Source organism: Nerophis ophidion, linkage group LG12 (genome assembly GCF_033978795.1).
Source record: "Nerophis ophidion isolate RoL-2023_Sa linkage group LG12, RoL_Noph_v1.0, whole genome shotgun sequence".
Taxonomy (NCBI): Eukaryota; Metazoa; Chordata; class Actinopteri; order Syngnathiformes; family Syngnathidae; genus Nerophis; species Nerophis ophidion.
This window is the reverse complement of record NC_084622.1, coordinates 36769930-37012429: the sequence shown is the minus strand read 5'-3', so window position 1 is coordinate 37012429 and position 242500 is coordinate 36769930. Positions and strand designations below refer to the sequence as shown.

The window sequence follows — 242500 nt, the reverse complement described above, 5'->3', positions numbered from 1 at the left end:
TATAAACGACAAGCAATTATGTGCGTTAATCAACAAATCCACCCAGAACAAAACGCACTTTTAGCAACGTTGCTGATGTTTGGAACCACATTTTTAATCGCGAATGTTGACATAAAACGGAAGTCACTTTGGGAAAACAAACGGCGTCGTGGCGGATGCTAACGTTAGCCCAACAAGGCAATCGTGAAGATGATTTAGAAGTTTAGGCCAAAAGATGTCGCTTGAAATGTAAATGACAGAAGTCGTGATTGAGTGCGAAATGATTACCTTTATAATCCTGCGGGGCAGTCCTGCCATCTTGTCGCGAATACGAGCTCAGTGCTTCCTCTCTGGATGACAGCACACGCGCACGCACACTTACGACTTCCGGGTTGTTGTGCGTCATGACATCAACAAGCAGATGAAAGCCTTTGCGACAGATTAGACAATTATTATTTCTTATCCAATCATACCACAGTACATCATTATCAGCAATCTAATTGTTTTCATTAATTGTGACTGTAGTTCAATCCTATGTACCGTATTTCCTTGAATTGCCGCCGGGGGTGCTAATTAATTTAAAACCTCCTGTTTACCAAAGGCATGCGGTAAAAGTAAGCATGCGCTAATTATTTTAAAACCTCTTCTCACTCCGGCACTTACCAAAGGCATGCAGTAAAAATTTGAGTGTGATGTAAACTTGGACCTTAAAGGCCTACTGAAATGAGATGTTCTTATTTAAACGGGGATAACAGGTCCTTTCTATGTGTCATACTTGATCATTTCGCGATATTGCCATATTTTTGCTGAAAGGATTTAGTAGAGAACATCGACGATAAAGTTCGCAACTTTTGGTGGCTAACAGAAAAGCCCTGACTTTACCGGCAGTCGCAGACGATGACGTCACCCGTTGAGGGCTCCTCACATCCTCACATTGTTTTAATGGGAGCCTCCAACAAAAAGAGCTATTCAGACCGAGAAAACGACAATTTCCCCATTAATTTGAGAGAGGATGAAAGATTCATGTTTGAGGATATTGATAGCGGCGGACTAGAAAAAAAAAAGAATCAAGTTAAAAAAAAAATAAAACGCGATTGCATTTGGACAGATTCAGATGTTTTTAAACACATTTACTAGGATAATTCTTGGAAATCCCTTATCTTTCTATTGTGTTGCTAGTGTTTTGGTGAGTTTAATAGTACCTGATAGTCGGAAGGGTGTGCCAAAGGGTGTCTTGAGGCCCGTGTCTGCTGGAAGTCGACGACAGCTGTATGTACGGCATAAGCTCAGCTGATCTCTGGTAAGTGGCGACTTTTTACCACAATTTTCTCACTGAAAACTGCTGGTTGACATTTGGTCGGGATCCATGTTTGCTTGACCGCTCTGATCCATAGTAAAGCTTCACCTCCGGGAATTTTAAACAAGGAATCACCGTGTGTTTGTGTGGCTAAAGGTTAAAGCTTCCCAACTCCATCTTTCTACTTTGACTTCTCCAATATTAATTGAACAAATTGCAAAAGATTCAGCAACACAGATCTCCAAAATACCGTGTAATTATGCGGTTAAAGCAGACGACTTTTAACTGTGGTTGTGCGCAGCGCTAATATTTCCAAACAGTCCGTGATGTCACGCGTACACGTCATCATTTTGCGACGTTTTCAACAAGAAACTCCTGGGAAATTTAAAATTGCAATTTAGTAAACTAAAAAGACCGTATTGGCACGTGTTGCAATGTTAATATTTCATCATTGATATATAAACTATCAGACTGTAGTGGGTTTCAGTAGGCCTTTAAATCCTACTGAATAGCTCTTAATCTTCTTCCCTTTTATGCGATTTCAAATTACCGGTATTGAAATCAGCCTCCTACATTTTGAAAATGATGACAAGGGAAGTGTCACTCGTGACGTCACGAGTTTGACCAGGCGGTAATACTAAGCATGCGCTAATTATTTTGCAAAGCGAGTTTGACCCGGCAGTAATTCAAGGGAGGCGCATACTATATGCCCTCTGCGGCAATTCAAGGAAGTACGGTATTACCACCTTCGTGACTATGCAACCTAACGTGTGCGTTTTGTGTGAGTCAGTGACGTGCGGTGAAAGATACACCAGGTGAGGCATAGATAGATACTTTTTGACTTGTCCAGGGTGTACCCCGCCTTCCGCCCGATTGTAGCTGAGATAGGCGCCAGCGCCGCTTGTCCAGGGTGTACCCCGCCTTCCGCCCGATTGTAGCTGAGATAGGCGCCAGCGCCCCCCGCGACCCCGAACGGGAATAAGCGGCAGAAAATGGATGGATGGATGGAGTTTTTTTCTTCTTTTTTTTTTAAAACTGAAATTCATATGTGCATTTTTAATCATTGAATGTAAAAAAAACTAAGTTTATTATTTTTTTGTAAGAGGAAAAGGGAGGAAACGATCAAACTGTCAATAGATGGAATTGATATTGAAAGGGTTTCTGAACATAGATTTTTAGGAGTGATACTGGATGACGGTCTGACATGGAAATCTCATATTGCACATGTAGAGAAAAAGATGTCTAAGAGAATTTTTGCATTAAATAAGGTAAAATATGTGTTAGATCAGTGGTTCTCAACCTTTTTTCAGTGATGTACCCCCTGTGAATTTTTTTTTAATTCATCCATCCATCCATCCATTTTCTACCGCTTATTCCCTTTCGGGGTCGCGGGGGGCGCTGGCGCCTATCTCAGCTACAATCGGGCGGAAGGCAGGGTACACCCTGGACAAGTCGAAGTACCCCCTAATCAGAGCAAAGCATTTTTGGTTGAAAAAAAGAGATAAAGAAGTAAAATTCAACACTATGTCATCAGTGTCTGATTTGTTAAATTGTATAACAGTGCAAAATATTGCTCATTTGTAGTGGTCTTTCTTGAACTATTTGGAAAAAAATTTATAAAAATAACAAAAAATTTGTTGAAAAATAAACAAGTGATTCAATTATAAATAAAGATTTCTACACTTAGAAGTAATCATTAACTTAAAGTGCCCTCTTTGGGGATTGTAATAGAGATCCATCTGGATTCATGAACTTAATTGTAAAAATGTCTTCCCAAAAAAAGAAATCTTTAACATCAATATTTATGGAACATGTCCACAAAAAATCAAGCTGTCAACTCTGAATATTGCATTGTTGTATTTTTTTTTCACAGTTTATGAACTTACATTCATATTTTCTTGAAGTTTTATTCAATAAATATTTTTATAAAAGATTTTTAAATTTTTGCTATTTTTAGAATATCTTAAAAAAAAAAATTCATGTACCCCTTGGAATACTTTCAAGTACCCCCAGGAGTACGTGTACCTCCATTTGAGAACCACTGTGATAGATTATACGGCAATTCGTATATTGTATTGTGCACTTATATTGCCATATATCAGATATTGTGTGGAAGTGTGGGGGAACAAATATATGAGTAACTTTAAGGTATTGCATCAACTACAGAAAAGAGCTATAAGAATTATTCATAAAGTAGATTACTTAGAACACACTTACATATTATTTATTAATTCTGCTTTATTGAAACTACAGCAGCTAGTAAAGCTACAGACATTGTGTGTCATGTTTAAGGCTAAAAGTAAAACATTACTAGCAAATTTACAAAAGATGTTTGTCATCACTTCTGAGAATACAGAGCATCGAAGAAAAAGTAATTTCAAACATCAGTATTCAAACCAACTAGAACTTTAAAACAAATGTGTACATCTATTGTGGGGGTTAAACTATGGAGTTATCTTTACAATGAGATAAAAGACTGTACAAATGTATTCCAATTGAAAATAAATATATAAAGACAGAAGAATAAGATCATATGGAGCCATGAGTGTTTACATTTTGCTTTTTATTCATTATTTTACTTATTTTTTGTCTGGTTTTGTATTTGTTTTGTATCCTTCCGTGAGGTGTATATTTTATTTTTTTCTTCGTTCGGTTCGTACTTCATGAGGTTTTGCACTTGTTGTGTTTTTCTTGTGTGTTTTTTGTTTGTTTTCATTACATTTGGATGTATTTGTTGGTTTGTATGATATCCATTAAGTAACAATACATATTATGTTAAAGGGGGCAGGAAAATCTAAGATTTTTCTTAATCCTGCTCCTTCTCAGGCAGTGGTGTGCAAATGTAAAATTGTATAATAGAGGTATAATTGTCTATCGATCAAAGATGCACAGCAATGAAGGAGATAAATGAAAAAATGAAATGAAATGAAAATCATTGTTGATTTAAGTTGCACATTAGAGTAACAGGAAAAAGAAGGGAGTTATTCGCTTTCATTAAAAGGTGATCATCATGATATTATGACATGATGAATGGCTCCAACAAGTATTTGATAAAGTTGTTAAATACTTTTTGGTCACATTTGCTTTTAACAAAATAAATCAAGTATTGTGGTGTTTCAATGTCCATTTCTCAGATGATATAATTGTTGATGACTGAAGTGCTGATATCAACCAAACCTAACCCCCTCCACATCTTAAATAATTCCATGTATATACTCTGATGATTAACTTATGTGACGACTGTATTATGCTGATAGTATATATTTGTACCATGGATTGATTAACGTGGACCCCGACTTAAACAAGTTGAAAAACTTATTCGGGTGTTACCGTTTAGTGGTCAATTGTACGGAATATGTACTGTACTGTGCAATCTACCAATAAAAGTTTCAATCAATCAATCTTACCTTTCTGTAGTTGTCCTCCATGAAAACGTACTTTGCATGATCACATTCATTTTGTCTTAAAGGCCTACTGAAATTAGATTTTCTTATTTAAACAGGGATAGCAGGTACATTCTATGTCATACTTGATCATTTTGCGATATTGCCATATTTTTGCTGAAAGGATTTAGTAGAGGACATCGATGATAAAGTTTGCAACTTTTGGCCGCTAATAAAAAAGCCTTGCCTGTACCGGAAGTAGCAGACGATGTGCGCGTGATGTCACCTGTTGTGGAGCTCCTCACATCCTCACATTGTTTATAATCATGGCCACCAGCAGCAAGAGCGAGTCGGGACGAGAAAGCGACGATTTCCCCATTAATTTGAGCGAGGATGAAAGATTCGTGGATGAGGATAGTGAGAGTGAAGGACTGGAAAAAAGAAAATAAAAAAAAAGAGAGGGCAGTGGGAGCGATTCAGATGTAATTAGACACATTTGCTAGGATAATTCTGGAAAATCCCTTATCTGCTTATTGTGTTACTAGTGTTTTAGTGAAATTATATAGTCGTACCTGAAAGTCGGAGTGGTGTGGCCACGGGTGTGGTGACCGCCAGTGTCTCTGAGGGAAGCCACGTTTCTCGACGAGGCGAAGCGAAGGCAGCCGTTGGGGCCGGCCTGAGATTTCCCCCCCCCTCCTCTACGGTGTAAGCATCCCACGTTCGGGGGCGGCCGGTCGGAGGAGGCAAGAGAGTCCGCAGCTGCCTCTTTGACAGTTACACGAGGAACGACGCAAGCTCCGCTCATGTCTGTGGTAAGAGCTGACTTATTACCACAATTTTCTCACCGAAACCTGCCGGTTGACGTGTGGTAGAGAACCATGTTCGCTTGACCGCTCTCTGTTCCATAGTAAAGTTTCACCTTCGGGAATGTAAAAAAGGAAGCACCAGCTGTGTTTGTGTTGCTAAAGGCGGCCGCCATACACCGCTTCCCACCTACATCTTTCTTCTTTGATGTCTCCATTATTAATTGAACAAATTGCAAAAGATCCAGAATACTGTGTAATTATGCGATTAAAGCAGACGACTTATAGCTGGGATCGAGCTGGAACAACATGTCCGCTACAATCCAAGACGTCACGCGCACGCGTCATTATAGGCGTCATCATACCGACGTTTTCAACAGGATACTTCGCGCGAAATTTAAAATTGCAATTTAGTAAACTAAAAAGGCCGTATTGGCATGTGTTGCAATGTTAATATTTCATCATTGATATATAAACTATCAGACTGCGTGGTCGGTAGTAGTGGGTTTCAGTAGGTCTTTAATGTCCAGTTTAAAAAGTATTTCATCTTGGATACAGTATATAGTCCTCCATATTGGCATACACATTCATTTAATTCAATTTCATTACAAGTATCCATCCATCCATCCATCCATCCATCCCTCCAGCCATTTTTTTCCCCTTATCCGAGGTCGGGTCGGGGGGGGCAGAAGCCTAAGCAGAGAAGCCCCAACTTTCCTCTCCCCAGCCCCTTCGTCCAGCTCTTCCGGGGGGATCCCGAGGCGTTCCCAGGCCAGCCGGGAGACATAGTCTTCCCAACGTGATCCGGTTGGACATGCCCTAAACATCTCCCTAAGGAGGTGTTTGGTATTTCATCTTGGATACAGTACTGTATATCAGTGGTCCCCAACCACCGATTGGTATTGGGCCACAGAATAATTTTTTATAAAAAAAAAAAAAAAAAAAAAAAAAAAAAATAATTTTTTTTAATTTTTATTAAATCAACATAAAAAACACAATATACACTTACAAATAGTGCACCAACCACAAAAAACTCCCCTTTTCATGACAAAAACGTCCATTTTTCATGACAAAGAAGAAAGAAAAAAAAAGAACCCCCCCCCCGGGCCGCGGGACAAATTATTAATATATCGCCCTCTTCTGTGAGGCAGAGATACTTGCTGCCTCATGGCCTTTCTTTTCCCCGTGACAAGAAGACCGCACACGCTCAATACACTTTGTGTGTAGCCGTGGAGGCACCACTTGTGTCCGCCTCACTTCTCGTCTGCCGCGTTATTTTCATCAGGAAACACGGAATTTCTGTAATTTTGACCATGAACATTTTTAGAATATACAGGAACCACACCAAAATCACATAAAAAGCCTAGACTAAAAGAAAAATATTAAAACAAATTTTCTTTTCTTACTTTGTTTTTGAACATCTCATGGCCCAAAAGGGACAAGCTGTATAAAAATCGATGGATGGATGGATGGATGGTTAAACCACATGGTGGCAAGGTAAGGCACTGCCTCACTTGCCTCCCTGACGTCACTTGTGCGAGTCTATTTGCTTGCATTGAATCTTGTTTCATAAAATTGTCATGTATATTCATTTTACCCAAGTTGTCAGTGTTCTTATATTAACATCACTTTCCTAGGCCATCATTTCATCCTGACATCCTAAATGAAAACTAAAGCTTCCCACCCAACCTGATGGAGTTTAAAAAGTGCTGCAAAGAGGAATGGGTGAAACTGCCCAAAGATATGTGTGTCAAGAATGTGGAATTGTGTTCAAAAATACTTAAAGCTGCAATTGCTGCCAAAAGTGCGTTATTCCTACAAAACCCAAAACCAGTGAACTTGGCACATTGTGTAATTCGTAAATAAAAACAGAATACAATGATTTGCAAGTCCTTTTCAACTTATATTCAATTGAATAGACTGTAAAGACAAGATAGTTAATGTTCGAACTGAGAAACAAATTTTCTTTTGTGCAAATAACCATTAACATAGAATTTAATGGCAGCAACACATTGCAAAAAAGTAGGCACAGGGGTATTTTTACCACTGTGTTACATGGCCTTTCCTTTTAACAACACTCAGTAAACGTTTGGTAAATGAGGAGACCAATTTTTGAACCTTTTTAGGTGGAATTATTTCCCATTCCTGCTTGATGTACAGCTTAAGTTGTTCAACAGTCTCTCCGTTGTTGTATTTTAGGCTACATATTGCGCCATGTCAATAACACCCGTTTCTGGGTGTTGTTGATAAATGGCTTTCGCTTTGCGTGGTAGAGTTTTAACTTGCACTTTCAGCTGTAGCGACCAACTGTAGTTACTGACAGTGGTTTTCTGAAGTGTTCCTGAGCCCATGTGGTGATATCCTGTACACACTGATGTCGCTTTTTGATGCAGTACCACTTGAAGGATCGAACGTCCGTAATACCATCGCTAACGTGCAGTGATTTCTCCAGATTCTCTGAACTGAACTGAATTGAATTTATATAGCGCTTTTCTCTAGTGACTCAAAGCGCTTTACATAGTGAAACCCAATATCTAAGTTACATTTAAACCAGTGTTTGTGGCACTGGGAGCAGGTGGGTAAAGTGTCTTGCCCAAGGACACAACGGCAGTGACTAGGATGGCGGAAGCGGGAATCGAACCTGCAACCCTCAAGTTGCTGGCACGGCCACTCTACCAACCGAGCTATACCCCCCACAACCAACCTTTTCACAATATTATGGATCGTAAATGGTGAAATCCTCCATGTGCAGCTGAGATACTCTCCGGCACCCCCCCCCCCCCCCCACACCCCCGCGACCCCGAAAGGGACAAGTGGTAGAAAATGGATGGATGGTTTACAGTTTGCTGACACATTTGTTCACAAAGTGGTGACTCTCGCCCCATCCTTGTTTGTGAATGACTGCTACTTTTATACCCAATCATGGCACCCACCTGTTCCCAATTAGCCTGCACACCTGTGGCAGGGGTAGGGAACCTATGGCTCTCGAGCCAGATGTGGCTCTTTTGATGACTGCATCTGGCTCTCAGATAAGTCTTAGCTGACATTGCTTAATATGATAAGTAATGAGTAATTCCTTTGGTAATCACAGTGTCAAAATATAAAAGATTCTCCTGCATATTAATTCATCCATCCGTTTCTACCGTACTTGTTCAAGAAGCTGCATTAATGGTAAGAAGTATTCTATTTATTATTGGTTAGCTTCAGAATAACAATGTCATTAAAAAGAATAAGAGACTCTAAAAATGTTGGTCTTACTTAAAAATGCACGCATTTAGTTGTATTCAGTGTTAAAAAATATTACATGGCTCTCACAGAAATACATTTTTAAAATAATTGGCTTTCATGGCTCTCTCACCCAAAAAGGTTTCTGACCCCTGACCTATGGGATGTTCCAAATAAGTGTTTGATGAGCATTCATCAACTTTCTCAGTCTTTTTTGCGACTTGTACCAGCTTTTTTGAAACATGTTGCAGGTAACAAATTCCAAATGAACTAATATTTGCAAAAAAATAAAGTTTTCCAGTTCAAACTTGAAGTATCTTGTCTTTGCAGTCTATTCAATTGAACATAGGTTCAAAAGGATTTGCAAATCATTGTTTTTTATTTTAATTTCTTCTCTGGTTTTGGGGTTTGTAAAAAAATTGCAAGAAAAAACATCCAAATTTCATTTTTTTTCTGTCAAGATGGGGTGTTGATTGTACATTATTAAGAAATAAAATTAACTTTTTTGATTTTAGCAAATGACTGCTATGAAGCAAAGAATGAATAATTTAAATGGATCTGAATACTTTCCGTACCAAAGGTATCATGCATGAAGTAAAGATGTTAAAACTAAGCTAAAACATTAAATATATAATAACTCTAATGTAATAATAAATACAACACAAAATAAGTATGTATAAAATTAACGGTACATAGACAATAAAAAGGGTTACAATGAGTAAAATAAATGTGTAAATAATACTGAAGATATTTGGAGTAAAACATTGACACAAAATCCCAATTCATACATTCAATATGTTATAGATATAATAGATATATTGAGAGAAAAGAGAAAAAAATACGATACCAACAAATATAAGTTAAATAAACGACAGTATACTCTGCTTCTGTTACGGTATATATATTGTGTCACATAGCAGGGAAGCAATAGTCTCATGGTCCTGCTATTTATCAAGTTACAACAGCTGTGTTAGACTAAACAAAGCAATAATTAGACTTAACACTGGACTGCAGTTCTTCCATTTGACCTTTTTTTTTTTTTTACTGTGCATGGCCAAAGATTGGAGGATAGTTTTGAGCTCCTCCTCTTCACACATGCAGACAAAATGATCACTTATTTGCGCTTCAGGCCTGATATGTCAACTTACTAGGACATGAGCATTGGTCCAACTTACCGGAACTTTATGTAATGAAAAAAAACAAAACTGACTAAAAAAAGAGGATGTTTGGAATTGGCATGCTGGCAGGTGGGTTTTTTTTTTTAAATATTTTTGTCGTTTTATTATTGTGCAAAAGTATTATTTTGGCATAACTTCACAGAAATATTTGGTGGAAAAAAAGTGAGTAAATACAACCTATAACTCAGATAACCAGGCGGACACTGTTTTAAATATCATGGCAATATTAAATTATTTGGAAATGTAATTTACCATAAAACATGTTTGAGTCTTTTCCTAATTATACCAATATAAAGGCTTAAATGCTGCAAGTATTGCATTTTTTTCCGATTTTTTAACCAGCTTACTCAGTCATCTTTTAACCTGTTTTGAATCTATAGTGTGTATATTACGGGCATTGTGAGGGAAAAGTCCAAACATACATACACCACTATAGGTGGCGTGACAAAGGTAAAACGTTTTCAGCTATCGCTTTGTAATCATTAGCCTTTGAACCTTTGAAAAATACAACTGCATCTCAATACCTTAGAATATGCTGCAACAGTTTGATTTCAGGGTTTCAGTTCATACCAATACTACTTAAAGGCAGACAGTGCAAAAAAATACAATACAATATTGAATTTGTTGACAGTTTCTTCCATATTTTATCACATATAGAATGTGGAGTTTTTATTAGCTGTAGATTTTAATTATTAAAAATGATTAAACAATGAAAAAATATACTACCTTTCACTCTGTGTAGTATGTAATTGAACTATTAAAATAAATGAACTTTTTTAAAATATATTCTAACTGAATGAGATGCACCTGTGTTTATGCATGTACATGTTGTGAAAATGTGTCTTTGGCAAGAAAATAAAGTCTATAATCCTCTTGGTAGAAATAACATAAAACATTTAAAACATAGCATATTGTGTCTGCAAACAACACTTTTAAAATGCATCTTTGAGCCAGGTGCAGCATGGGACCTTGAAATGAAAATCAAGTTATTTATTGATCTAAATTTAACATTAAAATTCAACTAAAAGAGCATCACCCGTCTTTTTATGAGCTGCTCTTTTTCGCCTCGCCTCACCAAACACTGCCCCCTAAAAAAACATTGTTCTACTCACACAAGGTCAGGTGAAGCAGAACTTAATCGAGTCCTGTGTGTGCATAGAGAGGACAGACAGTATCAACCGCACTATGCAGGTGACATACCCAGTGAAGGGTCCTGCATTGGGGTACCGTCAGTGGGGGCTGAGCCAAGTTAATCATTTTAGTACCATCAATATTGCAGTTATGCATACCATCAATAACATATAAAGAGGCAACACAACAAGGTGTGGCGTTACTGATATACAAACCACATTTCCATATGTGTTGGGAAATTGTGTTAGATGTAAATATCAACGGAATACAATGATTTGCAAATCCTTTTCAACCCGTATTCAATTGAATGCACTACAAAGACAAGATATTTGATGTTCAAACTCATAAACTTTATTTTTTATTTTTTGCAAATAATAATTAACTTTGAATTTCATGGCTGAACACGTACCCATGTAGTTTGGAAAGGGCATGTTCACCACTGTGTTACATCAGTTTTTCTTTTAACAACACTCAATAAACGTTTGGGAACTGAGGAAACTAATTGTTGAAGTTTTCAAAGTGGAATTCTGTATCATTCTTGTTTTATGTAGAGCTTCAGTCGTTCAACAGTCCGGGGTCTCCGCTGTCGTATTTTACGCTCCATAATGCACCACACATTTTCGATGGGAGACAGGTCTGGACTGCAGGCCGGCCAGGAAAGTACCCGCACTCTTTTTTTTTATGAAGCCATGCTGTTGTAACATGTGCTGAATGTGGCTTGGCATTGTCTTGCTGAAATAAGCAGGGGCGTACATGAAAAAGACGGTGCTCAGATGGCAGCATATGTTGTTCCAAAACCTGTATGTACCTTTCGGCATTAATGGTGCCTTCACGGATGTGTAAGTTACCCATGCTTTGGGCACTAATGCACCCCCATACCATCACAGATGCTGGCTTTTGAACTTTGCGTCGATAACAGTCTGGATGGTTCGCTTCCCGTTTGGTCCGGACGATGCGATGTCGAATATTTCCAAAAACAATTTGAAATGTGGACTCGTCAGACCACAGAACACTTTTCCATTTCGCATCAGTCCAATTTTGATGATCTCGGGCCCAGAGAAACCGGCGGCGTTTCTGGATGTTGTTGATAAATGGCTTTCGCTTTGCATAGTAGAGCTTTAACTTGCACTTACAGATGTAGCGACTAACTGTATTCAGTGCTAGTGGTTTTCTGAAGTGTTCCTGAGCTCATGTGGTGATATCCTTTAGAGATTGATGTCGGTTTTTGATACAGTGCCGTCTGAGAGATCGAAGGTCACGGTCATTCAATGTTGGTTTCCGGCCATGTCGCTTTTGTGGAGTGATTTCTCCAGATTCTCTGAACCTTTTGATGACATTATGGACAGTAAATGTTGAAATCCCAAAATTTTTTGCAATTGCACTTTGAGAAACATTGTTCTTAAACTGTTTGACTCTTTGCTCACGCAGTTGTGGACAAAGGGGTGTACCTCGCTCCATCCTTTCTTGCAAAAGACTGAGCATTCTTTGGTAAGTCGTTTTTATACCCAATCATGGCACCCACCTGTTCCCAATTAGACTGCACACCTGTGGGATTTTCCAAATAAGTTTTTGATAAGCATTCCTCAACTTTATCAGTATTTATTGCCACCTTTCCCAACTTCTTTGTCACGTGTTGCTGGCATCAAATTTTAAAGTTAATGATTATTTGCAAAAAAAACAACATATTTATAAGTTTGAACATCAAATATGATGTCTTTGTAGCATATTCAACTGAATATGGGTTGAAAATGATTTGCAAATCATTGTATTCCGTTTATATTTACATCTAACACAATTTCCCAACTCATATGGAAACGGGGTTTGTAGATAGGGGCAGGGGGTTGTATTTAGTTCACGTATTGAGGTCGAATACGAATTTTACGGTGACAATGCCGTAGGATGCAGAGAAGTCAGGCAAAGTGCAAGCAGGAAGTCCCTAACACAGGTCTAGCAGGAACTCAGAACACTTTGGCATACAGAAGAAAATGAACAGGTGCTGAAGGAGGGCCTAGTGGTTAGAGTGTCCGCCCTGAGATCGCTAGGTTGTGAGTTCGAACTCCGGCCGAGTCATACCAAAGACTTAAAAAAAAAATGGGACCCATTGCCTCCCTGCTTGGCACTCAGCATCAAGGGTTGGAATTGGGGGTTAAATCACCAAAAATGATTCCTGGGTGCGGCACCGCTGCTGCCCACTGCTCCCCTCACCTCCCAGGGGCTGAGAAAGGGGATGGGTCAAATGCAGAGGACAAATTTCACCACACCTAGTGTGTGCATGTGTGTGTGTGACAATCATTGGTACTTTAAGTGAACTTAAGGCGGAACTAAATAGAATCAATTAACAATGTGAAACAGGTGTGCGGGCAGGACAAGGAACACAAGGTAAAGGTGCAGCAAAACACAGAGACCAAACAGGAAATAGCCTAATACCAATCAAGAGCACCAAAAAAAAAAAAGATACAAAACATACAAAAAAATAAATAACAAAGTCCAAACTGTCTTGTCTGAGAAAGAAACCCGGGAAAACCTTTACCTTACAATACATTGACGTTGATATGCCTGAATTACACTTCTGCTCTAGTAACTTTATCCCTGTAAAATTGGCACTTGAACAGACTCAACTCAACAATATTTATCAAATAACATGACAAAAACATACAATCATTTTATTAACATTGGGGCTGTCAAATGCAATGCATTAACTCATGTGATTAATCACAAAAAATATCACATGTACTATATAAACATAGATCAATCACATACTTTATTTTGTCCACACATTTACTTTACTTTATTTGTGGATGCTCAGTGTGAGTTGCTGTGCTGTCAATGATCAGTTTAGTGTGTACGTCAGTGCAAAGATAAGTGAGGAGAGAGAAATGTTTCTGATTCAAAATCCACCCTAACGAGAGTTAAAAAAGACAGCCGTGGTTATTTGCATATATTGCACATTTTGCAGCAATGAATACTCTTAATGAAGCAAAAAACAAGTTTAAAATGATAAACAAAACAAGTTTTTGAGGCAGCCGCTAGCAAAAACAGTACCAGTACCATGACATCAAGCAATGGATGACAGATTACACTGGCGGATTATACCAGCGGAAATGTTGTCAATAAAAGTACCACAGATGCATTAAGAAAAGTGATTAATCATGATTAATCCAAACTAAAAAGTGTGATTAATCCGATTAAAAATATAAATAATGTGACAGCACTAAATAGAATACATCCTCTTCACTAGAGATGCTGGTTATCTATAAAGTAAATGTCTATGAATGCTCTCATTCATCCAAGTCATTGTCATCTCAGGGCATTCAATCGATCGCAACTGGATTGATTGATTGATTGAAACTTTAATTAGTAGATTGCACAGTGCAGTACATATTCTGTACAATTGACCACTAAATGTTAACACCCAAATAAGTTTTTCAACTTGTTTAAGGTCCGCTCCCTGTACGATCAGTGTCAGAACTTGGTCCGCATTGCCGGCAGTCAGTCGGACCTGTTTCCAGTGAGGGTTGGACTCCGCCTTTGTCACCGATTCTGTTCATAACTTTTACGGACAGAATTTTTAGGCGCAGTCAAGGCGTTGAGGGGATCCGGTTTGGTGGCTGCAGAATTAGGTCTCTGCTTTTTTGCAGATGATGTGGTTCTGATGGCTTCATCTGGTCAGGATTTTGAGCTCTCACTGGATCGGTTCACAGCCGAGTGTGAAGCAACTGGGATGAGAATCAGCACCTCCAAGTCTGAGTCCATGGTACTCGCTTTGGGTTATGACCAAAAGGACGAGATCACGGGTACCAGCGGCCGAAATGAGTTTCCTCCGCCGGGTGGCGGGGCTCTCCCTTAGAGATAGGGTGAGAATCAATCAATGTTTATTTATATAGCCCTAAATCACAAATGTCTCAAAGGACTGCAAAAACCTCTCCGACTACGACATCCTAGGAAGAACCCACATAAGGGCAAGGAAAACTCACACCCAGTGGGACGTCGATGATAATGATGACTATGAGAACCTTGGAGAGGACCACAAATGTGGGCAACCCCCCACGCCCCCTCCCTAGGGGACCGAAAGCAATGGATGTCGAGCGGGTCTAACATAATACTGTGAAAGTTCAATCCATAGTGGATCCAACGCAGCCGCGAGAGTTCAGTTCAAAGCGGATCCAAGACAGCAGCGAGAGTCCCGTCCACAAGAAACCATCCCAAGCGGAGTCGGATCATCAGCATAGAGATGTCCCCAACCGATACACAGGCGAGCGGTCCATCCTGGGTCCCGACTCTGGACAGCCAGTATTTCATCCATGGCCATCGGACCGGACCCCCTCCGCAAAGGAGGGGGGGACAGAGGAGAAAAAGAAAAGAAGCGGCAGATCAACTGGTCTAAAAAGGAGGTCTATTTAAAGGCTAGAGTATACAAATGAGTTTTAAGGTGAGACTTGAATGCTTCTACTGAGGTAGCATCTCAAACTGTTACCGGGAGGGCATTTCAGAGTACTGGAGCCCGAACGGAAAACGCTCTATAGCCCGCAGACTTTTTTTGGGCTTTAGGAATCACTAATAAGCCGGAGTCCTTTGAACGCAGATTTTTTGCCGGGACATATGGTACAATACAATCGGCAAGATAGGATGGAGAAGCTCTGCCATCCGGGAGGAGCTCAAAGTAAAGCCGCTTCTCCTCCACATCGAGAGGAGCCAGATGAGGTGATTCGGGCATCTGGTAAGAAGCCACCCGAACGCCTCCCTAGGGAGGTGTTTTGGCCACGGGGAAGACCCAGGACACGTTGGCAGGACTATGTCTCCTGGCTGGCCTGGGAACGCCTCGGGATTCCCTGGGAAGAGCTGGAAGAAGTGGCTGGGGAGAGGGAAGTCTGGGTTTCCCTGCTTAGGCTGGGATAAGCGGAAGAAGATGGATGGATCAATCAATCAATCAATGTTTGCTTATATAGCCCTAAATCACTAGTGTCTCAAAGGGCTGCACAAACCACCACGACATCCTCGGTAGGCCCACATAAGGGCAAGGAAAACTCACACCCAGTGGGACATCGGTGACAATAATGACCCAGTGGGACGTCGGTGACAATGATGACTATGAGAACCTTAGAGAGGAGGAAAGCAATGGATGTCGAGCGGATCTAAAATGATACTGTGAAAGTTCAATCCACAATGGATCCAACACAGTCGCGAGAGTCCAGTCCAAAGAGGATCCAAGACACAGCAGCGAGAGTCCCGTTCACAGCGGAGCCAGCAGGAAACCATCCCAAGCGTAGGCGGACCAGCAGCGCAGAGATGTCCCCAGCCGATACACAGGCGAGCAGTACATGGCCACCGGATCGGACCGGACCCCCTCCACACGGGAGAGTGGGACATAGAAGAAAAAGAAAAGAAACGGCAGATCAACTGGTCTAAAAAGGGAGTCTATTTAAAGGCTAGAGTATACAAATGAGTTTTAAGGTGAGACTTAAATGCTTCTACTGAGGTGGCATCGCGAACTGTTACCGGGAGGGCATTCCAGAGTACTGGAGCCCGAACGGAAAATGCTCTATAGCCCGCAGACTTTTTTTGGGCTTTGGGAATCACTAATAAGCCGGAGTCCTTTGAACGCAGATTTCTTGCCGGGACATATGGTACAATACAATCGGCAAGATAAGATGGAGCTAGACCGTGTAGTATTTTATACGTAAGTAGTAAAACCTTAAAGTCACATCTTAAGTGCACAGGAAGCCAGTGCAGGTGAGCCAGTACAGGCGTAATGTGATCAAACTTTCTTGTTCTTGTCAAAAGTCTAGCAGCCGCATTTTGTACCAACTGTAATCTTTTAATGCTAGACATGGGGAGACCCGAAAATAATACGTTACAGTAGTCGAGGCGAGACGTAACAAACGCATGGATAATGATCTCAGCGTCTTTAGTGGACAGAATGGAGCGAATTTTAGCGATATTACGGAGATGAAAGAAGGCCGTTTTAGTAACGCTTTTAATGTGTGCCTCAAAGGAGAGAGTTGGGTCGAAGATAATACCCAGATTCTTTACCGTGTCGCCTTGTTTAATTGTTTGGTTGTCAAATGTTAGAGTTGTATTATTAAATAGAGTTCGGTGTCTAGCAGGACCGATAATCAGCATTTCCGTTTTTTTGGCGTTGAGTTGCAAAAAGTTAGCGGACATCCATTGTTTAATTTCATTAAGACACGCCTCCAGCTGACTACAATCCGGCGTGTTGGTCAGCTTTAGGGGCATGTAGAGTTGGGTGTCATCAGCATAACAGTGAAAGCTAATACCGTATTTGGGTATGATGTCACCTAGCGGCAGCATGTAGATGCTGAAGAGTGCAGGGCCAAGGACCGAACCCTGGGGAACTCCACACGTTACCTTAACGTAGTCCGAGGTCACATTGTTATGGGAGACACACTGCATCCTATCAGTAAGATAAGAGTTAAACCAAGACAGGGCTAAGTCTGACATACCAATTCGTGTTTTGATACGTTCTAATAAAATATTATGATCGACGGTATCGAAAGCAGCGCTAAGATCGAGGAGCAGCAACATAGATGACGCATCAGAATCCATCGTTAGCAATAGATCATTAGTCATTTTTGCGAGGGCTGTCTCCGTGGAGTGATTTGCCCTGAAACCGGATTGAAAGGTTTCACATAGCTTGTTAGACGCTAAGTGTTCATTTAACTGCTCCGCAACAATTTTTTCAAGGATTTTTGAAATAAAGGGAAGGTGAGACACCGGTCGGTAATTTACCATGAGGTCAGGATCGAGGTTAGGTCTTTTAAGGAGAGGATGAATAACCGCTTTTTTGAATGCTAGGTACCTAGACTTAGACTTGCACAAACTTTAATGATCCACAAGGGAAATTGTTCCATTAAGGGATGTTTTTCAAACTTGACATAGATGACTTCTGTAAGTCCGTTTTTGTACCACACATCCTCCCTGTCCAGAATCTGTACATTTTTGTTCTCAAGGAAGTGCTGTTTCTCTTTGAGGTGCAGGTAGACAGCTGAGTCTTGGCCTGAAGAGTTTGGCCGTCTATGCTGTGTCATATGTCGGCTTCGTGGTTGTTTTGTTCCTCCAATACGTGAATCATCAGTGCATTCATCATTACACAGCATAGCATACAACTGATTGTTTTTGTGGGTGTGGGTTCTCTGGTCTTTAGGACGCAACCAGTCTGTCTCTCTGGGTGTTGCCTGGTTTGAAGTGTACTAGCATGTTGTGTTGGTTCAAATTAAACTTTTTTTTTTTAAAGTTATTTAAAGTCAGAAAGCAACTTGAAAACCGTCTGTTAAACACAATCTCTGCAAAATTTTGACAAATGAACTACCATTACATGCTATGTAGACCACAAGGAAGTGTTGAACTGTCGAAAAAGAAACCACAATATGACCCCTTTGAGTCAGTGCCACTATAAATAGCAGTGCCTCAGCTACAGGTAGAACTGGATTTAGCCACATTTATGAAGGTAACACAAAGATAAACACACACACACACATTCTTGTATTTTTTACCTTCTTGAGATCTCCGAAAAATCCTTACCTCTTTAGAACCCATCTTTCTCGATATATAAAGATTTGTAGATAGATAGATAGTACTTTATTGATTCTTTCAGGAGAGTTCCCTCGGGACATCATTAATAATATACACATATTAGGCAAATATAAAAAAAGGTAAGCTCTTATAAATATATATATATTTTTTGTAGAATTGTTTGTTTGTATCTTGTTTTTAATCTTCATTATTTACTTCAAGTTATTACAGTATGTCTCTATATACATTGTTGTTTCATTTATTTGATTAATTTCAGCCATCCATCCATCCATCCATCCATTTTCTACCGCTTATTCCCTTTCGGGGTCGCAGGGGGCGCTGGCGCCTATCTCAGCTACAATCGGGCGGAAGGCGGGGTACACCCTGGACAAGTCGCCACCTCATCGCAGGGCCAACACAGATAGACAGACAACATTCACACTCACATTCACACACTAGGGCCAATTTAGTGTTGCCAATCAACCTATCCCCAGGTGCATGTCTTTGGAAGTGGGAGGAAGCCGGAGTACCCGGAGGGAACCCACGCATTCACGGGGAGAACATGCAAACTCCACACAGAAAGATCCCGAGCCTGGATTTGAACCCAGGACTGCAGGACCTTCGTATTGTGAGGCAGACGCACTAACCCCTCTGCAGCCGTGAAGCCTTTCAGCCAAAGGGGACTTATTTCAATTTCTTATGCACACTTGTTTTTTCATATGTTGTACAGAGGGGGAGCACTTAACATTTTTTACACACACTTGTTATTTCATATGTTGACCAGAGGGGGAGCACTTAACATTTTTACACACACTTGTTATTTCATATGTTGACCAGAGGGGGAACACTTTTATAACCGACACACAGTCCATTTGAAAAATCCCTCCTTTTTGGGACCACCCTCATTTCGATAGATTTCACCACCAGGATTGCAAATGAGATCTCTTTTTTTTGTATTTTGTAATGTGCTTACGTCAGCACCGGAAGTCGTAAAATCCGGTGTTCACCAGGCGTGTTTTTTCGGGGATGAACAGGGAAGTCCTTTTTTATCTGCCATCTTGTTTTATCACGTATTGCTGGCTTTTCACCTGTCAATGTTAACTTTTGTAAGCAGAGTGTCCGCCCTGAGAACAGTAGGCCGTGAGTTCTAACTAGGGCTGGGCGATATATCGATATATACGATATATCGCGGGTTTGTCTCTGTGCGATATCGAAAATGACTATATCGTAATATTCGAGTATACGTTCTCACGCAGGACTTTTAGCTGCAGGCGTACATTTCAGGTTCTCCTCGCTCTTTCCTGTGTTTCCTCACAGACAAGCAGGCGCACATTCTTACCTACGTCACAAACTGTCATGTCATACGTCACATACACGTCCTCGCCCAGCAGAGAGGTAGCGGCGTGGCTAACGTTAGCTGCTAACGTAGCCGTACGAGAGAAAGAAGGTGCGGATCTGGTAACAAAAGAAGGAAGACTTACTTCCCAATAAAAACAGCAGGGTTTCCATCGTCTGGCGGTGGTTCGGCTTCAAGTGGGAATATTTCGAACAGACAACCGTAATTTGTCAAGTGTGGGGGGAAAAAGCGTTGCTATAAAAAGTAGCATTACTGCTAATATGTAGCATCATTTGAAAAGTCACTCGCTAGAGAATGAAGAGAATTTCATAACCTTAGAAACATACCACATAGTGAAGGACGAATGCGATTTGATTTCCTATTATTCAGCTCATTTTTATTTGACACTTAAGATGTCTCTGACAATCTTGCACTTTCTGTTTTGGAAATGACTTGAATATTTGTGCCATTGCTTAATAACTTTAATAAATACACTTTTGGTCAATAGACTTAGTTGTGATTTCCCTCTCTGCATGACAGTTTAAAAGTAGCATATATGAATGCAGTATGAAGAAGAATGTGTTAATGTATACACATAGAATCATCATACTGCTGTGATTATATGCATCAAGTGTTCATTTAAGGCCAAGGCAAAATATCGTAATATATATCGTATATCGCGATATGGCCTAAAAATATTGCGATATTAAAAAAAAGGCAATATCGTCCAGGCCTAGTTCAAACCAAAGACTAGTCATACCAAAGACTATAAAAATGGGACCCATTACCTCCCTGCTTGGCACTCACCATCAAGGGTTGGAATTGGGGGTTAAATCACCAAAATGATTGCCGAGCACAGACACCGCTGCTGCTCACTGCTCCCCTCACCTCCCAGGGGGTGGAACAAGGGGATGGGTCAGATGCAGAGCGTGATTTCACCACACACAGTGTGTGTGTGACTATCAGTGGTACTTTAACTTTAACTGAACTTCAACATTAAATTAAAAAAAAACTTTACTTAGGAGTAATGTTCAGAGACTATAGTATTTGGCTCTCTGTTAAATGCAATGGTTTTCTGTATTCAAACCATAATTTGGGTCCTAACTTGTACACCGGTCCTCATGTGGAAGGTACTTTTCCTTGTTGATGTCTCAAGAAGGGTAGAAATACAAGAACACACACACACACACACACACACACACACACAAACATGCAGGAGTCGATTGTTGTCTTCTCTGACCGTTGTCCTCCTACCCTGTCACCTGGCAGCCATACTGATCATGACCACCTGCTGTGGCCCAGTCTCACCCCTGCACGGACCACCGGCGACTACGGGCTCAGCCTTCTCGGCCACGCGCACCAACAGCATAGTCGGCGACAAGCAGAGCGTGGTGACTTTCAACAAACTGACCGTCAACATCGGGAGGGATTTCAACCCGGACAGCGGCTACTTTCGCTGCCGCGTCCCGGGAGCCTACTATTTCTCCTTCTCCGTGGGGAAATTCCCCAAGAAAATGCTGTCTGTCATCCTGGTGAAGAACGGGCAGGAGGTGCAGGCCATAGCGTACGACGACTACCGCAGGAAGGGCCGGAAAGTTGAAAGTCAGAGTGTCATGATCCCGCTGGAGCAGATGGACACAGTGTGGTTGCTGCTGCAGCGCAGTTCTCAGTATGCTCTCTACAGCAATGCCGGCCCTTACATCACCTTCTCGGGTTACCTCGTCTATCCTGACCTTTCTTCCAGCACCTACATCAGCAACCACCTGACTCCTCACTCCGACTGCCCCCCTCAGGCCGGGTCCTGGGCACAGCAGCCACGATCCGCCTTCTCGGTGGCACGGACTACCCCGGTTATAGGTCAGAGCAGCAAACAGAAGCTCAAGTCACCTTTGACCTTCGATGTGGAATACGTCAACATCGGGGGGCATTTTAACACATCCTCGGGCAGGTTCACATGCCGCTTCCCGGGGGCGTACTATTTTGCTTTCACAGTGGGGAAGCACCCTCGCAAGGCCGTTTCTGTGAAGCTGATGACCGGGACGGGCCAGGTGCAGGCCATGGTGTTTGACGAGGACACGTCCAAGAGGCGGGAAATGCAGAGTCAGAGCTTGCTGCTGTCCCTTCGCCAGGGCGACACTGTGTGGTTGTACAGTCAGCAGAACGAGCGCTATGCGGTGTACAGCAACCAGGGCAGGTACATCACCTTCTCTGGCTTCTTGGTCTATCCTGCAGCCTCTCACTCATACCACTAACACAGACTTAGAAGTGGTATACACTTAATGGGGACTTTTCCTGCATAGAGAAGTGTATAAACATAAAGTGTTTACTTTTTTTTTTACAAACCAAAGATCATTTTATGTGTCTGGTGCATTGTCGTGTATGTCCACAAGGTGGTAATCTGACACAAGTAATCAATTAGTGATGTTTACACATGCCATGTTTGAAGTGATGCATTGTAATGAGTCATAGAAAAAAAATACAATTTGGAAAAATAGAGCATAAAGGCGCATTGGTAAAGACAACACGCTGAAATGTTGATGTACTTAAAACTAAAAATAACACAAAGATTTGTCTTTAAGAATGTACGATATGGATACAATATTATGTTTTTTTTTTAGCCTTTTAATGAAAATATGCATCATAACAACAAGGGTAATATTTAAAAAAAATTATATATATTGATAGTCCAACTCATACTGACTGGTATACACAAAGTATGGAGATGATATCAGTAGAAAAACTGCCTTTAGTTTGGATAATAATTACTGTAGTCATATATTGGAATAGGGCAGGGGTCGGCAACCCAAAATGTTGAAAGAGCCATATTGGACCAAAAATACAAAAAAAAAATCCGTCTGGAGCCGCAAAAAATTAAAAGCCATATTACATACAGATAGTGTGTCATGAGATGTGAATTGAATTATGAGGACTTAAAGGAAGCTAAATGAGCTCAAATATAGCTACAAATGAAGCATAATGATGGAATATGTACATACAGCTAGCCTAAATAGCATGTTAGCATCGATTAGCTTGCAGTCATGCAGGGACAAAACATGTCTGAATAGCACGCCACATTAATCAATAACATCAACAAAACTCACCTTTGTGCATTCACACACAACATTAATAGTTTGGTCGACAAAATGAGACAGAAAAAGAAGTGGTATAAAACACGTCTTCGAAAGTCGGAGAAAGTTATACATGTAAACAAACTACGGTGGGTTCAAGGACCGCCAAAATTAGTAGGACAAAACGGCGCTCACCAAATACTTGAATCCGTGAAGCATGTTTAATACAAACAGTGTGTTTTATAACAATTAGAGAGGTTTGTGTAATGTTTGTCCTCCTAAAGAAACCAAATTTAAACAAAAAATGTTTTGTTCCACTCATCTTTTTCCATTTTCATATATTTTTGAAAAAGCTCCAGAGAGCTACCAGGGCGGCGCTAAAGAGCCGCATGCGCAGGTTGCCGACCCCTGGAATAGGGGATCCATTATTTAAATTTGTTTTAACTATTAAATGAAACAAAAATATTTTATCCTTGTGGAACATATTGGACACAGTTTGTTGTCAAATTTATGAGATGCGATGCAAGTGTAAGCCACTTTGACAAATGTTTTTATAATATAAATGAGGGGTTTCTAATCACTGCTATGTTGGATTTATTATTGATATTGATACTTTTGTTGCTATCATTCATTTTTGTTTGACTACTTTTGGATTGTTTTGTGTCATGTTTGTGTGTCCTCTCAATTGTTCTGTTGATTGCTACTCTGAACGTTGCTGGGATAGGTTTGGTTGTGGAATTGGAACTGTATTATTGTGTTTTATTTTGTTGGACTGATTAATAAAAATGAAAAAATAAATAAAAAGAGAAAAATAAAAATGAAATAAATACAATAGTACCTTATCTTGTGACCTTAATTGGTTTTGTGATGGAGCTCTTAACATAAAACACGTGTCTCGTATTGAAATCAATTTAATTGGTGCTTGTCCCACCTACCACTTTTTTTTTCAACATGTAACATCCCTTTTGAAAATAAAAACTAACTTTTTCATAAGAAATTAGCCACATTTGACTTGGTCTACTTTAATATTTTTACTTGTATTTTAACTTCTCTGTACTTTTTTTAACCTCTGTTCTTATGTTTCTTAAGTTCTATTTTGTGTTTTTATATGTGACAATGACAATCTCAGTGCAGTCTGTCTGTCTCCTGTCTTGGTGAGCCAAAAACAAGTTTCCCCTGCGGTGGACATTCATCAATCCATCCATTTTCTAACACTTGTCCCTCCTCATTGCAGGGCCAAAAAAGATTTATTCTTACTGTATCTCTTCTAAATATTGAATGCAAAACAACATAATATAACAATGGTTCTCAAACTTTTTTTTTTTTTTACCTTGTGCCTCCTCAGAAACACTTGGCTCTCCAAGTACCACCATAATGACCAACATTAAAATACGGTAGCGTAGTAGGCCCAAGTATTCATGAAAAACAAGGCAGAGCGTTTATTCAACAAGTATATTTAATGTTTTTGGCCACTTTAACCTTACCCAAAGTTTGAACAGTAACGCTGTGTTTGAACTGGTCTACTTTAGTGTGGCCCTTTGAGACATTTGTGATTAAGGGATACATAAGTAAATTTTGATTGATTGATTGATTGATATTGGAAAATGAAAACACTAATCACTTAAATTAGTATTTGCCAAACCATGAGATGGACCCTGCGTACCACTACTGGTACCCGTGCCACAGTTTGAGAACCACTCCAATAGAATATACTAATAAAACTACAGTAGTTGCGGCTCCAGACAGATTGAACCTGCAACCCTCAAGTTGCTGGCACGGCCGCTCTACCAACCGAACTATACCGCCCCAAAGTACCCATGATTGTCTCATACACACACTAGGTGTGGCAAAATTATTCTCTTCATTTGACCCATCACCCTTGATCACACCATGGGAGGTGAGGGGAGCAGTGAGCATCACCGGTGGCCGCGCCCGGGAAGAATTTTTGGTGATTTAACCGCCAATTCCATACCCTTGACGCTGAGTGCCAAGCAGGGAGGTAATGGGTCCAATTTTTATAGTCTTTGGTTTGAACTCACGACCTACCGATCTCAGGGCGTATTGCCCAATAAGTGGCAGAAAATTAACTAAAAAGTTAGTAATTCAATAAAGACATTTTGCATATTATATGCATGTCTGTGATGAGGTGGCGACTTGTCCAGGGTGTACGCCGCCTTCCGCCCGATTGTAGCTGAGATAGGCACCAGCGCCCCCCGCGTCCCCAAAGGGAATAAACGGTAGAAAATTGGATGGATTGATGGATGGATTATATGCATGTGTAAATACAGACTGTCCACATGTATTCGATTCTACAGGTGGTCCTTGTTTAATGACTGTTGCGTTTCAGTGTTTGTCTGGACGCTGGGGTGCAGCAACATCGTGCAAGCGCAGAAAAGAAGCCCTTTTTATTGAGGAAAACATAGGTAACACACAAAAAACAACTATGTCCAGCTCTGGGGTGCACAAAATGGACTGGCATAAATAGACATCTTTATTAGCAACCAGGGACATGTGTGTCCTGATTGCCAATCAGGGGCAGATGATGAGGCCAGCGCTCAGACCACAGGCGTGGTGGAAAATGGAGACAAACAGAAAGTGGATAGGATAGGTCTTTATTGTCATTGCACAAGTACAACAAAACTTTGTTTTCAGCACAAACCTGTTCAAGATTAGACAAACAAACAGTGTACAGGGTTACAGAACAAGAACGCTGATGGGTAAAAGATGAGAAAAAGGGGAAGGATGAGTAAAAAAATACAATCCAGACTGGGCTCGTAAGGGGGCCCAGTCTGGAGTGGAAAAAAACCTCCATAGCAAAGCACATATACATATCACAACATACATCTTGAGATATCTAGCAACAGAAGGAAGGTATTTCAAGGTCATGGTGGTAGGCCGTAGCTCTCCGATGCTGACCATCCATTCATCACCACTATGGGATTTGCGTCGAGGGCGTTGGGTTGGGGGGATGGGGTGTGTATGTGTGGCGTATATTTTTGTGGATGTGTGTGTGTAAGCCCGTAGTGTGTCTCTGTTCCGCGGCTTTGATGTATTGCAGTCGCTAGTCCAAAGTCAACAACAACAGGTGTGTGAAAGACAAGAAGGAAGTTTGTTGTGTCTTCACTGCCCTGTCCCTCGGGAAAGTCTCAAAACGTCCTCGACAGAAAAGGGTCGCCAGCCACACGGCACTCCTCCTTCTCCCAAGAGTCCGTCGTGTGTCCAGCAAAAACCGCTTCATCACGACAGCAGGTTCCCCCAAACCTAAGATCTTGTCAATTTTGTTGAGGCCGGTTAAATAGTTCCAATGTTGAGATTTGGAGAGCAGTGCAAAAAGAGGCAACAAGGAAGTTCAATCAATCAATCAATCAATGTTTACTTATATAGCCCTAAATCACTAGTGTCTCAAAGGGCTGCACAAACCACCACGACATCCTCGGTAGGCCCACATAAGGGCAAGGAAAACTCACACCCAGTGGGAAATCGGTGACAATAATGACTATGAGAACCTTGGAGAGGAGGAAAGCAATGGATGTCGAGCGGGTCTAACATGATACTGGGAGAGTTCAATCCACAATGGATCCAACACAGTCGCGAGAGTCCAGTCCAAAGCGGATCCAACACAGCAGCGAGAGTCCTGTTCACAGCGGAGCCAGCAGGAAACCATCACAAGCGGAGGCGGATCAGCAGCGCAGAGATGTCCCCAGCCGACACACAGGCAAGCAGTACATGGCCACCGGATCGGACCGGACCCCCTCCACAAGGGAGAGTGGGACATAGAAGAAAAAGAAAAGAAATGGCAGATCAACTGGTCTAAAAAGGGAGTCTATGTAAAGGCTAGAGTATACAAATGAGTTTTAAGGTGAGACTTAAATGCTTCTACTGAGGTGGCATCTCGAACTGTTACCGGGAGGGCATTCCAGAGTACTGGAGCCCGAAATGAAAAAGCTCTATAGCCCGCAGACTTTTTTTGGGCTTTGGGAATCACTAATAAGTTAAGATAAGACAAAACAAAGAAGCAAGCAGGAGAGATAAGGGAGAGGAAAGGGGAGTGTCCACCCTCGATGAGTGCCAGAAAGAAAAAAAAACATAAACAAAAAAAAAAATGTAGAAGTAAATAATACAAAAAATACAAGAAACGAATTATAACCGTGTTGTGAAAACATGACAACGATGATCTGTAGTTACAAACGCACTGTCAAAACTTATTTTTAAGTGTACAAAAATAAAAACAGAACTATTTACGTTGTCGTGACAAATTAATATCCAAGCAGAGTAATAAATAGACTTGGACTTAGACTTCCTTTTATTGACATTCAAATTTGAACTTTACAGTACAGATAAGAACAACATTTTGTTGCATTAGCTCGTTGTAGTGCAGGATAAAAGAGCAATAAGGTGCAAATATAAATAAATAGATTACTGAACAGATAAATATATTGCACTTTTGCATATGCATCCACGTTTATGGATGTATCTTATATTGTTTTTATATTCCGACCAGTTAATCCATTTTTTGGAGGGGGAATTAAGAGAATTATTTTGATTCGCTCAACAGTCTTATGGCCTGAGGGAAGAAGCTGTTACAGTAGGAGGCATTTGTAATTTTGCGTCACTATACTGCGGTAGGACAAGGTCATTTTTGTTGTTTTTAATTGACTTCGTATCTCCAATGTTCCCCACGGACTATCTGTATTTCAGGAGTCATCTCCCACTTCCAACGACATGCACCTGGGGATAGGTTGATTAGCAACACTAAATTGGCCCTAGTGTGTGAATGTGAGCGTGAATGTTGTCTGTCTATCTGTGTTGGCTCTGTGATGAGGTGGCGACTTGTCCTGGGTGTACCCCGCCTTCCGCCCAAATGCAGCTGAGATAGGCTCCAGCGCCCCTCGCGACCCTGAAAGGGACAAGCGGTAGAAAATGGATGATGGATGGATCTTAATCTCCACAGGGCCACCATTCATGCCAATAACTTTAATCAAAGCAGTCTGATACAACTGACAATCAAGCCAACTGGTTGTGCAGGAGTTTATTTGAAACATGTACAGTATATCAACAGATGTACACCATATATACACTGTGGACCGTGACCATCTTTCAAGTTCAAATGTCCATGCTGCAGTACATCCCCCTTTCCTTCTCTTGTCACTGCACATCCCAGATCTCACAGAGAAGCGGTGTGAATTTGTGATCGTTCATCCTCCAGGATGTAAGCATTTTTGCATGATAGTGATTGAGCGTTCTCAGCTCGGTCAGCCGGCCCAGAAGACGTGCAAAATACTGAGGCTCCTGCGGATGCTGCAGGACGCACAGCTTCTTCAGCACGTCCAGCATGGGCTCCTGCAGTCTTTCCACAGCCTGTTGATCCTTCACGTAAGGCCGATCTAGAGGAGAGTTTTAGGGTATGTTTAGTTCAGGGGTGTCCAAACTCCGGCCCGCGGGCCTAGTGCGGCCGTCACGAGTTTAATAAGGAATTTGGGAATGTGCCTCCAACTTCATTTTAAATATCTGACACTATAAGTAGCACCAGGGGCGCCGCTAGGGATTTTGGGCCCCATGAAAATAATCTTTACAGGGCCCCTGTATCTTTACAGGACCACTCTGTATTATAATTTCTTCATCATTAAGGGCCTCTCTGGGCCCCCCTCCATCATGGGCCCCTAGAATCCGTCTACTTTACCCCCCCTTTCCGGCGCCCCCGAGTAGCACTATTTTAGGGACGGCGTGGCGCAGTGGGAGAGTGGCCATGCGCAACCCGAGGGTCCCTGGTTCAATTCCCACCTAGTACCAACCTCGTCACGTCCGTTGTGTCCTGAGCATGACACTTCACCCTTGCTCCTGATGGGTGCTGGTTGGCGCCTTGCATGGCAGCTCCCTCCATCAGTGTGTGAATGTGTGTGTGAATGGGTAAATGTGGAAGTAGTGTCAAAGCGCTTTGAGTACCTTGAAGGTAGAAAAGCGCTATACAAGTACAACCCATTTATCATTTATTTTGTGAACATTGTAAGTCATCCAGGTTAATGACCATCAATTGCAAAGAATGTATTTCCCTGAGCCCCTTTATAATATTTTTTTAACACTGAATACAACTAAATACGTGCATTTTTAAGTAAGACCAACATAATAAGTCTCTTGTTATTTTTAATAACATTGTTATTCTGAAGCGACTTTGTGAACAGGTGCGGTAGAAAACTGATGGATGGATTAAAATGGATGAGAATTATTTTATATTTTGAACGTTATTTTTAACAGTGTGATTACCAGCGGAATCATTCATTACTTATCGTGTTAAGCAATGTCAGCTAAGATTTATCTGAGAGCCGGATGCCGTCATCAAAAGAGCCTCATCTGGCTCGAGTGCCATCGGTTCCCTACCCCTGGTTCTAACGGATAAACCACCCGGCCGAATTGTATTTAGCCCATTGCAGCTCCTAAGTCAAAAAGTTTGGACACCTCTGGTTTCGTTAGATATCTGAGCTCTGCAACACCATAACAACTACTGGATGTGAATAGCAGCTCACCTGCTGTCAGGATGGTTATAGCGGTGAGGAGAGCCTTCTCCTCCTGCAGCATGTGGAGCTCACCGATGCTTCTGTAAAAGTTGAACATCGGTGTGATGAACTCCTCTGATATACCTGGAAGACAAAAGGTACTATTCTGTAAATGCAGCAGTGCAGAATTCTCTAAGGGGCGCAACAAAGATAAGAGGGAAAAAAGATTCATATTTATTTGTGCTTAACGCGCACAGTGTATAGTAGGGGTGTGGAGAAAAAATCGATTCAAATACGAATCCAATCGAATACGTTGTGCGATTCAGAATCGATTCTCATTTTTAAAAAAAAAACGTTTTTTTGTTGTTTGTTTTTTTTAATTAATCCAACAAACCACTACACAGCAATACCATAACAATGCAATCCAATTCCAAAACCAAACCTGACCCAGCAACACTCAGAACTGCAATAAACAGAGCAATAGAGAGGAGACACAAACACGACACAGAACAAACCAAAAGTAGTGGAACAAAAATGAATATTATCAACAACAGTATCAATATTAGTTACAATTTCAGCATAACAGTGATTAAAAATCCCTCATTGACATTATCATTAGACATTTATAAAAAAAAAAAAAAGAACAATAGTGTCACAGTGGCTTACAGTTGCATCGCATCTCATAAGCTTGACAACACACTGTGTCCAATATTTTCACAAAGATAAAATAAGTTATATTTTTGGTTTGTTTGATAGTTAAAACAAATTTGCATTATTGCAATCAGTTGATAAAACATTGTCCTTTACAATTATAAAAGCTTTTTGAAAAAAAATCTACTACTCTGCTAGCATGTCAGCAGACTGGGGTAGATCCTGCTGAAATCCTATGTATTGAATGAATACAGAATCCTTTTGAATCGGAAAAATATGGTTTTTGAATCGAGAATCGAATCGAATCAAAAAAATCGATATATTATCGAATCGTGACCCCCAGAATCGATATTGAATCGAATCGTGGGACACCCAATGATTCGCAGCCCTAGTGTTTAGTATGGGTGTCCTGGCATTGCATATGCACTTATTTAAGCATTTCTTCATGAAATACTATTACAATAAATTAAGAATGTATTGTTGTCGTTTAAGGAGGTTTAATTTCCAACTTGGCGTGAACTAAAATTTTTCAACATTAAAATAACATATTGGACGCTAACTGTTTTATACCAAATCACTGTGTTAAATGTGATTGAGTGCAATGGTATAAACAAATATAATAAAATAAGACTAGTATTATAAATAATTCCTTCGGTAACATGAGCAAAAAAAAAATTTAGAAAGTTATTGATTATTTATTTCTTTTTCTGAAATATTAAGAAAGGTTTACAAGTTCGACTGTTCCAAGCATCAATGTCATATTTTTTTAAAATCAATTTCATATGACAGGCGCCTCCTGTTTGACTGTGATGAATACATTTCCATAAGGCATGAATCAATAATTATAAATAATAATTTAGATGAATACAAAATATGAAAATACATTTTTTTTTTAAAACATACATTTTATAGCTAGAGCATAAAAGACTGTTTACAATGCTCTAAAAAAAATGTTTAAACATTATGAGAGCCCTTTAGACATGAATTAACAGCCTTCAGTCACCTTTACACTCTTTAATCCATAATAGCAGTGTTGTCTGAGGCTGAGCCAATCAGTGGTGATGATACTGAACAGGGAATCGGGTGGTTTGGTCTCATCTATTGGCCAATACTACCGTAGTATTGATATTTTTAGTTCATGTCTTACTTGAAAATTCTTAATTCAGGACCAACAATTGTAAATTATGCTTAAAAAATGATATGCCAAAAAATTATGCGATGTGGTGAATTTGCAATATTTAAAGCATGATGTGGCGAGTGACGACTTTATAGTACTTCTTTGTCTTAATGTATGCTGAGTCACTTTTTTGTCTGTGCATTTTGTTTCTACTGCCTGAAAACTATTTGTTGTATTTCCAATTTTTTATTCAGTTTGATCCATCACCAAGGCAGTAGTTCAGACATTTTCAACAAAAAGCTGAGGATGTTTGTCATAAAGCATTTCGAAATGCCAGTCAGGCCCCAAAGATAAGAAATTGGACAATAGGACTCTTGATGTATTGATAACAAACAATGGTTGTTTTAGACAGCTTTGCTTCTTTATTCTCCATGACTGGCCTTTAGTGTGAATATTTTTGCCCAACACAATTCAGAGCCGAATAGCGTCGAGGGACCCGGTGAATTACGGCGGCCATCACTGTCCGTCTAACTGTCCAATCTGGCTGGCATGAGGATTATTCGCATAAATATTTAGTTATTGCATTTTCTTTCTTATAGGAAATCGGTGACGACTGCATTAGGGCAAGCATTTGCTCACCACATGCAGACTTATGATATATATTAATATAATATACAGCCTAATGTAGTTCTGAATGATTATTTTTAGAGGGCTCATGCTTCTTTCTAATTATGGGTCTGGGATTGGCTTTACAACAAAGGCGGTCCTCATTTAAAATAAATATAAATATGAATATATATATATATATATATATATATATATATATATATATATATATATATATATATATATATATACACATATATACATATATATATATATCCATCCATCCATCCATTTCCTACCGCTTATTCCCTTTTGGGGTCGCGGGGGGCGCTGGCGCCTATCTCAGCTACAATCGGGCATATATATATATATATATATATACATCTTCTTCCACTTATCCGAGGTCGGGTCGCGGGGGCAGCAGCCTAAGCAGGGAAGCCTAAAAAGGTCACAGGTATTCAATGTTGATTTTCAGCCTTGCTGTTTACGTGCAAGGATTCCTCCAGATTTTCTGAAACTTTTGATGATATTATGGACCGTACATGGTAAAATCCCTAAATTCCTTGCAATAGCTGGTTGAGAAATGTTGTTCTTAAACAATTTTTTCACACCATCCTTGTTTGTGAATAACTGAGCATTTCTTTGGAAGCTGCTTTTATACCCAGTCAGGGCACCTGCCTGTTCACCTGTGGGATTTTCCAAATAAGTGTTTGATGAGCATTCCTCTACTTTCCCAGTTTTTTTGCCCCTTGTGCCAGCTTTTTTGAAACATGTTGCAGGCATCAAATTCCAAACAAGTTAAAATTTGCAAAAAATTTGAAAGTTTCCCAGTTCGAACATTAAGTGACTTGTCTTTGCAGTCTATTCAATTGAATATAGGTTGAAAAGGATTTGCAAATCATTGTATTCTGATTTTATTTACGATTCACACAACGTGCCAACTTCACTGGTTTTGGGTTTTGTCGACAAACCACCATTTATACTCATAATCACACCTAAAGTAGCAACAATTTAGAGAGAATCTCAAATGAACCTACCATGGATGTTTTTCAGACTGTGCTGTAGAATGAAATGGAGTTCTCAGAAAACAGCTACTCAAGCATGGGGTAACCATACAAACTCCATACAAAAATCCAAGCCAAAATTGGAACCCAGCTAAGAGGCAGATCATAGTCATTTGTGTGGCAAAATGTTGCCGAAAACCAGTAACGTGCAGTCAGGGGAGGCAGGTGAGGCAGGGCCTCACATGCCATCATGCAGAGAAAAAAAATGTAAAAAGAAAAAAAAATTATTAAATTGTTATATGTATCTAGTGATTACACTTTATGAAGTTATTTTCCATTTAACTTCACCAGTTTTAGATTATCTTTATTCAAAATCGCTGAATTTTCACATTTGCCGTTTAAATACTGAGAAGAGACTTGCGGTGAGTCAGCAGTTGAGCCTCACCATGGATTGCGCAATGACTCGGCTAACTGCTGGCTGCTGTGCGGTGAGACCATATTGCTGTATGAATTATTTTATGCATTTCCATTGTTTAGTTAGCTGAGGTATATAATGTACAGTGTATTTTGTCAACAACTGTATGTGTGTAACGTATTTCTTGTGCTGGGCAATCATAAAACGGCTGCGAAGACGCACTGCGTGAGGCACCTGTTCTCCCGCCTCATGGTGGTAGAAGGCGCTAGTGATCCCAGGGATCATTCTTGCGACTACTCGGCTGCAGAATAAGTGACAACAAGCTACAGTTAGCAAGTCAAGTGCAGCGACAGCGATCGTTTATTTTTTCCTCTCCCCTGGACTTTATAAAACATTTTTCTAAACTGGACTTTCAATCGAAGCAGGAGGTAATAATTAAAGGAAGGCCAACGCCGGAGCTAAAAGGTTTGCTTCAGACAGTGATCTCCATCGAGACAGAGAGACTTTTAAAACTGAAGAAGGATAAGGAAGACTTCTATAAACAAGCTATCAATGTTTTTGTTCAGAAGGATTGGCGCTTGGACTTCATTTATAAGTAAAGGTAAGACCATAGTAACGTTTTTTTATTATTAAATGTGCTTTTTTTGTGTGCTACAGTTTGTATGTGTAAAGAATGCTGGTATGAGACTTTAAAATTTTAGGGGCGGCATGGCGTAGTGGGTAGAGCAGCCGTGCCAGAAACCTGAGGGTTGCAGGTTCGCTTCCCACCTATTAACATCCAAATCGCTGCCGTTGTGTCCTTGGGCAGGACAATTTACCCTTGCCCCCGGTGCCGCTCACACTGGTGAATGAATGATGAATGAATGAATAAGTGGTGGTCGGAGGGGCCGTAGGCGCAAACGGGCAGCCACGCTTCTACCCCAGGGCAGCTGTGGCTACAGATGTAGCTTACCACCACAAGGTGTGAATGAATGATGGGTTCCCACTTCTCTGTGAGTGCTTTGAGTATCTAACAATAGAAAAGCGCGATATAAATATAATCCATTATTATTATTATTATTATTAAACATTGCCTGTTAACTGCTGCCAATCAAATGGTGAAAAAAATACTCTTTAGGGTTCACATTTTTGTAAATCTCACTGTGATTAAGTCAGTGCCTCACCAGCCATGAACCTCACAGCACGTCACTGCCGAAAACGGACTAAGTCTTTACCTGCCATGAGTCCGCACATGCCTAAATGAAACTGAACCCAGTAAGAGTTTGTGCTCCAACGTAACCTAAACCAGTCCTGAGATCAACAGGTCAACAACAGGCACATCTCTGCTGCAACCCAAAGAACAGACTGATAAATTATACATGGGAGGACCTGACTCCAGTAATTGCAAATAACAAGGTAATGTGCCATAAGGTTGACGCTGCATCAAGGATAACAATTTGTTATTTTAAATGATCACTGTTGTTCAAGTCTACTTGTGGACTACTCCCCTATTTTAAATATGTAGACAACAACATTAGTTATGGTTACCCACCACTCTTGCGTATCCTCGCCTCCAAAACCTCGGTGTGCCCGCTTGGCATCTTGCAGCAGAAAACCTGAGCAGAGCGTAGAAACATGGCTTCCACTGCCGAACCCTTCAGCAGAGCAATCTGATCTTCGTGATCCAGGGACAGAAAGCCTGTTGGAAGCACCGTACACATGGACCTTAGCATTATACACAAGTATATTGTGCATGTTTGCAAAAGAAGAAAGGTTAAAAAAAAAAACCTGGGATATTTTTTGTAAACTCCACCAGTACTTGGACTTGACTTGTTGCCATTTCTGTTAAGAGGAGGAAATTTTCCTCAGCGCTGTATTGGTCTTGAAGCTAGCGATAAGAAAGCAACAACAAGCAGAAATGAATAAAAACGTGATTAGTTTGAGCATCCTTGGGTTATGTGTGTTTAAATTGTCACGTGTCATTTTTCAATGCGTTTTTTTTTTTTTTTAAAAGCACAAATGTAGAGTACCAGTTTTTTGGTCACTTCTTGAGGAATTTGATGCCTGTTGTAAGCTTCTACAATAGCCTTCACAAAGGTCTGCTGCTCTTTAGTAAGTTTTTCCTGGATAAGAAGATAGGGGGGAAAAAGAAGTGCCTTTGTAATTTCTTCAAGCCAAGTTCACGCACAATTTTAGTCAAAAACTCAGTCAAGCGGTGCTAGGCGCACCATTGTTTCCTTAAGTATGAAAGATTCCATGCACAAATCAATGAAATATATACATCTGTAAACTGTAGGGCTGTCTTCGACAAAGGATTTTCATAGTCAAATCTAAATTGTTAGATTTTGCTCATAGTCGACGATCAGTCGAATCTGGTGTTTTTTCTTCTTTTTACTTTTCCAGAGACAAACAATGTTATTTCCTTATTTACGACTTTGCACATTAATGAGCAATCTTCGGTTTATACTGTAATTGAGCTAAATTATAGCATTTTCATCTGTGGTCCACCTTATCAGCGTGGGCTGCAGTGGGAGCAAGGTGGGTGAAGTGTCTTGCCCAAGGACACAACGGCAGTAACTAAGATCAATCATTCAATTAAGCTTTATTTATATAGCACTTTTCGTACACAGTCAAGTGACAAGACAAAGTGCTTTACACCCAAAAATCGAAAGGCTCCGATGACAACAGTCAGGATCAAAGCCCGCTCTGAACCATGGATCAATCCAGACCTATTAGCTGCCATAAAAGACAGGGACAGAAAATATTTCGAATACCAAAAGTGTAAAACCGAAGTAAATAAACAACCCAATAATAATAACCTCAAATCACTCCTTTCAACGCTCAAAAAGCAATGCAATAAATTAAGAAATAAGACAAAAAACCTGATTAAATCCTTTCCAAAAAATTATATCAATGACAAAATACAGGAAAACACAAATAAGCCACGTGAGCTCTGGAAAATTCTCAACAACCAGCTTCCTGGATGCAGCCATAAACTTAAAACCAGACTCACCAACATTCAATCAATCAATCAATCAATGTTTACTTATATAGCCCTAAATCACTAGTGTCTCAAAGGGGTGCACAAACCACCACGACATCCTCGGTAGGCCCACATAAGGACAAGGAAAACTCACACCCAGTGGGACATCGGTGACAATAATGACCCAGTGGGACGTCGGTGACAATAATGACTATGAGAACCTTAGAGAGGAGGAAAGCAATGGATGTCGAGCGGGTCCAACATGATACTGTGAAAGTTCAATCCACAATGGATCCAACACAGTCGCGAGAGTCCAGTCCAAATCGGATCCAACACAGCAGCGAGAGTCCCGTTCACAGCGGAGCCAGCAGGAAACCATCTCAGGCGGAGGCGGATCAGCAGCGCAGAGATGTCCCCAGCCGATACACAGGCAAGCAGTACATGGCCACCGGATCGGACCGGACCCCCTCCACAAGGGAGAGTGGGACATAGAAGAAAAAGAAAAGAAACGGCAGATCAACTGGTCTAAAAAGGGAGTCTATTTAAAAGCTAGAGTATACAGATGAGTTTTAAGGTGAGACTTAAATGCTTCTACTGAAGTGGCATCTCGAACTGTTACCGGGAGGGCATTCCAGAGTACTGGAGCCCGAACGGAAAACGCTCTATAGCCCGCAGACTTTTTTTGGGCTTTGGGAATCACTAACAAGCCGGAGTCTTTTGAACGCAGATTTCTTGCCGGGACATACGGTACAATACAATCGGCAAGGTAGGATGGAGCTAGACCGTGTAGTATTTTATACGTAAGTAGTAAAACCTTAAAGTCACATCTTAAGTGCACAGGAAGCCAGTGCAGGTGAGCCAGTACAGGCGTAATGTGATCAAACTTTCTTGTTCTTGTCAAAAGTCTAGCAGCCGCATTTTGTACCAACTGTAATCTTTTAATGCTAAACATGGGGAGACCCGAAAATAATACGTTACAGTAATCGAGGCGAGACGTAACAAACGCATGGATAATGATCTCAGCGTCTTTAGTGGACAGAATGGACATCAAGGAGGGTGACGCCCTCATTACAGACAAAATAGAGGTAGCAAGCAGACTTAACACCTTTTTCACCAACATAGCCACAACTCTCGTAAACAAGCTATCCCAACATTCTGGTCGCTTTGGTGTAGAACACATTAAAGCCTTCTACAGAAAGCCAGGAGTAGTCAACAACAATTTCAAATTAGAAATGGTCTCAGCTAACGAGGTGCTTAATAAATGGAGCGCGCTCCACCCAAACAAGGCCACCGGCCTTGACAATAACCCTTCCAGATTCCTCATGGACTCTGCCACCACCATTGCCCCAATAATCACTCATATAATAAACCTCTCAATCAAACAAGGCCAAGTACCCAAGGATTTCAAGATAGCAAGAGTAACCCCCCTTTATAAAAAAGGAAGCAAATTAGAATCTGGTAACTACCGACCTGTTTCTATTCTCAGTTCCATTTCGAAAGTAATGGAGAAAATAGTTTATGAACAGGTTGATAGATACCTTGCTACTAATAAACTAATGTACAAATTCCAATCCGGCTTCAGAACTAACCACTCCACTGACACATGCCTTCTCTATCTGACCGACCACATCAAACATGAGGTGGACGCGGGCAAATACTGCGGCATGGTCATGCTGGACATTCAGAAGGCCTTTGACACCGTTAACCACGCTATACTGTTGGATAAGCTCCGAGCAATCGGATTCGACGAAACCTCATCAAGCTGGATGCAATCTTACTTGGAGGGGAGGAAACAGGTGGTAGAAGTGAACGGCACCATGTCCCCTCCCCTCTCAGTAAGCTGTGGAGTCCCCCAAGGCAGTATACTAGGACCTTTACTGTTCCTTAATATACGTAAATGACATGCCATCAGCATGCCACTGTGAATTGTTTGCGGATGACTCGGCCCTGCTGGTATCCGGCAAGGACAAGTCCCAGGTGGAACAAATCCTCAGTGCTGAACTCCTCAATATTTGCACCTGGCTCGCTGACAACAAGCTATCCATACACTTAGGTAAAACGGAATCCATCCTATTTGGGTCCCATATCAAACTTAAGAAGGTCAGTGACTTCACTATAAAAGTGGGTGACATTGTTATCACCAGGATAGATGAAATCACCTACCTAGGTTCCATTCTAGAGGCTAATCTTTCCTGTGATAAAATGGCAACCAAGGTGATCAAAAAGGTCAACCAAAGGACGAGATTCCTCTACGGAATCTCCTCTCTGGTCAACAAAAGCACCTTGAGGATTCTAGCGGGAACTCTCATTCAATCCTTCTTCGATTACGCTTGCACCTCCTGGTACCCCAGCACCTCCAAAACCCTCAAATCTAGACTCCAAACATCCCAGAATAAGCTGGTCCGGTTACTTTTAGACCTCCACCCCAGATCACACCTCAATCCAACCCACTTCTCCAAAGTGGGCTGGCTTAGGGTGGAGGACAGAGTAAAACAACTTGCACTGAGCCTAGTCTATAAAATCCGCTACACCTCCTTGATACCGAAGTACATGTCAAACTACTTCCATAACCACAACACCAGGGGGAGCTCCACAAACCACGTTAAACCCAGATTCCGATCTAACAAAGGTCTTCACTCATTCTCTTTCTATGCCACATCAATGTGGAATGCACTCCCAACAGGTATAAAAGTAAGTGCATCTCTATATTCCTTCAAAACCGCTCTAAAACAACACCTCCAGGCAACTTCAACACTTTACTAATACCCTCCTCCATTCACATCCCATCTCCCCGGATTATAAACAACTCAAATGTACTTCTAATGTACATACTTGTTCTTATGCTATGTGAACTCACTATGTTCTCTGCTGGCTGTACATATCCTACTAAATAAGACCTACACTGTTTCAATGTCCACATTTCTCTGTTGATGCAATTGTTGATGACTGAAGTTCTGATATCAACCAAAGCTCCTCATCCCACCCCCCGATTGTAAATAATGTAAATAATTCAATGTACATACTATGATGATTAACTTGTGTGATGACTGTATTATGTTGATAGTATATATTTGTACCATGAATTGATTAACGTGGACCCCGACTTAAACAAGTTGAAAAACTTATTCGTGTGTTACCATTTAGTGGTCAATTGTACGGAATATGTACTGTACTGTGCAATCTACTAATAAAAGTATCAATCAATCAATCAATCAATCAATCAATCAAAAAGAGGAGATGAAAACACATACGCACAAAAGTGTACACACGGCACTATTGACAATAACAAAATATGGCATGGCACTGAGGTTTGAAAACAAACGCCACCTTAGAGGCATTCACACTACACTGCAAAAAGTCAGTGTTCAAAAAACAAGAAAAAGAAAAAAAAAATTAGGGGTATTTTATTTGAACTAAGCAAAATTATCTGCCAACAGAACAAGAAAATTCGGCTTGACAAGACCTTCCATCCATCCATCCATCCATCATCTTCCGCTTATCCGAGGTCGGGTCGCGGGGGCAGCAGCCTAAGCAGGGAAGCCCAGACTTCCCTATCTCCAGCCACTTCGTCTAGCTCTTCCCGGGGGATCCCGAGGCGTTCCCAGGCCAGCCGGGAGACATAGTCTTCCCAACGTGTCCTGGGTCTTCCCCGTGGCCTCCTACCAGCTGGACGTGCCCTAAACACATCCCTAGGGAGGCGTTCGGGTGGCATCCTGACCAGATGCCCGAACCACCTCATCTGGCTCCTCTCGATGTGGAGGAGCAGCGGCTTTACGTTGAGCTCCTCCCGGATGGCAGAGCTTCTCACCCTATCTCTAAGGGAGAGCCCCGCCACCCGGCGGAGGAAACTCATTTCGGCCGCTTGTACCCGTGATCTTATCCTTTCGGTCATGACCCAAAGCTCATGACCATAGGTGAGGATGGGAACGTAGATCGACCGGTAAATTGAGAGCTTTGCCTTCCGGCTCGGCTCCTTCTTCACCACAACGGATCGATACAACGTCCGCATTACTGAAGACGCCGCACCGATCCGCCTGTCGATCTCACGATCCACTCTTCCCCCACTCGTGAACAAGACTCCTAGGTACTTGAACTCCTCCACTTGGGGCAGGGTCTCCTCCCCAACCCGGAGATGGCACTCCACCCTTTTCCGGGCGAGAACCATGGACTCGGACTTGGAGGTGCTGATTCTCATTCCGGTCGCTTCACACTCGGCTGCGAACCGATCCAGTGAGAGCTGAAGATCCCGGCCAGATGAAGCCATCAGGACTACATCATCTGCAAAAAGCAGAGACCTAATCCCGTGGCCACCAAACCGGAACCCCTCAACGCCTTGGCTGCGCCTAGAAATTCTGTCCATAAAAGTTATGAACAGAATCGGTGACAAAGGACAGCCTTGGCGGAGTCCAACCTTCACTGGAAACGTGTCCGACTTACTGCCAGCAATGCGGACCAAGCTCTGACACTGATCATACAGGGAGCGGACTGCCACAATAAGACATTCCGATACCCCATACTCTCTGAGCACTCCCCACAGGACTTCCCGAGGGACACGGTCGAATGCCTTCTCCAAGTCCACAAAGCACATGTAGACTGGTTGGGCAAACTCCCATGCACCCTCAAGAACCCTGCCGAGAGTATAGAGCTGGTCCACAGTTCCACGACCAGGACGAAAACCACACTGTTCCTCCTGAATCCGAGGTTCGACTATCCGGCGAAGCCTCCTCTCCAGTACACCTGAATAAACCTTACCGGGAAGGCTGAGGAGTGTGATCCCACGATAGTTGGAACACACCCTCCGGTCCCCCTTCTTAAAGAGAGGGACCACCACCCCGGTCTGCCAATCCAGAGGTACCGCCCCCGATGTCCACGCGATGCTGCAGAGTCTTGTCAACCAAGACAGCCCTACAGCATCCAGAGCCTTAAGGAACTCCGGGCGGATCTCATCCACCCCCGGGGCCTTGCCGCCGAGGAGCTTTTTAACTACCTCAGCGACCTCAGCCCCAGAAATAGGAGAGTCCACTACAGATTCCCCAGGCACCGCTTCCTCAAAGAAAGACGTGTTGGTGGGATTGAGGAGGTCTTCGAAGTATTCCCTCCACCGATCCACAACATCCGCAGTCGAAGTCAGCAGAACAACATCCGCACCATACACGGTGTTGATAGTGCACTGCTTCCCCTTCCTGAGGCGCCGTATGGTGGTCCAGAATCGCTTCGAAGCCGTCCGGAAGTCGTTTTCCATGGCTTCCCCGAACTCTTCCCATGTCCGAGTTTTTGCCTCCGCGACCGCTAAAGCTGCACACCGCTTGGCCCGTCGGTACCCGTCCACTGCCTCCGGAGTCCTATGAGCCAAAAGAACCCGATAGGACTCCTTCTTCAGCTTGACGGCATCCCTCACTGCTGGTGTCCACTAACGGGTTCTGGGATTACCGCCACGACAGGCACCAACAACCTTGCGGCCACAGCTCCAATCAGCCGCCTCGACAATAGAGGTTCGGAACATGGTCCACTCGGACTCAATGTCCCGCACCTCCCTCGTGACATGTTCAAAGTTCTCCCGGAGGTGTGAATTGAAACTCTCTCTGACAGGAGACTCTGCCAGACGTTCCCAGCAGACCCTCACAATGCGTTTGGGCCTGCCAGGTCTGTCCGGCATCCTCCCCCACCATCGCAGCCAACTCACCACCAGGTGGTGATCGGTAGAATGCTCCGCCCCTCTCTTCACCCGAGTGTCCAAAACATAAGGCCGCAAATCCGATGACACAACTACAAAGTCGATCATGGAACTGCGGCCTAGGGTGTCCTGGTGCCAAGTGCACATATGGACACCCTTATGTTTGAACATGGTGTTTGTTATCGACAAACTGTGACGAGCACAAAAGTCCAATAACAAAACACCACTCGGGTTTAGATCCGGGCGACCATTCTTCCCAATCACGCCTCTCCAGGTTTCACTGTCGTTGCCAACATGAGCGTTGAAGTCTCCCAGTAGGACAAGGGAATCACCCGGAGGAGCACTTTCCAGTACTCCCTCGAGTGTACCCAAAAAGGGTGGGTATTCTGAACTGCTGTTTGGTGCGTAAGCACAAACAACAGTCAGGACCCGTCCCCCCACCCGAAGGCGAAGGGAAGCTACCCTCTCGTCCACTGGGTTGAACTCAAACGTACAGGCTTTGAGCCGGGGGGCAACCAGAATTGCCACCCCAGCCCGTCGCCTCTCACTGCCGGCAACGCCAGAGTGGAAGAGGGTCCAGTCCCTCTCGAGAGAACTGGTTCCAGAGCCCTTGCTGTGCGTCGAGGTGAGTCCAACTATATCCAGCCGGAACTTCTCTACCTCGCGCACTAGCTCAGGCTCCTTCCCCCCCAGTGAGGTGACGTTCCACGTCCCAAGAGCTAGCTTCTGTAGCCGAGGATCGGACCGCCAAGTGCCCTGCCTTCGGCTGCCGCCCAGCTCACAATGCACCCGACCTCTATGGCCCCTCCTATGAGTGGTGAGCCCATTGGAGGGATGACCCACGTTGCCTCTTCGGGCTGTGCCCGGCCGGGCCCCATGGGAACAGGCCCGACCACCAGGCGCTCGCCATCGTGCCCCAACTCCGGGCCTGGCTCCAGAGCGGGGCCCCGGTGACCCACGTCCGGGCGAGGGAAATCTGGGTTCATTTCGTTGTAATTCCATAGAAGTCTTTGAGCTGCTCTTTGTCTGATCACTCACCTAGGACCTGTTTGTCTTGGGAGACCCTACCAGGGGGCATGAAAACCCCCAGACAACATAGCTCCTAGGATCATTGGGACACGCAAACTCCTCTACCACGGTAAGGTAGCAGCTCAGAGAGGAGCAAGACCTTCCAAAACAAGTAAAATTAGCTAACCTCAATGAACCCAAAAATACCTTAGAGTAGATCTATTATCACTAATAACAAGTGCACTTTTCTTGGTAGATATGGAGCAGGCCATATAGATAAGGCCATTACACTATTTACAAACTAAGAAAATAACTTTGAAATAAACCCTGAAGCGGATGGGGAACCAATGCAGCAAATTTAAAACTGGTGTAATGTACGCCCGTCTTTTGGTCCCTGTCAGCACCGTGAAGCTGAGTTTTGTAATAATTTAGAGTGATAGCTGAGAGTTTTAATATTGTTTTAATATTTACAAGAGAGCAGGGTTTCACAATATTCTAAACAGCAGGAAATTAAAACGTGCATTAGCACCTTTGTGTTGGCTTGAAAGAGAAACGGGCAGATTCTGGCTATGTTCTTTAGATGATTAAAAAAAAAACTGTTTTTGTAATCTTTTTGATATGTGGGATGAAAAAAAATCCGCTTGGAGTCAAAAATCACACCCAGATCTTTTATGGATTGCATTGGTTTAAAATCTTGTAATATGGGTAAACGTTTTCCCTTCAGCCCTTGTTAGAATAATTATGTATATATTATCACACAACATTTATGCTTAAGTGCCGATGCTATAGTTATTATCAATTGTGCTGGAATTGTGTTTTTCTTTGTCTGTGCAAAGCTGGCAATCCAAAAGATTGCAAGCCAGTCTCGTATCAGTGTCTGTGTCCAGGAACGGCCTGCTGACTGCCAAGGCCGAACAAGGCCGTGACGCAGACAAAGCAGAGACAGGGCGATATCAGCACATTTGCATATTTGTATAATCATATATTGTGTCTAACTGGAGCTGTCAAGATTACCCCCTTTCCCTGTGTGACAGCTTCAGTGATGTAACCAGGGACCTCCCAAATAAATAAAGGAAGCATGTGGGCTGGACTTCAGAGCGTTTTTTGGATCTGTAACTAGAGTACAGCCCAAAGAACGTCTTTCCTCAATTGAGCAAAATTTAACTCTGTCTCTGCACGATTCCTTGCTTCTCGTCTGTTTAAAGCTGACCAACACGCCGGACTGTAGTCAGTTGGAAGCGTGTCTTAATGAAATTAAACAATGGATGTCCGCTAACTTTTTGCAACTTAATGCCAAAAAAACGGAAATGCTGATTATCGGTCCTGCTAGACACCGACCTCTATTTAATAATACAACTTTAACATTTGACAACCAAATAATAAAACAAGTTGACTCTGTAAAGAATCTGGGTATTATCTTCGACCTAACTCTCTCCTTTGAGTCACACATTAAAAGCGTTACTAAAACGGCCTTCTTTCATCTCCGTAATATCGCTAAAATTCGCTCCATTTTGTCCACTAAAGACGCCGAGATCATTATCCATGCGTTTGTTACGTCTCGTCTCGATTACTGTAACGTATTATTTTCGGGTCTCCCCATGTCTAGCATTAAAAGATTACAGTTGGTACAAAATGCGGCTGCTTAACTTTTGACAAGAACAAGACAGTTTGATCACATTACGCCTGTACTGGCTCACCTGCACTGGCTTCCTGTGCACTTAAGATGTGACTTTAAGGTTTTACTACTTACGTATAAAATACTACACGGTCTAGCTCCAGCCTATCTTGCCGATTGTATTGTACCATATGTCCTGGCAAGAAATCTCCGTTCAAAAGACTCCGGCTTATTAGTGATTCCTAGAGCCCCAAAAAAGTCTGCGGGCTATAGAGCGTTTTCCGTTCGGGCTCCAGTACTCTGGAATGCCCTCCCGGTAACAGTTCGAGATGCTACCTCAGTAGAAGCATTTAAGTCTCACCTTAAAACTCATCTGTATACTTTAGCCTTTAAATAGACCTCCTTTTTAGACCAGTTGATCTGCCGCTTCTTTTCTTTCTCCTATGTCCCCCCCTCCCTTGTGGAGGGGGTCCGGTCCAATGACCATGGATGAAGTACTGGCTGTCCAGAGTCGAGACCCAGGATGGACCGCTCGTCGGGACCCAGGATGGACCGCTCGCCTGTGTATCGGTTGGGGACATCTCTACGCTGCTGATCCGCCTCCGCTTGGGATGGTTTCCTGTGGACGGGACTCTCGCTGCTGTCTTGGATCCGCTTTGAACTGAACTCACGCGGCTGTGTTGGAGCCACTATGGATTGAACTTTCACAGTATCATGTTAGACCCGCTCGACATCCATTGCTTTCGGTCCCCTAGAGGGGGGGGGGTTGCCCACATCTGAGGTCCTCCCCAAGGTTTCTCATAGTCAGCATTGTCACTGGCGTCCCACTGGATGTGAATTCTCCCTGCCCACTGGGTGTGAGTTTTCCTTGCCCTTTTGTGGGTTCTTCCGAGGATGTTGTAGTCGTAATGATTTGTGCAGTCCTTTGAGACATTTGTGATTTGGGGCTATTTAAATAAACATTGATTGATTGATTGATTGATTGATTGAATAGATGTCATCAGTGTTTGAACCTAAAAGCCCTGTGAAAAAGGCTGAAGTGACAGCCAAAATTGTAAGCAGGTTAGAGTTAACGATTACTATCAAAAAAGGGTTTGTTTGCACACAAGAATATTTTACTAATATTCAAAAAATGATAAATGAAATTGATTTATCCTCCTAACACGACCGCTGTACGTCGGGGGCCTAAGCAGGTATTTGCCTCCCCTTGTGGTTTATTGTCGTATCAGACTCTTTTGAATCGAAACTCCAACTATTCAAAGACAGCCCTCGTAAACTGTAATAATTTAGTGAAGAAATTCTAAAATATGTCAGAAAAAGATGTATTGTAGGAAATTATTGATGAAAACATTTTATTTGGATTTGGTGTACGTGAAATACCTTTGACAGTTTGGTGGTAGACGTGACTTGTTTGTTGTCTACCCCCTCTGTCTCGTCTCCGGTTGACTGTCCTGGCGAGGCCTTGTTGTTTTTCCGCAACCTTTTGGATTTACATTGGATCTCTGTAAGCAGGCCTGCAGCCAACAGTGAACGTAAAAAATGAATCAGGTTACGTCTGAAGAGAAGAGTGGCAGGACAGTTGTCGAGTTTGTACCATTTAGAATACGTCATTTTGATGGCTACCAAACATTTGACACTCACATTCTGCCAACATGCCCATCTCCTTGCATTTCCTTAGTCGGCATTCCTGGCATTTCCTGCGCATATACATGTCCATCTCACAGTTTCCGCCATTTTTGCACTTGTACACCGCATTTTTTGTTATGCTCCGTCTGAAGAAGCCTAGTCAAAAAAAACAGTGTGGTAAGGGCATGCATGCATTTTGCAAAAACACAATCCATAATAAACACCAATGTAACTGTTTAGTATGACTGCTTTTTAAAATAGGAATGTCATGTACATTTTTAGTAAAGACTGGGCAGCAAAATCTTTATAATAAGGCAGTTATTGTAAAGTTCAAGTTCAAGTTAGAGTTCATGTTTATTTACAATACCATAAAACAATTTCAATAGTAGTGAATATCATCAATTAAAGATGTTGGTACGTGAAAGGTTCCCCCAAATAAACTAGAAGAAGCTTTTGACAGGGGGTCCAGAGGACAATATATACATGGAATGTGAAACATGAAAGTTTGGGTGTCTAAATATTTTCTAGCAAGGGCCGCATAAAGGAAAAATTAAAAGGATGCTGTGTTTGCCACTTTGATATATTTTGCACATAAAAAATGTTAAAACCATTCTAATGTACTGTTGGTCAATATATGCTTAGTTATCTCAACAGGACAACTTTTGACACACTTTATTTCTTACTGTCAAAAAAGGTAAGACAATAAATTAAAGATTAGGATTTAATACAACATATAATTAAATATAAAAATATTGTACCAGTACACAGTATCTACATTTGGGGTCGAAATAAAATGTGCTTAATAACGTGCAAAAAATAAAATATTACCTATACTATTAGGTCCTAATCTACTAAAATCAAAATACCACACTGTGCTTGCTATTAATGGGGGTGTTGCGGAAAACCTCTTAAGATTGCATGTCCAATTGATAATTGGTGTAGGCCGCCTTATTTTTATGAGGTTTTTGCATGTACTACTGGCTGTGGACATGGAAACACTCATTTACTGCACATTCATGTTATTATGCCATGTTGTTGACCGAGCAGCACAAATCTATAATATGTGCCACTTACTCTGCAATAAAGAATCGCTATCAAGATGACAAAAACAATTTTTCGCTCGTTGATGCATTGTTGGGAAGGACCATCACAACATTGCAGTGCATTATCGGATCCGGAATGATACAGACCCAAGAAAATGGATAATGTAAGAATTTTTCTCATATAGGAGATATATTATAACAATTAATTTCCAAAAATGAAAAAACTAACGTCATTAAAAAAATAAAAAATGTAGCAGACAACACCAAAATGCATCAGTTTAATCTCAAATCATCCAGGAGCTACACAATTATACAATTAAATTGCTGAATAGACAAAGGGTCTAATATTACAAACCCCAAAACCAGTGAAGTTGGCACGTTCTGTAAATCGTAAATAAAGACAGAATACAATGATTTGCAAATCTTTTTCAACCTATATTCAATTGAATAGACTGCAAAGACAAGATAATTAATGTTGGAACTCAAAAAATATGTTATTTTTTGTAAATATTAGCTAATTTGGAATTTGATGCCTGCAACATGTTTCAAAAAAGCTGGCACAAGTGGCAAAATGGAGTAACAAAGTTGAGGAATGCTTATCAAACACTTATTTGGAACACCCCACAGGTGAACAGGCTCATTGGGAACAGGTGGGTGCCATAATCGGGTATAAAAGCAGCACCCAGGAAATGTTCCGTCATTCACAAACAAGGATGGGGCGAGGGTCACCACTTTGTAAACAAATGGCGTGAGGAAATTGTTTAAGAACAACATTTTTCAAGCAGCTATTGCAAGGAATTTAGGGATTTCACCATCTACGGTCTGTAATATCATCAAAAGGTTCAGAGAATCTTGAGAAATCACTGCACGTAACATTGAATGCCCGTGACCTTGGATCCCTTAGGCGGTACTGCATCAAAAACCGACATCAGTGTGGAAAGGATTTCACCACATGGGCTCAGGAACACTTCAGAAAACCACTATCAGTAACTCCAGTTCGTCGCTACATCTGTAAGTGTCAGTTAAAACTCTAATATGCAAAGCGAAAGCCACTTATTAACAACACCCTGAAATGCTACTGGCTTCGCAGGGCCCGAGCTCATCTAAGATGCACTGATGCAAAGTGGAAAGGTGTTCTGTGGTCTGACGAGTCCACATTTCAAATTGTTTCTGGAAACTGTGGACGTGTTGTCCTCTGGAACACAGAGGAAAAGAACCATCCGGATTGATAGAGGCACAAAGTTAAAAAGCCAGCATCTATGATGGTATGGAGGTGTATTAGTGCCCAAGGCATGGGTAACTTGCACATCTGTGAAGGCACCATTAATGCTGAAAGGTACATACAGGTATTGGAACAAGATATGTTGCCATCCAAGCAACGTTATCATGGACGCCCCTGCTTATTTCAGCAAGACAATGCCAAGCCACGTGTTACAACAGCGTGGCTTCATTGTGAAAGAGTGCGGGTAACTAGACTGGCCTTCCTGTAGTCCAGACCCGTCTCCCATTAAAATTATGTGGTGCATTATGAAGCCTAAAATACCACAAGGGAGACCCGGGACTGTTGAACAATTTAAGCTGTACATGAAGCAAGAATGGGAAAGATTTCCACCTGAACAGCTTCCAAAAATTGGTCTCCTCAGTTCCCAAACGTTTACTGAGTGTTGTTAAAAGGAAAGGCCGTGTAACACAGTGGTAAAAATGCCCCTGTGCCAATTTGTTTGCAATGTGTTGCTGCCATTAAATTCTAAGTAATTGATTATTTGCAAAGAAAAATTAAGTTTATCAGTTCGGCCTTTAAAGAACTTTGCAGTCTATTCATTTGAATATAAGTTGAAAAAAATGTGTGAACCATTGTATTCTGCTTTTATTTGTGTGTGTGTGTGTGTGTGTGTGTGTGTGTGTGTGTGTGTGTGTGTGTGTGTGTGTGTGTGTGTGTGTGTGTGTGTGGGTGTGTGTCTGTATATTTTTACTATAGTTCAAGTGGTTCAACTTTTTACAGGAAAATAGTCTAATGAAACTGGTCTGATCAAAAATGATAACCTAATATTTTGTTGCACAATCTTTTGAGTGATTACTATATTGCAGTCATTGTTATTTTTTTTTTAGATATTTAAATAAGTTTACCAAATACCTAGTAGATGTATGGTGTTTAAGAACAATGATAATTAATTAAAAATACAGTACTGAATCACACACACGCGCAAACACACACACACACACACACACACAGGAATACCTTTGAAACAGTTATTGGACATTGTGACACAGAACATTCGGAACAATGACATGCATTATTGCAATAGAGCTCATGTTCCTCTCGTATTGTACCGCAGAAAGTTGAGAGGAAACCTAATCTATTCTTTTCTATTGAACTTGACAGCAGCATCAGACAGAGACGAGGTACCTGAACCTATTCTTAGTCCCACGGTAAGGCAGGTAAGCTGCAGAGCTCCTCCTATTGTCTGACATTGCAGTGTACAATTACATTTACACATACAATCATTTATGCTGCAAGTATTTCTGTTTTGTGTAAATAAGGTACATAGTACAGTGGTAGCTTGGTTTTCATCAGTAATTTTTCTCCAAAAGGTCCGACAAAGGCCGAATCATATAAAACACAAAGCAATTTTCCCCATGAGTAATAATCTAAATAAGGTCAGGTTCTGTTGGTGTTGAACCCCAAGATGCATAGATGGGAGGCGTAGCACAGCTAAACATGAGTTTGATGTCAGAAGGAAATAGTGCAATCGGGAAGTGCACATGCATGGAACATTGAAACAAGAAACAATCATCGAGCCCTGGCTGGAGGGCGAGGGCGGCTTAAATAGCACGGCCTGATTGCCAACTGCAACCAGGTGTGCTAGGCTGCCAGTCAGGGACAGGTGAGGGAAACGAGCGCTCGGGGAGACATACAGGAAGTGGAACTAAAATAAAGCGCTGACAGGAAATAAACACAAACTAAGGAAACATAACAAGACGTGAATGAGACAGATCGTCACAAATAATCCTTTCGTGAAAATATTCATCATTTTACATGCAGAACATTTTTTGAATATTTTAGGATTGAAATGGATAAATTAACATAAACAATATTTCTTACTATCTTAAACACTTGTTGGCAAAGACAGTGATAAATGCCTGAGCGTAGAGAAAGGAGGGGAGGGGATAGCCACACGGACGCCACGTTTGTACTTTGCAAGTTCTTTTTAAGTTTAATAGTGTTTCTTACCTTTTTTATCAAAGTGATCACACATGCAATTCTCATTGGCCCTATGGTGACTTATTTTGCAGCTGTGCTCAATAAAAAGTATGGCGTATAGATTGTTTGTTTGGGTGCTTGATAGGTGGAATGATACAGAGTAGTTAGTTATGGGCAATGTTTGGCAGTACGATAACCAAGGATATGAAAACCGGGTCAAAACTTTTAGCGATAATGTTTTATTCAAAAATGTTATCATACCTCTTTGGTTGCAAAAGCTTTAAGCCAGAAAAAAAACAAAACCACGTCAACGTGAAACTCTGTTAATGTTAGGATCTGGTATTGTGCAGAACTCAAGATGCAGGGACATAGGCCAATGTGCCATTTACAGTCTTTATTCCAAGGAGGAATTAACAAAAAGCAATGGGTGCGAGGGAGGGAGCACACCATGAAAAACCAGCAAACAATACACAACTTAACTGGTAACCACACCAGAACACAGCTGGGCCAACCACAAAGGAGGGAGACGTCGGTGCCAACGTGGGAAGGAGTCACAGGAAAAAGCCAGTGGTGAAGAAATACGGCTATCCATGAACAGGAGCACTAAGAATGATTAGTCGACGTCTCCCAGCTGCCACTCCTGATGTTATTAGTGGCCAGTGTGCCCAAAACCAGTGCCACCTGTGGATCGTCCGACTGTAGGACGAGTGAGACGCTTAATGGACGCCTCCTGGCGGCTTAACCCGGCTTCTCTGGAAAACGGGGATGGAACTCAGAGAGTCGACGGGAGTCGGGGTAAAGGGACCTAGAGACCGACAAGGGCTCCTCAGGGCCATACCCCTCCCAGTCGACCAGGAACTGGAATCCCCTGCCCCTCTTTCTCACCTCCAAGATGGCCTTGACTGTAAATACCACCATGGCCCGCTCTGTTGCAAAAGCCACAGCTTGCAGCTCAAAGTGGATCTCGCACTGTGTACTTCATCGGTATCCCCTGAGAATCTTTCCCGTCGGGATAACTGGGAAACCCGGACCGACGTCTGGACCACACTGGCGACAGAATCAGCGCCAGGTTTGGGCTGGGTGCGAGCAAGCCGAGTGTTGAGGCGGTAGGTCAGGCCTTCCATCGGCAGGACCTTGTAAACCCATGCCCATGTTCTTTAGCTGCTCCTTCTGCTCAGCCAGTCGATGGGCTTGACTGCGTAGAGCCATTTTGATAGGGTCGTTCTCTGCAGGTTCCAGCTTTCTGGTCGGTTCCGACTGTTACGATCTCGTACTGTGCGGAACCCAAGATGCAGGAAAAGAGGCCAACATACAACATACACCAGCGGACGATGGCGTGGAACACCGCAGAGGCCACCACAGTGGATATGTTTCTTTTACTTTTTATTCATAGCTGTATGTAGAAGTGTCTGGTTGTATCTGCTGCTTTAATGTCTTTAATGTCCTCTGTGTTCTTTGATGTTTGATGTTTCTCTCTTACACACATGGAAGAGGGATGTGTACTATGGCTATGAGTTGTTTTTGTTTTTTTCCCTTGGCCTCAGTCTGCACCTCCTCTCCAGGGCCCAGGCTAAGACCGATTTTTTTATTTTATTTTAATCTTCTATTTTTTTTTTTCTCCCATCCAAACCCCCCCCCCCACCCCCGCACCCCTCTTTGTTTACCTTTATCTCATCTTTTTTGTAAGGGGCGCTGGAAGCCGGCAGACCCGTCAGCAATCCTGTTCTGTCTCCCTGTAATGTTTGTCTAAACTTGAATGGGATTGTACTGAAAATTTTAATTTTCCTGAAGGAACTCTCCTGACGGAATAAATAAAGTACTGTCTAATCTAATCTAATCTACAATTTACAGTCTTTATTCTAAAGAGGAATTAACAAAAAGCAATGGGGGCGAGGGAGGTAGCACACCATGGAAATAACCACCAAACAAGGGAACACAACCCGATGTCAATGTGACGGATCGTCACAGTTAGGAACCAATTCCATAGCTGAATCAAACAGTTTATGACAGGAATGAAGATTTATTTTGCTATTTACCTAACGCGGTAGCTGGTTGAATACTATGTTATAATAATACGCAATGGTTAAAAAGCATTGTTTTATAGTAGGAAGTGTTTTTGATATTGCGGTAGGTTCGTAAGAGGGTGAAATACATGATTTGTTTGTGACTGTCAATGATCAATGCTGTAATACGCACTTTGCAGTGTTCACACTAAGGACTATACCATTATTTTGCTTGCATTCTCACTTTGTAAAAAATAAATATCTCAATTAAACATTACACTTGTGACAGTTTTAATGTTCATTTTTATTAATCAAAGCAGGAAAACGAGCCTGACTGAATGGCTTATGAGTTCTAATGCCCTGTTTGATTTAAAGCCACAGGTTTGACTTCCCACTGTGAATGTGATTATGGATATTGTAATATGAAGTCTGCCTCTGTTCCAGGTTCCGGCTAATAAACGGTATAGAAAATTAACAGTACATTTGCATTGTGTTTTAGAATAGATAAAGGGGAAAGGGCACTGTAATCAGAAAAAAAATCATATTTCTCTATATAAGAACAAGCGCTTATATCAGATCTTATTTATGTGGGCTCTGGACCGAGGATGTTGTTGTGGCTTGTGCAGCCCTTTGAGACACTTGTGATTTAGGGCTATATAAATAAACATTGATTGATTAATTCAGTGGTTCTCAACCTTTTTTCAGTGATGTACATTTTTTTTAACTCAAGTACCCTCTAATCAGAGCAAAGCATTTTTGGTTGAAAAAAAGAGATAAAGAAGTAAAATACAGCACTATGTCATCAGTTTCCTATTTATTAAATTGTATAACAGTGCAAAATATTGCTCATTTGTAGTGGTCTTGAACTATTTGGAAAAAAAAGGTATAAAAAAAACTAAAAACTTTTTGAAAAATAAAGAAGTGATTCAATTCTAAATAAAGATTCCTACACATAGAAGTAATCATCAACTTAAAGTGCCCTCTTTGGGGATTGTAATAGAGATCCATCTGGATTCATGAACTTCATTCTAAACATTTCTTCACAAAAAAAGAAATCTTTAACATCAATATTTATGGAACATGTCCACAAAAATCTAGCTGTCAACACTGAATATTGCATTGTTGTATTTCTTTTCACAGTTTATGAACTTACATTCATATTTTGTTGAAGTATTATTCAATAAATGTATTTTTAGTGGATTTATGAAATGTTGCTACTTTTAGAATATTTAAAAAAAATCTCACGTACCGCTTGACATGCCTTCAAGTACTTGAGAACCACTGACTTAATTGATTGATTGATTGATTATTTGGTGGTGCGGGTGTAAACGACCTCAATCAACCAACCAAAAAAATGAGCACCATCGAGGCTAATTATTTTCCTCAACGCCTTTGATCTTCTCTTACCTTTACATCCCTCACAAGTGAGAGCATTATAGTGGTAACCAGACGCCTTGTCTCCGCACACGACACATAGCTCCTCCCCTTTGATCCGTCCAGCCTGGGTCATGTGCCGGGTCCTCTTGCACACAGCAGGCACGACGGCGGACATCTCCTCCCTGTCACCGTCATAGCTCTCCTCCGGTGTGGTTTTCCTTAGTTCATATAGGCCAGTGTGAGAGTACCATTCTTCTCCGCCGTACTGAGGATAGTAGTTCTGACTGCAGTAGTATGGCGTCGTGGACACAGTCGGCTCCATGTTTGAGTACTGCATGCCCGGGTAGCTGGTGAAAGGTAACATGTCAGGGTCCTGCAGCAGAGAACTGCTCTGATCAGCCAGAATATCTGAAAAAAAAAAGAGAAGAAAAAACATATACTTTAGATATGTTTAGGTGCAGTATACGTTGGTCTTTGGACCATCCATCCATCCATCCGTTTACTACCGTTTCTCCCTTTCGGGGTTGTGGGGGGTGCTGGAGCCTATCTCAGTTGCATTCAGACCAACTCTACATTATCTAAACAATGAGAGTATGGGCTAATAGACTCTGTGGGTAACTGTATGCATCCAACTTTATTTTCATGCGAGTACTCACAACAGGCCATTAGTGGTGTATTAGCCTTTCCAAGCTTTACCAGGTTCTAAACCAAAGGCCGTGGGCTGAGACAGGACACGTGGTGCACTTTCATACACACTTCCGACTACTACTTAAGTTTCTCAAAAAATAGCTTTATTTGCAAAAAAAAGTTTTCTTTCCTACAGTCCATCCAAAGCAAAAACAACTTTAACTACATACAAAGCTAGAAACAAAACAAAGGCTCAAGTGTTGCCTTCAAAAACTGTTTTCACCGCCAGTATCTCAACCCGATGTTTGTCCAATCAGTTGCGCCTGTGCACCCCCTATATGCTTTGGTCACATTGCTGTAAATGACACACAATGTAAACAACACTTTCTAATTCAATAGAATTAGCTTGACAATAACAACTTGACAATATATTAAAACATTTTCATTGTTTCATTGGGTATCTGACTGTCTTATTGTGGCAGTCCGCTCCCTGTACGATCAGTGTCAGAGCTTGGTCCGCATTGCTGGCAGTAAGTTGGACACGTTTCCAGTGAGGGTTGGACTCCGCCAAGGTTGTCCTTTGTCACCGATTCTGTTCATAACTTTTATGGACAGAATTTCTAGGCGCAGCCAAGGCGTTGAGGGGTTCCGGTTTGGTGGCCGCGGGATTAGGTCTCTGCTTTTTGCAGATGATGTAGTCCTGATGGCTTCATCTGGCCGGGATCTTCAGCTCTCACTGGATCGGTTCGCAGCCGAGTGTGAAGCGACCGGAATGAGAATCAGCACCTCCAAGTCCGAGTCCATGGTTCTCGCCCGGAAAAGGGTGGAGTGCCATCTCCGGGTTGGGGAGGAGATCCTGCCCCAAGTGGAGGAGTTCAAGTACCTAGGAGTCTTGTTCACGAGTGGGGGAAGAGTGGATCGTGAGATCGACAGGCGGATCGGTGCGGCGTCTTCAGTAATGCGGACGTTGTATCGATCCGTTGTGGTGAAGAAGGAGCTGAGCCGGAAGGCAAAGCTCTCAATTTACCGGTCGATATAAGTTCCCATCCTCACCTATGGTCATGAGCTTTGGGTCATGACCGAAAGGATAAGATCACGGGTACAAGCGGCCGAAATGAGTTTCCTCCGCCGTGTGGCGGGGCTCTCCCTTAGAGATAGGGTGAGAAGCTCTGTCATCCGGGAAAAGCTCAACGTAAAGCCGCTGCTCCTCCACATCGAGAGGAGCCAGATGAGGTGGTTCGGGCATCTGGTCAGGATGCCACCTGAACGCCTCCCTAGGGAGGTGTTTAGGGCACGTCCAACCGGTAGGAGGCCACGGGGAAGACCCAGGACACGTTGGGAAGACTATGTCTCCCGGCTGGCCTGGGAACGCCTCGGGATCCCCCGGGAAGAGCTAGACGAAGTGGCTGGAGATAGGGAAGTCTGGGCTTCCCTGCTTAGGCTGCTGCCCCCGCGACCCGACCTCGGATAAGCGGAAGATGATGGATGGATGGGCATTTTCATTGCAATTCAAAAAACAAATAATTTAACTTTATACAAACCCTGTTTCCATATGAGTTGGGAAATTGTGTTAGATGTAAATATAAACGGAATACAATGATTTGCAAATAATTTTCAACCCATATTCAGTTGAATATACTACAAATACAACATATTTGATGTTCAAACTGATAAACGTTTTTCTTTTTTGTTTTTGCAAATAATCATTCACTTTAGAATTTGATGCCAGGAACATGAAACAAAGAAGTTGGGAAAGGTGGCAATAAATACTGATAAAGTTGAGGAATGCTCATCAAACACTTATTTGGAATATCCCACAGGTGTGCAGGCTAAGTGGGAACAGGTGGGTGCCATGATTGGGTATAAAAACAGCTTTTATGAAATGCTCAGTCTTTCACAAGAAAGGATGGGGCGAGGTACACCCCCTTGTCCACAACTGCGTGAGCAAATAGTCAAACAGTTTAAGAACAACGTTTCTCAAAGTGCAATTGCAAGAAATTTAGGGATTTCAACATCTACGGTCCATAATATTATCAAAAGGTTTAGAGAATCTGGTGAAATCCCTCCACGTAAGCGGCATGGCCAGAAACCAGCAGTGAATGACCGTGACCTTCGATCCCTCAGACGGCACTGTTTAAAAATCCGACATCAATCTCTAAAGGATATCACCACATGTGCTCAGTAACACTTCAGAAAACCACTGTCACTAAATACAGTTTGTCGCTACATCTGTAAGTGCAAGTTAAAGCTCTACTATGCAAAGTAAAAGCCATTTATCAACAACATCCAGAAACGCCGCCGGATTCTCTGGGCCCGAGATCATCTAAGATGGACTGATCCAAAGTGGAAAAGTGTTATGTGGTCTGACGAGTCCACATTTCAAATTGTTTTTGGGAAATATTCGACATTGTGTCATCCGGACCAAAGGGGAAGCGAACCATCCAGACTGTTATCGACGCAAAATTCAAAAGCCAGCATCTGTGATGGTATGGGGGTGCATTAGTGCCCAAGGCATGGGTAACTTACACGTCTGTGAAGGCACCATTAATGCTGAAAGGTACATACAGGTTTTGGAACAACATATGCTGCCATCTAAGCGCCTTATTTCAGCAAGACAATGCAAAGCCACATTCAGCACGTGTTACAACAGCGTGGCTTCGTAAAAAAAGAGAGCGGGTACTTTCCTGGCCCGCCTGCAGTCCAGATCTGTCTCCCATCGAAAATGTTTGGCGCATTATGAGGCATAAAATACGAGAGCGGAGACCCCGGACTGTTGAACGACTGAAGCTCTACATAAACCAAGAATGGGAAAAAATTCCACTTTCAAAGCTTCAACAATTAGTTTCCTCGATCCATTGATGTAAAATGTTCTTTATCACCTTGTTTACTTTCACATGTCCAATAAAGATGTGATTGATTTATGATGGCTCATTTGTGATTCTCTACAACAGGTGTAGGGAACCTATGGCTCTAAAGCCAGATTTGGCTCTTTTGATGGATGCATCTGGCTCTCAGATTAATCTTAGCTGACATTGCTTAACACGATAAGAAATTAATATTTTCACTGGTAATTGGAGTTAAAAATAATGTTCAAAATACAAAACATTCTCCTGCATTTTAATCCATCCATTAGTTTTCTAACGCATCTGTTCAAGAAGGCGCATTAATGGTAAGAAGTATTTTTTTTAATTATTGGTTAGCTTCAGACTAAAAATGTTATTAAAAAGAATATGAGACTTATTATACTGCAAAAATGTTGACGTTACTTAAAAATGCACGCATTTAGTTGTATTCATTGTTTAAAAAATAATATATACTCAGTAGAAGCATTTAAGTCTCACCTTAAAACTCATTTGTATACTCTAGCCTTTAAATAGACTCCCTTTTTAGACCAGTTGATCTGCCGTTTCTTTTCTTTTTCTTCTATGTCCCACTCTCACTTGTGGAGGGGGTCCGGTCCGATCCGGTGGCCATGTACTGCTTGCCTGTGTATCGGCTGGGGAAATCTCTGCGCTGCTGATCCGCCTCCGCTTGGGATGGTTTCCTGCTGGCTCCGCTGTGAACGGGACTCTCGCTGCTGTGTTGGATCCGCTTTGGACTGGACTCTCGCGACTGTGTTGGATCCATTATGGATTGAACTTTCACAGTATCATGTTAGACCCGCTTGACATCCATTGCTTTCCTCCTCTCTAAGGTTCTCATAGTCATCATTGTCACTGATGTCCCACTGGGTGTGAGTTTTCCTTGCCCTTATGTGGCCCTACCGAGGATGTCGTAGTGGTTTGTGAAGCCCTTTGAGACACTAGTGATTTAGGGCTATATAAGTAAACATTGATTGATTGATTGATTGATATATATATGCGGTCCTCTCCAAGGTTTCTCATAGTCATTACTGTCACCGTCACCGACGTCCCACTGGGGTGAGTTTTCCTTGCCCTTATGGGGGCTCTACCAAGGATATCGTTGCGGTTTGTGTAGCCCTTTGAGAAACTTGTGATTTAAGGCTATATAAATAAACATTGATTGATTGATTGAAAATGTATTTGAAAAAAAAACTTAATTATATTTTATTTATTCTGCAGTATTGATGTCTTAAGTGAGTTAAACTCTTCATATTTAAAATGTAAAGCATTAAGCACCAAAAGCACACGTCCACAAAACAAACAGTGTCATGTCAATCAACATATTGTAGCCGCCTTTATATTAGATAATTAATGAGCTGCAATGAATAAGTAGTATTAGAAAACATGCTTTTAAAGAGGCTGATATTGACCAGTGTCCATAATTTTCTGGATATCGCTAATGCAATACAATTATTTTGGCCTCTTACCTAGAGAACCAGCTCAACAGTATTGTGTGTAAGCGTACAGTAAGACCATGAATGATTAACCGCTGGCTTGCACAGAGCACACTGTGTCTTTGAAGTGATATGTATCTTGACTCCAAACAACTGTGGTGCCCTGTGCAATCTGATACAACAAGGTTAACAATATCGCAACATGCTCACTTGGGATTCCCAGAGCAAGGAAGACTTGATATCTTTCTTTCAAAAACTGAGAGTAAATCCTCCATTAGCTGTGGTGAAATATTGTAGGTGTTGACATTTGCCATTAAAGAGAGAATTGCATCGTCATTTGTGGAAAAATGTATAACACTGACCTCTTGAGGACTTGGTCCTGCCCATGGCCATGTCTGGGATGCCAAACACACAGATCATTCGGTGTGTACATATTGTCTGTGTCTCCAACGTGTCATCATGTAGTTGCTGCTAACAAGTCAGCTGTATCTCTAAGAGCAGAAGCTGCCGGTCAGGAACCGAAACAACTTGGAGTTTTCCTGAGACGTCCCAAGGGGCGCAAAGGTTGCTACAGCTACTCATTAACCAGACAATCCCATTTCTTCATTACAAGTAGCAGAATACAATATGAAGTCATCGCCAGATCTGAGCATTGGAAGTAGCCGGCCGCTACCGTGTGGCGTGTGTGTGTTTACGAGCCAATGAACTAGTTCTTTTGCCCATCATCAAAAATACACTCGAAAAATCAATCAATCAATCAATCAATGTTTACTTATATAGCCCTAAATCACTAGTGTCTCAAAGGGCTGCACAAACCACCACGACATCCTCGGTAGGCCCACATAAGGGCAAGGAAAACTCACACCCAGTGGGACATCGGTGACAATAATGACCCAGTGGGACGTCGGTGACAATGATGACTATGAGAACCTTGGAGAGGAGGAAAGCAATGGATGTCGAGCGGGTCTAACATGATACTGTGAAAATTCAATCCACAATGGATCCAACACAGTCGCGAGAGTCCAGTCCAAAGCGGATCCAACACAGCAGCGAGAGTCCCGTTCACAGCGGAGCCAGCAGGAAACCATCCCAAGCGGAGGCGGATCAGCATCGCAGAGATGTCCCCACCCGATACACAGGCAAGCAGTACATGGCCACCGGATCGGACCGGACCCCCTCCACAAGGGAGAGTGGGACATAGAATCAAAAGTGACTCGATACAGGAGTTGAATGAAGAATCTTGCAAAAGACCACACATGCCTAATTTTGATGAGTACTCTATACAAAATGTACCACATGCCTAGTTTTCATTAGTACTAAAGCTGTTACCCCATTACTATCCATTGAAGTTTGCATTGGTGTAGAACTGCTGCATTGTTTTTTACCCCTTTTATGCATAACTAGTAGGGCTGTCAAACGATTAGAATATTTAATCGCGATTTTAATCACATTGTTTACAGCTAACTCTAAAGGCAGATGGATATAATTGTCATCATTAATAAGTGTACCCTAGACAGTTACTTTTCAAGTTTTTTTTTACCATGTCTGGACAATTAGTTTTAATAAAATGTTTTTATTTAAACAGCTCAACTCAAAAAGGACTTAAACACGCTTTTAATGACAATAATAAAATTAATTACCTGCAGTGTGTTGGTTTCTTTGTTGCGATCCGTGACTCGGATCTTCACATGTTGTTTATTTTTCCATCTTTGTTTTCACTCTCTTTCTGAATTACTTACTTCCTGTTTAGTCTGTCACCATGGTACTCATCAGTCCACCTGCTACTCCCGGTCCACACATACCTGTTTGTCTAATCACCCTCCTATTTAAGCCAGCTTCTTTGTTCATTTCTTTCTGGGTTCATAATTTGCTCTCATGCAACAGGTGACGACTGCTACTTCTCTATGCTTGTATTCACGCCAGCTTTTCGCGCTAAGCCACTTCTTTATTCCAGTTTACATACTGATGAATTGTTTTTTCTTTTTGAGCCTACGTGCCATTTTAGTTGTCTATTTGTACTTCCTAGTTTTCATACTAGCGTTTTTGGTTTGCCTTTTTATTAGCTCCAGTGTTTTTGTTGTTTAGCTCCCTTTGTTACTTACAATAAATTCATTATTTCTTACCTCTTGCCGTGTTCATGTCTACGCATCCACGAAGGAACATTTCCGGCAGCACTGTGCCAACCAGTCCTCCCAGTCTTGCCAGATTTTGTATTTAGAAGGAATACAGAATAGGTATTTTTGCTGTAGAAGCACTTCCATTCAGAGGAGAGGAGCTACACCATGTTTAGATACCAGTTTCACACATTAATAACACAAAAATATGTCAAAGATGTTTGGTAATGTAATCTGTGATATTTCTAATTTAATTATTACTTCTGATATTCTTTACATTACATGTTGTACAAGTTAATGGTATTCATGTCTCAGTGTGACAATGTCCTAACTGTCTCTATTTATTAACAAATTTTAATATTCAGCCAGAACATGTTATGAAAGAATATACATTGCAGCTTGTCAAAAAACTCCTTCCTTATTCCTCAACTGATGTACTAGCATTTATTTGAGGGACGGTGTGGCGCAGTGGGAGAGTGGCGGTGTGGAACCCGAGGGTCCCTGGTTCAAATCCCACCTAGTACCAACCTCGTCACGTCCGTTGTGTCCTGAGCAAGACATTTCACCCTTGCTCCTGATGGGTACTGGTTAGCGCCTTGCATGGCAGCTCCCTCCATCAGTGTATAAATGTGTGTGTGAATGGGTAAATGTGGAAGTAGTGTCAAAGCGCTTTGAGTACCTTGAAGGCAGAAAAGCGCTATACAAGTACAACCCATTTACCATTTATAAAAACATTACAAAACATATTTGACAAAGAATGATTTTAATGGAAGACATTTTTATTTTGATACTGTAGTTGGACAGGATGTAAAGCGTAGCGCTTTTATTTTGAAGCTGGAAGTGTGTTATTGGTTTTGACATGTTTTGATAATATAGACCAGTGGAACTCACGCATTCATGGGGAGGACATGCAAACTCCACACAGAAAGATCCCGAGCCCGGGATTGAACCCTGACTACTCAGGACCTTCGTATTGTGAGGCAGACGCACTAACCCCTCTGCCACCGTGCAACCATGATATGATATATTTATCCCAAAAATGCACTTCTCCTGTCTTTTGCTGCTGACAACCATCCTACTCTGCACTGGATCTTTATTTTTAATTTTGTTAGAGTTCCACTTTTCAGTGAAACACTATAATGCAAAACACAAATGCTGACTGCAAAGGGCGTAGGTTCTCGGGAGGGTAGGCAGAATTTTTAGAAATGATCTGTAAATGTACAGCATAAAATCAGGCTGTTTCTTTTGCCAATTTATACTCCAAGATTGATCCCACCAACTACATGTGCGAGCCCAGTTACAGACACAGATTGGTACAAATGTCCAATATATAGAGCCGCCAATTCCATTGGAAAGTTTCCAGCTTAATATGAAATGAAAGGATAAACTACAGTAATTAACACATTTACTTGGCAAGACTAAACATGCAATATTGTTATTTAATTGTTAATCGGAAGATTTTAAAATCTTAGTCAAGCAAGTTAAAGTCACATAGTGTAGTACAGTAGTGCCTCAATTTACGAGTTTAATTGGTTCTGTGACGGAATACTGAACCCAAAACTGTAACGCAGAGGATGCGTCAAACGATGAACACAACAAAGGTAAAATCTAACAAATTTATTAACAAAAAGTGAGCTCTGAACAAAAACACTGGAGCTAATAAAAAGGGAAACAAAAGACGCTAGCGTGAAAGCTAGGAAATATAAAGAACTAAGATTTGGCACGATGGCACAAAAAAATGAAAACAAAGATGATTAGCATGTGAGCTAAAGATGACAACAAAGAGGCTTAGCTAATGAGCTAGCGAGAAAAACATACCTGACGTTACTTGTTGCATGTGAGCAAATTAGAGTCCCAGAAAGAATAAACAGAAGAGGCTGGCTTATAAAGGGAAGGTAATTAGCAGTGAACAGGTGTGCAGGAACCGGGAGTAACAGCTGAAACTAATAAGTAACCATGGTGATGGACTAAACGGGAAATAAACGGATCAGACGGAGAATGAGAACAAAGATGGAAAAATAAACAATAATATTTGAAGATCCGAGTCACGGATCGCAACCCAAAACATTTGTATCTCAAATCAACAGCTCCCATCGAAACGAATTGGAATCTAATTACAGTTGGTACAAAATGCGGCTGCTAGACTTTTGACAAGAACAAGAAAGTTTGATCACATTACGCCTGTGCTGGCTCACCTGCACTGGCTTCCTGTGCACTTAAGATGTGACTTTAAGGTTTTACTACTTACGTATAAAATACTACACGGTCTAGCTCCATCCTATCTTGCCGAATGTATTGTACCATATGTCCCGGCAAGAAATCTGCGTTCAAAGGACTCCGGCTTATTAGTGATTCCCAAAGCCCAAAAAAAGTCGGCGGGCTGTAGAGCGTTTTCCGTTCGGGCTCCAGTACTCTGGAATGCCCTCCCGGTAACAGTTCGAGATGCCACCTCAGTAGAAGCATTTAAGTGTCACCTTAAAACTCATTTGTATACTCTAGCCTTTAAATAGACTCCCTTTTTAGACCAGTTGATCTGCCGTTTCTTTTCTTTTTCTTCTATGTCCCACTCTCCTTTGTGGAGGGAGTCCGGTCCGATCCGGTGGCCATGCACTGCTCGCCTGTGTATCGGCTGGGGACATCACTGCGCTGCTGATCCGCCTCCGCTTGGGATGGTTTCTTGCTGGCTCCGCTGTGAACGGGACTCTCGCTGCTGTGTTGGATCCGCTTTGGACTGGACTCTCGCGACTGTGTTGGATCCATTATAGATTGAACTTTCACAGTATCATGTTGGACCCGCTCGACATCCATTGCTTTCCTCCTCTCCAAGGTTCTCATAGTCATCATTGTCACCGACGTCCCACTGGGTCATTATTGTCACCGATGTCCCACTGGGTGTGAGTTTTCCTTGCCCTTATGTGGGCCTACCGAGGATGTCGTAGTGGTTTGTGCAGCCCTTTGAGACACTAGTGATTTAGGGCTATATAAGTAAACATTGATTGATTGATTGATTGATAATTAATTGGTGTTGGCCCCACAAAAAAGCAACATTTTAACATGAACCATGCCTTAATAAAATAAAATTTAACTTTTAGATAAGAGATGTATGAAAATAATATAATAGAATGTACTACTAACCTTTACAGTAGCTTCATGAAGTAATGTAATAATAATATATAATAATTCACCCTGGAGAGCAGACTCAAACGGTGTCTCCTAGCTATTTCTCCAACACACCATAGGCAGCTTTTTCACATTGTCACAGATAAATGTCCACGGTTTAAAGATTACTTTGACATTCTTTGCTGGTGTTAAACTAAGTCTGCATCAGTATGGTGCAGACTAGCCGCCACACACTGCCAAGTTAGCGAGCTATACTCTACGTCACATTTGATTGATTATTATTATTTTTTTATTATTTAATGATTGTCAGCCACTTCTCCTACTCAGCACTGTCCCTTCACACTCACTTTCCTCCTTTTCAAGATTAGAAAAACAAAAGATATGTCCATCTCTAGCTATAAGCTAATGCAAACAGTAAGACCAGATGTTTGGGGCAGATCTTACGGGGTTCATTGTGACATTTGCTGTGCACACTAATGGCAGGGATACTTGTAACTCATATGTTTACCTGCAAATTTAAAAAAAAGGGGACCTATTATTCAAAAGTAACTTTTCTCCCCTATTGGTAACTGTTTTTGTGTGTTTGGAATCAGCGGTGAGCCTTTAGGGCCAGCAAGGCCTTCTCTACTGGCCTAACATAACCAGAAATCATGATCATTTTTAGAGATAAAAGCATCTTTTTATTTACTTTCCCTGAATATGTAAAACTATTCATATTCTCTTCATGTCATATTGTGCTCTTTCCAGCGCTGTTGATTTTAGGAGTTTTTATCCAATCAGAATTCAGCTAGGCCTTCAGAATCAACAATGCAGGCGTCTGTGCACTGTAAGTGAACGGGCACATATAGTTGATAGATAATTGCGTTAGCCAATCAGATCACGAGTTGTGGTCAGTAAGGCCTTCTCGCTGGCCTAAGGTTAAATGATAAATGATAAATGGGTTGTACTTGTATAGCGCTTTTCTACCTTCAAGGTACTCAAAGCGCTTTGACACTACTTCCGCATTTACCCATTCACACACACATTCACACACTGATGGAGGGAGCTGCCATGCAAGGCGCCAACCAGAACCCATCAGGAGCAAGGGTGAAGTGTCTTGCTCAGGACACAACGGACGTGACGAGGTTGGTTCTAGGTGGGATTTGAACCAGTGACCCTCGGGTTGCGCACGGCCACTCTTCCACTGCGCCACACCGTCCCCAAGGTTGAATGTGACATTTACGTCTCCTGTGATTGGATACTCATCGGGGCTGTTAGAAGGTCAATTTGAGAAAACATAGAGTTGATAGACAGTTGCGATAGCCAATCAGATCACAAGTTCTTGACAGTAGCCCCTCTCGGTAGTTTGATTCTAACGAGACTGTGATTGGATACTCACTTGTCATTCCAAATCCAATCACAAGTTGCAACTGAGCAGGAAGTGTTGACCCACAAAGAAGGAGAACAAAACGTTGATTAGGTGGCAGATATATATTTGGATGATATGAGCTAGGTAACATAAGAACTCCATGAACCAGCATGCCACAGTAGTGAAACGCATGCACCTTAGTCCCGTTTAGGTTGTTGAATGTAGCCATGCTGGCAGCTGGATGTTAATTGATAAGCACACTGTGAAGTAAACTTTAAGAACTCAGCCAACATGCCTCGTCTGCATCTTGTATGATTAGACAAGACAACACATATATTTGCAAGGCCATTTTCAAGAAGGAAATTTAAAGAGAAACAGAAACTACATTTTGTGAAACAATGTCAGCCAACCCTGGAAGCTAGCTCTGCTGTTCCGGCGATGAAATAGGGAAATGCACGCTATTACCACTCAAATAAATCGACTATGAGCAACACCACTGGCAAATGGGTGCTACAAATTGTGAGTTCAAATATTTGATATCTTTATTTTTTCACGATTTTTGCAATTTTAATTTTGACAGTACTTCATAAGATATGTTTTAATAGCTGATGCGGGTTTACTGGTTTTTAAACGCGCCAGAAAATAACTCGTTTTTTTACACTGTTGGTGGTGATTCAATGCGTAAATGTCTTTCTGTATAGTATTTTCTCCGGCAAAGGAAATTATGTGGTGACATAAGTGATGGTATTTTGAGAGGTAATCATTAAAGTCGGACATCACTGAAAGCCTAGGTGGGAAATGCACGGCCCGCCACTGTAAATGGTAAATGGGTTATACTTGTATAACGCTTTTATACCTTCAAGGTACTCAGAGCACTTCGACCTTATTATCACCTTCACCCATTCACAAACACATTTTTTTTTACACTGATGGCGAGAGCTGCCATGCAAGGCGCTAACCACAACTGCATGATTCCCAAAGATTTCACATCAAACCATGGAGTCATGGCAGAGATATTTTTAAATAATCAATCTTCCATCCAGGACAGCACGGTGGCAGAGGAATTAGTGCGTCTGCCTCACAATACGAAGGTCCTGAGTAGTCCTGGGTTCAATCCCGGGCTCGAAATCTTTCTGTGTGGAGTCTGCATGTCCTCCCCGTGACTGCGTGGGTTCCCTCCGGGTACTCCGACTTCCTCCCACCTCCAAAGACATGCACCTGGGGATAGGTTGATTGGCAACACTAAATTGGCCCTAGTGTGTGAATGTGAGTGTGAATGTTGTCTGTCTATCTGTGTTGGCCCCGCGATGAGGTAGCGACTTGTCCAGGGTGTACACCGTCTTCCGCCGGATTGTAGCTGAAATAGGCAGCTACAATCCAGGACCCAGGACTTCTCTGGGCCTTCGTATTGTGAGACACATGCACTAACCCCTGTGTCACCGTGCTGCCCCAAGACAGTCTTGCCTTCCTTCAGTCTTTTCTAATTGAGCCGGTTGGAATTCTACCTAATTGTGACGTTTTACCTACAAAGTACTTGTGACATTTTAGTAAATTGTGATATTAGCGGATATCACCATATATGGCAAACATTTACCCAAAGTGCTTAGCGCGGGTTCACCATTGTAGTTTGTCGCTGTAGTCAATAAACTCCTTTTTCTTTATCCTATTGTTATGGGGCAGACTGGCTTGTACATGCACATGCATCCTCGCTGTGCTGTTGCCATTTCTAACATGATGACGTGTTAAGTTTGAACTTATATCTGTCAGTAGACTTGCTATGGAAGTAATTAAAACTCAAACATGGCTGACGAGGTGAAAATGCAGTCGAAGTGAGGCACGTAGAAAAGACCACCCACACTCTGAAGAGACGGTCAGAAAACAGTCTGTAAAAATAAGTTATGCAACATTTTGACCAAAGAACCACCATTACTGTACATGTTATGTAGACCACAAAGAAGTGTTTTAAATGTAGGAAAAAAAAAACATTATATGACCCATTTAAGGCTTAGCAATTAGCTGAGTGACACTCTTAAGGTGAGGTGCCACTGTATATGAAATTAGATGTGTGTGTTAAAATGGGCGTGGTCCACAATCCAGTGTGTACCTCACCTCTAATTGCCCTTATTCAGATATGATAGACTCAGGTTTTAACAAACTCCTGAAGAGGATATGTTTTAGAAATGGGTGGCTGCATGGCTGTGGTTCAGGTGAAATGTCTATTAGGCTGACAAGGCCGTATCAAAACAAAAAATTAAATCCGACTGCTTCATGTCAAGCAAACTTACCGAATAAATGGGAGCTCTCCGTGATGGAGAATTCATCGGCGTGTGGGATTTGCAGTGGTCCCACCACATCGATGTCGGGGCCCACCCACTCATTCATGAAGGAAGCTTGTCAAGCAAAGGTGGGCCGCACAGAAGTTTGCGTCTGTTACCTGCAGTAACGAGAGTGACATGATAAGAGATCGGTGCTACATTCTCCTGGGTTTGCAGCAGCCTGTGACACTGCAAAGTAATTAAGTATGAGCTCGTGAGTCTTCACATCAACACGCCTGTTAAGCGTTAGCTGTTACTCATGGCATTGTTGGGACTTTCTTGACATACAGGCAGACTACACTATCAATCAATCAATCAATGTTTACTTATATAGCCCTAAATCACTAGTGTCTCAAAGGGCTGCACAAACCACCACGACATCCTCGGTAGGCCCACATAAGGGCAAGGAAAACTCACACCCAGTGGGACATCGGTGACAATAATGACCCAGTGGGACGTCGGTGACAATGATGACTATGAGAACCTTAGAGAGGAGGAAAGCAATGGATGTCGAGCGGGTCTAACATGATACTGTGAAAGTTCAATCCACAATGGATCCAACACAGTCGCGAGAGTCCAGTCCAAAGCGGATCCAACACAGCAGCGAGAGTCCCGTTCACAGCGGAGCCAGCGGGAAACCATCCCAAGCGGAGGCGGATCAGCAGCGCAGAGATGTCCCCAGCCGATACACAGGCAAGCAGTACATGGCCACCGGATCGGACCGGACCCCCTCCACAAGGGAGAGTGGGACATAGAAGAAAAAGAAAAGAAACAGCAGATCAACTGGTCTAAAAAGGGAGTCTATTTAAAGGCTAGAGTATACAAATGAGTTTTAAGGTGAGACTTAAATGCTTCTACTGAGGTGGCATCTCGAACTGTTACCGGGAGGGCATTCCAGAGTACCGGAGCCCGAACGGAAAACGCTCTATAGCCCGCAGACTTTTTTTGGGGCTCTGGGAATCACTAACAAGCCGGAGTCCTTTGAACGCAGATTTCTTGCCGGGACATATGGTACAATACAATCGGCAAGATAGGATGGAGCTAGACTAACGCTACTCCTCCCTTTGAAATTGTATTCTGAGACTTGTATGTCAAATATGTGTGCTATTATAGCTCTTAGTGCATTAAAAACGCACAATTTAATGAGATTTATTACAAGACACTATTGTGTCTTGTAATAAATTGTGTTATCCCCATTACATATTTTTGTTAATCTGCTCAGAAATGAAAAACATTTAAAATAATTAAATATTTTTATATGGTACAAACCTTGTTTCCATATGAGTTGGGAAATTTTGTTAGATGTAAATATAAACAAAATACAATGATATGCAAATCCTTTTCAACCCATATTCAATTGAATGCACTACAAAGACAAGCTATTTGATGTTCAAACTCATAAACTTTATTTTTTTTTGCAAATAATAAATAACTTAGAATTTCATGGCTGTAACACGTGCCAAAGTAGTTGGGAAAGGGCATGTTCACCACTGTGTTACATCACCTTTTCTTTTAACAACACTCAATAAACGTTTGGGAACTGAGGAAACTAATTGTTGAAGCTTTGAAAGTGGAATTCTTTCCAAATTTTTGTTTTATGTAGAGCTTCAGTCGTTCAACAGTCCAGGGTCTCCGCTGTCGTATTTTACGCTTCAAAATGCGCCACACATTTTCGATGGGAGACAGGTCTGGACTGCAGGTGGGCCAGGAAAGTACCCGCACTCTTTTTTTACGAAGCCACGCTCTTGTAACACGTGGCTTGTTGGGATGACAACATATGTTGTTCCAAAACCACTATGTACCTTTTAGCATTAATGGTGCCTTCACAGATGTGTAAGTTACCCATGCCTTGGGCACTAATACACCCCCATACCATCACAGATGCTGGCTTTTGAACTCTGCGCCCATAACAATCCGAATGGTTATTTTCCTCTTTGTTCTGGAAGACACCACGTCCTCTGTTTCCAAATATAATTTGAAATATGGACTCGTCAGACCACAGAACACCTTTCCACTTTGCATCAGTCCATCTTAGATGAGCTCGGGCCCAGCCAAGCCGGCGGCGTTTCAGGATGTTGTTGATAAATAGGTTTGGCTTTGCATAGTAGAGTTTTAACTTTCACTTACAGATGTAGCGACCAACACTAGTTACTGACAGTGGTTTTCATGAAGTGTTCCTGAGCCCTGTGGGGATATCCTTTACACACTGATGTCGGTTTTTGATGCAGTACCGCCAGAGGAATCAAAAGTCTGTAATATCATTGCTTACGTTCAGGGATTTCTCCAGATTCTCTGAACTTTTTGATGATTTTACGGACCGTAGATGGTAAAATCCCTAAATTCCTTGCAACGGCTTGTTGAGAAATGTTGTTCTAAAACGGTTCGACAATTATTGCATTCCGTTTATATTTAAATCTAACACAATTTCCCAACTCTTATGGAAACGGCGTTTGTAAATGGGTTATACTTGTATGGCACTTTTCTACCTTGAAGGTACTCAAAGCGCTTTGACACTAATGATGTCCTGATACCAATAATTTGGTGCCGGCATGGGTACCAAAATGATTTTGATACTTTTCGGTACTTTTTGATACTTTTCTAAATAAAGGGGACCACAAAAAATTGCATTACTGGCTTTGTTTTAACAAAATTTTTTAGGGTACATTAACCATGTTTCTTACTGCAACTTTTTTCTTAGATAAAATTGTGAACATATGAGACAACTTGTGTTTTAGTAGTAAGTAAACATACAAGAGCTCCTAATTAGTCTGCTGACATATGCAGTAACATATTGTGTCATTCATCATTCTGTTATTTTGTCAACATTATGAGGGACAAACTGTAAAAATCGATAATAATTCTACTTGTTCATTTACTGTTAATATCTGCTTCCTTTCTCTTTTAACATGTTCTATCTACACCTCTGTTAAAATGTAACAATCACTTATTCTTCTGTTGTTTGAATTCTTTACATTAGTTTTGGATGATGCTACAAATTTGGGTATCAATCCAAAACCAAGCCGGTACAGGATCATACATTGGTCATATTCAAAGTCCTCATGTGTCATGGGACATATTTCCTGAGTTTATAAACATAAATCTGCGTTCAAAGGACTCCGGCTTGTTAGTGATCCCCAAAGCCCAAAAAAAGTCTGCGGGCTATAGAGCATTTTCCGTTCGGGCTCCAGTACTCTGGAATGCCCTCCCGGTAACAGTTCGAGATACCACCTCAGTAGAAGCATTTAAGTCTCACCTTAAAACTCATTTGTATACTGTAGCCTTTAAATAGACTCCCTTTTTAGACCAGTTGATCTGCTGTTTCTTTTCTTTTTCTTCTATGTCCCACTCTCCCCTGTGGAGGGGGTCCGGTCCGATCCGGTGGCCATGTACTGCTTGCCTGTGTATCGGCTGGGGACATCTCTGCGCTGCTGATCCGCCTCCGCTTGGGATGGTTTCCTGGTGGCTCCGCTGTGAACGGGACTCTCTCTGCTGAGTTGGACCCGCTTTGGACTGGACTCTTGCGACTGTGTTGGATTGGATCCATTGTGGATTGAACTTTCACAGTATCATGTTAGACCCGCTCGACATCCATTGCTTTCCTCCTCTCTAAGGTTCTCATAGTCATCATTGTCACCGACGTCCCACTGGGTCATTATTGTCACCGATGTCCCACTGGGTGTGAGTTTTCCTTGCCCTTATGTGGGCCTACCGAGGATGTCGTGGTGGTTTGTGCAGCCCTTTGAGACACTAGTGATTTAGGGCTATATAAGTAAACATTGATTGATTGATTGATATAGGAGGACCGGTGCTCTTCAGAGGCAGTATAGTACCGACTATGATTCATTAGTAATGCGATATAATACTAATACCGGTATACTGTTCAACCCTATTTGGCTCTATTCTCACATTCATTAACAAATTGACACACTGATGGCCATGCAAGGCCCTAACCACGACCCATCAGAGGCAAGGGTGGAATGTCTTGCTTAAGGACACAACAGACATGAATAGGATGGCGGAAGCTAGGAATTGAACCAGGAATCCTGAAATTGCTGGTATGGTCGCTTTACCAAGCAAGCCCTATATAAATCTGAGGCAATCAGGACTTTACTGTATGGCTGTTGGACCTCACAACATTGTTGGTACAGTCCAACCGAGTCACATAAATATATACGCAAAATACACAGACACCAAACCTGGACATTAGAAAAAAACAATGTAAAAAATTTCACAAAGTCAGTGTACACATGTGCACAAAGTAGACAGTGTCCAATGATTAATGCCAACTGGGCATCCAGTAACAGGGCTATTCAACTGGAGGACCGTTGCGGTCCTCTCCAAGGTTTCTCATAGTCATCATTGTCGACATCCCACTGAGGTGAGTTTTTCCTTGCCCTTATGTGGGCTCTGCCTTTGTGGTTTGTGCAGCCCTTTGAGACACTTGTGATTTAGGGCTATATAAATAAACATTGATTGATATATGGTAAAATTAACAACATCGTTCTGCCTACCAGTCCTCAATTATAACCTTTTAAATCAATACAACTCCAAACTACAACATTGCCCACTGAATTTTCTCACTGTTTAAGACGGACTATGCAACTTTTGCTTTGCCTTTGAATTTCTAAAAAAAAAACAAAAAACTGAAATGCTAACAATGCTATAAGCAAGCAAGCTAACAGCTAGTATGCTAGCAACCTAGGACGCAATATTGTGATGATATTATAATCCATCTTGCTTCAACGGATGGTTATCTAAGTACTTAGCAAGCCACTGCACACGTACGTAATGTCCTATCTATATTTGAACTTCCCCCCAAAATTAAATCCGGACGGCATTTGAGAATTAATGATTCTGTGACTTTTAAGTTTTGCCCCTCAAACATTTTTTTTAACTCTCAGAGTATATTGGAGACTTTTTTGTCCTTTGAGATAAATATTTGCTCTATTTTGGTTGTTACTCTGAAAGTCTTAGGCTGTTGGAACCGTTCAAATCGCGAAAAGGATAAAAGTTTCGTTAGAGTTCCTCGAGAGGTAACCAAGACGAGCGAAAGAGTGCAACATTGTACAAAATGACGCACGAGTTTGCAACGATCACTTTGTTAAAGGTTTCTTTGATGTACTTTAAACACTTAGTGTTTTCCATTTAGGTTTTATTTGGATATTAGTAGTATTTTATCTTGTTTAGGATTTCTTAAAACAGATTTTTGCTAAAATGTTTTGAAAACCAATAAGAGAAGGCAAATGTGAGCTAAACTTAGATGAGTTAAGATTTCATCAGAGTCAGCAATTAAATGAAGCTTTCAGCACATACACAATATGGCATCTCAAGTTATATTTTGATAAAAACGGAGCAACCCACGCATACTTCAAGTGTGCAACAACAACAAGGAAACATGGCCGATACTTAAGCATTCAACGTCTTTGTCTTCTTTCACAACCAGCCGGGCTTCTGTTCTTATTATCTTTGTGAGTGGTTAAAGGCCTACTGAAACCCACTACTACCCACCACGCAGTCTGATAGTTTATATATCAATGATGAAATATTAACATTGCAACACATGCCAATACGGCCGGGTTAGTTTACTATATTGCAATTTTAAATTTCGTGCGAAGTATCCTGTTGAAAACGTCGCGGTATGATGACACGTATGATGACGCGTGCGCGTGACATCACGGATTGTAGCAGACATTTTGATCCCGCACCGATCCCAGCTGTAAATCGTCTGCTTTAATCCCATAATTACACAGTATTCTGGACATCTGTGTTGCTGAATCTTTTGCAATTTGTTAAATTAATAATGGAGACGTCAAAAAAGAAAGATATAGGTGGGAAGCGGTGTATTGCGGCCGCCTTTAGCCACACAAACACAGCTGGTGTTTCCTTTTTTCCTTGTTTACATTTCCGAAAGCTGATGGTGAAGCTTTACTCTGGAACAGAGCGGTCAAGCGAACATGGTTCCCTACCACATGTCAACCGCCAGGTTTCGGTGAGAAAATGGTGGTATTAAGTTGGCTCTTACCGTAGTTATGAGTGGAGAGATTGCGCCGTGCCTCGCCTTCTGCAGCTGCGGACTCTCTTGCCTCCTCCCAACGGTCGCCCCCTCCCGTCGGATGCTTCCAACGTGGAGGAGGGGACAAAAAAAAAATCTCAGCCTGGCTACCTTGCCTCGTCGAGAAACCTGGCTTCCACCGAAGACACTGGTGAAGTCCCCACACCCGTGGCCACACCCCTCCAACTTTCAGGTACGACCATATAATCCCACTAAAACACTTGTAACACAATAAGCAGATAAGGGATTTTCCAGAATTATTCTAGTAAATGTTTCTAATAACATCTGAATCGCTCCCACTGCCCTCGTCTTTTTTTATTATTTTTTTTAGTATTTTTTCTAATCCTTCACTGTCACTTTCCTCATCCACAAATCTTTCATCCTCGCTCAAATTAATGAAGAAATCGTCGCTTTCTCGGTCCGAATCGCTATTGCTGCTGGTGGCTATGATTGTAAACAATGTGAGGAGCTCCACAACCCGTGACGTCACGCGCACATTGTCTGTTACTTCCTGTACAGGCAAGGCTTTTTTATTAGCGACCAAAAGTTGCAAACTTTATCGTCAATGTTCTCTACTAAATCCTTTCAGCAAAAATATGGCAATCTCGCGAAATGATCAAGTCCGACACATAGAATTGACCTGCTATCCCCGTTTAAATAAGAAAATCTTTTTTCAGTAGGCCTTTAACGTAATGGTATAATGAAAAACAGTCAATCAAGGTTATCGAGTGCTACTCACAGTTTGTTTACAAGAACGACTCCTCGCAAGAAGCTAAGTTTAATCATGAAATGCAACCAATAAAAAAATCTGGGTATTATCTTCGACCCAACTCTCTCCTTTGAGTCACACATTAAAAGCGTTACTAAAACGGCCTTCTTTCATCTCCGTAATATCGCTAAAATTCGCTCCATTTTGTCCACTAAAGACGCCGAGATCATTATCCATGCGTTTGTTACGTCTCGTCTCGATTACTGTAACGTATTATTTTCGGGTCTCCCCATGTCTAGCATTAAAAGATTACAGTTGGTACAAAATGCGGCTGCTAGACTTTTGACAAGAACAAGAAAGTTTGATCACATTACGCCTGTACTGGCTCACCTGCACTGGCTTCCTGTGCACTTAAGATGTGACTTTAAGGTTTTACTACTTACGTATAAAATACTACACGGTCTAGCTCCATCCTATCTTGCCGATTGTATTGTACCATATGTCCCGGCAAGAAATCTGCGTTCAAAAGACTCCGGCTTATTAGTGATTCCTAGAGCCCAAAAAAAGTCTGCGGGCTATAGAGCGTTTTCCGTTCGGGCTCCAGTACTCTGGAATGCCCTCCCGGTAACAGTTCGAGATGCTACCTCAGTAGAAGCATTTAAGTCTCACCTTAAAACTCATCTGTATACTCTAGCCTTTAAATATACCTCCTTTTTAGACCAGTTGATCTGCCGCTTCTTTTCTTTCTCCTATGTCCCCCCCTCCCTTGTGGAGGGGGTCCGGTCCGATGACCATGGATGAAGTACTGGCTGTCCAGAGTCGAGACCCAGGATGGACCGCTCGTCGGGACCCAGGATGGACCGCTCGCCTGTGTATCGGTTGGGGACATCTCTACGCTGCTGATCCGCCTCCGCTTGAGATGGTCTCCTGTGGACGGGACTCTCGCTGCTGTCTTGGATCCGCTTTGAACTGAACTCTCGCGGCTGTGTTGGAGCCACTATGGATTGAACTTTCACAGTATCATGTTAGACCCGCTCGACATCCATTGCTTTTGGTCCCCTAGAGGGGGGGGTTGCCCACATCTGAGGTCCTCTCCAAGGTTTCTCATAGTCAGCATTGTCACTGGCGTCCCACTGGATGTGAATTCTCCCTGCCCACTGGGTGTGAGTTTTCCTTGCCCTTTTGTGGGTTCTTCCGAGGATGTTGTAGTCGTAATGATTTGTGCAGTCCTTTGAGACATTTGTGATTTGCGGCTGCTGTATAAATAAACATTGATTGATTGATTGATTGATTGATTGATTGAACCATACCTGAGTAAAAAACAATGGACGATTTATCTGGGAGAGTCATGATACCAATTTTCTTGAACCAGCAAGAATATGTAGACCTCCATGCTTTACAAAATTTCATCTGTTTTGTCGTATAGAATGACATCTGGAGCCCCGTATAGTTCGACATGTCTGGGAAGACGACCAAGACCATCCTTGAAATTGCTCTACCAATATTTTTTGATAACGTATAGGGATCAATTCAATTGCATATTTAGATTTTTTTTGCTCATATTTGCTTTTAGCGGTAAGATCTAGGCCTCTTGCGTACTCAGATAGTTTGCACACTGTTTGCTGCACGGTAGCCATATTGGTTTGAATGACCACCACTTAGTTCACCGGAAGTAAACAGGTTAGAAAAAGTCACTTCACCCTAGACAACCTATAGCCGTGATTGGCTGCATTGTTCTGCAAGCATGCTCATAGTAATCCAAAAAGTCAGGAAAGTTGCAGTAATGCAATGTTATTAAGGGATAAATAAGTGAATGTTTTTTTCTAAACTGTGCAGTTGTTTGTGTGGATATGCAGACCATAATACTTCTACTTTGGGGGAGGTGTGCAGTCTACGGTTACTTTTCTAGCTATCTTATTAGGCACATGGTGCAAGTATGTTGGGGCTGGTCACAGGATTTGAAGCATAACATTTTGTAAAAAACAATTGATAGGATTTCACTTTATTTAGAAATATTGCTTATCTATCAATGCTAATCTACTGTATATACTCCTAATAGTGGATTGAGTGACATGTTTGCTCGGATATGATATAGTGAGTTGTATTCATCACAATGGTCCTCTAAGTATTCATCTGTTTCCTCCGTATTTCCACAGAATTTATGAGGGTATTTTAAACAGTAATTTCAAGTTATTCTTATTGCCATCAGTGTTTTTCCACTCCTTTGATACCAAATTATAGGACTGCTCTGCCCAGATCACAAACATGATTTGTTATGTAGTCACATGATCTTGGAAGACGATTTACTTAGCGTCCAGTAAGATTACTCTTATGTCATTCACATGCTATTTACATACAATTGACTTGCTGAAAGGTCAAGTGTCACACATACAGAAACAACAATATTTTTTACTTTCAGGTTACTTTACACAGCTGCTGCCTCTTTTAGATGACTCTACTTTTTACTACTTTAAGTAATATACAATAGATGACATTTTGTAAATAACAATCTTACAGCCTTTACTTTTTTTTATTGTGATTTTAAATACCCGAATAAAACAAGATGTTTCAGGATGTGACTACAATCAACTCTACAGTTATTTGCAAACAGTTGTTTCTACCAAAGTATTATAAAAAGCGAGAGGTGTTTCTAAGGTTTTGGTTATGCTTGAATTTTTTTCCTTTACATTTTTATTTTCATTGTTTATTTTAATTATTTTTTTAATTGGTATATGAACGATATGCACTGTACATTATTGACAAAGAATCAATGGGTGAACTATATTTAGCCATCAGTTAATTCCCATTCTGGTCGTGTTGGAAGTGTTTGTAAATGAGTCTGCTGTAGCAACACCATTTCCTGCAAAGGATCCATAACGTACCTACCTACAGTACAGTAAATGCATGTATTAAAACAAATACCTAACTTTGTGAACTTTTCCACCTTCTTTGTGTCACATCCTTTTTCATAGATGGCCGCAACTTTTTGGACTAACTGATTTTGGAGGCCTTATTGTGTGTTTAAACTTTTCCATGCAACATCCAGACAACCTACCCCCCCATCCTGCACACACATTGACATACTCATCACCATTAAATACACACTATGATGGTTCTTACCTTCTCCTGTCTTGATGATTCCACTAGTTGAATACGTGTATTCCCATTCAGCCTTGTTTCGGATGCTCAACCTGTGAGTTATACATCAATATTTGCTAATATTTGCTGATGCACCAAGTTTGTCTGTGGGCTCCGACTAAAGCATACGTGACCAGCTAAGGTCAGGGAGGAATGGATGGTGGTTATTAATTAAACGCTCTATCCTTGTCCACTACCCCACCCCGCCTCCCCAACCCCAAACCCAGCTTAAACACACTCTCCCCCCTAAAAAAATCTTTATCTCCAAAAGTCTTGAATGTTCTGGTAATGAGAGATCCCACCCTCTAACACAAACACCACACACATGCAGGGGGCGTACATACGCTGATTAGCATTGCTATGATTGGGAGTAAAACCAGCAGTATAAACACTTTTTTTTTTTTGGTTCATTTCTAACATGCCACCTTTTTTTTGTTTCCTTAAATGAACTCAAGTCATCATAAGTAAATTCTGAATCTTTGACAATGGGGGTACTGTACATGAAATGGAAAAGGTTTTATGAAGCTTCTTCATTTTAAGTGGAATTGCCACACTTGAATCACACCCGAATTGTTGTATTTTATTTCAAATCCGTTTTCACTGTGAGTGTGAAGGTAAAATCGTAAATCTGGACCTAGCTGTTTGTTTACCGTTCTCTCATTTCTTTGTACTAATTTCATCCGTATTTTGTCCATAAACAATCGTTTAATCATTGATGGGCTCTTGCTCCATTCAATGAGGCCAATCTGAGTCAACAGACAGTCACTCTGGAATAAACAGAACCTTTGCCATTGGCTGCTGGACTCTGTGGTTTGTGCTTAAGTGCTGCCAGAGATTTACATGGTGGTCACATTAATGGAGCTATTTTAAGCTTTATGCAGCCATCTATTGTTTTTATACACCGACTGTTATAATCAGGGTCACAGGTCAACACCCTGGGCAAAGTCACCGGTCAATCAAAGAAGACACAGGGCCTGATTAACAAAAGCTTTGTGTGTACTAGTGTTGTAACAATACCAATATTTTGGTACTGGTACAGGTACTAAAATTATTTTAATACTTTTCGGTACTTTTCTAAATCAAGGGTACCACAACAAATTGCATTATTGGCTTTATTCTCACAAAAAAAACTTAGGGCACATGAAACAAATGTTTCTTATTGCTTACATAAAATAGTAAACATACAAGACAACTTGTCTCTTAGTAGTAAGTAAACAAACAAAGGCTCCTAATTTAGTCTGCTGACATATGCAGTAACATATTGTGTCATTTATCAGGACAAGTGGTAGAAAATAAATGGGTTATAAATGGGTTGTACTTGTATAGCGCTTTTCTACCTTCAAGGTACTCAAAGCGCTTTGACACTACTTCCACATTTACCCATTCACACACACATTCACACACTGATGGAGGGAGCTGCCATGCAAGGCGCCAACCAGCACCCATCAGGAGCAAGGGTGAAGTGTCTTGCTCAGGACACAACGGACATGACGAGGTTGGTTCTAGGTGGGATTTGAACCAGGGACCCTCGGGTTGCACACGGCAACCCTCCGACTGCGCCACGCCGTCCCTGAAATTAAATATTAATCTACTTGTTCATTTACTGTTAATATCTGCTTACTTTCTCTTTTAACATGTTCTGTCTACACTTCTGTTAAAATGTAATAATCACTTATTCTTTTGTTGTTTGATACTTTACATTAGTTTTGGATGATACCATAAATTTGGGTATCAATCCGATACCAAGTCGTTACAAGATCATACATTGGTCATATTCAAAGTCCTCATGTGTCCAGGGAGGTATTTATTTAGTTAATAAACAAAATATACATTTAAAAAAAAAAAAAAAAATATATGTTGTGATGGCAAAAAAATATAGACGAAATCATCGTAGTATCGTCTAGATACGTGCCTGTACTTGATATCATTAAAGTGGATGTCAGGTGTAGATCCGCTAATTGCGCTTGTTTACATTTTGATGCCAGTTAGCTACGTTGTGTAGTGCAGCATGTTTAGCTATTCGTCGTCCTGCAGGGATGATACTTGTAAGAAATTGACTTTACTATACCGGGCTGTATAGCTCGGTTGGTAGAGTGGCCTTGTCAGCAAAATGAGGTTGCCGGTTCGATCCCCGCTTCTGCCATCCTAGTCACTGGCGTTCTGTCCTTGGGCAAGACACTTAACCCCCTGCTCCCAGTGCCACCCACACTGTTTTAAATGTAACTTAAATATTGGGTTTCACTATGTAAAGCGCTTTGAGTCACTAGAGAAGAGCGCTATATAAATATAATTCACTTCACTTCACTATTTGTCGCCAAGGAGACGAGAATTAGTGATTTAGAACACCGCCGACGGCGGATGGACGTTAGTCGCTAGCGAGCTAGCCATGTCTTAAAGCATCTCTTCCTGAGGGCATTCCAGTGTTATAACTTCACTTTTATCTTTAGTTTTTAAGTCAACATGTGTCTGTTCTCCCTTTTCTGTCTACACACTGTCTGCTTGTAAGTACTCCGTGATTGTGTGCTACCGAACATGCTCGTCTGCTTGTAAACCAGGAATGTCATGACAGTACTTCGACGCGGGCAAGCGGGCATAGCGGACCGGTACCTTTCAGAGACGGTATCATACCGAAAATGATTCATTAGTATCGCAGTACTATACTAACACCGGTATAACGTACAGACCTAGTATGCACTAAAACACGTTCAAATTTGATAGCAAACGCAAAGCTGACAGCGTGGCGCAGTTGGGAGATTGGGCGTGCGCAACCCGAGGGTCCCTGGTTCAATCCCCACCTAGTACAAACCTCGTCCTGTCCGTTGTGTCCTGAGCAAGACACTTCACCCTTGCTCCTGATGGGTGCTGGTTAGCGCCTTGCATGGCAGCTCCCTCCATCAGTGTGTGAATGTGTGTGTGAATGGGTAAATGTGGAAGTAGTGTCAAAGCGCTTTGAGTACCTTGAAGGTAGAAAAGCGCTATACAAGTACAACCCATTTATCATTTATCATTTACTATATGTGCGCAAGGTGGATTGCGTCTGTTAAGTGAGCTGAATAAGTGGTGCAATCCATTTTGAGTCTCTCTCTTCATTAATGTGCAAAATATATGCTGATCATTAAAATGGGCACAACACTGGGAGGAGAAAATGCAAATATATTATAGAGCAAATGTAATGTGATTTATCACCCCGTTTTAAGAGCTCTAATTTGGGTTTTATTCGTAACGTTTGAAAAGAACGTAGAAACTGACACGGTTACGCACACAGCTCTGAGACAGTAGTGCTCGTTGCTGCAAAGACACACAATGGAAATATCAATCAATCAATCAATGTTTATTTATATAGCCCCAAATCACAAATGTCTCAAAGGACTGCACAAATCATTACGACTACAACATCCTCGGAAGAACCCACAAAAGGGCAAGGAAAACTCACACCCAGTGGGCAGAGAGAATTCACATCCAGTGGGACGCCAGTGACAATGCTGACTATGAGAAACCTTGGAGAGGACCTCAGATGTGGGCGACCCCCCCTCTCTAGGTGACCGAAAGCAATGGATGTCGAGCGGGTCTAACATGATACTGTGAAAGTTCAATCCATAGTGGCTCCAACACAGCCGCGAGAGTTCAGTTCAAGCGGATCCAAGACAGCAGCGAGAGTCCCGTCCACAGGAAACCATCTCAAGCGGATCAGCAGCGTAGAGATGTCCCCAACCGATACAGGCGAGCGGTCCATCCTGGGTCCCGAAGAGCGGTCCATCCTGGGTCTCGACTCTGGACAGCCAGTACTTCATACATGGTCATCGGACCGGACCCCCTCCACAAGGGAGGGGGGGACATAGGAGAAAGAAAAGAAGCGGCAGATCAACTGGTCTAAAATAGAATCTTAAAAATAATTGTTAAATGTTTTTATATTATTGAATTAAAATAAACATTGTTTACAAAAATAAGTTATTATTAATAATGATAATATATTATTTATTTCCTAAAATATTTGTAATGTTTTTATTCTGATATTAATCATGATCAACAAATTAAATAAATCACAAAATCATTCACTGATCTTGAAAATAACCCAATAAAAAGTATCTGTACCGGTATTAGCAATACTGGCCCTTTTTCCTTGGTATTGGGAAGAAGTTTTAGTATTTCCCAACCACTACATCAGTCTTCAAAACAGTGTTAAGTTGAAAATGAGGTGAGCTCAAGTACTTCAGCACAACATTAATAATTCAACACACTTCATTTTAGTAATGACCATGAGTGTGTACCATTTACACTTATGTCATACTCACACTGTTGAAGACCATCCATTAATTATGTTCCATGGTGAGAGTGAAACGATGTTGGACGAAAGCTGATAAGACAAAGGATGTTTACTACACTGTGATGGGAACCAGAACCATCCTGGGCCTTGAAAAAAAAAGAAACGTCTAATTTGAGCCCACTCGTCTAAACACGCAGTTATTTAGGACAGTGACGGTATATTTTGTCAATTATTTGTTTGGACCGATCATGAAACTACAAATTATACTTTTCATACCTGTATTTATTATTTATGTTAATATTTTTTTGTAAAGTTTGGTATTGGTGTCTCATGAAGATGAATTGCAAGTGCAGCTATTTAAAACATTGCAGTTGTCTGTAGGCCCTACTCCAGTTTTTTGGTTGGCTATACAGCTGTGCTTTGACATACATGTTTAATTTGTTCTGTGTGTAACCCAAAATTCTTGAGTTCTCCATTCAAAGGTATTCAAATGTCATTAATCCGTTCTGGGCCACCCACAAACACAAACAATTGAACAATTAACATGCTATATAATGATAATCAAAAAAAAAAACTGACTACATTAATGAAGATTATACTGTACAAAAATAATACAATGGAATGTACTACAAACAACAACAGTAGTTTTAGTTTTATTACCGTGGAAAAGCGGACTTCTACAGTTTCTCCTGCGAGCTGCTTCTCCATATTGTTATGGACTAATGTCCGCGGTTAATAAAATATTTTAACACGCATGGCTGATGTTATTGTGGCCTTTTTTTGACACCTTCTGCTTAAATATAGTGTCAGTTATACAAAATCCAAAACCAGTGAAGTTGGCACATTGTGTAAATCATAAATAAAAACAGAAGTCATTGATTAGCAAATCCTTTTCAACCTATGCCCAATTGAATAGACTGCAAAGACAAGATACTTAATGTTCGAACTGAGAAACTTTGTTATTTTTTGCAAATATTAGCTAATTTGAAATTTGATGCCTGCAACATGTTTCAAAAAACTGGCACAAGTGGCCAAAGAGTCTGAGAAAGTTGAGGAATGCTCATCAAACACTTATTTGGAACATCCCACAGGTGAACAGGTGAGTGCCATGATTGAATATAAAAGCAGCTTCCATGAAATGGACTGTCATTCACAAACAAGAATGTCTGACAAGGAATTTGTCAAACAGTTTAAGAACAACATTTCTCAACCAGCTATTGCAAGGGATTTTAGGGATTTCACCATCCACGGTCCGCGATATCATCAAAAGGTTCAGAGAATCTGGAGAAATCACTTCCCATGACCTTCGATCCCTCAGGCAGTACTTTATCAAAATCCGACATCAGTGTGTAAAGGATATCACCACATGGGCTTAAAAAAAAACACTGTCAGTAACTACAGTAGGTCGCTACATCTCTAAGGGCCAGTTAATACTCTCAACTTGTTTGCAATGTGTTGCTGCCATTAAATTCTAAGTTAATGATTATTTGCAAAAAAAAATGTAGTTCCTCAGTTTGAATATTAAGTATCTTGTCTTTGCAGTTCCTTCAATTGAATATAAGTTGAAAAGGATTTGCAAATCATTGTTTTCTGTTTTTATTCACACAACGTGCCAACTTCACTGGTTTTGGGTTTTGTAGTGGATTGTATTGTAGAAGCAGTATGCTACCAGTTGGCTACAAGGTTGCCAATCGTCCAAAACAGTGAATAAATAAATAATGAAAAAATAATTACCATATTAAGTAAGCAAATATTAAATACATAGATGATATTTATTAGGGCTGCAAATCTTTGAGTGTCCCACGATTCGATTCAATATTGATTCTTGGGGTCACGATTTGGTTCAAAATCGATTTTTTTTTTTTCAATTCAACACGATTCTCGATTCGAAAACGATTTGTTTTCCTGATTTAAAAGGATTCACTATTCATTTAATACATGATTTACAGGATTTCAGCAGGATCTACCCCAGTCTCCTGGCATGCAAGCAGAGTAATAGATTTTTGTAAAAAGCTTTGATAATTGTAAAGGACAATGTTTTATCAACTGATTGCAATGATGTACATTTGTTTTAACTATTAAATGAACAAAAAATATGACTTATTTTATTTTTGTGAAAACATTGGACACAGTGTGTTGTCAAGCTTATGAGATGCGATGCAAGTGTAAGCCACTGTGACACTATTGTTCTTTTTTTTTTATTTTTATAAATGTCTAATGATAATGTCAATGAGGGATTTTTAATCACTGCTATGCTGAAATTATAACTAATATTGATACTGTTGTTGATAATATTCATTTTTGTTTCACTACTTTTGGTTTGTTCTGTGTCGTGTTTGTGTCTCAATTGCTCTGTTTATTGCAGTTCTGAGTGTTGCTGGGTCAGGTTTGGTTTTGGAATTGGATTGCATTGTTATGGTATTGCTGTGTATTGTTTTGTTGGATTAATAAAAAAATACAAAAAAATACAAAATTTTTTACAAATGAGAATCGATTCTGAATCGCACAACATAAGAATCGCGATTCAAATTCGAATCGATTTTTTCCCACACCCCTAATATTTATCGTAAAAATAATAAATAAATAAACAAAAAAGTGTCGAGATGTTCATCATAATTATTAGTGACAATACACTTTATGATAGTGACACCCCCAACTGGTAATACAGTAACTCACCAAAGGGTCAAATGACATTGTAACATGATGCATCTTTTAATGACAAATATAGCATGAATAAACATTGGGTGATTTATTTAAATGTAGCCAGTCGTATTAAAAAAAGACAAATATCTCACCTTTTCTTTCTTTTTGTCAACGTGGTTCTCATACTGATGAAAGTTGGAGACTCCTCTATTATAAAGCTGCACACTACATGTATACTGTTAGACAGGAGAGATGTCTGTTTGAGTAAAATGTTTTTTTTTATTCTGTTAGGTTAAGCCGGAAATATTTCTATTGAGGAAAATGTTTTTATTTTATTCCGTTCATTTTGTTATTTTGCACAAAACATTGATTATTAAATACATTTAATTTTGATTGAAGTCAAACAGTATGAAAAATGTGTGTGTGTTGATTGGCAGTCATCGGGTCATAAAATCCGAAAAGGTCTAATTGATGCAAATGGACTCTTTTGAATAGTAGTCCAGCTGCCTCCATACAGACTAGAGACAGGATTTATGGCATTTTGAAGGTAGCCGGATCTTGAGCAGCTGTTCCTTTCAAGGAGCTGTCCAAAAGACTGGCTCATTATTGTAGTTTCTTATTTTACTGATTTTTATTTATTTATTTATTTTTTTAAGCAAAGAAACAATTACTGGTAACAGTCATAAAAACACACGTGGACCAGAATAATTCAAACCTACATAAATGTTAGTCTATTGGTGGGAATTCTTCTGAAATAGTGACAAAAAAATAATTTTTGTTGTTTGTTGTTTTCACTGTAAACCTTCCAAAAGGTGGTGCCATAACCCTATGCTTTGACAGGAACATCTGGAGTTTACTTCTTCACTCATCAAAAAATACTTATTAGCAAAAGAGCTGTTAACAAAATATATAAATAATAAGCAAGCATAAAGTAATAACATACTTTGACTACTTAAGAACAACAAACCAGAAAAGTGAATCCGAATTTAAAAAAAAACACAAATTAAAAATAAAAACAATAACAAACTTGAAATAATAAAATGCTGCTATGCTTCCTTTGACTCCCACTCATTTTTTAAAGTCCAGTTGCCAGTCAGGTGATGCTCTGGCTGCATATCATGAAAAACAGGTCCCAAACAATCGGCTCGAAACTGCGACTCAATTGTTATTGTTCATCTAAAAGAGACGTTCAAAAGACTCAAGTCGTTCAAGGAATGTTCCATTTCTAAATCAAACTTTGCAGATAGTATAAACTTATTTCACACAAATAAAAAAGGCAAAAAATATCAGGTCAACCATCCCACAAGGTGCCTCTTATTTTGGGGGGTCAATTAGCAACCCTGCAACACACGCCATGTTTTTAGATCTTTTATTTCTTTAAATGAATGAATGAATATATCTGCTTCTTCTTCTCAGCAGTGTTCTTCACACACATTTTCTTCCGACCCAAGAATGGAAAAAACTAATTTTGTTCTTCTTGCTGTCCATAAAGTTAGCATTCTCACTAGGTAATGCTCGTAAAAGAGAGACACCATTCTTGCTCACACACAGATCACTTTGGCACTCGCCAGGGGCGGCGTTAAGGGGTGGCTTTTGGGGCATTGGGGCTCAAGCCCCAGATGTTTTCTGAAGAGACCTGACCTGAATTGTATTTTATGGGCGGAATAAAAACAGTAGTTGCTGTGACGTGCAGTACCTGAGACCAACAGAGAGGCAGTAGCTGCAAAAAGTAGCCTGCATATTAACCCTAAACCAGGGGCCGGCAAACCAAAATGTTTAAAGAGACATATTCAATCAATCAATCAATCAACGTTTACTTATATAGCCCTAGATCACTAGTGTCTCAAAGGGCTGCACAAACCACCACGACATCCTCGGTAGGCCCACATAAGGGCAAGGAAAACTCACACCCAGTGGGACATCGGTGACAATAATGACCCAGTGGGACGTCGGTGACAATGATGACTATGAGAACCTTGGAGAGGAGGAAAGCAATGGATGTCGAGCGGCTCTAACATGATACTGTGAAAGTTCAATCCACAATGGATGCAACACAGTCGCGAGAGTCCAGTCCAAAGCGGATCCAACACAGCCGCGAGAGTCCCGTTCACAGCGGAGCCAGCAGGAAACCATCCCAAGCGGAGGCTGATCAGCATCGCAGAGATGTCCCCAGCCGATACACAGGCAAGCAGTACATGGCCACCGGATCGGACCGGACCCCCTCCACAAGGGAGAGTGGGACATAGAAGAAAAAGAAAAGAAACGGCAGATCAACTGGTCTAAAAAGGGAGTCTATTTAAAGGCTAGAGTATACAAATGAGTTTTAAGGTGAGACTTAAATGCTTCTACTGAGGTGGCATCTCGAACTGTTACCGGGAGGGCATTCCTGAGTACTGGAGCCCGAACGGAAAACGCTCTATAGCCCGCAGACTTTTTTTGGGCTTTGGGAATCACTAACAAGCCGGAGTCCTTTGAACGCAGATTTCTTGCCGGGACATATGGTACAATACAATCGGCAAGATAGGATGGAGCTAGACCGTGTAGTATTTTATACGTAAGTAGTAAAACCTTAAAGTCACATCTTAAGTGCACAGGTACTGCCCTCCAAAATAGTTTCTCTCATTTTGAGGAAATAACATTAGAGGAATTGTTACAACGTGTAAATGGAATAAAACAGACAACATGCTTACTTGACCCTCTTCCTGGGAAACTGATCAAGGAGCTCTTTGTATTATTAGGTCCATCAGTGCTAAATATTATAAACTTATCACTCTCCTCGGGCACTGTTCCCCTAGCATTCAAAAAAGCGGTTATTCATCCTCTTCTTAAAAGACCTAACCTCGATCCTGACCTCATGGTAAACTACCGACCGGTGTCTCACCTTCCCTTTATTTCAAAAATCCTTGAAAAAATTGTTGCGGAGCAGTTAAATGAACACTTAGCGTCTAACAATCTATGTGGAACCTTTCAATCCGGTTTCAGAGCAATTCCCTCCACGGAGACAGCCCTCGCAAAAATGACTAATGATCTATTGCTAACGATGGATTCTGATTGGCCCAAAAATAATAAAGAAATCTGTCTGGAGCCGCAAAAAATGTAAAGCCTTATACAAATGTTAAAACTAAGGCACAACATGATGTAAGTGTTTATATTAGCTATGTTACATATGACTATGTGGCGAAGGCTGAAGCAAATCTTCGTTCACAGAAATGTTGAACTTGAATATTTATTCTACACTCTTTTACAATGTTGGAAAACATTACTAAAATGGAGGCTTTTCAGAGGATGTGATAACTACTTGAAATTACTGGCTCAGAATAGGCAAAGGTAAAGTTGAGTGTGTTCAAGTTAAAGGGAACGGAAACTACAGATAAAATGAGCTCAAATATACCTAAAATATGAGCCATAATGATGCAATATGTACACGCAGCGGTCATAAATAGCATGTTAGCATCGATTAGCTTGCAGTTATCAAAGATGTCTGATAAGCCCTCCACACAAGTCAATAACAACAAAGCTCACCTTTGTGGATTCACCCACAGCATAAGATGTTTGATGACAAATAGAGACAAAGAAGGAGTGGAATATCACACGTCTTTCTGTGGCAGTATCAAGTAAAATTGTACATGCAAACAAACTACAGTGTGTTCAAGGACTTCCGAAATTAGGACAAAATGGCGCCCGCCATACTCTCATCAGTGAAGCAAATTTAATGTATACTGTTGGACTTCTAACAATTAGGAATGTTTGTGTCATGTTTGTCCTCCTACAGAAACCATAGTACATCCATCCAGCCATCTTCTTCCGCTTATCCAAGGTCAGGTCGCGGGGGCAGCAGCCTAAGCAGGGAAGCCCAGACTTCCCTCTCCCAGGCCACTTCGTCCAGCTCCTCCCGGGGGATCCCAAAGCGTTCCCAGGCCAGCCAGGAGACATAGTCTTCCCAACATGTCCTCGGTCTTCCCTGTGGCCTCCTACCGGTCGGAAGTGCCCTAAACACCTCCCCTAGGAGGCGTTCGGGTGGCATCCTGACCAGATGCCCGAACTACCTCATCTGGCTCCTGTTGATGTGGAGGAGCAGCGGCTTTACTTTGAGCTCCCCACGGTAACAGAGCTTCTCACCTTATCTCTAAGGGAGAGCCCTGCCACCAAGAGGAGGAAACTCATTTCGGCCGCTTGTACCTGTGATCTTGTCCTTCTGATCATAACCCAAAGCTCATAACCATAGGTGAGAATGGGAACGTAGATCGATCGGTAAATTGAGAGATTTGCCTTCCGGCTCAGCTCCTTCTTCACTACAATGGATCGATACAGCGTCCGCATTACTGAAAACCCTGTACCGATCCGCCTGTTGTTCTCACGATCCACTCTTCCCTCACTTGTGAACAAGACTCCTAGGTACTTGAACTCCTCCACTAGGGGCAAAATCTCCTCCCCAACCTGGAGATGGCCCTCCACCCTTTCCCGGGCGTGGACCATGGACTCGGACTTGGAGGTACTTCACACTCGGCTGCGAACCGATCCAGTGAGAGCTTAAGATCCTGGCCAGTTAAAGCCATCAAGACCATATCATCTGCAAATAGCAGAGACCGAATCCTGCAGACACCAAACCCGATCCTGTCAACACGATTTTTAATGTCCAAACAATGCAGGAAAAACACAAACCAGGAACCAGGAGATAGGAAACAGGATACCAGGAAAACAGGTGAACTGGAAAAAGCGAACAGAAACCAGCAAACAGGAAACGAGAAAACTGGAGACAGCAACCAGCAAACAGTTCACAGCATACAGGAAACAGCTTGCATTCCACAGCATACAGGTAGTAATACTCCAGCACTGACTGGAGGGAGAGGCAGTTATAAATAGGAGCATGATTGGCAATTGCCACCAGTTGTGCCAGACTGCCAATCAGGGACAGTTGAGGGAAAACAGCGCTCAGGGAGACAAGCAGGAAATTGAAACAAAATGAGCGCGCTGACAGGAAATAAAACACAGAGGGATAACTAAAACATCAATCAATCAATCATCAATCAATGTTTACTTATACTTATATAGCCCTAAATCACTAGTGTCTCAAAGGGCTGCACAAACCACTACGACATCCTCGGTAGGCCCACATAAGGGCAAGGAAAACTCACACCCAGTGGGACGTTGGTGACAATGATGACTATGAGAACCTTGGAGAGGAGGAAAGCAATGGATGTCTAACATGATACTGTGAAAGTTCAATCCATAATGGATCCAACACAGTCGCGAGAGTCCATTCCAAAGCGGATCCAACACAGTAGCGAGAGTCCCGTTCACAGCGGAGCCAGCAGGAAACCATCCCAAGCGGAGGCGGATCAGCAGCGCAGAGATGTCCCCAGCCGATACACAGGCAAGCAGTACATGGCCACCGGACCGGACCAGACCCCCTCCACAAAGGAGAGTGGGACATAGAAGAAAAAGAAAAGAAACAGCAGATCAACTGGTCTAAAAAGGGAGTCTATTTAAAGGCTAGAGTATACAAATGAGTTTTAAGGTGAGACTTAAATGCTTCTCCTGAGGTGGCATCTCGAACTGTTACCGGGAGGGCATTCCAGAGCACTGGAGCCCGAAATGAAAACGCTCTATAGCCCGCAGACTTTTTTTGGGCTTTGGGAATCACTAATAAGCCGGAGTCCTTTGAACGCAGATTTCTTGCCGGGACATATGGTACAATACAATCGGCAAGATAGGATGGAGCCAGACCGTGTAGTATTTTATACGTAAGTAGTAAAACCTTAAAGTCACATCTTAAGTGCACGGGAAGCCAGTGCAGGTGAGCCAGTACAGGCGTAATGTGATCAAACTTTCTTGTTCTTGTCAAAAGTCTAGCAGCCGCATTTTGTACCAACTGTAATCTTTTAATGCTAGACATGGGGAGACCCGAAAATAATACGTTACAGTAGTCGAGGCGAGACGTAACAAACGCATGGATAATGATCTCAGCGTCTTTAGTGGACAGAATGGAGCGAATTTTAGCGATATACGGAGATGAAAGAAGGCCGTTTTAGTAACGCTTTTAATGTGTGACTCAAAGGAGAGAGTTGGGTCGAAGATAATACCCAAATTCTTTAACGTGTCGCCTTTTTTAATTGTTTGGTTGTCAAATGTTAGAGTTGTATTATTAAATAGAGTTCGGTGTCTAGCAGGACCGATAATCAGCATTTCCGTTTTTTTGGCGTTGAGTTGCAAAAAGTTAGCGGACATCCATTGTTTAATTTCATTAAGACACGCCTCCAGCTGACTACAATCCGGCGTGTTGGTCAGCTTTAGGGGCATGTAGAGTTGGGTGTCATCATCATAACAGTGAAAGCTAACACCGTATTTGCGTATGATGTCACCTAGCGGCAGCATGTAGATGCTGAAGAGTGCAGGGCCAAGGACCGAACCCTGGGGAACTCCACACGTTACCTTAACGTAGTCCGAGGTCACATTGTTATGGGAGACACACTGCATCCTATCAGTAAGATAAGAGTTAAACCAAGACAGGGCTAAGTCTGACATACCAATTCGTGTTTTGATACGTTCTAATAAAATATTATGATCGACAGTATCGAAAGCAGCGCTAAGATCGAGGAGCAGCAACATAGATGACGCATCAGAATCCATCGTTAGCAATAGATCATTAGTCATTTTTGCGAGGGCTGTCTCCGTGGAGTGATTTGCCCTGAAACATAACCAAACTGCTTAACAAAATCATGTTTTATATTCTAGTTTCTTCAAAATGCCACCCTTTGCTCTGATTACTGTTTGCACACTGTTGGCATTCTCTTGATGAGCTTCAAGAGGTAGTCCCCAGAAAGGGTTTTCACTTCACAGGTGTCATAGTTTTGATGCCTTCAGTGAAAAACTACAATGTAAATAGTCATGAAAAAAAAAGAAAATGCATTGAAATGAGAAGGTGTGTCCACATTTTGGCCTGTACTATATATATATATATATATATATATATATATATATATATATATATATATATATATATATATATATATATATATATGACAGTCTGGCAGTGTGATTGCCTTGGAACTAATCAATCTGTCACAACAGTCACTTATAAAGCAAACGTTATCACCACACAATAATTCCGATATGGTAACCCCAAAAAACTATAGAGGTGCTTTATTCCATTTAAAGCCAAACCTCATAGAAACATAACTATTAGGCTTCCAGTTTTGCAATGTTAAACACGGCAATAATTCTAGAGGATAAAAACCTGAAATCTACTAAATGCTGCATAAAAGTGTACTTTATTCAACTTATTTCAATTCAAGTAAAGCACAAAACCAACGTGTCTTTCCTACCATAGGCGCCAATCCTGTGGGTGCTTCAGGGCCCAAGCACCCACGGACAATGCCTAGCACCCACGTGGGATTGATGACAGCTTTCAATTTTTAAAATTAATCTTGTTGTAGTTGATATTGTGGCGAGTTTGGTCCGTTTTACAAAATAATAAAGCCACAAATCATATGGGGTATTAACTTTGTTGTACGTCTATTTTTTTTTTTTTTAAATACAAGCACACGGAGCACCCACTGGCAGAAATGTAGATTGGCGCCTATGTCTCCTACAACAACAACATCAACAGGATACTCTACTGTACAAAGTTGTCATGTTTGTTATCCCAAATTATGAGAGTATCATGTTTCCACTTTTACTCATTTACATAAGAACAGATACTGTTGACAAAGATCTGAAGAAGGAAGATGGGACTACATTAAATGCTTATTCATAGGCATCAAAGATCACTCACTGTTTGTTTAATTTAGAAATTAGCTCAGATTTACAGTTGAAATAACAAAAGTGGTGCCTACTCACCTGCCATCAGGTACACCGCAGTTTAATGAGTTACAAATAAAGGTTGGTATCAAACATTCTGCCTTTACAAAACAATAATGCTTAACTTTGATTGAATTGCAAAGTGTATTACTGAATGATATGTATTGTTGCTATTGTACTTACCTATTGTATTTACCTCCTGGTACCCCAGCACCTCCAAAACCCTCAAATCTAGACTCCAAACATCCCAGAATAAACTAATCCGGTTACTTTTAGACCTCCACCCCAGATCACACCTCAATCCAACCCACTTCTCCAAAGTGGGCTGGCTCAGGGCGGAGGACAGAGTAAAACAACTTGCACTGAGCCTAGTCTATAAAATCCGCTACACCTCCTTGATACCGAAGTACATGTCAAATTACTTCCTTAACGTAAATGACCGCCATAACCGCAACACCAGGGGGAGCTCCACAAACCACGTTAAACCCAGATTTCGATCTAACAAAGGTCTTAACTCATTCTCTTTCTATGCCACATCAATGTGGAATGCACTCCCAACAGGTATAAAAGTAAGTGAATCTCTATATTCCTTCAAAACCGCTCTAAAACAACACCTCCAGGCAACTTCAACACTTTACTAATACCCTCCTCCATTCACATCCCATCTCTCCGGATTATAAACAACTCAAATGTACTTCTAATGTATATACTTGTTCTTATGCTATCTGAACTCACTATGTTCTCTGCTGGCTGTACATATCCTACTAAATAAGACCTACACTGTTTCAATGTCCACATTTCTCTGTTGATGCAATTGTTGATGACTGAAGTTCTGATATCAACCAAATCTCCTCATCCCACCCCCGGATTGTAAATAATGTAAATAATTCAATGTACATACTATGATGATTAACTTGTGTGATGACTGTATTATGTTGATAGTATATATTTGTACCATGAATGTGGACCCCGACTTAAACAAGTTGAAAAACTTATTCGGGTGTTACCATTTAGTGGTCAATTGTACGGAATATGTACTGTACTGTGCAATCTACTAATAAAAGTATCAATCAATCAATCAATACTGCGCTATCTTACTAAGATTTAGCCCAACTGAATTATTCAAGTCTCATTGTAGATTCTCTTTATTTGCAAATTTGGAATAGCTCGCAATAAACCACCAATTTAGTTTGCACATTCTGAAAATAAACAATCTTATGTTACAATATTATCCTTGGGGGATGTTATTACTATATTTTGTAAAGGCAGACAAAACTATTGTACATGATGCCATTAGATCCAGCAGTATGTCACTCCGTAACAGCTTATACGGTCAAGGAAAAACAACACTAACACACTTATCACTGGGGCTTGCTCGCAAACGGACGCATGTTGCATAGGTGACTCAAAAAAATCAGCTGAAAATGATGAACTCCTCATAAATTTGAACACTTTAGCATGTTGACTTTAGAGGTTTTTGATGTTTTTCCTGTTGCTCCAGCAATCCACTATTGGAAAGTTTAATCTTCAACAAAGTGTGAACGTCTTTAACCCCGCAGGGCATTTTACTGGTATCCATCCTGATAGTCCCCATTAGCGTAATGCTCTTCTTCTTCTTGCATGGTAACCCCTCTTTTCTTTTTCCAGTCGTGTTTCCGACCCACTTCACCAGCCGTTGTTCCGTAAGTCTTTTTGGGGGCCGCCAGGCTCTCGCTGTTGAGCTCAGACTCTTCAGCCAGTTCGTCCTCCTCAACAAAGCCGCATTTCTCCTCACTGGTACTTTCGGGGTTGGCCCAGTCCTGTTGTTCTCCCGAGGCAAAGATAGCGTAGAAGATGACCCCTGAGTAGTGCACCATCGATGCTATGACAAAGACATTCTGCCACTCCAGTCGAGTCTGTGTGAGAGGATACCAATTCAATGCATATTCTGAAAGTAGCACTTTTGATCCACAACTTCTAGTACAAAAAAAAAAAAAACACCCGCCTTTGAAACACAGCTACAGTATTTGCAGGATTAACTTTTGCCTGAAATAATTTATGATGGGAGAACTATTCTTGTTTGAATGCTGGAGGCTACATCCTGGTGCATTGAGGATGATGTGTCATTGTGATCCTGTGGACTGAGCAGTTTAAAACGTAATACTTTATTGAGGCCTCCTCGAAATTAACAATATACAACTTTTTCTGTTGACTAGATCTGGCTATATGACCACATCAAAATAATTGCTGTGATGAAGTTAATGGTGTACTACTGCAGTGGTTCTCAATCTTTTTTCAGTGATGTACCCCCTGTGAACATTTTTTTAATTCAAGTACCCCCTAATCAGAGCAACGCCTTTTTGGTTGAAAAAAAGAGATAAAGAAGTAAAATACAGCACTATGTCATCAGTTTCTGATTTATTTAATTGTATAACAGTGCAAAATATTGCTCATTTGTAGTGGTCTTTCTTGAAGTATTTGGAAAAAATATATATAAAAATAACAAAAAACTTGTTGAAAAATAAACAAGTGATTCAATTATGAATCAATCAATCAATCAATGTTTACTTATATAGCCCTAAATCACTAGTGTCTCAAAGGGCTGCACAAACCACTACGACATCCTCGGTAGGCCCACATAAGGGCAAGGAAAACTCACACCCAGTGGGACGTCGGTGACAATGAGGACTATGAGAACCTTGGAGAGGAGGAAAGCAATGGATGTCGAGCGGGTCTAACATGATACTGTGAAAGTTCAATCCATAATGGATCCAACACAGTCGCGAGAGTCCAGTCCAAAGCGGATCCAACACAGCAGCGAGAGTCCCGTTCACAGCTGAGCCAGCAGGAAACCATCCCAAGTGGAGGCGGATCAGCAGCGCAGAGATGTCCCCAGCCGATACACAGGCAAAATCAAGATTTCTACATATAGAAGTAATCATCAACTTAAAGTGCCCTCTTTGGGGATTGTAATAGAGATCCATCTGGATTCATGAACTTAATTCTAAACATTTCTTCACAAAAAAAAATATGAATCTTTAACATCAATATTTATGGAACATGTCCACAAAAAATCTAGCTGTCAACACTGAATATTGCATTGTTGTATTTCTTCTCACAGTTTATGAGCTTACATTCATATTTTGTTGAAGTATTGTTCAATAAATATATTTATAAAGGATTTTTTATTTGTTGCTATTTTTGGAATATTTTTTAAAAATCTCACGTACCCCTTGGCATACCTTCAAGTGCCCCCAGGGGCACGCGTACCCCCATTTGAGAACCACTGTACTACTGTATAACATGTTGTACCTTGTGTATGGTCAGGGCACCAACAATCAGGGGACACACCATTCCAGACAGTGTTCCCACCCCATTGGATATGCCCATCAAGATACTGGCATAGCGAGGAGCAATGTCCAGATGATTGACATTAAAACCTGCCAACACAAAAAGCACAGGTTTGTCTCTTTAGATTCTCAGTCATCCAGTTCATGGAAATACAGAAAAAACACCAAAAGGCTGATTCAGTTCTGAATGATTGGATGCTTATGTCTTTGGTAGTGTGTTCACATGTCAGTCCTTACCAGCTGTTACCAGCTGTGACTGGTGAGTCTTTTGCAGTCCGTATTGTCTAAAATTCCCATGAAAAAAGCTAAACTCGGGCCGACTTTCAGCAACATCTTTCCTCACAACATTGACAAAAATCTAGACGCAATTCAGACACCACTGGTTGTATCCATATATCTACAACTCCAGACTTCACCACTAAGGTATTAGTGGTGAAGTCCACCACTAATGGTGATGAAATCCTGGTATCATTCAATGTCAGTACCCCGTAGACACTTGAAGGCCTACTGAAACCCACTACTACCCACCACGCAGTCTGATAGTTTATATATCAATGATGAAATATTAACATTGCAACACATGCCAATACGGTCTTTTTAGTTTACTAAATTGCAATTTTAAATTTCCCGGGAGTTTCGTCTTTGAAACGTTGTGTAATGATGACGTGTACGCAAGACGACACGGGTTTCTAGGAAGTATGAGCGCTGCGCACACACACAGCTAAATGTCGTCTGCTTTAACGGCATAATTATACAGTTTTTTGGACATCTGTGTTGCTGAATCTTTTGCAATTTGTTTAATTAATATTGGAGAAGTCACAGTAGAAAGATGGAGTTGGGAAGCTTTAGCCTTTAGCCACACAAACACACGGTGATTCTTTGTTTAAAATTCCTGGAGGTGAAACTTTCCTATGGATCAGAGCGTGGTCAAGCGAACATGGATCCTACCGAATGTCAACCAGCAGGTTTCGGTGAGAAAATTGTGGTTAAAAAGTCAGTTCTTACCGGAGAAAATCTGAGCTTGTGCCGTCCATAGCTGCCATAGACTCCCCTGAGACACTGGCGTCAAGACACCCGTGGAGACACCCTTCCGACTATCAGGTAATATTAAACTCACTAAAACACTAGCAACACAATAGAAAGATAAGGGTTTTCCCAGAATTAACCTAGTAAATGTGTCTAAAAACATCGGAATCCGTCCCAATTCAATCGCGTTTTTTTTTTTTTTCTAGTCCGTCGCTTTCAATATCTTCAAACACGAATCTTTCATCCTCGCTCAAATTAATGGGGAAATTGTCGTTTTCTCGGTCCGAATAGCACTTTTTGTTGGAGGCTCCCATTAAAAACAATGTGAATATGTGAGGAGCCATCAAACATGTGACGTCATCGTCTGCAACTTCCGGTAGAGGCAGGGCTTTTCTCTTATCACCGAAAGTTGCAAACTTTATCGTGGATGTTCTCTACTAAATCCTTTCAGCAAAAATATGGCAATGTCGCAAAATGACCAAGTATGACACATAGAATGGACCTGCTATCCCCGTTTAAATAAGAAAATCTCATTTCAGTAGGCCTTTAAACAACAAGATAAAAATAAACAGTATTAACACACAACAATGGAGCTCATGTATTTCTTTTTAAGCCGCCTGTGTCGGCATGACCACTTGCACGCAGCAATTGTCCTGTGGCATAAACCTTCCAGCCACTGGCAACTTCTATAAAGTCGACCCTATGACACGCTGGAGAGACATCATCCAGAACATTCTCAACACCTCTGGTACTGGCATTTTCATGGACAAAACAACAGAACTGACCAAGGACCGGGCAGCCTGGACAAACCCATTTCTTTAAAATTAAACATCACATTTTTGGGGGTAATTGTCAGGGAGTGTTTGTGATGAACCCCATGTTGGCAGGTTTGTTGCAGGAAAATATAACTTTTAATATCAAAAATAAAATGCAGCAAAACAGGAACCAGGAAACAGGAAACAGGCAAACTGGAAACAGCATACAGTAAACAGGAACCAGGAAAAAGCAAACAGCACACAGGAACCAGAAAACAACTAACAGAGACGAGGAACCAGGGACAACCGGAGACAGCAAGCAGTCCACCACATACAATACTAAAGCACTGACTGGAGGGAGAAGGAGGTATAAATAGTAGCCTGATTGGCAATTGTGTGCCAGACTGCCAATCAGGTACAGGTGAGGGTAACAAGCGCTCAGGGAGACGTGCAGGAAAAGGAACCAAAATAAGAGTGCTGACAGGAAATAAAACACAAACAAGGAGGAAAAAACTAAATATAACAAAACTGTCTGTGACAAGCCTGACAGTAACGTGAAGGACTATACAAAAAAGATCTGATTTTACAAAAAAAATCAGAGTTCAGCATCATACCATGCAGTGTGAACAAAGCCTTAGTCTGTAGTTAAAAAAACAAGTAGAGTAAGAAAGAAGTCGTACCTGAGATGGCAAATCCACTGAAGCCAACGGCAAGCACCAGGAAGGAGATGGCTACTGCTCGGGTGTGTGAAAATCCAACCACCAGCAGAAAAGTAGCCTCCATACCAAATCCTGCAGAAACAAAATTCCACACAAAAGTTTTGATAGTCATCATTATCACACATTGGAGACATTGTTTAACTAAATGTTTTTTTACTGGTTTAAGACGTGTGTTCCCTACATTGTAAATCCTGGTTTCCTGAACATACCTCCACAGTTCATGAGTTTTCTCACATTTGTAGTAGTCAGGATTTTGTTACTGCGTAGAAAGTCCGCCAGCTGTCCTCCAATGGGAACTACAATAGTCATCACCATGTGGGGCACAGCAGACAGAATCCCCACCTGCAAAGGCAATAATCCATTGACAAGGCATGTTGTATAAATAAAAGCACCCTGATACATCCCTCGCTATAAAAACAGGTCAACCTTGCTGATGGGGAAACCAAAGACCTCTTCAAAATACGCCGGTTGGCTGATGAGAAGCAGATAAAAGGTCCAGCTGCGGCAGAAGTTGGCCACTATGATGGCGTACACCGGCATGGACGTAAAGAACCGACGCCATGGTGTCTTGAATTTCTTAACCACAAAGAGAGAAACAACTCCAGTTTAGTGGGGGGTTAAAATATGTGTGATGGTAGTGCAATGTCGCCAACCTCAGCCATACTCAGATGATGGATGGTTTCACCGATGGTGGACTCAATGTATAGCCTTTCTTCATCCGTAATGGTTGGATGCACTGCTGGACTCCCATATGCCAACAGGAGCCATAGGACATACCATATGATGCCAAAAACACCTTACCGGGAATGAAACACAAGCGTGAATGGACATATGAAGTATTGATGAGGGCCCGTCACGGTTGTCAAGTTGAAACCTCCACCTGAGACGTGTCATTATTATTCAGATGAAATGATGAGTCACAGAACCCAGACAGGAAAGTGGTATTTTACAGCAATAAATCATGAGATCGTATCACGTGAAAAAGCAAAGTGGATTTTTATTAAAACATATCTGGCAATATGTGAATTTCATGTCAGTATTAATCGATTTAAGCAATCTACAAAGCAATTCAGATAAGGGTTATTATGCAAATCCCAGTGGATGCTTATGAAATCTCAGCTGCCACCTTTAGACATTACAAATGGTTGGGTAATAATACCCTCCCTGTACTAATTTCTTAGGGCCTTTTTAATTTATATATGTTATTTGGCTGTGGCTATGGAGTTGACCTTCTGGCATGTGTGTGTGTGGATTAGAAGAGAGAGACTTTGAGTAATTTAGCAGATGATTGGATGTTACTACAATCACAACATTTTCTCAAACTAAATGTTTGAGGAATAGAAGTAGTCCAACCTGTGAGTGGTTACAGGTACTATCATTAGTGAGATAACATCTTCAAATGGCTTGCCGTGATATAGTCTTAATAGATGGACTGGATACATTAAAGTCCTCCCCACAGTTGATGAATGATCAGTGATGATAATATTTATAAAGTTATAGTCAATGATTTATGGCCCTGAAGTGGAAATTTGGTAGACCGTTTTGCTAAATCAATTTGTTACATGTTGATGACCCAATGTGAGATTTTTGAAGCCAAATAAATATCTACTCCAAAATGTTTTATTCAAGTCCAAGGTGCTGTTTATTTTCAATGCTTAACATGTACAAGAAATATAAGAACTGAAATAAAATTTTCGGCACAGTCCCACCAAGAGCAGACATACAGGACTGTCTCAGAAAATTAGAATATTGTGATAAAGTCCTTTATTTTCTGTAATGCAACTAAAAACATGAAAATGTCATACATTCTGGAGGCAATTGGCCTGTGGCATTGCTAAGGTGTTATGGATGCCCAGGATGCTTCAATAGCGGTCTTTAGCTCATTTGCATTATTGGGCCTGGTGTCTTTCAGCTTCTTCTTCACAATAACCCACAAATTCTCTATGAGGTTCAGGTCAGGGGAGTAGGCAGGCCAATGGAGGACAGTAATGCCATGGTCAGTACACCAGTTACTGGTGGTTTTGGCACTGTGGACAGGTGCCAGATCATGCTGGAAAATGAAATCATCATCCCCATGGAGCTTTTCAACAGATACAGCTTCAATAGCCGTATTCCCATGGTCAAGCCACTCCGAACTCTTGAAACGGAAGTTCCTCAGTCAGCAATGGTTTGGGGAGCCATGTCAGCTGCTGGTTTTGGTCCACTGTGTTTCATCAAGTCCAGAGTCAATGCAGCTGTGTACATGCTTCCATCTGTTGTAAAGCTCTATGAAGATGATGATTTAATTTTCCAGCATGATCTGGCACCTGCTCACAGTGCCAAAACCAGCAGTAACTGGCGTACTGACCATGGCATTACTGTCCTCGATTGGCCTGCCAACTCTCCTGACCTAAACCCCATAGAGAATTTGTGGGGTATTGTGAAGAAGAAGCTGAAAGACACCAGACCAAATTATGCAAATGAGCTAAAGGCTGCTATTGAAGCATCCTGGGCATCCATAACACCTCAGCAATGCCACAGGCCGATTGCCTTTATGCCACACCACATTGATGCAGTAATCCATGCAAAAGGATTCCCAACCAAATACTGAGTGCATTAATTGACATTTTTAGATGTTTGATTTTGTTTTGTTGTTATAAATCTTTTTTTTTTACTTGGTCTGAGGAAATATTCAAATTTTTTTAGATAGGATTTTTGAGTTTTTTTAAGCTGTATGCCATAATCAGCAATATTAAAATAATAAAAGGCTCGCAATATTTCAGATGTGTAATGAATCCAGAATGTATGGCATTTTCATGTTTTTTAGTTGCATTAAAGAAAATAAAAGGACTTTATCACAATATTCTAATTTTCTGAGACAGTCCTGTACATTACAGGGAGACAAGAAAAGGACCGCCAACGGATCAGCCATTTAAAAAAGGTGGAAAACAGGTGATATTGGGAAGGGAGGGAGAGTAAATAAATATCAATCAAAGGCTGGACACCCGGGAGGGACAACCTAGCTGTATAGCAGCCATTACGCATCTAGTGGAAATCCCAGGTTAATGCGTAAAACCTCCCAACCAGCAGTAGTCTTCTTCAACACCTATCTACACACTAGCTCAGCCCTGTGCAACTGGCGGCCCGCAGGCCATATCTGGACCGCCAAAGCTTTTCATTCGGCTCGCCGAACATCACCCAAATAGGCTTGTTGAAACAATTAAAACTAGGGTTGATCATGTATGGCGTACTTTCGCCACCCAGCAGGGAGCCACAGTGAGGTTTACGTGTCACAGTGAAGCAGCAGTGGGGTGATTAGAATCAACCCTATAGGAAAAAAAAAATCATAAATAGCAAAAATCAGGCTTTTAACAAGGACTGGACAGTAAAGTATGAATGTTCTAACTTCTACCCTGAGCAAGTGCTTGAGTCATTGTTTCCTGCGGACCTTTTAAGCGACGGACACATTGATCCAGACAAGCAGCAAAAATGGTAGAAATCCCAGCTGCGGGTTTCCTCACGAAAGTTGTTCAAACATTTGAAAGTAGATATAATTTGTGCTTAAAGATAGTTTAGTTGGTTTTGTATTGAAATTGCTGACCCAGTGATGTCTTTTGTATTTGAGGTCATGCCGATTTTTTTGTCTGAGAGTAACGTTCAAACTTCTTTTAATGCATGTAGTGCTAAATTTGACCAGTAGACGGCGTCAACGCCAACAGCGATCAATCACATACAATGTTTGGTGTGTGAATGATGTGTAATTTCAATATGTGTAACCATTTGTAGTTTATTGTGTAGATATATTAACACTAAACCTTCTATTTTTTTTTTTATAAAATACACAATGGACGGTGTACATTTAGGTCTATTTTATGTTTATATTTTCAGTCTTACAAGCATGAATGAAGGAAGAAGCGTAAAGAAGTACAACTAATTGAACAACAAAAACTAGAGTTTCTTTTTCTTTACGAGCTGCACATGCTGCAATTAATTTATTGACAGTGCGGTGTGAAAGACGATGTGTTTGATTTGCATTTAAGTAAACGCAGTTTCAAAGAAATATAACCTGACAAAACATCCACATTTTGAGCCCTTGGACTCTTGAAACTGCTTCCCTCTTCATTATATAGTTAAAGGCCTACTGAAACCCACTACTACCGACCACACAGTCTGATAGTTTATATATCAATGATGAAATATTAACATTGCAACACATGCCAATACGGCCTTTTTAGTTTACTAAATTACAATTTTAAATTTCCCGCGGAGTTTCTTGTTGAAAACGTCGCGGAATGATGACGCGTGCGAGTGACGTCTCAAGTTGGAGGGGACATATTAGCGCAGCACCACTAACGGCTAAAATTTGTCTCTTTTTATCGCATAATTACACAGTATTCTGGACATCTGTGTTGCTGAATCTTTTGCAATTTGTTCAATTAATAATGGAGAAGGCAAAGTAGAAAGATGGAGGTGGGAAGCTTTAGCCTTTAGCCACACAAACACACAGTGTTTCCTTGTTTAAAAATCCCGGAGTTGAAGCTTTACTATGGATCAGAGCGGTCAAACGAACATGGATCCTGACCACTTGTTTTGGTGAGAAAATTGTGGTAAAAAGTCGCCTCTTACCGGAGCTCAGCGGAACTTCTGTCGTGCTGCTGCTGCCGTGACTAATTTCCTTTAGAGACTGGCGTCAAGACACCCGTGGACACACCCCTCCGACTATCAGGTACTATAAAATCTCACTAAAACACTAGCAACACAATAGAAAGATAAGGGATTTCCCAGAATTATCCTAGTAAATGTGTCTAAAAACATCTGAATCGCTCAATATGCAGTCGCCTTTTTTTTTTTTACTTTATTTTATTTATTTATTTTTTTAGTCCTTCACTATCACTATCCTCAGCCACGAATCTGTCATCCTCGCTCAAATTAATGGGGGAATTGTCGTTTTCTCGGTTTGAAAAGCTCTTTTTGTTGGAGGCTCCCATTAAAAACAATGTGAGGACGTGAGGAGCCCTCACACGGGTGACGTCATCGTCTGCGACTTCCAGTAAAGGCAAGGCTTTTTTATCAGCAATCAAAAATTGCGAACTTTATCGTTGATGTTCTCTACTAAATCCTTTCAGCAAAAATATGGCAATTTTGCGAAATGATCAAGTATGACACATAGAATGGACCTGCTATCCCCATTTAAATATGAAAATCTCATTTCAGTAGGCATTTAAACTGCCCTGCACACACTCTATATCTTTTTTCTCTTCACTCGCCTGTTCATCAAATTACTGAACAGGACTCAGCTTTACAGACAGTCAAGAATTATAGAACCCATCCATCCATCCATTTTCTACCCCTTGTGCCTTTTGGGGTCGGGGGGGGGGGGGGGGGGGGGGGGTCGCTGGCGCCTATCTCAGCTGCATTCAGGCGGTAGGCGGGGTACACCCTGGACAAGTCGCCACCTCATCGCAGGGCGAATTATAGAACCCTAACACAACAAATAGGGCCTGATCTACTAAAGTTTGGCATGTAGTGAAACAAATACAAACTTGATAACCTACCCAAAGCTGATCGACTAAGCTCGTGTGCAGAGGACTGCACCTGTTGAGTGGGCAAAATAAGGAGCACAAGCTATTTAGCTTGTCTATCTCCACGAATATGCAGAATATATTAGGATCCTCAGGAGAAGAAGATTATTTAGCACATACAGTGTGATTTATCAAGACTAAAACTGTTCTGCCAGAGCTTTTTTGTGTGTGTTTATGTGCGTGAAATGTGAAAACGAGGAGTTGCGCAGAAATGGCTGTGAGAAAAGAGGCAATCACTCTGCAGCTCCGTTCTACCTATGCTTGTAAACATACTGTTGTATATGGACTGTCAAAAATACAAATATTAGACATATCATCTATTCAGCAATATATTTTTATAATTTTATAGCTGCTGGATGACTTAAGGGACTGATTCAAACAAATTCAATTGATTTGTTTTTGGTGTCTGTTGGCGATTTTGCCCTCCCGGTAACAGTTCGAGATGCCACCTCAGTAGAAGCATTTAAGTCTCACCTTAAAACTCATTTGTATACTCTAGCCTTTAAATAGACTCCCTTTTTAGACCAGTTGATCTGCCGTTTCTTTTCTTTTTCTTCTATGTCCCACTCTCCCTTGTGGAGGGGGTCCGGTCCGATCCGGTGGCCATGAACTGCTTGCCTTTGTATCGGCTGGGGACATCTCTGCGCTGCTGATCCGCCTCCGCTTGGGATGGTTTCCTGCTGGCTCCGCTGTGAACGGGACTCTCGCTGCTGTGTTGGATCCGCTTTGGACTGGACTCTCGCGACTGTGTTGGATCCATTGTGGATTGAACTTTCACAGTATCATGTTAGACCCGCTCGACATCCATTGCTTTCCTCCTCTCCAAGGTTCTCATAGTCATCATTGTCACCGACGTCCCACTGGGTCATTATTGTCACTGATGTCCCACTGGGTGTGAGTTTTCTTTGCCCTTATGTGGCCCTACCGAGGATGTCGTGGTGGTTTGTGCAGCCCTTTGAGACATTAGTGATTTAGGGCTATATAAGTAAACATTGATTGATTGATTGATTGATTGACACTTGTTTTTTCATGGGGAAAAAAACTTCCTGCTTTATGCATATCTCGAAGATTCCAATGCACTCTCAAAGTTAGTGCCAGCATCTTCCAGCATGCATATTCAGTGCACAAAAAAGTAGGTTCCATTGTAGATGCACTGCAGGACTGCCACTGAAATGCTCATTAAAAGTGGTACATGTCTGTTGCATATTTCAAAACATAGAAACACGTCACATGTTGTACACATACTCTTACTAGATGACACGCAACACACCCACTTATAGTACACCCAATATTATAGTTTGCACACGCTGTTTAGCGCGTGATTTTCAGTTCTTAGTAGATCAGAACACCAGGACCTTTTTTTGTTTTCATTCGACTATAGTCAAATGTGTCTATATGGGCAACCACATTACATTTTTTCATGCATCTTCATGTTCTTACCGTAGATGTAAAACACTGAAGGCCAGCCGACGTACTGTACCATCACTCCAGCCAAAGGCATGGCGATCACAGCTCCTGCGTAGGAACCTGGGAAAATTAATCTCATGTTATTGTTGTAGCAGTAATATACACTCACAAGTCCAGCCATCCATCCATTTTTTACCGCTTCTCCCTTTCGGGGTCACGAGGGGTGCTGGAGCCTATCTCAGCTGCATTCGGGCGGAAGGCGGTGTACACCCAGGACAAGTCGCTACCTCATCGCAGGGCCAAAACAGATAGACAGACAACATTCACACTCACATTCACACACTAGGGCCAATTTAGTGTTGCCGTTCAACCTATCCCCAGGTGCATGTCTTTGGAAGTAGGAGGAAGCCGGAGTACCCGGAGGGAACCCACGCAGTCACGGGGAGGACATGCAAACTCCACACAGAATGATTCCGAGCCCGGGATTGAACTCAGGACTACTCAGGACCTTTGGATTGTGAGGCACATGCACTAACCCCTGGCACACCGTGCTGCCCACAGACACAAGTCATTACATAATTTCAAAATAGAAAATGTCTAATGATGTCTTGATGGACTTTTTATCCGGCCTGTATATTTTATTTGTCCTGTACTCGTGCAGTCATTCCTTTATGGACCTTTGCTTTGTGAACTGATTGAGTTACAGAAATTAGTGGGCGTGCAACGATGCGTTTTAACAACAATCAGATTCAATTCAGAATTTGTGGTTGCCGATACGATTCAGGTACGATATACATTTTTTAAACGGATAATGTCACGCTGTGGTTGCATGGTGATGCGTGGATCGTTCTCCCAAGATGCAGACGTAACTCCGGGTAAGAAAATGATTTAATGGCTATAAGTCATTCAACATACAAAAGTACAGCCTGCCGATAGCATGGGAAGCTAATGGAATAACTAATAAGAAAACCTATGGCTCAGCCTAGCTCAAGAATCCAAAGGTAAATCAACGTAACTTGTTGCATAGAAGCAAATAAGAAAACCAGACTGAGTGTGGTGGAAAGCAGGGAATAAGTAGCTCTCTGATTAATGCTCAGGAGCATGTGAGCGTCCCGAACAGTAATCAGAGGCAGGTGAAAACAATCTGCTGTCATGGCAATTAAAACACAAACCCAGGGGTGCTCAAAACAGATAGTGAGGGAGTCGAAAACTAAACAAATATGATCCGGGCAACGATTCAAAACGATTCAGTGTGTTTAAATCGATTAAGGGACTAAGCACAAAAAAATAAACCAGCGTGACTGTGAATAAATACTGGATATTGCTGGTTAAATTCCTGTTACTTGTTGTAAGGGTTTTGGGTCTAAATAATTTATGAATACAAACAAGCAAGTAAACAACAATTAATGACCAATGCATTCACATGTATTTGAATTAAGTGCCAACAACACTCTAACACTCTAACGGCGTGGCGCAGTGGAAGAGTGGCCGTGCGCAACCCGAGCGTCCCTGGTTCAATTCCCACCTAGTACCAACCTCGTCACGTCCGTTGTGTCCTGAGCAAGACACTTCACCCTTGCTCCTGATGGGTCCTGAGCAAGACACTTCACCCTTGCTCCTGATGGGTGCTGGTTGGCACCTTGCATGGCAGCTCCCTCCATCAGTGTGTGAATGTGTGTGTGAATGGGTAAATGTGGAAGTAGTGTCAAAGCGCTTTGAGTACCTTGAAGGTAGAAAAGCGCTATACAAGTACAACCCATTTATCATTTATAACTTGAATTAACAAGAGGAAACCTTTTCTGCTCACATTTTCATCATTCAAGCAATTTTCAATAAAACATTTTAAGAGTAGATTTACCTGCTAAATAAAGTTTCCCGACCCGATTTTACAGTCTCTTTTCTCCGCCCTGGTGCTGCAGATGAAGGACAGCGTCCCAGGTGTGCATGTATGTCCCCTCATCTCTGCTAATGGTGTTGGCCGTTCACTTCCTCATTTCCATAGCCTCCTTCATCCATTTGTTCTATTTATTTGTTTCTCATGAAATGATTTCTCCTTGGCTGCCAGTTGTTGTGTTGTCGCTTCATGTTGTGTTCTGGATGACGCCGCAATTAGCTCCGCTGTCACTTCTGATGTGTCGGTCACGTCCTTTGTGGCTTAAAGTTGTTTTGCGGCTTTATATTACATTGTGTTGTGTCGATTGTCTTTGTTGTGGCTTTTGCGACCATGCTGTAGCTGAAAGGTTTTATGTTCTATAAATGATATTGTCTTGTGGCGTTTGTTTGCATTTGTTATGACCGTCCTCGACCACCGTTGCTATCTGCCATATTTGTTTTAATGGGGTTGGGGAGGAGACCCTGCCCCAAGTGGAGGAGTTCAAGTACCTAGGAGTCTTGTTCACGAGTGGGGGAAGAGTGGATCGTGAGATCGACAGGCGGATCGGTGCGGCGTCTTCAGTAATGCGGACGTTGTACCGATCCGTTGTGGTGAAGAAGGAGCTGAGCCGGAAGGCAAAGCTCTCAATTTACCGGTCGATCTACGTTCCCATCCTCACCTATGGTCATGAGCTTTGGGTCATGACCGAAAGGATAAGATCACGGGTACAAGCGGCCGAAATGAGTTTCCTCCGCCGTGTGGCGGGGCTCTCCCTTAGAGATAGGGTGAGAAGCTCTGTCATCCGGGAGGAACTCAAAGTAAAGCCGCTGCTCCTTCACATCGAGAGGAGCCAGATGAGGTGGTTCGGGCATCTGGTCAGGATGCCACCCGAACGCCTCCCTAGGGAGGTGTTTAGGGCACGTCCAACCGGTAGGAGGCCACGGGGAAGATCCAGGACACGTTGGGAAGACTATGTCTCCCGGCTGGCCTGGGAACGCCTCGGGATCCCCCGGGAAGAGCTAGATGAAGTGGCTGGGGAGAGGGAAGTCTGGGTTTCCCTGCTTAGGCTGTTGCCCCCACGACCCGACCTCGGATAAGCGGAAGATGATGGATGGATGGATGGATCCTTAACATTAAAAGTGCTAAACTTTGTATAAAGTCTGCTGTTCTTAAAACCAACGTTTTCCTTTTTGTAGATCAATAGAACTGATAAATTCACTTTTAAAACGATCTTGATTCGATACCTACAGTATCTTCCAGTGGGCAAACTTGCTGAGCTCAAATCAATGTAGTTGAATCTTAGGAATATAAATCTATATATTTAGATATCAAGTAATTGTCACACTCCAAGAAAATAGACTTCCCCAAACTGTTCCCCTAAAGTTGCAGTTAATCTCCCACAGTCCTTGACTGACTAGTCTCTACTGCCATTTAGACTGTTTTATACTTTGCCCATTATTGGCATCTCATCTCGACAGCCATAACTCACCGCAGAAGGATGTTGTGGCCAGTCGACTACGCTCAAGAGGTGGGGCCCACTTTGACCACATTCCATGACACGCTGGGTAAGTGACTCCCTAGAAGGAGAATATGCCAACAATAATAAAGTAAACAGTGAATATCTCCATTCAGCTTCTTTTGTGTCTAAACTAACTATTTGGATTCTTACCTCAACCAGTCCCTGCAGGATGCGAACAAACAATACACACCCATAATGCACTCTTGCTGCAGACGGAATGAACATATTCAGCACTGACGTCAAGAAAATGGCAGCGCCGAACACCCTGAAGAAAAAAAAGTAATTTTGTGAGAAATCATCCAGCGCAGGTTTATACTGTTTGACTGACTCAGTTGTAATTTTGCTATAGGGGCAATTTAAATAACAGTAGTTTCCCAGTTAAATATAAGCTGCACGCACCTAATTTTCGGGCACATTTTATTTAATATACTGTATATTGGCCACAAACGTCTATAAACAGCAGGTGTACACATTGAACCATGAAATATTCACTCATGAACTTGGTGACAAAGTTTAAAAAAAGACAGTGCCTGTAACACGTCATACAGTAGCCTACTGGAAAAATTATTGAGCGGGATCCTCGTCTTTCTTCTCCGCGCAGCTGTCAAACCTTTCTGGGGCCTTTGTGGTGGTGGATTTTTATTTCATGTGGCGGCTTTTTCAATTTTCAATGAACGGGTCGACCGTCTTTGGCTTTGGGGCTCCGTCGTGTGCCTTCCGTTGTTACTTCTTTGTGATGAAGGTGAGTCCATAATGTGCTAAATGGCCAACTAGATGATTGTGTGAGTGTGTTTGCTTTAATGTCCATCCATCCATCCATCCATCTTCTTCCGCTTATCCGAGGTCGGGTCGCGGGGGCAGCAGCCTAAGCAGGGAAGCCCAGACTTCCCTCTCCCCAGCCACTTCGTCTAGCTCTTCCCGGGGGATCCCGAGGCGTTCCCAGGCCAGCCGGGAGACATAGTCTTCCCAACGTGTCCTGGGTCTTCCCCGTGGCCTCCTACCGGTTGGACGTGCCCTAAACACCTCCCTCGGGAGGCGTTCGGGTGGCATCCTGACCAGATGCCCGAACCACCTCATCTGGCTCCTCTCGATGTGGAGGAGCAGCGGATTTACTTTGAGTTCCTCCCGGATGACAGAGCTTCTCACCCTATCTCTAAGGGAGAGACCCGCCACACGGCGGAGGAAACTCATTTCGGCCGCTCGTACCCGTGATCTTATCCTTTCGGTCCTGACCCAGAGCTCATGACCATAGGTGAGGATGGGAACGTAGATCGACCGGTAAATTGAAAGCTTTGCCTTCCGGCTCAGCTCCTTCTTCACCACAACGGATCGATACAACGTCCGCATTACTGAAGACGCCGCACCGATCCGCCTGTCGATCTCACGATCCACTCTTCCCCCACTCGTGAACAAGACTCCTAGGTACTTGAACCCCTCCACTTGGGGCAGGGTCTCCTCCCCAACCCGGAGATGGCACTCCACCCTTTTCCGGTTTAATGTAAAAAATGCTTTAATGTAAAAAATGTTATTGGTACTGCGCAGCGTTAATTTTGTTAAATAAAAATGTTTGTCTTCGTTATCGTCAACAAACTATTTTCCCTTGATAAAAAGTAGGCTGGGCCCTGCGATGAGGTGGCGACTTGTCCAGGGTGTACCCCGCCTTACGCCCGATTGTGGCTGAGATAGGCGCCAGCGCCCCCCGCGACCCCAAAGGGAAGAAGCGGTAAGAAATGGATGGATGGATGGAAAGAAGGCGGATCTTGAACGAAAATAAAAGCACGTTGACTAAAACGATGATGAAATTAAAAAACGGGACAAAAAGATTGACTTAGACGAATTCCATTTAAATTACATTTCATCTGTAGGTGGGCGGGAGAAAATTGCCAATCACAGTTGTAAAAAGCCCAAAGAGTATCCAATCAGAATTTGCATCTTTACAATGGACACTGTTTTGTTTTTTTACCTGGAAAACAAGACGCAATACAAGACGTCGATACAATATGTCACCCACATTGGGAAGAAAGAAAAGAGGACACATTTGGACAGACTTCCCCTATAAGTGGTATCAAGACAACTTCAAATATACGTTATCATTTATACTTTATATTTTACAAAATTTACCGGAATTTTAGACGGCTAAAATGTTGAGGAATTTAGTTGACTGTAACTGGACTAAATCTAAATTAATTTAGGTGACTAAAATATGACTAAAACTAAAATATGTTTTCGTCAAAAGACTATGACGAAAACTAAATTAAAAACTGCTGTCAAAATTAAACATCCGTTTGGCAATTTCATCGGTCTGATGTGACGAGACTAAATTCGTTGACGGCATGTGAAGCTTGTGAACCTGGAATTATAATTAGCCGCAGCACAGCGTTCAAAAAGCATCTCACAGTCTGGAAATTCCGGCATGTTTGTCTTTTTGATACTGTACCTTTTTTATATTTAATACAGAGGAGTGATTTGATTGCAACATTATTGAGTGAAACATTGGCTCCAAATCCTTGTAGTAGAGTAATTTCCAATGTGTGTGTCTGACTTCCCGTTCCTTTTAGGCTTTCTGTTTGGGGACAGAGTGTCATCAGTGTGTAGTTTGTCATTCAAACAACCGAGTTTGTCATATCCATTGTTTTCATTGCCTATTGTTGGGCACAGATGATTGCGCTCTACTCTGTCTGTGCTATGTTTAACATTACCCACCATCAGTGTGTGAATGGGGAAATACTGTGAAAGCGCTTTGGTCTCCTTAAAAAGGGGTAGAAAAGCGGTATACAAGTACTACCCATTCACCATTTACCATTGCCATGAATGAAGCGCTATAATAGTATATTTGCGTTGGAGAGAAAAGGAAATTAAAGGAGAATAAGACACATTCTGACACCAATTATTATTATAAATATTCAGTCTTTCACTTCAAATTGTACCTTTTGCTCTATTTTCCCCCATTTTTTTTTTGTTAAAAATAAACCGCGGCACACAAATGGACCCCAGTCCACACTTTGGACACCCCTGATTTACAGTACGGGATTTGTGCACCAACCTGCACTTATGTATTAAAAAATAAATTGAATAGCAGTAGTTGCATTTAGTAAATACCTATACTTCTCCTCCACCACATCCACCCATCCCTTCTTTTTTCCAAAACAGTTTGTAAGTGACACTTGTAATATTCCAGTGGCTGGTGTTTCAGAAAGAAATCAGAGGCAGGATCTTTCATTATTAACTCTCAGTTGCGTGTCGGCTTTTTCCTGCGAAGCTTTTATTACAGGAGTGTTATCTGGTCCATCGGCACCGCTCAAAGCACAGCACAGCTTTAACCCTTTCAGCACACCGCCATGTTTTTTTTGCTGGTATTTGTCTTATGGCCTTTCCCAAACATACAAAGACAACAGTCTTGGGGTTACACCTGGAATGCACTCCAAACAGGTGTAAAAAGAAAGAGCATCTCTACCCTACTTCAAAACCACACTAAAAGAACACCTCCAGGCAACTACAACCCTAGACTAACACCATCCCCCCACCACATCCCACCTCCCCGGATTGTAAATAATCAAATGTAAATCATCAATGTATATACTTGTTTGCTTTCTGAGCTGCTCACTGTACATATCCTACCAAGTCAGACCTACACTGTTACAATGTCCATTTCTCAGATGATATAAATGTTGATGACTGAAGTACTGATATCAACCAAACCAAATTGGAAAGGTGTTCTGTGGTCTGACTTACAATTGGAAACAGAGGACGTGGTGTCCTCCAGAACCAAGAGGAAAATAACCATTCGGATTGTTATAGGCGTAAAGTTCAAAAGCCAGCATCTGTGATGGTATGGGGGTGTATTAGTGCCCAAGGCATGGGTAACTTACACATCTGTGAAGGCACCATTAATGCTGAAAGGTCCATGCAGGTTTTGGAGCAACGTATGTTGTTATCCAAGCAGCGTTATCATGGACGCCCCTGCTTATTTCAGCAAGACAAGTGTTACAACAGCGTGGCTTGGTAAAAAAAGAATGAGGGTACTTTCCTGGCCCGCCTGCAGTCCAGACCTGTCTCCCATCGAAAATGTGTGGCGCATTATGAAGCTTAAAATACGACATCGGAGACCCCGGACTGTTGAACGACCGAAGCTCTACATAAAACAAGAATGGGAAAGAATTCCACTTTCAAAGCTTTAACAATTAGTTTCCTCAGTTCCCAAACGTTTATTAAGTGTTGTTAAAAGAAAAGGTGATGTAACACAGTGATGAACATTTCTTTTTCCCCAACTACTTTGGCACATGTTGCAGCCATGAAATTCTAAGTTAATTATCATTTGACAAAAAAAATACAATTTATGAGTTTGAACATCAAATATCTTGTCTTTGAAGTGCATTCAATTGAATATGGGTTGAAAAGGATTTGCAAATCATTGTATTCCGTTTATATTTACATCTAACACAATTTCCCAACTCATATGGAAACGGGGTTTGTATAAATACACGTATATATATATATATATATATATATATATATATATATATATATATATATATATATATATATATATATATATATATATATATATATATATATATATATATATACACAGTGGGGCAAAAAAGTATTTAGTCAGCCACCGATTGTGCAAGTTCTCCCACTTAAAATGATGACAGAGGTCTGTAATTTTCATCATAGGTACACTTCAACTGTGAGACACAGAATGTGAAAAAAAATCCAAGAATTCACATTGCAGGAATTTTAAAGAATTTATTTGTAAATTATGGTGGAAAATAATTATTTGGTCAACCATTTAAAGCTCTCACTGATGGAAGGAGGTTTTGGCTCAAAATCTCACGATACATGGCCCCATTCATTCTTTCCTTAACACTGATCAATCGTCCTGTCCCCTTAGCAGAAAAACAGCCCCAAAGCATGATGTTTCCACCCCCATGCTTCACAGTAGGTCTGGTGTTCTTGGGATGCAACTCAGTATTCTTCTTCCTCCAAACACGACAAGTTGAATTTATACCAAAATGGATACATGGATGATACAGCAGAGGATTGGGAGAATGTCATGTGGTCAGATGAAACCAAAATAGAACTTTTTGGTATAAACTCAACTCGTTGTGTATCTTGGATGGATCCCATTGCATCTCTAACTTTTTCCCATTCCTTGGTCTTCATTTTTGTACTTTGTAATTTTGGCAAAAAATTTTGGAAAAGTAGGAAGTACGAAACCCAAAGTACAGTACCATCGTACAGAGAAGTCAATAAAAAGATGACCTGTTGGCAGACAGCTTGTTGGAGATGAAACCACCAGGGATTTGAGTGACAATGTAGCCCCAGAAGAAGGATCCATGGATCAGTCCAACAGTCTCTGGATCCCAGTTAAACTGTGCTTTCTAAAAAAAAAAGAATTGGCCGATTAAAATAGAAGCGTTGTATATAAAAGAATTGTCCTTACCTGAATTACTTGAGTGCCATTGATATAGACTGTATTGTTGTTCACCATCTCCACAATTGCTACACCGAGGTTACAACGAATGCCAAAGGAAATGCAAAAACCCAGACCACTGAGGATGGCGAGGATGTAACGCTTGGGAAGACCTCCACAGCTGCAGTCCAACAGCGGAGCAGGGCGAGACGTGGACGCCACCGGACGACCATCTTCGGTCAGTTCAATGTGGTTCTCCTCCTCTACATTGCTGCCATCTATTTTCCTACAGAGCCAGCAGCAAATGACATGTATTGTAAATGCAGTGTATAAGATAGTGACTCCCTATTTGCATATATCCATCCATCCATCCATTTTCTGCCGCTTGTCACTTTTGGGGTCGTGGGGGGGTCATCTAGAGCCATCTGTATACATATATACATATATATATATATATATATATATATATATATAGTACATACATACATTTTCTACCATTGTCCCTTTTGGGGTCGTGGGGGGTCACTGGAGCCTATCAGAGCTGCATTCGGGCGGTAGGTGGGGTACACCCCGGACAAGTTGCCACATCATCGCAGGATATATATATATATATATATATATATATATATATATATATATATATATTTATAACAATACGAAAATATAACATAAGGATGGAAAGGATAATGCAGGTATTAAGTAGACTAAAAATGCTCCATAGTAGCAATATGAAATATAACATATATGTAATATTTACATATTATATATATATATATATATATATACATACAGCATATATATATATATATATATATATGTATATATATATATATATATATATATATATATATATATATATATATATATATATATATATGTATATATATATATATATATATATATATATGTATATATATATGTATATATATATAGTAACGATATGAAATATAACATATATGTAATATTTACATATTATATAAATATATATATGTAAATATATCATACATGTTATATTTTATATTGCTACTATGGTGTATTTTTTGTCTACTTGATACATGCATAATCCTTTCCATCCTTACCCTTTCCATCCTTTGAAACCGAGGTACTGTGTGGAACAATTTCCCTTGTGGAGACTGATAATGCAAAACACAACTTTGCTTACCTATTAGTACCTGTTTTTGCATATTTGGGACTTATAAAAGTCCCAAACATTTCGAATCAAATCATGAAGGCATGGCGGAGATATTTAAAAAAAACAACCTTGCTTTCCTTCAAAATTCCTCCAAAAGAGCCATTTGGAATGGGCTCCTTTTGTGACATTCTTCCCATCAGTGACGTCAGCGGATATCTCCATATATGATAAAGTTTTACCCGAAGAGCTTTGCGCGTGTCCGTGCTGTGGTCAATAAATTCCTTCTTTTTCTCTATCCTCTTGTTGCGGGACAGACTGGCTCGTACATGCACATGCATCTTCTGCTGTTGCCATTTTTAAAAGAAGTAGCGTTTAGCTCAAACTTTTATCCGTCAGTAGACTTATTAAAACGTACAACATTCATTACCATGATTTGATTAACGTGGACCCCGATTTAACAAGTTAAAAAATGTATTTGGGTGTTACCATTTTGTGGTCAATTGTACGGAATATGTACTGCACTGTGCAATCTACTAATAAAAGTTTCAGTCAATCAATCAAAAAGACTGACGGCGAGAAGACGGACTCAAAGTGTAGCCACATAAACAAAACAGCCCACAAAAAGGTGCATCCTGCCGAGACGGTCAGAAAGCAGCCTGCACGGTCTATAAAACATTATCTATGCAGAATTTTGACCACCATTACATTAAAATCTGAATATGACTCATTTAAGGGTTTATTTCATGTCTAGAGGTGTCAAAAAAGTATGTTTAGAGCCTTGTAAACAGTTTTTTTTATGTATTCTGGCTATGAAAATATTAAATTCATAATTAATGATTCCTGCTTTGCCAAAATGTGCATGTCGTGGTCATGTCCACAACCAATTAACAGCAATAAACGAGGGACCATTGTAATCATACTCACCCCATCCCCTTGCAGTACACTCAGACATCCCCCTGGGACCCCTGCCCCTACACTAAGTGCATTTTATGTACATAATATTTTGTCAATTGCTGCTCACTGGCCATGTCATTAATCATACATGAATAATTTTAGTCATTTATGCTGTTTGGTTATCACTTCTGCTGCTACTGAGTACTTTGATCATGTCACCAACCCATCACCAAGTCCTGACTCTATTTATGACTTATCACCCATTATCTTAGTTCAATATTTGCAAATAGAATTGTTTGGTATCACTTCAGTATTTGGGGCGGTATAGCTTGGTTTGTAGAGTGGCCGTGCCAGCTACTTGAGGGTTGCCGGTTCGATCCCCGCTACCGCCATCCGTCACTGCCGTTGTGTCCTTGAGCAAGACACTTTACCCACCTCCCCCCAGTGCCACCCACACTGGTTTAAATGTAACTTAGATATTGGGTTTCACTATGTAAAGCGCTTTGAGTCCCTAGAGAAAAGCGCTATATAAATATAATTCACTTCACTTCACTAGTATGGGGAACATATTCACCATTAATTAGTTGCTTATTAACATGCAAATTAGTAACATATTGGCTCTTAATTAGTCATTATTAAGTACTTATTAATGCCTTATTCTGCATGGCCTTATTATACAACCTGACCCTAACCCCAATGATAAACGCAACCCGAATCCTAACCCCCTAACCATAATCGTAACCCCAACCCCAACCCCAACCCTAACCAAATAAAAATCAAGTCTTTGTTACTTAGAATGTGTTCTCCTAGTGTCCAAATGACTCTAAATTAAGTCTGTGTTACTTAGAATATGTTCCCTACACTAAAGTGTAACCATTTTTTTGTTTGTCATTATTTTTAACGTGTCCTTTTATTTAAAGCCTCAACCAAAATGCTGTTATATTTGTTTGATTGATTGATTGAGAAGTGTATTGACATCTTAAAGAATTGAATTCATGTTGTGCTTTAAAAAGGCAAATGGATGGCACAAAAAGCCAAAATACTTGTTTCCATTGTGGCCCATTAAATATTCATCACATTTGATACATTCAATAATAAAAGATATATAACCTGTAACATGTATATAAAAAAATATGTTAAAACATTGATAAATGATGTACATTTACACAATATACATGTTTGGTGATTTGAAAAACAATATATACAAAAAATGGGGGGGTATATACACTATGTTGACATAAAGACAATAAATTCCCTTGAATCTTGCATCTCAGTGAAGGCACTTTAAAAGTGGAAAAAAAGCATGAACGACAAAGGTAACAACATCCCTGTTGTCATGCCGAGGTCATAAGGTAAGCAGTCAAGGCCACAAAAAGGTTGCCAGACTTTTGCTATCAGGTTGCATTCAGGTAGATTACACCTGTTCCATTACCATCTTTTTCAATAGTAGCCTGCACTCCTGAACTACATTTCATCCGATATGTGCAGTACATGCAACACATGTGCACGACAAAATCCACACAAAAAAACAAACTTTTTGTAAACGGAGCATTTCTTCTACTTTATTCCACATTTCCACAATTTACTTTGTTCTTATCAGGATGTTTGTGCCACATAGAAACATGCAGATCTCCAAATTATATAGTTGTCAACCGTATATCCTTATTTGACGATTTATTCCAAAGTCTAGCCAGTCTTACTTGTTGATAGTAGGAGAACATATTATTTTAGTTGACTATTGATTTTTAATAAATATTTTGTGTAGACAAAATGTTCAAAATAGATATTATTATATATTTTTCTATAACTTACATTGCAGCGTTTGTCTGATTGTGCAAAAACTGCATCCAGTGGCTAGGGATGCAACTCAGTATTCTTCTTCCTCCAAACACGACGAGTTGAGTTTATACCAAAAAGTTCGATTTTGGTTTCATCTGACCGCATAACATTCTCCCCATCCTCTGCTGTATCATCCATGTGCTCTCTGGCAAACTTCAGACGGGCCTGGACATGTACTGGCTTAAGCAGGGGAACACGTCTGGCACTGCAGGATTTGATTCCCTGTCGGCGTAGTGTGTTACTGATGGTAACCTTTGTTACTTTGGACCCAGCTCTCTGCAGGTCATTCACCAGGTCCCCCGTGTGGTTCTGGGATTTTTGCTCACCGTTCTCATGATCATTTTGACCCCACGGGATGAGATCTGGCGTGGAGTCCCAGATCGAGGGAAATTATCAGTGGTCTTGTATGTCTTCCATTTTCTGATAATTGCTCCCACAGTTGATTTTTTCATACCAAGCTGCTTGCCTATTGTAGATTCACTCTTCCCAGTCTGGTGCAGGTCTACAGTTCTTTTCCTGGTGTCCTTCGACAGTTCTTTGGTCTTGGCCATAGTGGAGTTTGGAGTCTGACTGTTTGAGGCTGTGGACAGGTGTCTTTTATACCGATAACGAGTTCAAACAGGTTCCATTAATACAGGTAACGAGTGGAGGACAGAAGAGCTTCTTGAAGAAGTTACAGGTCTGTGAGAGCCAGAGATCTTCCTTGTTTGAAGTGACCAAATACTTATTTTCCAGCATAATTTACAAATAAATTCTCTAAAATTCCTACAATGTGAATTCCTGGATTTTTTTTTCTTATTCTGTCTCTAACAGTTGAAGTGTACCTATGATGAAAATTACAGACCTCTGTCATTATTTTAAGTGGGAGAACTTGCACAATCGGTGGCTGACTAAATACTTTTTTGCCCCACCGTATATATATATATACATACATATATATATATATATGATGTACATATATACATTTTCTGCCCCTAGTCACGTTGATTGTCTATGTATATATATATATATATATATATATATATATATATATATATATATATATATATATATATATACATATATATATATATATATATGTATATATGATAATAAATGACAATAAAATTTGATGTATTACAAATATTAAAATATGATAACAATGACATATGTATATGACAATAAATGACGATAACATTTGATTTTAATTTGATGTATTATCCATCCATTTTCTACCGCTTGTCCCTTTTAGGGTCGCGGGGGGTGTTGGAAACTATTTGATGTATTAATTAATATAAAATATTATGACAAATATGACAAGTAATTACACAACATGTCACTATCGGAAAAAAGTGCTGGACATCATTGGTATAAAGTAAAGTCAGTATTGAGCACCATTACTAAAATAAATTGTGACTATTTTTTACCTACACAATCTGGAACAGTGTTAAGCCATTTTCTTATGAGTTATCCCCACACTGACCAGTTTTATTTAACAAATACTAATTTACAATTGGCTTATGTGTGAATTAAGGTTAAGATTCAAACATTTTATATTGTGAGCGAATAACCCTACATCACATTTATAATTCGCATCAATTTACATAGTGATGTGAATTTTACAACTCCTCACGATTCAATTTTGATTCCGATTTTTGGGGTGACTGTCCAATTCATAATCAATTCTCGATGTAACCCATTCTCATATTTGATTTGGTATAAAATCATAATAAAAACATTTTCAAAACAGGTTATAAAAGCTCCATTTGGCCCAACAGCCAAATGTTAAAAAAACAAAAAAACATTTAGGTTTTATATAAATCCCCTGATGAGCAGGCTTGTAGAGATGATATAGCCTCTTGTGTTTTTTCCTGACCTAACATATATTCCGCTCAACCCTGTTTTTGAGAACAGTATAACTGATAAACCTGATAAACCACAGAAACCTTGAATAAATATATGTATATATACATATATATATATATATATATATATATATATATATATATATATATATATATATATATATATATATATATATATATATATATTGTTGTTGTTTTTTTATTAGATTTTTGAAAATAAATGTGATTCGCAATTCGGTGATCAATCTTTATTTCTTCAGCACCCCAAATGTTGCAAATAGAAAATAAAGAAAAAAGAGTTGATATAATCACCGGTATGAAAGCATGTACCAGCACCAAACACAGTAATGTATGAGACATCAAGTAATTATTATTGTCATTAAATACATTCCTCAGCCTGGCAAGCACAACAACCAAATATGTATCTTCTGATAACAATTAACATAATACTATACTGCCAGACTCTGAGTGACACACCAGCACTCAACTGTTTTTTTGAAAGTACAGATGAAACATTGCTCTTCCCATCATTCTCTTTGTAATAAAAAATGTTCTTACCTTTGCAGTTTGCCTAAAGAATTCCCAAATGTACTCTTCACATCTTCTTTTCCAGGCTTTGGCACCTGCTCCTTCAAACCCCCCAAAGCACCAAAAGGCATGTTGACTGGTCTCCGTTAAGCAAAAGGTATCTTGGCGTCTCTGACCGACAAAATCCACTAGACGTCCATCATTCATAGGCTTGTGGCACGAGATGTTGACTCCACTGTTGACTGCAGGTGCCAAGGGTGACACAGACAGACTAACCCTGCACCCTTCTCAAACGTGCAGTGAGGATTCAGAGGACAGGCGGACAATGATGATGTTGGACAAGTCCTCGATTCCAATTTCATGTCTTTGGAAGACTTTTAAACAAACTATTTCAAACTACAGAATCCACTTTTTTTCCTGCTCCTAGTCACGTTGATTGTCTATGTATCCAGCTGGACTGGAAGCATATCTTCAAGCCACCGCTCCATCTCACGCTCTCTAAGAAAGGAGGGGAAGGTGTTGCCCAGCCCCTCTAGTCATCCTCTTTATCATTACCACCATCTTCCCCACAACGTCATCTCTACAGGTTCATCTGATGTCAGCCTGCATGCTTGGCGAACAATGAAAGATGAATGAGCCTGACAAAAGGTATACAAGTTCAGGTGACAAACTTCTCTACATGCTACTCTCATAATTTCTGTTTGTGGACCAAATAACAAAACTTAGTACAGAGCCTCAATTGACAAGCTTTTTTTTTTTTTTTTTTTAAATAAATTAATCAATCCAACACAATAATACCATAATAATACAATTCCAATTCCAAAACCAAACCCGGTTCAGCAACATTCAGAATAGCAATTGACACAGCAATAGAGAGGACACACCAACATGATGGAAAACAATCCAAAAGTATTCAAACAAAAATGTATATCAGCAACAGAATCAATATTGATAACAATTCCAACATAACAGTGATTGGAAATCCAGCCATTTATAACAAATAAAATAAAAACATTAAAAAAAATTAACTAGTGTCACTCACAGTGGCTTACTCTTGCATCACATCTCATAAGCTCGACAACACATTCTGTCCAATATTTTCCACAAAGGTAAAATTTTAGGTTGATTTAATTGTTAAAACAAATTGAAATAATGGATCCCATATTCCAATATTTGACTCATTATTATCTAAACCAGGCCTGGGCAATTATTTTGACTCAGGGGCAAAATTTGGAGAACAAAATGTGTCTTGGGGCCGGTACATCTATTTTTAGGAACACTTATACAAAACCTCACAATAATGTCTGATTGAATGCTAACAACATTATGACAGACCCCCTTTTAAAAACATAATGGAATTTTATTTAATTTTTTTACTGAATGAGATACCCAGAATGTACATGAAAATAAATAATCAGGATTTACAATATTAACTATGAACAGTAAAACACTGAATATTGACAACATATGAATGTCACACCCCCTCTCTATCCACATATTTTACAATCAAGGGAAACGCAACAAAAATGCAACAAACACAGCCAAATATGAACACATACAATCTGATATATGTGATATATCACTAAGCTTTAGAACTTTGTTGTACGAATCTCCTTACGCGTCTGTCCCTGACACCCCCATTTCAGGTTTCACCCTGTGGAAACGCTCCCCACCCACACTGCTTGGTGCCTCGTCTGTGCTGCTGTGACTTGGATTAACTAATTAAATTGACCGTAGTAACTAATTAGATTACCGTAAGAACAAATTAAATTACCATAGAGACTAGAATATCATGCAAAAGCGCAGATTCCAACCATTGAAACATTTTGTATAATTCAAGACTTACGGTCATTAGAAAACATCACTGCACATCATAATGGCAGCTACACTTTCCATCTTAAAGATCTCAAAAAATCATTTGGGAATGTCCGGCGGGACAGATTGAAAAACTTAAAGGGCCGCATGTGGCCCCCGGGCCTTAATTTGCCCAGGTCCGAACTAAACTAAAGGCAGTTTTTTCTACTGATGTCATTTCCATAGCTTGTTTGTACCAGTCAGTATGAGTTAGACTATTAACATCTATCCATTTTTTTTTTAGTATTACCCTTTTTGTTATGATGCATATTGAAAGAAATGCCTTTTTACTCTTTGATGACATGTTACTAAATTGATGCAGATCACAAAAAATACAAGTTTGCAGTGTCATTGGATTTTTATATTTAGGAATGTGATTGCTTCTGTAGTTGTTTTCAACCATCCCTCCATCCATTTTCTACCGCTTATTCCCTTTCGGGGTCGCGGGGGGCGCTGGCGCCTATCTCAGCTACAATCGGGCGGAAGGCAGGGTACACCCTGGACAAGTCGCCACCTCATCGCAGGGCCAACACAGATAGACAGACAACATTCACACTCACATTCACTCACTAGGGCCAATTTAGTGTTGCCAATCAACCTATCCCCAGGTGCATGTCTTTGGAAGTGGGAGGAAGCCGGAGTACCCGGAGGGAACCCACGCATTCACGGGGAGAACATGCAAACTCCTCACAGAAAGATCCCGAGCCTGGATTTGAACCCAGGACTGCAGGAACTTCGTATTGTGAGGCAGACGCACAAACCCCTCTCCCACCGTGAAACCTTGTTTTTAACCATAACTCTTTTATTCTCTGACATTCCCACAATGAATGAACAAGAGTTCCCTCAGCTGCCCGACACTTCATACATAATTTGCAATCTATTGCACCAATTTTAAACATTTGAGAAGAAATAAAATACAATCTATTCAAGATCTTAAATGGACTCATCTTATTTTTAATGCTTCTAAAGGGCTTATTGGCATTTTTCCAAATCCAAATTTCATTCCATGATATGTCTCTTTCACCTAAAATGTTTAAGTCGATCATTCATTTCCCAACAAATGCATCATTTGAATGTCTAGTATGATGTACATTTATTATTCCATAAAATCTTTAATTAATTTCTTAATTGTATGTTCATTAAAAAGTGCATGGCTATTTAAAGACATACTTTCAGATTGTGTTATTTGATAGAGTTCTTACCTCAAAGCACTTTCATCTCAAATCAACGTCTCCCATTGAAATTAATTCATATCAATTTAATAGGGGCTTGTCAAATGTACTTGTCATATAAAATCTTTGTGCTGTTTTTAATGAATACTCAGGCTTAGTACGCTGCTGTATTTTATTGTTGGTCATTATGGTGGTACTTAGGGAGCCAATAGAGTTTCCAATAGTTTGAGAACCACTGCTTTAATACATTTTATGTATTATTTCCTTGTCTTCTTTTAGTGCCATTAGTGGGCTTCACGGTGGCAGAGGGGTTAGTGCGTCTGCCTCACAATACAAAGTTCCTGCAGTCCAGGGTTCCTGGTTAATCCAGGCTCGGGATCTTTCTGTGTGGAGTTTGCATGTTCTCCCCGTGAATGCGTGGGTTCCCTCCGGGTACTCCGGCTCCCTCCCACTTCCAAAGACATGCACCTGGGGATAGGTTGATTGGCAACACTAAATTGGCCCTAGTGTGTGAATGTGAGTGTGAATGTTGTCTGTCTATCTGTGTTGGCCCTGCGATGAGGTGGCGACTTGTCCAGGGTGTACCCCGCCTTCCGCCCGATTGTAGCTGAGATAGGCGCCAGCGCCCCCCGCGACCCCAAAAGGGAACAAGCGGTAGAAATGGATGGGATGGATGGATGGATGCCATTAGTTACCCTTACCTACTGTAATTGAGCTACTGTGTGTCAAACAATTTCCCTTGGAGATCAATAAATGTGCCTACAGTTAGTCTAAGTCTACGTTGACTGTGCTGTTAAATTGGTATTGTTTCGAGATTAAACTATATAAATTATATGCTTTTGTGAAAAAAATATAAAACTATAATTTCAACATTATGTATGGCCATTTTTTTTTTAATTAAAGGCCAAGCCATAATATTAATTAGCATTTTATATATTTGGAAAATATACATTGTGATGATCTTTATTGTGTACAATTGAAACATCAGAGTTTGTCTTTTCGTGTTAGTTTTATATTTTATCGTCGGTAACCTTTCTTCTTAATTTGCTTGTTTAAATGCAGTGTAGAGATATTTGCTGAAGACATACTGCCCTCTACTGGTATATCCTCTGAATTGACCCATTTACTGTTTGCAAACAATGATGCAATCATGAAATGGATTAAGCACAGAAGTTAAACAATGTATCCAGTTTAAGAGGCTGTTCAAACTAAAATAATAATTTTGGTGACATCTATAACCTGATTGAAAATTCATATTCATCTCATGTACACTATATTGCCAAAAGTATTTGGCCATCTGCCTTTCTTCACATATGAAGTTGAAGTGCCGTCCCATCCATCCATCCATCCATTTTCTACCGCTTATTCCCTTTGGGGTCGCGGGGGGTGCTGGTGCCTATCTCAGCTACAATCGGGCGGAAGACGGTGTACACCCTGGACAAGTTGCCACCTCATCCCAGGGCCAGCACAGATAGACGGACAACATTCACACTCACATTCACACACTAGGGCCAATTTAGTGTTGCCAATCAACCTATTCCCAGGTGCATGTCTTTGGAAGTGGGAGGAAGCTGGAGTACCCAGAGGGAACCCACGCATTCACGGGGAGGACATGCAAACTCCACACAGAAAGATCCCGAGCCCGGGATTGAACCCTGACTACTCAGGACCTTCGTATTGTGAAGCAGACACACTAACCCCTCTTCCACCGTGAATTGTCTAAAATGTTTTGGTATCCTGGAGCATTCAAAGTTCCTTTCACTGGAACTAAGGGGCCAAGCCCAACTCCTGAAACACAACCCCACACCATAATTCCTCCTCCACCAAATTTCACACTCGGCACAATGCAGTCCAAAATGTAGCGTTCTTCTGGCAACCTCAAACCCAGACTCGTCCATCAGATAGCCAGATGGAAAAGCATGATTCATCACTTCAGAGAACGTGTCTCCATTGCTCTAGAGTCCAGTGGCAACGTGCTTTTACACCACTGTATCCCACGCTTTGCATTGGACTTGGTGATGTATAGCTTAAATGCAGCTGCTCGGCCATGGAAACCCATTCCATGAAGCTCTCTGTGTACCGTACGTGGGCTAATTGGAAGGTCACATGAAATTTGGAGCTCTGTAGCAACTGACTGTGCAGAAAGTCTATGGACTATGCGCTTCAGCATCGACTGACCCCTCTCTGTCAGTTTACGTGGCCTACCACTTGGTGGCTGACTTGCTGTTGTTCCCAAACCCTTCCATTTTCTTATAATAAAGTTGACTTTGGAATATTTAGGAGCGAGGAAATTTCACGACTGGATTTGTTGCACAGGTGGCATCCTGTGACAGTTCGGCGCTAGAAATCACTGAACGCGGCGCATTATTTCACAAATGTTTGTAGAAACAGTTTTCATGCCTAGGTGCTTGATTTTATACACTGGGCCAAGTGATTAGGACACCTGATTCTCATCATTTGGATGGGTGGCCAAATACTTTTGGCAATATAGTGTATGAACCATAACCGACTTAAAAAATATTAAGAGATCTGGTGCATCATTCATGTAAATTGTGTTACAGAATGAGGGCTGTAAGTGAATATGTCCTACTAAATTGCTATGAATTGGAAAAGGGGTAGGAGTAAATAAGCTTGGCTTCTTCCTGCTCCTTTTTGAGCTTGTTGAAAAGAGAAACTGGAAATGTTGATGTATCATGTTGTATGCTTGCATGTTCGAAATAAACTCAGACTTTCTTTCTTTCTTTCTTAGTTTATTTCGAACATGAACATACTTACAACATAATACATCAGATAATTTCACATCACATCATGTCAGAAAAGGAGTAGGAAAAAGCAAGGCTTATTTAATCCTACCCCTTTCTCACGTCAGAGCGTTTACAAATATATACATTCATTTACTGATCTTTTTTATAGTAAAATGACATCCATCAATGAGTAATACAACAGTTTTGTAATATGTAATTAATTAATTCAGTCATTATTAACATACTGAGATGAATAATATCTTATTTTCAATAAGGTTGAAAGTGTTTCTCATAATTATTTTTATTTGTACTAGTGAAGAGCCTCACCCCATCGTCGTTTGTGAATTACTTAGCATTTCATGGAAGCTGCTTTTATACCCAATCATGGCACCCACCTGTTCCCAATTAGCCTGCACACCTGTGTGATGTTCCATATACGTGTTTGATGAGCATTCCTCAACTTTGTCAGTATTTATTGCCACCTTTCCCAACTTCTTTTTCAATCAATCAATCAATCAATCAATCAATCAATGTTTATTTATATAGCCCTAAATCACAAATGTCTCAAAGGACTGTACAAACCACTACGACTACGACATCCTCGGAAGAACCCACATAAGGGCAAGGAAAACTCACATCCAGTGGGCAAGGAGAACTCACACCCAGAGGGACGCCAGTGACAATGATGACTATGAGAACCTTGGAGAGGACCTCTTAAGTTGGCAACCCCCCCACCCCCTTAGGGGACCGAAAGCAATGGATGTCAAGCGGGTCTAACATGATACTGTGAAAGTTCAATCCATAGTGGCTCCAACACAGCCGCGAGAGTTCAGTTCAAAGCGGATTAAAGACAGCAGCGAGAGTCCCGTCCACAGGAAACCATCCCAAGCGGAGTCGGATCAGCAGCGTAGAGATGTCCCCAACCGATACACAGGCGAGCGGTCCATCCTGGGTCCCGACTCTGATACAGCCAGTACTTCATCCATGGCCATCGAACCGGACCCCCTCCACAAGGGAGTGGGGGACAGAGGAGACAAAGAAAAGAAGCGGCAGATCAAATTCTAAAGTTAATGATTATTTGCCCCAAAAATTTTTTTATCAGTTTTAACATCAAATATGTTGTCTTTGGAGTATTTTCAACTGAATATTTGTTGAAAATGATTTGCAAATCATTGTATTCCGTTTATATTTACATCTGACACAATTTCCCAACTCATATGGAAACGGGGTTTTTAACTGGAGACAACATTAATGTCTGACGTTGAATCAACGTTGTTGGTTGGGGGAAAAAACAACAACATTTCATCGAAGTCAGAAGCAGACAGTAATACATATCGTAAGAAAGTCGCCTAATGATAACAAATGACGCAACGATGTTGTACATAGTGGTTAATAGAGCGTGCACATAACAGAAGAGTTACAGCACAGTGTGACACTACAGTGTGCCGATAGGAGGAGACTGTTTATCATCTTCCGTGCTTTCACCACCAAACTGGCCCAAAAAAGTGACGCCTCCTGTGCATGTTTCTCAACACTTTTTTTGTTGACTTGTGCGTACAATTATGCACTTTTGATCGGCTTTAAAAACTCCTCCTTTTTGGATTTCAAAAAAAAAAACCGCACAAAATCTGCGTCCCTCGACGGCCTCATCCATGCATTGGAGTCCTGGGCCGCAACGCACCGGCTCCAGCCATGGCGGCCAGGAACACCACCGCTGGCGGCTGTGACCGAACGGAAGGTAAAATAATTGCTTTGATGGGAATATGGTCACGGTGACATTAACGCTGCTGATATTTATGAGACGAGAGAGGTGTTTGTGTTAGCTTGTCTGCTCAAAGGCTTGACCCTAACTTTGCCTTTTTGCAAGAAGTAGGTCAGTAGATCAGTAGAGCAAAGTCGTTATTTACATGGTTTTTGTTAGGCTTCGCCATATCTCAAGTTTCCAACGGCATAAGTCAAACACGACGACGCTTCAGTGCCATTGGTGAATATTACTCAACATTAAACCAGCCCTTTTCCAAAGTAGCACGAAATATGAGCAAATGTTAGCTTAGCATCATAGCTTGGCCTGTTTACCAGGTCTCAATCAGCCCGAGTGGTTAAAACTACTCACTGCAGCCATTTTTTGATGATAATAGACTTCAAGGTAATGCGTCCCTTTCTTCTTTTTAAATAGAAACAATGCGAGTGTTTGGTCAAACATAACTTTTGGTTTTTAGACAATTTCACGTCTGTGGCCCTTTTGAACGGTGTTGTTGTTTATTCACTTGACACGGGTAAGGACAATAGCTATAAATAAACCTGGACGAGTGAGTTTCTTCTAAAAGTCCAATGTTGAAGTACAAATGGCCTTTTGGGAAGAGTACATTTTTAATGCACAATTAACTCAATGTTCTTATTTTAACCTTGAAATGGTCATTATTACGGGGGTGGGAAAACATCGATTCGAACACGTTGTGCGATTCAGAGTCGATTCTCTTTTTTTTTTTTAATCGATTTTTTTTTTTCAAATTTTTTTTAATTAATCCAACAAACCACTACACAGCAATACCATAACAATGCAATCCAATTCCAAAACCAAACCTAATCCAGCAACACTCAGAACTGCAATAAACAGAGCAATTGAGAGGAGACACAAACATGACAGAACAAACATTGACATTATCATTAGACATTTAAAAAAAAAAAAAAAAGAATAGTGTCACAGTGGCTTACACTTGCATTGCATCTCATAAGCTTGACAACACAGTGTCCAATGTTTTCACAAAATAAAATAAGTCATATTTTGATTTGTTTAATAGTTAAAACATCCATCCATCCATCCATTTTCTACCGCTTATTCCCTTTCGCGGTCGCGGGGGGCGCTGGCGCCTATCTCAGCTACAATCGGGCGGAAGGCAGGGTACACCCTGGACAAGTCGCCACCTCATCGCAGGGCCAACACAGATAGACAGACAACATTCACACTCACATTCACACACTAGGGCCAATTTAGTGTTGCCAATCAACCTATCCCCAGGTGCATGTCTTTGGAAGTGGGAGGAAGCCGGAGTACCCGGAGGGAACCCACGCATTCACGGGGAGAACATGCAAACTCCACACAGAAAGATCCCGAGCCTGGATTTGAACCCAGGACTGCAGGACCTTCGTATTGTGAGGCAGACGCACTAACCCCTCTATTAATCCAACAAACCACTACACAGCAATACCATAACAATGCAATCCAATTCCAAAACCAAACTTAATCCAGCAACACTCAGAACTGCAATAAACAGAGCAATTGAGAGGAGACACAAACATGACAAAACAAACATTGACATTATCATTAGACATTTCTAAAAATAAAAAAAAAAGAATAGTGTCACAGTGGCTTACACTTGCATTGCATCTCATAAGCTTGACAACACACTGTGTCCAATGTTTTCACAAAAATAAAATAAGTCATATTTTGATTTGTTTAATAGTTAAAACAAATATACATTATTGCAATCAGTTGATAAAACATTGTCCTTTATAATTATAATAGCTTTTTTTTTTTTAATCTTCTACTCTGCTGGCATGTCACCAGACTGGGGTGGATCCTGCTGAAATCCTATGTATTGAATGAATACAAAATTGTTTTGAATCGGAAAAATATAGTTTTTGAATCGAGAATCGCATTGAATCGAAAACATGGATATATAATTGAATCACGACCCCAAAAATCGATATTGAATCGAATCGTGGGACACCCAAAGATTCGCAGCCCTAGTAATTATCCATGTACAGTATCAATCAATCAATCAATGTTTACTTATATAGCCCTAAATCACTAGTGTCTCAAAGGGCTGCACAAACCACTACGACATCCTCGGTAGGCCCACATAAGGGCAAGGAAAACTCACACCCAGTGGGACGTCGGTGACAATGATGACTATGAGAACCTTGGATAGGAGGAAAGCAATGGATGTCGAGCGGGTCTAACATGATACTGTGAAAGTTCAATCCATAATGGATCCAACACAGTCGCGAGATTCCAGTCCAAAGCGGATCCAACACAGCAGCGAGAGTCCCGTTCACAGCGGAGCCAGCAGGAAACCATCCCAAGCGGAGGCGGATCAGCAGCGCAGAGATGTCCCCAGCCGATACACAGGCAAGCAGTACATGGCCACTGGATCGGACCGGACCCCCTCCACAAAGGAGAGTGGGACATAGAAGAAAAAGAAAAGAAACGGCAGATCAACTGGTCTAAAAAGGGAGTCTATTTAAAGGCTAGAGTATACAAATGAGTTTTAAGGTGAGACTTAAATGCTTCTACTGAGGTGGCATCTTGAACTGTTACCGGGAGGGCATTCCAGAGTACTGGAGCCCGAAATGAAAAAGTTCTATAGCCCGCAGACTTTTTTTGGGCTTTGGGAATCACTAATAAGCCGGAGTCCTTTGAACGCAGATTTCTTGCCGGGACATATGGTACAATACAATCGGCAAGATAGGATGGAGCTGGACCGTGTAGTATTTTATACGTAAGTAGTAAAACCTTAAAGTCACATCTTAAGTGCACAGGAAGCCAGTGCAGGTGAGCCAGTACAGGCGTAATGTGATCAAACTTTCTTGTTCTTGTCAAAAGTCTAGCAGCCGCATTTTGTACCAACTGTAATCTTTTAATGCTAGACATGGGGAGACCTAAAAATAATACGTTACAGTAATCGAGGCGAGACGTAACAAACGGATGGATAATGATCTCAGCGTCTTTAGTGAACAGAATGGAGCGAATTTTAGCGATATTACGGAGATGAAAGAAGGCCGTTTTAGTAACTCAATTTACGAGCATACCTGGTGGTGTGACCGAGCTCGTTACTCAAAAGCCTTGTATCTCAAAAGCAACATCTCCCATTGAAATTAATTGGTGCTCCTCCACACAAATTTCTTTGAATCTCAGTAAAACTTAAATAATGCTATTTGGTAATAGAAGAAAAGAGCATCAGACACGAATACAAATAGACGGAGTAGATATTGAAAGGGTAAAACAAACCAAATTTTTGGGAGTAGTTATAGATGATAAAATGAACTGGAAATCTCTTATACAAAACATACAACATAAAGTGGCAAAAAACATTTCAATAATGTATAAAGCAAAATACGTCCTGGGCCAAAAATCACTTTATATTCTCTACTGCTTGCTAGTGTTACCATATCTGAGTTATTGTGCAGAAATATGGGGAAACAACTACAAATGTGCGCTACATTCGTTAACTGTGTTACAAAAACGATCAATTAGAATAATACATAATGTTGGATATAGAGAACATACAAACCCTTTATTTATTGAGTCAAAAATATTAAAGCTCGATGATTTGGTAAAACTGCAAACATCTAAAATGCTGTACAAAGCAATTTATAACCTGCTACCAAAGAATGTACAATTCTTCTCAACTAAAGAGGAGAAATATAACCTTTAGAGGAAAATCTAATTTAAAACATATGTATGCACGTACAAGACTTAAAACCTTTAGCATATCAGTATGTGGAATTGAATTATGGAATGGATTAATAAGTCAAGAAGTTAAACATTCTACTGATATGATCCAGTTTAAGAGGCTGTTCAAATTAATAGTACTTACAAAGTACAAAGAGGAAAAATTATGAGAAAAACTTTCAACATTATTGAAAATAAGTTATTCTTCATCTCAGTATATGTATAATGACTGAATTAATTACATATTACAAAACGGTTGTATTACTCATTCACGGATGTCATTTTAATATAAAAGAGGTCAGTGGATGAATGGATATAATTGTAAAAGCTCTGACGTGGGATAGGGGTAGGATTAAATAAGCTTTGCTTCTTCTTACTCCTTTTCGGAAATGATGTGATGTGAAATTATGTGGGATTGTTTGATGGATTATGTAGTAAGTGTGTTCATGCTCATGTTCGAAATAAACTAAGAAAGAAAACGTCACCATTTTAACATGTTAAGATAACAGTAAATAGTATTATATTGTAAAAACACTACAATATAATGTACTACCAGCAACTACAGTAGTTCAATGAAGTAATGTAGTAATAATAATGTACAGCATTTACCTTGGAGAGTGGATTTCTACAGTAGGCCTGGGTGATAATTCAGTTTGATTGATACATTCAAGTTTTTTTGTTGCAGATGATTTAAGAGATAAAAAAATCCATGTTTTTTATCCTTTTGCACCAGCATACTTTTTTCCTCCAAGAGCCCCTGAAGCTTTTGCCCTCCCCCTTGTTACTAGAGAATCACAAACCTAGCAAAACTTGGCTGATTCTGACACATACAAAAGCGAGATGACCAAATCTGGAGGAAAAGATTTCAGATCCTGGGTCAGTTGATGACTTGAATGACATCATAGATAGAAACCCCAACTCTTATGTTCCTAGAAGGAGTGACAAAACATAGAATAGAATAACATGAGCTGTAACTGAGCTATCAGATCTTGTTATTGTTCATGTGCCCTATGAGTCAGATCGGTCCATTTATGTTGTAGATGCATTGGGAGATATTCAATTCATATAACATTTGTATGTACTAATGCAAGACTGTCAATCTGTCCAGGCCCAGGGTGTAACTTCTCCCTAAAGTACTCTTGACTTCACACTTTTAAAAAAAAAACTGTCCTCTCATCTTGTTCTCTTTACTGTTAAATGTAACCTGGTAGTCCAGCTGGTAATTGCTATTTGGGTCACAGTGTGGAAAAGATCTAAAAATAGATGTCGTGGCTATCTACTGCATTGGGTCTGTTGTGTCTTCTCCCTGGCTCTCTTCAGAGCCATGTCAGCTTTGCCTTAGCCTTGCCAGATAAACAAGTTCAAACTAGGGCAGTGTAATCCAGAAATGCTAAAGTAAATCCTATGTGAGGTTTACTATTTCAGCTGATGTCTGATTGAGAGGGGTATTATATGAACAGGCGTTCATGTTTAAAATGTGATGATTAAAAGTAATAAATGGTATCAGTGAAAAGATGTAACGATATATATATTCCATATCATGGATATCGTGACAATAACTATCATGGTTATAAAGCGCTTTGGGCTCCTTTTAAAAAGAGGTAGAAAAGCGCTATACAAGTACAACACATTTACCATTTATACACAGAATTTTTTGGACCAAGTTTTTTTTTTGATAACTAAAATAAGTAGACACACTTAGAAAACCCACTATTTTGCATGTTTTGTGTTATGCTGTGTTTGTGTTATGTTTTAGTCTTAGTATTTTATCTGTTTTCATTGAGCGTTTTAGTCTTAAGTATTTTATCTGTTTTATGGCTAAGCTTTTATCATTTTGAATATTGCTTTGTACTTTGGCCCTTTAAAGTACCAGCAGAGTGTAAAAACAAGTTGGTTCTATATTGAAGCTATTATCATATATATCAGATTTTTTTGACACAGAAAGACTTATAGAGTTTGCGAATAAATAGATGTGATCCAAATAGTAACAATCACACAAAGATTCCCAAGCCATTTTTAAGGGATAATGACAAAGCCTGTGACGTAGTGGTATGGACCGCAGATCCATTCTCCACCAAAAACAATGCAAACCATGCAGACTTTGTGAGGGCCAACAACAATTACTTTGGGAAAAATTACGATCCAGTACATTGTATTTTTTTATCCTGCATAATAAATAGATTGATATACGAGTTTTAGAAGCTCTGCTAAAAAAAATCCAGCTTTAGTGAAACACTAAGCATCATGTAGCAGTAATGCTAAGTTCGAAACAAACGCAAATTACAAACATAATTTAACAATAGCTTACTGCACTATGCCTGCTTTTACTTCTAAGCATCATGTAGCAGTATTGCTAAGTTCGAAACAAGAAATGCAAACTACAAACATAATTAAACAGTAGCTTACTGCACTATGCCTGCTCTTACTTCGATGACGACTGATAGGATCTCCATATCTTCCTGTTTGGATGAACAATTAGTTAAGGAAAAGTCTCCCTGCAGACACAGTGTTCGGTTGTGTGTGTGTTTATTTCTATCTCTGTGTATAAATTGAATGTGACAGATTGGCAACTTATAGATTCATGGTTAAATCCTCCTTTTATCCAGATGAGAGGTATGATTTATAATTTAGGATAACTTAAAAGGCCAAGACACAATGATTCAGGAGCAGCTGGACAAAGCTGTCAGCTCACAGTAAAGCAGCATAAGGCTACTTAAATGTTTAGATCATTGTCCTGCTAAAAAAAAAGTTTGTCTGCGTTTGCGCTAATAATAACAACATTGATAATATTTAGTTAATATTCAGGTCACAAATTCACAATATGTATGTACTGTAGAGTATTGAATGTGTTATTCTTATAGCCACATCTGTGTGTTTACTTCCGTACCTGACGGTTTTGGCAACAGTTGTAGCCGAAACCATCAGTTACGGAAGTTAACACAGTATTAACTATAAGAATAACAAATTGCATGATTGTTTTGAAGACTTAATGAACATCTCTGGATTATATAGAGTATTGTCGGCGGGTTTTGGATTTTTATTTAGAAGGTTTTATGGGTGAAATAGAGAGCCCTCATTGACTACATTGTTAGCGGACTTTTTATGTGTTTATTTACGACTTAGAATGCATTAAAAAAAGAAAAACGTGTTCATGACTTATATAGGGATTGTGAATCATAGACAGCACGTCTAATTTTTGCGTATTTCTTGTAAGACTAATCTAATCAGAAGCGTTACACCTGTGACGTCAATCTGCAGAAATAGCCGAGGTATTTGGAGCGGAATATTTAAAATGGCGGACTGAATCTTTGGCAGTTTGTAATGTTTAAACTGTGTTTTTGCATACTTTGCGAATTGTAAATATGATTGGATATGGTTTAATGGTTACAATGAAACACAACGTATATAAAGTCAACTTGTTTTTACACTCTACTGGTACCGGTACTTTAAGATGTATTTAAATGAAAAGTGTAAAGAAAATTTATAGAATATTTCGGGTGGACGCTGCGGCATCCTACTGTGTTCAGCGGTCCTTGAACGGTAAATATAGGACGATCACTCTGAGCACAGCCTGTAGGTTCAATGTGCACAATTGAATAGCTTAGTTGCTCAGAAAGCAATGTGTTTATATAACTTTAGATTGGTGTATGTAGTTTCTTAACGGGAAATACGTTGTCTCTTGTTTTCATGTTAGCATTTAAGCTAGCGAGCTGGCTGGATAGTTTTGACCATTAGGAGTTTTACCGCAGTTATCATTAATACCATTTATCATTACATTCCGGTATCAGTGTTTACCATACATTCGTTTATTCTTGGCGGTCCGTGAGGGACCGCCACAGAAAGATTGCCCCTGCCTTTTTCTTTTTTACATTTTAAATTATTGCTTCGGCTGTATTACTATTTTCAGAAGGAAGCAATACAGCACATGCCTTTTTCAACTTTTAATTTTTCCTATTGAATCTCCAGCTATTTTTTCTTTTCCATTCTTTTTCAGAGAATGTAATTGTTGAGGAAAACCAAATGACCTCCATCTCTCTACCCAGTCTAATGGCTCCAAGCTCGATGGTTGGTATGTCCTTGGGTCTGGAAATGCCCCGGAAACGAAAGGGCAGTGTGGACAACCAGTAAGTATGAGTGTTTAGTTCTGACTTGGCTGTTCTCAAAACATATGAATTAAATTAAATGAACTTTGTTGAGGTCTCTGTTTTTTCTTAGGGAAACTAAATTGGCATCCTTCTCAAGTGAATATATGGATGAGGACCAAAATAGGTTGGTGCTGTTTATTTGAAATAAAGCTGAATTCTGCATTTGGTGGTTTCGAGCTCAACATGTCTACATTTTACAGTAGTTTGTTGCCATTTTACACCCACTCTATTGAAATATGCCACACAGTTGAGAATGGTCTTATTTTTTGTCTGCAGTTCTGATGGAGAGGACCAACATGCTAAAATGAAATGTTTTAGGTAGTATAGTACATTAACATTGAATAAATTAGCTGCACTGCTGAAGAAAAAACATCTTAATCCTCATCACCATCTTCATCTCCTTGCAGGGAACCACACAGCCAAATTGAGAAAAGGAGACGGGACAAAATGAACACGCTCATTGACAAGCTGTCAGTCATGATTCCAACATGTAACCCGATGTCTCGTAAATTGGACAAACTCACTGTGCTCAGAATGGCCGTGCAGCACCTCAAATCCCTCAAAGGTACTTAGAAAAAACTATAGTCGATTATTACTGTTGGCTGACCCATTCACCTAATCACGAATATTTATGACTTCTGGTGAAAAAAAATGGACTCACCAGTCTTGGAGGACGTTTTTTCATTTTTTTAATTTTGTGGAAAAAAAGCAAGAAACAGACATGACACAAAACTTATAATTTCAAATGGCTACTTTATGGCTTTAAGAAATCAAGAAAATAGTTTGTGGTAGTCAGTAACAGTTTCATTTTTAGCTCAATTACAGTAAAAAAAAATATGTAAGCACTAAAATAGTTTGTGGTAGTCATTAACAGTTTCATTTTTAGCTCAATTACAGTAAAAATAATATGTAAGCACTCAATTCTAAAGAACATTATTTAATCATGAAAAACAAACAAAAACACTTCAACACACACCATGCCTCACAGCCTGCATGCAGTCTGTTAGGCATGGGCTTTACGAGTGACAAACAGGGCTCTTTATATATCTTGCGTCAACTTTCTCTGATTGCTGTTGTCAGATCAACTTTGCAGGTTGGTGTCTTGTCATGGACCATTGTCTTCAATTTCCACCACAGATTTCTAAAGCTAATGACTATATTTTGTTTCATGTTTGTCTGTTTTTTTTTAATCAAAAAATTTAACAACTGAATGAACATCCTCCAAGTTTGATTTGCAATTTCATAAGTATACCCGCAGGGTCTTAAAAAGCTTTAAATTCAATAATTTGAATTTAAGGCCTTAATATGTCTTAAATCTAAATCTTGTTAACTCTTAAATACGACCATGAAAGGTTTTAAAGATGATTAGTTATGCTTATATCAAATGAAGAAACTTCAGTCTCACTTTTAAATGTTTAGATTTTTAAGGGGGGTATATAACTACTAAACTGAATTAATTAATAAATTTGCAGCCCGGTCAGAATTCATCGAGCACAACAAGTGTGTTCATTTTGTTACAGCAGAGTTTAGTTAGCAGCGGTGTTTACGAAAGGCCACCATTATTTGTATAAGATGGTAAGTGCAATTTCAACTATTTGTGGCTGTGGAATGAACAAGTTAATGCATGATTGAAGCTGGTGGATGGAAAAAAGAGAATTATTTTCACAGATTTTTACAACTCTGGTCAGGATGGGCAGCGTTTGTAAACATTGCGGTGAAAGTGAATGGGACAATAATGAAAAAGGCGAAAATCCGGGTCAAGTTTTTGTCAAAATATTCTAAAATGCCTCAACACCTGCACAACTGTAAAGGGATCAACTTCCAAAAAAGCGTTATGTGGGTAAAGTGACAATAATTACAGAACGATCAGATTTAGAAATAAAGCATCTCCGCTTTTACAGTATAAGGATGATGATGTAATCCGACATGTTGGTATACTTTGACAGCCCATTTAGACCTCCGAATGGGGAGAAAGACACATAAAAACACATGGTTCCACCCCCCTTTTCCTCGCGTGGATTATGAGCAATTTGTCATCAAAACGGGTCTATAACAAGATTCTACCAGTCGCAGTAATGACTGCAGACATTGTACAGTAAGTTATGTTTTATAACAGTGAGTAATCAGTGATGTTGGGGGAAAAAACTAACCTTGTGATGCGTTTTATTAAAATAATGTGCCGTGGATGCTTAAAATTAGCAAAATACGTAAATATTAAATGTTATTATAAATGTGCCCGTTACTACACTGCATATACTCACAGCATGTATTTAAAACATTAATGGAGGTGTTTGGATGTTTTTAAGGGCCTTATAGGCAAAATAGAGCGACTCCCTTAGGTTCAATGGTAAGCAGACTTTTGATCGCATTTATTTATTATTTGGCATGCATAAAACAATAAACATGTGTTCTTGTCTTACATAAGTATTGTAAATTTAAAAAAGTGCACTTCCCCTTTAAAATGTATTCATTATGGTCTTAAAAAAATCTCAAATATGACCTGTAATAAACCTGCAGAGAGACCCTGTATATCGATTAATAATCCTGAATTAAGAAAGTTACGTTCCACTATAGCTAAAGATTAATTGTATTGTTATAGTTTTGGCCATAACATATTGTTGTAAGACTCTCAATAATAGCAGGATGCAACTTTTGTGGAATGTTTTTTAAATTCGCGGACATTTCAGGTTCCTCAAGCGCTTTTTCTGAACTCAACTGCAAGCCATCATTCTTGCCTGACGAGGAGCTCAAACACCTCGTCTTAAAGGTAAAACAATACTTGATTAGCACAAATCTGCCATGTTCAATCATTAATTCCAAAGGCTTTTATTTTTGAAGGACTCTCACATTTGATTATCAGACTGGCACATCAGATCCTTCATATTCTCTCTCTTTTTGTTGTCGTGCAGGCTGCGGACGGCTTCCTGTTTGTAGTTGGCTGCGATCGGGGGAAAATTGTTTTTGTCTCTGAGTCCGTCTCGAAGATATTAAATTATAGTGGGGTAACATCTTTTTTTGTTATTGTTTTTTTTCCTACTCTATCTGATGTAATAATATACATGTTTCGACAGACCAAATATGCTTTTTATAAAAAGTATCCAACTTTCATTATCTATTACTTTCTTTTCCATTCTTCTTTTGTTTTACTCCGGTGTCCAACATGTTTGTATTTTGTGTTAAATACTTTGCAACTGTATGGTTTTGTAATTATTGGCGCCCTATTTTGGTCAATTTGACAAGCTTTACCTTTTCATTACAGGCAGAGCTGATTGGACAGAGTTTCTTTGATTATGTACATCCTAAAGACATGGGAAAAGTAAAGGAGCAGCTGTCAGCGTCTGAACTGTACCCTCGTGAACGGCTAATTGATGCTAAAAGTAAAGCATTTATTTGTTTCTTACTGTGGAAGTGTGTTTAGAGCGTATGTAATGGTTCTGTCATTTTTTTAGCTGGTCTGCAGGTGCAGGCAGACCTCCCGATTGGAGCAGCACGACTATGTTCAGGCGCACGACGCTCTTTCTTCTACCGCATGAAATGCAACAAAGTATCTGTCAAAGTTGAGGAAAAAGAATTCCAAGCCAGCACCTCCAAAAAGAAAGGTAATTAAATAATTATACTCAAATATTAATTACTTTTGATACTGATCTTAATATAATCACCATAAAAAGGCAAATACCTTACCTTAAGAGGGCCTAAAAAAAAAAGGATTTTAGATACATGTATGTCATGTAGTTTATAACAGTCAGTTTATATACTGTATGTGTGCCTCCAGAGTTACAGAAGTACTGCACAGTCCATTGCACAGGCTACATGCGCAGCTGGCCCTCAAGTCAGCTGGAAGCAGAGGGTGAGGGTGATGCGGAAAAGCAGGAGAGCTCCCACTTCAGCTGTCTGGTCGCCGTGGGGCGCATCCACTCCCACTCGTCTCCTCAAGTGAATGGAGATTTCCGGGTCAAACCCACCGAGTTCATCACACGGTATGCCATGGATGGCAAGTTCACCTTTGTCGACCAAAGGTAAAATGTAATTGTATGTTCTAACCTGCAAGTGTTATTAGGGATGTTCTGATCCGATATTGATATCGTTCAGATTACAGCGGAAAAAAAGTATCGGATGATATCGGCTTGCATCTAAAATCCCTGATACAAACAGTCCTGCGGCGCATTTACTTGTACAAAGTTTGACGGACAGTTATCAGCTAAATGTCTTTCAGTTAACACACATGGTTGGTCTTTTCTTGTACTTTAGTGAAGTAATTTTACAAAAGTTAATCATGGTAGGCTGTACTGTAGGCCAGGGGTCCCCAAACTAAGGCCTGTGGCCAGACCCGTAGTGTGTGTATTAATAATAATAATAATAATAATAATAATGGATTAGATTTATATCGCACTTGAAGTGGGAACCCATCATTCATTCACACCTGGTGGTGGTAAGCTACATCTGTAGCCACAGCTGCCCTGGGGTAGACTGACAGAAGCGTGGCTGCCAGTTTGCGCTTACGGCCCCTCCGACCACCACCAATCCATTCATCATTCATTCACCGGTGTGAGCGGCACCGGGGGCAAAGGGTGAAGTGTCCTGCCCAAGGACACAACAGCAGCGACTTTGATGTCCATAGGTGGAAAGCGAACCTGCAACCCGCAGGTTTCTGGCACGGCCGGTCTACCCACTACGCCATGCCGCCGCATGTGTGCGTGCAAGCTCACACGATTAATAACATGATTATTTAATCCATCCATTTTTTACCTTTTATATTTATTTTACCATCATACAGTGCTTGATAATTGTGTAAAATAGAATGTAATAAAATATTTGTTAATAAAATGCAAAAATCCTTCCATTTGCATGCGTAAAGTAATTTTATGAAATCTTTATTTTGATAGTGCAGTCAGACCGGATGTGAAGGCAGGAAGTGTGTTGTTGCTGTTGTTCTCTTGATGAGTAATACAATTTGAGGCTGTGAAAAAAGAAAGCCTCTCAAGGCGCGACTGCTGTTTATTGATCGTAAATAGATGATGTCGTTCACAACAACAGAAGTAAATGAGATGTGTTGTGGGTGTATGGATCGATCTTGCTCGCATTAGTTTTGTAGTTTAGTTGCTGATTCATAAGTGACAGTATCGACATTGTTCAGTTCAGGATGTGGCGGTCGGTCGACTGTGTCGGGATGAATGAACGGCTCAGACCACATTATTTTCCCAAACAAATGTTCTTTCTCTTCACAAGAATAACATTTCACTTACATTTTTCTCACTTTCTCTGATCACCTATTTTATTGGCCAATTATGTGACTCTGGGATCTCGCGCGGAAATCCTGTGCCTTACCTTTTTTTTGTTGTGTTGAGAGTGATTATTGATTAGGCATATTAGCAAAGTGTTAAATAAAAAATAGCAACAATGGTGAGATCCTAAACTTCTAGTAAGTGTGGTCTTGTTTTCAATCATTCGCTCCTCATTTGTTTCACTGTTACTAATTGTTATTATTATTATGCAATTTTTTTTTTTCTATTACCGGTATTATATTTTCATAACCGTGATAAGCCATAATCAAAATTCTAATTTGTGTGCACGTGTGTGTGTGTGTGTGTACAAATGTGTATATATACAATGTACGTGTGTGTGTGTGTGTGTGTGTGTGTGTATATATGTGAACAATTAAGGTCATTAAGTAAACTATACCACATTTCTCAATATAAACTAGTATTAAATTAATAATAGTTGCATATTACTTGCACATACGAAGTCTCCTCGGCAGATTCGTGCTAATATTGTATTGGATTCATATCGTTATCGGGCAATACTCCAATATCAGTGTCGTTTTTGAAGTGAAAAATGACACCCGTCTGTAAGTGTGAAGAAGAAAGACTGAGTGACATGTCAAGAGGAAAAGTGCTTTTCTACCAGATTCTGTCATTGAGACTTGTTTTACAGAGCAACAACCATTCTTGGTTATCTTCCCCAAGAGTTACTTGGGACTTCATGCTATGAATACTTCCATCAAGATGACTTACCACATTTAGCTGACCGGCATCGAAAAGGTAAGTTTATATGTAAGCCCATATATTTAGTTTTGATGTTTTTTATAATTGTGTAGACTAGGGCTGCATGATTAATTGAAATTGAATCACCATTGAGATTTTAATTACTGCGGTTAATAATTACCATATGTTTTTTTGGGGGGGGGGATTTCTGCTGTTGGCCACCATTTGAGTGACAGACATGTTGGCCAATCAGAATTGTTGAGCATCACATTTGTTTGTCTCTCGCCTCAAACAGGAAGAAAGATGTCTTATCTTGTGCATCGCTCTCAGCGCCTGAGCGTGTTTATCAGTGTACCGTATATAGCTGAACCGAGTGACCCCTTTTTTCAGTCATTAACAACCTTTGTCTTGTTGGAGGCGAAAGCAGGGCGCGGCTGCAGACACAGACACACACACTACCGAGAGCCTAGCGACTCGCCGATGAAAAGTGCTGCAAACTAACACAAATTATGAAAATAAAGATTACAAAGCTAAGTCCCGTTGTGGGAATATTTCAGCTTCAAATCGGATGGGTGATCTCAGCCCATCAACACGGACAAATTAACGAAAATGCCATCGCGATCACGTGATAGCAATAAACAAAAAGACAACATCGGACCTCATTTTTCCCCCTGGGAAAAAAAACAATGTACAGAAATGAGTACATTTTTTTGTTTATTCATTTAGGATAACAAAGTTATTTTATTTACCTTCCAATGGCTGTCGAATGGTAAATCATTATACTGTAATGAGAAATAAACATTTATATTGTTTTAAATGTTTACTTGCATAATTATATATTGGGTTACATCCATTCATTCATCCATGTTCTACCACTCGTCCCTACTGGTGTGGCGGGGGGTGCTGGAGCCAATCCCAACTGCACTCGGGCGGAAGGCGGTGTACACCCTGGACAAGTCGCCACTTCATCGCAGAGCCAACACAGATAGACAGACAACATTCACATACAATTACACGCTAGGGCCAAATTACATCATAATCACTGTACACTTTTAATAAAATATTTATTCAGTTAAAGAGCATGATGTTGACAAAAGTTCTGTCTGCATAAATTCAAATATGTTTGACTGTAAATTATTGCACATTGTTCTAAAATGTGGCACCTTGAGACAAGAATATGTTGATTAACAGTTAAATGTATTCCTTCACTCATTATTTTCGTAGTTTTATGCAATTTTATGTATAAAATAATACAATTGCAATTTTGGAGAAAACAAAATATAATAAGGTTTTTTATCAAAATCGTGCAGCCCTAGTGTAGACCTCTTCAACCAAGCTTGAATGTCAGAAACTGAGATACATTTCCAATGCTGACTGTTTTTTTTCCTTAGTGTTGCGGAGTAAAGAGAAAATAGAGACAAATCGCTACAAATTCAAAACTAAATACGGCTCTTTTGTCACTCTGCAAAGTCAGTGGTTTAGTTTTGTAAATCCCTGGACCAAAGAAGTTGAATATATTGTGTCAACCAATACAGTTATATCGTAAGTAGATGTTTAACACACTATCTCATTGTGTAAATCTGTCTGCTTTCAATAGAGCTTCCCCTTTTTTTCACTACAGGCATGACCACAGTCGAACAATCCGGTCAGAAAACAAGACTGAACAGTCAAACCCTTCAAAGGCTTTTGGAGGTCAGTTGAAATAGGTATTATAAACATTGAGACATATGTTAATGACATGTGGTATTTCTTTTTGTCAGAAGATAGAAAGAAATCTCTTCCAATGATACCAGGCATCTCTACCACACCTGGCGTATATGCTGGAAGCATTGGGACCCAGATTGCAAATGAGCTGCTTGACTTCCACAGGTTTGGCATTAAAACGCTGAATTAAATTTTTAGATTTTTTCTGTTTAGGTTAGGGCTGCACAAAATATGTGGAAAAAAATACGATCTCAATTCAGACAAACGTGCAATCTAATTTCTAAGTGACGACAATCCTTTTTTCTATTTTTACCTAATGAGCTGCAATATATACAACCCATCCATCCATTTTGTACCGCTTGTCCCTCTCCCGCACTCAGGCCAATTTAGTGTTGCCAATCAATCTATCCTCGGGTGCATGTCTTTGGAGGTGGGAGGCAAACACTGCCATTTTACTCAAAATTACTACTAAAACTACTACAGGTATTACTGTCTAGTGAGTGACAATGCCAGGGGTTTTTAATTTGATGGATTGTCAGTCTTTCTATTCATCTCTTTCAAGAAAGTCCCCAGTTAACTGTCCCCCATGTGGCATGGCAGAGCGACAAAGGAGCCTTCTTTTAAAGCAGAACAAGAAAAACTGTGTGGTTTATTTAAAACAAAAAACAGATTGGTTTGTATGCGTGCACGCTTGAACATTTTCCAGATTACTGCAGCCCTAATCATAATGCATGTTATTGTTAAACTTTTTTATCATGTTTATATGACAGGGTTTGGCATTTTAAAACTTTGTGCTATCTTTTAGGATGAACTCAACGCCCTCCAGTGGTAGTGTGAGCCCGTTTAGTCTGCTACAGGACAAATCTCCACTCACAATTCATAATCTAGCCAACAACAATGTAAGTGCATCTTATATATATTGTATTTGTTTTGGCTGTATTTTTTTTTTGTTTTTATTCAGTGGAAGGATTTATTATTACATATTTTAAATTTTCTCAGTGGGCTTGCTAATTAAATTTATTTAAATAACTTTGAAGGTAATTAATGATTGATTTATTTGTTACTGTTTTTTCTAGTTATTACTATTAAATAATATTCTAGATATTGAAAATGCAGAATTAGAAATGAATATGTCGTAAAGTCTGATAATCATGGAGACAAACTGATATCTTAGATGTGCCTCATGCTTTTGTTGTTCAATCTGAATGGCCTGTAATGCAATCGACATATTTGTTGTACCTTCCATATTACAGTAAAGGATTTATTAGGTTAAATAAATTGATTTTGTTGCCAGGTTAGATTTAGCCTCAACAGATTCATTGCCATTTTCATTTCATTATGTCTTTTGCTGTATAGATGCCAAATGGTGAAGCCATAGAAATGGAGATCCCAGAGAAATCGAGCTCAGAGGGTGACCCTAAAGGGGCTTTATTCCCTGGAGAGGAGAAACTAATGGGTACGTTTTTTTGTTATTGTTCATAAACACATCACTAAATGTAGTTTGTGAAAATAAAATTATGGCCAACCACTGGACACTTGCAGCATATGTACATAAAACACTTTTGCCACTAAGTTACGGCACCGTTATGCATCCAACATCCATCAGTTTATGAAACTTTATTTATATGGCACTTTTCATGCAAAGGCAAGTTGTGCACACAAGGTGCTCTAAACTAGTTAAAAAAAAACAGCACTAAAGAAAATATTAAGATATGGCAATGCACTGAGAATTTAGGAAAAAACTCCACGATTGAGGCGTCTGTGGAGATGACTTTAATTTTTAGTTATTCTCCAGTGTAAACCACCCGAGGACACTTGGTTGTTTCTTTGATGGTGTCTATTCAAAACTGCTTCATTGGATGAGAAACTGTCTTTATGAAAAAAGGGCTTATCACCTTGTTCTTATCCAATGTCCTTCAATCTCGCCACAGGGGAGAACTCCCAGTTAGATTTGGACAGCGTGGTTGAACCGGGCTTTGGAAATCTTACCAATGACGAAGCAGCTATGGCCGTGATCATGAGACTCTTGGAGACAGACTCGAACTTGGGCGAAGCAGAGGACTTTGAAGATATGCACTGGTCCTTATAGAATCCCCACTTGAAAAGCAAGACAGTGACACCAGGTTTTTTGTTTTTAAACCAATCGTATGAACTGTGCAGTCCTCAAATGACGATATGCAACCGTTTTGTCGGCGAAAAGGAACATTTGCTTTTTCTCTGAAGGAGGTCATGCGCCAAACTCGGCCTTACAGCAGCAGCAGTCTGCCTGCCATGGAAAACCTTCATTACATTTACCTCTTTTCCACTACGGCTGTTTCAGGGTTGGTTCGGGGTGGGTTCCAAAAGTTCCTGCAGAGTTTTTAATTTCTGTTATTAAGCGTGCTGAGCAAGAGATGTTTTTTCTGATTCTCGACTGTCTCCAAAAGCTTGTTGGGCGCAGTAACCTCCCGTCATTGCCGGATTTTAACTGTACCAATTTTGCAAACATTTTTCACTGCCAATCATGATGTCCGATAAACATTGTACTAAATGATATTGAGTATTATTAAGAGCGATTTTCGGCGGCACATTCTGTAATATTACATTCGCTGTTACTTTGGCCATCAAAAGCGTGCTACCGTGCCATAGAAGGAATGTGCTTCCACCGCATACACATTAGAAACGTTGTTTTATTGTACATTTTTCGTTTTATTCAACCTCATATAACATTTATTATGTTATTTAGGGTTAATATATTGGTGGCTGGAGAAAAATCTGTATTTTGGAGCAGACCAAGACAGAGCTGTGTTACTGCGTGTTTAACCTAATTTTACATAACATTTACCTGTTTAAACGTAATTTTTTTTTACTTGCTTAAAGTTATGCACGTTTCTCTCATTCGTATTCTCTCATCCAGCCTCTGTACACGCCCCAAAAGTACTTAAGTTTTGAATGAAGGCGGGCTCATTAATAATGAGGCGTATTTGCTGTGACACCTTTTTTTGGTTGCATGAAAATTGTGGAACATGGAGTTTTAAATACCAGTTGTAAATGTCATATAAATCCATGAAAAAGATAACACTTGAAATTTGAAAAGACTGTATCCATCCAGGCAGTGTTTGTCATGTAAACGTGTGTCGCCGTGGTAATGTTGTGTGTGTATGCGCGCTCAACAGCGTCTTCTACTCCTTGCTGGTTGTGAATTATAATCCGTAGATGAAACTTTATTTACTTATTATAACCATCCTGATTTCATTTGTCGTGTTAAGAGTTATGTTTCGTACAAATGTTTGGGGAGCCGTGAAGCGTCAGAGGGGCTTGAACATCTTATGTGTGCGTGCGCGCGACAGTTAGATTTTAACTGTCAAAAAATGAATTGAATCAATCGATGGACGCCATATTTTATATGTATTTCCTATAAAATAGTCACATAGTTCAATAATCACAGTCCTGACGCATTGAAATTTTGTTAGTATGTTAGGATGTTCAAACACCACAGATATGGGTTGTCTTCCGCTGTCAAACTTACGAGACTACGATGTGCATTTGGATTTATGATAGGTAATATATAGTGACATGATAGTCATTTCATCTTCATTTTAATGGATGTTTCCAGGTGTGTCAATTGAAGCGATTGGATTATGAATGGATAGTTTTCTGGAAGTTTCCCTTATCATTTTATTACATGTGGTGTACACTGCATTCCAACTTTAGGAGCAATACAATAATTCAGCTTCTGGAGGTGCTGAACTTATTCCAGCCTCAGAAACATGTAAGAACAAAAGTACTTAAAAGTAAACTGCACTTTTTTGGAATTTTGCCTATCGTTCACAATGATTATGAGAGACAAAAATGCTGACATATTCTACAAAGCACCAACAATACTCCATTTACATTTTTTTTACTTCAATTTTAACCAAGTATTAGTGATATTGTTATTATAAGGGCTAACGCAGACAAACTATTTTAGTGGCGCGTTGTCGCAGAGAGCTAACTTGCTTGTTGCTGCTGTTTAGGTTATGAGCGGATAGACTGCTTTCTTGCCTTCGGGCTGGTGAGTTTATTTTCGATCATAAATAATGCCTCTTACCTTGAAAGTAGAAGGATCAGGACATAACCTGACAAGTTGGTCAACTTTAGCATCCAATTTAGACCCGGAAATGGTGAAAAAAATGCTGGTATCCAAGCCCTTTTTTCTTTGCAGAGATTATGACTCATTCTTGATCAAACGGGAAAATAAAAACATTCCATCAGTCGGCATCCCAGTGACCGCAGACAGTGTACAGTAAGTGATGGTTTAAAATGCTTGTTGGCTATCATGAAGTCTGCAGCGAGTAGTAATCAGGGATGTTGACAAATGAAAAAGCGAAAGTCGTGATGCGCTTTTGAAGTCAATGCATCGCCTTATGCTTTGAATGAGCAAAATGTTTAAATATTACAGGTTATTATGAATGTGCTTGTTGTTCATTACATATATACATAGTGTGTATATACACAAACTTGATGGAGGTGTTTGGATGTTATAGGTGCTTTATAGGCAGATTAGAGCGACTCCCACTAGCTCCATTGTAAGCAGACTCTTACAATGGAGACTTTAGAATGCATTAAAAAAAAAAAACTTGGTGTTTGTCTTACCCATGGATTGTGAATGATGGGCAAAATTAAAAACTAAAAAAGTGCAGTTCTCCTTTAAGTTGACGAGAGAATACGCTTAGGGCCAGCTTTGTCAGTGAATGCCCACATTTAAGATTGCTCTACTCAAAGGATGTGGATGAAGGCGCTCGGCCATGTCCGCGCAGTTGCACACTATTTTTCACATAAGCACGTGGGAGAATAGGGAGTCACATGAATCGTACTGTACATGCAATAACACCTGATGGTGTTTTTTGTTGATTAATTGGTACATAATGGGATGTGCACTTTTTTGGGAATTTTGTTTATCATTCACAATCCCTATGTGAGACAAGAACACACGTTTTTATTTTTTTATGCATTCTAATTCATAAAATTAGAAAATATCCAAAAACCGCAACTCAATTTACATGCCATGTCCTGAATATTAACCAAGTATTAGTGATATTGTTATTTTAAGCGCTAAAGTTAAAGAACCAATGTAAGCGGAGCCGTGATCACAGAGAGCTAACTGGCTTTTACAGCTACATTATTGACATACTGAACTGCTTCTTTGCTTCTGAGTTGGTGAAAGTTTGTTTTAAATTATAAATCATGCCTCTCACCTGGAGAATAGGAAGGTATTGCCATAAATCGAGACGTTGATCAACTTTGACATCCAACTTAAACCCAGAGATGGAAACAAAGACGCTCGTTTGTGCCCACCCTTTTTTATGAAGTAATTCCTCATCTAAACGGGAAGATATAAACATCCCGTCAGTCATTATTTAATGAGAGCAGACATTGTACAGTTAGTGCTCATTTTATTATGTTCGTAGTTTTCATTTCTTTTTTAGCGCTTAGCGATACTGATACTTATCACTCAGCTTCTAAAACTTGGAGCTCATCCTCTGTATATTCAGGCTCAAAAATAAAAAGGTCTTAGATTATTATTTGTCCCAAAGTAGTCCTTGTCTCACATGAAGTCTGCCATGATTAGTAGTAGTTAATTTTATTGTCAAGGGAAATAGCTAACCTTGTGATGTGTCTATGTAATTAATACGCCACCGTATGCTTAAAATGACTTAAGTACATAAATACTACATGTTATGAATGTGTCTTTTACTGCATTAAATATAGACTTAGTGTGTATACAAAACGTTTTCGGAATTTTTTAGAGCGATTCATACAAGAAATACATCGAAACCCATTATACCCATTGTTAGCTGACTTTTGTTAGCATCCATTATTTACAAGTTACAACGCATAAAAAAAGAAAAACGTGTGCTTGTCTCGCATAACAATTGTGAAGGATAGGCAACATTCTAGAAGTGCAGTTTCCCTGTAAATTCTGTGATATAATGGCATGGTTTCTCAGGATGGTGAAAAGTTGTGGTGTGCTTTGAACTGCATCACCTCCGCCTCCGAACTAACCGCTCATCAGCACCAAAGTTGGATATAGTAGAGAAGGAGTGACTGTCATTTAGTGAGGACTAACAAAGTTGGAGAACCTCAGTGGTTTGGCAGTCCCACTTATACTTGAACAGAGGACAGGAATAATGCAACAAAATGCACTGAATCAACTTGCTGTTTTTTTGTTGTAATTTCTTTTATGGTGTACTTTAAAAGTGTCTGTGAACCCTGCCCTCTATACCCGCTTTTCAGACCATTTGCACGGTTTTCAGCAGCCATTTTTTTTCTCATGAGACCCTATGGTTTTGTGAGCATAAGAGCACTTCAATAGACATTTAAAGCCAATGAATACACAATCACCTCACATCTGTTAAATTGTAGTTTGTTGTCTGCAGTAGAAAAGATGACTACTCAGGAGATGGTGGATAAAAGCCACCAGACATAAACATATAGTGACAGTTCTTAGTTGCAGTAGTTAACATATTTCCCTACCTATTGTAACCTGAAATATGTTTTGGTTCACATGTGCAACGGTGTACTTGCGATCTGTGTCAGTGTCCTGAAAGGACAGAGTTTAGATGTTTATTCATGTTATTTTCAATGGCAGTCATCCATGCATAGATTTTAGGGTTATATTATTCAGTCGTCATTCCATAAATGTTGAAAGTAGGCCGTATTTTTCCAGGTTTACTCCCCAAATCAAGCAGGTACATTTGTTGCTGTACCGTGGTTGACATTTGAATGAGTCCTTCAGTTGCAGTCAACCCATTGCCATTCTTACCTCATCTTGTACCACCATAAAGACAGACCTGCATGTACGCATTGAAGGGGTTTGAAATGGCCTCAAAAGGAGTTTTATGACAGTATGTCAACTCTGAATATGTATACTAAAGTATTAGGTTATATAGATTAGATATATATTCATCCGGAAGAACATTTGTGAGAGGTCACTAATTCTTATAATCAAAAGGTTTTATGAGCTTGGATTTGTTGTTTGAAGTTTCATATATAATGTGTTAAGACTATATATACATTTTAAATACTACCCTAATGATGAAAAGTAGAATTTATATTTCTACATGATTTTAAGGAACGTATTGCATTATGTGTTTTAAAAGAAATGTGTTCCACACCAATATGTGATATTTTAACCTTCATATGTCATGATAAAATGAGTGCATGAAATCAAGAACAGACTTTATTGAGCACCCACTCAGTTAACTGACACCAATTAGGCCACGCTGAATTGAGAGTAATAAAAATCCATGCTGCCATTTTTTCCTATTGGTATCTCTTAAGGTTTTATAATATCATCTGTGTATAAATCATGATCTGAAGAATGATGTCTTTCCTGTCATGTGCTTGAAATATGATGTGTCCACGGATGGAGCATCTTACCTCACGGACGCTCTCTCTTGTGTCCAAAGTGCCTTTGGACGTTTCCGCTGTGACACTTGATAAACATGTTTGTGATTTTATTTTTATTTTTTCTTTTAATTGTTTTTTTATTTTGGTTACACTTCATCTAACTGAAAGGAGAGGGCATCTTGTACTACGTTCAAATGCATTTTTGGACTCAACTTGACACCATGTGGCACAATTTATTGACTGCATTTTGACCTGCATTAACTACCTGACCAAACTTGGAGAACAGGACAGCTTTTCACAGCTGTCTATCACTATCCGTTTTCTATTATCTTTCTGTGTTTTCTATTTGGATTTAATTATCATCCTGTTGTAGTTATACATTTCTGATGTGTTGTGGGTGCTTACACTAAAGCTTCTTTTGTGAATAACCAACCATCCAGGAAGATGTCATTCTTTGCCTCGTACTCTTTTTGAACTGAAACGGTAACATTTCTGTTTTCATTTGCATGCCACTTACAATACTCTTTAACTAGCCCTTGTGCGCGTTGATACAGTTGACTGCACATGCACAGGAAGTAGAATGCTGACCTTTTGAGCCTGAATTTAACACTCGTTAAAACTTTTTTCAGCCACTTCCTGACACTTTGACTCAAGCGGAAGCCCTTACTGTATTGTTCCATGTTGCTGCTACAATAAACTGAGGTCTCTGGCCATCTTGTCAATAAATGTTAGTTTACTCTCAATGTACTGTGTGACCTGAATTTGACATGATTTATTTCAGTGATTCTTAATTGGTATGCGGGATCCATCTAGTGGTACAACAAAGAATCACTTGATTGAAGTAGTGTTTTATTTTTCTATATTCAAACACAGTGTTACTGTTCAAACTGTGTAATGTTACGTTGGCTTAAAATATTAAACTTGGTAAATAAAACTTCTGCCTTACGCTACTGTATTTTAATGTTGGTCATCGTGGTGTAAGTATTTCTGGGTTAGTACATGGTGAAAAAAAGTTTAAGAACCACTGCTTTAGTCGAGCACAAAGGTATTGTGATCATTGTAAATTACCGTGTGTCTTCACATGGGAACAAATATGACCTTTAATGGTTGCTGCAATTCGAATGGGATATGCAAGATCAAAAAGGGTTCCAGCTTTTTGTTTTAATGGAAGATATTGGTGGAATTTGTGACTGGACAGAAGCTTGACAATAAACTTGTTCTTATTTTTGTTTGACTATGGCAAGGGTCAACAACCCAAAAGGTTGAAAGAGCCATATTAGACCAAAAATAAACAAAACAAAAAATCTGGAGTCGCAACAAAGTAAAAGCCTTATATAAGTATTCGAATAAATGCAACACATGATGTAAATGTCTATATTAGCTATATTATCCTACTATCTAAATGACTTTAAAAGTCTTAAGTGTCTATAATAGCTATATTGGCCTACTATCAAAGGCTGACGCCAATCTTCGTTGACAGAATTTTTTTTATTTTAATTTTTATTCTACTCATTTCTACAACATTGTAAACCATTACTGAAATGGAGGCTTCTCACAGGATGAGATAACTTCTGGAAATTACTGGCTCAGAATGACCAAATGTATAGATGTGTGTCCACGTTTAAGGAAACTGCAGGCTGTCTTCTTCTAATGGATGTATTACAATCTTTGCAAGCTGGGTAATGTTTGCTGTGGTCTGGAACAACATGGCAGACAAACTATCAGAAATGCAGCCAATGTTACATACAGATAATTTGTCATGAGACATGCAAATGTAAATTAAATACACAGAAGACATAAGTAAAGGAATTTAAACAAGCTCAAATATACCTACAAACGAGGATTAATGATGCAGTATGTACATACAGCTAGCCTAAATAGCATGCTAGTCCTGATTAGCTTGCAGTCATGGATTGACCAAATATGTCTGATAAGCACTCCAGTAAAACATCAACAAAGCTCATCTTTGTGCATTCACGCACAGCATAAAACGTTTGGTGGACAAAATGAAACAAGGAGTGGTATAAAACACGTCTTTCTGTGACAGCATCGGAGAAAGTTGTACATGTAAACAAACTACGATGAGTTCAAGGATTGCTAAAATTAGTTGGACAAAACTGCTTGCCAAATACTCTCATCAGTGAAATATGTTTAAACAGTGGGATTTCTTACAATTAGGAAAGTTTGTGTCATGTTTGTTCTCCTACAGAAAATATATGAAAACAAAAAAATAGATTTTTTTCTTCATATTTTTCTATTTTCACATATCTCTGAAATACCACAAAGCAAATGCAAAGGGCACATGCTGCAAATTCAAAATGGAAAAGCAAAAGTGCACAGGCTACCATAGGGGAGCCAGGCCTATACTACGCTAACATTAGCTATGTATATTACTTGCTCTTTAGTAGATTGTAAAATATGGGGAAGAAGGGTATATTTCGCAACACATACTGGTACTATTCAAATGAAACACATACATATATTTGTGTTACATGTTCTGTTTTGACATTTGATTTGAATAGATCAATAATCGTAGTTAATAATTGTTGTGTTGCACAATTTTTTCTGGCTTAGCATTATTTAATTGTATCACAAGCGTGTCCCATTCTGACTTAACTGAATTTGTATATGGTGAATGGGTATTTATATTATCAAGATGCAATAAAGTCACAATATATGATGTGAAAAACATAAAAATGAACTTTTTCAACTGAATACAATACACATATTGAACTACTGAAAATGTGTATTTATTGGCCCAACTCATACAACTTTGTTTTTTATTCAAGCTTTATGTGGCAAAAATGGTTAAAGTAACAAGACTAAAAGTGACATGATTGTGTTTTAAGCATTTAGAATTGGCGAATATACTGTAATAACCTTAGCCAAATGGCCTATAAAAGTAACATGATTGTGTTTTAAGCATAGAATTAGCAAATATACTGTTAATAACCTTAGCCAAATGGCCTATATGCCAACAGCATGTTGGCACTAACACATTACAACGATTCAACAAAAATATATTTTAAAAAATGATAATAACATGAAAGGGACAAGTGGTAGAGAGTGGATGGATCAAAACAATAATTTAGGTAACAGGACTGTGTTGAGATTTCCATAGTTGAAATATCAACGAAAGTCCGAGAGGGACAAGCGGTAAAAAATGGATGGATAGATTCTTGGGGGTAACTATTTGATTCAGTATTGATTACTTTATTTGTTCATAAAATAGATAATTCTCTCATATATGTCTATATTACTTAAAAGAAAACTGGTTTTGTTTATAAAAAATATATATATACCAAACATTAAGTAATGTCAAATACAAATAAGGCAACAAGAGAACTATTTAACATTTCTCTTTTCTAAAGAAGTGGTTCTCAAACTTTTTTCAGTGATGTACCCCCTGTGAACATTGTTTTAATTCAAGTACCCCCTAATCAAAGCAAAGCATTTTTGGTTGAAAAAAATAAAGAATTAAAATACAGCAGTATGTCATCAGTTTCTGATTTATTAAATTGTAGAACAGTGCAAAATATTGCTCATTTGTAGTGGTCTTTCTTGAGCTATTTGGAAAAAAAGATAAAAATAACTAAAAACTTGTTGAAAAATAAACAAGTGATTCAATTATAAATAAAGATTTCTACACATAGAAGTAATCATTAACTTAAAGTGCCCTCTTTGGGGATTGTAATAAAGATCCATCTGGATTCATCAACTTAATTGTAAACATTTCTTCACAAAAAAAGAAATCTTTAACATCAATATTTATGGAACATGTCCATAAAAAATCTAGCTGTCAACACTGAATATTGCATTGTTACATTTCTTTTCACAGTTTATGGACTTACATTCATATTTTGTAGAAGTATTATTCAATAAATATATTTATAAGGAATGTTTTAATTGTTGCTATTTTTAGAATATTAAAAAAAAATCTCACGTACCCCTTGGCATACCTTCAAGTACCCCCAGGGGTACGCGTACCCCCATTTGAGAACCACTGTTCTAAAGTATATCTGTACAGCAGATATGGGCATCTACATCAAAGTTTACTTATAGCCCTTACTCCCAAATGTCTCAAAGGGCTGCACAAGCCACAACAACATCCGATCCGACATCAGGGCAAGAAAAAACTCATCCCAATGGGAACCACAAGAAACTTTGGAAGGGAACACAGATGTGGGGACCCCCGCTGGGTGACTGGTGTAATAGATGCTGAGTGGATACAGTTAATAATGTGAAAGTCCAGTCCATAGTGGGGCCATCAGGGAATCCTCCTGCATGTAGATACGTCGGGGCATCGACTGATGCATAAGGAGTGGTCACCTTTGGTCCCGACTTCATGTGAAAGACTAGCCCATTGGGAGGCCAGCTTGGGATCATCTTGAATGGAGACAAATCAGTAGAGCAGAGACGTCACTCACTGATGCACAGAAGAGTGGTCCATCCTGGGTCCCCACTTGGAACAGCTAGTGCTTCCTCCATGGAGGTTGAACTGTGGTCACCTGATAACCTCTATAAGCAGGAGAGAGGGGCAGAGCAGAAAAGAGACATGCAGATCAACTGATCTAAAAAGAGGTCTCTTTAAATCAGGGGCCACATGGAGAAAAATCTACTCCCAAGTGGGCCGGACTGGTAAAATCACAGCACAATAACTTAAAAATAAAGAAAACTTCAGATTGTTTTTTTTTACTAGAACAAGCACATTTTGAAACTATACAAATTATAATGTTGTTGGTTTTTTACACTTACATGTTGCAGTAAAAGGGCTTCAAGGTGGCAGAGGGGTTAGTGCGTCTGCCTCACAATACGAAGGTCCTGCAGTCCTGGGTTCAAATCCAGGCTCGGGATCTTTCTGTGTGGAGTTTGCATGTTCTCCCCGTGAATGCGTGGGTTCCCTCCAGGTACTCCGGCTTCCTCCCACTTCCAAAGACATGCACCTGGGGATAGGTTGATTGGCAACACTAAATTGGCCCTAGTGTGTGAATGTGAGTGTGAATGTTGTCTGTCTATCTGTGTTGGCCCTGCGATGAGGTGGCGACTTGTCCAGGGTGTACCCCGCCTTCCGCCCGATTGTAGCTGAGATAGGCGCCAGCGCCTCCCGCGACCCCGAAAGGGAATAAGCGGTAGAAAATGGATGGATGTTGCGGTAAATAGTATTTTTTCTTCATTTGTAGTTATTTCTGAATAAATTATGTGACAATGTTCATCAGTCAACTCATTGGTGTTCATTTTCAATCCGTCAAAATAAAAAAAATTATATCACAATCAAATTACAATATTTTATTTATGTAGTTTGATCATTTTTGTCGACTGATACTTTACTTACATCATGTGGTTTATTTTGTACAAATGTAGCATCATCTACAAAGATACAAATAATTGCTATTGCGACATCCAGTGGACACATTTAGAACAGCTGTTTCTTTCATTTAAAAATTTCAGGTTAATTTTTGTACTTTGCAAACTCATCCCGCGGGCCGCATAAAACGTGTTTGCGGGCCTGATCCGCCCCTCGGACCGTACGTTTGACACCCCTGATTTAGAGACTGGTGTATACAAATGAGTTTTAAAAGATGGGACTTAAAAGTTTCTACTGAGGAAACATGCCCGGTAGGGCATTAGAGTACCGGAGCCCGAATAGAAAACGCTCTAAAGCCCGCAGACTATCAAAAATATGATTTGCCTGAGTGTGCTGGACAGGACCGATTAAAAAGTGTACTTTTTTCATTTATCGATTAAAGAATCGTTACAAATGCAAATCACGAGGGACAAGGAGTATAAAAATTGAGGAAATTCGAAAATTTGAGTGTGTTGTCTATCTGTGTTGGCCCTACGATGAGGGGGTGAGTTGTCCAGGGTGTACACTGCCTTCTGCCCGAATGCAGCACCCCCCGCGACACTGAAAGGGACAAGCGGTAGAAAAGGGATGGATGGATGGGTGGATGGATGGATGGGCTTCACGGTGGCAGAGGGGTTAGTGCGTCTGCCTCACAATACGAAGGTCCTGCAGTCCTGGGTTCAAATCAAGGCTCGGGATCTTTCTGTGTGGAGTTTGCATGTTCTCCCCGTGACTGCGTGGGTTCCCTCCGGGTACTCCGGCTTCCTCCCACTTCCAAAGACATGCACCTGGGGATAGGTTGATTGGCAACACTAAATTGGCCCTACTGTGTGAATGTGAGTGTCAATGTTGTCTATCTGTGTTGGCCCTGCGATGAGGTGGCGACTTGTCCAGGGTGTAACCCGCCTTCCACCCGATTGTAGCTGAGATAGGGCCAGCGCCCCCCGCGACCCAAAAAGGAATAAGCGGTAGAAATGGATGGATGGATTTTATTTTTTTTTACACCCCGAGTACTTAGAGCAGGGGTCGGGAACATTTTTGGCTGACAGAGCCATGAAAGCCAAATATTTTAAAATGTATTCCTGTGAGAGCCATATCATATTTTTTAACACTGAATACAACTAAATGCGTGCATTTTTTAAGTAAGACCAACATTTTTACAGTATATTAAGTCTCCAATTGTTTTTATCAACATTGTTATTTCTTGAACAGGTGCGGTAGAAACGGATGGATGGATTAAAATGCATGAGGATGTTTTATATTTTGAACGTTATTAACATCGTGATTACCAGCGGAATTATTCATTACTTATCGTGTTAAGCAATCTCAGCTAAGATTTATCTAAGAGCCAGATGCAGTCATCAAAAGAGTCACATCTGGCTCTAGAGCAGGGGTAGGGAACCTATGGCTCTAGAGCCAGATGTGGCTCTTTTGAGGACTGCATCTGGCTCTCGGATAAATCTGAGCTGACATTGCTTAACACCATAAGTAATGAATAATTCCACTTGTAATCACAGTGTTAAAAATAACGTTCAAAATACAAAACATTCTCATGCTTTTTTATGTTCAAGAAGTTGCATTAATTGTAAGAAGTAATTTATTTATTATTGGTTAGTGTGGGGCTTGCCCTCCCGGGGCTTCTTCAGACCACCAAGAGCCTATTTTAGGGTTACAATATTGTCTTATTTTATTTTTCTCTCAGTTGCTTTCCAGTAATTGTCTTTTTCTCTTTCATCCTCACTCGAGATCTGGCTCCAGCCCCAACCCTGTCTCTCCTCCTGGCTGCTGCTTATAACAGAGCGACAGGTGATTAGATAACAAGGCCCAAGTGGGCCAGCTACGCACCTGTCGCTGATTTCGAGGCCGGTCCTGGCAACATCCTGCTTTGCTGCAGGCCCGCAGGCCACGCCCCCTCCACAGTTAGCTTCAATGTTATTACAAAGAATAAGAGACCTATTATACTCTGGAAATGTTGGTCTTACTTAAAAATGCACGCGTTTAGTTGTGTTCAGTGTTAAAAAAAATATTATATGGCTCTTAGGGAAATACATTTTAAAATATTTGGCAGGCTCGGGATCTTTCTGTGTGGAGTTTGCATGTTCTCCCCGTGAATGCGTGGGTTCCCTCCGGGTACTCCGGCTTCCTCCCACTTCCAAAGACATGCACCTGGGGATAGGTTGATCGGCAACACTAAATTGGCCCTCGTGTGTGAATGTGAGTGTGAATGTTGTCTGTCTATCTGTGTTGGCCCTGCGATGAGGTGGCGACTTGTCCAGGGTGTACACCGCCTTCCGCCCGATTGTAGCTTAGATAGGCGCCAGCGCCCCCCGCGACCCCGAAAGGGAATAAGCGGTAGAAAATGGATGGATGGATGGCTTCTTGGCTCTCTCAGCCAAAAAGGTTCCCGACCCCTGCTCTAGAGCCATAGGTTCCCTACCCCTGACTTAAAGCTTGTAAAGGATACGTTTCCACAGGTGACCACTAGATGTCCCTCGTCTTTATAAATTGGAAGTTGCATTGACAGCATCGGTTGAATCCAACTATTTCCTAATTTTTAATATTTCTTCTTATTGTGTGTGAGTTCTTGCAGATACATTCTGGCAGTCGACAATGAGTGAAACGTATTCCTTTCCCTAAATATATTTTTATTAACTTTTGTGATACCGGTACGTCATCCTTTCAAAGTTGTCCACTGCTGAATCCCTTAAAATAAACTTGTGTACTATTTTAGCCGTCGCGCTTGAACGCATCACGAATACAAGGGTGGGATTCTTTGGCTGTGACGTCACAGGCGTCATGTCAGGGGGAAATCATGGCGTAGCAATGTGGACCCACGGCTGCACTGGTGGACACGGAGAAGTTCACAAACGAGACACGCTCGGCTTCGAGGACTCACTTAAACGCGAGGAGTAACGGAAACGCGTACGTGTTTTGTCGAGGGTTTCGGTAAGTGACTTTGTCCTCTTTGTAACGAGTTAGGTTCTCCGTTAAACTTTAGTGTTTAAAAAAAAAAATCTGCGCATTTCATGTTAGGAGAGTCCGTTGGCTTTGTGGCTCGTTTTCCACGTCGTATAACCACTGGAATGTCTCTTTGTCACTCTTTACTGCGTTATAACTCCCCGCCTGGCTGAGATTTGACACTAGCTTGAATTGGCTAGCAACTTTTATAACGGTAAATAATTTAGCGGTACTCGTAAAATGTTAGCATGGAGGAGATTCCGTGTACTGTACAAACTGTCCAATTGTAATTGAAAGCAACATATTGTCGCAATGTGACGGTATAATTGCGTCTTCTGTCTTCGTTTAAAGGCGTTTTAAAGGCTGCCACCACAGTTGTTGACCAGAAATTAAACTTCACAAGGGGACATCTTGTACAACAGTACAATCAACTATTAAACGCTGTAATCACCATCAGAAATATAACAGGGGTCCCCAAACTACGGATACGGCCCAACAGTGTCCAAAATCCGGCCCGCAGGAAGTCTCAAGTTTTTTTTTTTTAAATGTGTCCTTTCTCATATTTTTCTACCGCTTGTTACTCTCGGGGTCTCCTAGTCGGTCAACGAATCATATTGTCTAAAATTGCATTTTCCCATCGGTAATGTGACATCATCGCGCTCGCGCTGCAGTGTCGGGCAAATGTGCAGTCAAGTGCGCACTTTTTTAGTGTGTGAGGAATATATATATATATATAGTGTGTGTATGTGAGTGTGAATGTTGTCTGTCTATCTGTGTTGGCCCTGCGATGAGGTGGCGACTTGTCCAGGGTGTACCCCGCCTTCCGCCCGATTGTAGCTGAGATAAGTGCCAGCGCCCCCCGCGACCCCAAAAGGGAATAAGCGGTAGAAAATGGATGGATGGATGGATGGATATATATATACACTCACAAAGCCCGCCCCCAGCCTATATATATATATATATATATGTGTGTGTGTATGTATGTATGTCTTAATTGGATTTTCCAGAGAATAGTGCTCGATACCGTGGTAGAGAGCAATATGTATATGTGGGGAAAAATCACAAGACTACTTCATCTCTACAGAACTGCTTCAATAGGGGTTCCCTCAATCGTAGTCTTGTGATTTTTTTCCCCCACATATATATATATATATATATATACAGTGAGAGTAAAAAGTATTTGATCCCTTGCTGATTTTGTTGGTTTGCCCACTAATAAAGACATGATAATTCTATACTTTTAATGGTAGATGTATTTAAACATGGTGAGATAGAATATCAAAAAGAAAATCCAGAAAATAACTTTAAGGAATATATTTTAATTGATTTGTATTTCATTGAGGGAAAAAAGTATTTGATCCCCTAGTGTGCATTAGGATTTCTGGCTTTCACAGAGCAGTTAGACACTCCCAACCAACTTGGGAATTGAAGACTGAATTGAAGACACCTGTTCTAACTAATCACCTGTATAAAAGACACCCGATCAGAGACTCAGACAGATTCCAAGCTCTCCAACATGGGTAAGACAAAATAACTCTCTCAGGAGCTCAGAGACAGGATTGTTGACCTGCACAAATCTGGAATGGGCTACAAAAACATGAGCAAGATGCTGGGAATCAAAGTAACAACCATTGGTGCAACTGTTAGAACATTTAAACAGTATAACATGACCATCAACAGACCTCGATCTGGTGCTCCACAGAAGATTTCACCTCGTGGGGTTGCAATGATCATGAGAACTGTGAGAAATCGTCCTGCAACCACTCAGCAGGAGTTAGTGAATGACCTCAAGACAGCTGGGACCACAGTCACCAGGAAAACAGTTGGCAACACTTTGCGACGGAATGGGTTAAAATCCTGCAGTGCCCGAAAGGTACCCCTGCTTAAGAAGGCACATGTGGAGGCCCGCCTAAAGTATGCCAATGATCACCTCAAAGATGCACAAAGTGATTGGGAGAAGGTTCTATGGTCAGATGAGACCAAAATTGAACTATTTGGCCTAAACTCTACACGTCGTGTGTGGACAAAGAAAAATGCTGCCTATGACCCAAAGAACACTGTGCCCACCATCAAGCATGGAGGTGGAAACATTATGTTTTGGGGGTGTTTCTCTGCCAAGGGCACATGGCTACTACACCGCATCAGTGGGAAGATGGATGGAGCCATGTACCGTGCAGTCTTGAGGGACAACCTCCTCCCCTCTGCCAGGAAGCTGAAAATGGGCCGTGGTTGGGTCTTCCAACATGACAACCATCCAAAGCATACAGCAAAGGCACACAAAGGAGTGGCTCAAGAAGAACCATATTAAGGTCATGGAGTGGCCCAGCCAGTCTCCGGACCTCAATCCTATTGAAAATCTATGGAGGGAGCTGAAGGTCCGACTTGCCAAGCGACAGCCCACCAACCTGAATGATCTCGAGAGGATCTGCAAAGAAGAGTGGGCCAAAATTCCCCCTGATATATGTGTTAACCTTGTGGTTAACTACCACAAACGTCTGACCGCTGTGCTTGCAAACAAAGGCTTTGCCACCAAGTATTAACTGCTTTTGTCTAGAGGGATCAAATACTTATTTCCCTCAATGAATACAAATGATTTAAAATATATTCTTGAAAGTTATTTTCTGGATTTTCGTTTTGATATTCTGTCTTTCCATGTTAGAATACATCTACCATTAAAAGTATAGAAGGATCATGTCTTTATTAGTGGGCAAACCAACACAATCAGCAAGGGATCCAATACTTTTTACTCTCACTGTATATACACATTTTCTACCGTTTATTCCCTTTTGAGGTAGCGGGGGGCGCTGGCGCCTATCTCAGCTACAATCGGGCGGAAGGCGGGTACACCCTGGACAAGTCGCCACCTCATCGCAGGGCCAACACAGATAGACAACATTCACACTCACATTCACACACTAGGGCCAATTTAGTGTTGCCAATCAACCTATCCCCAGGTGCATGTCTTTAGAAGTGGGAGGAAGCCGGAGTACCCGGAGGGAACCCACGCATTCATTCATTCAAACCCCACACAGAAAGATACCGAGCCTGGGATTGAACCCAGGACTGCAGGACCTTCGTATTGTGAGGCAGACGCACTAACCCCTCCTCCACCGTGAAGCCATTTTTTTTTAAAAACATTTTATAACCCAAAGTTTGGGGACCCCTGCTCTATAATGTACGTAATAATCATGGCAAAATGTACCATTTACACGTCTTATGCCCTAACTTGGGATAGATCCCCAATTTTGTTCTACACTTTGCAATGACATTAAACATTATAAATTCCTTTGTTGGCACAGATTAATTTATCTGTTTGACAACTTATTTTGTTAATGTTGTTTACCTGCACTGCAAAGAGAGTTTTAGAGACTGCATGTTTTTTAATGTGTACTGGTGACATTTGATCAGCTGTCGACCTTTTTAAAAATCAATGGTTGTGGACTGGCTAATGATAATGTCAACATAAATTTGTATTAAGTTGCACCTGCATCTTGAGCATACAGTGCATAGTATTCAGTGTTTCATGTTTTTTTCTTTTTGGCATGTTACAGCCTCTTTCTGAAATTGAATAAATACATTTTTGTAAGTATACAGTAAGTATTCAGAGCCTTTGCTTAGTTGATGCACCTTTGGCAGAAATTACAGGCTCAAGTCTTTTTAAATACGATGCCGCAAGCGTTCCTCTTTGCTGCACCTCTCAAGCTCCATCAAGTTGGATGGGAAGTGTTGGTTTTCATCTGGAATGTCTTTGTACAATTCTGCATTCATCTTAGTCTAGTAAGGGAGGTGACCAAGAACCCGACGGTCACTCTGTTTGAGTTACAGCATTCATCTTTGGAGAAGGGAGAACCTCCCAGTAGGACAGCTATCTCTGCAGCAATCCACCAATCAGGCCTGCATAACATAGTGGTCAGATTGAAGCAATTTCTTTTGTAAAAAGTTTGCCAAACTGCACCTAAAAGACTCTTAAACCATGCGAAACAAAATTCTCTGGTCTGATGAGACAAAGATTGAACTCTTTGGTGTAAATGCTATGTGTCATGTTTGGAGGAAACCAGGCACCGCGTATGACCATCCAATACCATCCCTACAGTGAAGCATGGTGGTGGCAGCATCATGCTGTGGGGATGTTTTTTAGTGGCAGGAACTGGGAAATTAGTCAGGAGAGAGGGAAAGATGAATGCAGCAAATTTACAGAGACGTCCTGGATGAACACCAACAATTCCCATCAAACCTGATGGAGCTTGAGAGTTACTGCAAAGAGGAATGGGCAAAACTTCCCAAAGATATGTGTGGCAAGTTTGTGGCATTGTATTCGAAAGACATGAGGCTGTACTGTAATTGCTGCCAAAGGTGCATCAACAAAGTACTGAGCGAAAGAATGAGTGAATACATATGTATATGGGATTTTGTAGTTGTTTTATTTGCAATACTTTTGCAAAACATTTTAAAAAAACCTTTTCACATAGTCATTATCGAGTATTGTCTGTAAAATTGTGAGGACAAAAATAAATGTATTCTACTTTAATCTATCGATTACGGTACTCTGTTTGATTGAGTAATCAAATAAAACCCACTGTATAACCCCAATGTGTATTTTAGAGAAAATTCAATCTTTTGTCTTTATAAAAAAATATTTTTTTGTCTTATAAATAAATGCACATCAACATTGAAATTGCGCTTTTAATGTATGCATTTATAAAGTAGGAAAATAAGATATTCAAAATATTAGTTACGCTGATTAATCGAAGCAACAGAATATACATTAAAGCTTTTTTTCTTATCAAATCAATCGATTAATAGTTGTAGCTCTCATCAATGCCTCATGTAATGATGGATATTTGTCTAAATTTCTTACAAAATATGGAGGTTTTCGATTGTGCTAAATAATTTAAAAAATTTAGTTGGCAGGAATACAAAAATATTAGTCAAGAACAGTGTTAATTTTGTTGACTAATACATTTGGTGTTAGTTAAAACCTATTTTTCCCTGACTAGAATGAGATAAATAATCAAAACTAATGCATGTTGACTAACAGGATGACAAAATTTTAGTCAACAAATAAAACGATAATGTTGAAATCAAATCATATACAATTTCATCCTGTAGATGGGTGGGACAATTTTGGAATGTATCCATCCACAGCATGAGAGAGAGCCTGGGAGTTAGTTGCAAAGGAGAACCATCAGATTATTTTCCTTGTAATTTAATAAAGTTGGATTTCTCATCGCCCAAACAAAACTGTACGCATTTAAACAAGTCCCACATCAACATTTTGTACACCTAGGTAAAAGAGAAAACGACTCAAATCGACTAAATTTACTGTCATTTTAGCTGAGTAAAATGTTGTGTCATTTAGTCGACTTAAAGTAGATAGACTAAACTATATAAACTAGATGGTTAAAATATGACTAAATCTGAGGGCATTTTCGTCAAAAGACTATAACAAAAATTAAATTACCAACTGTCAAAATGAATACCGACCAAGAAAAATAATTTAAAAAAAATACCGGTAAATATCTGAAGGGGATTAGACTACACATTGCACATAGCTTTGTGTTTGCCCTGCAAAAAAACAAACACAAAGCTAAACTGTGGGTTTTTGTTTAGATGGTTTAGATAATTTTGATTAACCCACTGTGTTTTGACTTTGGTATCTTTTAATGTACAAATTGTATCAAAGTGGCCCACACATCCTTTGACTTTTCTGTATGCAATCCTCGCTGAAAATAGTGGACAGCCCTACTGTAATAAAAAAAAATAAAAAATGCTATTTTGATTAAAACCAAGGCCATGTAGAATACTGATATTTTTAAAATGCATATTTTTGGTTTCTCATCCACACCCATCTGTAGTTTTTTGGCCTTTTAAAACTGAGTTTTTTAAATACTTTAGCCAGAGTAGAGATATGCAAAAACTCAAGACTTTTAGTGATTGTGCGTGCCTGGGTAAAACTGAGCTTTTCGGTTTGTGTCCAAGAAATATGACACATTATCTCATGGTTTTAAACCCTTTTTAATAACACAATGTAAAGTTATTGACATATGGGTGTGGATTTAATTTTGTGGAGCGGTAGATGGACGTTCTTACCAGCGAGCTTAACACACACAGGCGCTTTAAAAAAAACATGTATTATATTTCTTGGGCGCCGTGTAAGTGTGTTGATTTTAAATGTATTATACATGTCATTGTACATTTAACATCATACTATATATCAGGGGTAGGGAACCTATGGCTCTAGAGCCAGATGTGGCTCTTTTAATGACTGCATCTGTCTCTCGGATAAATCTGAGCTGACATTGCTTAACACGATAAGTAATGAATAATTCCACTTGTAATCATAGTGTTAAAAATAACATTCAAAATATAAAACATTCTCATGCATTTTTATGTTCAAGAAGTTGCGTTAATGATAAGAAGTAATTTATTTATTATTGGTTAGTGTTGGGCTTCCCCTCCTGGGGGTTCTTCAGACCACCAAGCACTGACATGAGATCCTGTTTTAGGGTTAAAATATATTTGTTTTTTCAACTAGTCTCTCAGTTGCTTTCCAGCAATTGTCTTTTTCTCTTTCGTCCTCATTCGCCCTCTGGCTCCAGCCCCAACCCTGTCTCTCCTCCTGGCTGCTGCATAACAGAGCGACAGGTGATTAGATAACAAGCCCCAGGATAACAAGGACCTGTCGCTGATTTCGAGGCCGGTCCTGGCAACATCCTGCTTTGCTGCAGGCCCGCTGGCCACGCACCCTCCACAGTTAGCATCAGAATAACAATGTTATTATAAAGAATAAGAGACCTATTATACTCTGGAAATGTTGGTCTTACTTAAAAATGCACGCGTTTAGTTGTGTTCAGTGTTAAAAAAAATATTATATGGCTCTTAGAGAAATACATTTTAAAATATTTGGCTTCTTGGCTCTCTCAGCCAAAAAGGTTCCCGACCCCTGCTATATATGAATATACAGTCATTAGGCCACTGCTGCTGCTCACCGCTTCCCTCACCTCCCAGGGGGTGATCAACGGTGATGGGTCAAATGCAGAGGATAATTTTACCACATCTAGTATGTGTGTGACAATCATTGGTACTTTAACTTTATCTTTAATAACGTTAAACCAAGTTAGTCAAGGTTGCTTTATCAGGCTTCTGATTGTGAATGTGTTAAGTATTAGTTTTTTTAGTTTTGCCTCTACAATTTTCCTTTTCTTGTTATCTTTATGTCTACCCTTGTGAAAAACAAAGAAACAACGTTTTTCGACCTTTGGGCCATATTTTCCTTTGAATTTTAGTACTGAATTATTCAGTTCCGGTGTCCATAATTGATAGATATTGCGTGCAATTTATATATCTGTTATGTTTTGAGCACTATTATTAAGGGTCCTGCTCTGTTTGGGACATTGTCAAATAACTACAGTAAAAAGTCAAGTAGAATGCAGTTGGTTCAAATGAAAGGAATGTGCCCTGCTATCCAACTTCAACAACTGTCTGCTAAGATCTTTGGCAAACATTCAAGTCTTTGAAATTTTAGAGTATTTTAATCACATGGAATTTGAAACAACAGAACCCATTTCCTATCTTTTACTTAGTTGCCATGTACAGTTTCTTTTTCACAATTTCTTCTCCACCCTTCCATATAATTTGTCAATTGTGTGTATAAAATTGCTGGTGATGCAATCTACCCGTTTGCTGAGGTTGGAAGTAGCGTCAGTTTATCCTCAGAGCAGGCGACTGGTGCTTGCGAATTCCACAATTTAGCTGGACGGCCAGACAGCATTATTGGTGTTGTGATGAGATGAATGTGTAGTAAGACAACTATTATAATGTGTATTCTTTATAGTCTTTTTCATTCTAATGGTGGTGGAGCACCTTTGTAGTGTGCTAGTAGTTTGTATGTTATTAACAAATCAGGGCACTCTGTCTTGCCTGAAGCCAAGGTGACAGGGATCAAACTAACAGCTAAGAAAGATTAGTGGACTACCTCCCAAGCAGGTTGCTTTAAAATAGACTAGCGTGGCCTTAAAGTGTGTCATAAGTTTAGCGGCCTAAGCAAATTGCAAAGTTCTTATCGACACGTTTAATCCTAAATTGTTGTCTCGTGATTAAACCTAATCTGTACGTTTAATGCTTTTACCTGATTAAAAACAGAGCATGTAAATGTCTGCATGATTTATGGAGAGAAGGAAAATTCCTCTCAGCGCAGACTGTTTTGTTTACAGTCTGATCCCCAGCTGTGAGTTAGTAAATTGTATGGCTGCTGTGAGGCAAGGGACCCTAAAGCTATTGTTTTTTGGGGGGTTATTTCTCATGTGTGCAGACTCGAGGCAGATGGGGTCGCACACAGATTGAGGGATTGCAGGTTGTCCCTTGGATAAAATGAATACTTCAGCTGTTTTGTGTGTCCAGTGGTAGCAGAACTGTTCTCTCTGCCTGAAGGGACCATGGCTGATGGATTTAAAAAGCCATCATAATGGCCTACTCTCTTTCTCTGCATGTCCCAAGAAATGATAGGGATGTTTTTGTCCCATCGGTTTGTTTGGAAGCACTCTGGATTAGAATATGAGGGCAAGTGTGTGTTTCACATGCCATGTGTAGTGTAGCGTTGCTTTTCTTCTACCCTTTAGTCAAAACACCCTGCTAGCAGCAACAATGATGCTCTGTGTTATGGCAGCTCTATGGGTTACTAGGGAGATTTAGACAGTAAGACTTTGTGTTTGAGAAGGATGCTTGCATATTCAGACTTCAAGAGATGTCTCCTTTTATAGCCATTGTGCACAGATGGGATATTTACATATAGATCAACTGAGGTACAAACTGATCCTCCATAGTTAGTTCTCTTTTGCTTCAACATAAGTAATAGCCCAGTAAAATCAATCTATGAATGTATACATCTTACTCATTTTACCTTTTATAGTGGAACTTCTAGTCAATTGAAGGACCCCTAAAGGCTGGTACACATACCAAGATTTTCTAAGTCTCAAAAAAATGGTATCTGTTACAGACCCGACACACCCCACTACAAAGACAAAAAAATCAGGCATTGAACAGTTTTGATGTGTATGTGTGTGATGTGCTACAATAATATCAACACAGCACAACAAAGCCATATAAACATTCTTTCCCACTATAGAACCAGACTCTAGTCCTTCAAACCCAAAGTCTCGCTTGAACAAACGTAATTTAAAGGGGAGAGCGAATTGATCAAAATTTAGATAGTATCGTTACCAAGGTGGGTATTGGTTTCAGATTGATACTAGCCTGGTGGGATTCATACTTTTGGTGTTTCTCTTTTACAGGACCATTATTTGCAGAAAATTTTTTAGAGGCGAATGCACAAAATTGATCTTGACATTTCAATTCAAAAAGTGTTGGTTTCTGTATAATTTAGGCGATATTTGCCCTGTATAAACAGTATTTGGTATCTTATCAATACCAAAATTCACAGAATCACCTACTGCGAGTGACCTAACGAAATCCAAGCAGAGGAAGCTTCATAACAACCAACCATCGTAGCAGAAGCAATATAACAGGCAGAAGCAAAGAAGGGAATGATGGTAATCTTGGGCCTATTTTTGGGAAAAAAAATCCCCAACCAAAATAAATAAAATAACCAGAAAAGTTTTGGAGACAACGTGAACACAGATTTTATCATCTTGGTAGCAAGCTGAATGTGAGTATGTTCTTAACAAAGTAGCAATGCTTTTCCTTTTAGCTTTCTGAATGGTTACTCTGTGTAGTACGTCAGAATTTAGCTTTCCCCACAGACATGAAGAGCTTTGATTGTAGATTTAATATTTACGATTGTCGCCCAGACTCGTTTTGGAGCCAATTATTTGGACAAATTCACTCTTTACACACCACAGACCACAAGACAATCTCAAAAGACAATCTTGTAAAATAATCTGGCGTTTGCTGTCTTTCGTCGAAAGGTGTAAAATCTGGACTAGAACAGCCCGATTGTCTTTATGAGTGTACCCTGCTTCAGGTCATACAACTACAGAGATGACCAAAATTTACATGAAAAACAAAAGTCAAGAAATATCACCATTGAACCGATACAGTACCTAGCCCTAGTGCTTGGGAATCAATATTCAATACTTTTGTAGTATCCATCCATCCATCCATCCATCCATTTTTTACCGCTTATTCCCTTTGGGGTTGCGGGGGGCACTGGTGCCTATCTCAGCTACAAATGTAGTAATATATGTTAATTTATTTAATAATACAATGGCATTTCATAACAAGCTCATCACAATGGTTACTATTAGGGGTGTAACGGTACGTGTACTTGTATTGAACCGTTTCGGTACAGGGATTTCGGTTCGGCACACAGGTGTACCGAACGAGTTTGTGAGCAAAAGTCTTCACAAGCTGCTCTGCTTTCTGCCTCTGTGTCAGCACCCAGCATTGACCCACCCACACAACCATCTGATTGGTTACGTAGAAAGCCAATCAGCAGTGCGTATTCAGAGCGATGTAGTCAATGCTTCAGCGTCGAGCAGATATGTGTTTAACAGGGGAACATAACACAGCGTACTCTCCCCAAATTATAAAAAACACTTCCCAGTCACAACAATTATTACTAACATCACTATGAGCCCGTTGACCTTCTAGAAACTTAAACTGCAGCTCAGCTCGCTCGCAGTTCTGGCTTGAGGTGAAGGCTAATTAGCTTTTAGCGTAACGTCAGCTCATTTTGCTGTGTGTGCGTGCGTGCGCACGCGTGTTAGGGGCAGCAAAGCCCTGTCCGTCTATTATTTCATTGAACTCCATGGTGTTCAGGGATGAATAGTCTCTCCTATCGCTATTGTACTATTTTTTAAGCAATAGTTACATTAATCATTAGTAATGTAGCAGCCTAGTTTTGAATGGCAGGGTCCCTACTATCACATGTTGATAAAAATATAACATTTACATAATAAAAGTCAATTACAGGCTTCCCAAATGCTGTAATAAATTATGCATGATGAGTTGACTTGAAACTGTTTAATGTTGCACTTTTTTATATGTAGAAGAAAGGTTTTGTCATTTTATTTAATCAAAGCAACAACTTGAGGCAGTTTAATGTGGATTAACGTGGGCAAAATGATTGTAGTGTTCCCAATGTTAAATGGATAAAGCCATTGTTTACAAATTTGGTAAAAAAATTACCAAAAATGTATATTTTGTTGTTTTCTTACTGTAACGAAAATGAACCGAACCGTGACCTCTAAACCGATGTACGTACCGAACCAACATTTTTGTGTACCGTTACACCCCTAGTTACTATACATTTGGACATTTTCTATCAGGCTTGCTTGCTTTGTTGGCATGGTTGAGTACGCTCTGAGTGCTTTTTCCCTGCAAAGTGTTTGAGCCTATGCCTAGTCTGCAACTAGACATGACGTCAAAGGTAACAAAGGTTTCAAAATATGGCAACGTTGAATTTTAACAGAATCAATACCCAGTAATACTGACGTGATCTAGTCGCTACCTATAAAGGTAGCGAATTTGGTACCCATCCCTAATTGTGGAAAATAATTACACCTTTCCCTGCTGATTTGAAGTTCACAAACGCATGAACAATTCTGGTCTTATTGGACACTAACATGAAAGCGCATAATGTTAATCTCAAATATTTAGAATTCAAGGTGCTAATGTCAGTGTGCTGAAAAGGTTCTCTTCCTGCTGCATTTGATCTTAGGTTATGTTTGGTAACGACAGTGTGTTTCAGTTTTAGTGTTGTGCCATCTAAAGGAGGTGTTCCACGAACTAAGGGCAATCTGGGCTTCCCTGTAATTACTTTTTCTCTGTCCTCCACTCCACATGACGATGCGTACACAGTCTTTATTTACACTTGTTAAGTAGAGACTGAAACAGACTCTGACGAGCATGTCTGGTCTTGTGTTTGAAATCTTTCTGCAGGAAGCTTTGTGTATAGCTACCCCCTTTCTTGCATGGCTTCTTTTGTCGTCATGATGTTTAAGTATCGTCCTAAATTTAGTTTGCTATTCTAATTTATACAAAGATTGTTCTTTTCTGATTTTTAGGGTAGACATGTCTAATTGACTAAAGTCACTTGACAAACATTAAATATTGTTGTAATTTGGGATGGATGCCATGTTAAGGTACCTGTGTTGCGCATTACATCATGCCCGATTGCTGACTCTTTTCACTTCGCACATGGCGATCACTCCAGCAGTACTGAGAGCGCACTCACCCAAACTACATCGAAGTAATGTTGCTATTTGCAATGCCAACAATGCAATTGACTCCAAAAACTCTCCAGCACAAGTTAAGTAAAGCTCTGCTCTTTGTAAAATGTGCAAGCTTAAAACTAATATACATTGGCTTTGCTATTGACATGCTAATGATTTGCATTAGCGATTTTACATGGTGATTTCAACGCCTCCAAATTTGAGACGATGTTTAGACTGCAGGCAAGACCGGCCAAATCGGAATATTTTAAAATCCTATTTTTTCCAGGTGACTGTTTATACCGCAAGTAAAATGTGGTCTTTATCAGACTCCAATATAAATGAGCAAAGGGCCCAATGTGGCACCTATGTGGCCTTGAAGTCACTTGCATGCACTGTTCGATAAAGTGAAAACAAAGGAAGTTGATCGTATTCCGTAATGGAACAAGGACGTCGCTATTACTAGTACGAAATAGAATAAGTCTCCCCACCTTAAAAATGTGTGTTTTTCTATGTGAAAATAAATTAAAGTAATTTAATGTATGTATTATTAGGGGTGTAATGGTACACAAAAAATTCGGTCTGGTACATACCTCGGTTTAGAGGTCACGGTTCGGTTCATTTTCGGTACAGTAAGAAAACAACAAAATATACATTTTTTGGTTATTTTTTTACCAAATTTGTAAACAATGGCTTTATCCTTTTAACATTGGGAACACTATAATAATTCTACCCACGTTAATCCACATTAAACTGCCTCAAGTTGTTGCTTTGATTAAATAAAATGACAAAACCTTTCTTCTACATATAAAAAGTGCAACATTAAACAGTTTCAACTATGAGAGCTGAGCTACAGTTTAAGTTTCTAGAAAGTCAACGGGCTCATAGTGATGTTTGTAATAGTTGTGACTGGGAAGTGTTTTTTATAATTTGGGGAGTGTACGATGTCCGCTGCTCACCTGCTAAACACATATCTGCTCATCTCGACGCCGGAACACTGACTCCATGCTTTCTGAATACGCAGTGCTGATTGGCTGTTACATCGCTCTGAATACGCCCTGGTGATTGGCTGTTACATCGCTCTGAATACGCCCTGCTGATTGGCTGTTACATCGATCTGAATACACACTGCTGATTGGCTTTGTATGTAACCAATCAGATGGTTGTGTGGGCGGGACAATGCTGGGTGCTCACTGCTCAGACAGAGGCAACTGCAGAGCAGCCTGTTAAGACTTTAGATTACAACCTCGTTTGACACACCCTCGTACCGAACCGAAACCCCCGTACCGAAACGGTTCAATACAAATACACGTACCGTTACACCCCTAGTATTAATGTATATAGTGTAATATATTTCGGAGGGTTCTAATCTTTTAATGGCTGTTAAGTAGAGGAGGCACTGACATCAATGTGGATTTACGTTAGATTTATTTTTCAACTCACTTACGTAAACAACTTCCGTAATGTATGTAACCAAATACGTGTGTAAGTGTAGCTGGAATAGGCTACAGCCCCCCCGCGATATAGATGGACAAGCAGTTGAAAAATAGATGGATGGATTGAGGATGTATCAATTAGTTTATTAGTTTCTTCTTATTTTCTGTGTTGAACTTTTTTTTGTGATTTCCCGGCATGTGGTACGCTGCTACCGGCTGGCTATGTGTCGCCTTGAAAACGCTCGAAATGAAAGTGCCGCCATTTGCTTTGCCAGAACGCAGACTTTCTTACCTCCCGCCAAACCGGTTATGTTTTGGCCTGTGCTTTGATTGTCTGTTTGTTAGCAACATAATTCAACTCTTTACGGACAGATTTAATGTCCAACAAACAATTCATGTTATCTACGACGTGTACGAACACACTTAATTTCCTGCTTACAGCGTTCAAGGCCCCCATCTTGCCGATTCCGCGCTGCACAGAGGATTCTGGGAGATATACTTTATTTATCATGGCTTTATTATGAAGAAGACTTTAAAACCAAAATACCGCTGTATTTATAATACTGTTACATCCCTATATAATACATGTAGCCAATTTTTTTGCACTATTGACTAGTGTAATGCTCCGACAATTTGGCCACCGAAAAAAGACTTTGCTCTCTGAAACCTGATGTTCTGGTGATGTATCCACTTCTGTAGGCGAGCTGCATCTTTCCCCGCAGATGCAAATGACACAGCTCGCCCAAAGATGACAAAAAAGTAGAATTTGGGTGGTATGCAAGTCGCATTTTTGTTCTGAATAATGTTGCATTTGAAAAGACCATTTGCCAATCGGATACAGACTACCTCCTGATGTGGCCCAATTCTGATGCGAAAAGATCACTTTGAAATGTGTTTACACTAGTGTTGTCCCGGTACCAATATTTTGGTATGGGTACCAAAATTATTTCGATACTTTTCTAAATAAAGGGCACCACAAAAAATTGCATTATTGGCTTTATTTTAACAAAAATATCTTAGGGTACAATAAACATATGTTTCTTATTGCAATGTTTTCCTTAAACGAAATAGTGTACATACAAGACAACTTGTCTTTTAGTAGTAAGTAAAGAAACAAAGGCTCCTAATTAGTCTGCTGACATGCAGTAAAATATTGTCATTTTAGATTCTATTATTTTTTCAAAATTATTAAGGAAAAGTGGTAGAAAATGAATTATCTACTTGTTCATTTACTGTTAATATCTGCTTTTAACATGTTCTATCTACACTTCTGTTAAAATGTAATAATTATTTATTCTTCTGTTGTTTGGATGCCTTACATTAGTTTTGGATGATACCTCAAATTTGGGTACCAATCCGATACAAAGTCGTTACTGGATCATACATTGGTCATATTTTCTGTCTACACACATTGTCTGTTTGTAAGTACTCTGTAATTGTGCGCTAACAAACATTCTCGTCGGCTCGTAAACCAGCAATGACATGACGCGGGGGTTGTGGGGGGTTGGCGGACCGGTACTTTTCCGTGGCGGTAAAGTACCGAATATGATTCATTAGTATCACGGTACTACACTAACACCGGTATACCGTACAACCCTAGTTTACACTGATAAATGAAAATTAAATCTGTAAGTTGTCCAGAGTCGATAAATCGCCATGTGCATGCTTCAAGAGCATTCACGCTTTTCATTGGTTTAAAGGCCTACTAAAACCCACTCCTACTGACCACGCAGTCTGATAGTTTATATATCAATGATGAAATCTTAACATTGCAACACATGCCAATACGCCCTTTTTAGTTTACTAAATTGCAATTTTAAATTTCCCGCAAAGTGTCGTGTTGAAAACGTCGGGGTATGATGACGCGTGCGTTTGACGTCTCGGGTTGTAGCGGACATTATTTTCCAGCCCGATCCAAGCAATAAGCAGTCTGCTTTAATCGCATAATTACACAGTATTCTGGACATCTGTGTTGCTGAATCTTTTGCAATTTGTTCAATTAATAATGGAGAAGTCAAAGTAGAAAGACAGAGGTGGGAAGCTTAAGCCTTTAGCCACACAAACACAGCCGGTGTTTCCTTGTTTAAAATTCCCGGAGGTGAAACTTTACTATGGATCAGAGCGGTCAAGCGAACATGGATCCCGACTATATGTCTAACGGCAGTTTTCGGTGAGAAAATTGTGGTATAAAGTCGCCTCTTACCGGAGATCGGCGGAGCTTGCGCCGTCCATGCAGCTGCGTGACTTCTTTCAGAGACTCTGGCGTCAACACACCTGTGGCCACACCCCTCCGACATCAGGTACTATTTAGACTCACTAAAACACTAGCAACACAATAGCAGATAAGGGATTTTCCAGAATTATCCTGGTAAATGTGTCTATAAACATCTGAATCGCTCTCACTTGCCCTCGCCTGTTTTTTTCTTCTAGTCCTTCACTATCAATATCCTCATCCACAAATTTTTCATCCCCGCTCAAATTAATGGGGAAATTGTCGCTTTCTCGGTCCGAATTGTTCTTACTGCTGGTGGCTCACATTGTAAACAATGTGAGGAGCCCTACAACCAGTGACATATTGCGCACCTCGTCTGTGACTTCCGTTAAACGCAAGGCTTTTTTATTTGCGACCAAAAGTTGCAAACTTTGTCGTCGATGTTCTCTACTAAATCCTTTCAGCAAAAATATGGCAATATCGCGAAATGATTAAGTATGACACATAGAATGAACCTGCTACCCCCGTTTGAATACAAACCCCGTTGCCATATGAGTTGGGAAATTGTGTTAGATGCAAATATAAACTGAATACAATGACTCGCAAATCCTTTTCAACCCATATTCAATTGAATGCACTACAAAGACAAGATATTTGATGTTCAAACTCATATACTTTTTTTTTTTTTTTTGCAAATAATAATTAACTTAGAATTTTATGGTTGCAACACGTGACAAAGTAGTTGGGAAAGGGCATGTTCACCACTGTGTTACATCACCTTTTCTTTTAACAACACTCAATAAACGTTTGGGAACTGAGGAAACTACTTGTTGAAGCTTTGAAAGTGGAATTCTTTACCATTCTTGCTTGATGTTCAGCTTAAATTATTCAACTTAAGCTGGTCTTGTTTTCGTATTTTATGCTTCATAATGCGCCGCACATTTTCGATGGGAGACATGTCTGAACTGCAGGCGTGCCAGGAAAGAACCCGCACTCTTTCACTACGAAGCCAAACTGTTGTAACACGTGGCTTGGCACTGTTTTGCTGAAATAAGCAGGGGCGTCCATGATAATGTTGCTTGAATGACAACATATGTTACTCCAAAACCTGAATGGACCATTCAGCATTATTGGTGCCATCACAGATGTGTAAGTTACCCATGCCTTGGGCACTAATTCACCCCCATACCATCACAGAAGCTGGCTTTTGAACTTTGCGCCGATAACAATCCGGATGGTTATTTTCCACTTTGTTCCGGAGGACACCACGTCCACAGTTTCTAAATGTAATTTGAAATGTGGACTAGTCAGACCACAGAACACTTTTCCACTTTGCATCAGTCCATCTTAGATGAGCTCGGGCCCAGCGAAGCCGGCGGCGTTCCTAGGTGTTGTTGATAAAAGGCTTTCGCTTTGCATAGTAGTTTTAACTTGCACTTACAGATGTAGCGACCAACTGTAGTTACTGACAGTGGTTTCATGATGTGTTCCTGAGCCCATGTGGTGATATCATTTACACACTGATGTCAGTTTTTGATGCAGTCCTACCTGAGGGATCAAAATCGCTTACATGCAGTGATTCCTCCAGACTCCCTGAACCTTTTGATGATTTTACGGACCGTAGATGATAAAATCCCTAAATTTCTTGCAATAGCTCGTTGAGAAATGTTGTTTTAAAACTGTTCGACAATTGTCTTACAAATTGGTGACCCTCACCCCATCCTTGTTTGTGAATGACTTAGCATTTCATGGAAGCTGCTTTTATACCCAATCGTGGCACCCACCTGTTCCCAATTAGCCTGCACACCTGTGGGATGTTCCAAATAAGATGATTGATGAACATTCCTCAATTTTATCAGTATTTATTGCCACCTTTCCCAACTTCTTTGTCACGTGTTGTTGGCATCAAATTCTAAAGTTAATGATTATTTGCAACAACAAAAAAAGTTTATCAGTTTTAACATCATATATGTTGTCTTTGTAGCATATTCAACTGAATATGGGTTGAAAATGATTTGCAAATCATTGTATTCCGTTTATATTTACATTTAACACAATTTCCCAACTCATATGGAAACAAGGTTTGTAAGAAAATCTAATTTCAGTAGGCCTTTAATCAGCTGTGCGTGTATGTGCCCCGGCGGAATGAAAAGAAAGGGGGGAATTCTGTTAACATCCATCAAGTGATTTGACTCTGAGTTGAGGCTGGGCCGTGGATCTTACGTTCATATCGAAGTTTGACTTTTTTTTTTTTTTATTAATGTGCAATTTCAGCGAGCGAGACGGTCTGCAAGAACGGTCACTCTTTTGCATCTGTTTCTCCGGCTGCGGGCGTTTGTACTATAGATAAACGGTACTAATGATAACCACTTAAAAACTCTGGGTGGTTAGTATTACCGTATTGAATGAAAATGATCTTAGAACCGTCATTCATAACTGCACTTTGATACGGCGCTACAATGTTCACATGTAAACAACAGACATTAATGTCTTTCCCTATTACGAAACATCATTTCCCAATCTAAAGTTGTACAAACACATTACTGTTTATACAACTGAGCTACTGTATTTACATTAAACAAAGGATGTGCTGTTTTTGCACAGTTACGGATAAACTCGACAAAGTCAAGTTGAAACAGATGGACACAAACTCCGTCAACAAGAAATGTAAACAATTGATCAATATTACAAGTATTTTACTGTTTTAAAATTAGCAGGATTATTTTCTTTATACCCACAATAGGTGTATTAGTTTTTAATTGATTTTCAAACAGCCAAAATACATGGTCTTAAACTCAATGCTCATAGACAATGGATGAACATGCTAGGCACTTACAAGACTGTGTTTTAACCTCACATATTCAAATAAATATTATCTCTGACTTTTGGTCATGAAATTTTAGTGTATGAGAAAATTGTGCGAGAACCAACAAAAAACGGGAAAAAACAATTACGTCAATGTTATGGAAACACAGATATGAGCTTTTATGTATTATACTATCCACGACCTGTAAGGGTTCATGATAAGCTAATATGGTGGTACAATAGGTGCACATACTGAGTCATGTGTTTAAATAAAATGTAATTATTAAAAGTTTTGTATAATTATGTGCCGGGTTGTCCCTTTTCCTCATGACTCTCCATGTTTCAGTTTTTTAGTGGATGCTAATTTAACATAAAGTGGAAAATTTTCCCACAGGAATGCTGAAATAGCAGTGCTAAGTCTGTGGGCGGTTTCCATAAAGTTTGAGAATGTGTCCCAGTGTTGGGCACTCCCAGGATGTGAGGCAGCCAATTGAATGGAGGAGGGTGTGTGTCAGATATTCCTCCCATGTTGCCAACATTTTGGGACAAAATAATAAAGTATACATAACATAAATAGTATACAATGCAGTCAGAATTTAAGTAATCACAGTTTAAGCTTAAATGGCTGCAGTGTTCCCCATTAGATGGAAATGTGCACGCATACATATGAGTGCTTGTGTTGTCATACTGCTCAGCCTTTTGGTAAGACGCAAGAATGGGACCACTATGCTCTTGCTGTCAAATGTTTAGTTCAAGTGTCCACTGTCTATTAGTGAAAACTCATTTATCCAAAAGTGGATGCCTCATTGATATTCTGAAGGGCCACGCTAACCAGCTTTCTCCTATCAAAGCTAATTATGTGCACTATTATCATCATGTAACAATACACATTGGAGCCTTTCTAATAATTAATTTGATCATTTCTGCACATTGAACTCCTGCAAAAATAGCAAGTGAGCTAAAACTATAATGCAGTGTGTATCATCAGTATGCTGTCGATTATTTAGTCAATTGTGTTGATAATATTTTGTAGAGGAAGGTGTGCAATACTGTTAAAAGTTGGCTCAAGTTGTGTGGACTGTAATTTGTGTGTGTGTGTGTGTGTGTGTGTGTGTGTGAGTGTGTGTTTACAGTAGAGTACTGTTAAACGTTGGCTGAAGTTGTATAGACTGTAATTAGTGTGCGTGTATTTACATTATATTACAAACACCGTTTCAATATGATTTGGGAAATTGTGTTAGATGTAAATATAAACGGAATACAATGATTTGCAAATAATTTTCAACCCATATTCAGTTGAATATGTTACAAAGACAACATATTTGATGTTCAAACTGATACAATTTTTTTTTTTTTTTGCAAATAATCATTTACTTTAGAATTTGATGCCAGCAACACGTGACAAAGAAGTTGGGAAATGTGGCAATAAATACTGTTAAGTTGAGGAATGCTCATCAAACACTTATTTGGAACATCCCACAGCTGTGCAGTCTAATTGGGAACAGGTGGGTGCCACGTTTGGTTATAAAAACAACTTCCCAAAAAATGCTCAGTCTTTCACAAGAAAGGATGGGGCGAGGTACACTCCCTTGTCCACAACTGTGTGAGCAAATAGTCAAACCGTTTAAGAACAATGTTTTTCGAAGTGCAATTGCAAGAAATTTAGAGATTTCAACATCTAGTCCATAATATCATCAAAAGGTTCAGAGAATCTGGAGTAATCGCTCCACTTAAGCGGCATGGCCGGAAACCAACATTGAATGACTGATACCTTCGATCCCTCAGAGAGCACTGTATCAAAAACCGACATCAATCTCTAAAGGATATCACCACATGGGCTCAGGAACACTACAGAAAACCACTGTCACTAAATACAGTTTGTCGCTACGACTGTCAGTGCAAGTTATAGCTACTATGCAAAGCGAAAGCCATTTATCAACAACATCCAGAAACGCCGGCAGCTTCTCTGGGCCCGAGATCATTTAAGATGGACTGATGCAAAGTGGAAAAGTGTTCTGTGGTCTGACGAGTCTACATTTCAAATTGTTTTTGGAAATATTCGACATTGTGTCATCTGGACCAAAGGGTAAGCGAACCGTCCAGACTGTTATTGAAGCAAAGTTGAAAAGCCAGCATCTGTGATGTTATGGGGGTGCATTAGTGCCCAAGGCACGGGTAACTTACACATCTGTGAAGGCACCATTAATGATGAAAGGCACATACAGGTTTTGGAACAACATATGCTGCCATCTAAGCGTCGTCTTTTTCATGGTCGCCCCTGCCTATTTCAGCAAGACAATGCCAAGCCACATTCAGCACGTGTTACAACAGCGTGGTTTCGTAAAAAAAGAGTGTGGGTACTTTCCTGGCCCGCCAGCAGTCCACACCTGTCTCCCATCGAAAATGTGTGGCGCATTATGAAGCGTAAAATACGACAGCGGAGACCTCGGACTGTTGAACGACTGAAGCTCTACATAAAACAAGAATGGGAAAGAATTCCGGGCTTCACGGTGGAAGAGGGGTTAGTGCGTCTGCCTCACAATGCGAAGGTCCTGAGTAGTCAGGGTTTAATCCTGGGCTCGGGATCTTTCTGTGTGGAGTTTGCATGTCCTCCCCGTGAATGCGTGGGTTCCCTCTGGGTACTCCGGCTTCCTCCCACCTCCAAAGACATGCACCTGGAGATAGGTTGATTGGCAACACTAAATTGTGAATGTGAGTGTGAATGTTGTTTGTCTATCTGTGTTGGCCCTGCAATGAAGTGGCGACGTGTCCAGGGTGTACACCGCCTTCCGCCCGATTGTAGTTGAGATAGGCACCAGTGCCCCCCGCGACCACAAAGGGAATAAGCGGTAGAAAATGGATGGATGGGAAAGAATTCCACTTTCAAAGCTTCATCAATTTGCTTCCTCAGTTCCCGAACGTTTGAGTGTTGTTAAAAGAAAAGGTGATGTAACACAGTGGTGAACATTCCCTTTCCCAACTACTTTGTCACGTGTTGCAGCCATGAAATTCTAAGTTAATTATTATTTGCAAAAAAAAATAAAGTTTATGAGTTTGAACATCAAATATCTTGTCTTTGTAGTGCATTCAATTGAATATGGATTGAAAAAGATCTGCAAATCATTTTATTCCGTTTGTATTTACATCTAACACATTTTCCCGACTCATATGGAAACGAGGTTTGTAGTTAATATATTCTATAGTGGGGCCAGCACAGTGAAACAGGGGTTAGTGTCTGTGCCCCACAATAAGAAGGTCCTCAGTTCAATCCCCGGACTACGGGTCTATTTATGTGGAGTTTGCATGTTCTCCCCTTAACGGGGTGGGTTCCCTTCTGGGTACTCCGGCTTCCTCCCACCTCCAAAGACATGCACCTGGTGATAGGTTGATTGGCAACACTAAATTGGCCCTAGTGTGTGAATGTTGTCCGTGTATGTTGGCCCTGCAATGTGTACCCAGCTTTCCACCCGAAGGCAGCTGAGATTGTCCCTCTCAGGGTCGTGGGGGGTGCTGGAGCCTATCTGTAGAGAATGAATGAATGGATGGATGATATTATAGCAAACCCTATGAACTCTGCTTAAAAACAAATACTTCATCAACATAAACTCATGCTTTCTTTATATTTGTAGAAAAAGTAGCCTAAAATATTCAATTTAATTATGAATAACATTCTTACTTGTATTTTATTTAATTGCACAATTAATTGTAATAATCCATTTCTTATTTGGCTGCATCCCATTTACTCCTGTCCTGTTTTTATTTTAGAGCTATTGCCTTTTGCATGTTTAGTGACTAGAGAATTTCTAGAGTTGTTTGTTGAAATACCAACTGTAAAGAAATATAAACATATTCATCATTTTTTTACAGTTTCATCAGAGATTGAAGATGATGGCGGATGCCAGCGACATGTTGGCAGCTGCTCTTGAGCAGATGGATGGCATTATAGCAGGTATTCTGTTTCGGTCGTATCAAAGCCATGAGGGCTCCAGGAGAGTACAGGCCTCTGCTGAGGTTTATTTTATTTTCAGAGAGATGAACACTATTGCACAAAACTGACATACAATTTATTGTTTCTCAATTTAAACTTTGTATCTTACAGCCATGTACACCAGTATTGCAGTTATGTACAGTGCTGTATTGTTACTCAGTGCAGCAACTGATATAAATGCTCCAAGGGATCACATGACAGGCCAGCCATTAGCTGCTGTAGCAGGAGTGTGTCTATTTCCATTTTGTGCCTTGTATTTCTGATGCATAGAAGAGTAAATCATGAATTTGTGGACAAATAATTTAGACACTTAGGTAAGACCACCTTAAATGTTCTATCATACCAATAGTCTGCCAATAGACTTACCATAATTGACAAACGGATTCAGTAGACACTTAGGTTGAACATTACCAATTGAGGCTTATTGCTTATTGGAGCGTCAGTGTTGGTTTAATACACAGCAATCTGAGTTTGCCTTCTATTTTTCTCTTATCATTAGGAAGCAGAACATTGTTTAAACCTTCAATGTTGCAGTTGGTATTCAACCTTCTCAACACTTTCAGGCTCCAAGGCTATGGACTACTCCAATGGGTTGTTTGACTGCCAGTCACCAAGCTCTCCCTTTATGGGCAACTTACGGGCTCTTCACCTTTTGGAAGACCTGAGAGGTATCCTGGAGTTGCTGGACAATGAAGGAAGAAACAGTCTTCGCTGTCAGATCCCAGACTCCACTGCCGAAAGTATGGTTGAGTGGCTACAGGGCCGTCTGGTGAGAGCCTCTTAGCCACAAAATGTATTTTTGTCTCAATAGCATACCGTCTCACTCTTAACATCTCGTCAAACTCCCTTAACCAGACTTAAATTCTGCAACCTAAATATTGGTGATGCCACATTTTCAGAGTAAACGGTGTAAGATTTTAGGGTTTACATTCATTTCCCATGTTAATTAAAATGCACAACTACATTATATTTAAAATGTGATTTGTTTGTGTTGACTTAGCACTCCTTGCTGTGCATAAAGTGCTTGCTAAATTGTTTGCTAAGTGAAAACATGACTGCCCTATTTGCGCAGCTCCACTGGAATGCAAGATGAAGTGTTTTGTCTTTTGTCACAAGAAACTGACTTACTTGAGAGCTAAGTTGTGTCTGGGAAAGAGTTGGGCTAAAGCCAGGCAAATGCCACAATGTGTCTGTAATGTTGTCAGTCTCCCTGTTCAACAGTCTGATTGTGAGCCTCCCTTTGCACCATGTTGGTTTTGTTTATGCTCTTTACTCAAGAATAACTAACTCATGTCAGCATTTAAAACTCACTTTGTCGTTAGAAACAAAAACATTTACTGTCGAAAAATGTTAGTGTTTCCCACACAATCATTTAGACCACGACAAAAATATTTTCCGATACTTGTTCGTTCTCGCTTATAACATGTTGTTATGTACCCTGTCTGCCAAACAATAAGAAGACCCAGCAGCAGGGTTCGATGTTGTCAACATGGAAACATTATCGGCATGAGTTATAAGTTCCTTTAGAAACTTGCAACCAGCAACTAAGCTAGTGAAGATAACAATATATTGTCACACAAGTGACTGATGACTAATGATATTATTGTAGCCATTATTTTAGATAGATAGTACTTAATTGATTCCTTCAGGAGAGTTCCCTCAGGAAAATTAATTTAAGACCAAATTAATGTAAATACAGGTAACGTAATCATAATAATAATCAAAGCAGGCCTTTCAAATGCAATACACTTATTTTTTACCATTGTAGTTGGACGGTCAACAACGTTTAATTACGCTAGATAATTAAAACTTTTGGAAAAATTAAACCGACTCTCAATTTCTGTAAGCAAAAATTGAGCTTCAATAAATGGCAAACATGCTGAAGTGCAATTTTTTTATCCAGTTGAAAAAACGGGGTCGGGTGATCTTTTTTTTGCCCTCACTCTACAACAAATTCTGCATGTTGGCTCGTTCCATCCCTCTAGATGGGCTCTTCTTGATCATTCAGTATAAAACTGAAATATGTTTGAAGCGACAAACAAGGAAAACAGGCACACATGTATGTGGCAATTTATCAACGCCGGCAAAATTATCAAGTTCATTTTCATTTATTGTTAGGCAAAAGATGTACTGTATTGCTCATCTAAATGAGAAGCGCGTACTGCTCTTGGCCCTTCCTCCGGCTAAAAGCACTCAAAGGTGGCATTGTCTAGTTGGTGGAAAAAGCTACACAATCAGAAAGTTAATTTGGAGTTCTAAACATATTTGTTTTGATTTTCATGTTTTCACTCACTTTTTTGGACTACTTTGTCATTATGTCACCTCTCCAATAATGCTAGATATAGATTGTAGTGTTGTGGGAAACACTGCATCTGTATATTTCTCATACAATTACACTTCCAGCCAGTTCTATAAACAATTATTGGACTAATCTTTTTTGGGTTCTGTGTTTGTAGTCCAATGGTCACATCAATGTGGGTGGAGGTGACCACTACCAGGAGAGGCTTACTCGGCTAGAGGGTGATAAAGAGTCCTTGGTGCTTCAGGTCTGATCTAAGCCCACAAAGGCCACGCATACACACATCTGAAGGAACTAATGTCTTGTTTGCATGCAGGTCAGTGTGCTGACAGACCAAGTGGAGGCTCAAGGAGAGAAGATTCGGGACCTTGACGTGTGTTTGGATGAGCACAGGGAAAAGCTAAACGCGACTGAAGAGATGCTGCAACAGGTTACCTTTATGCTCTTTATTTTATTTTTTTTGCGCTTTCTCCTGTCAGCTTTCATTTGGTCTCCGATGCTTGTTACAAATTCTGACATTGTGTTTTTTCTAATACCTTGTAGGAGCTTCTGTGCCGGACAGCCCTCGAGACTCAGAAGCTAGAGCTCATATCAGAACTGTCCAACTTAAAGTTGAAGCACAATTCCTTGGAGAAAGAGCGATTGGACTTTGATGAAAGATTTCGGGACAGTGAGGTATGCGGGCTTGTGCTGTAGACAGGAGAAGTCTTTTTTTTTTTCTTTCTTTGCATCTCTCTCTTGCAACTCCTCCATTCCGACCCCCAAAACACACACACACAACCACAATTACCACACACCGAATAGATGAGGATTCATGTTGTCAACTGGGGGAGAAAGGAACAGATTTTTCAAAGCAGCTGCATGCTTACCTTGGGGAAATGCCAACATTCCCTAATCAAGGAATGTGGTGGGCTTGATTTCAGTGTTGTTAATAAAAGTAGTACTGTTATGTATTTTAGTTTGAAAATTCATACAGGCCAGGAGAGTGTCTGCATGCATACAGTTACATTATGATACATCACATTCTCTTCTTGGAATTAAATTACTGTTGTTATTGTCAATTTAGTGTACTGGCTCCTTGTCGAAATGTTAATGTTTAAATTTTGTTGTAGCTGAATGTTGAAGAATACATAACAACGTTTTTACACACGGCACACTAGTGCTGTTGTCGTCTCCGCCCTAGTGAAACAAATTGTTAGAGCCTTATTTTCTTGTCACAGAACTCACTTTTTCCATCACATTGCATTGTCCCTGCCCCTACCACTTGTCAAGCATCTGTACGCAACTATGGTTATCCCAGACGACTCGGGGTGCATTGTTTTTATAGAACTGGCTAATTGGGGACTGTTGGAGCTGTTTACTTTTGAAAAAATACTTTTACAAGAGTTTCCTTTTCTTTCAGGATTTGATTCTAGAAATTAATGAACTGCGGTACAGATTGACCGAGCACGAGAGTGAGAAGCAACAATATGAAAAGAAACTTAAAACCACAAAGGTAAGTTATTGCACACATTACTTTAAATACAAACCATTTTTCCTTTTTTGCTTTACTTGGTTTGTACTTTCTTCTTTTTTCCCCTTTACTGTCATGGTCCAAATAAAACCTAATTTAAAGCAAGCACACATCTTCAGCTTTCCATACTACATGAGTTCAATATACAATAACCTTAAAAGTTCCACTCAATTCATGTACCGTAGAGATTAGCATATATCTGTGAACGTTTTCATTCATTCAGGTCATTGTAATCACAGATCTTTCAATCGACCGCAACTGGACTGTTTGGTTTGTCCTCGAAGATGTTTTGCCTCTCATCCGAGTAGGTTTCATCAGTTCATGGTCATAGACTTAGATTGGTCAGATCAAATCCAGATTGGCATATAGTTTTACGTTACCTCTATACTAAATATAATGGCGAAAAACCACAAATTATGGATGTAGCCATAAAAAGCCCTAAAATGTCTAATTTTGATCCTCTAAATTCAACTATATACCTTTTACAGTTCTTAAACATATTTTGAATTCAGTTTTACATATTTAAAGGTGACTTGTCCAGGGTGTACCCTGCCTTACGCCCAAATGCAGCTAAGATAGGCTCCAGCACCCCCCGTGATAAACCCCTAAAGGGACAAGCGGTAAAAAATGGATGGATATTAAAAAGTGCTGTTTGCAACTTCCTCACAGTAACATATTTCAAAGCAAAAAAAATAACAATTACACAAGCTTATGTTACTATTAGTGGTTTAATAGAACACATTGGTTTGACAATTGTCTATATTTTTTACAATTACAAAGTGTATGTAATAAAACTTATTTACCGGCCCAAATAAAATGATTGGTGTTCACGGTGGTAACTCACCTTGTCTCGTCAACACGTACACGCAGGGAGTGCGTGCGCACATACAAAAAGAGTCCAAGAGAAGCAACGGACAAGTTGCAGTGATGTTGTTGTTATGTTAATTGATACAGTGGTAAAATGGTAAATGAGTTGTACTTGTATAGCGCTTTTCTACCCCTTTTGAAGGAGCCCAAAGCGCTTTGACAGTATTTCCACATTCACCCATTCACACACACATTCACACACTGAAGGTGGGAGCTGCCATGCAAGGCGCTCACCAGGACCCATCAGGAGCAAGGGGTAAGTGTTTTGCCCAAGGACGCAACAGACGTGACTAGGATGGTAGAAGGAGGGGATTGAACCAGTAACCCTCAGATTGCTGGCACAGCCACTCTACCAACTTCGCCACGCCAGTCTAACGCTAGCAATCCATCCAATTTCTATCGCTAGTCAATCCAAATTGCTATTTTTAGCTAACAATACCTAAAGGTAATGTGCGTGCATGTGTTCGTATGTACATAATTACGTACGAGAAGTTGTGAGAGAGTGGGATGTCCTGTGTAAAATACTTTGGAAAATTGGCGTCGTCTAGGCATCTGTTGTTGCAAAGAGCCCCTTTCAAGAAACAATTACAGGTATACAGTACACAGTATTCTACCAACAAAACTTGTTAAAGCATCTTTCTGCTAGAGAATGTTTGTGAGTCAGCACCTTCTGCTGGATTTTCAGCGGCAGCCCTTTCTCTTGTAGATACCATTCTCTATTTAAAGGCCTATGAAAATGAGATTTTCTCATTTAAATGGGATAGCAGGTCCATTCTATGTGTCATACTTGATCATTTCGCGATATTGCCATATTTTTGCTGAAAGGATTTAGTAGAGAACACCCACGATAAAGTTCGCAACTGGAGAAAAGCCCTGCCTCTACCGGAAGTCGCAGACGATGGCGTCACATGTTGAGGGCTCCTCATATATTCACATTGATTTTAATGGGAGCCTCCAACAAAAACAGCTATTCAGACCGAGAAAACGACAATTTCCCCATTAATTTGAGCGAGGATGAAAGATTCGTGTTTGAGGATATTGATAGCGACGGACTAGAAAGAAAAATAAAAACGCGATTACAATCGCGTTGCATTGACACAGATTCATATGTTTTTAGAGACATTTACCAGGATAATTTTGGGAAATACCTTATCTTTCTATTGTGTTGCTAGTGTTTTAGTGAGTTTAACTGTACCTGATAGTCGGAAGTGTACGTCCACGGCCGGGTGTTGACGCCAGTGTCTCGGGGGAGTCGACGGCAGCTGTATGATGGCACAAGCTCAGCTATGCTGATGTCCAGTAAGAGGCGACTTTTTAACCACAATTTTCTCACCGAAACATGCTGGTTGACATGTCCGCTGTGATCCATAGTAAAGTTTCACCTCTGTGAATTTTAAACAAGGAATCACCGTGTGTTTGTGTGGCTAAAGGCTAAAGCTTCCCAACTCCGTCTTTATACTTTGACTTCTCCAATATTAATTGAACAAATTGCAAAAGATTCAGCAACACAGATGTCCAAAATATTGTGTAATTATGCCGTTAAAGCAGACGACTTTTAGCTGTGAGTGTACGCAGCGCTCATATTCATAACAGCCCGTGACGTCACGCGTACACGTCATCATTACGCGACGTTTTCAAGAAAAAAGTCCCGGGAAATTCAAAATTGCAATTTAGTAAACTAAAAAGGCCGTATTTGCATGTGTTGCAATGTTAATATTTCATCATTGATGTATAAACTATCAGACTGCGTGGTGGGTAGTAGTGGGTTTCAGTAGGCCTTTAAGTTACCATACAAAATACAATCAATAGAAAAAAAAATGTATTTAGCAAATGCCAAACTGCGTATAGGCAGGGATCTTCCGTTTTACTGTATGTGAACAACTTTTAAATCATGATACCACAACATGTGGGGGCTCTTAATCATTCATGTTTAAGGTTCTGAACTGACTTAAGTTTATTTTAAAAGCTCCAATTCGTCTTGTATTTTTATCGGGCTATAACTAAGCACCTTATTGAGCCCATTTGTTGTACAAAGCAAGTAGCTTCTACGAAGCCACTAACCTGCGATGTCCATGTGTTATTTTGAGATGTTTGGTATAAAATTAAAGATTTATTGAGTTGGGACGGCTATTCAAGCACATTTTCTTGATAATTGTCTCAGATACTGAGACACAGGTTTTGTCTTCATGCATTTGATTTTTTTTTTTTTACTGTCCAGCCATTGGTTTGCAGAGTTAATTCCAAGCCGACTGTACCAAGAGTGTGCACAATCCATCTCTTTTTTTAAAAATTGCCTTGTTCTACAAAACCCAATTACAAGTGTAAACACATACCAGGAGAAATCACCAATGCTATGCAGGGCCACCCCTGGCTAAATGGACTCCCATAACAATTTTTTTTGTTCACTTTTTATTTTATCTATATGATGAAAAGTTTAATTTAATTTTAATATGTTTTGGACTAAAACCTATTCATGAAATAAACTGTTCCGTCTTTGCAACAGTAACAGTTACACCTCTTATGGTGAAGCTTTTAAAAAAAAACAAGGTGTTGGCGCGCATGTGAGAAATTGTATTCTTTCAAGCTTGCGGGAAGTTCAGTGGTCACTGATGTTTAGGGTCAAACCTTTCAAACCAAACTCGTCCAAACATGCCTTTATGGACCTTGCTTTGTGCACTGGTGCACAATTTTATGGGAACATACTTGCCTCCCTAAACTGTTTCTACAAAGGTGAAAACATAGAATTGCGTAAAATGCCTTAGTGAGAAACAATTAGGATTTAAGTAGTTTGAAGTGCCCCAACTTGAGTAATGATTAGAGATATGTGCTTCAGTCCAATTTTCTTTATGGTGTATCTCTTTCACTTCTTTCTGTCTTTCACATTTTTTCTCCTTGTCCTGGTTTTCTTTCTTTACCGTTAGTCTTTAATGGCCAAGCTTTCTAGCCAGAAAATCAAACTGGGCCAGATGCAGTATGAGAAACAGAGGAAAGAGCACAAACTTCTGGCTCTGAAGGTTGGCGTTTCTCAGATCACTGTTGTGTCTGCTGTATCATTATAGGTTTGGCCTCTCCCTTCCTACGGCTCCTCCTCTGTTTTATTTTTAAGGATGTCAAACAGTTTCAGTGGCCTTGCAGACTTACTTTAAGCTTTAACCCTTTAATCCCAACATTTATAGAATGTATATCCTTAATTCAGACTTCATTTTAACATACCTTCCTTGAATTTGTTTTTATGTCTGATTCCTGCACTGATCCTCCTATATTTGCTTTTATAATGTGTCCTGAATGAGTTAGTTGTTCCTTAATGAAGCTTACTCTGCGCTTACAGTACCACCCACCTCACACCTTTGCAGTAGGTGTGGCCTGCTTGCCTGTGCATCACATCTGCATCTGTGAACCTCTGTGTTGTGCTTTTTGTAATGAGACGTTGGGCTTGGTATAAATGTGTAGAATGACCTCAACACCTATTCCCTGTTTGATAGGAGGAGATTGGCATGCTGAGGAGACAACTGGAGGGCAAAGACGGAGAGATGGACAGACCTCAAGAGGAAACGGGCTTCAAAACCATGGCCTCAAGCAGTGCAGATCCTTCAGAGAGAGGTGAGAAATGGTTCAGCCTGATTGTACAGGAGCATACATGACATGTAAACTTGCATGTTAACAATATAGTTGAATCACCAAGACAGTGGGGTACTTTTGAATCAAAGTCCCGATTGACGGCAGATTCTGTTTCTTCCCCTATTGTTTTCCTCTTTATTCTCTCATCCAGATGAAACCCTTAAAAAGAGGCTGAAAGAAAAACGTAAGAGGGTTTATGCTTCCATTTATAATTGCACCCATCTCATCTTCTACTTGCATGAACGAGCATGAGCCATGTGAACTCTGCTTGTCCATTTTTGTCCATCCGAGTGCTAATATTTGCCCGAAGAGCACCACAACTTTGACAAATTGTGTCATTTTCATGCAGCTTCTAAAGATCAAACCGTACCAAACCAACATCATCCTCAAGGCAATAGCCGTATGTTTTTAACATGTAAGCTGGTACAGCAAAAAGGAATGTTTTCTTTAGTGATTTTGACGAGAATGAGGAATGAAATGTGTTTGTAACCTTTCAAGCTGTTCACTCATCCCTCTGCCTCAATTCCTGCAGCCCTCATGAACCCACCACCCCAAACCTATCTAAAACACTCCCTGTTCACACCAGCGACAAATGTGTGTCCTGCTAACCAATGTTGTTATGTGCAGTGATCTGTGAGACAATGTTTGTAATGTGTCCATATTTGTGTGTTCCAATCGCTTTTGTGCATTTAAAACGCTGTTTCACTATAGAATGTTACAAATACATATTTGAAGAGTGTCTGGTTTAAGCTACTGTGCACTTTCTCACTTGAACTTCATCGTATAATTCAGCAGCAGGTTGACTTATTACACGTTCAATACTGTGTCTCCCATAAACAGTTCCCTCTGCAACCTGTGTTATCGAGGAACATTTACATTGCAATCGTAGATATAGTAATAGGCATCAAAGCGGTGGCACTTGCATCTTTCTTTGGGTCCACTCACTCCATGGTGACCTATTTTACACCCCTAATCAATATAAAAAGCACAAACTCTCTGAAAGCCAATTCGTCCAACACTACTCAGTGTACCTTAACGCCTCATATTTGCAGGGTGCAGCCTCATAATTGCAGGGTGCACAGTGCTTAACAGAAAGAAGAAAATAGAAATCAGTTGTTTGTTTTTCGTGCATTCTATGAACAAATAACCCCCACCACTCACACACACACACACACACGCACACAATAAAGATGATTAAAGGAATTGCTGGCTGGAATCTGTCCATAGCATCCCAACTCTTAAAGAACCGCAATCCGTTTTTCACAGAGACAGTCACCAACCCTTGGAATATTTTGTTTGGGTTCTCAGAAGAACGAGTTTGTTTGGGGCAATGTTTGGCTGCACAATAACCGAGACATTTCTGACATTATACTTCCCCGAAAACCCAAATACTGATGTAGAACTGTATGTGCTCTTGGGGTTGTCTGTACTGAACTTCAGCAATGATTAAACTTAAAATGAAATATTCAAATTATTTTTTGGTGTCTTCTAAAGATGTAGAATGTAATTATATTCCATCCGTAGGTCGTAAAATACATCACATTTATTAACCAGGCGGCGTTGTTCGGTTGGTAGCGCGGCCGTGCCAGCATTTTGAGGGTTTATGGTTCGATTCCCGCTTCTGCCATCCTAGTCCCTGCCGTTGTGTCCTTGGGCAAGATACGTTACCCACCTGCTCCAAGTGCCACCCACACTGGTTTAAATGTAACTTAGATAATGGGTTTCATTATGAGGTTTCGCTTTGAGTCTCTAGAGAAAAGCGCTATATAAATATAATTAACGTTAACGTACTCGGACATTACTATTTTTAACGTTATTTCATTATTAAGATGCCGGAAAAAACCTATTTGGTATTCGTTAGAAATCTTAAAAAAATAATTAGTGCTGTCAAATGTTTTTTTTTTTTTAATCAGATTATTATCTATTTTCTTTTGGAATTTTAGATTCATCATGATATATCACAGGTTATTACTTGGGGGTATAATTTAAATTAACTTAAAAAAGGGAGGCCGATATTTGGACACAAATGCAATTTTATGGTCAGAATGGCACACAAAAATAGTTTTTATGTTTTACTTGAATGCACTTCCATTTATTTGCTCAAAATTTGGTATTAGCTTTATCTAAATTCCAGTTTGGGTGTATTTTGAAGGGAAATTTGCCAGAAAGCACAATAGTTAGTCCCCTACTCACCTGATCACTGACCGTATAACAACCTGCGCCACTTTTCAGGTCACCATCCGCGGTTAGGGTAAAGGAGAATGTATGGTTTAAAAACATTTTTGGGTTAATCTGCGTGTATACATAATTAATGGGGGCGCCATGGCGTAGTGGGTAGAGCGGCCGGCCAGAAACCTGAGGGTTGCAGGTTCGCTTCCCACCTATTGACATCCAAAAAATTGCTGCTGTTGTGTCCTTGGGCAGGACACTTCACCCTTTGCCTCTAGTGTCGCTCACACTGGTGAATGAATGATGAATAAATGATAGGTGGTGGTCGGAGGGGCTGTAGGCGCAAACTGGCAGCCACGCTTCCGTCAGTCTACCCCAGGGCAGCTGTGGCTACTGATGTAGCTTACCACCACCAGGTGTGAATGAATGTGGAGTCCCACTTCTCTGTGAGCGCTTTGAGTGTTTAGAAAGGCGCGATATAAATCTAAGTTATTAATGCGATAATTTTTTGTGATTAATCACCAGTTAACGCGTTAATTCTGACAACCCTACTGATAACACAAAATCACTAATGAAGTATGTTTTTTTAGCAGATCCAATAATTAGTTTGTTCTCCAACTGACTGCTTATCGAGAAACTGCTGACTTTCACAAGTCTAACAATTGTTGTTGCTCACTAGATGTGGAAGTGCAGAGAATGAAGAAGGCGGTTGAGTCGTTGATGGCATCGAATGAAGAGAAGGTACAGTTGATTATTTGCCGTATGCACTCTATTCTTCATGTTCATCTCTTGTTTGCAGGACCTCAAGATTGAGGAACTGAAGCAGTCTTTGTTGAGGTACAAGAAAGTTCAGGACATGGTCATGTCAGTGCAAGGAAAAAAAGGTTAGACATATCTTACAGTAGAAAATAATTCTTACAATGTAAGGTCAGCAAAAATAGAGATAATGGCAATACTTTTGTGTTCATAAAACTAGTACCTATCCGCGTGCTAGCCTAGTGTACCAAAGACATTCTTTGAGATGAGAGAATCTCATATGAAAGGATCTTTGTTTAGTTTTTACTCTGTTCGGAAGCTTCTTAAACCATGATTTTATGTTTGTTACAATGTGACCTGTGGACAGTATTACAATTGATATTATCGAACAAAGTACTGTTCTGTCAAGTGACTTGGTGTTTTATTTTTAATTATCAGCAACAGAGAAACACAGAGATAATGAGCATGTGGAGAGTCATGGCGATGGTTCGTCTTCATGCTTACCTGCCGACAATGTGTTTGTTGACAAAGACGAGCTTAATGATGCTTCATTGCAAAGGAGGAACCGGGATGAGGTTTGTACAGCACGATGTCAACATCTAAATGTAAAGTAGAATCTAAACTATATTCAGTCATGTGAGCAAGTTTGGACACCCCAAAGGTGTACAGTATGTATTTTCTGGGTAAGCTACTCCTCAACCGCTGCACACAAAATGGTGATAGGGCTGTTACTAAACTTATGACTTGTAATTTCTCACACAGCTCAAAGCACTTTACAAAACATTCGTATTAGCATTGGAGTCTTCGTACAAATTTGGTACACACCTTTTAGGGGACTGTCAAGTACAAGATCAGCAAAATCGGAGCCGGATTCACTGAAAAACATGCCACCATCAAGCAAAACATCTTAAGAACTCATTTGCCATAAGTCATTATGTCTTCCAAAGCATTTTGACCACAACTCAAAGGGGGCACCACAAATGCCAACATGTATTTCATGACATATTGAATAATTAATCCATCATGTACCAAAATGTCAATGTGAAGAATGAAGGGCACAAGGGACGTCAACTCTCAATAAACTTCAAAACGGTTAGACACAAATGGCTCACATACACACACAATTCAAACATTTAAAATTAGCATTGACGTGTTGACAGCCAATTTAGTAAATCATTTATTCTGTCAGTTATTCTTGTGCATCTTATGCTGGAGGCTATGGCGGAAATTTTCATTGACAGTGGACTCTACTGCGTTTTGTTATTTTGTCTTTGTCGTGTAGCTGGAGCTCATAAATAGGCTGAATGATGATGGTACACCCTCGCCCAGCCCTGCTGATACAGAGCAAGTCGCAGAGTCTGGAGAAGCACATGTGGAAAGGTGATTTATTAGAAGATATTGTCCCCAACATAATACAGTAAGTCATGTGCTAAATCCGCACAAGCTGATCCTGATGCTCTTTACAGCAGCCTAGATGCAACCCTAACTGTCTCCCATAACCTTGTAGAAAGGAGCAAGAATGACAAGGCAAGGAACATGTTGATTCAAATTGTATTTTGTTTTGATCAGCTCATTTTAAGTCCCAGTCCAATTGTGTTGCGTTATTCCAGAACACAAGTGAGGAGTTCATTCAAATGGCTGAGAAGCCACCAGTGAATCCCCCCGCCACCTTGATCGCCACCACAGGGGATGACAGCTTTGGCTCCAAAAAGGCACGATCATCTTTTGGAAAGGGATTCTTCAAGCTCCGCGGGGGAAAGAAGACTGGAAACTCACAGAATCTTGGTAAGCACGCAGCAAGGTGACTGGCCTTTTCCCCCCGTCACAGGGAAATATTTCTATAGCTCCAAGCCACGCCCAAGTGAAATACCACACAGACCTTAATTTGCTGCTCACAAACTGTGGCCCTCATTTTTATACAAAAGTCGGTTTGCATGCTGGTGTATACTACAGCTTTCAAATAATCATGTTAATTAAGAAAAATTAATTACAGTCAAATTTACCACGTTTATGTTTTTTACTTGTATTAATCAAAATTGTAATCTCTAAGGTTACAGTCCCTGTATGCCTGCGAGTTGTCTCACCCTTTTCTTGTGCTTGACTGAGATGAAAACACAATCTCCATTCTGCAATATATATATATATATATATATATATATATATATATATATATATATATATATATATATATATATATATATATATATATATATATATATATATATATGTGTATATATATATATATATATATATATATGTATATGTATGTGTGTGCATATATAAATGTGTGTGTGTATATATGCATATATATATATAAGTAAACATTGATTGATTGATTGATATATATATATGTATATATATATATATGTGTATACATATATATGTGTATAGATGTATATATATACATATATGTGTGTATATGTATGTATGTACACACACATATATATATATATATATATATATATATATATATATATATATGTATATATTTGTATGTATATATATATATATATATATTTGTATGTATATATAAAAAGAGGTCTTGCTCTGTCACAAGACTTATTAGCGACTATAAAATTGGCGATAGGTTGATTATTATACAAATAGTGTAAAATATTCATAATGAACCTAAAGATAGATCAGAAGTGTGTCTATGGTTTGTAGATGTTTGAATGTTGTCTTGTTTTTATCGTTAATGTGACAATCAATCAATCAATGTTTATTCATATAGCCCTAAATCACTAGTGTCTCAAAGGGCTGCACAAACCACGGTAGAGCCCACATAAGGGCAAGGAAAACCCACCCCAGTGGGACGTCGGTGACAATGATGACTATGAGAAACATTGGAGAGGACCGCATATGTGTACAACCCTCCATCCCTAGGGGACCGAAAGCAATGGATGTTGAGCGGGTCTAACATGATAATGTGAAAGTTCAATCCATAGTGGATCCAACACAACCTTGAGAGTCGAGTCCAAAGTGGATCCAACACAGTAGCGAGAGTCCCGTGGAGCCAGCAGGAAACCATCTCAAGCGGAGGTGGATCTGCAGCGCAGAGATGTCCCCAGTCGATACACAGGCGAGCGGTCTATCATGGGTCCCGACTCTGGACGAGCGGTCCATCCTGGGTCCCGACTCTGGACAGCCAGTACTTCATCCATGGCCACCGGACCGGACCCCCTCCACAAGGGAAAGTGGGACAGAGGAGAAAAAGAAAAGAAACGGCAGATCAACTGGTCTAAAAAGGGAGTCTATTTAAAGGCTAGAGTATACAAATTAGTTTTAAGGTGAGACTTAAATGCTTCTACTGAGGTGGCATCTTGAACTGTTACCGGGAGGGCATTCCAGAGTACTGGAGCCCGAACGGAAAACGCTCTATAGCCCGCAGACTTTTTTTGGATTCTGGGAATCACTAATAAGCCAGAGTCCTTTTTAAAAACAGATTTCTTGCCGGGACAAAGGGTACAATACAATCGGCAAGATAGGCTGGAGCTATATCGTGTAGTATTTTATACGTAAGTAGTAAAACCTTAAAGTCACATCTTAAGTGCACAGGAAGCCAGTGCATGTGAGCCAGTACAGGCGTAATATGATCAAAGTTTCTTGTTCTTGTCAAAAGTCTAGCAGCCGTATTTTGTACCAACTGTAATCGTTTAATGCTAGACATGGGGAGACCCGAAAATAATACGTTACAGTAGTCGAGATGAGACGTAACAAACGGATGGATAATGATCTAGGTGTCACTAGTGGACAAAATGTTGCACATTTTAGCGATATTACGGAGATGAAAGAAGGCCGTTTTAATAACATTCTTAATGTGTGACTCCAACGAGAGAGTTGGGTCGAAGATAATACCCAGATTCTTTAGCGAATCGCCTTGTTTAATTGTTTGAGAGAGTTGGGTCGAAGATAATACCCAGATTTTTTACCGAGTCGCCTTGTTTAATTGTTTGTCAAATTTTTAAGTTGTATTATTAAATAGAGGTCGGTGTCCAGCAGGACCAATAATCAGCATTTGCGTTTTTTTGGCGTTGAGTTGCAAAAAGTTAGCGGACATCCATTGTTTAATTTCATTAAGACACGCCTCCAGCTGACTACAATCCGGCCTGTTGGTCAGCTTTAGGGGCATGTAGAATTGGGTGTCATCAGCATAACAGTGAAAGCTAACACCGTATTTGCGTATGATGTCACCTGGCGGCAGCATGTAGATGCTGAAGAGTGCAGGGCCAAGGACCGAACCCGGGGGAACTCCACGCGTTACCTTAACATAGTCCGAGGTCACATTGTTATGGGAGACGCACTGCATCCTGTCAGTAAGATAGGAGTTAAACCAAGACAGGGCTAAGTCTGACATACCAATTCGTGTTTTGATACGCTCTAATAAAATATTATGATCGACGGCATTGAAAGCAGAGCTAAGATCGAGGAGCAGCAACATAGATGACGCATCAGGATCCATCGTTAACAATAGATCATTAGTCATTTTTGCAAGGGCTGTCTCCGTAGAGTGTTTTGCCCTGAAACCGGATTGAAAGGTTTCGCATGGATTGTTAGACGCTAAGTCTTCATTTAGCTGCTCTGCAACAATTTTTTCGAGGATTTTTGAAATAAAGGGAAGGTGAACGCCGGTCAGTAGTTTACCATCAGGTCAGGATCGAGGTTAGGTCTTTCAAAGAGAGGATGAATAATCACATTTTTAAATGCTAGGGGAACAGTGCCAGAGGAAAGTGATAAGTTTATAATATTAAGCACTATAATATTTAGCAACGATAGACCTAATAATACAAAGATAAGTTTCCCAGGAAGTGGGGCAAGTAAACTTGTCTGTTTTATTCCATTTACACGTTGTAACAATTCTTCTAATGTTATTTCATCAAAACAAGAGAAACTATTTTGGAGGGCAGTATCCGCCGTATATACAGTCGTATCTGTGTTAATAGAACCCAGTTGTAGCTGGGACGCATTGTCTTTAATCTCCTTTCTAATGAGTTAAATTTTCTTATTAAAGAATTTCATAAAGTCATCCGCTGAGTGGGTGGAGCTTCTGGAAGGAGTCCCTTGTTGGGTTAGCGATGCTACCGTACTAAACAAAAATTTAGGATTGTCTTTATTAAGGCGGATGATATTTGAGTAATATTTAGTTTTAGCTAATGTAAGCATGCGTTTATAAGTTATTAAACTATCACTCCATTCTTAATGGTAAACCTCAAGTTTAGTCGCGCGGCATTTGCATTCCAGCTTTCTACGTGATCATTTCTGAGCTCTAGTTTCTTCTGTAAACTATGGGGTACGCCTTTTTGGAGCCTTTTTTAACTTCAGCGGTGCTATACTATCAATGGTTTCGCGCACGGCGTCGTTAAAGTTGTTCGTGAGGTTATCAATTGAGCCCACATAATTTGGGAATGGTGCCATTACCAAGGGCAGTAGGCCAGCAAGAGTCGTCGTTGTGGCAGCATTAATGTTGCGGCTGCTACAGCAGTTATTATTATTATTATTAGCTTGCCGAACATGAGTCTGAACCTCAAATTTTATTAGGTAATGATCGGACATTACTTTAGTATATGGGATTATCATAACTTTGGAAACGGTGATACCCCTGACAAGCACTAGGTCTATCGTATTACCGATGCGATGCGTGGGTTCATTTATTATTTGTGTAAGACCACAGCTATCAATTATAGTCTGGACCGCCACGCACGCTGGGTCCGATGAGGTATTCATATGGATATTAAAGTACCCCATTATAATTATACTATAGGCGTCATTAGATCAACAACAAACTCTGAGAATTCATTGATAAAATCCGAATAGGGCCCTGGGGGGCGGTAGATAACAGCCAGGTATAGAGGCAGCGGTGTGACAGACCTCATAGTAAGCACCTCAAACAATATATATTTATTATTTAGGTTAGGACTAAGGTTAAAGTTTTCGTTGTATATTAGTGCGACCCCACCCCTTTTAAGGGGACGGGCAATATGCGCATTCGTATAGTTAGGAGGAGATGCCTCATTTAGTGCAAAAAAGTCATCTGGTTTAAGCCAGGTTTTGCTGAGACCGATGACATTAAGATTGTTGTCTCTAATGACCTCATTAACTAATAACGTTTTGGGTGACAATTATCTTATGTTTAAAAAGCCCATATTATAGGTGGTGGGCTGTTTTAGGGAGTTTTTGATCAAATTATCCGTAGTAGCAATAATAATAATGTTGCGTTTATTATGCGTAGTGCACTTAAAATAATTACGACCATATCGAGGAATTGATATGTCGGGAATTTTCCGATTGCATCATGATTTACCACCTCAGTAGAACGAATGTCCAATTCTGACACAGTCATAGCAGAAAAAACTTGTTCTAACTTAACTGACTCCTCACCTAGACTAGCAGGCTCGCGTCTTCCATTTAAATCCAGCTTCAGGATGGAAGGAAATGTCTTTTTAAAAATGTTTCCAAGAGTAATATGCACCGCTTAATCAGACAAGCTACAGAGAAATGTGTCACTTCTAGATGTGTTTTACATTACACATTCAGCTGACTTTATACTACTACAACACAGGGCTGGACGATATAGACCAAAACTCATATCCTAAAAGCAGATTTTGACAAAATCACACCCAAATATGCATGTCAAGTTGTGTTATTCAAACAAATACTTAACATGAGTACGTTTCTGGAAGTTTCATGCATAGATAGATAGATAGATGCACAAAAATATTAAAAAGCCTTGAAAATAATAGAAAACTAGTAAAGTAAAATCTTCAATCTTCTTTAAAACAAACCATTTGGTATGCTCAATTCCTCAGCTAATAAGAAAAAAAACCACAATATAAAATAAAGTCCCTGGTTTAAGAGGACATTTAAAGCAGCAACTTGGAAATAATTTACCTTTTGACAAAAATTGTTTTTTTTTAGGTCAACATTTGTAGAAAACCCTTAAAATTTAAGGCCAGGAACACCAAGACACCAACTGCAGGATGCTGTGTGGCAGCTGACAATGCAGCTAAACACCCTTTAATATTGTGTATACATTTCTTGTGGCAGTGCTTTTTGAGCAAAGTAGTTGTGACTGGGAAGCTCATATAACGAGTTAATTACTTCTGGCAGCTTTTTAAATCTTTTTTTTTTTTTTCGGATCGTTTAATCTAGAACATATCTGTTTACACAAAGTTAATATTTTGGCAGCAATAGGGTGAACCCCGCCTTCCGCCCGCATGCAGCTGGGATAGGCTCCAGCCACACCCCGTGACCCGGAGAGGGATAATTTGTGCAAAATAAATGGATGTCTTCTCCATCGAATTTACGTGCATCTTTCTCTCTCGCATTGTTAATTTGATATATTCACGTAAATTGCCACTTGCCACGTTGCTGTCATAAATGCGTGTTGCAGAGGATTAGGGCAAAGATCCTAATGCTGGCAATACTCCTTTTGGAGAGCAAAATCTGAGGGGAAAACGAGATCGGCAAGATGCCAGGAAAGGAAGACAAAATACGTGACTTCCCGGCAAAAATGGAAAGGTTGTCAGGTATGCTTCAAACACTCAACGTACTGGACTTTGTGTCAAGTGAGCGTGATTTATACCCTGCCTCACTCTTTGCGTGGAGGAGTCGGGACAGCACCCTGCGCAGACAGACTTTCGGGTCCACACATCAAGGCTTACATATATTGGTATGGCATAATTGTCCCAAATCATCATTTCTTTTTATTCCTTTCATGAAAATGCATATATACAAGCCACGTAAAGTTGCCACTTTGATTGTTTTTTTGTTTCTTATACATTTCCATGATCAGAAAGGAGCAGATGGAAGAATACTATTCTTATATTTATCTGCCCCCTTTTTAACACAACTTATTTTAGATGACTTTATAACTGTTCCCTCCACCAACACCCGAACACCAACAAACTTTAAAATTTTTGTATAAGCATTTTCACAATGACACGTCCAATCAAAATCCAAAATCAGTTTGATATAATTCCAGTTGTCTCTTTTTATAACTCTTTTTAAATTCAAAGATATTCTTGCAACTTTTTAAGTCTTTGTTTAGAGAATTCCATGCTTTTACACCAGCAATAGACAAGCACATTTGATAAATACAGTATATACTTCTTTTTAAAATAAACCAGTATAATTTGTAATACCGGTAAACTGCCCAGCCTTAATAACACATCTGCGTATCAATATAGTGATATATTACATGTACAATATGTATATTATTATTTTTAAATCGGAGCACATTTACATAGCGAAACATTTTGTTTTAATGGCGAGAGTACTTCATAAGTTGCATGCTTGTGTGTCTGCCGGTCCACAAAATGAAACTAAGTGCATCGGTTTATGTTCTGTTCAAATAAGGTTAAAGACATGGTATAGTGTATACATGCACGTAGTGCTTGGTGAAATGAAGATACATATTGTGGGCACAATAGAAAAATGTCTATCGTGCCATTTCTATTTTTATCGTTTCAAGTGATAGGCTGTATTTTATCCATAGGCCTTGTGCCATCAGATGATTCATAGTGACAACAATGATTGCACACATTCAGTAAGTGTATTTATGTCAAACGGGAGAGAAAACAATATTTTCTTACAAATAAAGGGATGCGTTGACATGTAGGCTCGCATTTGTCTTTTGATTTTGCGACATGATCCCGCATTACGTGCCCTCTTTGTGTCCAGCGTCTCCTGCCGTTGCGGGTTGCCTGGGTTACACACATGAGGCGGAGAAGGAGTTCCAGGACGAACTCCTTCCCAAACGAGGGGGTAGCTCGTCAGTCTGGCTTTATTTTTGTTTCAAAGCGACGGATTCAGAGCAGAAAACGGTCATATGCTAAGTATGCAAGAAAAGTCTTGCGTCACCCGAAGCTAACACAACCAACCTATTCTACCACCTCAGAAAACACCACAAGAAGAAGTACACTGAGACCCAAAAGGCCAGAGTCACACCAATCAATGCTACCAGCACTAAACCCAATCAAAAAAAAATTCAAGACGCTCTGGTACTAAACAAACTCTACGAGAAAACGTCCCGCATTTACCGACAAATAACAGACCCCATTGCACGCCTCACTGTTAAAGGTATGGTCCCGGTACACTTGATAAACCAAAAGTATTTTTTTTTAAATTTCATTCTGATCTACTGTTCCAACTGCACTAAAGGCTAACGTTAATGATTCCAGAGACGTGCACTTTAAGATTTTTTATTGCAATTGTTTACATCTGATACCAAAAGTACTTGTTTATTTTTAGTTATGATTTAGCGTTCTGACTGCACTTCAGAGAAACTCGAATACTTGTAAAACTTAAAAAATGTGTTTTAAAAACTTTAAAAATGTGTTTTGTTGCTATTAGATAGATTAGATTAGATAGTACTTTATTTATTCCGTCAGGAGAGTTCCTTCAGCAAAATTACAATTTTCAGCACAATCCCATTCAAGATCAGACAAACATTACAAGGAGACAGAACAGGATCGCTGACGGGTCTGCCGGCTTCCAGCGCCCCTTACAAAAAAGATGACATACAGGTAAACAAGGGGGGGGGGGAGGAGAAAAAAAAAATAGATTAAAATAAAATAAAAAAAATAAAAAATCGGTCTTAGCCTAGGCCCTGGAGTGGGGGTGCAGACTGAGGCCAAGGGAAAAGAACAACTCATAGCCATAGTACACATTGTTTGCAATACCAAATGTATTAGTTTATTTCACTTGCAAAAGAGGTGAGAAAAAAGATAAGTGGTCATGTATGTTGTTACATTTTTCATAAATCTGAAAGCGTACCATAACTATATCGTGGTATATCATTATCGTGATGTATATTGATCCATATTGTGATATACATTTTTTTTTCATATCGCCCGGCACTACATGTACAAGACATTATCACATGTGATGGACAGTCAGGAAAAACAATTAAAGCAAAAATTTCCTTTTGATCCATTTTACAAATGTTTACATGTAATTTTGACCAAGATTTATTTGTAAAATGGGTTCTCTTGATTGATTACATTTAATGGCGCTGTTTTATTTAGTTTTTTAATATCTGAAGTAGGGACGTTAAAGGTCAACATTCAGGAGTAATCACTCAGAAAAATGGTAACTGTTCTTAATGTTAACTTCAACACTTTATATTACCTTGTGTTTTATTGTAGTAGATAAAACAGACGCTTTAAATCTGTTAAAAACAATAGGCTCCAGCGACCCCAAGAGGGACAAGCTGTAGAAAATGAGGATGGATGATTTTATAAAGCCACTTTTTTTAAAAAAAATACCTATTTTAATTATAATGTAATAAATTCAAATGAAAATATTTCAAGTTGAGGACTTTTCCTAGCATTTTTTATCCCTACATCAATTTTCTACCGCTTGTCCCTTTCGGGGTCTTGGAGGGTGCTGAAGCCTACCTCAGCTATATTCGGGCGGAAGGTGGGGTACACCCTGGACAAGTCGCCAACTCATCGCAGACAACATTCAAACTCAAATTCACACACTGGGGCCATTTTAGTTTTGCCGATCGACCTATCCCCAGGTGCATGTTTTTGGAGGTGGGGGGAAACCAGAGTACCCAGAGGGAACCCTCGTAGTCACGGGGAGTATGTGATAATAAAAAGATTAATTTGATTAATAAATTACAGATCCTTAAGATTTAATGGCTATTTTTTTTGTAATCGCTTGACAGCACCAGAATGTAGCTTTTGTCCCCCAGGACAGACCCTCGTCTATTAGTCCCCTTCCAAACTTCAATCATGAAATTCTGATTCTTGTTTTTTCTTTTTGATGGGTACCTGTGGTGTGTTGTGTGTCCATGTAACACATGAAGACCGCAGCCGGAGTGCGAGCGCACCCATGCTAGGTACAGTATAATCCACGGGTCACTGCAGCAGGGACGGCGGAACAAAACAGCTCTTCCTTCTTCTGCTCATCCTCCGGCTCACATTGTAGCATCTGCATTGTCCCAATGGCAAAACCATTGTAGTTAGTCACATGTCTGTGCAACATACAAGCAGTCTGTTATGTATGTTCATTTTTCTTTGTGTGATGCATGTATATTTTTCTTCTTTCTTCTTTGTTGCAAAACCCCACCCCAGATACAAACATGTATCCAACCGAAATGATACATCATACGTCTTGATCCTTCTACAATGAAACCTTTTTAACTCTTTTTCATTAAGGAAAAAATAAAAATGTTTTTGGCTGCATGCACCAGTCTGCATGCAAAGACCAGCTTTCTAGCCCCATGTCAAACAAGGAGTCATCACATGTCTGTCTGGCTGCTTTCAGGCACTACAAAGGAGCTGTGCTTTTTAATGCTCATCAACCGGTTAACGTTCTGTTTCCATTTGTCTGCACAGCTGAAACTGAGCATCAAGGTACCGACCATCTGGACCTGGCTGGGCTGCCTCAGAGGTCGGCAAACAGCGACAGCACAAACACACTCTCTACCACCCCAGAGGGCAAGAAAAAATCCAAAGGAATTAAGAAACTATTTGGCAAGTAAGTGCAAAATGACATAGCTTTAGGTTTTTGTATCTAATATTCTGACAGACACCATTTAAAATGTTAATTGTATTCTTTGAATTAAGGCTTAGAAGAAGCCAGTCTACTACATTTGACCTCGATGCCAACCTGCCACCTGGAGATTTTAAGAGGGGTGGTGTGCGAGCCACAGCTGGACCCAGACTGGGCTGGTCTCGTGATTTCCAACAAGTCAACAAGTAGGCATTCATTCAGTAATTACACACCCAGTGAGAGCTTCTTGTCTTGAAAAAAAAAAAAAGCTGACTTTTATTTTTTTCTACTTTCTGATTATCCTAGTGACGTGGACGCTCCCTTCGCACGCTGGTCAAAGGATCAAGTGTGCGACTGGTTGCAGGATCAAGGTCTTGGTCTTTATGTGAACATGGCACGCGTGTGGATTTCCTCTGGCCAGACACTGCTTCAGGCTTCCCAACAGGACCTGGAAAGGGTGAGATAAATCAGTATAGCAGCTGCCTTCTAGTAAATAGTAAAGGAAAATAAAGAGTCACAAATGATGTCATTGACTAGTTTGCATAATAGACCATGGACGAATAATAACGGACACAAAATAAGTAAAATGAGAACTTGATATACAGTCATAGCTCATAATAGCTTACTAAATAAACACAGCTGTCATGGTGACTATGATGTTCATCAATAAAATGTCACACGCACTTAGGATACTGCAATGCGTTATACATTAAAAATGTTAGGATACATCAATGTCTATATAGTACTAAACTTTAGGATCTATTAAAGTCTATACAATAATAAATGTTAGGATACATTAAAGTCTTATACGTTAGAAATGTTGGGATACATCAATGTCATATACATAGAACATTTAGGATGCATCAATGTTTTGTTATACATTAAAAATGTTAGGATTCATCAATGTCTTATACAGAAAATAAAATAGGATGCATCAATGTCTTACACATTAAAAGTGTTAGGATACATCAATGTCTATACAATAAGAAATGTTTGAATACATTAAAGTTTTGTATAATAAAAATGTTAGGATGCATCAATGTCTTATAACTTAAATATTGGTAAGATGCATCAATAAAATCGCACACATTTTGGGAAAGCTGTTAATGCTTTAAATGCATCTTTCAAAATGTTAAGACAATGGGTACAGACAACCCCAATGCAATGACTTGTACACCAATAGAAAGTGGTGATCGTAACAAGCAGAAGCAAAAGTACACTTGCAAAGTAAAAGTGAAGTATGGTTATGCAGCGCTTTTTCTCTAGTAACTTAAAGGGCTTAACATAGTGAAACCCAATATGTACATCTTTAAGCTACATTTAAACCAGTGTGAGTGGCACTGGGACCAGGTGGGTAAAGTGTCATGCCCATGGACACAACAGCTGCGACAAGGATGGAGGAAGTGGGAATCGAACCTGGAAACATTAAGTTTCTGGCACGGCCGCTCTACCAACCGAGTTCTGAATGCGTAGCAGCAAATCTTTTCGTAGCGGTCCAAATTTATCTGTGGCTGGCAACCACAAAATAAGTAAATGTTTTGGAAACAATGCCTTTTGCTCCAAAATGTTGAACATTGCCTTAAAGGCCTACTGAAATTAGATTTTCTTATTCAAACGGGGATAGCAGGTCCATTCTATGTGTCATACTTGATCATTTCGCAATATTGCCATATTTTTGCTGAAAGGATTTAGTAGAGAACATCCACGATAAAGTTTGCAACTTTCGGTGCTAAGAGAAAAGCCCTGCCTCTACCGGAAGTCGCAGACGATGACGTCACATGTTGATGGCTCCTCACATATTCATATTGATTTTAATGGGAGCCTCCAACAAAAAGAGCTATTTGGACCGAGAAAACGGCAATTTCCCCTTTAATTTGAGCGAGGTTGAAAGATTTGTGTTTGAGGATATTGATAGCGAATGACTAGAAAAAAAAAAAAAAACGCGATTACATTGGGATGGATTCTGATGTTTTTAGACACATTTACTAGGTTAATTCTGGGAAATCCCTTATCTTTCTATTGTGTTGCTAGTGTTTTAGTGAGTTTAACAGTACCTGATAGTCGGAGGTGTGTGTCCACGAGTGTGTTGACCCCTTGTGTCTCAGGGAAGTCGATGGCAGCTTTATGGGCGGCACAAGCTCAGCTGATATCCGGTAAGAAGCAACCTTTTACCACAATTGTTTCACTGAAACCTGGTGGTTGACATTCGGTTGGGATCCATGTTTGCTCTGATCCATAGTAAAGTTTCACCTCTGTGAATTTTAATCAAGGAATCACCGTGTGTTTGTGTGGCTAAAGGCTAAAGCTTCCCAACTCCATCTTTCTACTTGGACTTCTCCAATATTAATTGAACAAATTGCAAAGGATTCAGCAACACAGATCTCCAAAATACTGTGAAATTATGCCGTTAAAGCAGACGACTTTTAGCTGTGTGTGTGCGCAGCACTCATAATTCCTAACAGCCCGTGACGTCCAGCGTACACGTCATCATTATACAACGTTTTCAAGAAAAAACTCCCGGGAAATTTAAAATTGCAATTTAGTAAACTTAAAAGGCCGTATTGGCATGTGTTGCAATGTTAACATTTCATCATTGATATATAAACTATCAGACTGCATGGTGGGTAGTAGTGGGTTTCAGTCGGCCTTTAAGCACACTTTGAGGTTTGGATTTAGGTGTGTGCTGAGTCACTCCAAAATGTCAATCTTCTTCTTATAAAGCCATTATTTTGTTATTTTTGTTACATCATGGTGTGGCGTTGTTGACCCCAAATTGTCAGGTGATGCAATGTTCCAGTCCAGAGGATAGGGCTGGTATATTAAGTATCCTAATTGGCAATCAGGGATAGGTGAGCAAGTCAGCGCCCAGACTGGAGATTAGTGGAATAAAGCAAATACATCCTGCTGCGGCCACTTTAAGTTGAAATTGCGTCCGCTCTAAGTCACGTCCATTGTAAGCCGTGCCCCCTTAAAGATGACCAAAAAGATGACGACGATGGAAGTGAAGCTTGAGAGACAAAACGTAACACAGAAATCAGAAATAAATAAATAAAAAATACAATATTGCTGAAAATAAGTTAGGGTTAGGGTTGCATATAATCAGCCGAAAAAGCAATACATTCAACAACTGAAGTATTGTAATGGTGCATTCATAAAGCGATATGGGTGTGTTTCAGTATCCACCTTAGATCACGTTACAAATCAAGTGTCTACTCTCGCGTTGTCAGCGCCAATAATGTTCACTTCTGTTGTCGTCACAACTGTGGGTGCCACATAAAATGTCTGCAGCAAGACCCTTCTCGAAAAGAGTTAAACTGGAAATGGAAACCAAAATAAGAGTGCTTGACAGGAAAATAAAAAAAATACAGGAACATAATAAGAAAACAAAGTCCCAACCTGTCATGACATGTAGTTATTAGTTATACATTTCTAGACGTATTGTTGGGGAATTTGTTGTGTTAAGTGCGTTCTTGCGATACTGTTTTGTGTCAAAAATTAAGGAAGTTAGACTAAAGCCCAGTTTTCAGTTGCAAAACAACACTTTTTAGTAAATGTAAAAAAAAAAAAAAATACCTTAATTACCTTACATCACCTTTTTGTAGCTGATAATTTTTTTCATTCTATTTTTTGTCATGAAAAAGGGAGTTTTTTTGGGTTGGTGCACTAATTGTAAGTGTATATTCTGTTCTTTATGTTGATTTAATAAAAATTGATAAATTCTTCTGCGGCCCGGCGGTTGGGGACCACTGCCTTACATGACAAAATGTGTTTTGTCAACTCTTTCTCTCCATCCAAGCCATGGACTATTGACACGTGTTTTTGATTGAAACTTTTATTAGTAGATTGCACAGTTCAGTACATATTCCGTACAATCGACCACTAAATGGTAACACCCGAATAAGTTTTTCAACTTGTTTAAGTCGGGGTCCACGTTAATCAATTCATGTCCTTTATGATTTTCAGGAGCTGGGCATCAAACACCCGCTGCATCGAAAGAAGCTGCAGCTGGCTCTGCAGGCTCTCGGCTCAGAAGAAGAGGACAGCAAGGGAAAGCTGGACTACAACTGGGTGACGAGTAAGTATCAGCTGTTCATTCCACTCTCCTCAGAAAATCTCTTTTGCATTGACAATTTGCGGCAGTGTTTTCATTGTTGTTTATGCTCGTCCATTAGGGTGGCTGGATGACATTGGACTGCCACAGTATAAGACTCAGTTTGATGAGGGACGGGTGGATGGTCGCATGTTGCACTACATGACTGTGGTGAGTGGTTTTGGCGGGTGACATAACAGCATTTTGCTCTGCTGACAGTACCAGAAGCTTAAAATTATTGAATTTCGAGGGAAATTATCTTTCATACCGGATTTGACGTTTCTCTAAGCCACCTGCTACAGTAAAACGTTATTGCAGATTTTCTTTCAACCCTCAATGGACAAAGGCTGACTTTTTTGTCTTTTTGGTACATTTTTGCTGTATTTTGGCAATTGGTTATTCCATTATGATTTATTTTGAAAGTTTTTTTCTCCACATAACATTTTTTTATTTCAATGTTCAATTGTTTCACAGATGTACAAAACACAGGCAGTTTTTTCACAATACCCCAAAGCCAAAAGGGACATTTAAGTCCTTCATTTTTCAAAGGGCAGAAAAATATTTGATTCTTTTTTTTGTACTTTTTTTGTACAAATCTCTCGTGGCGCAGTGGCAGAGTGGCCGTGCGCAACCCGAGGGTCCCTGGTTCAAATCCCACCTAGAACCAACCTCGTCACGTCCGTTGTGTCCTGAGCAAGACACTTCACCCTTGCTCCTGATGGGTGCTGGTTGGCGCCTTGCATGGCAGCTCCCTCCATCAGTGTGTGAATGTGTGTGTGAATGGGTGAATGTGGAAGTAGTGTCAAAGCGCTTTGAGAACCTTGAAGGTAGAAAAGCGCTATACAAGTACAACCCATTTATCATTTAATTGACTTCAGCCCCAAATACAAATACCAGACATGTTATGTTGTTTTAACCCTTTGAATGCCTTTTGACCGAATGATGTCATTGTTTTCAACTGCAAAACAAGTAAAAAAAATACATCCAAAATGTTTTACATCCATCCATCAATTTTGCACTGCTTGTCCCTCTCTGGGTCACAGGGGTGGTTGGAGCCTATTCCAGCTGCATTTTATACCTTTTTATAAATGTAAGATCGTATTTGTCCTGTTTGGTTTTCAAAATAATTAAATCAAATGTATGCAGTGTTAAATAAACATAGAGCACTGTTTGGAAAAAGACTCCCACTGGTAGAACAGCGCACCTAACAGGCTGTAATAAGACAATGCAGGATGCATCTTGTTATTGTTTTGAAATTTAATGTAAGGGTCAAATTATCATATTTTTTTTAGTTTATCTATTGTAATACAATAAACATCATACATGTGTCCATGCTGTTCCTTACTGTTGACACCTCACTAACAGTAGTATGGGATAAACTCATTGCCTCACAATTTGCTTCTTTGTTATTCAACATTTTCTTAGTGAAATAATGAATGCTTGAGACTCTTGGCCTGCCTTGTATTGAATATACTTTATTAAGAATGAAATTGTAAGTCATTTTAAGCAATTTCTGTTGTAATACATTTTTGACCGCATTTAACTGAGGTCTGAGGCCAAGCTGTGAAATCACATGCCAGGACTCATTAGTTATAGATCAAATATTTTCTAAGATAGAACATAAAAAACTGTTTACTATATTCTAAATACCTTTGTGAATATTATGAGAGGCATTTGACATGAAATAACACCTTTTAGCCAACTTACACTGTTCCAGTATGTAAGCCTGATGCTGAGCCAATCAGTGGCCACGATACTAAACAGACCGCTCTGATTGGTTTGGTCTCCTCTTTTTATTGGCCAATGCTACTGTGGCATTGATATTTTTATTTCATTTAGCAATTTCCAATCTTTGAAAATGCTGAATTTTGGAAGCAAAAAATGTTTAAAGTAAAAAAATCAAACTAAAATCTTCCACGTGATGAAGCCGCAATATTTGAAGCGAGGTGTGGCAAGGAACGTCGATATGAAATGTTAATGCCAATCTTGCTCGTGCTTTTCTATTTATTATTCTCCACTGTTGGTACTTGATGTGTCATCGTTCCTTCAGGATGACTTGCTCTCCTTGAAAGTGGGCAGCGTCCTACACCACCTCAGTATCAAGAGAGCCATCCAAGTGCTTCGACTCAACAACTACCAGCCAAACTGCTTACGCCGCAGACCATCTGATGAGGTGCGCACCCTCATTTCTCTGCTCTTTTGAACACTCCTTTTACAAATTATTCTCCCTCTTGTTCGTGTCCACAGAACAATATTTCCCCTGCAGAGATTTCCCAGTGGACCAACCACAGGGTCATGGAGTGGCTGCGCTCGGCGGATCTGGCAGAATACGCTCCCAACCTGAGAGGCAGCGGCGTGCATGGAGGCCTGATGGTGACATATTCTGATTTCCATCCTTACTTTGATTTGTAAGAAACAGATAAAAGACAGTTTATCTAACCTCAGGTGCTGGAGCCCCGCTTTAATGTAGAGACTATGGCGCTGCTGTTGAACATCCCCCCCAACAAGACTCTTCTGCGTCGCCACCTCGCCACACATTTCAACCTGCTTGTTGGTTCAGAAGCCCAGCAGCTCAAACAGGAGTGTCTGGAAAACCCTGACTATATGTTGCTGACTGCTACCATCAAGGTTAAGGTAGGTTTACTGCACTGCTTCCTCGTTTACTTCATAAACAGCATCAGGTGTTATTTTCTTCACTAATTGGCAAAAGTTGAATTGTTGCAACCAGACTACTTCATATAAGGATGTACTCACACTAGGCACCCCACAGCTTAATTTTTATTGGACCCCAGGGAATATTCCAGGGTTTCCCCTAAAACTGAGGTTTTTTAAAATGATATATTATATAAAGGGATTTCCTGATTCATGGTCTATTAGTGTTTTTCAACCACTGTGTGCCGTGAGATACGATCTGGTGTGCCGTGGGAGATGATCTAATTTCACCTATTTGGGGTAAAAAATGTTTTTTTGCAAACCAGTAATTGTAGTCTGCAAATGATGTGTTGTTGAGTGTCGGTGCAGTCTAGAATAACCGTGTAATAATCTCCCATATCAGTAGGTGGCAGCCGGTAGGTAATTGCTTTGTAGATGTCGGAAACAGCAGGAGGCAGTGTGAGGGTAAAAAAGGTATTTAATGCTTAAACAAAAAAATAAACAAAAGGTGAGTACCCCTAAGAAAAGGCATTGAAGTTTAGGGAAGGCTAAAACTGAACTACAAAGTAAACCAAAACGGAATGCTGGACGACAGCAAAGATTTACTGCGGAGGAAAGACTGCGTCCACAATGTACATCCGTACATGACAATCAACAATGTCCCTACAAAGGATGATAATCCATCCATTTTTCTACCAGTTATTCCCTTCGGGGGTCACTGGATATCTCAGCTACAATCGGGCGGAAGGCGGTGTACACCCTGGACAAATCGCCACCTCATCACAGGGTAAAAACAACAGAAATATTTTTGATTGCTAAAACAAAAGTAGATGCGGGAAATATCGATCAAAGGAAGACATGAAACTGCTGCAAGAAAAGGCCCAAAAAATAGGAGCGCAAGACAAGTAAAACACTACACACAGGAAAACCGCAAAAAATACAAAATAAGTCAAAGGGTAATATGACAGGTGGTGACAATACACCTACTTTGAGACAAGAGCTATAGTGATACATGCTTGCTCATGCTTTCAAGTCATATCCAACAATTGCGACGACGACTTTTTACTGTCAACTGAGTTTCATTTTTTAGTGATTTCTGTTAGTGGCGTGCCTCTGCATTTTTCCAAGGCAAAAAATGTGCCTTGGCTCAAAAAAGGTTGAAAAACACTGGTCTATTATTTACACACTATTGGCTATAGATAGTTTGAAAAACATCTCAAATATCATAAAAATATTCCTCTATGATTTTTTTTTTTAAGTGCCTCTGAATTGCCTGTCAGCATAAGCGCTACAGCTAGTCACGCACCTGATCAACCCTGGACTATAATTGGCACTCCACAAAAGGAAGAAGAGAAAAAAAATTGGCCTCTCGTGTCATCTGATTTGGCCCACTAAAGGGTGGTTTCCAGATGTAATACATATTCCTATGGACCTTTTAAGCTCACTAGGGGTGCCCCGATCTTATATTGATATCACATATCAATCCAATATCAGCATAAAAAAGGTATTGAGTTATATTGGCTTGCATCTAAACTACAAGCAGTCCTGCGGCATGTTTACTGGACAGCCAGTTAACATCTAAATATCCTCCAACTAGCACACAATGTTGATGTTATTTTCCATTTTAGTCAAGTCAATTACAAAAGGGCACCATGGTAGGTTATAGGCTACTAGAAGCTGGCTACACAACAGCTAAGCACACAATAGCACACAAGCTAGATAAGTAATAAGTGTCCTTACTTGAACAATATTGCAGTCTAAAGCAGCACATTTATTTATAGTTGTATATGACTTACACATACAAAGTCTACAAGGCAGAAGTGTATTATAAAGTATCCAGTATCAAACGTGTCCACATCATTCAACTTACTGTGCCATGAGCTCAGCCTAATTAATTGTTGTGACCATTTGGTGTCGCCAAAAACTATTACCACTCCACTTTAATTAAAAGACATCCATCCATCCATCCATCCATCCATCCATCTTCCGCTTATCCGAGGTCGGGTCGCGGGGGCAACAGCCTAAGCAGGGAAACCCAGACTTCCCTCTCCCCAGCCACTTCGTCTAGCTCTTCCCGGGGGATCCCGAGGCGTTCCCAGGCCAGCCGGGAGACATAGTCTTCCCAACGTGTCCTGGGTCTTCCCCGTGGCCTCCTACCGGTTGGACGTGCCCTAAACACCTCCCTAGGGAGGCGTTCGGGTGGCATCCTGACCAGATGCCCGAACCACCTCATCTGGCTCCTCTCGATGTGAAGGAGCAGCGGCTTTACTTTGAGTTCTTCCCGGATGGCAGAGCTTCTCACCCTATCTCTAAGGGAGAGCCCCGCCACACGGCGGAGGAAACTCATTTCGGCCGCTTGTACCCGTGATCTTATCCTTTCGGTCATGACCCAAAGCTCATGACCATAGGTGAGGATGGGAACGTAGATCGACCGGTAAATTGAGAGCTTTGCCTTCCGGCTCAGCTCCTTCTTCACCACAACGGATCGGTACAACGTCCGCATTACTGAAGACGCCGCACCGATCCGCCTGTCGATCTCTAATTAAAATACAAATTAAGTTAATTCTAGACGGTCAATAATAAATAGGTTAGTGTATTTCATACCTACCATTGATTTATGTTTGACTAATGTCACTTCAAACTATTTCTAACATTCCACACTACAAAATAAAAGTATGTGTAATTCCTGCTGTTATCGGATCAGATCAGTATCGACATCGTATCGGAAGGGAAAAAGTTTGTGACCCTCTTAACGTTCACACAGTCATTAATGAAATGTTCGCAAGCCTCACTTATTTGCTAACCATTTGTCGTCTATCATTGTTATTGGCACTAAATATAGAAACTTTTTGGGTATTTGTGTTTCGTGCTAAAAATTGCAGTGTTTGGCCCGCGACACATTGGCACATTTTAACTTTGCTGTGGGGGTTGTGCGGTCATGACTGTGACATGCTGTAAAGGACTGTCTTACGTATATGTTTGATCGTATCAATTGATCTTGGCTATATAACATGACAAGTCAGCACTATTGAAACATATAATAGGAATTAAAGAACTCTGACCAAAGTACGACAGTGGTTTTAGTATTTGTTGTGCACTGGTCACAATGTTGTTTGGATGTTTTTGTATGTCAATTTAAAAATATATGCATTTTAGTTTAATTTAAACAGCTGGTGGACATTCGAGGTGGGGTTTGTAGTTGCAGGTACCAACATTTTCTGAACAGAAACACAATAATAGACAAATCAAGAATCAATCAATCGAGACGTTATGTTGCATGGCCTTCTGCTCTGTGACACAGATGACAAAATTACCAACTTATGACTCATATAGTCGTTTGAAGTGTTATACAACTCTACCGACAGATGTTTGTGATGGTTTCCTGCTGGCTCCACTGTGAACAGGACTCTCGCTGCTGTGTTGGATCCGCTTTGGACTGGACTCTCGCGACTGTGTTGGATCCATTGTGGATTGAACTCTCACAGTATCATGTTAGACCCGCTCGACATCCATTGCTTTCCTCCTCTCTAAGGTTCTCATAGTCATCATTGTCACCGACGTCCCACTGGGTCATTATTGTCACCGACGTCCCACTGGGTGTGAGTTTTCCTTGCCCTTATGTGGGCCTACCGAGGATGTCGTGGTGGTTTGTGCAGCCCTTTGAGACACTAGTGATTTAGGGCTATATAAGTAAACATTGATTGATTGATTGATGTTTGCCTCATGAGCTACTTTAGGGACAGAATTATAATATAAATCAAACACAATTGCTATATTTTAATTATTTATCATAGATTTAAAGGGGAACTGGACTTTTTTTTTCGGAGGTTTGCCTTTGGTTTGCAATCTTTATGAAAGACAAGACGATGGATGTTTTTTTTTTATGCATTCTAACTTGTAAATAAAAGTCCCCTTACAATGCAGCCAATAAGAGTTCCTCTATTCTGCCCATAAAGACCCAATAAAAAAAAACATACAAAAAGCGAAAACAATGCTTTAGTTACATTTCGTGACTTGAATATTGACCAAGTATAAGTGATGTGGTTACTGTAAGTGCTAATGCAGATTATTTATAGCAGCGTAATCACTACCTTGCGGGCTATGTCTACATCATCGGCTGGTGAGCTACTTTCTTGCCTTTGAGCTCATTAAACCTTATTCTAGATCACAAATAATGCCTCTCACCTTGATAGTAATAGGATAAGGACGTAATCTGACAAGTTGGTGAACTTTGACAGCAAATTTTAGACCGGGGAATATAGAGAACGACACGGAAAGAAGCTCAGTTCCACCCTACTTTTTACTTTGTGAGGATTATGAGTCATTCTTCATCTAAATGGCATCATACAAGATTTTATCAGTGGGCATCCTAATGACAGCAGACATTGTACAGTAAGTGATGTTTTATGTTTGTTGGGTCATGAAGTCTGCAGTGAGTAATCAGTGGTTATGTTGAAAAAAACTAAATGAACTGGTTGTTTATGTTTAAAATTACAAAAGAAAGTAAATATTACATGCTATTATAAATGTGCCTCCTACTACATTACATGTATACTTAGTGTGTAATTAAAACTTAAATGGAGAGGTTCGGATGTTTTTTAAGGCCTATATTGGCAGAATAAAGCGATTCCCATTGGCTCCATTGTAAGCAGATTTCTGATCGCATCGAATTAATATATAGATTGCATAAAAAAAAGAAGAACCTTTGTTCTTCTCTTACATGAAGATTGTGAACGATAGCCAACATTCCAAAAAAGTACATTTCCCCTTCAAAATAATAAATTGGAATAATACTGTAATAAAATGCATAGCTTTTAGTTTTGGGGAGGTCATGTTCTGCAACCCTCCTTAGATGTGTGACTAACAACATTTGACCTGTTATTTGTCAACGTAAATACAAGCAAAAAATATATATCTGCTATTGTAGAATATGTCGAGCAGGTCTGTGAAAGCACACTCAATGCCCTGTTTTTTTACTCTCCTCAGCCCAGGAAACTTTCGTTTGGTAACTTTGGGAGTCTACGCAAGAAAAGGCAGGAGGAGAGCGAGGAGTACGTGTGTCCCATGGACGTGGAGATGCCAAAAGGAAGAAGTTTTCAAAAAGGCTTTGAGCTCCAAATCTACGAGGACGACCTGGATCGGCTAGATCAGGTGACCTTTGACAGCACTTCTATATATCAGTACTAATATCAGGTACATCTTGCAGTTTTAGTCAAATTGATGTTTAGTTTGACTGTGCTTTTTTTTTTGTCAAAACAAGATGGACGACTCTGAGGGAACCGTCAGACAGATCGGCGCCTTTTCTGAGGGAATCCAGAACTTGACGGTAAAATAGTCAAATTTTTAACTATATTGGTATTTTGAACTAACAAGTATTTTTCTCTGTTTGACCAGAGTATGTTGAAAGAAGATGAATTTTTCAAGGAGATGTCCCACTCACCGAACCCGAGTGTAACAGACGATGACTCCACCGCATGAGACTGACGGCTCCGTGTGACCTGGTCCTGCTGTGAAAACCCTAAATTAAAACGTCTCCACTTGCTCAACACGCTCCCTTCAAAAGATGAGCCATAGCTATTCACATCCCCTTTCGCCGTTTATCGCTTATTTTTGTCTCCATTGCCACCGGAACGCCAAAGGGAACATTTGTAGGACGATGCCACTGCCTGCCAGCTGGTTTCTGGAAATATTTTGTACTAAGTTATGTGCTGGCATTGCTTTTGTTTATTGTCAAACTAATGCCAATATAGATTTAATATACCTTTCCCTTTGCCTCGTCATTGGAAATACTTCATTGGATATTATTTTTCAACGACAGCTGCTATATTTTCTACAGAAAAATAACCTTTCAAATTCAGAGTAAGTTGTCTTATATTTTCTATTACACAATAATATTCTGCACGAAATTTGCACCAATACCTATACAGTACACACCTCATACATACCAAACTGACACGATGCCATGTTTTGTTTTTTGTGGTTTTGTTCGCAATGGATTTTGAAATACAATTCCTTAAAGCATTTCCACTGATAACAGAGCTCTTTTGCTTAATGGTAATCATACCATGCAGAAATGGATTGTGTTGTACTGCAAATATGTCAAATCCTAAGAGCAATAAAGTAATTTAAACTAGTGTGTTTGTTTCAAATGTGCAGGATTTGTACAAAGGTGCTTGTAATGTTACACCACAATTTGTATTATAATAGTAGGAAATCTAAACCTGCTGCTCATATTGGCCCCAACTATGCACTGTTTTATTGAGCACAGCGACACTTAGCGGTGTTTTTTGTGCGTGCGCAGTCCTGTCACTTGACCAGAGGACAGTGTAGAGTAGGAGTGGGTGATACAGCACATTGTGGTATCGATTCCACATGAGATAATTATAGGGACAATAGTTCTGATACCGACGCTCTAATGCCTAATAAGATCGTTGAATGATTTTAAGATGCTGCATTTGAATTGCTGTTGATTAAAATCTGATATTTATTTTCAGCTTTTTGCTTGTTTTCTTGAAACATTTCTTTATAAAGTATTTTGCAGAAGATTATTCTGTGTTCCTTTCAACTTTATTAATGTTGCTTCTTGTTATAAGATTTTAATCACATTTTAACTGTCTATTACTCTGTAGCACTTTGGGATTCCAGAATTATAAAGTGCATTATCATAATTATTACAAGAGGTTTTTTTTTTGATTGATTGAAACTTTTATTAGTAGATATTACAGTACAGTACATATTCCGTACAATTGACCACTAAATGGTAACACCCGAATAAGTTTTTCAACTTAAGTCGCGGTCCACAAAAATCAATTCATGGTAAGAATATTATGCAAACATTCTTACCAAATACTCTAAAGTCAACATGCGTAGTTGTGATTAATTTAATGATTTATGAATACCAGAATAGAAGACAATGTACAATATGAGAAAAAATAATACAATCATCGCCCTTTAGTTCATACACTTGTATGAACTAAAATAATGTCAGCATTGCATAAGTAAACAAAAGCAAAAACTACCATGCTCTCTTATTCCTTAGAACAGTGATTCTCAAAACTGTAGTGGTACGCCAAAGAATCACTTGAATAAAGTACACTGTTTTGTTTTCCTATATTCCAATTAGGGTTGAACGGTATACACGTATTAGTATAGTACCGCGATACTGATGAATCATATTCGGTACTATACCGCCAGAGGTGGGTAGTAACGCGCTATATTTACTCCGTTACATTTACTTGAGTAACTTTTGGGATAAATTGTACTTCTACAAGTATTTTTTATGCAACATACTTTTACTTTTTCTTGAGTATATTTATAGAGAAGAAACGCTACTTTTACTCCGTTCCATTTATCTACATTCAGCTCGCTACTTTTTTTATCGATCTATTAATGTTTGTTTTGGTTTATGACAGAGCTTCAAAGTAGAATCTACGCATGCCTGCGTTTCACCAATCACATGCAGTCACTGGTGACGTTGGACCAATCAAACAGAGCCAGGCGGTCACATGACACGACTTAAACAAGTTGAAAAACGTATTGGGGTGTTACCATTTAGTGGTCAATTGTGCAGAATATGTACTGTACTGTGCAATCTACTAATAAAAGTTTCAATCAATCAAAAGTGTAAAGGAAAAAAGACACTTTTTATTTCAACCGTACTTCCCGTCAAAAGCCTAAAGACTAATCGCACATTTCCTGTCTTCACAATAAAAGTGCCGCTCCATCGCGCCTGCGCTAACAAAATAAGAGTCTACGAAAGCCAGCGCAAACAAGCTAGCAAACTACGGAGTTTGCCGCCAGTGTATTTCTTGTAAAGTGTATAAAAACGAATATGGAAGCTGGACAAATAAGATGCCAAAAACTAACAACTTTCATGTGGTATTAGACAGAAAAGAGGATCTTTTTTCTCCTCCATTTGAAAACGTGGACGTCTGATTCCAATCAATGCAAGTCATCAGAATCAGGTAATACACCAACTTATATTCTTGTCTTCATGAAAGATAGGATTCTATATGTTAAACATGCATGTATATTCATTAAAACACCTTCAACATGTGAACACAAACGGCAAAATAAATACATATAAATGATATACTGTATATATAAATGTATGTATATATATATATGTGTGTATATATGTATGTATGTATATATATATATATATATGATTTGTGTGTGTATGTATGATATGTGTGTGTATAAATGATATGTGTGTGTATGTATATGTATATATGAGGTAGATCACCTCGACTTGGTCATTTACTAAGTAATTGATAAACGTTGAAAAACGTTGAAAAACTTGTTGGGGTGTTACCATTTAGTGGTCAATTGTACGGAATATGTACTGTACTGTGCAATCTACTAATAAAAGTATCAATCAATCAATCAAATCAATGAATGCCTACTGAGGCTATGGTGCTGTTAAGTTATTGTGGCTCAATGCGCCATTTTTTTATTTTATTTTAATGTACTATTATTTAATATATATAATTGTTTTAGTTGCTTAAGAGATATTCCTGGCTCTGAATTTGCTCATTGCTATTTTTATGTTTTTGTGCATTATTTGTTGCCGTAATCAGGTTACTCATCAGTTACTCAGTACTTGAGTAGTTTTTTCACAACATACTTTTTACTTTTACTCAAGTAAATATTTGGGTGACTACTCCTTACTTTTACTTGAGTAATACATCTCTAAAGTAACAGTACTCTTACTTAAGTACACTTTCTGGCTACTCTACCCACCTCTGTACACGGCCTCTTAAAACTACTGGTCCTTCGTTTTTTTTTTTTTAACAGTATACTATGTTTATAAACTGAGAAAATATGTCCATGGACACAAGAGGACTTTGATTATAACCAATGTATGATCCAGTAACGACTTGGTATCGGATTGATACCCAAATTTGTGGTATCATCCAAAATTAATGTAAAGTATCAAACAACAGAAGAATAAGTGATTATTACATTTTAACCAAAGTGTAGATAGAACATGTTAAAAAGAAAGTAAGCAAATATTAACAGTAAATGAAGAAGTAGATTAATAATTTATTTTCTACCACTTGTCCTTCATTTTGAAAAAAATAGAATGATAAATGACACAATATGTTACTGCATATGTCAGCAGACTAATTAGGAGTCTTTGTGTGCTTGTCTTTGTCTTGTATGTTCACCATTTTATTTAAGGACAAACTTGCAATAAGAAACATGTTTAATGTACCCTAAGATTTTTTGTTAAAATAAAGCCAATAATGACATTTTTTTGTCCCCTTTATTTAGAAAAGTACCAAAAAGTATCTAATTTTGGTACAGATATCGGTACCAAAATATTGCTATCATAACATCACTAATTCGAATACAGTTGTACTGTTTAAACTATTTGTAACGTTACGGTTGTTAAAATATATATACCGTATTTCCTTGAATTGCCGCAGGGCATATAGTATGCGCCTGTCTTGAATTACTGCCGGGTCAAACTCGCTTCCCCAAATAATTAGCGCATGCTTAGTATTACCGCCTGGTCAAACTCGGTGACGTCACGAGTGACACTTCCCCTGTCATCATTTTCAAAATGGAGGAGGCGGATTTCAATACCGGTAATTTGAAATCGCATAAAGGGAAGAAGATTAAGAGCTATTCAGTAGGATTTAAGGTCCAAGCTTACATCACACTAAAATTTTACTGCATGCCTTTGGTAAGTGCCGGAGTGAGAAGAGGTTTTAAAATAGCGCATGCTTATTTTTACCGCATGCCTTTGGTAAACGCAGGAGTGAGAAGAGGTTTAAAATTAGCGCCCTGGCGGCAATTCAAGGAAATACAGTATATATGATTAAAAAAAAAAAAACTGCTTTGTTTTATTGAATACCTTGACCTACTACGCTGCTGTATTTTAACGTGGGTCATCAAGGTGGTACTTTGTGACAAACGTTTGAGAACCGCTGCCTTTTAAACACTTTTTTTTTTGCCCGCGTTTATAAAATATAGCCTTTAAATAGACCTCCTTTTTAGACCAGTTGATCTGCCGCTTCTTTTCTTTCTCCTATGTCCCCCCCTCCCTTGTGGAGGGGGTCCGGTCCGATAACCATAGATGAAGTACTGGCTGTCCAAAGTCGAGACCCAGGATGGACCGCTCGCCTGTATCGATTGGGGACCCGCCTCCGCTTGAGATGGTCTCCTGTGGACGGGACTCTCGCTGCTGTCTTGGATCCGCTTTGAACTGAACTCTCGCGGCTGTGTTGGAGCCACTATGGATTGAACTTTCACAGTATCATGTTAGACCCGCTCGACATCCATTGCTTTCGGTCCCCTAGAGGGGGGGGTTGCCCACATCTGAGGTCCTCTCCAAGGTTTCTCATAGTCAGCATCGTCACTGGCGTCCCACTGGATGTGAATTCTCCCTGCCCACTGGGTGTGAGTTTTCCTTGCCCTTTTGTGGGTTCTTCCGAGGATGTTGTAGTCGTAATGATTTGTGCAGTCCTTTGAGACATTTGTGATTTGGGGCTATATAAATGATTGATAAATGTTAATGTGTAAATAGTCTTACTGTATAAACAAGATATTTGAAAGAATAAACGGAGTCAAATTAAAAAATATCGAGTATCGAGGCGATACTGACACTAAGCAAACTATCGATACAGCTGATATTTGGATCGACCCGCCAAGTCTTCGCGAGGAGTTCTTCTTCGGCTCATCATGTCTTCGCGGTGCGTATTTTTTTCTTGCATTTCCACCATTCAAAGTGTGAATTACACGTTTTTATTCCATAATATACAAATATTGATGGATACAACTTTAATGACCATTACCATGTGTTTTAAACAGCTTGTGTGGGCTCCTGCTTCTTCTCGGAGTGTTGCTCGTAGTTGGACTCGACGCATCGAGGTATTGCTCAAGTCGTGTTTATAGACTGCGTGGAAACGTGAATAAAGTCAAATATGTTGTGTCCATGACACAGACTGACCGTAAACCAAGAACTTTCGACCTTGTTCGATGAGCTGTGGCTGCTGGACGCCAACCGGATGACGCCCGGCGTAGATTACAACATCTCCGTGCAGGTACCGCGTGGAACGTCGGGGTTGTGAGTCTTTTGTTTGACCAAAGTTGTGTGTCCGCGCAGGGCCGAGCTGGTTACGTAAGTCCGGGGACTCACGTCGTCCACGACCACGCTTCCCTGCCCCTCTTCTCCAACGTCAACGAGAACAAACTGAGGAACACGACCACCATCTCAAGTAAGATGAGTCAACTTTCTAGAACAGGGGTCACCAAGGTAGTCCCTAAGGACCAGATGAGTCGCCCGCTGGCCTGTTCTAAAAAAAAAAAAATAGCTCAAATAGCAGCACTTACCAGTGAGCTGCCTCTATTTTTTTTTACATTTTATTTATTTACTAGCAAGCTGGTCTCGCTTTTTTTACATTTTAATTCTAAGAGAGACATGAATAAAGCCAAATATTTTCTAGACCAAAAATCACTTTATATTCTCTACTGCTCACTAGTGTTACCATATCTGAGTTACTGTGTAGAAATATGGGGAAATAATTACAAAAGTACACTTCATTCACTAACAGTGTTACAAAAAAGATCAGTTAGAATAATACATAATGTTGGATATAGAGAACATACAAACCCTTTATTTATTGAATCAAAGATACTGAAATTCCACGACATAGTGGAATTGCAAACAGCTAAGATTATACACAAAGCAAACTATAACCTGCTTCCCAAGAATATACAACAATTCTTCTCGACAAAAGAAGAGAAATATAATCTTAGAGAAAAATGTAATTTAAAACATTTGTATGCACGTACAACACTTAAAACCTTCAGTATATCAGTATGTGGAATTAAATTATGGAATGGATTAAGCAAAGCAATCAAACAATGTACTAATATGATCCATTTCAAGAAACTCTTCAAACTGGAAGTGTTAACAAAGTACAAAAATGAAGAACCATGATAAACATTCTGATTTTACTCACACATTCATTTTCAAAATAATCTGATTTATCTCATCGTATGGATTAAAATTTAAGCAATTATTTATTTATTTGTATTGTGATTACTTATTACTTATGGAGTATACATTGTGAATACATTGAGAACAGGAAGTGAACAAAAGTTTTAGCAACTGTTATGTAAAGAAAAGGGGTAGGATTAAATAAGCTCTGCTTCTTCCTCCTCCTTTTCGAACATGTTGGAAAGAGAAACTGGAAATTGTGATGTATCATGTTGTATGCTTGCATGTTCGAAATAAACTCAAACTCATACTCAAACTCAAACAAAACTCAAATAGAATTTGAAAATCCAAGAAAGTATTTTAAAGACTTTGTATTCACTTGTTTAAATAAATTCATTTATTTTTTTTACTTTGCTTCTTATAACATACAGAAAGACAATTTTAGAGAAAAAAATACAACCTTAAAAATGATTTTAGGATTTTTAAACACATATACCTTTTTACCTTTTAAATTCCTTCCTCTTGTTTCCTGACAATTTAAATTAATGTTCAAGTTTTTTAGTTGTATTTATTGTAAAGAATAATAAATACATTTTGATTTAATTCTTCATTTTAGCTTCTGTTTTTTCGACGAAGAATATTTGTGAAATATTTCTTCAAATTTAAGATTAAAATAAAAAAAAAATATTCTGGCAAATCTAGAAAATCTGTAGAATGAAATTTAAATCCATCCATCCATTTTCTAAATCTTATTTCAAAATACAACCTTAAAAAATATTTTAGGATTTTTAAACACATATACCTTTTTACCTTTTACCTTTTGGGACGGCGTGGCGCAGTGGAAGAGTGGCCGTGCGCAACCCGCGCGTCCCTGGTTCAATTCCCACCTAGTACCAACCTCGTCACGTCTGTTTTGTCCTGAGCAAGACACTTCACCCTTGCTCCTGATGGGTGCTGGTTGGCGCCTTGCATGACAGCTCCCTCCGTCAGTGTGTGAATGTGTGTGTGAATGGGTAAATGTGGAAGTAGTGTCAAAGCGCTTTGAGTACCTTGAAGGTAGAAAAGCACTATACAAGTACAACCCATTTATCATTTATTTATTTATTTTAAATTCCTTCATCTTCTTTCCTGACAATTTAAATCAATGTTCAAGTAATTTTTGTATTTTTTTCATTGTAAAGAATAATAAATACATTTTAATTTAATTTTTCATTTTAGCTTCTGTTTTTTCGACAAAGAATATTTGTGAAATATTTCTTCAAACTTATGATTAAAATTCCCCAAAAATATTCTGGCAAATATAGAAAATCTTTAAAATCAAATTTAAATCTTATTTCAAAGATTTTTGAATTTCCTTAAACATTTTTGTTCTGGAAAATCTAGAAGAAATAATGATTTGTCTTTGTTAGAAATATAGCTTGGTCCAATTTGTTATATATCATAACAAAGTGCAAAGCGGATTTTAACCTATTTAAAACTTGTAATCAAAATTCTAAAATTAATCTTAATCAGGAAAAATTACTGATGATGTTCCTTAAATTCTTTTTTTTTGATTTTTTCAAAAATATTCATATTAGCTAGTTTTTCTTTTTCGGTTGAGTTTTGAATTTAATTTTAATTTTTTTTCGTGTTTTATCCTCTTTTAAAACGTTCACTTAAGTGTTTTTTTTCATCATTTATTCTCTACAAAAAAACCTTCCATAAAAGGAAAAAAAATGTACGACGGAATGACGGACAGAAATACCCTTTTTTTTTTATATACAGTATATATATATATATTTGTTTATTAAAGGTAAATTGAGCAAATTGGCTATTTCTTGCAATTTTTTTAAGTGTGTATCAAACTGGTAGCCCTTTGCATTAATCAGTACCCAAGAAGTAGCTCTGGGTTTCAAAAAAGTTGGTGACCCCTGTTTTAGAAACTACGATAAATGGCTTATGTGCAGTCATGAACGAGTGGTTCAAAGAGGAACTAGGCTTTTTTAAACGATTTAAATTAATTATCTAAGACAAGAACACACCCCTTTCTCTTTTCTCCGGCTTAAAGTAAAAAAATAAAAAAATAAAAAATCAGAAACTTTAAAGTCCCAACGACTGCCACATCCTTTGCATTGGACCCATCCCCATGTTTACCCCATGGGAGGTGAGGGGAGCAGTGAGCAGCAGCGTGTGTCGCACTCAGGAATCATTTGGTGATTTTAACCCCCAATTCCAACCTTTGATGCTGAGAGCGAGGTAATGGGTCCCATTTTTTGTAGTCTTTGGTATGACTCGGTCGGGGCTTGAACCCACAACCTGCCACTCTCAGGGCAGACACTAACCACAATGCCACTAGTTAGCTTACCTTGTGTTAGCTTTACAAGGTAAGTTTTATTATAAGTTAGCTTTACAAGGTAAAACTAACATATGACATCTGTTGTGATTTGATCAAGGAGTTGACCCCAGGATGCAGAGACGGGAGGCGAGGTTGAATTAAAAAAATTAGACAATTTAATGAGTCCAAAAAAAAAAAGGTTTAACCAAAGGCGATGGGGCAGAAGTGCACACCATGTATATTAAAGGCCTACTGAAATGAGATTTTCTTATTTAAACGGAGATAGCAGGTCCATTCTATGTGTCATACTTGATCATTTCGCGATATTGCCATATTTTTGCTGAAAGGATTTGGTAGAGAACATCCATGATAAAGTTTGCAACTTTTGGTCGCTAATAAAAAAGCCTTTCCTGTACCGCAAGTAGCAGACAATGTGCGCGTGATGTCACGGGTTGTAGGGCTCCTCACATCCTCACATTGTTTACAATCATAGCCAGCAGCAGCTAGAGCTATTCGGACCGAGAAAGCGACAATTTCCCCATTAATTTGAGTGAGGAAGAAAGATTTGTGGATGAGGAAATTTAGAGTGAAGGACTAGAAATTAAAAAAAAAAAAAGGCGATTGCAGTGGGAGCGATTCAGATGTTAGACACATTTACTAGGATAATTCTGGAAAATCCCTTATCTGCCTATTGTGCTGCTAATGTTTTAGTGAGATTAAATAGTACCTGAAGGTCGGAGGGGTGTGGCCAAGAGTGTGTTGACCCAGTGTCTCTGAGGGAAGCAGGACGGAAGCTCCACTGATTTCTCCGGTACGAGCTGACTTATTACAATTTTCTCACCGAAAACTGCCGGTTGACATGTAGTCGGGATCCATGTTCGCTTGACCGCTCTGATCCATAGTAAAGCTTCACCTTCGGGAATTTTAAACAAGGAAACACCGTGTGTTTGTGTGGCTAAAGGCTTCCCACCTCCATCTTTCTACTTTGACTTCTCCGTTATTAATTGAACAAATTGCAAAAGATTCAGCAACACAGATGTCCAGAACACTGTGTAATTATGCGATTAAAGCAGACTACGGTATAATTTTGATGATTATGGTTTACAATTTATGAAAACGCCAAATTAATAATCTCAGATGTGTTTTTTTGTTTTTTTTTACAAACCAGCAAGTTACACGTAGCTAAGCTACGTAGTTTAGTTAGCTTAGCTACGTTTTCAACGAGTAGCTTTTCTTGTCGCCTAGCTTCTTTTAGACCGGGGGTCAGCAACCTTTCAGCTCTGGAACCGCATGGGGCTCTTAAGTGGCTCCCTGAGGCATTTTTAAAAAAGGATTGAAAATAAAAAATGACGGGGGGGAATTTTTGTTTGATGGGGGATCATATTGCACAAGATTATGTCATGTTTCCTATGAAAACAACAAAAAGTACCTTTTTTTTCATGTGTTTTTCTTTTGAAATTCACCGTAATTACTGATTATTACTGGAAAAAACAAAAGCAAAAAACTAAAAGGGTAATGTAAAGGACAATATATTGTATAATTTTGTGAAAACAATTCATTAAAGTAATTTAAAAAAAGAAAAACATATCATTAATAGTTTAGGAGAGGTACATAGTGTAGATATTTCCCAACAAAACTGTAATATGTGTGTACATTTTAATTCTTCTTATCCACATCTTATCTAATAATTGCTGCTAGTGATTTTTTCCTTGATAATAATAATGTGCAGAGCGGAAGTGCACTGTTTTGGTATTGTGCCTATTGTTTACAATCTTCATGAAATACATGACAAATTTAATTTGTCATGCATTGTAAATATTATGTAAATGCAATATATTGACTGCTTACAATAGAGCCTTTGGGAGCTGCTCTATTCTGCGTATAAAGCCCTTAAAACATCTCCATTAAGGTTGTATATACATGATGTAAGTATATACAGTGTGCAATGTAGTAACAAGCACATTTATAATAACATGTAATATTTATGTATTTTGATCAAAAACACATCACAACGTTGGGGTTTTTTTTAACATCACTGATTTATGCTAACTGCAGACTTTGTGAGAGCCAACAAACAATACAACATTAGGGACGGCGTGGCGCAGTGGGAGAGTGGCCGTGCGCAACCCGAGGGTCACTGGTTCAAATCCCACCTAGTACCAACCTCGTCACGTCTGTTGTGTCCTGAGCAAGACACTTCACCCTTGCTCCTGATGGGTGCTGGTTGGCGCCTTGCATGGCAGCTCCCTCCATCAGTGTGTGTGAATGTGTGTGTGAATGGGTAAATGTGGAAGTAGTGTCAAAGCGCTTTGAGTACCTTGAAGGTAGAAAAGCGCTATACAAGTACAACCCATTTATCATTTATTTACTTACTGTGCCAGGTGTGCTGTCATTAGGACACCAACTGTGAGAATGTTCATATATTCCCATTTAGATGAAGAATGACTTATAATCCTCGTGAAAAAAAGAGGATTGCAAGTAAGTATATACGTAAATCACGGGACTATAGATAGTTTGTCTGTGTTTGCGCTTATAGTAACAATATCACTAATACTTCGTTAATATCTATCCATCCATCCATTTTCTACCGCTTGTCCCTTTTGGGGGGGGGGGGGGGGGGGGGGGGGGGGGGTTCGCTGCAGGCTATTTCAGCTGGATTCGGGCGTAAGGCGTCGTACACCCTGGACAAGTCGCCACATCATCACAGTACTTTGTTAATATTCAAGTCACATAATGTCAATGGAATATTGTTGGCAGTTTTTGAATGTTTTTTATTGGGTTTTATCGGCGGAACAGAGGACCTCTCATTGACCCTGCCGTAAGCAGACTTTTATTTACATTTATTTACGAGTTCGAATGCATTAAAAAAATACATCCGTCATCATGTTTTTCATATTGATTGTGAACAATAGGCAAAATTCCAAAAGAAGTGCCCTTCCTCTTTAAAAATACAAACTCTAAGAATGAGCCAGTCATTTGAACAGCTCTTTGAAAAAAATGGCTCCTGGAGATATATCTCCCTTTGAGGAGATTTAAATCCCATCTCTCATGGAGAGTCAAGTTGTCAGCAGTCACGCAGTCCCAGACCATGTGTTTACCACCAGCTGCATGCCAGACTTTAGACCAGACATAATTATCTCACTACTCACTTGTGTTTTCAGTTATGAAGAGCAGCTCTACTCAAAGTGTGGTTCGATACAAGGGCTCTATCTAGTGGTACACCATCGAATTACTTTAAAAGACTGTTCCTGTTGAAACTGCGTGTAATGTTACAATGGTCAAAAATATGAAATATGTGTGTTGAATAAAACCTTGGTTTTTAATAAATACTTAGGCCTACTACGCTGCTGTATTTTAGTGTGGATCATTATTGTGGTACTTGGTGAAGAAAAGTTTGCGAACCTCTGGTCTAGAGAATAATAGTTGTGTGTTGAGTTAAATTCAGTTGATAGTTGTACACTTAATACTCTAAAAGTATCTCTTAATGCCTGCGGTATTGTCCTTTGTGAAGAAATAATGTGCTTAAAAAGTGGGCGACATCCTCACTGACTTTAATTTTAGGTTTGTTATTCATTTAACTTTTAATGGATGTATTTCAGATTTTTTTTACATTACAATATTTTGTGTTTTTTTTTCCAAATATTTCTTAAAGAATGTGTAAAATTGCAAAACATAGGATATAGGTAGCTGAGAGTAAACAACAGAAACTACACAACAACAGTAGCTATTGCATTTTGGCAAAAATCTGGAGAAAGGTGCGAATATAGCTGTTCATTTTTTAGTCGTTTGTAAACAACAGAAACTACACAACAACAGTAGCTCTTGCATTTTGGCAAAAATCTGGAGAAAGGTGCGAATATAGCTGTTCATTTTTTAGTCGTTTGTGTCCTTATGGCCTTTATAGATGGCTTCTCACTAGTGTTAACAGGTTGTAAGATTATGTTGTATTCTAACATTAGCACTTTGCTGCACATGATTATGTAGTTTGGACAGTACAGTATTCATCCATCCATCCATTTTCTACCGCTTATTCCCTTTCGGGGTCGCGGGGGGCGCTGGCGCCTATCTCAGCTACAATCGGGCGGAAGGCAGGGTACACCCTGGACAAGTCGCCACCTCATCGCAGGGCCAACACAGATAGACAGACAACATTCACACTCACATTCACACACTAGGGCCAATTTAGTGTTGCCAATCAACCTATTCATATTTATAAAAACAACAATATGTGTTCCCTCAGGGATGATGAGGCTGCTTGACAACTACGAGAGATCTACTGGTGTGTCTGAGCGCGTCACAGCTGAGGAGCGGATTGAGACCAACCGATTCCTGGATGCTGTCTTGGACACCGAAGTCATGAAGGTACTTTTGATAGCACCTGCAGTACAGTACAGTACAATACAGTAGTACAAGTCTGATGATGAGGAGCAGGAGTTCCTCCTCTTAGTGGGGCTGTAGTTGATCCCCAAGGGGAGTTTTGGCCTTTGCAAAAAAACACATTCCATCACACAGAAGAACAGAAAACATGTGCAACATATGTGTGCAGCTGTGGAATGTTGCATGGACTTAAAGACTTTGGCAGCCATCTTACAATAGTTCTTAGCTTCCTGTTGCTCGTCTTATACAACTGCTTTACTCAGACGCAATGCAGCATTCATTAATAATGCTGTCACTCAAAATCTAGCATAATGATGACATTGCGTAGTATTGTGTATTGCAGTGGGTCTGTTATATGCACTACAAAAAACAGCTGTCAAAGTATAAAATAAAAGGACTACGTTGTCTGTAAAAAATACTAAAAAGTAGTTGGATTAACGAGCTACACGGACAGATGATTTTACATGATAAGACATCTGAAATTAAGAATTGTATATGTTGAAATTTGCAGGAGTTTTAAGATAGAAGAAAATAATTTATTCTGAAAAAAAAAGCCTTATTCAACTTGTAATTCTTATGCATCCTCGAGATGCCGCAGAATCTTTAACCAAACTTTTTTATGTGGCGTAAAAAACAAGATATCTTGTTGAATACTAATTTCCTCAATTTTAACATTTTTAAACTTGAAAAGAAAAAATATAATTATTGAATCCAAAATTAGTCATTGACTAAAGATAAGTAAATAGCTCTTAAAACGAGGGACATTTATAGAAATAGCATTTTAAATCTTGGCAAGTGGCAAATAATTTGCATTGTATATTATCCTAAAATATCCTTTTTCATTTATAAGATCAAATTAAAGAGTACTGTGGTAGTATAATTAAGGATAATATTTATGGTTTACATGCTTCTGCCCGAATGCAACTGAGATAGGCTCCAGCACCACTGCATTCCGAAAGGGACAAGCGGTAGGAAATGGATGCAAGGATGTTTATTTGTAGAGTAGTGCATTTCAGCTTGACGTTACGTTGTGTTGTATACACGTCAAACCACTAGGGGCGGTAAATGTCGTTGAATTAAAAAAGAAGAAGAACAACAAACAAAAAGTGTGGTGATATTTTGATGTGTGTTTTATTGATGAAAAAAATATAAACTTTTAATGAGAGCAGTAAATACTGATAGAATATGGTATGAAATAGGGTTTGATGAAAATAATTAAAATACAATAACAAAAAGGTGATTCCAAATTGGTATGTAAGTTATAGGCATTGCAAATAGAGGCAAAAATTGAATACATTTTAAATGATAAGCAATTGTCAACATATATTCCTTAAAATAATTCATAAAATCATAAGGATATTATCAAGGAAATATGGAAAATGCAGAAAATTACTCATATTAAAAACATGTTAAAAAAAATGATGGCTGAAGAAAATAATTCATTTAGAATTTTTTTTAATGATACTTATGTTTGGTACGGAAGCACCTTTTTTATAATAGTTAGCCTACTGGAAGGGTGAATGATGTTTAATGTATGTTCCCACAAGCATATTTTGTTTATTTCCATTATTATTATTTTTTGAACAAAATACACTTGTATTTATTTTTTCTTCTTCAGTTTTGCACTACATTAAACTAGGTCTCTTTGAATTCTTATTAAATATATGTATATTTGTTCCCTCTAAAAATTCTATTACATGAAGTAAAAAATGTGCACGTTAAATAATATATGTACACAGTAAAACAACAGAAGTGGGATATGGGGTGGAAGTGAAGTGTATGAAACCAAACAAACACATTACTTATCTACATTACAGATCATTTTAAAAAGTCCAAAGACTTTTACAGGGCCGGTTTTAGCTTCCATAGCACCCTGTGCGAGACCCCCATTCAACCACCCCCCCACGCCCTTTCGGCACTAAAGTTTGTTGTTATTTACCTCACGCGAGCAGTAGGCGGGATGCCAGTAGGCTGCCTGTAGAGGGCGCCAATTTGACACATATCCTGACATCCATTCTCTACCGCTTGCACCTTTTTGGGGTCGCGGGGAGGCTGGAGCCTATCCCAGCTGCACTCGGGCGGAAGGCGAGGTACAACTTATTGATGAGCACAAATAAAGATAGTTATTTTTCCCACTCATCCACCCTGGGCAATTGCCCATGTGACTCATATCTAAAAGCACACTGGCACCAAATGTAAGCGAACAATAAACAGAAGAGGTAAAGATGGTTCACAGCAAATCATGCACACTATGTTGTTGTTGTTCGGATGCCAAACAGGAGATTTATGTGCCATAAATGTGTTTGGTCAGCGAGCACACAGATATCTGGTGACTAAAGGCCAGTCTTCTTCTGACGTGAGGGTCTTTAGGAGTCAGCTGCACCTCATCTGGTTCCATCTTTACTACAGACAGAGAAACAACGGGTGAGAAAAACGTTACCATTTATTGTGTTTGTCTTTGTTGGTGTGAAATAATTGTGTAAATACTGGAAAGCATTCATACTATTTTTTTAATTTTATTTTAATTATTATCCACACTATTTTTTGTTCGTCTTCTTCGACATTTATCTTCTGGTTAAAACCATTGCGCTTTCAAAATATTCGGCTCGACAATGATACGCCATTTTTTTTTTTTCAAAAAATTCCACATTTTCCGGGAAATGTTTTCCCATTTGAAGCGGATGGAGATTTTTTTTAAACATCCGCATTTCTCAACCGTTCAAAAGTCAAAATTGTCTTTGTCATGTTTGTCAACTCGCTGGATCGGTTCGCAGCCGAGTGTGAAGCGACCGGAATGAGAATCAGCACCTCCAAGTCCGAGTCCATGGTTCTCGCCCGGAAAAGGGTGGAATGCCATCTCCGGGTTGGGGAGGAGACCCTGCCCCAAGTGGAGGAGTTCAAGTACCTAGGAGTCTTGTTCACGAGTGAGGGAAGAGTGGATCGTGAGATCGACAGGCGGATCGGTGCGGCGTCTTCAGCAATGCGGATGTTGTACCGATCCGTTGTGGTGAAGAAGGAGCTGAGCCGGAAGGCAAAGCTCTCAATTTACCGGTCGATCTACGTTCCCATCCTATAGGTCATGAGCTTTGGGTCATGACCGAAAGGATAAGATCACGGGTACAAGCGGCCGAAATGAGTTTCCTCCGCCGTGTGGCGGGGCTCTCCCTTAGAGATAGGGTGAGAAGCTCTGCCATCCGGGAGGAACTCAAAGTAAAGCCGCTGCTCCTCCACATCGAGAGGAGCCAGATGAGGTGGTTCGGGCATCTGGTCAGGATGCCACCCGAACGCCTCCCTAGGGATGTGTTTAGGGCACGTCCAACCGGTAGGAGGCCACGGGGAAGACCCAGGACACGTTGGGAAGACTATGTCTCCCGGCTGGCCTGGGAACGCCTCGGGATCCCCCGGGAAGAGCTAGACGAAGTGGCTTGGGAGAGGGAAGTCTGGGTTTCCCTGCTTAGGCTGTTGCCCCCGCGACCCGACCTCGGATAAGCGGAAGATGATGGATGGATGGATGGATGTTTGTCAATGTGTTTCATATAATTTTGCATGCTGATGTTAGCCTGCTTGCTTTGTAGCTAAATATACACCTATAATATTAGAGTCATATATTTAGTTTTTTGATGAATGCTAACTTTAGCATGTTAGGTTTTTTTTTAGTTATGTTTGAAGGTATACGCCTCAGAATAATATTTTGGTACTCAACCTATGTTAACCATTAGCATGCTTATGTTAGTATGTTAGATTTTTTAGCTATTTTTGAGTGTATACACCTCAGAGTCACATTGTGTGATGCATATATTTGCAACCTAATGTGGGTTTGGATTTAACAGCTAGGTTTAGATTTAACATTTAGGTTTAGATTTAATATTTAGCCCTCACATTGAACATTTAGCAGTCACATTTAGGTTTAGATTCAACATTTAGGTTTAGATTTAACATTTAGGTTTCGATATAACATTTAGGTATAGATTCAACATTTAGGTTTAGATTTAACATTTAGGTTTCGATATAACATTTAGGTATAGATTCAACATTTAGGTTTAGATTGAACATTTAGGTTTAGATTGAACATTTAGGTTTCGATATAACATTTAGGTATAGATTCAACATTTAGGTTTAGATTTAACATTTAGGTTTCGATATAACATTTAGGTATAGATTCAACATTTAGGTTTAGATTTAACATTTTGGTTTCGTTATAACATTTAGGTATGGATTCAACATTTAGCGCTCACATTCAACATTTAGCCCTCTCATTTAAGTTTAGATTGAACACCCAAAAGGGACAAGCGGTAGAAAATGGATGGATGGATATAGGTTTAGATTTAACACCCGCCTTCCGCCTGAATGCAGCTGAGATAGGCTTCAGCACCCCCCGCCACCCTGAAAGGAACAAGCGGTAGAAAATGGATGGATGCATGGACTTTAGGTTTAGATTCAATATTTAGCGCTCACATTTAGGTTTAGGTTTGGATTTAACATTTTGGTTTAGGGTTGGAATTGGGGGTTAAATCACCAAAAATGATTCCCGGGCGCGGCACCGCTGCTGCCCACTTCTCCCCTCACCTCCCAGGGGGTGCTCAAGGGTGATGGGTCAAATGCAGAGAATAATTTCGCCACACAGAGAGGTTAGTGCGTCTGCCTCACAATACGAAGGTCCTGAGTAGTCAGGGTTCAATCCCGGGCTCGGGATCTTTCTGTGTGGTGTTTGCATGTTCTCCCCGTGAATGCGTGGGTTCCCTCCGGGTACTCCGGCTTCCTCCCACTTCCAAAGACATGCACCTGGGGATAGGTTGATTGGCAACACTAAATTGGCCCTAGTGTGTGAATGCGAGTGTGAATGTTGTCTGTCTATCTGTGTTGGCCCTGCGAGGAGGTGGCGACTTGTCCACGGTGTACCCCGCCTTCCGCCCGATTGTAGGTGAGATAAGCACCGGCGCCCCCCGCGACCCCAATGGGGAATAAGCGGTAGAAAATGGATGGATGGAATTTCGCCACACCAAGAGTGTGTGTGACAATCATTGGTACTTTAACTTTTTAGATTCAACATTTACATATAATATTTAGAGTCAACATTTAATTTAAACTTAAATGTGATGAAAATGTAACTAAATCTGAAAAAAGGGAGTTAAATAAAAGAAAAGGGAGTTAAATGTGAGAAATACATCTGTTAGAAAAGTTTGACTGAACTTTTACATATGGCACTCTACACCAAGATGGCTGATGCAACAATTGGTTTACTATTTCGATCGTGGAATGTATTGCTTTTTCGGCTGATAACCCCAACCCTGACCCTATCCATCCATCCATCCATCCATCATCTTCCGCTTATCCGAGGTCGGGTCGCGGGGGCAACAGCCTAAGCAGGGAAACCCAGACTTCCCTCTCCCCAGCCACTTCGTCTAGCTCTTCCCGGGGGATCCCGAGGTGTTCCCAGGCCAGCCGGGAGACATAGTCTTCCCAACGTGTCCTGGGTCTTCCCCGTGGCCTCCTACCAGCTGGACGTGCCCTAAACACATCCCTAGGGAGGCGTTCGGGTGGCATCCTGACCAGATGCCCGAACCACCTCATCTGGCTCCTCTCAATGTGGAGGAGCAGCGGCTTTACTTTGAGTTCCTCCCGGATGGCAGAGCTTCTCACCCTATCTCTAAGGGAGAGCCCCGCCACACGGCGGAGGAAACTCATTTCGGCCGCTTGTACCCGTGATCTTATCCTTTCGGTCATGACCCAAAACTCATGACCATAGGTGAGGATGGGAACGTAAATCGACCGGTAAATTGAGAGCTTTGCCTTCCGGCTCAGCTCCTTCTTCACCACAACGGATCGGTACAACGTCCGCATTACTGAAGACGCCGCACCGATCCGCCTGTCGATCTCACGATCCACTCTTCCCCCACTTGTGAACAAGACTCCTAGGTACTTGAACTCCTCCACTTGGGGCAGGGTCTCCTCCCCAACCCGGAGATGGCACGCCACCCTTTTCCGGGCGAGAACCATGGACTCTGACTTGGAGTTGCTGATTCTCATTCCGGTCGCTTCACACTCGGCTGCAAACCGATCCAGCGAGAGCTGAAGATCCCGGCCAGATGAAGCCATCAGGACCACATCATCTGCAAAAAGCAGAGACCTAATCCTGCGCTTACCAAACCGGAACCCCTCAACGCCTTGACTGCGCCTAGAAATTTGAGGATCCCCATTAGCCGACACTGGGGTAGTTTTCATAAGTTCAAAGTAAAATAGTAATACACAGATTCCAGTTATAAATAAAATAAAGGAAAAAGAAAAAGGACATTCTCAAAATAATAACTGAAAATAACAGTACACAGATAGAGTTACAGAACATACGCCGTTGTCAGACTAATGAGGACCACCTGAGCCACGCTCACACAAGCACATCCTGGTTTCTCTAGGTTTACATTCTCACACTTTGCACTATTTTGTTACACTTTAGGAAGCATTTCTTACATGTTCCTTATTTTTTAACCTTTTTTTAAGAGATTTTTGTTTTTTTTAGAATGTTGTGTCACATTGATTGTTTGAGTGTTTCCATGGCTTGATAGCTGATGGGTTTAAAATCAGAGGAAAGTTACATTTTAAATAAAAATGTTAACATTAATGTTTTTCTCTTCTGGTCCTTATTTTCAATGGGTCATAAAAATATCAATAATTACCGATACAAAATACTAATACAGGGATACAGTTTTCAGCCATATTATGTATTACGTAACTTTATGTTTTACTTTCTGCTGCCTCTTGGCCAGAACTCCCTTAAAAAACAGGTTTTTAATATCAATTGGATTTTTCCAGGCAAAATAAAGAAAAATATAAATCGCCAACTGTTAGCATTTAAATATGCTAACTTTATCATGTAAACATGCTAATATTAGCATGATAGCTTGATTTGGCCAATTTTGCATTTTCAGTCACATATTTTGGTACTTGACACATGTTGACTGTTAATTCAAATATTTGTTACCTGATGCTACTTGCATACTTGCCAACCTTGAGACCTCCGATTTCGGGAGTAGGGGTGGGGGGCGTGGTTAAGAAAGGAGGAGTATATTTACTGCTAGATTCACAGATTCACAGAGTCAAGTATTTCATATATATATATATATATATATATGAAATAATTGGCTTTCAGTGAATTCTAGCTTTATATATATATATATATATATATATATAAAAGAAACACTTGAATATCAGTGTTCATTTATTTACACATTTACACACACATAACACTCATCTACTCATTGTTGAGTTAAGAGTTGAATTGCCCATCCTTGTTTTTCTAACCATATGCATGTACAGTAGATGGCAGTATTGTCCTTTTTAAGAGTCTCACAACATGGCTGTTTGGCAGACAAACTGCTTTACGGTAGACGAAAACGGACTGCTGTTGTTGTGTGTTGTTTTACCACGCTGGGAGGACGTTAATGAAACTGCCTAACAATAAACCCAGATAAGAAACCAATAACTCGCCCTCGATCATTCTCCAGTTATAACTACATTGGGCAGACACGCTCTTTATACACATCACTCAGGTCCGCATGGAACTGGAGGGGGCGTGGCCTCCAGCTCTACCTGATTTTCGGGAGATTTTCAGGAGAAAATTTGTCCCGGGAGGTTTTCGGGAGAGGCCCTGAATTTCGGGAGTCTCCCGGAAAATCCGGGAGGGTCATGTATGGCTACCTGACTAGCATGCTAACTTTTCAGTTCGGATTTTCAGCATTCATACACAATTTCAACCAAGATTGCTTTTCTTTAATATTTATCATATCATCATATGCCATCCGGGTGGGAGCTCAGAGTAAAACCTCTGCTCCTCCACATCGAGAGGAGCCAGATGAGGTGGTTCGGACATCTGGTCAGGATGGCACCCCAGGTGTTTAGGGCATTTCCGACCGGTAGGAAGACCCAGGACACGTAGGGAAGACTATGTCTCCCGTCTGGCCTGGGAACGCCTCGGGATCCCCCGGGAAGAGCTGGAAGAAGTGGCTGGGGAGAGGAAAAGTCTGGGCTTCCCTGCTTAGGCTGCTGCCCCCGCGACCCGACCTCGGATAAGCTGAAGAAGATAGATGGATGGATGGATGGATGGATGGATAGATGAATGGATATTTATCATATTTCATTTTTTGTCAGGCCGGACTCCTGTGGGTTCGAGCACGTCTTTGTCGGAGAGATCCGATCCGCCAATGAAATCACGGGATTTCATAACTGGATCCAGTTCTACCTGCAAGAGAAGGGCATGCAGCTGGACTACAAAGGCTACAAGGCGCGGCAACAAGACTTGGTACGGGGAAAAATGTCATAAATTACGCCGTGGCGTCGTCTAAACACCGCCTCTGTTTCTATTCCAGCCGGACCATGACGACCACGTCCTCAACCTGCAGTTCAGCTGGCACAGCGTGCTAAAACCTGTGGGCAGCTCTTTCATCGGCACCAGCCCCGAGTTCGAGATGGCCATCTTCACCGTCATCTTCCTCATGAGCACAGAGAGAAGCACCACAGTGCTGGTCAACATCGACCAGTGTCAGATGGAGCTGGTGGTCATCAGACACGGACGCTCCCTCGGCACGGCGTATCCTAAACTGATCAGCAGCAACAGCAGACATGTTAGACCACACTCGGTCTGATTCAACTTTTAATCACTTACGCTCCCACTCTTATGTAATATTCTTTAATAACCAATATTGTACTGCAATGGAGTGACTATGAGTTGACATAATTGTAATAACAAAATCATTAGCTGCAATGGCACTGTCCTATGAAGACTTTTTTAAGATGTCTATTGTACACAGGAAGTGTTTTTAACCTGATTCTGTATGTGTGATGTAAACACTGTTATTTTGTATAAACAAGTCTTGCAAAAATTAGTTCACTCTTTCATTTTTTTGTAGATTCTATAATTTAAGTATCAATCAATCAATCAATGTTTACTTATATAGCCCTAAATCACTAGTGTCTCAAAGGGCTGCACAAACCACCACGACATCCTCGGTAGGCCCACATAAGGGCAAGGAAAACTCACACCCAGTGGGACATCGGTGACAATAATGACCCAGTGGGACGTCGGTGACAATGATGACTATGAGAACCTTGGAGAGGAGGAAAGCAATGGATGTCGAGCGGGTCTAACATGATACTGTGAAAGTTCAATCCATAATGGATCCAACACAGTCGCGAGAGTCCAGTCCAAAGCGGATCCAACACAGCAGCGAGAGTCCCGTTCACAGCGGAGCCAGCAGGAAACCATCCCAAGCGGAGGCGGATCAGCAGCGCAGAGATGACCCCAGCCGATACACAGGCAAGCAGTACATGGCCACCGGATCGGACCGGACCCCCTCCACAAGGGAGAGTGGGACATAGAAGAAAAAGAAAAGAAACGGCAGATCAACTGGTCTAAAAAGGGAGTCTATTTAAAGGCTAGAGTATACAAATGAGTTAGTATGACTGGGGTGAAGGGAAAAATCTCACGTGAGCAACCTAGATATGTGTTCAAATTAGGGCTGTCCAAAGTAAATACCGCGTTAACTATCCAGTTCAATAACGACACTGTTGAGAAAAGGTGACTTACAAATTAGCCTCAGCTACAGGAAGTTGTGACGTGTGTTGAAAGCTCACTTTCGGTTTAGCATCTTAAACATCCACATTCTGATTTCACTCGCCTGACAAGGACACTTTCCGAATGTAAGCATCATAAATCATAAAAGCGGTCAGAGGTGTGTAACCTGGGTGACAAAACCCCATTAAATATCCTCATTTAAATATCCTTTTAAAACCCCATTGAATATTTGTAATTAGATCTTCCTATTTAAATAATTGTATTTAAATATCCTCTCAAAACCCCATTGAATATTATTTCTAATTAAATATATTTCTATTTAAATATCATTTTACTTAAATATCCCATTTTCGAGTCTTTGCGTGCGTCATTACGTCACGCGGTCACATGACCACGCGCGTCATTGCGTCACGCCGTCACGTGACCTATTGCGGGAAGCATAAAATCCAGTAGTGGGCTGCTTCCAGGAAGATCGAGAGGGACGTTGCTGCAGGTATGTGACTCGGTTTTGACACTAATTACCAACTAAGCTTTTAACTGAAATGTAATAATGTCGAACTGCAGGAGCCAACTACTAAAGCCGTGGGTCGTCGTGCGAGAGTGTTTAAGTGTGATTTATCTGCGGAATTGGTGAGTTGCATCTGTGTAGCTTAGCCGCTACATTCATTTTGAATGGAGCGGTTAGCATCTGCTTATATGCCTGTTTCTTTGAATATAGTCAACTGAATGAAACGTTTCTTTGAATATAGTCAACTGAATGAAACGTTTCTTTGAATATAGTCAACTGAATGAAACGTTTCTTTGAATATAGTCAACTGAATGAAACGTTTCTTTGAATATAGTCAACTGAATGAAACGTTTCTTTGAATATAGTCAACTGAATGAAACGTTTCTTTGAATATAGTCAACCGAATGAAACGTTTCTTTGAATATAGTCAACCGAATGAAACGTTTCTTTGAATATAGTCAACCGAATGAAACGTTTCTTTGAATATAGTCAACCGAATGAAACGTTTCTTTGAATATAGTCAACTGAATGAAACGTTTCTTTGAATATAGTCAACTGAATGAAACGTTTCTTTGAATATAGTCAACCGAATGAAACGTTTCTTTGAATATAGTCAACCGAATGAAACGTTTCTTTGAATATAGTCAACCGAATGAAACGTTTCTTTGAATATAGTCAACCGAATGAAACGTTTCTTTGAATATAGTCAACTGAATGAAACGTTTCTTTGAATATAGTCAACCGAATGAAACGTTTCTTTGAATATAGTCAACCGAATGAAACGTTTCTTTGAATATAGTCAACCGAATGAAACGTTTCTTTGAATATAGTCAACCGAATGAAACGTTTCTTTGAATATAGTCAACTGAATGAAACGTTTCTTTGAATATAGTCAACTGAATGAAACGTTTCTTTGAATATAGTCAACCGAATGAAACGTTTCTTTGAATATAGTCAACCGAATGAAACGTTTCTTTGAATATAGTCAACCGAATGAAACGTTTCTTTGAATATAGTCAACTGAATGAAACGTTTCTTTGAATATAGTCAACTGAATGAAACGTTTCTTTGAATATAGTCAACCGAATGAAACGTTTCTTTGAATATAGTCAACCGAATGAAACGTTTCTTTGAATATAGTCAACCGAATGAAACGTTTCTTTGAATATAGTCAACCGAATGAAACGTTTCTTTGAATATAGTCAACTGAATGAAACGTTTCTTTGAATATAGTCAACTGAATGAAACGTTTCTTTGAATATAGTCAACTGAATGAAACGTTTCTTTGAATATAGTCAACCGAATGAAACGTTTCTTTGAATATAGTCAACCGAATGAAACGTTTCTTTGAATATAGTCAACTGAATGAAACGTTTCTTTGAATATAGTCAACTGAATGAAACGTTTCTTTGAATATAGTCAACCGAATGAAACGTTTCTTTGAATATAGTCAACCGAATGAAACGTTTCTTTGAATATAGTCAACCGAATGAAACGTTTCTTTGAATATAGTCAACCGAATGAAACGTTTCTTTGAATATAGTCAACCGAATGAAACGTTTCTTTGAATATAGTCAACTGAATGAAACGTTTCTTTGAATATAGTCAACTGAATGAAACGTTTCTTTGAATATAGTCAACCGAATGAAACGTTTCTTTGAATATAGTCAACCGAATGAAACGTTTCTTTGAATATAGTCAACCGAATGAAACGTTTCTTTGAATATAGTCAACCGAATGAAACGTTTCTTTGAATATAGTCAACCGAATGAAACGTTTCTTTGAATATAGTCAACTGAATGAAACGTTTCTTTGAATATAGTCAACTGAATGAAACGTTTCTTTGAATATAGTCAACCGAATGAAACGTTTCTTTGAATATAGTCAACCGAATGAAACGTTTCTTTGAATATAGTCAACCGAATGAAACGTTTCTTTGAATATAGTCAACTGAATGAAACGTTTCTTTGAATATAGTCAACTGAATGAAACGTTTCTTTGAATATAGTCAACTGAATGAAACGTTTCTTTGAATATAGTCAACTGAATGAAACGTTTCTTTGAATATAGTCAACTGAATGAAACGTTGCTTTGAATATAGTCAACTGAATGAAACGTTTCTTTGAATATAGTTAACTGAATGAAACGTTTCTTTGAATATAGTCAACTGAATGAAACGTTTCTTTGAATATAGTTAACTGAATGAAACGTTTCTTTGAATATAGTCAACCGAATGAAACGTTTCTTTGAATATAGTCAACTGAATGAAACGTTTCTTTGAATATAGTCAACCGAATGAAACGTTTCTTTGAATATAGTCAACCGAATGAAACGTTTCTTTGAATATAGTCAACCGAATGAAACGTTTCTTTGAATATAGTCAACCGAATGAAACGTTTCTTTGAATATAGTCAACCGAATGAAACGTTTCTTTGAATATAGTCAACTGAATGAAACGTTAGCACTCTCAACAATTGTCTGATTTGTTTCTGGGTTGTGTTAATTGTTTGATGGTTGTCAATGCTATGCATCCAATGCATTTTATGATGCGGTCCAGTGAACCACTGTCTGCTATGCACTTTATTTGTGGTTGCAATTGGTAGATTTTTATATTAGAGAATTAATATTTTGATATAAAAATTATATTTATTCTAATTGGATTCATGAATTATTGTACAATATTAAGAAATATGCTTGCTATTTGAATACAGTAGTATTATTTAGTATTTAGTATCTGAATGTATTTTGTGTGCCCGCACTGGAAAATTGACTGGTCCTGCCCTTGTTGTACAGGCCATGTTGGATGGCGAGCTAGAGTCTGAAGCTTTATGCCTGGAACCGAACCAACCGAACTGAATCCACCCAACCGAGCCGGGCGGGTAGGAGGCTCCTCAGCAGCCGCTCTGTTTTTTCCCTTTGGTTTTTCATAACGCAACAAGTTCATTTCTGTCCTGCCTGAACTTTCACATTTACCCGTTACCTTCACTAAAA

General features: G+C 39.9%; 7 protein-coding genes and 1 long non-coding RNA gene across 25 annotated transcripts in view; 5 read left to right on the top strand and 3 right to left on the bottom strand.

Moving 5' to 3' along the window:
- ube2na (ubiquitin-conjugating enzyme E2Na) overlaps positions 1 to 426 on the bottom strand; it is a 17534-nt gene extending 17108 nt beyond the window's left edge. Inside the window, exon 1 of the mRNA XM_061917507.1 lies at positions 268 to 426. Coding sequence (XP_061773491.1) covers positions 268 to 297 — 30 coding nt within the window. The 5' untranslated portion in view covers positions 298 to 426. The remainder of the gene's footprint in view (positions 1 to 267) is intronic.
- A 9396-nt stretch (positions 427 to 9822) lies between these two features.
- Positions 9823 to 23930, top strand: c1qtnf13 (C1q and TNF related 13). Its single transcript, XM_061917506.1, has 2 exons — positions 9823 to 9934; positions 21132 to 23930. The coding sequence occupies exons 1-2, from the start codon at positions 9910 to 9912 to the stop codon at positions 22112 to 22114; spliced, it is 1008 nt and encodes a 335-aa protein (XP_061773490.1). The 5' UTR covers positions 9823 to 9909; the 3' UTR covers positions 22115 to 23930.
- A 3991-nt stretch (positions 23931 to 27921) lies between these two features.
- Positions 27922 to 77633, bottom strand: nr1h4 (nuclear receptor subfamily 1, group H, member 4). Of its 5 annotated transcripts, none has more exons than XM_061917501.1 (11): positions 77427 to 77633; positions 73568 to 73817; positions 67516 to 67664; positions 53755 to 54132; positions 46115 to 46255; positions 45854 to 45987; positions 35224 to 35316; positions 34982 to 35081; positions 34746 to 34892; positions 29452 to 29565; positions 27923 to 28314 (listed from the first exon to the last, which is right to left on the bottom strand). In XM_061917501.1, exons 3-11 carry the CDS (start codon positions 67610 to 67612, stop codon positions 28076 to 28078), a joined length of 1443 nt encoding a protein of 480 aa, XP_061773485.1. In that variant the 5' UTR covers positions 67613 to 67664; positions 73568 to 73817; positions 77427 to 77633; the 3' UTR covers positions 27923 to 28075. The 5 variants fall into 5 exon arrangements, with proteins under 5 accessions (XP_061773489.1, XP_061773488.1, XP_061773485.1 ...); XM_061917503.1 differs by having other exon boundaries at positions 73568 to 73661; XM_061917502.1 differs by lacking the exon at positions 73568 to 73817.
- Positions 77634 to 93303: 15670 nt separating this feature from the next.
- On the bottom strand, positions 93304 to 120124 carry slc17a8 (solute carrier family 17 member 8). Of its 2 annotated transcripts, XM_061918085.1 has the most exons (12): positions 120024 to 120124; positions 113787 to 114042; positions 113606 to 113724; positions 108491 to 108605; positions 108311 to 108398; positions 104982 to 105068; positions 98634 to 98776; positions 98407 to 98556; positions 98190 to 98322; positions 97942 to 98052; positions 95443 to 95570; positions 93304 to 94046 (listed from the first exon to the last, which is right to left on the bottom strand). In XM_061918085.1, the coding sequence occupies exons 1-12, from the start codon at positions 120122 to 120124 to the stop codon at positions 93717 to 93719; spliced, it is 1761 nt and encodes a 586-aa protein (XP_061774069.1). In that variant the 3' UTR covers positions 93304 to 93716. The 2 variants fall into 2 exon arrangements, with proteins under 2 accessions (XP_061774069.1, XP_061774070.1); XM_061918086.1 differs by lacking the exon at positions 98407 to 98556.
- Positions 120125 to 127180: 7056 nt separating this feature from the next.
- Positions 127181 to 151162, top strand: bmal2 (basic helix-loop-helix ARNT like 2). Of its 7 annotated transcripts, none has more exons than XM_061917497.1 (17): positions 127181 to 127501; positions 135213 to 135342; positions 135434 to 135487; positions 135640 to 135681; positions 135771 to 135928; positions 138051 to 138130; positions 138273 to 138365; positions 138623 to 138740; positions 138813 to 138962; positions 139136 to 139379; positions 141295 to 141401; positions 142736 to 142886; positions 142966 to 143036; positions 143108 to 143213; positions 143854 to 143947; positions 144405 to 144504; positions 144980 to 151162. In XM_061917497.1, exons 1-17 carry the CDS (start codon positions 127456 to 127458, stop codon positions 145135 to 145137), a joined length of 1902 nt encoding a protein of 633 aa, XP_061773481.1. In that variant the 5' UTR covers positions 127181 to 127455; the 3' UTR covers positions 145138 to 151162. The 7 variants fall into 7 exon arrangements, with proteins under 7 accessions (XP_061773481.1, XP_061773479.1, XP_061773478.1 ...); XM_061917495.1 differs by having other exon boundaries at positions 135416 to 135487; XM_061917494.1 differs by having other exon boundaries at positions 135416 to 135487; positions 143105 to 143213.
- Positions 151163 to 158526: 7364 nt separating this feature from the next.
- Positions 158527 to 216929, top strand: ppfibp1b (PPFIA binding protein 1b). Of its 7 annotated transcripts, none has more exons than XM_061917488.1 (28): positions 158527 to 158709; positions 181212 to 181293; positions 181896 to 182101; positions 183789 to 183878; positions 183948 to 184061; positions 184175 to 184306; positions 185034 to 185126; positions 188933 to 189025; positions 189494 to 189611; positions 189781 to 189813; positions 192478 to 192539; positions 192598 to 192682; positions 192993 to 193129; positions 193837 to 193934; positions 194024 to 194081; positions 194165 to 194339; positions 203365 to 203397; positions 203897 to 204038; positions 204128 to 204259; positions 204360 to 204510; positions 208017 to 208128; positions 208226 to 208314; positions 210194 to 210316; positions 210391 to 210516; positions 210589 to 210777; positions 215782 to 215946; positions 216056 to 216121; positions 216190 to 216929. In XM_061917488.1, exons 2-28 carry the CDS (start codon positions 181230 to 181232, stop codon positions 216271 to 216273), a joined length of 2970 nt encoding a protein of 989 aa, XP_061773472.1. In that variant the 5' UTR covers positions 158527 to 158709; positions 181212 to 181229; the 3' UTR covers positions 216274 to 216929. The 7 variants fall into 7 exon arrangements, with proteins under 7 accessions (XP_061773472.1, XP_061773471.1, XP_061773474.1 ...); XM_061917487.1 differs by having other exon boundaries at positions 194021 to 194081; XM_061917490.1 differs by lacking the exon at positions 189781 to 189813 and having other exon boundaries at positions 194021 to 194081.
- A 4463-nt stretch (positions 216930 to 221392) lies between these two features.
- On the top strand, positions 221393 to 238312 carry LOC133563389 (uridylate-specific endoribonuclease C-like). Its single transcript, XM_061917486.1, has 8 exons — positions 221393 to 221495; positions 221614 to 221673; positions 221747 to 221846; positions 221909 to 222020; positions 229300 to 229421; positions 231748 to 231860; positions 237579 to 237729; positions 237797 to 238312. Exons 1-8 carry the CDS (start codon positions 221485 to 221487, stop codon positions 238070 to 238072), a joined length of 945 nt encoding a protein of 314 aa, XP_061773470.1. The 5' UTR covers positions 221393 to 221484; the 3' UTR covers positions 238073 to 238312.
- A 1126-nt stretch (positions 238313 to 239438) lies between these two features.
- LOC133563390 (uncharacterized) overlaps positions 239439 to 242500 on the top strand; it is a 5509-nt gene continuing 2447 nt past the window's right edge. The window contains exons 1-3 of the long non-coding RNA XR_009809038.1: positions 239439 to 239494; positions 239566 to 239631; positions 242303 to 242500. The exon at positions 242303 to 242500 is cut by the window's right edge and continues 2447 nt beyond it. This is a non-coding gene — a long non-coding RNA (uncharacterized LOC133563390). The remainder of the gene's footprint in view (positions 239495 to 239565; positions 239632 to 242302) is intronic.

What these genes read in the sequence shown, in the direction of transcription:
- nr1h4 (XM_061917501.1), bottom strand. Translation starts at nt 67,612, where the DNA reads ATGAATGAGTGGGTGGGCCCCGACATCGATGTGGTGGGACCACTGCAA. An exon ending in GTTTACAAAAAATATCCCAG is followed by an intron (nt 34,893 to 34,981) that starts GTTTTTTTTTTT and finishes TGCTTCCAACAG; the next exon opens with GCTTTCTGTCCCTGGATCAC. An exon ending in GGCGAGGATACGCAAGAGTG is followed by an intron (nt 29,566 to 34,745) that starts GTGGGTAACCAT and finishes TTTGTCTTCCAG; the next exon opens with GTATATCAGAGGAGTTCATC.
- c1qtnf13 (XM_061917506.1), top strand. Translation starts at nt 9,910, where the DNA reads ATGTTTGGAATTGGCATGCTGGCAG. An exon ending in TGGAATTGGCATGCTGGCAG is followed by an intron (nt 9,935 to 21,131) that starts GTGGGTTTTTTT and finishes GTCACCTGGCAG; the next exon opens with CCATACTGATCATGACCACC.
- slc17a8 (XM_061918085.1), bottom strand. Translation starts at nt 120,124, where the DNA reads ATGCCTTTTGGTGCTTTGGGGGGTTTGAAGGAGCAGGTGCCAAAGCCT. An exon ending in ATCATCTGAGTATGGCTGAG is followed by an intron (nt 98,557 to 98,633) that starts GTTGGCGACATT and finishes TTTGTGGTTAAG; the next exon opens with AAATTCAAGACACCATGGCG. An exon ending in CAGTGGATTTGCCATCTCAG is followed by an intron (nt 95,571 to 97,941) that starts GTACGACTTCTT and finishes TTGTGTTGGCAG; the next exon opens with GTTTTAATGTCAATCATCTG.
- ppfibp1b (XM_061917487.1), top strand. Translation starts at nt 181,230, where the DNA reads ATGATGGCGGATGCCAGCGACATGTTGGCAGCTGCTCTTGAGCAGATG. An exon ending in CCCAACAGGACCTGGAAAGG is followed by an intron (nt 204,511 to 208,016) that starts GTGAGATAAATC and finishes TATGATTTTCAG; the next exon opens with GAGCTGGGCATCAAACACCC. An exon ending in CTGCTACCATCAAGGTTAAG is followed by an intron (nt 210,778 to 215,781) that starts GTAGGTTTACTG and finishes TACTCTCCTCAG; the next exon opens with CCCAGGAAACTTTCGTTTGG.
- bmal2 (XM_061917494.1), top strand. Translation starts at nt 127,456, where the DNA reads ATGGCGGCCAGGAACACCACCGCTGGCGGCTGTGACCGAACGGAAG. An exon ending in CGGCTGTGACCGAACGGAAG is followed by an intron (nt 127,502 to 135,212) that starts GTAAAATAATTG and finishes ATTCTTTTTCAG; the next exon opens with AGAATGTAATTGTTGAGGAA. An exon ending in ACGGCTAATTGATGCTAAAA is followed by an intron (nt 138,741 to 138,812) that starts GTAAAGCATTTA and finishes TCATTTTTTTAG; the next exon opens with CTGGTCTGCAGGTGCAGGCA.
- LOC133563389 (XM_061917486.1), top strand. An exon ending in ATTACAACATCTCCGTGCAG is followed by an intron (nt 221,847 to 221,908) that starts GTACCGCGTGGA and finishes GTGTCCGCGCAG; the next exon opens with GGCCGAGCTGGTTACGTAAG. An exon ending in TGGACACCGAAGTCATGAAG is followed by an intron (nt 229,422 to 231,747) that starts GTACTTTTGATA and finishes GTGTTTGGTCAG; the next exon opens with CGAGCACACAGATATCTGGT.